This window comes from Polypterus senegalus, chromosome 6 (genome assembly GCF_016835505.1).
Source record: "Polypterus senegalus isolate Bchr_013 chromosome 6, ASM1683550v1, whole genome shotgun sequence".
In the NCBI taxonomy this organism is placed as follows: domain Eukaryota; kingdom Metazoa; phylum Chordata; class Cladistia; order Polypteriformes; family Polypteridae; genus Polypterus; species Polypterus senegalus.
This window is the reverse complement of record NC_053159.1, coordinates 76,953,285-77,201,577: the sequence shown is the minus strand read 5'-3', so window position 1 is coordinate 77,201,577 and position 248,293 is coordinate 76,953,285. Positions and strand designations below refer to the sequence as shown.

General features: G+C 37.6%; 2 protein-coding genes and 1 long non-coding RNA gene across 3 annotated transcripts; 1 reads left to right on the top strand and 2 right to left on the bottom strand.

The window, feature by feature from the left end:
* Nucleotides 1–11,444: 11,444 nt before the first annotated feature.
* Nucleotides 11,445–32,242, bottom strand: LOC120530563. The gene is made up of 4 exons (XR_005633989.1): nt 32,190–32,242; nt 15,281–15,364; nt 14,263–14,444; nt 11,445–11,528 (listed from the first exon to the last, which is right to left on the bottom strand). It is a non-coding gene; the product is annotated as an uncharacterized LOC120530563 (long non-coding RNA).
* A 4,664-nt stretch (nt 32,243–36,906) lies between these two features.
* ctdsp1 (CTD (carboxy-terminal domain, RNA polymerase II, polypeptide A) small phosphatase 1) lies at nt 36,907–112,525 on the top strand. Its single transcript, XM_039756372.1, has 7 exons — nt 36,907–37,207; nt 99,613–99,764; nt 100,573–100,674; nt 102,265–102,321; nt 105,477–105,569; nt 106,639–106,824; nt 109,686–112,525. Exons 1-7 carry the CDS (start codon nt 37,132–37,134, stop codon nt 109,812–109,814), a joined length of 795 nt encoding a protein of 264 aa, XP_039612306.1. The 5' UTR covers nt 36,907–37,131; the 3' UTR covers nt 109,815–112,525.
* Nucleotides 112,526–118,896: 6,371 nt separating this feature from the next.
* obsl1a (obscurin like cytoskeletal adaptor 1a) lies at nt 118,897–247,938 on the bottom strand. Its single transcript, XM_039756371.1, is given in 29 exon segments — nt 118,897–119,148; nt 124,381–124,650; nt 128,796–129,062; nt 134,369–134,473; nt 134,970–135,131; nt 135,724–135,877; nt 137,999–138,111; nt 145,106–145,372; nt 157,805–158,071; nt 158,549–158,818; nt 164,089–164,355; nt 165,047–165,322; nt 170,771–171,043; nt 178,640–178,915; nt 179,420–179,695; nt 179,793–180,065; nt 183,978–184,253; nt 185,361–185,633; nt 188,773–189,048; nt 191,354–191,626; nt 198,884–199,159; nt 206,974–207,249; nt 218,441–218,716; nt 221,089–221,355; nt 234,663–234,968; nt 238,366–238,626; nt 243,899–244,168; nt 246,925–247,920; nt 247,923–247,938. Coding segments are annotated over 29 exon segments (7,563 nt in total). The 3' UTR covers nt 118,897–119,143.
* Between the last annotated feature and the right edge of the window lie 355 nt (nt 247,939–248,293).

Sequence of the window (248,293 nt, the reverse complement as noted above, 5' to 3'; positions counted from 1 at the left end):
ACTTATTCCATGGAGGCTTTATTTGACCCAGAAGTACTTCTGGGCTTCTCCTTACATGTGCCACAAATGCTCCAGGTAAGTTTTCAACAGAAGCTTGGAGTTGGTAGTGGTGGCAAGACTTGGCCAGAGGAGGGGGTTGTTAGGGTTACTTAAGGTGTTTAATAAAATGTTTATTAGACAGGTTGGCTCAATAAAAACATTTTTTGAAAAAACTGATCTACTGCTGTTCTGCATATCAGGGTATGTGAGACCACCACCGAATATTTCCCATATTTGCTCACATTTAATAATGCCCTCTTTATTTTAGATAAAATTAGAAGATTGAACATATAACAGAACTTCAATTTTGCACAAAGAATTCACAACATTTTGATAAACAATAAGTGCAGAGAATCTTTTAGTGAAATTTCTACACAAGTTATTTTTGTACAGCATCCTCAGTGGGCATAGTCAGAGAACAGAAAGATTAATAGGCATTTGCCTCTAACTTGCCCTTCAAGTGTTAAAAAAAAAAAAGAAGAAGAAAAGAAAAAACAAAAAACACATGAAGAGTTTGGGTTTCAAAAGACCAACAAGGTAGTGTACTGGCAAAGCCCACTGCAATGATGTCTAAACGCAGATGAATAGTAAAAATTTTACAGTGGTGGTTAGGCGCAAATAGCAGAGAGGCAGACCGAGTGTAGTTTTTGGTCACTGACCTTCCTCGGGGTCTGCAACTTCTGAACAGTTGATAAAACAGACAAAAAGGATTTCCCTGGCCTCCTTCACAAAACCCTCCTGTGACTGATTTAGTCCCCTCAGACACACTAAACAGAAACATTCATGACAACAGTTAACCCCAAAAAGACTAAATTAGCACAAGCCACCCTAATTTGCAGTGTTCACAAGAAATGTAATGATTTACATAATAAGAATAATTGCATCAAATGCTTTAAACGTGAAAATGTGTGTTTCAATGTGAATGCCTGTCGTCTAAATATTTGATTGTGTTAGAATTATTTTATTTTTAACCCTCTAACAGCAGTCTAAATCACTAGTAACAGAAAAATAACATCATATTTGAAAATCACTGACTTTTAAATAGTCTAAAACGATACCCCACATGCTTATGTGTGAAATTTGTCATTTTTAACCTTCTGGGAGTGGGTTTTAGAGGGCTGGACCACAAGTATAAATTCAGTTAGAAAAAATATATACATGATGAAGCAATCTTGAAATGGCATAAAACACTCCACATGCTTATGTTACCGATGCCCATTATTTCAAAGGTTTGTGAAAAGGAGTAGCTTTGACCCCACGTACCCCATTAGGTGAATTTCTGAGGTTGGTTGATGTGGCATGCAAAACCTCAAGTCCTTCTGATCATTTCTGATGAAGAAACCTATAAGTTTACTCTTTGTCAGAAGGGTGTAATTTCCTGTACAAAATAGGGCCCAGAAATGAGGGTCTTTCAGGTCTAGGGGGCAAAAAATGGGGAGCGAAAGACCCCCAAAAAGCTCAAAATCTTGAATTACTTGACATCAAGGTGAGTCAACCACCATTAGGGCGAATTAGGCATTCACCCAGGGCACAGATCATAAGGGGAGAAGGAAAAACCCAGCCACAGGGGTTAGCTACCAAACAGTCGGTTGGCGCATTAATAAGCTTGGCCTAGGGCACAAAATAGCCTAGCACTGGTCAAGTGGTATATCATATGTGGATGTGGGCCAAAAAAATAACTGAAGTGATTCAAAGCATTCATAAGCAATTCCTATGAATGCAGTATGACAATTGGCGAATACCAAATAGATCTACCCCACTAACAAATAATGCAAGAGAAATACTCTCTTCAGAGCACGACCGCAATATTCATCCATCTGTTGCCTGAAACAAGTGATTTTTTTTTTTTGCCCTGCAGCATGACCGGAATCAACACTCCACTCCAAGACACACACCGACGCTATATATAAATACAGGGTCGATTTAGAGTCAACATTTTAACAAAAACTGCATGTATTTTAGTTATGGGAATAAAACGTGTCTGGAGAAAAATCCACACAGTGGACAAGAGGAGGATCTGAGTCCAGAATTTTAAACAAGGGGCCATCCACTACATTCTGTAATAGTGAAACACCGCATTTTAGTTCGTTTACAAATAATTTGGTTACCCGGTCTAAGAACTCGCCGACAGTACGAAGACTACTAGTATTAAATTACCCTTTTAGATATAGTGATTATAATTACAACATTGGTCTACCGTAACAAAGCAAATTAGAACTCTGATTTGTTACTATGCCTCGGCGCGTCAAGAATTCACGTTTTCTAAGAATTCTTTGTGGAGTTATCGCCATTTTATTTCTTTCCCACACATGTTAGACGCTCCCTAACCCTCTGCGGCTCGGGACAGTTTCAAGTTTCCCCCTAGAAGGGAACTGTCTGCCAAAAAACTTTAAGGAACTTTTTAAAAACTTTTCTTTAGATATTAAAAAGTACAGAAAGAGGAGAAAAGCAGTAAGAGAAAAAAACAACGCATAAAGATTTTAAAATGACGGGTAAACGACAACTCGTCTTTTAATATAAAGCTGCTGGGTCTGGCGGACTGCTATAAAAGTCCGTGCGTAGGTTGTTGAGTTCTACCCTTTAAAAAGGCAATACGCTTAAAGATTCAGATATCAAATGATAACAAATAAGTTCGCCCAGGTCACCGCTGCCGAATGTTCACATTTTCACAGTACCGGTCTGTAACACGAGTTAAGCTGGAAGGCTCCAGGCTGCGTTTCACGTCCACCTCCTCCGCAAACCGGTGGGCCCCACCATTACAAACGCATCAAAGGAATGAATGCGGTTCGGTGGTAAGGGAAGGTCGTCAATTACTCGTCAAAGCGTAGAAAATTAGAAAACTTACTCCAGTATCTGCCGCGCCTGCGCATTTCGATACTCGGGACGGTCTGCAGGTTTTCTGGAATTGCACCCGATTGAAAAAAACATTCGATGTGTATTATGACTGGGTTCAACGTGCAGCACGGGCCAACTTGGCATATGTTTGCGTGTTAATTAACCATATATAGAAGTTTACATCTGTAGAACATTTGTTTATTGCTGCATCCATTTCGATGTGATCATCACATAGCACCCTACATTTCATCTTTTATCGGAATTTGCGTGTATTATGTTATTAAACGTTAAGCACTAAAGTGACAAAGGGATTTTCTTTTAAAAAGTTTTGATCGACGTAGAATGCACTTAAAAGGATCAATAGTTATACAGCGGACGAACCTGGGTCTCCATCCTCGGCCACACCTCCACGCCCTCCCTCTGTAACATCGGTGTTTCACCCGTGGGACTAGTCCTGTCTCCCAAACGGCTACGTTCTCACATGCCACGTCTACCGCCTACGCCGATTTGGAACTTATGTGCCCTAAGGCACCCTGCATCTCCCGCCCCCAACTTCACGAGCCCATCTAAACCAGGTTCCTTCTCGAGACCCTCACGTCAAAGCGAGTGCACTTTAGTAGCGAAGAACTCCTCCTCCCTTTCACGCTCTTCACCACCTCCGTTAATGACTGGCTTCTTAGGGGTGCCCGCCCTCATCTTGCAGTCTGTGGGCACCTTAACAGAATTTCTTTCCAGTTTGTTAATCCTCTGAAGCATTCAATCATAGTGTGTACATCTACTGTGGCGTAGTGACAGCACAATAAGGAGACCAGGGTTGGTTTCCTGCGTCTTCCCTACGTTGAGTTTACATGTTCTTCCCGTGTCTAAATGGGTTTCCTTGGGGGTGTTCAGGTTTCCTAAGACATGCAGGCGATGTGTACTGGCAATGCTAAATTGGCCCTAGAGTGTGCTTGGTGTGTGTTTGCCCTGTGATGGACTGGCATCTTGTCCAGTGTTTGTTCCTTACTGGGTTAGGCTCTAGTCAAGCTGTGACCCTGGACTAAATAAAGCAGGGTAGAAAATTACATGAGATGAAAAATTACCTCACCCTCCAAATAAGCTTTGTTTACCAGAGTATTTCCACAGAGATCTCTGGAGATATGTCAGTGTCATTGAAAATGTGATTTGGGTAGAAATTAATTTAATAAAATTCAGTGTTAAGTATTAACAGACTCACCAAGAAAGTAATATTTTGAGCCGGAGCATTTCTAGGATTTGCAGAGATCAGGGTCTTAACCCACTGTTTGATAGTCATGCATTGTTTTCCATGTTTTTACAATATGAGAGGGCTTCCCCCTTTGAGTTTCAAACACTTCTTACACTGATCAGGATAGGATGTTATATAGGAAAAGCAAAAATATCAGGGCTTTAACGCTACTGATCATGTGTATTTGGGGCTGAAAGATCAGGCATTGACTCCATCTATCAGGGGCTTAAACCACGGAAGGCCCCCAAACAATGCCACTGATTTTGAGTTTGAGAATAAGAGGTGCAGAAATAATAGTGACGTCTTCAGTTCAAGATATGTCAGATGGTTGTAAGTTATCAATAAAAAATGTCAAATTTTGAGTAATTGACAATAAAAAAGAATATTGTCTTAAATATCAGGGTGAAATCGCTACGGATACAACATATTGCATTTTATGGTATAATGTGACTTAATGAAGTTTTAAATAATTTAGTTGGACTTGGTGATCATCTAAAGCAGGGTTTATTACACAATGAAAAAACTAAAATTACCTGCCTTAATAGTTTTATGAGAACTCATACTGGGAATTAAAGAGAGAACACTGATTGTAAATAGTATGATGTCTCAATTAGGTGCCTATACTGTATACATTAATCAAAGTTTAGTTTCTCCATCTCCAAGAAACAGCACCTTTTAGGGTACAATATCATCTCAGCTACTAAGAAGGGGCTTGCTTTGTGAATCAAACTTTCGACTCCTATTTTTCTTAACAAGTCCTGGCCAACCCAATCAGCTTTCAGCATAGGTTGATATTTACCATTTAAATTAATCACCTTCAAGAATACAATGTCTGCCTTCAAGGATGTGACATGTGATAGTACTTTTTCTTGAGTTCATCACTGAAACCAATAACATCTCATCTTACAAAATGTAATGATTGATCAATATTATGTTTTTTTGATATTTGTTTCTAGAGAGGAAAAGAGAAATTACATCTTTTAATTTTTTTAACTTAAATTGAAATTCTGCATTTTGCCCTGCCACTTTTGAAAAGTTTGAGCTGTCAAGTCCTGCAAGACAGATTCCTTCTCAAAGCCACAGGCATACAACAAAGTAAGTATAATCCTTGTATCTTGTCTCTGCAAATAATGATTAGGTAGAACACTACAGACACCAGGTCCAAAATACACAAATTCCCCACAAGACCAAATTAAGACCACCCATAGGCCATTGGTGACTTAGCTCCTTAACAGAGAGTTGATCATACCTTTAACAATGCATAGCATGGACACTCAGTAGTTTAATGTTACGTGATATTTCCCACTCTAGTAATCAGATTGCAGCAATTTTCATCAAGCTTGGGCCCCCCTTGGTCATTTTGGTCCAATGAGACCAAATCATTTTGTCATGCCCTGGATTGATGAAAAGACCCCTTGCCAACATGGGCCTCTGGACAGACACCCAGAATGCTCTTATTATAGATAAGTCAGTACCGCTTCAAAAGCAACATTAAACAGAAAAGTCTCTAAGATATTAGTAGTTACTAATTATTATACAATAGTCTTACTAAAACATACAACTGGAGTATTATTTAAGAGCTTCACAAAACCATCAGCTTTAAGATAGATAGATAGATAGATAGATAGATAGATAGATAGATAGATAGATAGATAGATAGATAGATAGATAGATAGATTATATTGCCCAAAGTATTGGGACACCCCTCCAAATCATTGAATTCAGGTGTTCCAATCACTTCCATGACCACAGGTGTATAATATCAAGCACCTAGGCATGTAGACTACTTCTAGAAACATTTGTGAAAGAATGGGTCACTCTCAGGAGCTCAGTGAATTCAAGCGTGGTACTGTGATAGGATGCCACCTGTGCAGTAAGTCCATTTGTGAAATTTCCTTGCTGCTAAATATTCCACGGTCAGCTGTTAGTGGTATTATAACAAAGCAGAAGCAATTGGTAACAACAGCAATTCAGCCAAGAAGTGGTTGGCCACATAAAATCACAGAGTGGGTAGAGTGCATGCTGAGGCACACAATGTGCAGAAGTTGTTAACTTTCTGCAGAGTCAATAGCTACAGACCTTCAAAAGCTCAAGAACAGTGCGTAGAGAGTGGGTTTCCATGGCCAAGCAGCTGCATCCAAGACTTATATCACCAAGAAATTAATTCACTTAGCGTTTGTTCCTGCTGTATCTTACGTCTCTGTTTCTTATTCTGTGCATTCTAGTTACTTTAAGAAGCCTCCGTAGCCAGCTCATTTTCTGCGACCTATTCTTCTTTCATCTTCCTTTCTTAGGCACCAGCATTCTGATCTGTACAATAAAACTGGAATAACCACAATTGGATTTCCACAATTTGTTTAGTTTTCCAAATACATTACTGCAGAAACTAGTCTGATTCTTCTCTTGATATCCAATGTACAACTTCCTTCTTGGGATAGAATGGAATACAAATGTAGACCTTAGAGAAAAAAAGCTAAATAACTTACAAGAAAAAAGCAAATGAATCAGTTGATGGAATGCATGCAAACAGGCTGTTGGATATTGAGATATGGGCAAATACCAAAAAGCATCCTCAATTACCAGCTTACTGTATATAGTACTATTATTAATAGATTATTCAAGCTTTAGGTTTAAGATAAAATAGTGTGTATAGGCTTGTACAACATACAGAATGCAGTAGATTCAGAAAGTATTCAGACCCCTTCACTTGTTGCACATTTTATTGTATTTCATTTCATTTATTTCATTTTAAATAGATAGATTTGACACTTTTGCCCATCAATCTGCACTCAATAACCCATAATGACAAAGTGAAAATATATTTTCAGAAAGGTTTGCACATTAAGTACATTGCTATGGATTCATTTTGAAAAATAGTCTGGTGGTATTTTCTGTGTTCTGTTCATTTCATTAGTTGTATTCTGTGTAATGTTATAAAAGACCCAAGTTTAACTTGTAATCTGTGTACTCTCTCTGGTTGCTAATCCAACACACATCATTATACACGTTTCTGAAGAAGTGACACGGACAGACCTTCATGTAGCAGTGGCTCAATAAGGTAGAAGGGGCACTATACAGGACAGTATTTACTGAATTTTAACTTTTGACACAAATCAGTATCCACTTTTATTTCATTGTTTTAAACAAAGTGGATGTGTGTGGCTTGTGCAAAGATACCTTCCACATCATAACATACTACAAGCCAACATGACCAATGTACAGCTGTATGCATTTTTTCTAGATTTAATAGCAATAATTATCATAGACCATACTGAACTTTGTTTACCTTACTTTTTTGGAGCTCTATACGTGATTTTGCCATTTTTTTCAAAGAGCTGGGCCCTGAAAAATAATTTTGCCAGCCATTTGCCCATGTATGAGGAGGTACTAAAACACCTCTTCCTGTACAGTGCTTCCCTTAAAAAATGTCATGGACATACAAACATCTGTACTATAACAATAATAATAATAAATTACAATTATAGAGCTCTTTTGTCGCTACACAAAGAGCTAAGACAGTGGGGAACCACCTTAACCACCACCAATGTGTAGCACCCACCAGGATGATGCTACAGCAGCCATCATTTTGCCAGTATACTCACCCCACATTAGCCATTAGGTGGTGAAGGAGTGAGAGAGATAGCCAGTAAGAGATTTTTCATGATAAGGGGGCCAGAATGGATGGGGCTATGATTGGCAATTTAGCCAAGACATCAGGATAAACCCTATTCTTTTTGAAGATGCCCCAGGAACTTTAATGACCACAGGGAGTCAGCACCTCGGTTTTATATCTCAATCGAAGGAAGGCATCATATTTACAATACAGTGTCACCATCACTGCACTTGGGCATTGGGATCCACACACAGACCATGGTATGACTACTAGCTGCTGGCCTCACCAACACCTCTTCCAGCAGCAATCCAAGGTTTTCCTAGACGATCTCCCATCCATGAACTGGCCAGGCCCGAATATGATAGAGCAGGGAGGACAGATAGTCCTTCGCAAAAACTGTTACTCTTCTCTCTGCACTACTGTCCGATAAAGGTGAATACCTCAACAGTTCCATGACCATGTTCTTTGTTTTTTTTTTTATCACGACTTAAAACTTTCTCCACTATATCAGTTGTGAATGTTTTTATCCACTCAGCATCTATGAAAGTTTTTTTAGAGTTTGCTTAGTTTTCACAAGACAGGTAGAATATTGCAGTTGTGTTCTCTTGGTCCACGTGCTTTATAGATGGTGGTAATAAATAATTGTATGCTACAGTCAAATTTGCAATTGACTGTTTTTTTTGTGACTCTCTAATATTGCAGGTAATTGTCACTGAGGTGGCTGTCGTGCATTTCAAATTCTGATGGGTACAATGTGAGAACATAGCAAATAAGTTGGCTCAGCATTCATATGGTCTGATAAAATAAAGCAAAGTTATGCAGTCCACTTACACTTGCTTTTCTGCACTCACCGTGTCTTTTTTATTTTAACTGATAACTAGTTCAATAGTCTAGTTTCCATAATAATTTAACAATAGTCTTCATACACTGATTTTCGTTGTAAACAGGCGTAGCCTAAAGTACACATACTTAGATATGTCTGTGTGTTGGCAGGGCACCAATGCTTTGTTTTCAGTCAACAGTCTACCCATTGAGCAATCCTGAGACCTGTCTCTGTGATTGTATAGAATGACCATGGATTAAAGTGATCTGGATACTGGATATGGTGTTTTATGAATGTCAGGTATTTTGCATTATGTCAAATTTCCCAAGGTATTTTTTTATTTTAAATTGTATAAATATTGTAGCAATACATATTCAAACAGACTCCTAAACAGAGTCTAACTAAAGAGAAAAATCCTATCCAAACCTTGCACTTGAGAAGAGTTTCTGAAGCCTGGGTACACTTCTAAATTATTCAATATATAAAACAAAGTCATCATACTGACATTTCATTCTATCATCCATTATTTTCTTCACTTGCTTAACCATATCAGAATTTCAGGGAGTTCTGACCTTGGAGGTCTTGGATTCAAGGAACAATCCAGTTCTGAATGAGATTTAAGTCTAGTGAAAGACACAATTAAGCACAGGCAAGCTTATTTTAAAGACATCATTTAATCTGATGATGTGCTTTTGAACAGTGTGAAGAAACTATTGCGCCTTACAACTACAACATATAGTATCTGTGAGGAGAAGCAGTTTTGATACTGTGGTTTCAAAAAGCTTATTATATATACATGCTATTATTATATACACAAGACAAATAGATTATGTAGTCAATGTACATAAAGACTATTAGTTGTAATAGAGTTGCCCCATTTATGTGTGTACAGAATTTTGCTTTTAGCTTGTTTTAAGAGCAGAATTTACAGCTATGCATAGATTCCTGTTGTTGAAGATAACACCCATATATCCAGTGTCTTTTAGAAAAAAAAAGTCCATAACCTGAAACTGTTGCATAAGTTATTAATAGCTGCCCAATTAACATGCATATGCTGTATATTTGTAGCCGACAAGATTCTGTGTATTCCGCTATGAAAATTCAGACTATTCATGAATGCATAATCAATTTCAAATAAATATATGTACCCTATTCATGCACACATATGTTATCCTTATTATTAAAATATTTCTATAGCAAAACATGTTCTGAGATTTTCAAGGTAAGGAAGACAGACATTTTGAGGTAAGGCAGTTCTACTCACTAATCATAATGCCGGAGAGTAGCCACATGCTGCTGGACTAGCACTTGCAGGAAAGAATTTCACTGTATTTTGTATAGGTGACAATAATGACCTTATAAACCTATTTGCTGCATTTAAGTTAACATCCATCCATCCATTTTCTAACCCGCTGAATCCGAATACAGGGTCACGGGGGTCTGCTGGAGCCAATCCCAGCCAACACAGGGCACAAGGCAGGAACCAATCCTGGGCAAGGTGCCAACCCACCGCAGGACACACACAAACACACCCACACACCAAGCACACACTAGGGCCAATTTAGAATCGCCAATCCACATAACCTGCATGTCTTTGGATTGTGGGAGGAAACCCACGCAGACACGGGGAGAACATGCAAACTCCACGCAGGGAGGACCCGGGAAGCGAACCCGGGTCTCCTAACTGCGAGGCAGCAGCGCTACCACTGCGCCACCATGCCACCCCTTAAGTTAACATAAGCATAAGAAACCAAAATCTGGCTGATGACTTAGCTCAAGGTGTTCTCCCATTTCAAGTAATATCGATAAAGGAGTGTTTACCTATACTTTGATTTTATTTGCATACTTTGTTACATATAACACATCCAGGAAATTACAGTGGTGGCATTTGTTCCTTTTAATTTTTTTCACTGCACTATTTTATGCTAAAATGGAACCTGCTTCACTCAGCTTTTTTGATGTTTACCTACAGTATTTGTTATAAAATACAACTGTTGTAATCATCCCAAAATACTGTACAATAAGTGTTAGCCAGCGGTCCAGTATACTTATGAGTGAATGACATTTTTACAAAAAGAAAATGTAACCCAAAATAAAACTAACAACTAATGCAAAGAGCAACAATGCTTTTACTATAGTCTTGCCATTCCAGGTTAGCACAGGTTTCTAATATGGAGCTTCAATAAAGTGGGTTGTGATATTTCAAGAGTCTTTCCAAAAGGTTTTGGAAAAAAAGGTAAAGGAACTACAGTATAAACCAAGAATACCTATCTGGTTCCTGAAACTAGTGAAAAAGATGGTGTAATTTGCTTGTGTACATATGTAGTGTACATGCATGCAGAAGATCTGGCATTGCAATATAGTGTGACAGTTAGAGGGCGCTATCGTCCTCTTGAACCCTCAGACAATACGTCAGACACCAGGTAAAAGTCCAAATATAATTTATTTTTAAACTATATAGTGCACAAAGCACCCTCCTCTCCACAATACTCATACAATTCTCAATAATCACAATAATACAATAAACCAATCCTCCTCTCCCAGATGCGTTGCCACCCTTCCACCCAGCTCAGCTCGACGTCTGGGATCTCCCACAGTCCTTTTATAGTCCTTGACCCGGAAGTGTTTCTTCTGTCTCCATCCATGTGACTGGTAACACTACCGGGTCAGATAAAAACTCCTTTTCTTCATCCCGGAAGCACGTCATTCCTCTTGTTCATGTGACTCGGACGTACTTCCGGGGTGTAGGGCAAATAGTCGTTGCTCCTCCCTGCAGAGCCTTCTAGCGGCCCCCATGGTATCCAGCAGGGCTGTGAATAAACACTCCAATGTCCATGATGCCCTTCTGGAATTTGGGGCCCCTTCATGCTACAGGGAGGGCTCCATCTGGCAGCCTGGGGGTATTGTCCGGGATGAATGGCCGGCCATATATCACAATAGTAAATTGACAGCTTTTGAAGCTCTGTCCAAGACTAATACAAAACAAAAGTGGATCAGTAGGAGAAGTAAGCAATTACATTTGTTTTCCTGAATATATACAAACTCTGGCACAAATACTTCTATTTGTGACACAAAGGTCTCTTCCACCAATAAACCTACTATTAAACACAAAACAACATCTGAATTACAGGATGCCTCTGTCATTAGTAGCTTATTAACAGAAACAAAGTTAAAATTCCTTTATCAGTCCTTAATTATTTTTGTGATACAGCCCTTTCATTTTGCCAAAGAACATTCTAAAATGACTCATAATGTCAGTGACCTTAGCCTCAACTCCAGCTCTTGGTGCACTTTTTCATCCAATCTTCTACTTTTCCTCAACACAGCACTGATTGCATAACCCTAACTTCCAAACTACCTTCCCATTTCAGTGTCTTTTGCTCTTCACTTTTTGCCATCCCCCAAACTATGCGACTCTTCAATTCCACCTGCGGGTTGGGGTAAACATTAATATTATACAAAGTTATTGTCTGTTTTACCTGCATTTTTATCACTCTTTAATTTAATTTTGTTTTTTATCAGTATGCTACTGCTGGATTAATAAAGTATCTATCTATCTATCTATCTATCTATCTATCTATCTATCTATCTATCTATCTATCTATCTATCTGTTATCTTGATTATTATTATTATTGTTATTATATTATTATTATGATTATCTATTATTATAGATAGATATCTATGATTATCCTCATACAACAGTTCCCATGGCAATACTTTATGCATTTTTCTGTTCACCGCCTCCATTACTACCTGGAAAAGCAACAAATTTAGGATAGATGTCTGGTAGAGCCCTACCTTCACTTTAAAACTTTCATTATCCCTGTCTGCTGTCCTGACCACCATTACAACCACTAAACATTTATCCACATCTAACTTTCTCAATGTCAACCTTTTAGCTTTCATGGCACCCCATCAAATGACTTCTCAGATCTGCAAATGCCATGTTCAGAAGAAAAGGCCATTTAGCCCAACAATCAAGCAAATCCTACTTGATATATTTCTCCATTAGAACATTAAAGTGCCTGAGGCTTTTTCTGCATATACCTGAAAACAAATACAGTACTGCATTTGTTGTTTACTTTCTAGTGTAAAATAAATAGAGCCAACAAAAAGAAAATGGTTTGGTATAGCCACCGTGTGCTTAGCTGTAGAAATAATATGAGCAGTTAAATCACAAAAAAAATTTACAGAGGTCAGTTGAAAACAGAACTGAGGTATAAATGAAAAACTTGGACATTATATACAGTAGATAGATGACAGGAAGAGGAGGGCTGAAAGGGGCTGGAAATGGAAGAGACATCTTTAGGAGGCAAGTTCAAAGAGACCAAAAGCAGAAGTGATATTTCTGGGAGGTGGGCATTTCTGATGGTCTGCACAGGGAGAGAGGAGAAAGAGTTAGAGCAAGCACCAACCCCTGGTCCAGCGGAGAAACACATTTATCCGAGCCCATAAACTGTCTCCCATGAGCATGTGTGTGACATTAGGCATGAAATTAAACATCATCTCATCAGTTTTAACTTGATTTTTCCCAAGCACTATGTCAAACACCTCCATTACCTGTTTTAAGAGCTTGATTGCTTGATATTACTTACACTCTAATAGATCATGCTTTCCTTTTTATCCTGGAATGAGCTCAGTTGTTTTCCAATCTTTAGGAATCCTCCCTTCACACACAATCATGTTGTGCAGCTTTGTCAACTATTCAACTCCAGGACCTACTGCTGATTTTACCATTTTAGCACCACTCCTGTTGAGCATACCAACCAAAAGATGATCTACAGCCAAGTGATGTTGAGATACTTAACCTTCTCCTGGGATCACCTTCACATTTTTCACCATTTTTCACCCCTGTGGCCTGGATTAAGAATAAAGTCACTGACACTCTCTGGATATTTTCCCTTTTTTAGACCATTCTAAGTAAACCGTAGAGTTTATTGTACCTAATAAAGAGGCCGGTGATACTGTAGCATCCCTGGCTATAGACCTGAGAGAAACATGCACCTCAGGTACCTATGGACTGTGAGCAGGGTGGGGATAACTGGAGAAGCCAGCTATAAAGCAGCTTCTGAAAGTGAAGACATGAGGGGCTGTGGACAGAGCACTTCCAGAGGGCACTATAGACACACCTACTGGCTGTTGAAGTCCTTCGGGCTGGATGTTAAACCACTAACGAGTCCCAGATATGGACCCTGGCATGGGGTTGGCTCACAGAGACAAGGTATACTCTGGCATGCGTGTAGCCTCTAACCCAGAGTGAGCAGAGTGAGATGGAGCCGGCAGTATTTACAGTATGAGGGACAAAGTAGCTGGGAGTGTGTTTCACCTCAGAAGACTTGAGCAGCGTGGTGGAAGAAGCCCTTTATAAGGTCGCTCACTAGCAGTCTGGCATAAAAATGTCTAACCCCATTCCTCTGCCTTTTGCATGTCCGGGTTTTTACAATACAATATGAAGCTTAATGCTTTCTGTGTAAAATGTGATTTTAACCAAGCAAAACATTTTTTTTTTAATTAATGAATTTTAGGGTATTTTCAAAATACAATAAGGAAATTCAGAATATAAAGCACTCCAGATTTTCAAAATGTCATATGCTTGTTCCTCCTTGTGTATTTTTAATTGTGCATGTAGAGGAGATTTAATGCAGTGAAGTTCACTACAAAGATTGGAAAACCATAACAGTCTTATTCTTTACAAGTTACTTTACCTTTGTAGATTCGAAAGTCAGTTAAGGGAAGGCTACATCAATCAACCTGGGCTTCTTGTCTTGCTTGGGAGAACAGTGTTGACACAGAGGTTGTGACATTGAATGTAAACCACAAAAATGCCAGGTCAGTTCCTGCCACTGAATGGTCTTGCAACCTACAGAAGTCATTTAATTTGCCTGTGCTGTGAATATAGAAGATAAATGTAATCAGTTACACAACATTTCTGTATAGTAAAGAATCTTGTTATAGTATTCATCCTAGAAAAATATAATATAAAATAAGCCGCTTGTTTAACTAGAGGCCAAGTCACTCCATGTTAACCATCCATCCATTATCCAACCCGCTATATCCTAACTACAGGGTCACGGGGGTCTGCTGGAGTCAATCCCAGCCAACACAAGGCGCAAGGCAGGAAACAAACCCCGGGCAGGGTGCCAGCCCACCGGAGGGTTCACACACACACACACACCACACACTAGGGACAATTTAGAATTGCCAATCCACCTAACCTGCATGTCTTTGGACTGTGGGAGGGAACCAGAGTACCCGGATAAAACCCATGCAGACACAGGGAGAACATGCAAACTCCATGCAGGGAGGATCCAGATCTCCTAACTGAGCAGCAGCAGCGCTACCCACTGCGCCACCGTGCCGCCCTCCATGTTAACCTGTAAGCTGAAAGCAAGTTAAAGTTCTTTACCTGAGAAATATTTTTAGTTAACAACTTTAATTAACATGTTGTGTGACACAATATGTACAATAGCCAACATACTGCAGTGAAATTCTAACAACAGATGAAAAATACTTTTTAGAAATTATTTTGATGTTTTTTGGAAAACTCTATAGAATTTTCAATAGAAAATAGATTAAATAAATAGGTAAAATAAATAATACTGGCTTCAGCCTTACTGATGAATTTCCTACTAAGTTCCAAACTTCCAAATGTCTTACATTTTTGGATGTATACATTTATGTCACATATCCCCAAGTGATAATACCATGCTCCACATTTCCTACCTTTAATGCTCAGTCATTGGACATGTCTTTCACGACTTTCTCATGCTTTGCAGCTCCTTGAACAAGCTACTGTAGATGATATTTCTAAATATAAAAATATGAGGATACAAGAAAATAAAAGAAAAAACCAAAATAGATTTTCCTGTGCAAAAAGCCTACCTTTCCTGGTCAAAAGAAGTCTTAGTGAGTCAAAAAAACTTTAGTTTAATTAAATTCACCTAAATCAAAGTAAAATTAAACTGTATCTTTAAAACTAGATCTTGTAATACATGATGTATTTTTGATATTGCAAATTTTCCCCAAACAGCAGTAATTTTTTTAGTAGACAAATAAAATATGAATTGAATAAATGGCAAGTAATGAAGTAATTGTTTTATTATTGTTTGATATTTTGTAAAGAGTTCTGAATAAATTATTTGATGTTGCCTAATAAAGCAACTAAACTAAACTATCTGGGCAAGTTTGTCCAGGACCAGTATTGGAGGACGTGTTATTTCTTGCCTATGATGTGTGTTTTTTGTTTATTTGTTTTAGAGTTTAAAGGCCTGATGGCGCCACCACTTTGTAATCAAAGTTATTCTTGATAAAGTCCTCAAACCTTATTATCTTCAGACATTCAGCTTTTTTGCATTGAAGTTACTGTTTGGCCATCCTGTTTGAAGCTGGATGCTCACCAGTGCATCTGTGTTTCATTAAGTTTGAGGGTTTGTTTTGTTTTTTTTGGTTTGGTCTCTACTATACTCCTTTTGATTATCTCTACCAAACATTTAATTTTATTCTTCTTTGATGCAAAATTCTGAAGTCAAAACTAGCCTAAGATGAATGTTTCATGGTAGTCAGTAGCTCTGCACTCCCTCAAGTTACAGAAGGTAATTCAGTATAGATCTGAAGCTTCTAAACAAGATGAAACTGACTGAAGTTTGTGATCAGACTTTGAGAATTTTTTTTTTTATTTTATTAATTTTATTGTAATCATTCCATACAAATAGATAATTTTTTACAAAAAATAGGATTGAAAACAAATCGATCCCCATTCCTGAGAAAGACAGAATGGCCAACGGAGTAAAACTTAAAGCTTGTAAACATACCTAAATTGATTAGTTTAACAGGGCAATAGAGATGAATGGAGAAGAAAAAGAAATGCAGAGAGAATTGCTTCCTCTGTGATTTAAGAGCTTATTCTAAAATATTATTGATTAGATCCTGCCAGGTTTTGAAAAAAATCTGTACAGATCCTCTACCTGAGAATTTGATTTTTTTCCAATTTCAAATAGTATAAAACATTGGTTTCCCACTGACTTAAAAGAGGAGAGTTAGGATTCTTCCAGTTTAGCAAAATAAGTGCTGTATGTCAAAAGTGTAGTGAATGCAATCACAGTTTGTCCTTCTTCACTTTAAACCCACCTGGAAGAGCACCAAACACAGCTGTTAATGGGTTAGGAGGAATTGTGACCCCAAGGCTGTCTGATAGGCATTTTAAAATTTTGGTCCAGAATGATGTTAATTTGGTGCAGGCCCAAAACATGTGACCCAGTGAGGCTGGAACTTGATTGCAGCGTTCGCAGGTTGGATCTTGCCAAACATTTTGGACAGTTTTAGACAAGACAGATGTGCTCGATATATAATTTTGAGTTGAATAATTGTATGCTTTGCGCATATGGAGCTCAAGTGAATTCTCTGCATTGCTACTTTCCACTCCTTTTCTGATATATTGATTAAGAGATCTTTTTCCCAGCATCCTCTTGGATCTTTGAAAGGGAGGGACTGTGAGATAATTGTATATATTGCAGAGATGGTGTCTAAGTCCTCGAAATTGAGCAATATTTTTTCCGGCATGGAGGACGGTGCAAGATGAGGAAAATTGGGCAGGTTCTGTTTAACAAAGTTCCTAATTTGAAGATAGTGAAAGAAATATGTAGCTGGAAAGTTAAATTTGGAATGTAATTGTTCATAGGATGCAAAGATGTTGTCTATGTAAAGATCTCTAACTTTGAGAATCTTAAACTGGTAATCTTGATACAAGAAATTACCTGTGGGTAGACAAGTCTCATTAATTTGTGCTGGATTTTATAGGTGCCAACGGACATGTGAAAGGTGTAGTGCTTTTGCAAATGCACTTCAGACTGATGACTTCCTAAAGCAGCATCATTCTCCATAGCATTGTAATGGAGAGACTTGTTCATACATTTTTCATACTTTTTTTACCTAAATCAGTACTAATTTTGTATTCAGAACTGAACATTATATAGCACTATCACACGGTCCTTTATAAGGGAATTCCTGCTACCATAAAAGATGGAAGTGTCTTGTAGTGCACAATATCAAACATAGACTGTACATTGAATAGGGTAATAGTACAGAATCAGAATCACATTTATTGGCCAAGTATGAACACATACAAGAATTTGACTCCAGTTTTAATGACTCTCCAAGTATAAGTTACAAAACTGACATACACACAGCTTTTAATCACACACCTGAGATAAAAAAAAAACAAGACAGGGAGTGTAAATATATATATGCATACAAAGTGCAGAGTGCAACTCAGTGCAGGAAATACTGAAATAAACACTGAAAAACTAGTATTAACAATATGTAAGCAGTATTGCAAGACCCTGAGAGCCCTGGGGGGTGCAGTGCCTAGGCTGATTAAGTTGAATCAATCATTTGTGAGCTTGATGGCCTCTAGGAAAAAAAAACTAAACTTTTCTATCTGCTTGTTTTGGCATATATTAATCAATAGCACCTGGCCAATGGCAGAAGTTCAAAAAGGTTGTGGCCTGCATGTGAGGGATTGCTGATGATTTTCCCTGCCCGTTTTCATGTCTCTAGAATAGTACTGGTCCTATAAGGTGGGCTGGCTGATATGATATGATATGATATTTTAGGCAGATCTTACTATTCGTTGTAGCCTGTTTTTGTCATGTTTAGTCACTGATCCGAACCACACTGTTAGAGATTAGCGGAGAACAAATTCAATGGCTGCTGTGTAGAACTGAATCTGCAGCTCCTATGGAAGCTTGAACTTCCTTGGCTGTCCCTGGAAGTAGCCTACATTCGCTGTTGTGACTTTTTTATGATGGACACTACATTTGGTCTCCCATCTCAATTCTTGGCAGATTATGGATCCCAGAAATGTGAAGGTTTCCACAACTGTCAACGCAATATTAAGTATGGAGAGGGGGGATAATATTGTGAGACCTCTTCAAAAATCAACTGTCATCTCCACAGTTTTGAGAATGTTTAGCTCCAGATAAACACAATAAGAAAAACTAATTTTGAACATGCTTTAGAACAGAAGTGCACCTTCAAACTGGACTTGAATGTTGCAGTAAAGCAGTGTTTCTCAAATAGTGGGGCCTGCCAGGGGGGACGTGTGGCTCCGTCAAGGGGGCGCGTTTGACCTCGGGGGAACATGCTTTTTTATTTTTCTTTTAAATTTTTTTTGAATTTAGAATGCACTTTAAATCTTTTCTGTTACATTTAATAAAGCTATTCTTTGTTGTAAATTTGTCCATATTTCTTTCTTTTTTTATTCTCTTATACGTTAATAAGGATACAGTGTTATGCAGAGGTGTACTTATAACAATTTTATAGACAAATGATTCTATTTATAGTCGCGCGAGGGGCGCGAGATGTTTTCTTCTTCCTAGGGGGGGCATGACAGAAAATAATTGAGAAGCACTGCAGTAAAGCAACATCATCAGTAGATACTTGAAGAGAGTTTAGAAAATGGCAACTCTAAATGCGTGTAGAACGCAGAAGGAATGAAATGTGTCTGCTCTAATTATGTGTGTATTATTGGTATCATCATCCTACTGTATTTCTTGCTTACAAGAAAGTAAGCAAATATAGAAAACTGACGGCTGTAAAATGGTGTGGATATGTGTGGGATTGTAAACAACACCATTTACTGTACCACCTTCATCTGGTGTAAGTGAAAACACAAATGATTGAAATAACACTGACGTGCAAAATTTGCATCTTCTTTCTTCAGAATTTACAAAGGGAGTCTATACTAGATGAACAAAAGCACATAAAAGGTCCTCATTATGGTCTCACATGTTTTACTTCACGTAAGGAAAAACAGTACTTCTGCTAGCATATATATTAATTCCAAATAAAATAACCATTTCCCAAAATTCAGGCATTCACTATTAGTAAGCTGTGTGTACTGTATAGACTTGAACAAGGATTTACACAAAACATGGGAAAATATTTTCTTCTGAATTTTGTGACATGTTTTCCTTCCCTGACCCGAACATAGTTTAGGTTAATTGGTAACTTTAAATTGACCCAGTTTGAGTGAATGTGTTTAAGTGTATTAGTGTGGTCCGCAATGGACTTTGTCCATGGTGATTTCTGCTTTGTACTCAGTGCAGCCAGAAAGCTTAGCAGCTTTCTGCTATCCTGAGTTGATAAGTGGGCTAGAAAAAAGGGGTAAATAGATTTTAATTTGATTTTTGTTTTTCTGTTTGCTGAAAGTGCATTCAGCAGTATATTATTTGGTTGAACTCTGCCTATTCAAGCACACTGTAATAGCTAGATAATGTGTGTCTACTAAGCACTCACATCCAAATACCATTATAGCTCTGAGTTTGGTTTTCAGTTACAAAACCATGCCTAGCTTATGCCAGATTACTTCTTAATACCATACTAGAAGAGGAACTGAATTGTATTTTGGCTACCTTGTGTCTCACTGTGGCACAATTGGCTCTGTTACCTCCGTGGGTGCCATGGTGCAGAAAACAATCGAAAAATAATGTTTCAGGCCACATGTCTTCTGTATATTCACTTCATTATATCACAAAAACACCATCAGGCAGCTAAAGCCATGCAGTCCGTTTCTGCGAATATTCCTTAGCAGCTTGGCTTTGATAACGCATACCAAGAGGTTTAGATGTGATGTGCACAAGTTCAAAGCCCGCTTTATTCTTCTGTGTCCTGCCATATACTGTATCTTGCCAAGATAGTCTCTGGAACAGAAAATCATGTCCCTATAGGACTGAAAAGCTGATTTTTGTTTAGAAATGTGAAACAGACCTTCACTACTGTATTTTTCTACAAACATTTAGTGTCTCTGCTCTTAACAAAATACCATTGAATAAATTCAAGACATTTTTATGTCAACATCACATAGGCCCTACACTCCCCATTGCTATGAAATGAAGTAACAGCATTTTGTGGTCTGGACCCGTACATATGGCCCACTTGGACTATGACTTGCGGTTTGCTTGATGATACAAACTACAGCTGTGGGTTTGGTTTCCAGTGTACGAGGGTCACTGTGGCATCACTTGGATGGTTCATTCACAGTGTAATTTGTACAGTTCAGAGAGAGAGAGAATGTGTGACTTTATGTTGATAATAACAATGCTGCTGTTTTTTAAAAGGTGACAGTTGATGTGGTTTGATCATCTGATTAGGATGCTCCCTGGATGCCTCCCTGGGAAGTTGTTTTGGGCATCTCTAATCGAGACAGATGCAGGACATGCTGGAGAGATTATATATCTCAGATGGCCTGGGAATGCCTCGGTATCCCCTTGGAGAAGTTGGTGGAAAAAAGGGCCATCTCGGCATCTTTGCTTAGACTGCTGGATAATTGGCAGAAAATGGACGGATGGATAGATGCTGTTTTTGAGGTTCTTCATGCTGCACTGTGCAGTAGGGTAACCCAGAGAACAGGGATCCTATTCCTGTTTACATTAAAAGGGGGGATGCTGGGTTAATTTCAAAGTGCACTTCTGGGCAAAAGGAAAAAGTATGTAATATTTGGACATTGAAAGAAGTTCACTTCTGGTCTAGCACCAGAAAAGCTATCACCTTTTATATTCCCAGTTACTGTAGTATTTGAAAAAGAAAGTGATACATTTGTCTTTTCCCAAAATCTGTAGGTTAAGCCCAAATTGTCTTCAAATTAATCAAACGTGATCACTCAAAAGGTGAGCAAAATAGTCCTGGATTTGATGTTAGGCTTATTGTTAGTTGATCCAAAGTGTAATATAAAATCCATCTGTTAATTTTCATACACATTAATCTATTTTAGGGATAAATAATAACCTAGATACATGGACTGTGGTGCCAGTCCATGACACGTCATGCTTTTGCACATATTCACATGATTGCTCTTATTTCAAGGGAAAACATAAATTACCTACTTGCACATTTCTTTACTGCCCATTCTAATTTGTAACAAAAGTTGCTGCTTCAACATAATTGTTCAACTAAACAGCCTGTAGACATCTTGCTGGCATACACTGTTGATATTAGACTATGCATGCATTTTCTGCTGCTGGCAGGGGTTCTCATTTCACAGAAGATAATGCATACTGCAGAAATACTGCTCACCTTTCACGTACTGTGTCCTTTCCCTCCCTGCCTGCTGGTTCATATACAGTAGTTTGCCACATCATTTAATTTTGTTTACAAATTCTGTGATCTGTAGAGGGTTCCTTTAAGTGATTAAATAATTTATTATGAAAATTTGTCAAAAATACTCCCATTCTGCAGGACATGGCCTTGGTCCCATGCTAAAAAATCTCTTTCTATCTCTTTCACAGATGAGGATGTAAAGCTGAGCACAGTCAGAATGACAATGCAAATGTAATAGGATGAGCTGTTGCCAAACTGGAGTAGCACAGACATTTGCAGACATTTGGAAACCAGCTTAACACTGACATAAGGACTCCAACTACACTCATTTGCTTACATTCAGCTCTACAATGAACTGCATGGCATTACTTTGTTTTGCTTGTAGATTCTATTGCATCTATTTAATATATCTTTACCATTCTGTTTGCATTTTTGTGAACCAGATCATTCTATTTTCTTAACCCTTTTACAATATTAAATAACTGTGATGAGTCAAAGGTCTATTATGTCAACACTGGGGACAAGGGAGAAACCAACTCAAACCATAATAGGCACACTGACTTACTGCAAATAATTTGGAAACACCAGCTAACCTAGCAACCATGTCTTTGAGATTCTGGGGACAACTGAATTACCCAGAGGGAAGCCCACACAGACAGAGGGACAATGTACCATTTCCATGCAGGCACTGATTGGGTTGGTATTTGAACCTGCCATCCTACAAGTTTGAGGCAATGGCACTAACCTCAGCCATTTTTTGCAACCAAAATTAACTCCCCAAATGTCCAGTGATAAGTGACTGAAAGCCATATTAAGGGTTTAATAAAATACTTTATTCAGTAATTCTACAATTGCATCTTTCTGTATTTTTATGGTAATATATATTTATTCATTTGATGTTGGCCTTGGATTTTGCTCTGTAACATAGCATACATTTTTTCAAACATCCTTAATTCGATTCAGGGTCAAATGGTGCAGAAGCCTAAATTGGCGGCATCAGTGTAAGGCAGCAAATAAATCTGGAGTAAACACCAGTGTATCACAGAGGCAATTTACACTCTTATTCACAGAGTTCATTTGCAATTGCCAATCAAACAAACGTGCACTTTGCATGGTATGTAAAGGAAACCTGAAATATCCAGAGAAAAATTCACACATACATGGGAAGAATTTTGCAGACAACAAACTCAGTGCTAATGACTGCACCACCATTCTGTCCTGTTCTGCAATAACTGTTTTCAAACATATCAGATGACAAATTCATAAATATATATATATATATATACTGTATATATATATATATATATACTATATATATATATATATATATATATATATATATATATATATATATATATATATACTGTATATATATATATATATATATATATATTGTCACAAGAACGAGACATGGACAGATAAAGAGTTGGGGCAGCCACCCGTATATTGTGGTATCCTGGCTGCAAAGTCGTTTTTCTTATAGAAATACAGAGCACTGAAGTGCATACAACCGAGTCCAAAACAAGGGGCAGGTTTTAAAGGGGGAGACAGGAAGTGAGGTCGTATGGATCTGGCACGTGGTCTTCCACCATTGGCTCGTAGCCGGAGGTGACATCAGAGGGACTGGAGTTGGTGTGGCCGACTTCCATTGGCTCAGTCCCGAAGTGATGTCAGGAGATCCAGGTGAAATCCCGGGATGGTCTACAGGCAAGGGAGAAAAGAGTCAGTGCACTCTGCCACACCCGGCATGCCTCGAACTGCCTTCACTCAAGCCCTTTAGCTGCCTCCCATGCGCACGTGTGTGACAAGGCCCCCTTAGCCCAGACCCGACGGGTCGGGCGACTAACCGAGAGGTCGTGAACCCGAGAAAGAGCATCAGCGTTGGCGTGGAGAGCGCCCCGACGATGAACGAGCGAAAACTTGTACGGCTGCAGGTCAAGAAACCACCGGGTGACCCGCGGATTCGACTCCTTGTGGAGGGCCATCCACTGTAGGGTGCATGGTCCGTGACAAGGGTGAATTCCGCCCAACAGGTAGTACCTCAGCTGAGTAATCGCCCATTTAATCGCCAGAGCCTCCCTCTCCACCGCAGCATACCTGGTCTCCCGGTCCAACAGTTTCCGGCTCAGGAACATGATGGGGTGCTCCACACCATCGACGCTTTGGCTCAGCACGGCGCCCAGGCCTGTGTCCGAAGCGTCCGTCTGGAGGATGAAAGGCAAAGAAAAGTTAGGTGCCATCAAAACAGGTGTGGACGTAAGGGCCTGCTTTAAGTCACCAAATGCAGCGCCTGTTTTTCAGTCCATGCCACAATGTTCGGGGCCCTCTTCTTTGTTAAATCAGTCAAGGGCCCGCTCTCTCCAAAACCGAGGTACAAACCGGCGGTAGTACCCGCTAACCGAAAGGCTTGGACCTGCCGCTTGGTTCATGGACGGGCCATTTCAGAATGGCATCAATTTTGGAGCACTGTGGCCTTACGGTACCCGACCCACCAGGTAGCCTAAATATTTGGCCTCGCTTAATCCAAGAAGCATTTCTGGGATTAATCCGAGCCCGCCTCACCAAGTGTCCGTAATACCGCTTGGACATGCTGTAGGTGTTCCTTCCATGTGCTGGAATAGATGACCACGCCATCCAGGTAGGCAGCACTGTATGAGTTATGAGGCGAAGCACTTTGTCCACCAGACGCTGAAAGGTTGCTGGAGCCCGTGTAACCCAAATGGAAGGACACGATACTGCCAGTGTCCGCTAGGGGTACTAAACGCGGTTTTACCTTCGGAGTCCGTTAAAGGAACCTGCCAGTACCCTTTCGTCATGTCAAGTGTGGTCAGGTATTGAGCCTGTCCAAGCCTCTCGAGGAGGTCGTCCACGCGTGGCATTGGATAGGCATCAAATTGGGAGACTTGATTAAGCCGACGGAAGTCATTGCAGAACCTCCAACTTCCGCCAGGCTTACCGACGAGCACAATGGGGCTGGACCAGGGACTATAACTTTCCTCAATCACACCTAGCTCCAGCATGCGCTTGATCTCAAGCTCCACTTCAGCCTTTTGCCTCGGGAAGACGATACGGGCGTTCTCGGACAACAACCCCGGCTCTGTCACGATGTTGTGCTCAATCAGAGAGGTCCTTCCGGGTTCTCACTGACTACCTCCCAACGGTCCGGATAACTGTTTCCAGCTCCTGCCGCTGTCTGGGACTTAAGTCCGTGCGAAGTTAAGGTCGTGTGTGTGAGCGAAGAGTGAGCGGGCTGGCCGGAGGAGGGATCGGGTCCCTGTCCTTCCACGGTTTCAGCAGGTTCACATGATAAACCCGCTCCTTTGGCCGACGATTGGGTTGACTCACCAAATAGTCGACCAGTCCCTTCCTCTCCTTAACTTCAGAGGGGCCCTGCCAGTGGGCAAGCAATTTAGAGTGGGAGGTAGGCACTAGGACCATGACCCGATCTCCGGGCGGAACTCCCAAGAGACGTGCGCGGTTGTAGTACCGGGCCTGTGCTGCTTGAGCTTCCTCCATGTGACTTTTAAGGACAGGCCGAATCTTTCCAAATCTATCGCGTAACTGCGCGATATACTCCAGTATGTTTGTGGAGGGAAGAGCCTCTTCTTCCCAGCCTTCTTTCAAAATATCTAATATGCCCCGAGGTTGTCGCCCATACAGTAGTTCAAAAGGGGAGAACCCCGTGGAGGCTTGTGGGACTTCCTGATAGGAAAAAGGACGAGGGGAGGAGCTGATCCCAGTTCCTTCCATCCTCGCTGACCACCTTACGCAGCATTTGCTTGAGAGTTTGATTAAACCTCTCTACTAATCCGTCGGTTTGAGGATGATACACCGAGGTCTTTAAATGCTTTATTTTCAGTAATCTGGCAGTCTCCTTGAACGTTTCCGAGGTGAAGGGGGTCCCCTGGTCTGTCAAGACTTCTTTGGGGATCCCCACGCCGAATACCCTAGTAATTCCCGTCGCGATGGCTTTAGAGGTAGCTGAGCGCAACGGAACAGCTTCGGGTATCGTAGCGTAATCCACGAGGACTAAAATGTACTTGTGTCCTCGGGCTGAGGGCTCCAGGGGTCCCACCAGGTCGACCCCGATTCTGTGGAAGGGAATGTCAATCAGTGGAATAGGAACGAGAGGAGCACGGTCCCTCCTAGGAATTTGTCGCAGTTGACACTCCCGGGCAGGAAGCGCAAAAGCGACGAACCTCCTCATTAATTCCTGGCCAGTAGAAACGGAGCTTGATCCGCTCCAGAGTTTTTTCGGTGCCCAGGTGGCCACCTAGGAGGTGGGCGTGTGCTAGCTCGCAGACCTGCCGCCGGAAGGTACGCGGCACTAGCAGCAGCCTCGTCTCCTGCCCGTCATGCATTGCTACGAGCTCCGGATTGTACAGGGAGGGGCTAGGTCTTGGAACGTACCCCGGCTGGGTTTGACATGAGGACGGTTCTGCTCCCCCAGAGTGTGAGGCCGCCCTCTGCGTCTCCATAAGCTCTATGAGCTCAGACATGTTCTTAAACCGCTCGCCCCAAACCGGCTGGGTGAAGCGCTTCCAGGAGCAGATAGCAAGCTACCTGCTCTATTATTTGGTAGGGCGTGTTTTCAAATGGCCGTAGCCAATGCCCTACCATTGCCCATAAGGACCAGGCTTGTCTGTTGGTCGGCCGCTCAGGGTCCAACCTCCATTTTTTTATTTTATTCACCTGCCAGTCTGGGGCACCCCTAGGTGGTAAATGGGGCTTTGGTTTCGCAGGGAGGCAGGCACTCTCCCCCAAGAGAGCATACTGAGTCCCTTTGCCTCCCCTCCAGGGCAGCCCAATTCTGTGAGCCCCACCCGCACTCCCTGGCCTCTCCAGATGGCCTAGTTATGAGTGCCGGGAGCGGAGCCCGCACCGGGTCACGCCGGACCGCGGGGCACCCTCCCCGCCTGAAGACTCGGCCCCGGTACGCTCCCACCTGGGTATATTGCAGGTCCTGTCCCCTTCTCTTCTGGGACTTCTCCATCCTGCCGACTACGCCACTGTCACAAGAACGAGACATGGACAGATAAAGAGTTGGGGCAGCCACCCGTATATTGTGGTATCCTGGCTGCAAAGTCGTTTTTCTTATAGAAATACAGAGCACTGAAGTGCATACAACCGAGTCCAAAACAAGACTGAGGAAACAAAGGAAAAGGGGCAGGTTTTAAAGGGGGAGACAGGAAGTGAGGTCGTATGGATCTGGCACGTGGTCTTCCACCATTGGCTCGTAGCCGGAGGTGACCCACCCGCAGTTAAACGAAGCAGGAGTGGGGATGAAGATCCTACTTTTAAATAAAACAATATAGAGTACTGTACCTATTTGCAAAGGATCTGTCATCTTTAATGATAGTAAGAACAAATGTGTGTCACTGTTGGATAACAAACCCCAATGATTCCATATTTTAACATTTTAGAATGCTTTCAATTATAAACATTGAAATGCAAAAATATAATTGAATCTTTAAGCAAAGTAGACTGTTAGCCTATGCTTAAAAACACCAAATGTTTTTTCAACTTAAAATCTGAAAAGATATTGCAAAAAACTTTATAAATAATAACTTAACAGAACTAAGTGAAATTTCAACCAACATGCATGTCGACTCAAAATGTTCAACTATAAAGATAAAAAAACATAAAACTTCAATTCAAGTTTGACTTGCAGTTTCATTAATCAGAGCCATTTAGATAAACGGAAATAAGATAAACCTCAGCAGCCCACAAACCCCTTAGCTTGCCACCAAAGTATTTTATTGCTCAATAAAATCATTAACTCACCACACATGTTTACTTTTATGGTTTGTTTATGGAAAATACTAAAACTAGAAGTAAATGTCTTTATAAAAACTGTTTTGTGTAAATATTTTTTCCTTGAAACTGAAATGCTATGCAGTACCAACAGTTCAAGGCTATTTGCTGTGGTCAAACTGGCATTTCAACTCTTTTACCAGAACCAATGGCATGCTATTATTTATTTTTTCACTTTAATTCTTCCAACTATTCATTTCTTGACCCTTATTTATCCGTTGCAGAGTTGTGTGAAATTGGAGCTTGTCCTTGGAATACTGGTCTAAGGCAAGGAAAAAGTTATGAAAGGGACACGACACATGCCTTCATATCAAGTCAATTAGTCTAACTTTAATTTCTTTTGAATGGAGGCTGCAACTAAGGCATATTGAAAACACCCATGCAGATGTAACAAGAATACCGTTGAGACAGTGTTGTGAATGGAACAGACATCACTGGATCTACTGAATCAGGGAGTTTGTTCTAGCCACTGTGTCGAAATTCAATTTATTTTTATATTACATCTTTCTGAGTAAAATACCAGAGAAGACAGCAGTTCAAACAGATGTTCTTTCTTGTTTACAGATAACAATATTTTGTTTCACTCCATTTATATTTAATAAAAGATTATTAAACCATCTTCAGTTCAACTTTATTTGTCTGCATTATTCCTTGCAGTAGAGTAAAAATTATTTATTGATATTGTGGCTGGTACAGAAACATCAACAATGCAAGAAACACATAGCACAAGAACATATTACAGCTGACACAGAGTTGTACACAAAGCAAACTTAATATACATTGATAAATACACACTGGTAATTAATTGAAGAGTAGACAGTGTGGTTCATGGCTGGCCATTTATCCCGGCCAATACCCCCAGGCCACCAGAGGGAGCCCTTCCTGAGACATGGAGATGCTTCAAATTCCAGCAGGGCATCATGGATTATGGAGTTTTTCTGTAAAGCCCTGCTGGATAACATCGGGACCACCAGGAGTCACTGTAGGGAGGCTTGGGGAGTACTACGTACCCTATAACCCGGAAGTACGTCCTGGTCACATGAGCAGTAGGAATGACGTGCTTCCGGGGTGAAGAAAAGGACTTTGTATCTGACCCGGAAGTGATAGGGAATCTCATGGACTGTGTGGTGGATTCACTTCCGAGTCAGGCGATATAAAAGGACAATGGGAAACCCAGACGAGTGAGCTGAGCTGGGAGAAAGGGTGGCTATGTGTCTGGGAGAGGAGGATTGTAGAATAATTAAGGTATTGTATGAGTAGTGTGGATTGGTGGGTGCTTGGTGCACGCAATTATTATAACAAAAATAATAATTATTGGACTTTTACCTGGTGTTTGGCGTGGTACCTGAGGGTTCAAGGAAGCAATAGCGCCCCCTACTGCTATAACAGCAAATATCAAATATAAATATATAATACATACTGAGCACAACATGTAACAACAAAACTGTACAAGTTGCTGCAGAATGGTTAGTAACAATGAATTTGTAGTGCAAATTTGGTACTAGCATAATGAAGTTTTGATCATCAGTGATGTTTAATAACCTGGAGGTAAAAACTGTTAACAAGTCTCATGGTTTGACTTTAAAAGCCGTGTTATCCCATTGCTAAATGGTCTACATGATTTTCCATAGCAATCAGTAATTTTTGTATAATATTTCATCAAAAAGCAAAACTAACCGTGTAATTCAATGTACATTACTGAGACATCAGCTTCTTAAAACATAGTTTTTCTTTTTAAAAAGCTATGCTCACTGTTGACATCGATAAATCCCTGCAAAATAAAATGCTTTTCTGCCTCTCCTCATCTACTCTTTCCAGAATCACCTGTCCCTGAGAAATGTAACATTTTTGTTATTGCCTGTTTTACCTGCATTTTTATCACTCTTTAATTTAATTTTGTTTTTTATCAGTATGCTGCTGCTGGAGTATGTGAATTTCCCCTTGGGATTAATAAAGTATCTATCTATCTATCTATCTATCTATCTATCTATCTATCTATCTATCTATCTATCGATCTATCTATCTATCTATCTATCTATCTATCTATCTATCTATCGATCTATCTATCTATCTATCTATCTATCTATCTATCTATCTATCTATCTATCACATATTAGTTCCATTAGTACCAAATACATTTCCTGACACTATTTGAACCAAAATGGTTTCAATATCAGCTTTGTTTAAATCCTTTAGCTAACAGAATCAGTACTAAACCTGACCTACTATAGGTCAGTATTCAAGGTAAATACTCACCAAACCCACAAGTGCAAGTTCTGCTCCCATGATGACAGCCATATTAAGCCTTCATCAAAACTAACTCTGCTGCTGATTGTAGGGTTTATAGGAAAGAAAAAAAGCTAAAAAAATGAAAAATTGAAAGGACAGCTGGATATAAAGATAGCTAGATAAAAGTGAGGTGATCCATAATTAGAACAGCAAATGTAAAATAAATCATACACAATAAAATACTATGAATTAATATTTGTTTGAGGTTTTCACCTGTGAAGATAACTTGTAAGATGCCATAGTGGTTATCATGATTTTTTAATTAAAATTTATTGAGCTTTTACAGTTTATAAAACACATCTGATAAAAATACAATCAATACAACATTTCCGAAAGAGACTTAAGATGCACTAAATTATAATGAACACTTAAAGACTGAACCCTATGCAGTTACAACAAAAATGAAAAACTAAAGATTTTTGAGATTATAGAACATGGAATGTTGTTAGAAACAAGTTAATTTCCAGGACCAGACAATATTTTTCCAAAAGGGCTCAAATACGTTAACCATTATACAATTATTTTTTTTTTTTACAAATCTTTGCATGCCAGGAAGCTTTTAAATGCTAATAAGTAGTGATTTTCTTCCATAGAATCAATAATAAGTAGTCACTTTCTTTTTTTGATATATCAATCTGTTGCCCCATTATGGTTTGGTCCAGCACTGGTAACTGTAGCCTGAATTATATACAGTATGTACTTGGTACAATTACATGAAACTGAGATCAACTGATCCTAAACTCTGTTAAAGCTGTAATAAGCTAGTGATACCTCTGCTTCAGTCCAGCATAACAGACGCTCCTTTATCTAAGTCTGCACTACTTGTTTTTTTACTGAGTGCTATTATGTCACTTTTAGAAGGCTGACGCTAAGACCTATTTCACTTTTATCTAGTCCAGTTAGGGCAACATTCCTTTAGACCAAGAGGCTACAGGGCCTAAGATTAATGTGCCTGATGTGTCACTTGAAAAAGACTGAATTTGAGTCCTTAATTTGCCATTTTTATCTTTATATGTTATAAATAAACCACAATATCCACTTATAGCCCATCTAGTCTAGATGCTCCTGATGTACACTTAAGAAATACGGTACTAAAGGGAAGCATATGATAACCTTGACACACTTACTTTAACTGAGTGTTGCTATGCTTTCAGAGAGCCATTGATGTATAACATGGCTGCCCATGCAAGCTTTTCAGTGATCTGAACTTCTGCACCCTTTGATATTCGCTTGTTATTCTATTAATTTACTGAACTTTTATTATTGCCTTCTGGCTGCTAGATATAACGTTTCTGACTAAAATCTGAATGTGTATTTTAGTATCTTTTATTTGACCTTGCTGGTTAGAGTTTTCTGCTTTTACCCAATTCTAAATGCATAACCAAAGGACAAGAAAGCCATAAAGGGGAACTTCCAGTGGTGGTTGATGACAACATCTGACTACAATACAACATAAGCCTTCTCAATATTCAGTACTCTACAGGAAGTAAACATATGAGGCTCATTTTTCACAAATGTTTAAAATCTGTTTTTCAAACCCACCTTTTCTTTTCAACCCACGTAGAGATAAGCATTCATATATTTAGCATGTTATATTTTATTTATTTTCTTTATCATCACATCCTTGTTGAAATGACTACAGTATATCTCCTGTAATTGCACTAACTGTATTTTGTTGATTGATTGGCCTTGAAAAGTTCCTTTTTGCTTTGTTATGTATTTGATTGATGATAATTGCAGGTAAGCTAAAGTACAGCTTTAAATCAAGACTAATTGAAAGTGATTGAAGGAGATTATTTTTTATTCTCTTTAACATAAAGACAGAGAGAGTTGAAGCCTGTTCTAGCAGCATTTGAAACAAGGCAGAAAATAGCCTTTGATGAGATGCCAGTCGTTCACACACCCGCATACATATGAACACTTAATCATAATAGGAAAATTTTTAACTTGCAATTTTTCAGGACCTAGGATGAAACCATCTGAACACAAAACAGTGTATAAACTCCACACAAAACAGTTACTGTGTCTATGGCAACAATGTCATATAATGTGCCATAGTACCATACAATGAGCCATAATATGGCATATCTATTAATTTATTAATTTTTTATTACTTTTTACATCCTACTCTGTATCACTTTCTAAGAAAGGGATTCAAATTGGAGTAGAATCTTCAAGAACTGTGGCAAAAGTATTTGCTATTTTGAATTAAATCCTAAAAAACATTAAAGGAACCATGCAACCAAAAATTATAATTTTTGTATATGTCACATATGTTGCGCTGTCTGTAGTGATGTCTGAGCAATACATTTAATCTCATATTTTCCTGGTAAACAGAGATCACAAAATTCCTGATAACAATGGGTTTCAAAGGAGAGCCAATTTAAACAATAGCAAACAATATCAAAGTATCCATGAAAAAATATCAAATTACCTGTGTCCAGCAATCCAAATGTCAGTTATCCTGCTGTATGCTCACAATGTCCCTGTCACATATATTTTGGCTAATATATTATTAAGTTAGCCACTTTTAGACTGAAGCTTGTTATTTAAAATCCTGCCCCTCCTCATTCATTGGCCAGGAGTACTGCCTAGTAAAAGCTCATTTATTGGCTACCGTTAGGCTTCTCATGAAAAGAATATTGAAGATTATCATGTGTAAAGTAAGCCTTGTATTTGTGCATATCTGAGATACTTTAACAGCAGACGGTCAATTCACCAGTGCAGTTTCACAAACTGTCAATGAAGAAACTGGAATTACTGCAGTTGTATCTTAACAACCAAAGATTGAGGGGACATGGGCATCTTCAATTCAAATGCTCGATGGCTTATGAATTTGCTTCTCTGTTGCGCATGAGAGCATTTTTTGGAAGCTGTTTATTTAATACAATGTTTTAACCAAAATATACATGTCTGGGACATTGTGAGTATACGACTTGATACCTGACATTTGGATTATTTGAGTAATTTTAGATGTTTTTAGAGATGCTTTGATCTCCATTTAAATCCACTATATCAAGAATTTTTCTGCATTCTCCATAAAAAGATTAGTTTAAACTTTTTCTTGGTCATCACTTCAAACATCCATCCATCCACCCATTATTCAACCTGCTATATCCTAACTACAGGGTCACGGGGGTCTGCTGGAGCCAATCCCAGCCAACAAGGGCGCAAGGCAGGAAATAAACCCCAGGCAGGGCGACAGCCCACCGCAGGGCACACACACACCAAGGACAATTTAGGATCGCCACCTAAATTGCATGTCTTTGGATTGTGGGAGGAAACCGGAGCACCCAGAGGAAACCCACGCAGACACGGGGAGAACATGCAAACTCCACGCAGGGAGGACCCGGGAAGCGAACCCAGGTCTCCTAACAGCGAGGCAGCAGCGCTACCCAATGCACCACCATGCCGCCTCACTGCAAACAACAGTGGGTAATTAACAGATAAAATAAACAATAATTTCTGGGTGGAATATTTGTTTTAAAAATATCAAGATGGAAGCAGCTTAAGCTGCTATACTATCATATGCCACATGATAACCATCACACTTTTACCTTCAAAATAACTGGCAGTTAAATTTTTATGCTTAGCTGTTTCACTCCTGAACCCTACAGAGTTAAACATGACTAACCAAGAGCTTCTATGTGAAAAATATCTTGATGTTGAAAACCAAGGCACAAGTAACAACCATAAAAAAGCCTGCATTTACACTAGTGTAGCCACGCTGGCATCTTCTATCGCTACAGCATCAGTCCATTGTGAGGGACACTCTTGGTCAGACTACAGTAGCAAGTTATCACGTACGTGTTGGGAATGTGGGAATAAACTGGTGAGGTGACATTTCTGCATTAAAGGGCCAGTGGGGCACAGCCCACCAGATGTGCAAAATAAGAAATAAGCTTATCTTAGCAATTTAGCTTATTATTAAGCTTATTATTGTTTGTAATAACATTAAGCTTTGTTTTCTTAAGCATTATTTTCAACTTTTATCACATGCTCAATTTAATTACTTACCTAGATAATTATTGTTCCTTGTTGCATGTGAAATTGTTTTTGTGTCTGGTGCTGCAAGCCTGTTTCCATCTAAGGGTCTGGGCCAATTGGACCTGCAGTGCTCAATGTACCATTGAGTGTATGTGTATGTGTACATGTTGTCAGGGATGCCAGGGGCGACGACCCGGCCGGGACGCCTTGAGGGACCGGAAGAGGGCGTGCGCCCATCTGGGATCACGTGGGGCCCGCCACCTTGGTTGCTTTGGGGGCCACAGGTTGAGGGCTTGGAAGCCCAACCCTGTAGGGGCCCGTGGTCACTGCCAGGGGGTGTCCTGATGCCTTGGGAACCCTGGACTTCAGCACTTCCGCCACACCAGGAAGTGCTGGGGGGAAGAAAAGCAGGGACACCCGGAGAGCTTCCGGGAGTACAGCCGGCACTTTTGCCACACAGGGGCATGTCGGCGGGTGATTTTCGGAACCCACCTGGAGCACAATCGGGTGCTAATAAAAGGGGCCACCTCCCTTTATTCGAGGAGGAAGTCGGGTGGAAGAAGGACGGAGCTGGAGAGAGGACTGGAGGCGGCCTGAAGGAGATTGGGAAAGGCCCGGACTTTGGGGGATCGGTGCTGGAGGCACTGAGTTCGTGCACTAAAACTATTTGTACATAGGTGTAAATAAACGTATGTGTGGTGGAACAAATGATGTCCGTCTGTCTGTGTCCGGGTCCCGTTCACAATGTCCACCCAGAACTTTCCAGTTTAGTAATGGGACTTGAAGGTCATTGAATTAAAATGAGAACTGCCAATTGTTTTTCTTCTTCTTTTTTTTAAATGGGCATTTAGACTCTTCCCAGTTGAAGCCACTCAGCACATGCTAGCCAAGAGATACAAAATGTCCATTACCATTTGCTCCTTAAAGGCAGCCACAGCGATCTGAAGAAAAACAAAATCTATCTGATCAATATCAGTATTTGTTCAAAAGGCATTAAACCATATCTTGAGTCTTACCCATAGCTGAGAAAGACCATGCTAAACTTGAAAAAGTCAAAGAAACCTACTCCTTCCACTTCTTCTTCCACTTTGTGGAAAGAAGCCACCATTGTGATGGTCCTATCTTGAAGGAGTGCAGAATTGTGGTGTGGAATCAATAAGTATTATTGTAGAAGATTGTTTTTCTCATTTGTTTGCATGGCTTTGCCTTGATCAACAGACACCTGGCTGCGTGGTAGTAAGTACTAATAATGGATGTGCCTCGCAGTCGGAGTCATGCATTGTTATTTTCTCTGCGTATTCTTACCATTTTATTGTGGTTTTGTGTTCTTTCATCTCAATGCTGTTCAATTCTAAACTTGAGATGTTGCCATTTCAATTTAGACAATTGATAGCTTCTGTGGCAAGGAAAAGATATGGCAATGAGCAGTAGAGGAAGTGTTAACCAAAGCCAAAATTGAAATCCTAGATCTTTCCTATTGTTTGTGGCAATCAAACCGCTAATGAAATAATTGTGATAAGGAGAACGAAAGTAATAAGTCAAAAACTGAGGAAAGCTCTTAACACAGGGATGAAAGATTTCTTTTTTAAAAAGTATCTGCAAAGTAAGATGATAGTGTCTGTTACTACTTTTTTTAGTGTCCCACTGATGATAATTGCATCACGCTCTGTAGTAACTGACAATTCATTGTGACAATGGAGACTCAAAGTAGCGCCACAATGAGAAAAACAAAATGGCAGCAGAAATGGTACAAATTATTTTTTAATAACTAAAAACAGTATTAATAATAAAAACAGTTAAAAATATAGTGTAGCACCTCAAAATGAATATATATTTTGGGAAACACTCATATAAACTAGACGCTAAAACAAATGCTCAGTTTATTTTAAAACACACAAAATCATAACAATTGTCAATAGATTTTCTTAAGAGTATTGCTGTGTTTTTGTCAAATGATGATGATGATGTCAGGGGGCTGAAACAATCTGATGCCAATCAGTATGAACCAGGCATCCACCTCTGATTGTTTCAATGATTTTTTTTTACGTGAAAAGTGTGTGAACTTGCATGTTTCACTAGTCTTTACAAAAACTGGGTCAGCTATTATTAGTTTGGTAAGTTCATGTTTACAATAGAAAAGTCTGCACACATATTGGAAAATTCCAGTATGGCCCCAACAGACTTTTCATGGTTACTAGAGCACTTGGGAAAGGCAAGAGATAATTTAAACAATTCCAAATTGAGCTTTGAGAGAATGTACAAACTCCACATTGATAGTGACTGCTCAAGAATTACACCACTTCGTTCATGTTTAAACTCATCCATGCCTTTTCTGTAATTATGTCACAAATTTTAAATGTTCTGTTCACTTCAGATCGCTGCCAAATTTGGTATCATCATCCCCAAGCAAAGAACCAAATTTGCACCCGTGGGAAGATTATGTAAAAGAAATCATCTTTTGCTTAAAGACTACATGATGACATGCAATCACTATTCCTGTGTGAAAATCGCTTTGCACAAAAGATGAATTGCACAATTATTCAAGGCTCTCCAGAACCACCCGATGGCGAAAATGAAGTGAAATGTAGTGAAACGAAGCAGCTACCATAGTATTCGGGGTTTCAGGTAGGATGAGATACTTACTATAGGGTGGTCCAGATCTAAGTATGCAATTTTCATTACACTATAACTTATCAAGTTATTACATAGAAAATCACCCGAAAAATCCCGGACCGTCGAGAAGTGTGCGAACTGACGACATGAAGAATCGTCTTTGCGCCGAACTGGAATCGTCCCCACATAAATCAAAGTAATCCAGACGATCTGGATCTGCATAATTAGATCGGGACCAACCTTTACTTTGAAACCCCCATCCTTTTTTTTCGAAAAAGTAAACTTGTTAGTATAAAGTGAGCAACAGAAGCAGAAAAGATAAAGTCCGAAGCAGAAAAGATAACATCCAACGTTGTGACGTATACAGTCACCTTGCACAAATTGGTCGTGATTATGAAAAAATATACAACTGCCGTAAGTTTTCACCAACCAAAACAACAAATCAGAAGAGCTGCTTTACTGCCCAACCCCAGACGGAGAAGTTGAAAAGTTAGAGAGTTGGTTCGTCGCCGCTTTAAGAGGGAGGGGCGCCTTGAAACCGCCAAGTCTCATGTTTGTATCTTGAAATTGTGAGCAGATCGAGAGAGGGAGCGAGCTCCATGTTGTAACAAAGTTATCAACAAGAAACTCCCCTTTTAATTTGTTTTCTTTATTTGCCATTTTCAAAAGACATACTTATGCATCAAACATACCTGTAAATCAAGAGGGTACGGGGGGTTTAGAGAAACCAGAAAACTATTTAAGGCAAAAAAGGATACGCAGGAATTTTGGATCTAATGGACAATCCGTCCACGTCTATAATCACCCAGGTTAGCAGAGATGACGAGGTGACTACCCCTTTACAAGAGAACGGTAAGCTTTTTAAAAGTTCTCCAAGCTGCCAAAAAATGTTTCTTTTCCCTTGCACCTGTCAAAAGTACTTTTTTTGGGCTCTCTCGCTATTTTTCTCTCAACTTTTTAGATGGGCGTTGTTTTGAAAAGACTTTCCGTTCGCGGATATCCATAAAGCAGTGCCTTTTTTGTTTTATTTCTTTCGCTTTTGCAGCCTCACGTGAACATGTTAAAACTGCAACTGCAAAGTTTACGAGTTTTCATCATTTTCAGTCGTATTGTAGCCACGCAGATATGTAGAAATTTATTTTTAATTAAGGGGGTGGGGGCATTCTTGACATTTTGTTGTGGACTCTGATAAAGAGGCGGGGCGAAGCAACTTAGAACTTTATAGTTATTTTTTTCCTACGCATGCCCAATATATGAACACTAAGTAAGGAGGCTGTAGTGAAAATAAACTTTCCGCGGCGTTTCCCAGATGTGGCCGGCGTCTGATCTGCTCTCTCATTCCTCGGGCCAAACGCCACCTCCGACTCCGCTCCCTCGCGTGCTCGTACACGCATGCACGCGCATTTCCTTACAGCGGCGGAGCAGTCAAAGCGCGCACTGCATTGCAAAAATGGAGCAACGTCAAAAAAGGAAGCAAGCACGCATCAAGGCTTAGAAAAAGGAAAAAAAAAGACTGAAGTTAGGGCCCAGAGTAAACAGGATATGCTGACAAGAAAATTTTATCGGAAGTTGGGTTCACGGGTGCGTACGGTATAAAGTCCAGCGATCTGATTCAAGCGAAATTCCTGACTTGCAACTCAAACGCGGCGGTTTGCTCGTATTTCCGTAAATAAGCACATTCCGTACGGCGCCCACCGCGTGCGCGCTCTTGTGACGTTGACGTTTTTAGTCCCAACCGCTGTCATATCATTTCAGACCAGTTCCCGACTTCAGTTGAATCTGTTTTAAAATAAACACACGGCTTCCTTTACTTGCTGCTTAAACTAATTTGGTCTGTTACGACATTTCATGCAGTGCTTAATCTTATATCTTAATATAAAGGTTCTCAAGATTTAAATTGTTTTCTGTTAAAATAACTTTTGTAAAGTACATGCTTCTATGACGAGCTTCACATTTTTTGGAACATTATTTAAAACTGAACAGTGACAAATCTTTTATTAATCCTAGAAGTGTTCATCCATATTTTTGGACCCATCCAAATGAAATGGGGGCCATAGTAGTGGGAGGGTCTGTCCTGTTAACACTTTTCAAACCGTCACTGTAGAGTTTCCATTTAATGCATGCATGTGGAAGAAACCCTTCCAAAATAAAATTCTACCAGTTACAGAGAGAGCGAATACGTTATGTCTAGAGAGCTGTAAGGTAGCGGTGCTCCTCACTGCGCAATAATGACCTCCTGCTTTGTAGGTAATCTTTATGTATCTTTAAGCCAATGTCACTTTACATGAGTTATAGTTGTTGGTTATGTCACACTTGCTGACGGCTGTTGATCATGTATTTGCTGGGCCATGTCAGTTTATATGACTGAAAAGTAACTTGCAATGCCAAACTTAGCTCAACTATGGCAAGTTCAGCCACAATCTTGGCCTTTTTTCCCCTCATCTTGTTGTGGTACATGAACCATGATACATCAGACAGACAAACTTCTTTTCCTTTTGTGAATTCCAACACACCCGTGTTTCTTATTTCTTGTAGCAGCATTTATATGCATTTTACTGCCAGATAACAACAACAACAACATTTATTTATATAGCACATTTTCATACAAAAAATGTAGTTCAAAGTGCTTTACATAATGAAGAATAGAAAAATAAAAGACACAGTAAGAAAATAAAATAAGTCAACATTAATTAACATAGAATAAGAGTAAGGTCCGATGGCCAGGGAGGACAGAAAAACCAAAAAAAAAAAAACTCAAGATGGCAGGAGAAAAATCTAAAATCTGCAGGGATTCCAGACCATGAGACCACCCATTCCCCTCTGGGCAATGTGATGTGCTTTCATTGGCTGTCAGCTCCCACACACACGGAGCCCACCCCTGTGAATGGACGAGTCATGAATTAGTTGGAGTAAGTCGCTGGGTATGTTGCATTACATGACTGACTTTCACAGGAGTGCACTGCCGACTGCTTCTGACATGCTAATACTATTTAAATGAAGGCTGTTGCTGAAAATGGTGCCTGATATGACATGGTCTTTAGTTAGGGTCCCATTTATACATTACTTATCCTTATATATAATTTGATACTATCCGTATGCATGGTGTTTGCCTCAGTACCCCGTATGTATGGTGTTCGCGTCAATACCTCGACTCAATACAAGTGAGAACCATGCAATGAAGTTAGTGGCATAATGTGGCAAACGTGAACACAGTATTGCATGATTGACTAAGAATGTTCGATTGATCGCGAATACAAGCGGCTGAAATGAGTTTCCTCTGCAGAGTGTCTGGGATTTCCCTTAAAGATAGGGTGAGAAGCTCAGTCATCTGGGAGGGGCTCAGAGCAGAGCTGCTGCTCCTCCGCATTGAGAGGAGTCAGATGAGGTGGCTCGGGCATCTGATCAGGATGCCTCCTGGACGCCTCCCTGGTGAGGTGTTCCAGGCACGTCCAACTTGTTGGAGGTCCCGGGAAGACCCAGGACACGCTGGAGGGACTATGTCTCCCGGCTGGCCTGGGAACGCCTTGGGATTCTCCCGGAAGAGCTAGAAGAAGTGGCCAGGGAGAGGGAAGTCTGGGCCTCTCTGCTCAAACTGCTACCCCTGCGACCCGACCAAGGAAAAGCAGAAGAGGATGGATGGATGTTTGAATGCTTCAGTTATGCCGCTGGACGGCCAAATATATTAAGTCGGTGTTGGTTCGAGCAGATAACAGTAAGTTTGGTTGCTTTTTGGAACGTTGGTTTGGTGGGGCGTACTTTCCAGGACTAACATCGTCGACTGACGTAAACCCTTCGACAACTCCAGATCCGTAAGTAATTCAGAATGTATCGCCATTTGCTTGGTACGTCAGTCTATCTTTGGCCAGTTCGGTTTTGGCATCCGTCCTTCTGACATCTTTTGGCAAACTGAGTAATGACGGCTGGGTATTAACTACGGTCATTGTTTAAATTTTAGCCGATCTCAGATCTAAAATAATCACGGCAACATACTTATTACTCCGACTCTAATTAGAGTTGTAAAATATGGTTTGTTTTAAAAATTTGTTTGCTGGAAAAAATCAAATGAGGTGCGCAGAAGAGCTGAGTTCACGTCTCGCAGCCCCGTTTAAACAGGAAGCTCTTCATTACATCGGCCGAAAAGGTCTATTTTAAGCACAAATCAGTGTCATGATAACAAAATCATTTCAAGGACTTAAAAAAATAATAATGCTTTGCAGAGAAAGTATGGATTTCACAAATGTAGAATTTGTAGCCCGATTCGATCAGGCTCCCAGTCACTAGTATCTCAATAAATTTATTTTGGTATATTTATTGTTGAGACAGTTACAGAATGTAATGCATATAAAAATGGGAAATGTAATAAATGTTTTGTATTGTGCCAAAGACAAAATGCAGCAATGTTACCAGGGCAGTGTCTAAAGATTAAACACTGACAAAAACGAGGGACCCAAAACAGCACCTTCCACCTTTCTTCTTCTCAAAGCTTAAAGTAGCACACTTTAATGCAACAAGATAAGTAACTACAATTCAGGATAAATGAAAGGCTTGGTAAATCCCCTTATAAAGGATCTTGCATCCTCGCCTAGTTTATACATTGCACCAAATACTGTTGGGATAGGTATTAAAAGGGCACGGTGTCAGAATGGATAAAGTGAGCCCACAACACGAATTCTGAATTAGGTCAATATAAGCAATGACTAATCATCTGATATTTAAAAAAAACTGGTTTGAGTGCTCATGGAAAGAGAATAAGCATTAGTATGATGACTGCAAAAATGAACATAAACTGAATTGTTGAGAAAAATGGGTTTTCAGATATGATTTAAACCTTAACTTTAATGAAGCCTCAAAGACCTTAAGAATCACACTAAGTTAAGTTTGCTTACAGTTAGATAATTGATTTTAGAAATCGTGAAAAAGCAAACAATTTCTAGTGTGTGGCCAGTTGATGCACAGCAAGGAATGCAGAATGTTAGAATGTGAGGCTTTGTAACTAGGTATTAGAGAAAGTTTGATATCAGACAGTACAGTTGAGCCATTTGATGGGTTATGTCTTTATTGCGTTTGATCTGAGTTAAAATTCAGGCATCAGCATTTTGAACTTGGTGGATTACCACCATTGAAAAGGGAACTGCAGCAGTCTATAGGACAAATTATGAAGGCTTCATAGGGACTTTGTTATATTCCATAAATGCTATTAAACATTGTGTATAATGAAAAACAAAATTAATGAAAACAAAGTATAATATTTGCAATCACAGTGGCTGCAATTACAAATTGAATCCAAGCTGAGCCTTTATTCCTTTGTGATAAATGTAGCAGAGCTTAGGACGTCTTCCAGTGATCAATATTTAAATGTATTTTCCCAGATGAGTGTTGGGGCACATATAGATCACACTTGCTTCCCATAACAGTTTTCTGTCATGCTATGAAGGATTTCCATTTGTTCTTCACTCATGATGAAAGGTGTAATCTCTCTAGATTGTTCCGAGTCCAGGATAATTTTTCAGTAGACATTCATTTGTACACACCCAAAGTTCATATTCATAGTCCAAAACTAATATATTTAAGTTTGAAGGAGCAACAACTCTGCTTTGAGACGGAATTGCCTAGCTTGTCCCCATATCACAGAAAGGTAAACTCGGAAATCTTATCTATACTGCTTATACATTTGGTCCCCCTGCTTACTGCTGCAGTTTATAAACATTAGAGAGAATAATATATTGATAAAGTGAAAGACATAGAGCTTCATCTGGAGGTTTGCCTTCTGCTTCACCTCACAGTCTATTGCATTTCATTAACAGTCACTTGTGAGCAAGATCCATTTGTATGTAAACTGCTTTGCTAGGAGTAGTTAACCAAACGTGATGTTATTGAAATGCTTGCACAGTATACTTTGAGGTTGACAAGAGAACACAATTTCATATCAGTTTATATATTTGTTTAACAAACAATCCATTATGTATGAGCATACTATGGGATTGACTTGTTCCCACCTTGCTGTCTGTGCTGCCAAGATAGATACTAGTTCTCCACAGCCCTAAACTGTAAGTAGTTTACAAAATAAATTGATGAATAAATTTTACATTATGGGGCATTTTCGGCACTACAGAAATGGGGCATTAAATTTAGTAAAACAATTTGCTAATTTTCAAGGCATGGGTTGTTATGAAATGAATTGCCCTGGATGGTCTTACATGGATTGTGTTTGGGAACAATGACCTACATATGGAAGATGGGAGTGACATCTGGACTATCCGTATCATTCCTAGTTTAATCCCAGTTAAATTTTCTTGTATCTTTTTCAGAGATACAATAGGTGTTGTTAAACTAAATCGAACAAAGCCTAGTGCAATGAATTCAAATCGTCTAAAAAAATAATAATACTAACATTCTTGCATCATGGATGGCCAAAAGAAAATTACACTACATACTTCTATTAATGCTTAACTAAAGTGCAATTTCAGCTCAGCTCTCAAGTGGCTGCAAAGAAAACTTGAAGCTGCTTCAGCTCTTATGGATCCAGATTGTTCACATATTTGTCTGTCATTTATCAAGTGCTTATATATTTTTTAAGGACAGTGCCCATTGTACAACCTAGTCTGTTCTTTAGTGGCACAGATATCTATGATAAATTTGACTGAAATAGTGTAAACTAGTATCTATCAGCTGGTCTCCACATGGGCATTTTGACTTCAACACATTAAAGTAATTTCTGGCACATGAAACTTCTTACCTGTTACTGCCAATGTTGACAGCTCTTCTGATGGGTAAAAAAGCATCATTTTCACTACCTAGAATTCTGCAAAACTTATTTGCATTACTCCGGCTAGTGTCTGCTCTTGAAAGGCTGTTCTGGTGATTAATAAGCAGCTTATTGACATTTTATTTCACAACTTTTATATGTGATGATTTATGTTCTGTACCTCCTCAGGATTTGTTACATGGTGTTGCCAGTGTTTTAAAGGTGAACCTTACAAGTGCTAATTTGCACACCATTGTCATTCTTAGTCTGGTCCTTTGTCACCTCAGATTCAGTCAAGTTTATTTTCTGTCCATTTCATTTACAGTGCAAATCATAAATGACTTTGTGTTCACACATGCTGCTTAAAAGGCAGTCCATGCTAAATCACTAAATTACTGAATTGTGTGTGCTTTTGAATATCTGAGCAATGGTTAAAAATTTTTCAAGATCACAATCATTACTTAATTGGGGAAAAACAATTTTGTTGCATGCACAGAATGGGAATAAAATGCCTGACAGTAATAATGAGAGTAACTCATTAAGCAGCATTGCATTAATTTCTTCTTGATTTTTTGCATTTGCATTCTGAGAGCAACAAAGTGTGTTTTAGGCATGTTCTGTTCAACTACATTTATGCAGTTGGCATGCATTTTAGAGATTTCCTCAAAGGCACTGAATATTCCATATGCAGTAGAAGAAACGCCTGATTCATTAAAAGATACTAGCTGAAAAAAAACATTTTTATTGTGCTCTAATTACATTACATGTTCTGCCTGATAGTTTTCAAACCAAAGGATGAGTGAGCAGTTGTACTTGAAGAAAGAAGCTACATCAGCTCGTGGGAGGGCCACCAAGTCATTGAAGTGTCTTAACTTCAGTATAAGAGGTCTTGTGCAGGCTGAGAACATCTCTGATCACTGCATGCTAAGCTGACAGGATATGGTTAATGATTTAATTGGTGTTTTTTCACACTGTTTTTTCTCTGCTGCATTGCTCAAAGTTCCAAAAACTTTTTTAGGGGTTGCAATGTCCCTAGTCTCTACTTATTTTTGATAAGCAATCTTGCTTCTTTTTTGCGTATGTCAGCATGTTGCTCTAGCAAATTTAGAAATACGTTTTGAATTGGGACAATATACTGTACAGGTATTTTTAGGGTCCATTGCTGTTGTGTTTTTTTTATTATTAAAATTAATAAGTTGTTTAATTTATAGTAGTTCCGAAAATGAAAGTTAACTAGGTATGTCATCTCCTAGCCATAATGGAACTTAAAAATACAAAGAGATGCAAAAAGTAATACAGTTGGTTAAAACACATAAAAAGATTCCACAATATATTTATTGAGCCTCGGGGTTTAAATCAGGTTTTAAAATTGGGTCTTAAATACTTTCTGAAGATGTTTAATTTGTTCTAGTATAGATATTACTCTAGGAAAAAATATTTTGCTTTAAATGATTTAGCAATTGTTTCCCTCATCCTTTAACCTCAAATTTATACTTGGACAAATAAATACTAAAACAGTTGAGTCATTAGTGTGAGCTTGGCAATTGTTGCAAAACTGAATTTTTTTTTTTTCAATTAATAGTCCTATCATAGAATAAAGCAGAGAAACCATGCTATACTATATCTTGTGGTGGAGTCCTCTGTTTCCATGCCACCGCTTTCCACAGTCCTGTTTCATAAATTCTTAGACTACTGTAACTTTCTTCAGTGATACCCAGACTCTCACTAGTGAAATGCCCATTGCCAGTTTAGAGATGAGCAGATGTAGTCCAGAATGCCAAGCAGGACTCTCCCTTAATGTAACAAAATCATCCTTTGTTTTCGTTTCATTCCAGAAACCTGCACTTTAAATTCACTATCTTCTTTCTTAGATATCAGTGGGCTGGAAGTTTTATTTTGTATCGCTGAATAAGCAATGTTTAAAAATCTTTTTACATGTATTTCATTCACACAGAACATCTTATGAGATTACTTCTATTACTGAGATTTACACAGTATTTTTCCTAATAAAGAGAATTTGTCAATTATCAACATTTGCTTCTGCATACAGATTACATTGTTATTCATAAACCAGTCATTCTTATTGCAAACTTGCAGTCTAAATTAGTATACATATGAATCATTTAAAGATGACATACTTGAGTAACTCAGTTGCCAGAAAAAAGGTATGGTTCCCCCCACCATGACTCTGTAAATGGATTAAGGATTTTCGAAACTGGGTGCATGGATAGAGTATGGTGAATGCGTCGGTTACCTTGGAGTGTAGTAGTATTTTTTTATATAGTTCTTTACGTAACTCTTTCTGGGTTCAGTTTCATAATACCTGATTATGTGTAAATTGCTTTATTTGAGTTGGACCATTGCTCCATCCAGTCTGGATTCCTACCTTGCACCTTATGCTGCTAGTATTGGAGTCCAGACCCTGTGACCCTGAACTGCATTAAGTAGGTTTGCCCATGAATTGCTTATTTAGCAAGCTCTATGTCTTGGTAATACTACAGTATTTGTAGTTTCACATTGTAATTTAACCATACAGACTGAGATCTAAACATGACACTGTATGACTTAGACAAAGATTTCTTTTTATGTAAAAACAAAAACAGGAATTTGTTTTTTGTAATGTATCAGGTTAATTTAAATCATGTAGCCTCTGAAGTATTCTGAGACCAGGACTGTGTATGCTATGTTTTCATTTTTTAAAACTATTAATTGCTAAAGGTGAAATCTTTAACTGAAACAACTTTTTTTGGGTGTTTTGTTATTATTAATATACCATCCCCAGTATTACTATTTAAATGTTCTTTTGTATATACATCAGAACAATGAGTTTTCCTTTCTCTCTTAATTTAGTAGTGCTTTAGTTAAGGTGAACAGTCAGTTCTTGAAGATGAGATTTAAGCAACATTGACAAGGACCAAATTGTAATGGTTAGATGACTAAGGTTTTCCCAATATGCAGTAGTTAGTACCTACCAAAAGTGGTCCAAGGAAGGAAATATGGTGAACTGGCGACATGGTCATGGGCACCCAAGGCTTATTGATGTACATGGGGAGAGAAGGCTACCCCGTCATGTCCAATACCACTGAAGAGCTCCTGTAACACAATGGATGTTACTTTGATACATTCAACCTACATAAAGACTGTTGCAGACCACGTACAGCCTTTCATGACCGTAGTATATCTGATGGCAGTGGCCTCTTTCAGTAGTATTATGCACATTGCCACACTACAAAAAATGTTCTGGAACTATTTGAGAACATGACAAGATGTGATTGAGCATCTATGGGATGTGCTGGAAAAACATGCCCAATCAATGAAACTCCCATCTTGCAACTTATAGGACTAAATGATCTGCTGCTAACATCTTGGTGCCATATACCACAGGATACCTTCAAAGTTCTCGTAGAGTTCATGTATTCGAGCTGTTGTGGCAGCAGGTGAGTGGCCCACACATTATTAAGCAGGTCGTTTTAATGTTATGGCTGATTGGTGTATAAGTATTTGTAAGCATGGGAATTTTTTTTGATATGTCCATTAATTCACATATATAATTGTTTTCAGTGGGTGCCACCATGTTCTTTTTCTTTACAAAGGACATTATTTTCAAAAATAACTACTTTTTGTTCTTTTAAGAAATGCACACTAAATATACAAAACAACATTCATTTGAAGAGGAGACACGACTGCTAGGTGTAATGTGTAATTCTAGAACATATAAATGGATGCTGTTAAATATGCTCATGTAAATACAGATTCTATGTCAGTTGATGTATCATTTTTAAGGCTTTTGCTCTAAAACATTGAATTCTAAAGAAACAAGCCATTTCACATATGACCACTATACAAGTAAACCTTTATCCTCAAAATCTTCACACTCTAATGTAGTGTTTCTCAACCACTTTGGTGTCGCAACCCATTTTTTTTTTTCTGTATCAGTGCTTCATAACCATCCAAGGTGGGAGGGGGATCCCCTCTTGCAAATCGAGCATTATTGTTTTGTGTTAGGGGCTTCCCTCTTGGTTAATTGTACATGATTGTCAAAGTAGTGGGGTGGTGGTGGTCCTGCTTGGTAATTCAAGCATGATATACAAGAATAGGATCAACACTTGGTGAATGAAGCAAGTGTGATTGTCGATCAGTGACCCTCTGCCAATAACAAAATAGGCACTTTCGATGCATTGGTTGAGAAACACTACTCTAAAGCACATTAGCCCTTTTTTATTGTTGAAATATATAATAATATTTACCTGCTTCATGGTTTACATACTGTAGATTCATTAGATACAAATAAATGACAATGCTAATGTTTAAGTCAATCAGGAACCATGTGTTGGATTTGGAATTGGAATTCCTAAAAGACTGACTAACTAAATGTATGCCTGTAGAAAACAATCTTTTTTCATGAGTTAAAAATGATTTAATTATTTTAGGTAATGATTAAACTTTAGTAAGCAGTTCTTTATTGCATTTTTTATTAGCTTGTCCATGTCTTGCCATGGTGAACATCTGCAGCTAGACAAAAGCAAATATGAATGGCATTCATATGTCTTGGGGACAAAAAAAAAAGAAAAAACAAACTATTAGAGATTGATTGTTCTGTTTTTCATATTTATTTATCCCTTTAATTCGAAAATACCACAAAATGATTTTTTTGCATTTTTATTTATCCTTTTAATATGTGATAAAAGGGTTTACACTGGCCCCTTTCTCGAGATTCCAGATATTTGTGCATTGTGGAATAAGGAATGGGAATTCTGTCCCAACATTAACATGTTAATTGCCAATTCTTAGAGCTACATGCATAGATTAAGGAGAATAGTGCAATGATCTGTTTGTTGAGTGTGACATGCTTATATTAAAATACAAAAGTATATGAAAGTTTGTTTTGCATTTTACTTATGCTGTTGCATTTCCCAGGGCATTTGTTTGTGAGTATTAAACAGTGCACTTACATGATTGTTAAGTGTTAACTGTAGCCTTCATTCTTAATAGTGCACATTACTCTAATAAATTGGTTGTCTTTTTTGTTCTATGTAAGAATACATGTTGTTGTATTCCTTTATATATGTTTTTGATGCTCTACCTCGGTAGCACAAGCAAGAATTGTGCTGCTGGGGTTAATGCTTTTTCCAAGTAGGTGTGTTGAGCATCCCTGCGCTTATGATTGGCTTGCCCAATGGCAGGTGACGCTCACTAATATAAAAACATGTAAGAACAAGAGCCTCTCCAATGATGTGTTTTTACTGTAACTTGAGAAATGTAATGAAGCGTGAAGAGTTTTTTGTATCCAAAATGTGTTATGACTTTGTGATGAAACCCAGAAATCTGCTTTACACCACATATGCCTCTTGTAACATGTCAGAAGGACTTTTAACAGGAGTTCTTCAGCTCCAAAGTCATAGAATTGCTCCAGCTAGCAGCATGTTACATGATGAGCATTTTTTGATTGATCTACAAATGAGGCAAAAACAAGGTTAGTCACTGGAGACCTCCACCTTTTCATAGACTAATAAAAATTTAAGAAGAGTCTGGTGCTTCCTTCATCAATGCAACATTAAATGAGAAAGATAACTATACAAATCGGATGGCTCTGTGTAAGAAACTAAAGGGCTTGTCAGAGTCTGCAGTCTTGGTTGGAACATGCAATGTTTTCATAATGTGCTGAAAACTTTCTCCCCCTACATGGCCCCTTGATCCCTCCTTGGGCCAAAAAAACCAAAAGACTGCTGTGTTGGCAGTCGTGTGTTAAATAGTTTTGTGTGAAGACGCTTAGCTTAAAGAGAAAGAGGAGGAGAGAAAAAAAAACAATATACATATAACAGAATTTTGTTTATTGTATAGCATTTGGTGAAATATTTCTCTGGTGTTATGTACATGTGCAGTATACTTTTAGAAGCATTTTCATACAAATTTTGGAAATGAATCATTTAAGAATGAAACTAATAAGTAAAATGCTAGTTTTCTAGAGTTTTGCTTTTGTTTCAAGTTTGTATATCAGATTACATTTAAAGTGCATTTTTAGGTAACCTTTGTTTGTTTTGTATGTAGTGTGGACTCCTTCTGGGCCTTCAGATAACTGGCTACTTGATATGAGTGATATATTTTTAATAAAACACATTTTCTCAAGAAAATAGTATACTGCAGTATAGAATTAGTGTAGAAACACTCTTTAAAGAGCTTAACTATAAATAAATGCATGGAAAGCATTGAGTTCTGCATTTGTGCATAAAGGGTTATATTGTGAAAGTACTTTTTGTTTGGTTTATTGCATTTGATCTGTTGGCTATGGCTGGTAAGAAGTTCTGCTTTTATTTTAGTTGGGTGGATGCTCATTTTAATAGTCATTTAAAAATGCTACAATATTCTAAAATTTCTGTCCCTTAAACAACTCTGTTGTCTGGCAGGCAGACTTCTTTAGAGATGTGTTGCTATGAATATAACTGAACGCTCAGAGGTTTAGGGACACCAATGGCCTCTAAAATACCCTCTGTTATTCTGCAAGGCTAAAGATAGGGTTGACCATCACTTTAGAAGTGATTTATAGGGTTTGGCTGAACCTACTTTTGAGGTGAAAGCCTCTTCATGCATGCAAACGAAGTCTAGAGTTGAAAGCCATGGGGGTGCAAGAGCTTAAGAGAAATCCAAAACAAAAGAGACAGTTGAAGGCAGGAAATGGACAAGTCATCCTGTATGGTAGGAAGAGATGCAGACCTGTATAGAGAGAATCCACTGGACTACTTGTTTTGCTGTTTTGATTTGGTTTACTATGCTAATTTGTGTACTCCCTCTTTGTTTATCTGTCCTTTGTTTTTATTTAAGAAATTTTCAATTTTGTTATATATTGGCCTTATTATCTGTATGCTGTAAGATGATTGTGAAAATAGTACAGTTTTTATTAAAGGCTGTTACTGATTTCATGTTACTGATTTGGCTGATACCAATTTTGATTCCCTTTAACCCTTTAAAAGTCTAAGCTCCGGCATAGCCATATGTGTAGATGCCTTATGTTCTATATTAAAGTCTTAACTTTGGTATTTTTATAATTAAACTATAGACCATAGGAGTGTGCGTGTGTTTTTGTTGTTTTCTTATTTTAAATTTCTGTAGGCATACTGTTCAGTGACCATAAAAATACTAGAATAAACACAATTTCCTTATAATACTTACATTTTAACTAATAAAATATGTGTAAAAATATTTATCCTTAATACATCTATACTAATAAAAGACAAAGCCCTCACTCACTCACTCATCACTAATTCTCCAACTACCCGTGTAGGTAGAAGGCTGAAATTTGGCAGGCTTATTCCTTACAGCTTACTTACAGAAGTTAAGCAGGTTTCATTTCGAAATTCTACACGTAACGGTCGATAACGATCGGCAACATCCGCCATGTTGAACTTTCTTATTTATGGCCCCATCTTCACGAAATTTGGTAGGCGGCTTCCCTGAGCTAACTGAAACTGATGTACATACTTATTTCGATGGTACGACGCCACTGTCGGCCGCCATATTGAACTTTCCAACGTTACTAATTCTCCAACTTCCCGTGTAGGTAGAAGGCTGACCCCATCTTCACGAAATTTGGTAGGTGGCTTCCCTGCACTAACCAAAACCGATGTACGTACTTATTTTGGTGGTATGACGCCACTGTCAACCGCCATATTGAACTTTCCAATGTCACTAATTCTCCAACTTACCGTGTACGTAGAAGGCTGAAATTTGGCAGGCTTATTCCTTACAGCTTACTTACAGAAGTTAAGCAGGTTTCATTTCGAAATTCTACAGATACCGGTCATAACGGTCTACAACATACGCCATCTTCAACTTTCTTATTTATGGCCCCATCTTCACGAAATTTGTTAGGCGGCTTCCCTGCGCTAACCGAAACCAATGTACGTGCTTATTTCGGTGGTATGATGCCACTGTCGGCTGCCATATTGAACTTTTTAACAGTCTTTGTTATTTATGGGCCCATCTTCAAGAAATTTGGTACACGGGTTCCCAACGCTAACTGAATCCTACTTACGTACATATATAAATCCATAGCCTGCAGCTCGGTCGCCGTGTGAGGCGGCGTTGGGTCCCCTGCCTGCCTATATAAGGCCCTTCTGTCGCTCCAGTCTCTACATTCCCTTCCTTGCTTTGCCACGGGATTCATGTCTCCCTGCTGATAACTACAGCCTTTTTATTTAATCCACGGCTTCTCCGCTGTTTTATTGTTCTTTTATTACGATTATAGTTATTGTGTAGGTATTTTAGACTTACTTTACATTGTTCAGGTACACATTTCCTTTATCATTCCAACCGTACCCCCATTAACATGTCTATCGAGGTGATCACCATCGATCAAAGAACTGTCACTTACCGAGTGGTTTCCATGCCCGGAGATGGCACCTACCTTTTCCATTCTCTTTGTTACATATTGCACGGCCATATCAGGCTCACTCTTGAAATCTGGAGGAACATTGTGTCTTATGTATTGAATGACGGAGACAGGTTCAAGGTGTGGACTGATGATGGTACAGGAGATAATTATACTACACAGGAGCACTAGAAGAGTGAAATGCTTAAGCCCTTAATCTATGGTTCTGCACGTGAGTTGATGGCTGCCGCTGAATTGTTCGGTTGTCGCTTTCAAGTGTACCGAAATGGCCAAATATTTTACACCTTTTGACAACTGCCAATGCCTCTTAAACATCTTAGATTCACAGGTGACGATTTCAGTAGTGGACACTTTGATGTTTATGAATGTTTAAACTCTCAAAAGCTGGATGTGAAGTTATTGATGAAACCGGTTATATACTTACAATGCTTGACAGATGCCGAATGTCTCTTCAACACAAGTCCTACAAATACTGTCATAATTGAAACTCAAACCGATTATGACAGCAGCAATCCAAGCTGTGAGATTTGAAACAAGATTACTGTTCACATTGCCAACTGTACGTTGCATGCTCAAGAGTAAGCTCAGCGCACAGCTTGGTCATATTACAACCGGAGGGCCGAACTCACAATGTGGTATACAAAGAGATCCTTAACAAATAATTATTGGTATATTTTCTGTCAGTTTAAAAAGGTTTAATTTTCTTCTTAATAAAAATTTTAAGGCAGTACTTTGCCGCTGCGAAGCGCGGGTATTTTGCTAGTATTGCATAAAAGAAAAGAAAATGGTTCTTATAATTACAAGCTGTTAGTCATATTATTTAATTTCTTCTGTAATGTACTTTATCTAAAAAAAAGCTTAATTTAAAAATGTTCACCAATTGTATAACAAACATGTATTTTCACATCTTGATTCAATTAATTAATATGGGCAGTTAAACACTGCTTAAATGTAAACATACTTGCATTTGCAGCCTTTAATAATTTTTAATCATTTACTGCAGTGCATCTTTTTTGTTTTTAAAATAAACATTTACTATTTTTATAAAGGTTTTTTTTTCGGTGTAATTATAATTATGGATTACCATTTTAATTATGTAGTACTTGTTTCTTACCAAAACTTCTATTGTATGACATGCACAAACAAATAATAAACAGTTCAAACCTTTAAAAAGCTTCAAATCTATGAAATGTTCGTAAGATTTTTATCAAGAAGATACAAGGCTAACATGCCTAGCAAGTTTACTGGTAAAACAGACTCATTTTTCTGTTAAGCTAAAAAGACTTGATATTTACTACTCAGCAACTTCAAATTCTTGTTTTTCTTTTTCCAATTAAAAATATGAATTGCTGTGCTGAACATCAGCTTGCTTACCGCCCACACCCAGACAGTATTCATTTTAATTAAAGGACAAATTATAAATTCATTAAAGTAGCTTTTCTTGCCATTTGTCTGATTGCACAGGATGACTCCTCTGAATCATTTTCCTTAATTTATAACTCCAGTTCCTTAATGCAAAGGCTAATATTCCAGTTCATCTGTCTAGTAAGGTGTCTTGTGTATGTTCACAAGACGTTTGCAGCAAAGAGGCGCATGCACTGGCTCAGCTACCATGATCTCTTACATTAAGGAGTACTGCAACTAAATTACTGTAAAGCTTAGAAAAGCAGATGGTAAGTTTTTTTTTTTTGTGATCAATCAATTTACTGATCACCAATCAATTCTTTTGTAGTGAAGATGTATGAATTAGATGAGCAGCTGATTGATCAAAGCATCACTACTTTCTATAGTAAAAGTACACTTTTTGTAGGTTTAGAATGAAGAGTGGTTCCAGTTAGGGCTCATTTATACTTCACGCTCAGAACGCGTACGTGCCCGCATCATGGCTGCAACGCGTTCCCAGCGTTCATTTCACGCGTCCTCTGAGCAGGTCCTCAGAAATTAATGCGACACGTGCGCGAGTTGCAGTACCAGCAAAAAGTCGGGGGGCGCAGTGTGCTAAAAGTCGGAACGTGACGTCAGAGTCTCTGTTTACTATCTACATGTGACAGCAAGGCTCTATGGAGCCTCCTTCGGGGATCGATGTGCGCACTTTGCTGTTTGATGAATGGCTCAAATACAGCGCTATATATTATGTTGCCGATGTGAAGTTGCAAAAAAAAAAAATAGACAGCACAATAGATGGTATGTGAGACTTTTAAAATGTATCGTGTCATTTATATATGTCTTTTTTAATTTTTAACTTTTACAACTTAACAACAGCAACATAATATATAGCGTTATATTTGAGCCACTGAGAAAAAAATAAAGGACACGGTGAAAACGTGTATTTTGTGATTAGAGTGGAAATTTCGGCTTTAATCTCGAAATGTCCACTTTAACCTCGTAGTTTACTTTATCATTAAGGCAGATGGTCGTAAACGTCATCCCAGTTTTTAATCGCTACGAGCTTCTTGGACCTGACAGCAGGTAAAGTAAAACAATAAAAAATAGATGGCACAAAAGATGGTATGCGAAACTTTTAAAATGTATCATGTCATTACGATCGGGAATATGCGACGCTTGAATATAATAGCACCACGAATGCATCTGTATGTCGCCATTTTGCTTCAGCAGCGGAAAGCAGCAATAGATCGCCAAACAGAACAAATTAAATGTATGATATTCCAACTCTCTGCACATTTAGAATCTTTAGATTTATACTTGATATCACTTTCATGATGAAATGCATTAAAATGTGTATGTTTCATTTTACATATAATTTCGTTTAAATAATGAATACTGTTAATAAATACACACATGGGGGAATAATTACACACATGGGGGTGTCACGGTGGCGGAGCGATAGCACTGCTGTCTCGCAGGGAGTTATGTTGCTGGTATTTCCTGCTTGTATTCCACACTGTGCTCCGGTTTTCTTCCAAAGATATGCAGATTTGGGGATTTGGTGCCGCTAAAATGACGCTAGTGTATGTGTGTGCTTGTATTCACCTTGCGATGAGCTGAGGCCTCGTCAAGGCACTGTTTCTCATTCGTGCCCAATGCTTCCTGGAATGGACACATACATCCCTGGATTTATGGATTTAATCAATAAACATCCTTTTCAGAGATATTGCAGTAAGGTGTTATCGGAATTTAATGGGTGTTTTAGGTAATTCACAACACAGAGAAGCCAACATGTTCTCACCGCGATAATATCTCGCACTGCCACCTGGTGGATTCCTCCAGATTTACGTGAAGTACGCACGCAAGTATAAACACTACAACGCTTACGTAGCAGGAGCGTCCGCTGCAGCATGCGTCGCGTGAAGTATAACTCCGGCCTTAGACTGACTTAAGTGGAAATACTCAACATATGACCAGGGCAAACCTAGTAGGTATGTGTGAGTGTCAGTGTAAATGAAATCCATTCTACCTAAATCCTTACTGGAGAACCTCTGTTAGAGAAATATCATGTCAAACCCTTTGCTTTTTATAATAAACTGGGATAACCAGCTTATTTGAACTTGTTTGCATAAATCAGTGCCACCACAGGAATTTCCCAGTTCTGCTGCCTCAGAGTTCAAGTCATGTATTTAGATCCAGGGCTAGGCACTGCTTGTGTAGAGTTTGCATATTCTTCATATTCTTCCTGTTTTTTGTAAGGACTATTTTCCAGGTATTCCCATTTCCTTCCCACATCCAAAGAGTTGCAGATAAGGCTATTTTTTCAACTAGCCCAGTATTAGTGCATGAAAAGTGAATGTGCACTTTTTTGATGAACAGCAATGTTGATTCTGTTTTATTTATGTAATTTGTTACATTGAGAAATGAAGTATAATCGCAAAATTGCAGATCAGACATTTGAAATATATTAAATATGAAGTTGTAATAGAGTTGTGTCAACACCCAAACAAAACACAGCTTTGTAGTTATAAAGATATTTGCTGTTTAATTTCTATTGTTCTAAAATAGTATGCAAAGCTTAGTTTTGACCTTGTTTCTTTGCTTGACTGCTACTTTACAGCTGCATAAGCTTCAGTTGTGTGAATTGGGCACCCTAGACTGGTTGACAAATAGTGGCACTTGGTGTTAATTGGGGTTCAGCAATTTTCTTCTTGGTTTGGATTATGTAGGAGGTTCATTATTTCAGAATAATGGCTTGTCTGGGGCTTTTAGTGCCTTCTGTCTAGTTCTGCCAAGAATGAGAATGCATTTTGTTTATCTCTTTTGATAATTTTACTCAATCTTAATTTGTGGGCAGAGTGGTGGCTCTTGGGCTAGGGATTTGCACTGGCAATTGGAAAGTTGCCGGTTCGAATCCCGTAAATGACAAAAGTGACTCTACTCTTTTGGGCCCTTGAGCAAAGCCCTTAACCTGAAATTGCTCCGTCCTGGGTATAACGTTAATCTGCATCCTGCCCTGCATGTAGGCCCTCCAACCTGCAGGGAAAAACCTGGGGGTTGGTGGCAGAGTTGGCACTCCAGCCACCATGAAAAACTTTGCAATGTTCCATTCCATCTGAATCAGTGTGGTGCTGAGGTGTCACCCATTGCATGACTGCACTCTGTTCCCAATCTGGTATCCTGAGTTGGTTTGCCATGTGGTGGTTGTGGCAATGCGCTAACAGTGTGTGCTCCTAATTAATCTCTCTCTCAATGTGTCATATCTGACGACCATGTGATGTTTAAACTGAATAAACCTGCAATTTACATGGCTCTATTGTGGAATATATTGGTTCTGTGGTGGGCTGACGCCCTGCCCGGGGATTTGTTCCTGCCTTGCACCCTGTGCTGGCTGGGCATGGCTTCAGGTGACCCTGTGTAAGGATATAGCGGGTTGGATGATGACTGACTGACTAACTGATGACATACTGATTAAAATATTGGGTATGCAAAAGCAATAGTTAAGAATATCTTATTAGTAGTGGATTGCTGTGCAAGGCCTTCTAGAAACAGCTGTGTTTATTTTCAGATTTGTTACACTTTTGTTTGACCCCAGGGTGTTGTGTCTTTTGTTGATCTTGGATGCTCTCTTCGGTTATCTCTATTTTGTTTCTATTGTACTCTCAGTTAATACAGAGGTAAATGGCATGCTGTTTCCCTGAGTGAAGTTTTTAATATGTCTTTCTGTGTATGTAAATGTGATCCTGTCATGTATCTACTGCTTCTATAACTTGCTTCATATGTGTCTCCTGGCTGTGATAAGTGTTGAGGTTTGAATTCAGTCCCATTTTTTTAAGGTGGCTAGGATAACCAACACCTGATGGCATACAATTGTTTGGAAAATGTAATTAGAGGCTATATATTGAAGCCAGCCTTAAGTTGTTGTGTGTTTTTTTTTTTTGTTTTTTTTGGTTTAGTTTAATTACCTTGTAGAGTGTTTGTTTTTATCCCCAGTGATTCTTAAAAAGAAAAGAAAAAAAAAACTCCTAAATTGTGAGAAATGTAAAGAAATTCTGAACTATGGTTAATTTCAGCAATTGTTTTAAAATCCTAAGTGGAATGATAAATATCTGTTGAAAGTAGTGTCAAGATAGGAACACATACAGTATCTGCAGTTTAAAAATTTGTGGATGAGAATGTAGCAGTACCTTTATAGTCACCGATATTATTATTTTTTTTTTCCCACTTATTCTTCATTTTTATCTACAAGAAAATAGAGAGCTATACTGTAAGTCAAATCCCTTTATGCATACATCACTTTTAGCAGTCTTTCTTTCTACAACTGCATCCAGCCCATGATGCAGAAGTCTGTCCATAATGACATTTTTAAAGAGTTAAAAATAATATTTTGCTTTTGTTTGGATGGGTCCTGTGTGTTGTCTTGGACAGGTTTATAATTGAAGCGGGCTAAAATTTAAGCCTAGTAAATGATGATGTATATTTTATGATGGTCCGACAATATAAAATATTTTGTTGCTAAATGCACATATATCAGGATCAATAACCTAGATAGATAGATAGATAGATACTTTATTAATCCCAAGGGGAAATTCACATAATCCAGCAGCAGTATACTGATACAAAGAAACAATATTAAATTAACCTGTTAGCTTACCCAATTTAAATTAAGCCTTTGGTAACATTTTTTTTTTAATTCTGGAGAAAACTTACTTTAAGCTTTTTTTACTGGATTAGCTGCATTAGCCTGCTGCAGTGTTCTTTTTCAAGGGGTTAATACCCTGTGGCGATGTTTCCGATCATTTGAAAAGAATGGTTGCAAATGGATACGAGTAGTCATTTTTGAAAAGGTAAAGAGTGAAACAAATAGAAAAAGAAGAGAGCAATGGGTAGACACCAGGTTCGAGGAAAAGCAATGTGTGTAATCACTGTTGGTGCATTTGAACAGAGTGATGCAGGAAACGGGTTTAATTACAAAGTTGGATAGAGTCCTTGGATTTGTTCTTTTACAGGTGTTCACATAGTAGTTCAGAGATTGGGCAGCAACCCTTTTTTTGAAATAAAACAAATACCCTAAAAGGCAGGGCTGTGGTGTCACTGGTTTCCATCTTCATGTCTGTTACATTTGTGTGGTTGTGAATACCTTAATTTATGGATAGGGGGGCTCTGCATCACTTTAGTAATTGCTGCTTTCACTTTTTTTTTTTTTTTTCCAGAAAACCACATGGAATGTAAAGTGAAATATTACATGGCTAGGAGTTTTTTTTTGATTGCTATAATAATGATAGCAAAATAACATAGCAACTTTTCTTCCTTTTAAATGCATAGTGTAACACATGACATAATGTACCCCCACCAGTTGCTTTCTGAATGTGTAAACGTGTCTCTTTAGCACTCTCAAGCTTAAGGCATTGAATGTTACCACAAGAAGGCAGAGCCTCTTAAACATTTCCTAACTTAATCCTTTTTACGTACTGTATGTGACCAAGAAACACATGTCCATTTTCATTTGAAGAAATTAATAAAATCTGATTTAGCAAAGAAGGAACAGAAACTGCTGATTTCACACAGACAATAGCAGTTCAAGAGCTATATACTAGACCATTTTAGTATGCTTGGACCGTTCTGGGCAAAATTTAGCATATCACAAAACTAAGAACAGTAAAACTAGGCTTCAAACCATTGCATGCTGAAAACAGCCTGTATTTGGAGATTAAAAATGCATTGCAAGCATGGAGATGCACATAAGCTAGTGTGGAGATTAAAGATGGGCAATCTTTCATGCCATGAACTACACTCTTCAGTCAATACTTTTACAATTTACATTTGTTTTAATTCTGATTAATGGCGCAAGATACACTTTTTGCTTCAGAAACTATGTATATCTGGCGAGTATTGTATTACATTTTGAAATTGCTGGAAGATTAAAAGGACTATATGGGCAAAGATGACAATTTTATTTTCACTTTATATTCAAAACTTTTATCTTAAAGGTTTGTTGTAATATGAGTGTGGTTTATAAAGTGTTTTATGTGTTCCACAATAAATTTTTATTAGCACATGCGCTATCATAAAATTGGGCGGGAGAGATTATATCTTGGGCAGTAGGTTGTAGAGAATAATGTTGCCCGTTTTTTCACAGACTGATAAAATTTTATTGATTTTATAATTTGGGGTGTTTGGGTTCCCATTTGGAAAATGTCATTAGTTTGGTCATATGACAATTTCTGTTATATTTTAATGTTTATAATTACAGCTTTTGTGGGTTAATTCATGCATATATATTAAAATCAGTTACTTAATGTTTATGGTGTCTATTACTATTTTCCATACTGCTAATGTGTATAATTAAAAACATTCAGTAAAAAATATTTTTTTCTGAATGAAGATGAAATAATAATTGATATATGAACCATACAGGTTATTAAATATAATTGACAGTACCTAATTACTGTTTTTGAGGTACACCAATAGCCATTCTGTTATTACAGTATACTGGCACACTTTTCCATTTTATTGAAAATGCTAATTTGCAACTTAAAATTATCCTTTAGAAAAAATGTTTTGTTGTTTACCCAGCTTGGTAATCAAATTTGAAATTGCTAAGGTGTATTACATGACTATCCGGTAAAAGCACTTTAAAATTGTAGCTACAATGACGCACAAAAACTGTAACAGCTAAATGCAGCTGTATACGCAAAAGACATTCTTTATAGGTGAGCAGGTTTGCAAACCCAAGTTTTACTTTTTAAACTGTTACTGTGATTAAACTTAAACTTAGTGCCTGGGTAGTGTGGAGAGACCTGGGTGAGTCTGCCAATGGCATGGCACTTAGCTGACTACACACCAGCTTTTCTAAGTTTCCACTTTAGTAACATACTATAGTGAAAAGTTGCAGTTGCACTTTCTTGTTACAAATCTGCATCATTTACAATAAATACATAGCCAATGGGTTAATGGGCATTGTAGGAGCATTATTAAAATTGCAGCAGGATGCTGTTTAAAAACAAACTTGCAGTATTTATCAATTGGAAGTAGGGCATAAAATATGCTGTTTATGATTTAAAACTGTACAGTCATAGTTTCTGAACAGACTATGTGAAACCACATACCATGACAGTTTTATTTGTGTCGCTATCTGAATTCAAAGCCATAACTTCATTTAAATACGTTCAAGTCAATATAAAGTTAAAAAAAGTAATGTCGACAGACCTTACTTAAGTGCTGCCTGGGAAATGGTTATCAATTGTATTTATTTATTTATTTATTGTAGAATTTTGTAGCAACAGCCTTGGCCTGCAATTTAATTTTCTATTTGCAGGAAGCATTAATGTCTGGATGCTATAGTTTACTCCATCATATTTACAGGTACATAAATATAAAAATTAATAATGATCTTTCAGTATGTAGTTGTGTCCACAGTGTTCAGTAGTCTATACATTTTAATTAGAATGTTTTAGATATGTACAGTATATTTTTTTTTAAACATTCCCTCCCTTAACTCAAATATTGGTTTATATGACCTGTCCTGTTGGCATCAGTGCAAAGCAGAAAATGCACTTTCTTGAGTCTTATATTGAAACTTTTGCTGCTTCAAATTGGACATATTCAGTATGTTTTTAAGCTTTTTTTATTGGTAGTGCTCTGTGCCCCATGTCATCTATACTAATAAAAGGCAAAGCCCTGACTGACTGACTCACTCACTCACTCACTGACTGACTGACTCATCACTAATTCTCCAACTTCCCATGTAGGTAGAAGGCTGAAATTTGGCAGGCTCATTCCTTACAGCTTCCTTACAAAAGTTGGGCAGGTTTCATTTCGAAATTCTACGCATAATGGTCATAACTAGAATCTATTTTTCTCCATTTACTGTAATGGAGCTGAGCCCGAGAGCCGTGGGGGGGGGCGGAGTTTCGTGTGACATCATCACGTAATCACGCATTACGTAGAAAACCAGGAAGAGCTACAAAAAGCGCTGAAGAAAACATGCATTATATAATTAAGAAGGCAGCGAAACAATTAGAAGCGAGCGAGTGACATATAAAACCATATTCAGTGGCTCACGTGAACTGGCGAGCGCAGAAAAAGCAACAGTTCCAAAGAGTGCTGAACAAAAAAAAACGAATTACACTGCTACGCTCAAATAGACAAACCGCACGCAGTGGCGCAATAGTAGAGGCTTCGACTCTAGCGCTGACTTCCGAGGTTCGATTTCCGAGAGGGGATGCACTAAGTATGTACGCGCGCTTCTTGATTCATTTTAGCCTCGCATCCCCTTGGTTTGAGACGTATGAAAAAATATGCGGTTAACGCAGAAAGACAGATCACCAATTGAAGCTTTATGAATAATGGATACTTTATTCGCGATCAATGATTGTTTTGGTAAAGCCATACTCAGTGTATTCATTAGATGAACGGTAAAAAAGTAAGAGCGAGGGAAGGTAACTTATTGAGGCACACAGGCAAAACCACAATAGCACGCTGGCTCGATGTACTGTAGCGCCAACTCAATCTGAATTGCGCGATCACATTCGAAAAAATATTTCTTTTCAAGTTCTATGTAGTCCATATGTGTCAAACTCAAGGCCCACGGGCCACATCCAGCCCGACATGTAATTATGTCCAGCCCGCGAGATCATTTTATATACTGTATTATTGTTATTAATTGCCCGGGGATATGAAGCGCTGGTAACACGATAAACTACAGATCCCATAATGCAGCGCTTCAGCTGCCTTGCCGAACACTTACCGCATTAATCAAGTCTAGCTTATGATGCTGCAAGTTATTGCGAAGCTAGCCCACACGATGCCGAAGAGAAAAGGTGATTCTGAACATAGTGCCTTTAAAACCGATGGGAGGCTGAGTATATGTTTACTGACATTGCCGGTAAACCCGTGTGTCTCATTTGTGGAGCTAATGTGGCTGTAATTACAGAATTTAATCTAAGACGGCACTATGAGACAAAACATCAAGATAACCTGAAAGACCTGAATGCAATGCACAAGATACAGAAAGCAGAAGAGTTAAAGAAGAATCTGACACTTCAGCAGACGTTTTTACCCGTGCAAAATCACAAAGTGATTTCAAGTGAAGCTACTTTTATGGGAGACACAAATGCACCAGTGCAACTTGCCCCACTTTCCCTTTTGCCAAGTAATTTTGAACCAAAGCGTCACAACGATGTTCCCAAATACGCACTTTGCTGATAAACTGAGCGCACTGTGCACTGAGTTCGCACAGCACTTTGGTGACTTTGAAGAACAAAAAAAGAATTTTGAGTTGTTTCGCAACCCATTTGCTGTCGATGTGGAAACTGCACCTGTGCAGATTCAGATGGAGGTGATTGAGCTGCAGTGTAATGGCACACTGAAGGCAAAGTACGATACTGCACAGCCCGCACAGCTTATTCACTCCATTCCCGCAGAAATGATCCAGCTCCGTCTACATGCGGCTCAAACCTTGTGCATGTTTGGTAGCACATATCTGTGTGAGAAGCTCTTCTCAGTCATGAAGACTAACAAAACAGCACACAGGAGTCGCCTCACTGATGAGCACCTGCAGTCCATCCTGAGAATCTCCACAACACAGAACCTCACACCAAACATAAACGAACTTGTTGCCAAAAAAAGATGCCAGGCGTCCAAATCTGATAAAATGACATAAGAGCAAAGACAACTGAATGATTTGATTTGTTATTGCTGAAAAGAACAAATTTTATTTATATTTCCAGGTTTTGTTATGCACCATGTTCATATTTGAATTTGTACAAAAGAATTTGAATTTGCTCAAAAGAATTAAAGGAACACTTTTTAATCAGAGTATAGCATAAAGTCAATGAAACTTATGGGATATTAATCTGGTCAGTTAAGTAGCAGAGGGGGTTGTTAATCAGTTTCAGCTGCTGTGGTGTTAATGAGGGGCAACAATGAGATGACCCCCAAAACAGGAATGGTTTAACAGGTGGAGGCCACTGACATTTTTCCCTCCTCATCTTTTCTGACTGTTTCCTCACTAGTTTTGCATTTGGCTACAGTCAGTGTCACTACTGGTAGCATGAGGCGATACCTGGACCCTACAGAGGTTGCACAGGTAGTCCAACTTCTCCAGGATAGCACATCAATACGTGTCATTGCCAGAAGGTTTGCTGTGTCTCCCTGAACAGTCTTAAGGGCATGGAGGAGATTCTAGGAGACAAGCAGTTACTCTAGGAGAGCTGGAGAGGGCCATAGAAGGTCCATAACCCATCAGCAGGACCAGTATCTGCTCCTTTGGGCAAGGAGGAACAGGATGAGCACTGTCAGAGCCCTACAAAATGACCTCCAGCAGGCCACTGGTGTGAATGTCTCTGACCAAACAACCAGAAAGACTTCATGAGGGTGACCCAAGGGCCCCATGTCCTCTAATGGGCCCTGAGCTCACTGCCCAGCAGCATGCATCTTGATTGGCATTCGCCATAGAATACCAAAATTGGCAGATGCACCACTGGAGGATTTCTTTTTCCCATTGAGATCTGATGTGTTTTCAAAGTGTTCCTTTAATTTTTTTGAGCTGTATATGTGAATATATGCACACTGTGTAATAGTGTGACGACATGTTGACTTTATTCACGACATTTCCACTTTATTCTCGCCATTTACGTCAAGATTAAAGTCGAACGTTGTAAACTAAACTTCATCGTAAAATGAATATATAATTTACTAGATTTTCTCAAACCCCATCTTAAGTTATATAGCACATTAAATGCTTTGTGTTAAGTGTTCCTCGAGGCATGTTAAATCGATCCGTGCTTTAAACTAACTTCCGCTTGTACTGAGGAGGCACCGGCAGCGATCGCCACACAATACATTCACTTCATGATATTCCTGCTCCGTGAACATTTAGAATGCTAAGATAAATACTTGATATAATTTTCATGAAGAAATGCATTAAAGCATGTATTAATCATGTGGGGGCATGGCAGCGTGGAGGTTGCACTGCTGCCACGCAGCAAGGGGGTCCAGGGTATACCCTGCCTTGAATTTGCATGTTTTTCTGGAGTGTTTACTCGGTGTGCTTCAGGTTCCTTTTAAAGTCACGTTGGATGTGGGGTTTTGTTATGCTGTATTAATCCTGCTAGTGTATGTTTTGCTCGTATTCACCCTGCAAGGAGCTGGTGCCCTGTTTAGGATTTGTTCCTGTCTCGCACACGATGCTTGCGGGGATGTGAGCAACCCTGAATGGATGGCATAATTAAACATGTATAACGAAGATTTTTTTTAAAGTTCTGAACACTCCGTGGGCTAAGTTTATAACTAGTTTTAATTTCACAAAGACATTTATCGTGGGGTGATTGTTTAGATGGAGAAAGAAAAAGGAAGGATAGGAGCTGAGGGTTTGGTACATCAGACAGACAGCACGCATGCAATAAAGAAAGCTTGCTCAGAAGAACATCCATTGAATTCTGTGTTCGTGTCTCTGATAACCAGATCACAAACCCAGCATTTACACAATATTCAAGTTAAACCTGTGTGATACCCATTCATACATCTAGTTTTTTGGAGCCTCGTCACACCTGCCATAAAGTTCTCTACACTGAACATGCACCTGGGGACCCCTTACTGCGAGGGAGCAGCACTACTACCACACTACTGTGCATGTTTAATACATGCTTTAATGAAGTTCATCATGAAAATATCAACTTTATATCTTAGCATTCTAAATTTTCAGAGAGCAGGAATATCAGGAAGTGAATGGATTCTGTGCGGTGATCGCTGCCGGCACCTCCTCTTAGTGTGGAGGAAGTCAGTTTAAGAAGCGTAGTGATTAACAACTGGGTCGGGGAACAGTTAACACAAAGCATTTAATGTGCTACATTAACTTATAACGGGGTTTGAGAAAATCTAGTAAATTAAACATTGATTTTAGGATGAAGTTTAGTTTGACATTCTAAGTCAAACAAGTCTAAATGCCTCTTTGGTTGGTTTAAAATATGTTGTCAAAATTATACTTTAAGGTGTTTGTAGAATGTGTTCAATAAAAAGGTTCTATATTTTGACTGCATCTGTCATGCAGTGTGATTCATTCCCTTCATTAGTGCCACTCCCTTGAAAACTATCACTTTATGGGACCATGCAAACCTGTATTAATTATTGTGTGCACATTAAAATGTTTTTTTTTTGTATCATGCTTATGATAGTGGAATACGTTATTCTTAGCCAGTCTACTGCAGTAATTCCATTGGAAAATGTGCTTAACATCCACTGATGCATGGGGTAAAAAAATACAGTTGAATACCGGGATAATTTTGCACAATATTTTGAAGAAATAACTTAAAAGAGGGCGGCATAATGCTGTGCTTTCCTAAGTGTTACAGTAATGTGTAGTTTTAGTGTTTCTCTAGACCAAGTATTATTATGTTTGAGGGTCTTCACATGTAGTTCTGCTTCTAGATTATGGACTATAAAGGAGACAGACTTAAAATACTGGCTTTTTTTATTAAAGACAGTGGAGGAATAAGCGAAGAACCAAGAATCTGAGAAGTCATCCAGTGTATGGAGATGAACATTACAAATATGTTGTCTAGCTGAACTCAAGAGTGGAAGAATAGTGAACTATATGCAGCAGTATCTACAATTGACTGTTTCGTGAAACTAGTTACACAGGAGGTTAGTGCAAAAAAAAAAAAAAAAGATACATCAATTGATTTTAATGCTCTTCGTCTACAGCCAACAAATTGGATTTAAGTTCCTACCTATGGCCTGCTGTCTTCAGCCATCGACTCGATCCAAGTAAAGTTAAATGCAACAGATCTTTGCAAGCTAAAGAGCAAGTGCATGTGTTGTGTGCAATGACCAAATGAAGTGGAGGACAGAAATGGAAAATATTTAAAGATCAAGTATAACATAAAAAGTTAAAGTAGCCTAAACACTCGGCTCAAGTCATAATGTTGTTTTTTGTGATGGAAACTACAGTAGGTAAAATATAAGTAAAAGAAATGTATTTAAGCATTTCCCTATACTATAGAAGTACAGTATTTTCACATCACAGTAGTTTCTCATCACTGGAATTCTGTTTCCCTATTTCCCCTGTTTTCTATCTATCTATAAGCTACATGTGACAACCTCTCTCAGAAATGGTCTGAAATTCCAGTGGTAATGTAATCACACTTCCAAGTTGAATGCATCCATCGTTTCTACCACAGACCTCACCACTATCACACTTCCCACGTACATATCCTGTACATCTCTTACGTACTTCTCTGCCACTCTCGACTTCCTCATACAATACCACAGCTCCTCTCGAGGCACCCTGTCATATGCTTTCTCCAGGTCCACAAAGACACAATGTAACTCCTTCTGACCTTCTCTAAACTTCTCCATCAACATCCTCAGAGCAAACATTGCATCTCTGGTGCTCTTTCTTGGCATGAAACCATACTCCTGCTCACTAATCATCACCTCACTTCTTAACCTAGCTTCCACTACTCTTTCCCATAACTTCATGCTGTGGCTCATCAATTTAATCCCCTGTAGTTAGTGCACCAGTACACTTCTTCTTCACTCCTCAGGCACCCTCTCACTTTCCAAGATTCCATTAAACGATCTGGTTAAAAACGCCACTGCCATCTCTCCTAAACACCTCCTTGCTTCCATAGGTATGTTATCTGGACCAACGGCCTTTCCATTTTTCATCCTCTTCATAGCTGTCCTTACTTCCTCCTTGCTAATCCGCTGCACTTCCTGATTCACTATCTCCACATCATCCAACCTCATCTCTCTCTTGTTCTCTTCATTCATCAGCCTCTCAAAGTACTGTTTCCATCTGCTCAACACACTCTCCTCACTTGTGAGTACATTTCCATCTTTATTCTTTATCACCCTAACTTGCTGCACATCTTTCCCAGCTTGGCCCCTCTATTTAGCCAATCGGTACAGGTCCTTTTCTCTCTCCTTAGTGTCCAGCCTCTCATACAACTCATCATACACCTTTTCTTTAGCCTTCGCCACCTCTCTTTTCACCTTGCGCCTTATCTCCTTGTGCTGTTGTCTACTTTCTGCATCTCTCTGACTATCCCACTTCTTCTTTACCATCCTCTTCCTCTGTATACTCTCCTGTATTTCCTCATTCCACCACCAGGTTTCCTTTTCCTCCTTCCTCTTTCCAGATGTCACGCCAAGTACCCTTCTTGCTGTCACCCTTACTACATCTGCTGTAGTTTCCCAGCTGTCTGGGTACTCTCCACTGCCACCCAGTGCCTGTCTCATCTCCTCCCTAAACTCAACCATGCAGTCTTCCTTTTTCAACTTCCACCATTTGATCCTTGGCTCTGCCCTCACTCTCTTCCTCTTCTTGATCTCCACCGTCATCCTCCAGATCACCATCCTGCTGTTTAACTACACTTTCCCCTGCCACCACTTTGCAGTCTTCAATCTCCTTCAGATCAACTCTTCTGCATAGGATGTAATCTACCAGTGTACATCTTCCTCCACTTTTGTACGTAACCATATGTTTCTCCCTCTTCTTAAAATACGTATTCACCACAGCCATGTTCATCCTTTTGGCAAAATCCACTATCCTCTGACCTTCATTCCTCTCCTTGACACCATACCTACCCATCACCTCCTTGTCTCCACTGTTTCCTTCACCAACATGCCCATTGAAATCCGCTCCAATCACCACTTTCTGTCCCTTGGGTACACTGTTCATCACTCAATCCAACTCGCTCCAAAAATCTTCTTTCTCGCCCATTGCACACCCAACTTGCGGTGCATATGCACTAACAACATTCATCCTCACTCAGTTTCCAGCTTCATAATCATTACTGTGCCTGACACTCTTTTTTTTTTCACCTCCAAGTCACTCTTGACATACTGTTCCTTCAGAGTAACCCCTACTCCATTTCTCCTTCCATCCAGACCATGATTGAACAATTTGAATCCACCTCCAATCCACCTGGCCTTACTCTCCTTCCATTTAGTCTCTTGCATGCATAATATATCAACCTTCCTTCTCTCCATCAAATCTGCTAACTCTCCCCTTACTAGTCATACTGCCAAAATTCAAAGTTCCTACCCTCAGTTCCACTCTCTTTACTTTCCTCCTCTCCTCCTGCCTCTGGACACGTCTCCCCCTCTTCTTCTCCTTCTTCTTCTTCGGCCAATAGTACCCCAATTTCTGATAGCACCCTGTTGGCGGTCGTTGTTAACCCGGGGCTCGACCGATTCGGTATGGAAGTTTGTATTGTTGTCCGCATATTGATTTGGCAAAATTTTACACGGATGCCCTTCCTGACGTAACCCTCCCCATTTATCCGGGCTTGGGACCGGCACAAAGAAACACGCTGGTTTGTGCATCCAGTACATAAATATATACATTATACACACACACACCAAACACTATGGTTTGAACACACACTAAAATGACTAAAAAGAGAAAAAACGTCTGACTTGTCACAGTCATAATGCGTCATACAGGTGTATTGCAATTGGTGTAAATGATGTGATATAAAATATTTAATATATATTTTCATATATCACAACGGGGGAAATCTTTTGGAGTGGCCGAGTTCAAAAATGTTCAACAGGCAGCAAGGAAGTATAAAAGGAAACATAGATGCATATTTCACTATATGAAGTTTATTTTAAAAACAATTTAATTACAATTTTGACAGAGAACATTTTTGGTTTCGTTCATACAGCAGGATGGTACTTGTACTGAACTATTAGAACTCTGAAAGCGAAAATTAGATTTTTTTTCTAATTTCAAATAATACAGACAGTCCATTACCCAGTAGTGTTATATGGTATATCGGCACTGGAAAAAATACAAAAAAATAAACAGCAAAATTTTAAAACCGTATTGTACCAGCATTTTGGGATTTTTGGTACTGGAAGTTAATGTCAGTTTTCATGCAAATTGTCCAACTTACCACCTTTTCCCCCTTTAACTTGACACTCACTATTGCAATTGTGAAAGAAATGAAAGTATGGACTTCAGCATGATTGGGAATTTACGGGGTTGGGGGGTGCACCCCTCATTATAGATTCAACACAACCTGGACTTCAGAGGCACCCTTTCCCCACAGACCCTATTGTTTAGCTGCAATCAGGACTTCACAACTTCAAGGGGGAAGAGGAGAGTAGTGTGGTGAGATAGCATGATACACCAGGGAGGTAAGCAATTGTGAGGCACATAAGAGAGGCTGGAACTAACAAATCTACTATCTACTAAATCTACTATCTACTAACCAACATGGGCAAATTCTTCTTTATCTGTTCTTTTTGTAATTAAAAATGTGAGCTGCTTTAGTAAACACATGCTTGCTCACCGTCCACACCTAGACCAGTATCTGTTTTAATTACAGGAAAAAATTAAAAGGTCTGAACACATGCTGAAGACACACCTCTTTTTTACACCTCTTTTAACTGCACTACATGCACAGCATGGTTCCTCAAAGCTCTCTTTTTCAGTTTATTACTCGGCTTTCTTTAAAGTAAAAGTAAAAGCAGTTGTTCCTATCTTCACTCTTGGCTAAAGCCTGCCTGTCCACTCTGTTTACAGGAAGTTCTGCGATTACTCTAGTACCATAATACTTTACATAAAGACGCACTACAACTAATTTACTTTAAATCTTATAGAAAAGAAGGTTCTGAAAAAACTTCTTTTGAGATCAGCTTATTTACCAATCACCCATTGACTTATTTGGGGTAAAAATCATCCAATTTGTATATGCAACGTTTTATAATGGGGCATCATTAGAAAATACTATGTTACCTGGAAACTGTTTTTTACTTGCTGTATGATTTTTTTTTTTTATCTACTGCATAATGATATCCTGTTCTACAGTACATTTTTACAGTAATCTTATCATCACTTTTCTAAGCAGTAATGACCTAAATCAATGTATAGAAAAGCTCCTGTCAGGCCATCCCAAAAATTTTCCATTTCAAAAGTTAGAATCTTTTAAGGAAATCAGCTGCTGCCTATATTTGTGGAAATACGCTAGTTGTTTTTAAATTTTTTAACAAGATTATTGGGAGTTTAGTATTGTTCCATCTTAAGGTTTGGCTGCCATTTAGAATATGAAATTACTATTCAAGGATGATTTTAGATACATTCACTCCAGTGAATTTAATAAAATGGTATGTGGGTACACGTATGGTACATTTTTCCTTATTTCAATGTAGAGAAAAGTCAAGCAAAATGATACCTTTTATTGGCTGACTAAAAAGGTTACAATATTCAAGCTTCCGAGGAAACTCGGGCCCCTTCTTTAGGCTTAAGATGGGAACCACCACAGTTGTACAGAGCAGGATCAAGCCTTTTGATTGACGTCATACATGGACTATTAAAGAACTAATGGACACGCCTTGTTGGGTAAATGCTCGATTCTCTATATAGATCGTAATCAAGTGGCAACGTTATAGGTACCTTGTCCTTTAAACAACCACAGAATTGAAAATTCAAAAACAAATCAAACACTAGTGAGACAGTAGGCATAAGATTCATATGCTGCTTCAGAGTGGAATAGAGAGAGACAGGCAACAGTAAAATTTCTGAACATGCCAGTGGGAGCACAAGGATCTTGGGATAGCTATAACTTGTATGTATGCCATATGGCCTGGAATGACAGCAGGAAAAGGCAACAGCATAATTGAGAGAGTGGTAGGGAGAAAAGGAGAGAATCAGTAGTTTTGACAAAGGCTTGTAAAAGGCCCCAGGATGCTAGTGAATAGGTAACCCAGCTCTGGCAGAGTTTGAAAACCATCTGCTTACAGAAAGAGAGTAAGGCAGAGGAGGAACTGCCCGGAGTGGTTTAAAGCTGGCTTCATGCCAGAGGCCCTTTTAGCTTGGAGGGGAGAAGATTTGTGTTGGGAAGAGCTAAACTTGTGGAAGGTGAAATAGAGACCAGAGTTTGTAACAAAACAGTATGAGAGGTGAAAATGGAGTAATTAATGTGAGTACTGTGTAGTGGTTTAAGTTCACTGGGCACTCCAGGTTGAGGACAGCAGTCTAAGACCTGTTAGTAAGGACAAGAAGGAAGTAGCTGTATTGTTTTATTCAGTTTATTTAGTAGTTTGAGTTCTTCTAGCATTTATTCTTCCCTGATAGTATAATTTTATTTTTTTGTAACTATTGTGTTTCTTTGGGTCTCCCGTATTGGTTTGGGGATAGCTCAACAGCACCCTTACTGGTCACACCAGTAACTTTTATTCCATCTGTGGTATTCTAATATAAGGAGAATCGAACAGACAACATAGGATTGAAACCATGCTTGCTGTAAATTACTAATACACTGATATAGCACAATGTTACACTTCAGGGGCACAATGCATGACTGGGACAACCTAACAGCAACTGTTTCAGCAGTCTGGTATGTAAGGGATCTCTCTATTTTGTCCTTATGTGTCTTATTGTCTGGAGGGTTTCTCAAGGAGTGATGTCTTCCATGTAACACTTTGGTGACAATTTTACCTCACTAAACCTTTGCTAGATTGCATGGTTTTGTTGCAATATTTTCATTTAATTTCAAGGCTAAGCTGTTTTAATTAGAAATTACTTGGGTAATTTCTGCAGGCAAAAGGCAGTACTGCCATGAATTACTTGTCTCTCATTTTAGCTTGTCGTATTGCTTCTCTGTTTCTCAGAAGTACTTAGATAAGTGGATATGTGTTTATATGAACTGATTGAGCAGGTCAGATAGTTAGTAGAAATGTGTATTTTGTTTTGTGTGATAATGGATGCCAATGTAAAGCCAGGAAGCTAGCAAGTTTTTTAAAGGGCAAACCAGAATTGAGACAAAAAATAGAAAAGGGTCAATACTGGCAGAAACAACAAAGCCATAGAGCAAGATGAAAATTGAGCTCAGAAGGGCAAAATGAGAGTAAGGAATCCAAAAGATAAATTCAAAAAGCAAGAAATACTTGTGAAAGGTTTAACAAAGGGTTTTTTTTTGTTTTGTTTTTTTTGTCACTATTTGAACTGCAATTACCAGTGGCCGACAAACCCAGTGGCCACACCTGTGGCATAAAATACATTTTACAACAAGTACTGACATTAGATTTATAAATGTTACTACCTGATATTAAGTTTAGAAATTTTACTACCTACAGGCAGCATCACTAAATCAAAAATATGAAAAGCAGAGTTGACCTTATCTCTGATATGATTACGCAGTGTAGATTAGGAGCTGGAAAGTACAACATTTTGAAAGATACTAGGGAGTGCTCATGGATTTGTCACTGGCCTCAAACACACATCGGAGCATTTAAAAAAACTAAGCAACTTGTTGGCTTATTGTTAAAAACCTTAAATTTGAATGCATAAGCGTCTTCTAATTGTCACCAAGAAATACAGTAATCCCTCCTCGACCACGGGGTTTGCGTTCCAGAACCCCCCGCGATAGGTGAAAATACGCAAAGTAGAAACCATATGTTTGTATGGTTATTACTTTATATTTTAACCCCTTATAAACTCTCCCACACTGTTTATAAATATTCCCCGCACAGTATATGCAGCATAAACCATTTATATTCCCTTAGTTATTAGGTCAGATTCGTTGAAATTATGTATGTAAACCCACTGTTTATATATTACTCACAAACAACTCACAAACATACGTATCGTATATCATTGAGGAGTTTTATTTAATGCGTAATACAGTTTTAAACATATTGTAATTGATTAGGTAATATAAAAATAAGTGAAAAATCATGTAAATGCTGTACATAAAACCAAAATGTTATTTTAAAGATACTGTAGAGCATCTCCGATATCACATATGTTACAGCCATTAAGATAGACAGGCCACCAGCAATTAATACCTACAGTTCAAGAAAAATTTATAAAATGTGTGTACAGTTACAATAAATGTACGTACATGTACTAAGTATGTAGAAAATTAGTTCTGGGTACTCGCCAACAATGACACGACGACTTGTCCGATAACAATGATTTTAATTTTACTTCACAACAAAGGAAAGCGTTACAGCTCTTCTAAAGGAGCCTCTTCAGGCGATTGTGTAGCACAGCCGTTCTTCTTCCAGCAGCCTTCAGTCCAAATCCCTAAAGCAGATTCCATCCGGACTACTGCCTTATTACATCCACTTACAACTCGTTTTGCACCCTGGTTAAAGATCTTATATTCTTTTCCTCCTTTTTAAATAAAAAGAATCATGGACTCATTGATGCCGTAATGGCGTCCTGCAGCAGTGTAGCTGTTCCATTACTTCAACATACCCAAAATTTTTACCTTTTCGGCAATCTTTAGCATCTTCCATTGGCGCCTGAAGCAGTAGCAGAAGCAGATTGTTTTGGAGCTATAACGAAAGGCTTGACTATGCACTAAGATAAACACAATAGTTATCTCTTTACACAACTAAACACGTTGATGCTGAATGAGCGAGACGAGACTTCCTGTTTAATGCAGCAGAATCGAATTCGGCAGTCCGTCGCTGAGCCAATCGGCACACAGGAACTTAACTGCGTGCTCTGATTGGGTAGTTTCTGAGCCATCTGCCAATAGCGTCCCTTGTATGAAATCAACTGGGCAAACCAACTGAGTAAGTATGTACCAGAAGTAAATTGTCCGCGGAAACCCACGAAGCAGCGAAAAATCCGCGTTATATATTTAGATATGCTTGCATATAAAGTCGAAGCGCAATATAGCGAGGGATTACTGTACTGCTGTACTGTATTGACTGCCACCACCTCTACAACACACAATCTAAATATTTTCTTTACTCTCCATCTTAAAACTTTTGTAGTATCAGCGTCGAGTGTTAATGGTTTCTTTGCTCTTTTGGGTAGCTTGCTATTCTTGAAAGGGCTGCTTTTTGTTGCTCAAATAGATGGAATTCATTTGCAATTTTGTGACTTTGCAGGCTTGCCATTTTTTGTGGACTCTTTTGTAGCTGGCTGTGATGCTGCTCATTTACATGATTAATGCCAAGTTGCATAGTGCAATGCATAGTGGTGGTGACCTATCAACAGGTTAATGCAACTTGTTAGCCCTGTTACATATCCTCCCTTTGAAGTCATTGTCCAAGGCAACTGCTTCCAACTATTTGAAACAGCACACAAACTCTTCAAAACGTTTTGGGGGTTGTCTTCATTTTCCTGCAGCAGTCATGCAGCTAATGACAAAGATACATCAGTGGGAATATTGAGCACTTTGTTGTCAGATGGTGCAGTGGATGTTGAGTGCTGTGCTGTCATGCTGTACAACAGAGGCTTTTAATGCTGTACTGTACTTCTGTGTGGGGATCTCTCCCTGTGTGGTGCTGCAGAGGTATCTATTGTATGTTTGGTTTTTTCTTATACTGACACTGCAAACAGCATTCCAGGTCCAGACCTCCGCTTTAAGACTCCTCCTCAATGGATGCTCTGTATGCCTCTATGATCCATTTTACCCTTTGCTCACAAAATTTTATCACCAGCCCTGCCTTATGCTGCTCATTTAGGGTCATTGTCCACTCGATCTGCCACATATTTTCCCTGATCTAGGGCTGGGCGATTTGGCCTAAAATCAAAATCTCGATTAATTGAACATTTTAACTCGATTACGATTAATGAACGATTATTTTTTTTTTTTTGCCCTCATAGTTCACTGACAAGTTTTGTACAGTAAATATGCTCACATATTACAAGTGAGAGATTTTTGAATGAAGGGTGCATTACTTGATTTTAAAATAATTGAAGGAAACACACTATCTACTATCTGTGATTATTTGTTGAACAACTGAAATTAAAGCACATATTGCCTAAAACGAACACTTTGTTCTTATAAAAATGTAAAAATAAATAACTTGCACTTTTGAAAACAAAATAAATTATTTTCAATGTTTTTCTTATTTAAAGTAGAAAATAAGCAGTATCTCCTCTAAATAAAATAACTCTTATATATCCTGTAAATAATATTTTAAACAGTGCATTTCTTGCATCTTCTGTAAACAAATATTTTAATGTGCAATGTATCAATGTAATGAAAATAGAACTCTCTAAACAATGTTGCATGAGGTGATCTTAGCGATCTTGTCATGTCACTATATGAACATGAATTTACTCTAAGTTCTTACTAATAAACACAAGCATGTTAACCTTTTTTGGTTTCAGGGAGGACCTGAGGCATGTAACAATGTTTCCTCCCGAACTGAAAACCCGCTCTGATGGGGAGCTAGTAGCTGTTATGCAGAGATACTTTTTTGCCACCTTGTACATGATGCTTCCTCCACCAGTCAAGTGGATTTGCCTCATTATCCAGCATGGGGGACATCAAATAGCTGCTCATCTCTGCTTCTAGCGATTGCTGAAGTGACAGAGTGGGTGTAGCTGAAGGTGTTACCTCGCCCTCACTCCCTTTAAAAAAGTTCCTAATGACCTATTTTGTTTTTTTGCTACTGCTGATGAAGTTGTTGGTTCTAGTCTCCGTAATCTGACTTTCTCTGCAGACTTCAGCTTCTGACATCTTCTCCATCTCTGTTTTCACTTTCTCCTGAATGGTGGGGACATTGTGAGCAGAAATGTAGGTAGCTTTAAATCTGGGATCAACAAAACTGGCTGTGATAGGATCTGAGTACTTTTCCTTATGGTACCTGAGGATGCTGGTTTTGATAGTTTTAGTCAGCTCCACATCATCTTCCTCCTCAGCAAGCACTTGTGAATTGAGGATGTGCAGTACATGCTTTACAAAGGAAATGCTCACATACTCTTCCCCTGATAGGGCGTCTGTGAACTCCATCAAGGGGAAAAGAGCCTTGCTGACAGCCTCTAAGACATCCAGGTCAGCCCACGATGGAACAAGGTGCCTGGATTTTTTGTCTTCAGAAAGGACCTGTGTAATAGTTTTCCTTTGTTCGAGGACTCTTGCAATCATCATTTGCATCGATCCCCATCTGGTAACGCATGCAGTTTTTAGCTTGTGTTGTGGCAGGTTCAGTTCTTGTTGCACCTTCATTAATGCCTTCTTTTTTTTCCAGCTATAGGAAAAAGCACTGACTATATTTTTGCACACCCTCACTGCACGTGTCACACGTTGATCTTTCAATCCATTTTCTGAAACACACAAAATTTAATAATTTTTTTATTATTATTGACAATATTTTATTTATACCTGAAGCTTTAACAGTACCAAAATTAATGAGCCTCTTATATTTCTTAAATAATATCCGATTAACAACACATTTTTATAACACAATGATTTTTACTTTATTGATGTAGTGTTCTGTTACATTGTAATGTGAACTTAACATTGTAAAACTGTAATATCAAGCATATTGTAACATTTATAAAGGTGCTTTATGAACAAATTTAGCATAGCCAGAATATAGTAAACGCCAGATATGCCCAATTTGATAACATCCCAATGCTATTATATTTAATTAAGCTGACGTGTACTTACCAATTGCAAGGTGTAGTCGGTGTCCAAAACACTGCTGCCGTAACCATCCATTAAGCGCAGCAGCTTTGACAACATTAGCACCGTTGTCTGTCGTAATGGCTGAAAGTTTTTCTTCCGATTATAGGTTCTGAATGTTGATTACGATTACTTTTCGATTAAACGCCCAGCCCTACCCTGATCCATGTGTCAAAAGCTCTGCTGGCAACTGCACACCCAGGCCAATTGACCTTAGCCAATGAAGTCAGTGATGGAGCTACAGAGGTACAGCAAGTGGCATTTCAAATTCCAGATCTCAGCCTCTAGAATTTTCAGCAACTCTTTAGAAAAGTCCAGAACGTCTGTTTCAGGTTCCTGCCATACTTATTTCTTTCCTAAATCAGATAGTAGGTTGTCTCCTCATCCCGCTTACGACACCAACATAGTGCCTGTGCCGAGTGCCAGTGGACTTGTGTTTACTTTTAGATAGCTTGCTATTGTGAAAAATACTTCTCATTCTTGCCTAACTACGTGGAATTAATTTGCAACTTTGCAGTCTTGCGGTTTCTACAGGTGTCCCTACAGCTAACTCTGGAGCTGCTCATTTACACAACAGAACAGTTCTCCCTCCAGATTTTTGAATTTGACATTCACGGTTTTGGTTATTCACAAGTTGATCATGAAAAATTAAATGGGGAATATTTTTGGAGCTTGTCAAAAGATCATAGAAATTTGCAGACAAAGCGTAAGCCAAAAAATGCAAATCATATTTCAGTATTGTTTATACATCACATAAAACCATGCATAAATATTAGAATGTTAAAATAATGTATACATATTAGTTATTTAGTATTTATTAGTATCAGTGAATATTATTTTATTAATATTAAGTTATGTTGGTAAAAAAAAAAAAAACACACACACACAACTGAAGCTGACAGCTACCTCTCTCTCACTTCCCTCTACTGGAAACCAGCATAGAGCTCTAGCTATCCTTCTAGGATTCCAACTTTCCCAAGCATTTGTTCGATTCTTGATTTATTTTCTCCTTTCTTACCTGCCACTCTCCCTTTTATCAGTTTGACTTACTCCAGATGACGGAGTTAAAACAGTCTTTACTGCCTCAAAAATCTCAGATTAATGCATATTTGGTTCTGCTGTTAGGTGTAGGAGTAATAGCATTTTATCAGTTTTCCTAATTAAGGAAACTATTCACCAGGCTTTACAAGAGCTCATGAGCTGTAATAACTCTTAAGATGTTGTTCAGGCAGAGATTGGCATGCACATCCCAGGAAAGGGTGAATGGTTTAGAACCACTGGATAACAGTGAACTCATTAAAATACAGGTAAAACTCCATTACAGCGAATTCCCAGGGACCTAAAAAATATTTTGTTGTAATGAAAATTTCATTGTAATGAGATTCTGTATTTGTTACTATAGTGCTTTCTTTAACTTGCGCAGAGGCGTTTGCAATCATTTCAATAGTTTCTTTCTTGTTAATTTTAATCTCCTCCTGCCTACAAGTTATGCTGACAAGAATTTTTCTCAGCATTTCCTTGCGATAATATACTTTAAGGGTGCGAATGATGCCCAAATCCAATGGCTGAAACACTGCTGTGCAATTGGGTGGGAGAATTTCACCGCAAACATTATCTAAATGTGGAAGCATGTTGTGGGCACCACATTTATCAATCAGGAGCTGAATCATCCTTTTCTTCTTCATATTGTGAGGTTTCTGAACTCTGAGACCCTCCCCACCCAACGTGAACGACCCACTGAAGTGCGATTGCAGCATTTGTGGAAAATTGTTTGTCCGTTGCCGGGGCAGGGCAAAAACAGGCTCATAGTGCTGCAATGAAGTGACACAGAAGCAAATCATAAAAGATCGGTGTCACACTATAAGTCCCTGTCTTGCACCCCAAAACACGAGGCTGAGTCTCAGTACTTTAGCAAAACCAGCTTTATTCAGCTTGAAACAGGAACGGCACACATTTATTGTAGCGTGGTCTGCCACTCTGCTATACATAGACACAGCAGTCAGACAGGGTCGTGGCCAGATCAGTGAGTAAGTAATCCTGTTAACTGCATTTACAATATTCCTTACATCACCCATGGATATCTATTCTGTTTGTTTTGGCAGAGCGCCACAGCATAGCTTTGAGCCTGCTGTTGCCCCGGCAACAGATAAACAGTCTTCCATAGACGTGGAGATTGGACTTCGCGACACTCTTCGGCGTGCTGTCTAGTTGGGGGAGGTCCCAAGAGAGTTTACAAACCTCACATTTTCTTGAATGAGTGGCACATTAATAGGAATGTTTCTTGAAAGAGCATCACTGAACCACATAAAAACTGCTTTTTTGACGTCTTGAAATGCAGCAGTTCACATATGTTTGCAACTCGACATTTTTCTTTTTTTGACAGCGTCGATGGCGAAATTCCAAATTCAATGGCAACATCTTTTTTTCTTTTTGCCGCAATCGAGAGCTGCAAAAATGTTACGTTTTTTTTCCCCCAATATGAACTGTTATCTTTTTTTCGTGTCTGCCGTTTCTATAGGAGGGTGACAGCGAGTTAAATTCCAATGGATGTTTTTCAAATGTTGATGAGCGATAAGCAAAAGGTATCACTGAAAACCGCAGGAAACAAAACAGGCAAAAAAAAAGCAGTACAAGGAAAGTTTGAAGAAAGAAAAAAAAATTACAATGTTTCTGTTTGGGGATCGTTGTGCACTAGAACTAGCTGCTCTGTGGATTATTCATTCAGGCGTTTCAAGGTCTTTTGGGCACTTCGTTGTAATGAAAGTATCTGCTGAATGTACTTCATAGTAACAAGATTTCTATAGACTCGGAGGAAACTGTCAGGACCATAAAAATACTTCGTTGTAATGAAAATTTCGTTGTAAAGGTATTTGTTGTAACGGAATTTTACCTGTATATTGTTTTGACTGAGAGAGAATAATATTCATTGCAAATTTTATAAATTACGCGATCATCTACATGAAGAAGCAATTGGAGCAGATTTGTGATAGCGGTGATTTGGGTATGTTGTATTTTGCACCAAACTTTGAACACTCTTACAACGCATAAGGTAATACACAGATTTATACATACAGGTGGACAAATTGTAAATGCATATGATAGTCAGATGGACTACCAGCTTTACAAACCTGATAGTCCAGGTATGCTTTCTGGTAGACAATTTTATATATGGGGTAGAGGGTTACTTGCAACGTTTTATAATGACGCTTGTTTGTAAAATTTTATTGTACCTGAGTGCATGTCACTCTTCTATTATAATACAAGTACAATTGGAATCTTGGAAGAGAATGTTTTACCAAATAGATTGTTATGTTGATGTGTGGCCTTTTTCCAATGTACACAAAAACATTTGATCAATAATGAAATGAAATGCCTCATTAATATTCTGAAATTTTGTTTTCATGCCTAATTTAAATTCTACCAATTAGTTTCTTTGTTAAAAACATCAGCTTGACCTTTAGGGTTATTTTGAGATGTAGTATATCTGTTACAGTATTATATTCTTTAGTCGACTACAGCCACTGATCTTTGTTTAAAGTTGCATTAAAGTTTGTCCTGTTTGGACCATTAAGCATTTCTTCATGTTAATAAAGATTAGGTTTAGGCATGAAAAAGTTTATTTACACCCTGCAGTTTTTGAATTAATAGTAAGGAGCATTTTTACAAATTCAACATAACTATTAGGAGACTAGAGTACATATCAGGTAATTGTGGGAATCTTATTTTTTTATGAGATTACCCTTTGTGACTTCATAAGGCAAGGTCTGTTTGTAATGGAGTGTAGGTCCCTGATTTCAAAAGGTAATGTCCATTTTCTGTTACTGAACACTTGATAATCTGTGACAGGAGCATTGTTGGAACATGGAAGCCACATGTGATCAACAACCTGTTGAAAATTTGGGGTAATTTTCTTAGTATTGAAAACAGCTACCTGTTGTATTACTGTACCTTTAATGAAATGGCACAGCACTGCATCAGCATTTGTTTAGAATTGTAGACTGACTAGTATAGTATATGGTCTAATGTTACTGTGCTTTCTCCTTTTCAACACAAAAAATAGTTGTATATGTTATTTCTGGATGCCCTCTGCATTCAGCACTGTACATTCTCTGACTTAGTTGTGATGCTTTCCCCACCCTGCAGTTATCATTACTTACTAGTTGCATAATATCCTCCATATTTAATTACTGTAAAAGATCTTCTAGTATTTGAAAAATGTATTCTTGTCATAATGCTGCTTCTAGTTATGTTTACTTGTAACTGGTATTAAAGCGATAATGGAATGGTTCGCCTTATCCTCTTCTCTTTTTTATTATTTTATTTATATCATAATAAATGACAAGAGGGTATGATTAGCATTTATCACACTTGCCCTTACTAGCCTAACTACTTTACAGCAAACACTATTGTTTCTCTTGCTTGCTTTATAGACTTGCAGCACAATTTTATGATATTGTTCACTAGTATGTGTGCATACACACCATTAACAAAAAATGGCAAGGAGAGATAGACAATATATTCTCATGAATTTGTGATGAGATGAGATATGCACTTCAGATATTTTTGTATGTCTTTCTTGTGCTGTAATGACCTGTTGCATCATGTTCAGCCCTTCGTTCATCATTCTGGAACCCACATAACCAGCCTGTCCTGGAAATTCACCATTTAGAGGTACAAGGTGCTGTGCTTACATTGCTGCATAGTTAGGAAAAAAAATTTCAAGTATAGCACATGATAAAGGTTGACCAAATGTTGTTGCGTCTGATGTCATATTTGCTGTGCTCTCATTACAATCAGTGTCAGTGTCGATGTGTCAAGCTTAAACATGACTTTAGATGGTGGTTAATGCAGTCTGGCACATTATATAAGCAGTGGTCCTTAAAAGTGACACCAAATTTAAGATTGTATGTTAAGAATTGGGTATTTTATTTTTTTTGTGTTTGATTAGGAAAATATTGAATGGACCAAAGATCCAAAACATCTGGTAGTCCACCAGGCTTGTCCAGAAGTAAAAACTGGTAGTCCTGGGTAACTGCTAAATTTTTATTTAAAAATGTATCTGGTAGTCCTGGGTATTTTTATTAGAGCTTTACATTTTATGAACCCCTAAAATATTCGCACTACACTTTATAAGCCTTGGAAGGTTCAAAAAGGCAAGTGGAGTCACCCAAGGCATTGGATAAGTAGAGCCTTGCAAAAGGTAAGGGAGGATCATGGAGAGAGGCATATCCCACCATTCTAGAACATGATCATGAACACTGGAAGAGTGAACACAGCTTGAGTAAAAGCACAGGAGTGTCCGTGGCTAGTTTCAATAACTATAATTTTACGAGTAGTTTCCTGTGGCTATAACTATGGGAAAGTGATTCTTGTGAAAGTATGGTTGGGGATTATTCATTGTTAAATAAATGTGCCTGTTATCGGGCTTTACTCTCATTCAGTTTTTCCATCTCTGTGCTCATTACAGTATTGTTCTTGATGTTGTTGTGAAGTGGCAACAATTACATGCAGTGTAGCACAATATCCTACTTTATTATGTTTTCCTTCATCTTATTCTTCTCCTACTACTACTACTACTACTTCTGTTTTAACTCTTTTAGGGCTAATTTTTTTTTTGTTTCTTTTCTCCCAGGGTTGAATATTTTTTCCAAAAACTAACTTTTTAAAAAAAATACACAAAGCAATGGTTTAACATATCAAATCAACAAAAAATATTTACTATTGACTAATGTTACTGTCTTACATGTTGTTTGAGCCTGCATGCTATATGATTTCACATACAGTACTATGATTTCACATACCTGTCACATACATGTTACACAGCAAAGTCCTGCAAAGTATGATATCGCTCAAAGCAGCTAATTGCATGCGTTGCTACATTGCACTGCTTACAATATGTGCCTCCTTTTCAATTGTCTGTTGCTGCACTTTCTCACATGTATTGTTAGTGTGTACTGTAGAGAGACAAGTCACTCGTTTGACATTGTGACATGCCACTACCACCAAGTTTTCCACCCGCATGAAAACCGTATTGTCACCTCTTTTCATCTTCAGCCAGTCTGGCTTCAACTGTGAAGGCATGTGTCTCCTGTTCACCTTTACTGTGCCAAAATTTCTCTGCATACCTGTTTGTCTCGTCTGACAGTAGCTGAAAAGCAGCATCAGGAGAGAGCAGTTTGTAGTACTCTTGTGTACTCTTGTAGTAGTCTTGTGAAGTCCGGTAGCCAGTTTGACTCCCATGGATCAATGTCTAGGTATTCCTCCCACATGAACCTTGCCATAGGTCCTGAGCGGCCGATGAGCTGGGGTGGCATCGGCTGGTGTCCGATCAGCTGATGCCAGTTCCTCACTCTCTTGATTGATCTCCTGATCACTCTCAACAAAATCAGATTCTGAAAAATCAGAATCCGACTCCACGATAATGCGCAAAACATCGTCTGCTGAGTATTTTCTTTTCTGCACTCGCTTTGCTCTCTCATGAGATGTTGATGCCATCTTGCCTGTTTACATTTCGTAACTCACGCACACGCAAGGATTAGATGCCAAGTTAATGAGTCTAACATTCCTCCAAGCACAGAGGGAATGCCTGTGACTTAACAGTGAGTTTTGTTGCTATTAACAGTTGATTGTCGCCCTCTACCCCTGGATGTCGACTTTTGTCGACATACGTACACCCTTAACCCCTCCTTTCGACAAAAATTGACATCCGCCCTAAAAGAGTTTAATATTATTATTATTATCTCTGTTGTGAAGCCTTAGCATTATTATCAGAAAGCTACAAAACAACCTCATGAGTGCCATTATGGGGCTTGCAGTGCTGTAAAATTGTGATGCTATTAATTCTTAAATGTGAACTCCTTCACTTATCTAAGAGTAGGTGTAGGATGCTTCATAGCTACTTCTCATGTCCAACTCTGGGGTAGGAAGAAATCCTAGTCAAACATTTCCTTTGCGTAATTCTGAGACGCTTGACAAATATAGGCACTATTGTAAAAGCTAAGCATCTCTTTTAATATTTTGTAAATTTTGCAATTATACTCTATGAGAAAAGAGTGGACTGTGTTCTCTAGTTAAATTGATACAGGCTGCAAACTTTAGGAAATCTCTGTTCTTGAAGATTATTTGAAGTGTGCAACAAAAGAAACTCCACAGTACTTAATCAATTACTAGATTGTATTTTGTGGCCACCGGGGGTGTTGTAGCACCCCAGACACAACCTCACAGACACAAGTCCCAGTACAGTGGAACCTCAGGTCACGAACGTCTCGGACCACGTACAAATCGGGTTACGACCAAAAAGTTTGCCAAACTTTTGCATCTGTTCACGACCATACACTCTTGTGACGAACAAGCCAGTTTCCCTTCCGGTTCGTATGCGCCAATGATTTCCGCACGTGTTCAGTCTCTCCCTGTGCATTCACTGTGAACTCTTTGTGCTCTATTTTGTTTCCCTTTTGGTTTGTATGCGGCGATGATTTACATATGTGTTCAGTCTCTCCCTGTACAGTACATTGCTCTCGGTTAGACGTGCATCGACTTTGTGGTATAGCGGGTCCACAGCTCTTGTCAAGAGGCCAGTTTTAAATAATCATTGCGCTTGCAGCTTAGTGAGTGGGCGTGGTGGTTGATTGCTACAGCTGTCTTCTTCATAAATAGAAGCTCGAGGCGGCTAAAGGGAGGAAAAAGAAAAGAAAGACAGAGGTTGCGGAGTGAGGAAGTAAGCAGGAAGCAGAGTGGAAAGAACCAGTGTGAGTGAGCAAGCGCGTGCTTGCAGGCAAGCAGCTGGACAGTGAGCCGAAGCAGGGGTGTTTTGGCCGACACTCGGTGGGGCAGAAGGAAGCGGTCACTCCAGCTGAGCGATCAAGGAGCTGGAGAGACCAGAAGAAGGGCGGATAGCCACGTAAAGCCAAAAAGGCAGTTAAAGAATGCACTGGGCTTGTTTTTCAAGAGACTGCTTCGAGCATTGTTTTAACCTCGTATTTAATGAGGACTTTTTTCAATTGGATTTTAACCTCCACTTCTGTTTTTATGGGATCATTTATTTATTGAAGGATTCTGAAAGCACTGCTCTTTATTTAATTTGGACTTTGTTTTTGATTGTTGTTGATTTTAATAAAAACACTTGGCACTTTTTGCACCATCCAATTGCTCCATTGTAGTGCCTCAATGTCGTGCTCATCCTTAGCATTACCGACAGTGACGGGTTTAAGGGCTCCCGGAAGCGAGATGGGAGCATGCAGCGAACCCACATCGTCACAGACTTTACCTCAAAACTGTAATCTCTCCACCCAGTTCCTCCTCACTTCCTTCATGCCAGAACTTGACTCATGCAAGGTTAGTTTTCTTGGTTGTTTATGGTTAGTTTTTATATTACGGGTTTTTCAAATGTTCATTTTTCGGTTCGTAGCATGAATTGTTGCAATGTTACTTTTCTTGGCTGTTTATTAAATTATGGATTTTTCAGATGTTCATTTTTTTCCCTGTACTTAAAACTCATTTAAAAAAAGTGTTTACAGCTAGCGGTTCGTAAGGCTATATCGTGAATTCTTGCAATGTTACTTTTCTTTGTTCAAGGTTTTCTCAGTGTTATTCAATGTTTTACATTTAGTTTACTATTACGCTGTGCATTCTATGGTATATAATTACATACAGTTCGTACGGTCTGGAACGGATTAATTGTATTTACATACAATCCTATGGGGGAAATTACTTCGGGTCATGCCCAAATCGGGTTACGACCAGAGTTTTGGAACGAATTACAGTCGTGACCCAAGGTTCCACTGTATTACACAAAGTTTATTTTTACAAAATACCTTACACAAAGGCTTCAAACATGTGATAAATAGAGTACAACACAATTATTCTCTCTCATTCATCTCTTCCACACCTCCCAAGAGAGCTTTGATCTCCTTCCACCCAACTCCAACTTGCCTAAATGAGGATGAGTGGGTTTTTTTTTTGTTTTTTTTAAATCTTGGCCCCGGAAGTACTTCCAGTGCTAGGGCTAGTCCAATAGAAGTAATTCCAGTTTGATCGCAACTCCCACAAAGTAAGGGTTGTTGATCCCATTAATTCCCCCAGTGGCCCCACGGAACCCAACAGTGCTGCGTAATGGGGCCACGGGTTCCAGCATGCCCTGCGGGTGTCCTTGTGGGGATCCTAACCAAAAGAAGCTCCCACCTTAGCATTTTGGTGGAGAAAATATTTAGCAGTGCTCATCTCCTCCTGTCCTTCCATTATACAGTATTTGTCTCCGGGCAAGTGTGCTTGTTCTATCCTGGCTGGGATATTAGTCCATGTAGTTGTGTTTTTTTTTGTTTTTTTTTGCGAAAACTTCCTCCTCTGATGATGAACAGTAGGCTGTTGTGTAGCCAGTAGTATTCACCTTCACGTTTTTATAAGGTTTTAGGTGGAAAAAAACCTGCAGTTAAGAAATACCTGTAGTAAAGAGAATTGTGTAATCACAATTGTACATTTTTTAATCATTTAATATATTTAATACAGAATCCTGTTAGGCCTTAAAGGTTTAATAGAAAATTGTCTTCACCTCCTTACCCATTCTTTTAGTCACAATGAGTCTCCATAGTTAAATAAGCCAAGAACTTTTGGCAGGATCGTAAGATATTCCCTGCTTAGCCATGCTATTTACAGGAGGATTTCATTTTCTGACAGGCAAGTCTACAATAATTGTCTCACTTGATCAGTGCCCTTGGGTTTTTTGGAATCAAAAATGACTGTTTACCCTGATATTGTGGGCATGGGCTAATCTTCATGATACTACTTCTCATCTCTGTGAGACTGGATTCAAATTTTGGCCAGGCCTTTCTCAAGAAAGAATTTGCATGTGGTGAGTCCAAACTGGGTGTATAAATTAATGTGCTCTTTGATAGACCAGTTTTTAGTTGGGCTGAATTCTTCATGGTGTCCAGTGATACCTAATAAACTCCAAGTTATCTTGAACTGGATTAAACAGGTTTAGAAATAGATAGGGTGATGGGTAGTGGTGTGCATTAATTATGAGGGAGATTTACAACTCTGCTCTACATACTTAAAGAAGGTACTTTTTGTTTGTCAGATATTTAAAATTTTTTAAAATATACATTTCATGAATGGGAAAAAAGTTCCTCTCTATTATGTACAGTGGAACCTCGGTTTGCGAGCACAATTCGTTCCGGAAACGTGCATGCAGTCCAAAGCACTCATAAATCAAAGTGAATTTCCCTGTAAGAAATAATGGAAACTCTGATGATTCGTTCCACAACCCAAAACTATTCATATAAAAATGATTAATACAAAATATAAAGTAAAAATACATAAAACAAATTAACCTGCACTTTACCTTTGAAAAGAATCATGGCTGGTGTGAGTGAGTTTCTAAACTCTTGTGGGATTCCACCCAACTGGATGACACGCGGAAGAGCGTCCCAAAGCAATCGCAGTCTCCCAGCGCTGTAGCAGTTCGCCATAAAAGCGAATCTGGAAAAATCGCGGACATGCTATAATCGATTGCTGTCGATGGGTGATACAAGGAACATTATAAATTCACAGGGTACAGTACTGCTTGGCCACGACCCGGCCTGACTGCTGTGTCTGTGTATAGGAGAGTGGCAGATCCCGCTACAATAAATAACCGCTCTGTTGCTGTTTCAAGCTGAATAAAGCTGGTGGTGCAAGACAGGGACTCGCACGTCACAACACACACACACACACACAATGCTGTAGTAAACCGTATACGCTTGTACAGATGTTGACTATATGAGTGAGGCACGCCAACTCAGACGGAGAATAGGAGACGATTGCCCACAATCCCGCAGCAAGAGAGAGAGAAGAACCATCAGCTCAGTTGTGATTTACATGACGCTCAGCAGACAAAGCGTATACTGTACATACTACTCGTATTGCAAGACGTCGCTCGTTTATCAAGTCAAAATTTATAAAAAATTTTAGCTCGTCTTGCAAAACACTCGTAAACCAAGTTACTCGCAAACCGAGGTTCCACTGTACTTGGAATTAATTTTAATAATTATTTTTAGTGGTAAAATCTAAGAGTACTTCATTTGTATTCATTTATAAACTTGGTTTTTGTAACACTTGTTTATAACTTAAATAATTGTGTTATTTTTAAAGTTTCCAAAATATTCCTGAACAAAACTAAGATTTTGTAAGTTTCTGAACTAATCAATCTGCTAACAAATCATGCTTCTTTATCTTCAAATGCTTTAAGTTAAACATTTTTGCGGTTTTAGCATATTTGCCACATGTCTGACTACTTGCAATCCTGTTTTGAACATCTACAAAGGTTTAAGATGGTGTATTTCTTCAGTCCTGTAGTCAAGACAACAATCAGTCAAGATCATGTCAAGACTGAGTCTAGAAGAGATTGAAGCAATGTCAAGATTAAGTCAAAATGAAAGTGAGACTGCATCAAGTCCAAGGCCTCTTAAAGATCAAGCCTTAACTAGAAATCAACTTGTTTCAGTCAAAATTTGCTAACTCTCTGATGGAGTTATTTGAAACTGTACTTTAATATTCTCATACAGATTCACTTTTGCCAACAACATGTAAAAGGATATCAAACCAAAATATATCTGGTAAACATATAATAAAGTATAGAGTGATGTGTAACACTAAATATATAATGTATGTATATTTTAAGTAGACATGTTTCACTTTTATTTGTAACAAGCTAAAACAATTAAAGTATTGAATTACAGTGTAGAATTAAAATAGGTCATATTATTTATTTCCTGTATGGCTTCTCATCTGGCGTGGCACCCAATGCTTTCTTAAAATACGTAATGATATGTAACACTCATCTTCATTAACTGTGTTGTACTGTAATAAAGTTACGCACACACACACACATTAAGCTCAATGGAAACGTCATATTTTCACAGAATACTTAATCTAAGATTTAATTATAATGTATTACTCAGATCCATATCATAATTCTAGTATAGTTTACCAATAATAGTCCATATGCCAGTAAATAACAAGAAACAGGCTACATCTATAACACTTCATAAAACAGCCCTCATCTGCTATCACATAAAAAATATGTTAGATAGATGGGATTAATAAAGTATATATCTGTTTAAGGGGAAGCAGCAGCATACTGATAAAGAACAATATTAAATTAAAGAGTGATAAAAATGCAGGTATAACAGACAATAACTTCCCTCCCGGGTGGAATTGAAGAGTCGCATAGTGTGGGGGAGGAACGATCTCCTCAGTCTGTCAGTGGAGCAAGACAGTGACGACAGTCTGTCACTGAAGCTACTCCTCTGCCTGGAGATGACACTGTTCAGTGGATGCAGTGGATTCTCCATGATTGACAGGAGCCTGCTCAGCGCCCGTCGCTCTGCCATGGATGTCATTAGTCATTTAAAATTCTACAACTGTATAAACTAACTTTTTCAAAGAATGTATATTTCCAGAGAGATTTGTATGTGTTCTTTTCAGTTTTTCTAAATAATTCACTTCCTTCTGTCTAATATGTTTTATGAACTTTTCCCTTGTAGATGATGAGTATGTATACATCTCTACCCTTATCCTTGGTAGTTTACATTTCTACACAAGTTCATAATGGCACTTGTTAAATATGAAGACATGATTTATTTAGAGTTGTGTATCTTTTGGTCATTTCATTTCAATTTAATGTTTAGTCTTTTTAGACTGTCCAGAAAAACAGAGTTTGGTCAACAGGTTGACTTTTTTTCTTTTAGTCCACAAAATTGTAAAATTTGTGTAAAGATGGACACTATACTTCATATGTAGTTAGTTAGACAAAATATTTTTAATCCATCTCAAATTATTTCTTTGAAAGTGCTTATAGTATGTTAATCTTGAGAATAAAATAAGTTTTCAACCATAGAAAGCCACGGTTGCAGAGGCTGCAGTGATTTGAAACAAATTAAGGTACAGTAGTTGTGACTGAGGGGCAGATGGAAGTTGTGCTTTTAGGGACAGATCAAAAGACTACTAATGAGCAGACCTTGGATATGGTTAAATTCTTGACAGTTTAATTAATCAAACTACTACACAGTGTTGTTTGCATTCAGTCAGCTCTCCTGGCCATGAAAGAGAACAATAAGAAAATTTTTGCCTTTCCAAAAACATCCATCTTTAGGTAGCAAAGGTTTCAATTTAAGGAAATGCGATTTCCGCGTTTCTGATGCATTCTTATGACAACAAAAGTAAGCTGGAAATAATGCATTTTATCTGACATTCTTCGTTCATTTTTCTCTAGGTAAGGATATGGTTTCTTGCCATGGATAAGCAGGTCAGGAAGATGGATATTATTATTATTATTATTATTATTATTATTATGTTTATGGTGGAGAAAAATGTATGAATAGTTTGATGGATGTAAGATATTGAAGGAAGCTATTATTATTATTATTATTATTACAAGTAAAATTCCGTTACAACGAAATTTTCATTTCAGCGAAGTATTTTATGGTCTCGACAGTTTCACCATATGACACAAGTCTATAGAAATCTTGTTACTACGAAATACATTCAGCAGATACTTTCATTACAACGAAGTGCCCAAAAGAGATTGAAATGAAACACAGGGACAGAACAACTGAGGATGCTGTGTTTGTGTGAGTAAAAATAATTTATAACTTCATGTTGGTAGACAATGTATTCAAATCCATTTATGCGGCAGATCAAAATTTTGCGTTTCATGCCAATATGGCATCATGATTTGAAGGAATTTTAAATGAACTTGGAACAAATTGCCTTGGAAACATTATAATATCATTACTGAATACTTCTACATGTGTCAAGTTGCAGCAATCTCTGAGACCACTAAACTAACTCCTGCGTCCCAAGCTAAAATGCTTACAAACCATTCCCCCACCACCCCATTTAGACAATTTCTATGGTACACGGGTAGAACAGCTAATATTCCATAAACATCTCTCCAACCATGCCCCTAGCCCAGCAGGTCTCCTAAAATGACTGAATCTTACAACAGCGGTTTGCATTTATTTTTGATTATTTTCTTTAAACAACATTGATACACTGTTTTGCAAAGTGTGTGTAACCTAACTTCGTGATATAGAACAATACTTGATGTATTTCAGTAAGTTTTAAGGCTTTTCTTTTTAGTGAGAAGTTAAGCAAAATGACACCTTTTTATTGGCTAGAAATATTACATTATGCAAGTTTTCAAGGTAACTCATACATCTGTTTTACACTACAGAGTAGTAATTAACCTAAAATGTTTTTATTTGATATTTAGGAAGGTGGTTCTGAATCCACATACTCAGCAGTGGGGCTATGAATTGGTCTAACCATTGTGTAACAAGGCTTTAACCAATTATTTTCTCCTTGTTACCAACATATACATTTGTGAATTATTACACTGTTTTTTTTTTATTCTTATAAAAATCTATAACTTCTAAAATTTAGAGAGTCTGAGGAAACACATCTGCTAATATTACAAAGGCTAATATTACAAAGCAGGGATAATACACACTTTTTAACCTGATGTAGAAGAAATGAAATAGAAGGGAGCCCAAAGAAGAAATTTTATATCATTTTAAAAAAAGGGAATGCTTATGCAAGAGTTGCAGGCCCAGGTTTAATAAAATAAAACACAACACTGAGCAAAATGAAAGTAACCTACTACTGACCTTCAGGCAAATATCATTTTATTACAATATCCTTGTCTTCATCAGATGTGGTCTAACTAGTAATGCTGACTTCAGCCTTTTAGTGTGATACAGTGAATAGGCAGTTTCCTTGACAATCTAAACAACTTCCAAGTCCTGTTAAATCTGCAAGTGTTCTTTTTTGCATCGTGTTTTAAATTTGTCTTTTGGTTTTGTGTGGGTGGTTCTATTATTTTTAGTCGTTATCAACACTGATCTGCTGTTCTGCCTTGAACTTCCTGTTTAAATAAGGGCTTGGTAATTCTTCTTATTGTGAAGATATGTACTAATTTATTGCCACATACTGTCCCAACAGTTCATTACTTAATTATATAGAAATACAGTAGGTGTGTAAAAAGCGATAAAATGTTTATCTTTATTAGTATTTTTAGAAAGGCCATTACAATACTGAAGAGGCTGTATTGCACTTTTGTGGTTTGATTTGGGCATCACTATCCTGTAGACCTGTGTATTCTGCCATACTGATAATATAAGATACTCTTTTCATGCATTTTAATTTTAGCTTCTTCCCTCGTGGTCTTTGAGAAAATCCATGCAAACATGGAAAGAACCTCTCTATTTTTAAACTGATTGTGGGAACTGTTTTGAATACCTTAAGGTAACTAGTTTTCAGATAAAAGTATAGTCCCAACAAAATGTTCATAGATGATTCTCAACAGAGAACTCTGTTGCTCAATATCTATTTATTCATATAAACAAATAATTAAAGCACAGTAGCATTTAAAGGCCTCTTTTGTATCATCCACTTTACATAGTTCAAAATTTTCATTTGAACTGTGTTTTACAATTTTTTTAAAACTATATCTTCATCTTATGATAACAAAAGTTACTTTTTTACAGAGAAATGCACAAATGACACACATTTAATCTGCATGGCTTTTCCATTAAGTGACTGTAGTATCAGAAAAGCTAAAAAGTAAAATACAGGTTAAATACAGTACGACTTTCTTTTCCCCTCTACTTAACTGACAGATGGCATAAGGGTAATGTGATTGCAAATGAAAGCAAACATGCTTCAGTGAGCAAAATTAGCCAGCAGACTATATACTTAAGTGATAACCGCGGCCTGTGGTCTATGCACAATAGTGTCTACCTAGTGTCTAAAATGGCAATGGGGTAAACTTTAAAGTACTCCATTTTCAGAGCAGAAATTGAAAGCACTCTTTCACAATCATTAAATGCACTGCAGCTTCTTTGCTGTTAAAATATACATTTACTATATTTATACTGATTATTTTTGTTTGTGTTTTTCCTTGTACCAGCTAGGCATTCCTAATTCTTGAGATAAAATTATAAATATAGATTACTATTTTAATTACTTTATACAGTTCTTTTTATTTGTCAAAATTTAAATTGTATGACAAACAAAGAAATAATAAACACAGTAAAAACCCTTAAAAAGGCCTGAAATCTATCAAATGTTCATAGAATGTTTATCAAGAAGATACAAGGCTGAAATGCTTAACAAGTTTACAAGTAAAATAGACTAATTTTGTTGTTAAGCTGACAAGCCTATATTGTTTACTAAGCAGCTAATTTCTGATTTTTCTTTGTCTTTGTTTGATTGAAAATGTAAGCTGCTATACCAAACCAAAAGTTAGTTAAAACAGCCTTTCTTGCTGTTTGTCTAATTCCATAAGATGATTCCTCAGATTCCTTTTTCTCAATTTATTTCTTCACTTTCTTTAACGTAAAGGCCAGAGGTGGGTAGTAACGAGTTACATTTACTCTGTTACATTTACTTGAGTAACTTTTTTAAAAAAAAAAAAATTGTACTTCTAAGAGTAGTTTTACTGCAGAATACTTTTTACTTTTACTTGAGTACATTTGTGAAGAGTAAACGCTACTCTTACTCCGCAACATTGGGCAACACTCGACTTGTTACTTTTTTCCAATTATACATTACACTATTTTTTTTTGGATCTACTGCATTACTGTTTCACCAATCAGACGTAGCAGCACTAATCACATGACTCCGTTTCATCAATTGGACATAGTGTCTGCAAGAGACATTTTAGTCATGCGGGGCTCCTGTTCACTGCTAAACGATCACAGCTTTACTACAAGAACCTTGAGAAGCTTAACCATCACTTCACTGAGTGAAGAACAAGCACATTTTAACTAAACATGCACAGACAGTCAAGGTAAAGTGAGACTTCTTGTACGTGCACAAGCTGCGTTGTTCTAATGTTATTTTCTATCAGCTGTGCTATTTGGAGGGCAAGTGTGTGACGATGTCGGTCCCCTACAGACTCCCTCTTCCTACATGGGAGTCTGCTGAACCCACACCGTCGATAGTTATGACCGAGATGAGCTGATATATGAGGATAATTCACTGATGAGGCCAGATGATGGTGGAAAAAGTGCTTTTATTAAAAACCAGTCAAAACAAAAGTAAAATCAACAAAAGTGTCAATGGTTCAGTGTTCTAAAAAACAGTACATATATAAATCCATAAAAATCATTGTGAAAAGTAAGAATAGAAAAATCAATAAATCCATTAAAAATCGGAGGTTAAAATGCAGACTAACCCCCTCCTGTTTTCAGCCCACATCCTTCTCATTCTCCTGGCTCACCCATTGCTCACGTAGCTGGTGGAGATTCAGCAGCCACAAGCTCTTTTCTTTTCTTTGATTCCCCCTTCTTTTTTTTGTGCTGATCCGTATATATAAACTCCTGTCTCTGTGGGCCTTAATCACATGCCTCAGGAAGCCAGTGAAGCAAGTGAGAACGATCGCACCCGCATGTGCAGGTCGTGCAATTGCACCCAGGGAGAGTGACACGGCTTTATGGATTTGAAACTGGGCTTTTTTTTTTTGGAAGCCGCAGACCCGCTACACCACAAAGTGAATATGCAGTATTATACTGTCAGTGTACAGTATGTCTTGTCACTGTAAGTAGTTTGCACTGTTCAAACATGCATGTTACCTACTGTAGGTACTGACTTCAAAAGCTTTGTCGTGAAAAACTGAGATTTGGAACTTTGTGTTATTTGTGCATCTTTATTTTGTAAAGATGTTATTTATTTTTACTCACTTTTTATTTTATTATTTGGAAATAGCAGAATTTGCACATTATTTTATATTTTTGTCTGTTTTACTACAACATTTCTAAAAAATAAATCATTATGTTCAAACAGTTACTCTGGGGTCCAGCGAGTGGGGCATCTGTTGGTGAAGAAAGATTCACTGATCTTAACCTTGCTGTAATCTTCGCAGAGTCAATGGAGGCTCTGATCTGGGCTCTCAAGAGACTGTACAAGGAGTCTGAGTGTCTGGGCTTGTGATTGTCCTAGATAAAAGACCAAGATCCAGACCTTTAATGACCTCTTAGGCACAGCCATTAGCAGTGAATCTGTCTGCAGAGAGAATGTCAACCTTGTCGAGAGGTTTATTTATCTCAGCAGCAACATTCATATCTATGGTGATTCTTCCTATGAAGTCATTAGACAGATTGGGAGAGCATGGGGTATGATGGTTTGACTTTATGTCGAATGAGTGGGTGCTGAAGTAGTCCAAAGTGAAGTACATTACCTGTACTGTGAGGGAGCATCGGTTAAGACACTACAGTCAATTCCATGATGGTGATCAGGCTCACAGGATCCTCATTGTTGAGGAGCCAAGAGGCTGGACCAGGCTAAAGAGACTCCCATGTAACACTGGGCTGTGGCAGATAGATGGTTGTTTCTAGGGGGAGGTGGGGACTAGACCACTTGTCTTCCTGGGTGGTTGCCAATGGATCCCAAGCTGTTGCGTGGTGGGTGCGGCAATGCAGTGTACCAGTGCAGTGCATGCTCCTCATCCTCTTGGCAAAAATTATTTTAAAATGAATACCTGCCATTAACAGGTAATAGTGCCAGGATTTACAGGTACACCTAGATTTTATACAGCCCACTGTATTAATCATTGAAAATTCAGTCTGCTGTCAAGAAAAGTTTTCCTACCCCAGTTATTGCTAAAATCCATCTTCTACTCTTCTTTTATCTGGACAGATTAAAAAAAAAAGGGCTTCAAAAAACTATTTTTAATGGCACTCTATCGATTTTCCTTTGACTGATGTGCATTTCAGTTTGATGTCTTTAAAGCTGTTGCTAATACAGTAGGTCTTTCCTTAAAATATATTTTTTTATAGCCAAGAATTTATTAAATCTGTGGTTGTGCTTTTCATATATGCATTGTTGCAGTTTGTTTTGGAAATACTGTGTTTATATACTGTAAAACTGTTCTCAGTGTCTGATTGTGTGTAGCGACTGGAAGTACAAAAAGCAGAAAATGCAATTGAAAACAGATATGCCTGTCAGCTCATAGTCAATAGTGTTGAACAGCAGCTTATCTTTCGTTTTGACAGGAAGCAATTTATCTGTTTATTCCATAAAAACATATTAATAAATCTCTTCATCTTGACACTTCTAGATACGTCGTTTCAGTGCAAATGAGTATTTGTCATTCTGCCTTTTGTGCATTTTCCTAGGATCACATTTTTCCAGTTAGAAGTACCTTTAAAGATTCTGAAGTTGACCTATTGAATCTCCAGGTGCTACAAAAATGTGTTCATCTTTGCTGCAAAAATAATCCTAGAACTGAGCAGCTGTTCATATACACTTGGTTCCATCTATATAACAGATGCAATAGTACATATTTTACTAGGTCATTATCTAATAGCAGCACTAAGTTTGAATCTTTTATTATAACCACTATGAGAGAAGGGGAATACTGAAACAGTGCTTTTTATATTTTCAAAACCACACAATGGCAAAACACAAAGTAACATAGTAAAATCTCATTAAGTAAAACCCAAGGTCAACTTCCACATATTCTATACCAATGTCTCTGTCTGTCATGCAGGCTGACTCAACCCTCTTCTACCTTCTAGGTATCATCAAAAACACTCAGGATTCATAACTCTAGAGAGACATGAACTCCCTGATGTTGTCACTTATGGTGTGGGTCAGAAGCTTTTGTTGTAGCCCTAGGTTACCCCTGTACTGTCAAGTACTGTGTAAAATTTAAAGCATAATCATGTCACTATCTACACCATGTATTTTAAAAGTGTAAGAGTATGTGCTGGTTAGTATGATGAAACTGGCCTCCTGCCAGGAATCACTTTTAAAGAGGCAATGTGATGCCAGGCTTCACAGCTGTTCTTTTTGAGTAGAATTGTTCAAGTGGCATCTGCTTTGGGACTGCCTTCTCATCTGATTCATCTGAGTCCCTTTCTTGGTTAAACATTTGTTTTTATGGAAGTGGTACAGTACTTTAGTCTCTTATCTAAAGGTGTACAGTACTACTAGGTTGTGGATTATTTATGCCTGAGTTGTATTGCTTTCTCTCTCTCTCTCTCACTGTGTACATATGTATGTGTGTATAGGTGGGTGTCGGGTTATGGCAATCTTGACAGTCTGCAGATGCCAGCATGCCCATAAAACACCCCAACAATTTTCTTTTTTTAACTTAAAACCATATGTATCCAGCAGGGCACAATGCCACACAATAAGCCCTGATGCATGTGAGCCACTAGATTGGCAGATGTCCTAGATGAGCATTAGAAGTCACTGTTTGTATTTGTAAGTGTGAGGGGACGCTGTCTTCCCCTTCCCTTAAGATGGCACACTTCTGCTGAGATGGTGCACTTCAATGATTCAATGTGATCAACTAATTGATGTAAAAAGATTAACCTAATTGCATATTTTTAATAGATTAATCTTCCCTACACCTTCCCCCAATTTGCATGGATAAGTACAGTTTTGAGTTGGCTAATCATGGCAGCTGCTGTACCATATTCTCCTGAAGGAAAGGTCTTCCAAATATTGTGAAAAAGTCTCCTCTTTGCAGGAATATTTCATTAGAGAAAAATTATTTTATTGCTGTTTGTTCACAAATGGTGTTCCACTGCAACACTATTAAACTTGGCAGTGTGGTGTAGCGTTTAAGGCTTTGGACTTCAAACCCTGAGGGTGTGGGTTCAAACCCTGCTACTGACACTGTGTGATTATGAGCAAGTTATTTGACCCGTTTGTGTTTGAATTGGATAACCAAAAGAAATGTAACCAATTGTATCATGAATGCTGTAAGTCACCTAAATATATTTGGTGATAATGATGATAAAATAAATGATAAAGGCGTCCACCAAATAAGTAAATGTAAATGTGTTTCCATGCACAATTTAGTGGAAGTGGAAATGCTCTGGAACTGCTTGTAATAGTTCAGGACAAGACATCAATACCATAAGTAAAGCAATTACCCTCACTTATCCATCTGAAGACTGTTGCTCTACTAATGTGAATTTGATTAACTTGAAAATGCATGCTAGTGAGTAGGACTGGGATAAAAGTTAAAGCCACAATGTTTCTTTGAATACCACAGATAAATACAGTATGTTATTTTTCTAAATACACTAGCCAGTCATCACCTTTAACACTCACAGGCACACATCTAGTCAACTTGTGTGCTTATTACACTTGCTAGGTTTATTTTGGGCAGAGCTGCATAGTCTCCTTTCGTCAAATATTTATGCCAGGGACGGCAACTTATGACTCTTTAACTGCCACCTTGTAACTCCAAAAGAAAACTACGTACAGTATTTGTGATAAAATCCTGTATAAACGTAAGAGAGCACAATTAATTTTTTTTAAGGTATTGTGAATGATCACTTTTACTAAATGTTCGGGCTGACCTGGAAGTATTTGTTACACGGCCCTCCACCCACAGAAGAGCTGCTACTGGCAAGCTGGCTTTTAAAAATGGAACTCAATTTCTACAGCAGTTCATACTGGATAAACTCCACACCCTTCACAGCTCAATGAAATCCAGTCTCTTGTGTTAAGAAAAAGTTTTAAAATCAACACTTCTTAAGTGAAATCTTTCTTTCTTTCTTTCTTTCTTTCTTTCTTTCTTTCTTTCTTTCTTTCTTAGGTAAGTTCTCCCAGAAAGGACCAGGGTGGAAAAGCACTTTGTGAAGTCACACTGAATACCATCAATCAAGTTTTGTGTGGTGGGAAAAGTTACTCCCACTCACCCCTTCACCTCTTTTGCATTTATTAACAGTAAAACTAAAACGAGAGTAGTCATTTGTGTGTAGTTCAGAACCTCTGTTTACTGGAATAGCAAATAACAGAATTTTTGATGTTTTAATATTGTACCCCTGACAAACCCCAGAATCATTTGTGTTAGAGATTTGAATTGCCATCTCCTGAAATGTTCTTTCAGTAGGTATTATTTATACTTTACAAGCATTATTAAGTGGCTTTATCTCGTGTACATGGTACATAGCCGAGCAAGCCCTCTTGGATTTAGAAAAAATAATCTTTCAGTTTATTTACAATGTCTGTGAATAAGCATCTATGAACTGTACATCTCAATTTCAAATTTTTTAACATGTGTAATAAGTATTAGGGTGAAGTCATATACATAAATATTCATATGATATATATTTTGAAATTGATTATATTGAAGCAAAAACAACATTCATTTATTGTTGAGCTTTCATTTAATATTCTAAATACATCTTAGATGGAAAATAGCCATTTGGATGAGTTTCTTTTTGTTTTCAAGTTCCATATGTAAAATTAATAAAGGTTCCAATAAAGCAAACATTCACATGCCTGTTTGAATTATTTTGACAAAATTAGTTGTTAATAAATAATTTAATTATTTAGATTGTTTACAGTAGTTGTACTCATAATTGGTCAGTCATCAATTTAATGGTAGGCTTTTATACCACAATTGTGTCTTTTACACCTTTTGTGAGGTATTGTATCACTATCAAAACCTATAGGATGTTTAAGCATATGGTTAATATATTTTACATATATTTTATATATATATATATATATTGTGTGTGTGTGTGTGTGTGTGTGTCAGAATTGTTCGACCAATTTTGAATACAACTAATCTCATCCTATTGCATAGCCCACCACTCAGACAGAAATTACGCAGTAACATTACGATACTTCCTTCTTTCAACAGTAATTCGGCAGTGGAAGACCAGATGGTATTAATGGTTGTAGATATCCTATGGGATACTGTAAGTTGATGTTTTCATCTTCCGCAACATCACCACCAACTGTTTCTTCACAGTTTATTGATACGCATTTAACCAATTTGATGTGTAACCGATCGACAATTTACGCGTTAATTCGTTTGACTTCATCGTTTTTCAGTGCTAGGATTGTCCATGTACTCATTTCTTCTGTTGATAAACCTTCAGGATGAAATTCTTCAATAAAATTTGGACATAAGTCTTCTTTTATTGGGAGCTTAAAGTGAGGAAAACATAAAAATTTATAAGAGCTGACAGCGCAGGAACTGTGTCTGACAAAAGCATTCACACGAATGAGAGGCGAGAAGACCGTAGGCGTGGTTGAAAATGGCTGAGAGGAGGGCGGGACTTAAATCTCTTGAGAGTAGTCTTGTCTCGTGGGACTTATATAATAGATAGATATATAATATATACATTTTTTTTTTGCTTGTTTGTTTTTATTTTTTGAACTCGTGTCTTACCTCTCTGTTCTCTCCCCTTCGTGAAAGTTATGGATGGCACTGTTTAATTTTGAAACTGAATTGGTATCTAGCCTGGGCTTTAATGAAATTTTCTTGCTTTATGAAAGATTACCTAGTGTATGCTGTTAATTGTACTACACAGAATAAATATGGTTTCACTAACAGGTGCACGGAGTACTACTTCTTCAAGAACAAAGCCTAGGAACCGAAGCATTTGGTCCAGTCTGTTCTGCTGTTTCTGTCAGGAAGAACCAGAGGCAGTGCCCAGCAAGAATAGTGCTTCCCCTGTGATAGAGGAAAATGGAACTGTAGCTAAAGTAAGTACACATTTCATTAATGAAATTTTTGAGTCTTCACATATAGATTTAAAAATTGATTTATCAGTTTTGTAATTGGGCACTTGACTATTAGAATATCTTTCATTGCTTACTATTATATTCCACCCTTCAACATTGAGTATTACCTGTAGCATATTTTAAGTACAAGCCCGTTTTGCTCTCCGAGAATAAATGTGTTTTTGAAGTTCCTATACCAATAGCTTGCTGATCTACAAGGTATTTGCCATGTGTGATTGTGTAATGTTTTCAAGTTTATGATTTTTCTTTTTTTGTAGCATCTGTGTGAGCAGCAGCAGTTTTTATTTTTTTTATTTAAGAAAAGTATTCTGAATTTTGGGCCCATTGTTACCAAGTTTTAATTGTTTTCTCTCTGTCATTTTGTGGTTAGAAAAATCTACTGTATTTTGACAAAAGACAAAATAAAAATTGTACGAAAATAGAATAAAAATGTTCATGGATATTAAATACAAAGGTTGACATCAAACTAGGGACATGCAGTGTTTATTGCTGCACATGCTTATTTATGAATGAAAATGTGTATATACAGTAACGCAATAAGTGGAATTTTTCTTTTACACTGTGTTGTGATTGTAATTTCTGATATGAGTTTTACTTCCTGAGTGTTCCAACATATCTGATCCAGCTTTTTTGCCACTTAGATTACTTGCTTACCTACTTAAATGTAAAATATTAGTTGCATCGACACGTTCAAAAATGCACTTGCTGTAAGTTTAGTATATATGTATGTGTGATTTTATGCTTTATTTTTACATTTTTTTATTTGTAGACTCCATTGAGGCCCCTTCTTCCACAAGTAAAAGCCAAAGATGCAGACAAGATCTGTGTTGTCATTGATTTAGATGAAACATTAGTCCACAGCTCTTTTAAGGTTAGTTGTGTTTTTTCTTTCTTATTATTATTTCTAAATGTACCATGCACAATAAATTATTTTAACTCTCACCTCATAGCAAAAAGGTTCCCTACTGTTAACTGGTATTGTGTCTAGTATTTAAATATTTGAAATAGGGTATATATTGAGGATGTTAGCAGTCTATTCCAGCCTGATATAGATGACACCGAGGATGGTTGAGCCGCTCTACATGATAAACAGGGAAAGGTATATTTTCAAAAAAATGCAACACAGCATATTTGTTAAGTGTCTATAGGCACTTTCTGACCGTGGGAATTTCGACCATTTGCAATTCCTGGTACTTTTTTTTTTTTTCTTTTCTTTTAATATATAAAGCTTTTACCCCCAGGTTATGTACAGTACTGTACTTTTTAATCAGCCAGGTTTTATCATAGGGTTTTTCTTTAGCCAATGAATTGTGCCAATTGGTTGTCCACAAGCCTTGACACCATATTACAATCTGTTGTTTATTGATGAAGATGTAGTGCCACACTTCAAAACCACCTCCCTGGTGCGCCATGCCATATACTGTATTGAAGCAACTCCCTGAAGTCCCAAACAATTTAAAGCAATATGGTTTGGTGGTCCCCACTGTGAACTCCCGATTGCACCGCAACACGTCCCTCTCAGTAGCTGCTTCCCTAATATTCAGCATCATGCACATCAAAACAGTAAGTCCTGGGGCTCCTCTTTGATCTCATACTGTACTTTGCACCACATTACTCTTCTCTGCACGTCACATATTTTGAATAAAGGTTACATTTCCTTTTGTATGGTGGAAACATAACGCACAGAAGTGGCTAGGGACTACAAGTGGACCAGAGCCTACACCATACAGGAACTCATTGACTCCTGAAAACAAAGTTCTTTCGGTGGAGGAGAAAAAACACTTTTTATAAACTCAAACATGTATACTTCCTCACTAGGTAGATGTGCCCCAGACTTCCATCTGTAATTCTGTATCTACCGTATATCTATATATGTCAACACAAGTTTAGAATTTAAGTAGATGCATGCAATAGCAGCTCTGTTTTTCTGAGGACAATTAATAATGTCACAATTTGTAATGAAACTTCATAAAACACCAGCACAGAATCTGGTTTAAAGAGTTACCTGTACTGTAGTTAATAGTGATAGCTTTAATACTGCATTGATTTAACTTTGGATTCTGTTGTTAAAAAATTGTGATTTCTGATAATTCATTATATTTCAAGGTTTGTTGTGATGGAGCAAATGTTTTTAACTGATACATATAATTCCTTCTGACTTAGTTGAGAATTAGTAATGATAAAGAGAAACTAGGTGTGGTTTTTAGGATGTTTCTAAAGTTTTGTAATAGCAAAACAGCTTCCTTGTTTCATATAATAAAACTTGGGAGTTATTGATGTATTTGCATTGTGTAGCACAAATTCTGAATGTTGAATTGGTTAATTTAAATTTCTATGTCATGGCCAAAATTAATTTCATCATACCAAGTAAAAAATAAGATTATAGATGTTACTATATAAACTACAGTTAATATTTCTTGATAACTAAATTAACTAATATTGTTTGTATTTGCTTATTTAGCCAGTAAACAATGCTGATTTCATCATTCCAGTTGAAATTGATGGAATTGTTCATCAGGTAAATATCAGTCTACATACATTTTACAATTAGTACTTCACTTAAAAACAATTTCCATATTGGTAATGTGTCCAGTTTTGTTAAGTGCCAGATATATACAGTACATGGGCATAAAACTAATAAAGAAGTCATGCTGTTCTTTTATTTTTTTTGTTTTTTTATATTAAAAAATTCACTTATTTTAAGAATTGGGAGATTTATGTAAAAAAAAATCAGGAAAATTGGAATTTTCCATAAAAAAATAAAATCCGTGCTATGATTTGTCACTAGAACACTTGGAAAGACATATATTATATTTATAAAGTAACACCATGTCAATGTTCAGATCCAAATAAGATAATTAGGAAAGGAAGAATTGTCATGGCTATACAGTCTCTTCTTATCCAGACTGTTTATGTTCTGAGTCTCTTCCCAAAAGCTGGTGGCTTATGGATTATTTATTTATAATTGATATTTTATGATTTGTTGTTGTTAACCATCCCCAACAGAAAACAAGAGATTGTTCCACATAAGGAGCATTATTCTGTAAATGTTGTAGAAAAAAAGAGCTCCTAAACCATCTTCATTTATCAAGTTAAAAGATACAGTACTGTATGAATTTTGCAAACCTGTTAAATTAATCTGATTTATTTGAATGTTTATTTTAAAAAACATTTAATTTAAGCAATTGCAGAAGACTTAATCTTAAAGAAGTGCTCAACCCAGAAATTTTATATATTTTTTTAAAATGTTACATTTTCCATATACTTTCTAGTGATGGCTGAGAAAGTATTTTTAAAAATCCATTAAAAAGTCTCACATTGCTTAATCCACATATGAAGTCATCTTGTCATATGCTCAGAACCTGTCAAAGCAATGTATTTTTTTGCCAAATTATTGATAAAATTAAAAACAAAAAATCTACAAACAGGTTGTTTATCTGCATGGGATTGTGCTTTGAATTGTAGACCTGCCTTTTGTCCTTTATTCATTCGTCAAGAGTCCTGTGTTCAATTCAAAAGCATGTCACAAATAACATTGTTTTTTTCATGGTCTTTTTTGATATGCATAATTTTCTGTTGACTAGCATTGGTACCCATTTGCTACTCTTATATCAGAAAAGTTGTATCCGCTGTCCACAAAAACATGACATTAAAATTTTTTCTCAGCTGTCACTATAAACTATTTGGGATAAGCAACATAAGTATGTATAATTTTTTTGTATGGAGTATTCTTTTAATGATGGCTGATATGTAGTAGTACTGTGAACGAAATAAGCAGAATAGTTGTGTGTATGAATATGATAATGTGCTCAGTACTGTCTATGGTAAACTCTCACATTACCAAGTCAAAATGAGTTTTGAAAATGTTTTAATAAAGGTAACTTTTTTTTAGTTAGCATAAGTTTAGCATTCATTTTTTTAGTTATTTGTAGTTGTTTAATGCTGTCTGTTGAAAATCCATTTATTTAAATAACTAATTTTTACTAGAGTAACTTCTTTTTTGATATTCCTTATTTTTTTTGTAAGAAAACCACTGATAGTAAAGATCTGTGTGACTATAAAATCAGAAAATATAATTAATCTTAATATTCAGAATGTAGCTCAAAAGCTGATGCTGTTGAAAATGTTGCATCCATCCGCCCATTAATTTTCAAGCCTAAACCCAATATAGGTCATGTTTGTGAGTCCTAAGTCAGATATCATTGGGAGGGGGCATCTACATGTAATTCCAGACCTCCAAAGTAAAAATCTTTACTCTTGAACATTTGTCATATTTCCTAGTTATATTTGAAGTGTGGTGCTGAGGTGTCACATGTTGCATGGCTGCACTTGGATCTCAATCTGGTTGCTTTGTCGTGTGGTGGGTGCAGCAACAAGCTATAATCAGAGCGTTCTGCTTCTGTCTCTTCTGAAGCCTGTATTACTCATAATGGACAATCGTCTAAAAAAAAATCCTATTTTTAAAGATATTTTTTTAAAAATTTAAAAATGTGTTCTGCAATACTCCTGTGCTGTAAATTGGGTAATTGACTGGACTTAAACTGTTAGCAATTAGAAAAGCAAGCTGTGAGTGCTACACAATGTGTTTTTTTTATCCAGAAGACCTGAAGATAAACTATCAAATCTTTTAATATTTAGGAAAATGTGAATGTAGTTGATTGGTAATTGGAAAATAATGAGACCTTGCTTTACACTGTTGTCTTAGATAATATGATTGTTAATACACTGGTTATTAATAAGAAAATATCTGCTGCATTTCTCATACATTATAGATGTCATAATCCACAGTGATGCTTTGTAGTCTTAAATGGCTTAAGTACTTGACTATAGCTATAACAAGTATCATCTACTGCTTATTTAGTAGCACTTTTTTATTATTATTATTTTTGATCCATCGCTTAGAGAGACTTTGGCAAAGATATTCTAATTAAAGGCTACTGCCTGTTTCAAGTAATCCAGGATAGGCTGTTTCAATGAAATTAAGCCTGTTCTGGAGGACTTGGTTCAGGAGGTAGGCCAATAACAGCATATTTTCTAATGGAAAGAAATTGATGTGTGTAAATGGGATTTCATTCATGCGTAAATTTTAAAAAGAGGAAGATTTTTTCTGTTGTTTTTTGTAGTGGTGTTTTGAAAGCTTACATTTTGATATTAAAAAAAAATATAGACATTTATTCAAAAATCTATGTTCTACTGTGTCCCCTGGAAAAACCATTTGTAGTAGATAAGTAATAAACGCCCCTGAGTTTCTTTAGACTTCTTATGATTTCCCTAACTACTACTTTTATAAGGGCAGCATGGTGACGCAGTGGTAGTGCTCCTTCCTCGCAATAAAGAGGCCAGAGTTCATGTCCTGGATCCTCCCTGCATGGAGTTGGCAGAGTTCTTCCAATGTGTGCACTGGTTTCCTCCCACTCTTTCAGTTTATGAAGTGTTGTTTTATTAATAGTTTGCATCTTTTTTTGTTTACGATATTAACCTTACTATGTACACATTTATGTATGTAATATCCTCTTTATTATTTAAGGTATCAATTGCTAACAGTCCATACAACACATCCACACACATATATATATGTGTATGTGTGTGTGTGTGTGTGTGTGTGTGTGTGTGTTTATATAAATATGAATATTTATTTCATTGACTTTCTCTCATTTGTACTTTTTAATACAGGTTTATGTATTAAAGCGGCCACATGTTGATGAATTTCTAAAACGCATGGGGGAACTTTTTGAATGTGTGCTCTTCACTGCTAGTTTAGCAAAGGTAAGCATGATATTATGTATGCACTTTTTTATGAGAGGGAGGTCAGTGAAATGGTGAGGATGCAGGGAGTAGAGTTGGTGAAGCTGAGTTTAAATACTTGGGATCAACAGTACAGAGTAACTTGGATTGTGAAAGAGAGGTGAAGAAGAGAGGGCAAACAGGGTGGAATGGGTGGAGAAGAGTGTCTGGAGTAATTTGTGGCAGACGGGTATCAGCAAAAGGGAAGGTTTACAGAACAGTACTGAGCCCAGCTGTGTTATATAAGTTGGAGATTGTGGCACTGACCAAAAAACAGGAGACAGAGCTGGAAGTGGCAGAGTTAAAGATCTCAAGATTTGTATTGGCTGTGACAAGGATGGACAGGATTAGAAATGAGTACATTAGATGGTCAGCTTAAGTTGGACAGTTTTGAGGCAAACTCAAACGGGCGAGATTGCATTGGTTTGGACATGTACAGAGGAGAGATGCTGGGTATATTGGGAAAAGGATGCTAAGGATAGAGCTGCCAGGCAAGAGCAAAAGAGGAAGGCCGAAGAGAAGGTTTATGGATGTGGTGAGAGAAGACTTGCAGATGATGGGTGTAACAAAGCAAAATACAGAGGACGGGAATATATTGTAAAGATGATCCGTTGTGGTAACCCCTAATGGGAGCAACCGAAAGAAGAAGAAGACAGAGACTTGATTTGGAACTACTGGAGTATGTGAATTTAGGGTTATGAGTTGGGTTGTGAGTATTATTAATGTCATCTTCGATTGTTTTTAAACATATAAGAAACATGTAATTACACAAAACTTCAAGTTAAGAATATCATAGCATTGCTTGCTTGATATTCTAGGGAAAAAGGATTTTTTTTATAATGTTATGCATACATATATTAAAAGAAAACATCCACACTGATTTTATTCATAAATCAGTAAAAAAAAAAAAAAATCAGTTCTATGTAAAGTACCTTTCAGAGTTGGAAAATAAATGAAGCTTAAACATTAAATTTCAAATATGCTATAGGCAATAATTCTATCAATATATTGTGGTATCAGAAACCATTTCAATCTTTTTTTCTCTTTCCAGTATGCCGATCCTGTTGCTGATTTATTGGATAAATGGGGTGCATTCCACTGCAGATTGTTCAGGGAATCTTGTGTATTTCATCGAGGCAACTATGTCAAAGACCTGAGTCGACTTGGCCGTGACTTGAACAAGGTCATCATTATTGACAACTCTCCTGCATCCTATATTTTTCATCCAGATAATGCTGTATGTAATCATATCCGTTTTAAATGTCTTTTTTCAAAAAGTCTGTATTTTTGTAGTATCTTGTCATTTTTTCCCATCTAAATAATTTATTACTTAATTGTATCTTTTGATGCTTACCTGGAAATCTGTAGCCATATTTTTTAGGACATAGGCCAGTTGTTGTTAAAAAAAGGGATAGATTATTTTAGTAAAGATTACACCGTATTTCAAATTTGGAGGAAAAAACATTAAGAACTTCAGTATTAGTTTTGACATTTTTAAATGAGGAGTAATCGTAATTATAATATAAAAAAGCCAGTGTTTTAAACATCTGTTTGAAATTGTCTATTGCTTACTTTAATGTATCGCTTGTTAAAATATTGTATGGTGCGTAAAAAAGAAAAGACTGCCTTTCCAGTCCATTTTGTGCTTCATTCTATGTGTGTTGAGAAGTCCAGACTGGGGAAAAAAAATGTGTACTGTCTCATTAACTACAGACTGGTGCTACTTACAGATGGAAAGCTTTGAGAGGCTGGTGCTTGGACATGTTAAATGGAATATCAGGCCAATTCCAGTTTACATGTCAAAATCAGTAGACAAAGGATACTATATTCCTTGCTATTCAAACCATCCTAGCATAACTAGATAATTGAAACTGAGAACTGTTTATGGATTACAGCTCAGAATTTACCATGGTACTACTCAAGCTGATCACCAAGCTCCTAGACTTGGGATTTAATGCCACCCTTTGCACCTGGCCACATATCTTCCTGAGATGTTATCTGCTGAAAACAGGACCACAAAGCACTGCAGAGGGGGTAGTAAAGTTGCCACAAAATATTACCAACATACATTCACAACGTGAATAGTGCCTGCCTTTTTAAAAAGACAACTTGCATTATTAAAGACTTTGGCCATCCTGTTAAGTCACTCTTCTCATTCCTTTATTCTGGCAAATAATCCAGAACCAGCAGACACTGGTACTGTGTGTGTGTATATGTGTTTTTCCATGTATTTATTTAATCTAAAATATAGAGTGTATGTGCACGCGTAGTCTTTTGCAAACCACTGTTACAAAACTGTAATTTCTGCAATGCATATATAGTTTCTCTATTAGCTTGTAGGAACCTGGTAGTTCTCTTTTGCCCTCACTCATTAACAAGTAACAGAACTGTCTCTTAACTGGATGTTTTATTTATTGCATCATTCTCTGTAAACTTAGGATACTCTAGTGTATGAAAACACCAGGAGAACAGCTGTTTCTGAGATCATAAAACCACCATTTCTAGAAACAATAATAGCATTGTCAAATTCACATTGGTCACAGATTTAGCCCATTCTACTGTTTGGTCGATTGACAACTAAACCTGCTGACAAAGACTGCATTCTGTATACTGTTTATTGAGTTGTAGCCACATGGGTAGCTGTTTCTAGGAACTTATTTTTATTAAGAAGCAGAATCAACTAGTACAGTATAGTGTCAATTGAATATATAAAATATATGGTAACCGCTAGGGGATGCTTTGTAAACCATACAATAGAACATCAAGGTTATGCATTTACTTCAGTCAAGCTGCTTGTTTTATACTTTTTATAAATACAGTAGATGGTTGAAAATCAAGAATGAAGTACAGTAGACCTGATAATGTAACTGTCTCATTAGGACCATAGCTCCATTGTGGCTATATCTGTTATTTTATCTGTTATTTCTTATATCTGTTCTTTCTTAAAAACAACTCATTGTTTTGGGCTGTTTTTCAACCATCTGTCACCCCTTCCACTACTATTTGCACTTGTATATATTTTTTTTTACTATTGTAAAATCGGTGGGGGTCCCATCCAAATCCCATTCCATCACTCTGAAATTTCTCAGAGTGGACACCACCCAGCCCAGGCTTTGATGCTATATACCTACCCCCTTTATACTACCCCCAGCTTTCCGGTTATTTTTTGGGGATAATTCGCTATTTTACACTGTCCTTGGGCAATACATTTTTTAGGACCTGATAATCCTGATAGGATCTATCCTGAATAATTGAATTGTGACAGATATTGGTAAGAATGGCGTTTCTTGATTTGAGGACTACAGTAATGAAAGTGGTACAGAGGGCTCTCCTAATTACCAAGACCGTACGCTGTTCACTGAAACATTGGCAGGTGGTAAATAGCTGAAACACAGATTTATGAGATGCAGTGCTGATTATTGCTGTTTAACAGCAAACTATTTCATCAGTCTAGAACAGACTTCTAGATAGTTTTGTTCACATTGCCTCTTTTGACTTTGACTGTGTCCAAATAAATGGTTTACCTAGTTTGGGGTTTTATACAGAAGTAAGAATACGTGTGTATTTTGGTCAGGGTTGGGAGGGTTATGATTATGAGGTTAACTGAAATGTTTGCGAAGCTCTTGCAGTTCTGTTGGTTTAAAAGTTTAGGATAAAGCTTTTAATTTAATTTTCACAGTTCACACACAGTCTCAGTTGTGGTAACAAGCTTAAATAACTAGAAAAAATGAGAACTGAGAATGGAGTCAGCAGTGTAGTATGGGTCATTTATGATAAACTGAAGAGTCTGATGGACAATTTCACAATACATCCTCTGCTGTTCTGGATCGATAGGAGCCAATTACATTTTTTTTTTATATATAACTATTGATGAAGCCCTTTTAGGGCCTGCCATAGGAAGTGTAACTACCATAGGTCATTAGGAGAAGGGTTTGGCACGGAGGGACTGGCAACTTTTTTGCAGAATCTGAATTCTGGTCTGCTCTGTTTAGCCTGCTACCACCATGGACTTTACCAGTATGAAGCTGAAAATTTAAATCAGGTGAGGTGAATTTTACTGTGCCTTCTCTGCCTGTTTAACTTTTTTTTTTTTTTAAGGTGCCTGTAGCCTCCTGGTTTGATGATATGTCTGACACAGAGCTGCTAGACCTTCTCCCTTTCTTTGAGAAACTCAGTAAAGTGGACGATGTCTACACAGTACTCAAACAGCAAAGGACTATAAGCTAGCAAATACGGACTTTTAACTAAAAGGATGGGCTGGTATTTTTAAATGTCACTCCTATAAGTGGGAGTAGCCAAAACTGCCTTTTCGTTGATCTACCCTGAATTCCATGGAAGAAAGAGTGGTGGAAGGAAGCCAGAAGGAAGATGATTGGGTGAAATTTGGAAAAAGGGGGTAGAATACTGAAGCAAGCACTTCATGGACAGATGTACAGAACTTTTTTAACACTTGAATTTGTGTTATTTTTTTCTGAGTTAATCTTTTTTTATTTTTTTAAGAAAGTTGAGGGTTGTTGGTTCATTCTATTAAAGGAACAATATAACCTTGGTGATCTAAATTAATTTTTATATGGACAGCTCTAACTTTGTTTATGGAATGCAACCATTGATCAATGGTTTCTGTAGGTAAAATTTTTTGTTGTGCAGGCATTAAGGCTTGGTTTGCAAGAATACTATTATATAGTTTTGACCTTGCCAAGCGTTCCTTTCTTACATGTGGAAACTATGCAAAAAATAACTGTAGTTGAAAAGTTAGAAATAAATCAACAAATTAACAGAACAGGATATTCTACTTTATAGTTGGAAATGTTAGACTAAACTCCTTTACACGGTGTTTAGACTGTAATTGCTTATAGTGGAATAAATAATCCACTATGCTGAACTTGTATTGTTCCTTTACAAAGAGAAAATAACATTTGTTGGCAGCCTAATGTGTTAAGTATTAGAACCAGGAGTATCTCCATATTGTTTTTGATACTGATTCACCGATTTGCCTTAACCTCTTTTTAGGTGATCTTTTAAATTCCTTTTTTGGCTGTATCACCTCCACAGTATCATTCTAAATTTGATGTCTCAAGTTAGGGTCCAAAAATGACCACTGACCAAGAAGATGGAAATGCTATGTATTAAGTGTGTTGTTTCTATACTGTGCCACGGCTTCACCCTTTCACAAGAAGTCATGTCTGGTGAGGGTGATAAACAGAAAGTCTGGCAGCCGTTACTGAACTGTTCACAGAGGAGCCCTGCAAGTGCCAATAAGACATATAGGGACATTGTTAAAGTCTGCAGATGGCAGAAAAAGCAAATGTTCATTTTACACTTGATTTTCTTGTTGAGTTTAAACGTTTTCAGCTAAGCAGTGTCTGTAAATTTTTGCTCTTGTTTTTCATGGTCTCTATGCTGGGGTCAAAACTTTACACTGTAAAAAGTAAGAACTTAATTCTGAAAATAGAAAAGGTAAGTTAAATTAAAAATGTGTTTTTTTACTTTTTTTTTTTTTGTTTTGTTTTGTTGGCTGTTGAGCGACTGGAAATAGAGAAAATCTGTTCTATTCTAGTCTTCAATGGCTGCATCTGCCTTATCACATTTACTCATTACTCGTTAGAGAAATTATGGCAAAGAAAGATGTGTGCTCATTGGATTAAGAAAAAAGGATTTGGTATCTACCTTCACTGGATTTTTTTCCTTTTAATTTTATTGGAGATGTATAAAAAGAAATCTTTAGTGCTGAGATGTGCTACAGACTTGCTATGTGAATTTAACGTGCCCTTTTCCTTCCAGAACAATCAAAATCTGTTTTTCACTTACATTTTTGAATTGCTATAGCAGAGGAATCTTGTACAAAGGAACGCTCTGTAACTAAACATATAGGCACATAAATTGTTAAAGCAGTCTTTTTACCCATTTGCTTCAAATTCAATTTGTATAGGCTCGAATTGTGTCTCATTTATTAAATCATTATTATTTAATGATATGGGTATCACATGTTAACTTTAGGCTTATGTAGAAAAATGCATACTTTTGAAATATGTTTGCCACAACATACTGCGGAAAGGTTAAGGTCTTCTGTTGCCTTAATCATAACAAATGTCATATTTATATGCTGGACAGTGAATTAAAGTTCAGTTTTCACTGGAATTCCAGTTTGGGTCTTGCTGCCTGTTTCCCTAATTGGCAGGGTACAGTCTCTCAATAAAGAGAATGGGAAAGTTCCAGGAATAGTCTCCAAATAACAGTATTGTTGAGGAAAATTCTGGTATATCCAGTTTAAGCTAATTCTGTTTTATTTTCTTTTAAGTTCAGATTTTAAGTTTTGGATCAAGTGGTTTCTGTGAAAAGTATTTTACCTCAAATGTCTGTTTGCACAAACATTTTTTATTTTTCAAAATTTTGTCAGTTATGGAATTTTTTTTTAAAGTTGTTTTATAACAGATGCCATCGTGTTTTGTTATGAGTGACTAAGCTGTTTAACTCTTATTGTGGACCTAATTGATTAAACTGAATCTTTCCTTGATAATGTGAGAGATTTTTTACTGAACATTCTAGTAAAGATGCAGTATCTCATATTCCGCTTCTACTTCAGCAGTTGATCTACAGGATAAACCTATTAATACTACACAGTCTGTGCAGTTTAGTTTAAGAGCTTCCATTGTACATGGTTGTTCACATTGAAATTTGCTTGTACATTCTTTGACATTGTATTTATGGTCCTGATATTTACTGTATTTAATAATTGTTTATTTAAATGCAGTTATATTTTTGGTATTTTCACTTTTGAATTCAGACAAAATTGGCATTAATATATGGGTTGTTATACTTGTGATTTGGGAACACTGAGTTTAAATTAAACTGTTGTAAGTATGTTGTGATAATGTTTCCTTATAATTGTATTCAATGTGTAATTCCATAATTAAGAAATTTTATTCATTAATGTACAACTTTGACTTTGTCACTGTGTTCATATTTTTACTTACTCCATATTTCAGAAGGAAGTATTGCTATTAATGAAACAGAGTGAATTTTGTTTTTCCCTGAGGAAAGTGTGTTGATAGGCCTAGAACATGTTTTGAGTAATGCTGGAAACTCGCGTGTCCAGATATCTGCATGTGTTTGCATGTCTGCGGTAAACATTTGGTGACATCGTAACTTGAGAACAAATCGACTGCTTCTTGTGAATTTTGGTGTACAAGCTGCACTCCTCGATCTGATCACCTGATTAGGTTTTGGGTGAATTACAGCCATTCAGCTTTGTGCTTTTAACGTTCACATTTTTTAACAGCCGGCCTAACTCACAATGGTTCACATAATTGGACGTGCAAATTTAGGCTTTTGAAAGCAAAACGTTTGTAAATTTTGAGTTCAGTCCAATGTTTGAGAAGCTTTTAAAGTTCAAAAGTTCTTAAAAAGAGTGGTCACACCATCTGAACTCTAACAAAGAAGCATTTTATGACTTTATAGCATTACCGTGTTATTTACAGTATATGTTTGTGGCAATTTTTTTTCTTTTTCTTTTTTTTTTTTTCCAAAGTTTTGACCTTGGCAGTTTATGAATTGGGGTGCTAACCCCAAGACCACCCAGCTGCCTAACCAAAGGTGTGGGGTTTTTACTCCTCTACTAATTTTTAACATCTTAAATCGCAAGAAAAGGAATTAATGCAAAATGTATATAGTTACAAGTGAATTGATTTATTAACAAATTTCTTAAATTTAGCCGAAAATATGTAATTCCAAATATTTCAAAGCTTTAGTTAAATAAAAATAAATACTATAAATGCAAATTAATTAAAAATGTAAACTAAAATATGAAAAATGAACCCCAGTGCTATTGCATCGTGCATATATGGTAAATTTCACATTACGTACTGTATTCAGTGTTGTAAATATGGAGAAAGTCATGGGAGGCCGCATCAGACTTTTTTTTAATGAAATATGGTGAAAAGCTGATATTTGTTCTTTTATATTATACAGACAACTGTCCTTAAAAGTTTGCATTTTAGGTCATCTGCTGCTCAGTTCACGAGTCACCTTTGGGCTCTTTGCTGGATGTATATAAAAAAAAAAGATAATATTGCATCTACAACTGCTTGCTTTAGACCTGGATCAGTGGCTGATTGGTTAGGGAGGGGTGGCATTAAGGCACATATTACATTTAGGATCATTCTTGACCTGCAATTATTAGTTTAGCAAGCATTCCTACTTACTCTCCTTTGATAATTAGAGGAGGAAGAAGAAACAAACATAATGGTGGGATGTAAAGGATATGAGAAGGTCAGGGGCTGAAAGTGTGAGGCAGACCTAGGTTTTGGGGAATTACACCCCAAGTGGACCTGTTTTATTGTGTTTATACTGTTAGTTTATACCTTGAACCTCACATAAGAGGTGGAAGCACATTCAGAGCACATGGAGACCAATTCAGATCTGCATTTATTCAAGATGCAAAACACTTCTGATCCAGAGTAAGTGCTCCCTCTAGTGTGGTGGCACAGATCTGGATTATATCATGCAGTCAGGTTCATTTGTCCCCATATTTTCACAGGCTCAAAAGTATTTGGACAATTGACTGGCAAGCTGTTCCATAGCCAGGTGGAAGGTGTCCCCTCATTATTTCATTAACTGTTAAACAGGTACAAAGTCTTGAATTTATTCCAAGTGTGGAAATTGCATTTGAAAGCTGACACTGTCAGCCCTCAATATGAGGTCCAAAGAGCCATCCATGCAAGTGAAAACAGTCCATCATTAGGCAGAGAAAACAACAGACCTATCTGAGAAATAGCAGAAACCCAAGGAGTGATCAAATCAACCATTTGGTACATTCCTAAAAAGAAGAAATGAACTGGTGAACTCGGCAATTCCAGAAAGCCTGGATAATCCTGGAAGACAGCTGTGCTGGATGTTTGCAGAATTCTTTCTTTGGTAAAGAAAAACCCGTTCACATTTAGCCAAACCAAAAGCACTCTCTGGGAGGTGGACCTGTCATTGCCAAAGTCTACAATCAAGAGAAAGCTTCATGAAAGTAAAGACGGAAGGTTTACCACAAAGTGCAGTCTACTGGTAAACCTCAAGCATAAGTATGGCAGATTAGACTTTGCCAGAAAACATTTTTTAAAAGCCTGTCCAGTTCTGGAAGAATTTTCTTTGGAACAAGAAAAGAGAAGAGTAGGAGAAGAAAAGAAATGGCTCATGATCTGATGAATACCACACCAACTGTGAAAATGGTGGAGGCAGTTTTATGGCATGATTATGCATGGCTGCGAATGGAAATCAGTAAACTAGTGTTTATTGATGATATGACTGCTGGCAGAAGCAGCAGGATGATTTCTGAAGTGCATAGGACTGTACTGTCTGCTCAGATTCAGTTAAATGCTGCAAAACCTGATGAGACAACAGTTCACAGTACCGATGGAAAATGAGCCAAAACATACTGTGACAGTAAAGCAAGTGCTTTTCAACACAAAGTGGTGGAAGGTTCTTCAAAGGCCAAGTCAATCAAATGACCTCAACCCAACTGGACATGCATATTACTTGCTGAAGACAAAACTGATGGCAGAACGTCCAACGAACAAGCGGCACCTGAAGGCTGCCGCAGTAGAGGCTTGGCAAAGAATCACAAAGATGGAAACTCAGCACTTGCAGATGGCCATGGTCATTGACTGTAAAGGATTTTCCAACAAATAATAAATGTGATCATTATATTCACGATTGTTAGTTTGTCCAAATACTTTTAAGCCCTTGAAAATAGGTGCTGTATGATCCATCTTGAAGGCAGTGGCTGCCTTTCTTATAACTTTCTTGTTACAAATACAGGTTTATAGGTCAACAAATCGCTGATGTTTACTGAGACTTTGTTTTTAATTCCTTGAAGGTTAACAGAGTTGCACTTTAAGAAGTGCCCTTTATTGTTCTTAAAGTATTATCTTCTCTTAAGGTAACCTTCTATAATGTAATTGCGCATATGTGATGCATTCAGCCATCTGGAGGTAGTGGACTACTTAAATAAGTTCCACAGATGTGCTTCATGCATCCTTCCCGTTTACTGTAGTCAGAAAATATGTTGTGAAAGCTCTTCCACTTTTCAGTCATTACTGTTGCGTTGTAGCAAGGTTATGCAGAACTCTTTAGTTTTTGAAAATTGTTTACACTAAATGCATTTTTTTAATAACTTGGCTTTTAATTAAGGCTATGGTTTTGAGGTTAGGTGGCTTATAAATCATACATATAATGAATTTTGCATTATTTTCAAATTCTCTGCTGCAGTGTATTAAAATGCACACCCATTACATTTCACCCAATCTAAAACTGCTTTGAATTCTACATATCTAGGTGGCCTTACACAGCCACCACACATACTATGTTACGTTTAATTTAAATATTGTGTTGCACACATCTAATAAACAATGACAAGGAAGCAAACGCCCTGCTATAGGACACCAACAGGTAACCACAATCAAAATTGAATATTGAAAGCAGTCGGTTACTGAACTTATCACATCACCTGCCAGTCATGCTGCAAGTTATAAAAACAGTTTAAAAACATTCTTTCTTAGCTGAAGATTAGGGGTTGGCAATCCTCTGTTCAGATGTGGTTTTTCAGAGAGTGACAAACGCTTCTGCTTCAGAATTGCAGAGCATCTGATTCTTTAGATCCAATCTATTTGAAACAGAACTCAAATGAAAAAAGTGAGTCAGGTTTAAAGTGCCAAATAAGTGAAAATTTTTCTTGGTATAAGTTGAGATATCGGCTGTAAATTGGAGCTGCCATATAGAACAGTCACAGGAAATAAGGGACCTCTTGTCAGTTTTAGTTTGTTAGGTTTCATTCTTAACACCTCATTCAAGATACTGGGGACAAAGTGCCTCCAAATGTTGTACTGTTTGAAGTGTACCTCACTTTCTTTACATATAAGACAGACTGCTTTTCCATTCACCTCAGTGAAACTACATTTACTACATCAGTTTTCTTTAAATTGCCCTGTTGAAGTGCGTTCTTCTTTTATGACCTGCATCACGCCAATCACATTATGGATACACTTGAGAAGTCAAATGCTGAATACTGACCCCTAGTGGACTTCCAAGTGAGTTTTTGTGAATATGGCTTAAATGCATATTATTAAAAGTGAAAGCATTTCCCATATTTAGATGATGCCCTAAGGCTCTCGATCGTCTCTCTTTTTGTTGTCTGCATGAACTAGCATTTAACTCGCCGAGTGCCTTTACATTTTTGTGTATTGCAGAGTCCTTGGAATGAGAACATCTCCATGTGAAGACTGAAGGCCTCTGCTCATTGCTTTTTTTTTATCTAATTCCTTTCAGAAAATGGTACATACAGAATCCCCTCTGGCTCGAAGTGCTGTAGATGAAGGTTGTGTGTGTGAGTAAAAACAGAAAGACGTGGGCTTGATTTTCCTTTAAATATAGTAAGCAGTGAGGCTGGCAGGGACACAGTTTTTATAAACTTGTGGTACAGTGAGTAGGACTGCTGCCTCACATCTCGGAGGACTGTGTTTGAGTGGTTGTCCGCTTACTGTCGGTGTGGACTTTGTGTTTCCTCTTACATCTCAAAGACTTGCATATACCTGTAGGTTGATTAGCAGTGCTCAGGGATTCACTGAGGTATCTTATAACTTTATAACTTTTAGTATCAAGATTAATGGATGGACAAGGTAAAGTCAGTCCGTCATTTTCCAACCCGCTACATCCTAACACAGGGTCATGGGGGTCTGGTTGAGCCAATCCCAGCCTACACAGGGAGCAAGGCACACACACACACACACACACACACACACACACACACTAGGGACAATTTAGGATCACCAATGCACCTAACCTGCATATCTTCGTACACGGGGAGAGAACATGCAAACTCCACGCAGGGAGGACCCGGGCAGCGAACCTGGGTCTCCTAACTGCAAGGCAGCAGTGCTACCCACTGCGCCACCATACCACCCACAAGGTAAAGTGAATGTCAAAAATCACTTGTGGTTTTTTTATGATCACTTGTCACTTGTGATGCTGTACATTTGCAATTATTTTTTAGGATGTGTCTGTTACTTTAGGTATAAATGTTAACATTTCTGTCTAGTTTAAGTTCACACAACAATGGTTGCAATATCATCTACAGTACATAAAACCGTCCAAATTTCAGATCTGCCTTAATGGTTTTAGAGACTGGCCACTTTTACAAATTTTTATTCTTGTTTCTGAAAGTCTCCTTGAAAGAAACTGCCAGTTTGTTACTTTTGATCCCAGGATCTTTGCTTGACATGAGATAAGACTTTAAGTACAATATATTTATCTTCAAATTAGATAAAATAATGATGAAGATTTTTATAAAGTGCCTGCTTATGTGTCTTGGCTGGTTTTAATGGATTTTTTATAGTCCTAGTTTAGAAAACACTCGAGTTTGAACTTTTAGAATTTCTTTCCTTCCAAAGCAATAGCAAGAAGCGTCAGTGAATTGTAGCTCGAGCAACTAACAGAACAATTTATGGGCAATACCAGAAAATGATCGTCTAATCTGTTATAATTAAACATAAATAGACAACAGAGAAAGCTTAATGCAAAACTATAAAGAAAATAAACAAAAGATACTACATTATAAAGAACAGAAACAGAAAATGTAGCTGACTTGATTATAAATAGACTGTACTTGTACCTACACAGCATCATAGAGAGTAATTACTAAATAACATTCTTAAACCTCAGATCAACCATTTTTAAACAGTAAATCTGATTTGACCCCAAGATTTAAATGTCCAAACCAAGCTTTCCTTCTTTGCTTATTGGTAATAAACAATGAGCATTTTGCAATAACCTTGGAAGAAACCTTTTACTGACATTCAGAAGTGGTCTTCTGAAAAACTTGGTATAGGCTCTGTCACATTATTGGCACGAATAGAAACGGGAAGCCATGTCAGCCTGTGAAGCTGTGCCTGCGAAGGGACAAATCAAACTCGGTCTGTGAGGTTCACTGGCTCTCCGGGGATGTTAGTGTGTGTGTGTGTGTGTGTGTGTGTGTGTGTGTGTGTCGCAGTATAGTTTCGTATCCCATTTGTGATTGGGTTCTGCCTTGAACCCATTGATGCTCAAATGCACTCCACCTCATTTTGATCCTATAATAGAAAAGACTGGTTTTGGAAAATTGATGGACCTGATTGACTTTATGGGAAATTAGTGAAATAGTTCAGCAGAGATGTTGGGTAGGGCACATGGTCTCTGTCTCTCTCTGTCACATTTATACAGTATATAAAAGAAACTGAAAAGAACATTTAGATTAAAATGTGGTCTTTAAAGTGATAGTAACACACACAGTAGCTTTCCAAACAAAAACATTTATTTTTCTTCCCACCCCATAACTTTTAAAACATTTCCTTCTTTTATACCAGAACTGTTCTTTACAATACGTCCAAGGTGAAATTAATAAAAATACAGATTTATAAATTACATCAATAGTTCCCATTAAAAACATGACTAATTAAAATCTGGAAAAAAAAAAAAAAAGCATTTGGAAAGCAATTTTTAAGTTTGCCATTTTTGGGCCTTGACTTCTGATGTTTTCTTCAGCCTGCAAAAACAAATAAAATAAAAAATCATAATTAGGAACAAACATGATTAAATGTAAAAGAATATATTTCATTACACTACCATAAACAATCAAATTATTTTACGTGTCTTGAAATAACTGAAATATTTATTAAATTCAGCAATGTTTCTTGAAATGTCTACATGAATAATAAAAGTATGAATGAACAAGATCGCATTTGATATTATATATATATTTATATATACATACAGTATACTGTGTATATATATACATTTTTATTTTTTTTTTTTTTTTGCAGTTATGCACACTTACTATTTTCAACAGCTATTGTTTAAGAAACTTAAATATTCAAGTACTACGTGTGTTCATACATTTAAAAAACAAAAATGTCAGAAATGGTATATCCAGCATGTTGACAAGAAACCTGGAAAATGAGCTGCTAGACTGACCCTCCCAAAATATGAAAACGTCAATCAGTGCATTATCAAACCAGTTAACCCAGCCGAGGTTCACAGTGAGCACAAGTCACGAACCAGTCAAGGATGCAGTTTGGGAGACTCAAGGACTGTTTCTGACAGGGATGTGAGCAACACTGGAGCACCACAAGGGACAGTCCTGTCTGCTTTTCTCTTCACTCTGTACATCTCTGACTACAAATATAACAGCAGGTCATTGTCACTTGCAGAAATTCGGCATTTATGAGATATATTAATAAAGGGGATGAGACAGAGTATAGCAGTCAGTGGAGTGGTGGAGAAGTTTGTGAATTGTCTATCTTAAAACCGGCAAAACCAAGGAACTGGTGGTTGATTTTTGCTGGACCAAGGAACCTCTATGTCTGATCACTATTCAAGGAGTGGATGTAAAGCTGGACCACTCCTACAAATACTTGGGGGTCCACATTATTTTCAGGTTGGACTGGTCTCAAAACACAGAGGAACTATATAAGAAAGGGCATAGCAGGCTCTTCTAAAAAATGTTGTTGTAAATTTACAGTATTTACCTATTTATTTATTTAGAGAGCTGCTGTAAAAAGACAAATTTCCCCATGGGGGCAAATAAAGTTCTATCATTACTCAAAGCAGACTGGTTTTGATTTGCTAAACAAAGCAACATGCATGTCACATAAAATTTATTATGATAGGAATACAAAATTGTATATTTTAAGTTAAATACATCAAAACAATACTTCTTTTTATTCTGCCTGGAATATTTCCTACAATCTCATTTTTAAATACCTATCGGAAATATCTCTAAACCTTATTACTTTGCATTTCATGTACTCCATGCTCTGCTATACTTATTCTTTTAACTGTTATTTGATAAGTGCAAAAGTACTTGAAATTGGTTTAAGTGGGAGATGTATAATAATAAATACATTAGTATAATTGAAACATAACTAACTTATTTACTAATGTTTCCACATAAGCAAAATGGTTAGATGTTAAATGATAGCCAGTCACAGGGGGTTGGGGGATGTAATACATGCAATGTGATATTTTAAAGAGAAGATAAAATATTTTAGTGAAGTATAAGGAACATAACACAACTTTGTTAATTTAGGAAAACTTCACTTTCCCATCCTTTTCTGACTTTACACAACCTGTGTAACCTAAGTCAACTTTACTTTCATTGCATGTTTGTAGGCAAATTAAGAAGAAACAAAGCAATAGAGAAAGAACTGACTTACATTTCCATGCACACTTCTTGGTTGAAAGATATGTTGGCATGAGTCAGATATAAGAAGGTATTGCGTGCATTATAAATGGCCAAATGTAGTACATTTTGTAATAGGAACTGCAGTTTGTCCAAGCATGACCTACAGTCATGGCCGCTGAATAACTCATTCTCTCTCACCCACAAACCTACCATTTAATGGCGTCCAGTGCATGTTGGGTGGGGAAGCATATGGCCTACATCGGGGTGGGCAAGGTCAGTCCTGGAGGGCCGCAGTGGCTGCAGGTTTTTGTTCCAACCCAGTTGCTTAATTAAAAAACTGTCCTTGTCAATTATTTAATTTCATGGCTTGTTAGTGCTTTAACACTGCCATGTCAGGTCATTCCCATATCCTTGATTTTCTTTGCCTTTCTAAAGATATCATCCAAATGATTTGAAGTCTAAAACAGACAAGTTATTCTCAGTGCTTCACTTTTTTCACTTCACTTTCCTTCCAAGTGTTTAATTAAACCCAATAGTGCACGATAAATACACACAAGTGTAAATGGAAACAAGCTAAATGGAGAACTCCTGGGGCCTCATGTATAAACGGTGCGTACGCGCAGAAATGTTGCGTAAGAACTTTTCCACGTTCAAATCGCGATGTATAAAACCTACACTTGCGTAAAGCCACGCACATTTCCACGGTACCTCATACCTTGTTGTACGCAAGTTCTCCGCTCGGTTTTGCAGGCTGGCGGCACCCAGCGTCAAAGCAGTGCTACTCTTCCTGTGTGGTTACTCTTTATTATCCTGACATGGATATATAAATGCACAGAAACTAACCGCATATTGTTTATTAGTGTAATGCATCTGATTGTAATTTAATGTAACAATATAATGGTCCAGGGAATAGCCATAGTATTCCAAATACCATAACTGCTTTAGCATTGTTACTCTAACTTTACCTTCTTCTTCTTCTTTCAGCTGCTCCCATTAGGAATTGCCACAGCGGATCATCTTTTTCCATATTACTCTCACTGCACCACTCAGAGTATTTATATCACTGTATCTTCAAACTGTACGTTTTGAAGAATCGGCGCTCTAAGCTTACAGATGACTTAACGTCTATTACAGTGCTGATTGTGTGAGGATCGGTTACTTGGAGAAAGAAAAGCAAGGACTGCAGGGGCGGCCATGCCAATATACAGTATATTGAATAAAAAACAGAAAGAGAAAATAACGACACAGCTAAAAATGCAGCGGCAAATTTCGACAAAAGTTAAAACACTTGTGTTATGAGCACGAGGCGGCTATGCAGTGTCCGTAACGGACGTGGCAATCCACCGTGCATAAGATAACATATTGACATTGGACTTTCTCTATTGGACAGAGCCGCCCATGAGTACTGCTGCAATAAATAATTTCATTGAAGGTCGCACACAATCAATAACATGCTTTAACTATCATCATGAAAATAATATCACGTATACATCTCAGTATTTTAGTTATTCAGAGAGCTGTAATATCATGAATGTAATTGATTCTGTGTTCAGTCGGAGGAAGAGAGCCGGTTTATGAAGCAAGTAGTGATTCACACACACAGAGCACATAGAAGATCACATACAAAACAAAGCATTTAACGTGCTACTTTAATTACGATGTGATTTGAGAAACTGGTTAATTAAACGATTTTAAGATGAAGTTTATGATGTTCTACTTTAATGACAAAATAAACTACGTGATTAAAGTGGAAATTTTGAGATTGAAGTTGACATTTCGTGCTTTTTCCCCACTGTTTGCCTTTTTTTTTTTCTCTGTACCCTAATGAGTTTTCATATGACACTCGGACAGTGGGCTACAACTCGCCTTTTCACGGTGACCTTGATATGTGACTTCTTTTTTATTTCCGGCACTGTGCGATTTTGTGAACGTGAGCTTTCAAGTTTTTCAACACGCTATGTCACTCGATCAGCTTCCTTTTGTTGATTATACCACGGTTTATTTGAACAAATAGTATGTTTTTCCTTTGCCTCCACTTGGTATTCGCTGAAATTCTTATATTTTCCCTGTGCTTTTCCCATTGTCTTTTCACAGAAGGCTGCGCTTAAGGGCGATTTATATTGATTTGCATATTCAAAGAGGCGTAATTCTGGGAGGAGTTGGGGCGTTACATAAAGCGTGTGCACGAGCGTTAGTTTTCACACTGATCGAGATTTATGTAACGGAAGAACGTGGAAGTTGGAGTACGCACAGATTCCCGCATCTCATGTTATAGTGCAAATTCTACGCATGGAGTTATACATGAGGCCCCTGGTTTCTTTTGTCGTTTGCATCTTATTGATAATAAGGAACCATTAAAAACCAAGACTACAGCTGTTTAAGACTAAAATAAGCAATAAGGGTTCAAAATCTTCAAGGGCAAAACCACTAAAGTGAAGCAGAAGTGTTACATGAGCAATAGGTGCTCCTTATTAGGCCACTGGGTTGGAGCATAAACCTGCAGCCACTGCGGCCCTCCAGGAGTGACTTTGCCCACCCCTGGCCTACATGTTGAGATAAAAGTGCATGGGAGCCCACTTTATAGTATGTTTAAAAAAACACACACACTTCTAAGTTTGGCATGCTGGTATGGTTGGCTCTGGTCAAATGATTACACATGATTAAACTAAAAACACGAATACTCAGTAAGTGCCTACTTTATTACCAGGGCCAGCACAATAAACTGTGCAACTGACGAGAACTTGCTAGACAGAAATTGCAAGTACGAGGGACGTTCAAAAAGTTTCTAAAAGAATTTCAAAAATAAATGACATCACTTTTCTACATAGGCACCTTCGTTTACGATTCAATTTTCCCAGCGTCGTACCAACTTTTTAATGCCCAATTAATACTCCTCACGCCTTCACTGTTTCCAACGAAAATACAAAAGTGCGGAAACTTTTTGAACATCCCACGTAAAATACGAAACTTGAACTAAATGTTGAAATGTGTAGCAATTGTAAGAACTCCGCCAAATATACTGCATGCCTTTCCGTTTAAAGTTAATCTCAAAATAGATTTTAAATAAATAAAAGGTAGGGTGGTGAATAGTAGTACGCTGGGAAATTTAAAACTCGATTGAATAGGACTTTATGAGAGTTAGGTGAAGAGAGATGACGGAGCTATATTGGGCCGTATCATCAAAATTGTTCTCGCGTTCTGTCCTAAAGATCTAACTTTATTAAATTTATGCTATTTACTTGACCATCATTACAATTTCCTAAGCGCTTGAGTGCAGCTGTGGTTTTGAAAAAGTTTTATTTTCTATTAGGATACATCTTACTGTTGTCACATTTTTATATAAATAATTCTTTAATGGCTGCTATATATGACTAAACAAATGACATCCGAGAAGCCCCAAGATAATTTTTTTTGTTCACATCATTTCCTTGTGTAAGTTCTGAACTTTATAGGAATGAAAAATGCAAAAGTAAAATTTTTTTTTCCCCTTTTCCACAGTTCTTTTTTTTCTATTGCAGAAACCTTTTCCTGTAAGGAAAACATCTGAGGGTTCATTGCTTTGAAAATACCAAAAGCTTATAGTCATACACTTACTCTTTACGTTGAGTCTTGCGCTACTTCTGGCTTTTCCTGCAGTGAATTTGACCAGGCCAGACATATCGGAAGAGGTTTCTTTCAATACAAGCCTGTGAATGGTGCCCAAGCTCTCGATGCGCACACCATTTCCATTCTGCAAAAGCTGCCCATTGAGACTCCACTGGGGAGGCTTGATGACGGGGACAGACACCTCGCACTCGAAACAGGCCGTCTCTGGGGCGGTGACCTCTACGTCAGCTAGCTGCCTCACCACCAAGATCGCTTGTTCTGGAAGCAAAACATTAAAACACTAGATATCAATAACACCTTAAATAACTTGACTGCTTTGTTCACTCATTAACTGAGAATTATACTAGAAATATTAAAGGCTAAATTCTAATTTTGAAAAGCTAAACCTAAACTGCTATATAAAAGGGATACAGAAAAAGTATCCACAATAATGTTTTAAGTATTTTATACTGTTTGACTGTATTGTAATTTCATGGGTTTAAAGTTGTTGTCTAAAATACTTCAACAGACTAATTTTGAAAGTGTTAACATGGCTGCTGCCCTTTCCACATGCATCAAAGAAGAGCAGCATGCTGTTGTCTGTTTTTTGTGAGCTGAAGGTGTGCGGGGCACAGAGGTCCATCATTGAATACAGAGCCAATCCCACCTAACAAGTGACATTAGTGTGTGGCAGATTTGTTGTTCAGTAGAGTTTATTTTTGCAATGTCACTGAATGTCAACGGTATCACCGAAAAGAGTGCGTCTGTGAAGAGTAGAAAAGTAGAAGAAGAAAGCTTTTTTTTCTATTTTTTCATTAATATTCTTTTTTTTTTTTTCTGGCTTGTAGCTGGAGAGTGAAAAGTGTAATAAGAAGCACCAGCTCTAAGCCACTCTAAACAGGCAACGCTTGTCTGTAATAATATTAGAAATTCATGTATCTGCATCTCTAGATGGCAACCCAGCACCGTATGGCTACTTATGTATGGAAATTAGCATTTACAAACAGGCCTTAAAGGAGACCTCCACCTCTCTTCATCTGAAAACACGGGATACACGATGAAATGACAGATTTAAGGCATTTCTTTCTTCTTGATGAAAAGTGTCTACATAGATAAATTGGAAACAAAACAGATGTTTTAGCTGTGCCCAAAACAATAGAACAAGCCATCACAATACTGCCGCTCTGTTGCACAGCTAATGTGTGTCCCAAGAGAGGAACTCTGTGAACACAATGATCAAAAGTGTGTTTACTTCTTGCCAGTTTGTGGCTGCTTGTTGCATTTGGTTTGTGGTTATCTGTCAGTTTGCATCTTTGGTTGTTTGGGGCACGTTGGCGCATTGTTACCTCACAGCTCAGATCACCTGTTTAGTCACCATAATTGGTTGAGCATAGTTGGCAGACTTTTCTGTAGCCTTTAGGGACACTTAAAAGATCGTTGCACCATTCTAATCCACTCAATGCTAGCTCAGTTCCTTGATCGCCATTGACTTCAATGCATTTCGCAGAGCTGAGCAAAGTTTTGTGCAGCTCTTACTAATACAGAATGTGATTTCAAAAGAAGTTTCATGTAGTGCCTGGCAAGTGTTGAAGCCATTTGTTAGCTGGAATAAAGAAAAATCAGTATAATGATGTTGCCCAACTTTAGAGTAAGAGTGATGATTTTTATCAGATGCTGATTTGTATGGGGATGACAGTCTGGCACAGCAGGTTAAGACTGTAGGGTTACAGTGTCATGTAGACTCTGTTGACCCTGAACAGGGAAAATTGGGCTTCCATAAGATTATTTTTAAAATGTTTTGAAAATCAGAGTCTAAAAGTTCAGAAAAAATAAAAACATGTTGGCCAGTTTCTTCATAATTGTAAAGTGGAGGTGTGTATTAGGAGCACATCCTTGCAGGATCTGCAGCATGCAGATATAAAAGTTGCAAGCACAGGACTCCATCTCTCTCATGTGAGAGTGGAAATGGGTCGAAAGAAGTTCACTATAATATCTAATAAAACCTCAGTAAAAATTGTGTTGCTTTCAATATGAACAAAAAGAGATTAAACTATAACAGTTCAGTGGTGTTTACAAGGATTTTTTTTAAGAATGTAATGGTAATGCTGCTATTGTTATGATTTCATTTCCATGCACCAGATACTTGAAGCATACTGAGAAAGCTGAGCCAACAGATGTGTAAACGGAAATCAAAACTTGCCAGTTTACTTCAGTTAAAAATTCGGAGTGGTCTCCCCTAGATTTTCTCATATACTCAGATATGGGGATGGATATTTGAGGAGTGAACCGCAAGACCATGATTATATTTTAATATTATGTACATTAAAGAATCAACAACAACAAATCAAATCAAATTAACGATTATATTGAATACTTATTATAAAAATAAAGTTGAATAAATCAGACTCTGCAGGTGCATGAATAAAATGTAAAGTACCACTTCTGGTTAGTGGAAATAGCCCAAAAGTTTATAGAAATAAACGTTTTGTACCTAATACTTGTATGCAAAATATGGTTGACCTAAATGAAAGTGTACTCAAGTTATTGTGTTTATATACATACGCACACACAGAGACAGACATAATTCCAAAAATGGTATTTTTAGACTCGGGAGATCTAAAACATCGAGATTAATCAATATTTTGAAATGGAATTTTTGGATGATTCCAATATTTTAACCTATATTTTGTATACGAGAAAGTCAGGGAGGTCTAAAACGTCGAGATTCATCAAAATCTCAACATCGAATTTTTGGATGATTCCAATATTTTAACCTATATTTTGTAAACGAGAAAGTCAGGGAGGTCTAAAACGTCGAGATTCATCAAAATCTCAACATCGAATTTTTGGATGATTCCAATATTTTAACCTATATTTTGTAAACGAGAAAGTCAGGGAGGTCTAAAACGTCGAGATTCATCAAAATCTCAACATCGAATTTTTGGATGATTCCAATATTTTAACCTATATTTTGTAAACAAGAAAGTCAGGGAGGTCTAAAACGTCGAGATTCATCAAAATCTCAACATCGAATTTTGGATGATTCCAATATTTTAACCTATATTTTGTATACGAGAAAGTCAGGGAGGTCTAAAACGTCGAGATTCATCAAAATCTCAACATCGAATTTTTGGATGATTATAATACTTTCCCTATACTTCATATATGAGAAAGTAAAGAGACAATAAGGTTGGACATTTGGAGCAGGCTTAAACTGGGTTTAGATTTAGAAGAAAAGGAGGTGAATTATCTGAGCTGTGACAGAGTTGTTCAGGTATAATGCACATGTTTGTTTAATGCTCCCTGGCCAAGATATGCTTTCTGCTAGCATAAAGTAAGAAACAATAGCAGATTGTGTTGAACTGACATTTACCCTCAAGATTCTGGAGCCGGTAAAATCTTTGTGCAGCTTTTGCCGTACTTCATTGATTCAGGTGTGAAATACAAAAGAGGGAGAAGCCATCAAAATGTCTGCGAGAACAGCCGGATCATTTTGAGGATAAAACAAAAATCCTAATGCAAAGCATGCACATTTTTTTTTTTAGGACTACCAGACTTGGACACCAGAGTTTACACAACATCAGGACAAATTTCATTGAAACGAAAAACATTATCCTGCTGAAGTTTTCACCTCCTTTTTTGGAGTGGATCCAGCTGTGACAAGAAAGGCCTTCTCTGAAAGATGGGGGACCATTTTGGAATGATCCACCAAATCATAACAGCCATACTTAGGTTAAAGTAAAAAGATTAGTAAGCCAATTAATTTCAAAAACAATAAAAATTGATCAAGGTAAGTTTGTCGAAAATGCATGTTCGTGAAAATTTGCAAAAACAGACCCAAAAGTGGGAAGCATTTTTAGTAAAACTACACAAATGAATAGCGCAAAACTTTAGCAGCCCAAAATAATGACAAATAAATATCCAAAATGTGTAATAATTGAGTAAGGATAGCTATGACAACAGTTAGTGCAGAACAACCTCAGGTAGATGTAATGTGGACAGATTGGCCCAAAGGCATGGCATGGCACTAGTTATATGGACTAACCAAAAGAGAGAATCTAAAGCACTTCTCAAATTAAATGCTAACTAATGTAAATGAGGCTAATTTACTAGAACAGCTTTCTGGGATCTTTTTAAGCTAATGAAGGTCATAATTTCTTTGTTTTGTTGCCCCTGGAACCCCTGCAGATTTTAATTTTTTCTCCAGCCATCTGGAGTTTTTTTTTTGTTTTTTCTGTTCTCCCTGGCCATCGGACTTTACTTTATTCTATGTTAATTATTGTTGACCAAATTTTAATTCTTTTTGTCTCTTTCTTCATCATGTAAAGCACTTGAGCTACATTATTAGTATGAAAATGTGCTATATAAATAAATGTTGTTGTTGTTTTGTTGCTTATTAATGCTTAATTTGCTAATTTCAATACCTTCTACCATCAGCCGTGCAGAGCACTGGTGCTCTCCTGCTTGGACGGAGTATGTTCCTTCATCCATGGATGTCACCTGATGAATGACAAGTTTACGATAACAGCCTTCACTACAGATTTCATAGTGATCAGAAGGTAAGATGAGATTGTCTCCTCGATACCAGCGCACACAAGACCGTGGGTTGGACACTGTGCACTCCAGGATCACACGATGCTTCTCTAGGGCTGTTTTATCCCGCAGTGGTTTTACAAAGTGAACTGGCAGCTCTAAAATTAAACAAAAAAAAATAAATCGTACATAAATTATAATCTGAGATGGTGCAGGGGAGCAAATGGGGGAAATATACAGTAAGTTTTTTTTCCATGCATATGTTGCATTGTCTTGCTATTACAATTATCTATCATGACACATATAATATGTTGCATGCACTAGTCAATACACTGGAAGAAATTTTAGATTTTTTAATTTTGATATACTTTATTAATCCCAGAGGTTAAATGAGACAATAAGTTGTAAACACTGCATAATACCATGACTCCATGATTTATCACAATCATTACTCTTGCCTGTGTCACACATATGCGCATGGAAAGCAGCTGAAGGGCTCACAAAGGAATAATTCCATGCCAGTCCAAGGGGTGGCACGATACACTAATCCTCCCTCTTTTTCATCGGCAGACCACCCACAGGAAATTTTGCCTGGAGTCAAGGACGTCACCTCCGGTTCCAGGCTTGACGACATCAATTTCGGTTCTGGGCCCAACAACGTCACTTCCGGTTCCAATGACATCACTTCCCCTGCCCGGCTTTAAAACCGCCATCTTTGCCTATCATGATTGTTCTGTTGTTGGACTGAAGTCTGTTAAGACCTGTTCTATGGAACCAACCTTTCAATTTTGGCAGCCTAATTCAAGTATACGGGTGGCTACCCCCAAACCTCTTCCTGTATCTGTCCAATCATTTCACAACTAGCATATATATACAGTAGCTACAGCTTACTGCTCATTCTAGACATGTTAAGATACGTTTACAGTAATTTCATTTTCAATGAAGCTAAGCTTATTTCAGTTAAAATAATTAATTTAGTTCAAAAACCTTTTCAAACGTTTAATTTTTCTATTAGGCAGACAATGATACCAAGTCAGCAGCACTACAGTAAACACATTTAGCTTCACCTTCAGATTCGTTTCAGGCAAGTGAAACAACCAAGCTTTACAAAGGATTAGGTCTATCTTATTATGGTATCATCTGTGTATACAAAATATGATTTTGGGTGTTTGCTGGAGCTTTCTGTTCTCATTTTGTATTTCCCAAGCCAAAGTTATTTCCAAGTAGGCTAACAGCTAATGCATTTGTCTTAAAACAATTGGGTTTAGAGTCCAATCACACTACCTGAACAAGTTGCTTTGCTCGTATCGTAAGAACAAATGACTCAAATTGGTGTTCATGGCTGATGGGTTACATAGGAAAGCTGTGGGTATTGAATATAAGAATAGTGAAGCATTTCACACCTCCAGTTTTGTTTTACATGCTTTGATTTATACTTGCCTCATGGATTCGATACCCTGGGGTCAGTTCTTGTCCCTGGACATTGCCTGTGTGAAGTTTGCCCATTCTTTTCTATGACTCCACAGGTCTTTCTCTGGCTAATCTGATTGTTCTCCCACATCCCATATGTGTTAAGCTAATTGGCAGCTTTAAACAGTCCCGGTGTGAGTATAGGTGTGTGTCATATGCGGGCAAAACGGTGGCCAGATCTCCCATCCTTGGCTGACTCTTGCCCTATGTTGCCCTGGTAGCAATAATTCTGAATTGCATTAAATGAGTATGTATGTACATAAATAAGTCAATTAATGGAATTATCATGCAGATTCATAGTAATGAAACATAACGAATAGGGACAAATAATAATTTTAAGCAAAATTTAGGAGAGGTGATTTTCTTTTCATTACAGATCATTTGTGTTAACTTCACCAAATTTGTTTCTTATGACAGATAAAGTGAGTTTATTGATAAATTCATCAAATGTCAGAAAGTTAAATTAAAGTTTTTAGTAAACTGACATACCAAATAAGCCGTACATTATGAGAGAATACAGAAGATACAAGAGTGAAACTCTCAACTGAGTCAAGTGAAACTGATTTGGTTTGATCCTGTTTTGGGTATACATTGCCTCAGTAGCCAAGTTTCCATACAGTTTTTTGCGACGTTTTGTTATCGACAAGCAGAATACACGTTAAAAAAATGTGCGAAATTTGCTGTCTCCAGCCTGTTTCCTTCCAACTGGCTTTTTATCGATAAAATGGCATGCGTGATGACATCATCCCCTCCAAAACGTACTGTCGGATAAGTTTTGTTGTATCGCGAAAAAAAATCTGCCCTTGAGCCGTTTCCATACATAATTTTGTGTATGTCGCAAATTATCTACCTTTTGTTTTCCACGTTAGACCCCCTCCACTAAACAAAGAAATGGAGAGATTATTCAGAGTTTTTTGAAATTTGCCAGCTTACTGTTATTTCAGTTTCACAAATAATTGGAATTGTACATAATATCCGAAGACGACAGCAGAATGAAGCAGTTGCTTGTCTGACAGCCCTAGAGCTCAAAGAAAGTACCCCAGTGCGACGAAACCCACGGGTATGGGAGAGACGACGGAATAAGACCTTCTGGAAGGAGGTGGTGGGGAGACACTTCACAGAAAATCTCTGGCTGCAACATTTTAGAATGACACGGCCGATGTTTGAGATGTTGTGTGGATTCATCAGTCCTGATGTTGCGCCCATCACAGGTTGTCACCAACCACGGTTCCAACCCAAAGATTGCCATCGCCCTTTACAAGCTGGCAACCTGCGCCGAATATAGAGTAGTTGGAGAAACTTTTGGGGTTAGTAAAACTACCGTCCATTGGTGTGTATATGCTGTGTGCACCGCTATTAAAGAAAAATTAATGCGGCGTTATATCAGACTTCCGACTGTAGCGGAGGCCAATGAAATTGCATACCGCAATTCCTTGGTGCATCTTGTGCCACAGATTTACGGTGCGCTGGATGGCACGCATGTGCCTATTCTTCCCCGACGGAAGGCTACCGCGATTACATTAATCGCAAAGGGTGGCCATCTATTGTTCTCCAGGCCCTTGTTGATGACAGGTGCATGAAACGAGACATTTGCGTTGGCACTCCTGGAAGTGCCCATGATGCAGCTGTGTTTGCAGCATCGGATCTGTACAGGTGAGCCTACCTTTCTACATCCCTTCTCAGTGCGATAACAACTGAATTAGTACTGTAACCTGCTTCCCTTAAGGTTTTTAATTAAAACTGAAATTTGAATTAATACAAAAATGACGTTTAATCAAAAAAAAACTAAAGTTAATATTAAAGAGAGAATTTCTCATAATATGCTAAAACATCTGCCATTTAATAATAAGAAAAAAATGTTTAGATAATGAAACACACGGTTTATTAAATATTTTGACTGGCACAGTAAATTACCTTTGCGGTTTTTGTATTATTTAGACACCCCCAGGCTACAGTTGATGTGGAGGGAGTTCAGGTACCCCTTTTATAGCAGGAGACCCAGCCTATCCGCTACTGTATTGGCTTATCACGAGAAATAACGAGTCTCTTCATCAGACCATGCGAACCGCTCCGCTATTCTCGTTTTGATTGCACATGATGAAAATGTATCATGTGACACATTTATTTGCGTTAAAGCCCTTTTTTTCCGACAAAAAGTGTTTCCAATGTAGTTTTTGCGACATCTGAAGTATCGATATGGAATTTATGCGCTAAAGTTAAACGGAAAAATATTATGTTGACATGTACAACATTTTATCGATAATTAGCATTTCCATCAGCTAAAATTTGAAGCGCTAAATATTTTTTCGCAAAAACTCCTTGGATGGAAACCTGGTTAGTGATGTGACCAGGGGTCGTTGGGTGGGTTAGATTCTCTCAATACCAGACACCGTTGCCCAGGCCCCTTAATCAAGTCAAGATTTGTGTTCAAGTCACAGGCGGTGATAATAAAATGGACTTGCTCTCCTCATTCAGAGATATAGTATTTCAAGACTCTCCCTACTGCCCCAGTTGCAGTTCATGATAGTTCTGTGCTGGCTTGTGCCTGTGCTACCCATTTTACTGAATGCTTTGTGAAGAGATGGTCAAGTGAAACCCTCGCAGTCCAGCTATGTGGAATGTAGTTTACATTCTAGGCTTGCCTTCCGGTTCTTTTTTATTTGGCTAACTTTCTTTCATGAGAACTTTCTTCAAATACTCCTGAAGGATTATGTTTCGTTAAATCTGAGGTCAGGACAAATGTTGGGTCTCAAGAGAATCTCAGCTATGTGCTATGGAAATTTTAGTTGTTTCTTCAGGTCAATCACAAGCTTCCAGTCATAATGTGGAAACCAAAATTCCATTGGTGAAATGGTATATCCAGGCATGTTGACTGCAGACAGAGGTGTGGGTACAGCTGTGATAGTGAGGATGAATGATGCATGAAAGGAATTCTGGGAGCCATTCCCTGTTTCAACTTGTAAAGGAGCCTCTTTGGAACTGAAGGGCAAAGTTTATGAAAGAAGTGTGAAGATTAGTATGTTCTGAGGAAGTGAGACATGGTAAATGAAGGTGGACCGCAAAGCTTTCAAGGATAGAGATGAGAATGATCAGTGTGTGGAGCGTCACAGAGTGAGAGGAAGATCAATGCTGAGTAAGAGACAAACTTGATGAGGGGATGTTTTTCTGAAGACAAAGCAGGCTAAGTTAATTGGGGAAATAAGTGCACCAAGATAAAGTTGAAGAAGATATGATTGAAGGTGGCATCCGATGATATGAAACGATTGCTTCTCACCACCAAAGGATGCATAGGACTGCAGAGAATGAACGTAAAGGATTCAGGGTGGCAACCAGCTAACCTAAGTAAACTAGAAAAATGGCTGGAACTTCTAACTTCATAAACTTACTAAATCCAACTATCCATCCATTATCCAACCTACTATATCCTAACTACAGGGTCATGGGGGTCTGCTGGAGCCAATCCCAGCTAACACAGGGTGCAAGACAGGAAACAAACCCTGGGCAGGGTGGCAACCAGCTAACCTAAGTAAACTAGAAAAATGGCTGGAACTTCTAACTTCATAAACTTACTAAATCCAACTATCCATCCATTATCCAACCTACTATATCCTAACTACAGGGTCATGGGGGTCTGCTGGAGCCAATCCCAGCTAACACAGGGTGCAAGACAGGAAACAAACCCTGGGCAGGGCGCCAGCCCACCGCGAAAACTAACTAAATGGTTGTTGTAAATAAAAGAATAATATTCTGCATACTCACACACACAATTGTAAGAGTTTTTCAAAAGCTTAAAAAATGAAAAATTGCAAAGTCAAAACTTGCATGTCTATTATAATCTCTGAAAAATGTATTTGCCTGACTGTTTTGCTAGCCAGTAACAATGATTTGCATGTTTTATATGATTTATTGAGAACATGCAACTAACACAATTAATAGTACTTAAAAATATGCTGCACTGTCAAGAAGAATACAAACATGGAAAAAAAAATATTACCTTCAACCTCCAGGCAAGCTGAAGACTCTGTTTCTTTTGCAACAAATCTAATCTCACCGGAATCCTCCGGCTTTACATTACAAATAAGAAGAAAATGCTTTGTTCCTTTAAAAAAAGAAAAAAATGCAGGTTACAAAGTTTCTAACAACTAATGAAGCAGTTCAGAGACCACAGCCGAGGTGTCAGCATACTAGACAGTAATATGAACGACTTCCTAATCTAATTTCCGAACACAATATTAGGTTTTATTCACTGTGTCCTGGGAATACAGAATTGTGTGCTGAAGTTATTATGTCTTGTTACATAATGAAAAGAGTTTTATCTACTAATCCTAAAACTACAATTGGTTGCATTCAAAGCTCCCAGTGGATGAGTTGTTACAGCTTTCAGACACTGATATTTCACTCTACTACTGAAGTCACTATGTATTGAGCTTTCAGTTGTCCCATGACTTGAGAACTGTTTGGCAAACATAATTACAAGAAGAATAAGAACAAATATTTAAATGAGATGCAAGGGAAATGTGTACTGAAAGTCAAATTTTGGTTTAAATCCTCCAATTGAAACGAAACGAAAGTAAAAATGTATTCTGATGTCTCACCTTCATGGCGAATTTTGGTAGTACTGGTTGGCTTGATTTTCTCCCCATTTTTAAACCATTCTCCCTTTATATTCTCCACTGAGATTTCGCAAACAAACACAGCATTCTCATCTTCTTGAATTACAACATCTTTGAGACCTTGTACAATCTGCACCTCTCGCTCTGAAGAAAAAGATGCTCGGATCAGTTTCTGGTGTTTCTTCAAAATGTCAGCATATGAAAGGGGGTACACAGTCTCATCCTTATAACAGATCCAAGCCCAACTCAAATTATTGTTTGTTACAGTTCTTAATACGTACAAACTTACAACACTTTTATTCGCTTAGCCAGAGCTTTCGATTGCCGTTGGGAACTTACTTACTGTATAGAACATACTGTATATCTCCCCCTGGCCAACTGATTTCCTCAGTCAGTATAGAATTTGTATTTACCGATTTGTAAAATGTATCAACACATAATGTTGCCAGTAATCATGAACAGTTTGTCATCTTTTAACGCTGATCCTTATAGGAGTACAAATGAAAAGGAAAAAGGTTGCAGCTTTACAAAAAAATAAAATCATCCTATTATCACAAATAGCAAGAAACATTATATTGCAATTCTTCTGAGATTTGCATTCGTGAGAAATGTTAAATAACCCAACAGAAGAAAGGTTTGGTTTGGCCTAAGACCTTTTTGCAACTTTGCTGAATTGTCTTTTAACATTACAATGGGGATGCGACTTTTTAAAAAGTACCCAGAAATTCTCACTTACCATAAACTTCCAATACAGCCGATGCATTACAGTCTCCTGCATCACAGGTGTAAGTCCCCGAATCTTCGAGTGTGCAGTTTATAATCTGAAGAAACCTCTTTCTCCCCATGGAATAGATTCGGTAGTTTTTTTTTGGTTTTATGATTTCTGAATCCTGTGAAGAAAAGAAGAATGGCAAGATTTGTAGTGAAGAGACCCAAGCATACACAATATTCCAACATTCAAGGGAACAACTCCTATTTTACCCAATCAGCATTTTGCAAATCGCTAAAGAAAGTTAATGTCGAATGTTGGCCACATCTGTTAGCCTGTGTGAATGACATTCATAGCAATGCCTCTGTTCTGTAAAGCAACGCCTTACTAAAGACTAGTAAATGAAATCCACTCTGTACAGTAGGCGATGTCAACCTCAGCCAATTTGGACTGGGTCTGAGCGGCATTATGGGAATGCTGTCTTAGAAGTGGACTGGAGTGCAGATGGGATATTAGTAACACTGAATGCACATTATCAATCTTCAAGATACTTAAATGTGTTTGGGCTAAACGTTGTGTACAATATGTCACAAATAAAATCTGTACAGGCACTAAAACGCAGTAGTTAAAATGGTGAAAAACACCTCGGTTCCTACAATTTACCTCTTCTGTGTAATCCAGTTTTACGATCGCTGGAAGTTGGGTGCTATCTCCACAGCATCGAGTGTAAGGAATAAAATACCTCTGGACATGGCATGGCATGTAATGATTATTAATGTCAGTAAATAATATTCCTTCATTATGGAAATTGCTTAATCCAGTTCAGGTTTGCAGGTACTGTATTCGATTATATTCCAACAGCGTTGCAGGAACCAGCCCTGTGCAGGACATCAGACCTTCCTAACATGTACTGTATATGTGGTCAGTTTGGAGTTGGTAAATTACTTAACATGAAAATAGAATATCTGAAGAAAAAACACAACAGAGAATTTGCAAAACCCTCAGAGGCAGAGACTGGGCAAGATTTAGATTAAAGGATACGTTTGGTCATTTTCAAGTAGAAGTTATTTCTTCACAAACATGCTATATATGCATTTGAATGCAAAATTGTGTTCGAAAGTTAACTTTCTATACATTTTACTTTACATTGTAGTCTATGGGAAAATACATCCAATTTTTCAAGCCAAAACAGTTGAGTATTGATACGTGTCTTGCGATTACACACACACATTGTAAACTAATTTATACAAGTCATTTATAAACAAAAAAACAGAAATAATAGGAGATTTGTCCGTTTTAACACAAGACCAGCAGTGCACGATAGCTGAGCACTTAGTCTTCATGAGCAACAACCTTCCCCACCACCAGAGGGCGGTTTCCTCCAGACAGACCAATCCACAGTAAACCTTTTGTGTGATGTGGTTGGTTTGGTTTTGATTTACTTCCATACTTACATTGGAATTCACACAAGCAAATAGAAAATGTATCCTTACCCTGAGAAAAATAAGTACTAAGAATATGCAATAAAATAAGACTCTCCAGACCCCATCATAATCTGACATGGTAACTTAAATTTAGTTTCCTATCGGGCTGCACAAGGGCGCCTTGGGTAGTGCTGCTGCCTCGCAGTTAGGAGACCCAGGTTCGCTTCCTGGGCCCTCCCTGCGTGGAGTTTGCATGTTCTCCCTGTGTCTGCGTGGGTTTCCTCCTGGTGCTCTGGTTTCCTCCCACAGTCCAAAGACATGCAGGTTAGGTGCACTGGCGATCCTAAATTGTCCCTAGTGTGTGCTTGGTGGGTGTGTGTGCCCTGCGGTGGGCTGGCGCCCTGCCTGGGGTTTGTTTCCTGCCTTGTGCCCTGTGTTGGCTGGGATTGGCTCCAGCAGACCCCCGTGTTAGGATATAGCAGGTTGGAAAATAGATGGATGGATGGATAGTTTCCTATCTTTAGTTGTCACCTTCAAATATTGCAGCCTGTTTCTTGTTAGATTTGTCTTCAAATCCAAAGCAGAAAAACACAAAAGCTGCATATTAGGATATTACAAGAAATAACTAACTGGATATAGTTAAAGACAATGAGCAGAGGGTGCTTTTTTTGTTAAAAGTAAACTGATAATAAACTTTAAAAAAATAAATACATAAATAAAACAATATAAACTGCTGAATAACAAACTGAATCCTTGATACAACTGAGAAAATGTTTGCTTAAAGATTTTATAGTGACTGACGAGCTGGTCAATTTTTATGAGAAATTTTCCATCTGATTTATATTGGCATTGAGACATTAAAAGGAACCAAGGCTTACCTTTAACCACTTCACCTGGGCTGTGTGTCTGGACAGTTCACATTCAAACAATGCACTGGAGGTGTCAGGAATCCTAAGATCCTCCATTTGCTTTATGAATATCACAGGTAGCTCTAAAGCATGGTAAAAAAGCATAAAGAAGAATTTGTGAGAAAACAGGAATTATGCAATTAACAATGAAAACAGCGTTTCACATGTGCGGGCATCAATATCAAAGTGAAAAATATGATTACATCTTGCCTGAAGAAGGGGCCCAAGTTGCCGCGAAAGCTTGTAATCTTTTCAATTAGCTAATAAAATGTGTCATTTTGCTTGACTTCTCACTACAAAGTGAAAAACAAAATATCCCCAGGACAGAGGGTGGCTGAGGCGCTTTTCCTCATATGTAAGCAGTAAGAGAGCCCGACTTAATTATCAGTCCAAACAGAAAAGAGCAAAAGACTGAAGTGCAAATAGTGCTAGTCGATTAATTACACTGGACAATAAAGATTTTGGTTCTGCAACACTTGTGGCTGTGTCTTATGGATTATGGCCCACTGATCACAAACATATTTATATTTTCCTGTCATGTACTGTTTTATTGTAATTTCCTATTTTTGTGATTTCCTCTTATAATATATATATACAAAGTTGTGGCCCAGGGCTCTTGCCCAACCGGGATGCCTCTTCCATTGGAGGACCAGGAGAAAAAGTATGGACAAAGCATTACACCCCTCCCGGAACACTAGATGGCAGCCTCCCTGGGTGGTGGTGGTGCCTCTGACTCCTGCAGGGCTTCATGTGAGATGGAGTTAGACAGAGCCCTGTTGGGATCCGGGGGTTCTGCAGTTATTCCTGAGCCCATGTGGCTGGTTCTTCCACCACACCCGGAAGTGCTGCCAGTAGTGGGGCAACAAGCACCTGAAGCACTTCAGGTGGCCGCCGGACAGTACTCGGTGAGCCAGAGTCGGGAGTCGAAGCTTGCTGAGGAGAAGTGAAGGAAAAAGGGTAAGGAAAGAAGAGAATTGAGTGATGGTGTGCTGTTTATACTTGGACTTTGTTGTGGTCTTGTGGGAATGGGGAAGACGTTCTCCATGAGTGAAGAAACAAAAAATAAAAGCACTTGTGTTTTATAAGTGTGCCTCCCGTGTCTGTCTGTGTCAGGTTGGTTCTGTCACAATATTATACACACATATATATATATATATATATATATATATATATATTACAGTATATAGACACACACATACATATACATATACAGTATATACACACTGTGAAAGGCGCTATATAGCGCCCGACCCGGCACAGACCACGCAGAGGCACGTGTACAAAAACACACAGACTTTATTTTTTCTTCAGCTGTGTGACACGTCTTCCCCGTGCCACACAGCCCAAACACAGTCCCAAAGCACACAACACAAACAATTCTCCACCTCGCTCCACCACTCCTCCCAGACAAGCTTCGACTCCTTCTTCCTCCCAACTCTGGCTCACCAAGTGGTGGTGGCTGGGCGCTTTTATAGCCCACCCGGAAGCGTTCCAGGTGATTAACCACCTGGTCCTAATTGCACTTCCGGATGGGGCTGAAAGCTCGTCCAGCCGGGCTGTGGGAAGCAGACAGCCCCTAGCGGCCATGCCGGGCCCCAACCAATCTGTGGAGGACTCCATCTCCCATGGAGCCCTGCGGGCGGCTGGGGAGTCACCGTCAGCCAGGGAGGCTGCCACCAAGCATCCCGGGGGAGGTATTGGACTGCCCATGGCAGCTCCCCCGGAACATAAGTAGCAGGGACATCCCTGCCGGGCATGGGACCCGGCTGTCCATCACAACACACACATATACACAGTATAATAACTACAACTGGAACATCTGTGTGGATCTAAAAGTAGTGGCACTGCTACTAGGAATGTACCAAGTACTGTTTTTACAATTGTAAATGGGGCAGCCAACTGAAGAGTTACATTAAAAAGAACTTGCCACTTGTGATGGCCCTGGTGCCTGGGGTTGACATCACTTCACTTGAACACTGTATTGCTGATAGTCAGGATTAGCCAGGCAATGAGGACACATCACAACAAGTGGTAGACGCATGACTGCTTAGTGCTTATTATTTTCAACAACCATCTCCAACCGCCTGCCTCCATACGATGACACTGGCTCATTCTCAAATCTGACATTTCTTTCTTTCCTTCTGTTTAACTTCCAGTTTTTCTCCTTTTCTTCCTTTCTTTTTTCATTTATCTCCCTTTGTTCCAGTCTAGCTCCTTTTACAGTATACATTAGTGAGTACAAGTGTCTAATTATAAACCCCAGAATGCTGTGGGAATTGCCAACCTACATGTGTCTGCATGTGAGATTGTGCTCTGCCAAGCCCCCATCAACACCCTTGGACCACTCATCCACACCACTGCATGCACCTGCACACGCCTGACCCCACTATTTTTTAAACAAAACTCATGCACGCCAAAGGTGTTTTACCACACTGCTCCATAAGCACTTGGCTCCACAGAAAAAGGGCTGGCACATAAACTTGGACTGATGAAAAACTTAATGGAAGTAATGAACAAAGAAGATGAAAGATATTAAAGCAGGTGTTTCTATGAATAACAGATTTCAAGATTAAGGAAGGCATTTTTGTTGGTTAACAAATCAGACATGTCAGTAATGACAAGATGATTAAAAATCTGCTAGTGGGGGCGGAGGACTACGTCCAGTTTGTTGACAACCTGTTTCAAGTACACAAAGCCATGGAAGGCAACATGTCACTAAAGATTCATTTTCTGTATTCACACTTGGGATTCGTCTCTGCTAATCTTACTGCAATCAGTGACAAACATGGTGTAGAGTTTCATCAGGACACTGCAACAATGGAAAAGCAATGTCAAGGCAGGTGAAATCTATCAATGTTGGCCGACGATTGCTTCAGATGCAGAGTACAACTGAACTAATGCAATATGTCAGTTTCATGAAGCAATTAGGCACACTAAATGCAATAAAAGTTCATTTCATGTTTTTTCAAATCGGAAATTTGCATCTGTGTAAGCTTAAAACTGTCTATCAAACTGCCAAAAATTTTTCAGGATGCATAATTTTTTGTCCAGTATTAAGCAACTGATTGCAATATTTGTTTAGCAACTCAAAAGTATTATTGTAAATACTGAACCATCCATCAGGCACAGAACAAAAATGCCCTCCGATGTACTACAGTGCATAAAGAAACAAACAGAAGAACCTATTTCCAAAATCACAGGTACTAGTAAAACACTACGACAAATTACATATTTTTTTTATGCACTCTTCATAATGCTATATAGGTCTCCTTTTTGCAGTAACCACCATTTTGTAGCTCTCTGCTGCTCAGGTCTATATTTAGACACACTCTGGACCCCCTGAACATCATAGCAAAGTTGAGAATTAAAACAAAACTGAGCGCCATTATGAACAATGCTGCACATCCTCTTTCCGACACACTGACACCAAGGAGTTTCAGCCAACAAACAGCAGAAGTGTGTCAAGAAACGCTATTGGGGTACCTTTACACCAAAAGCAAAATGCCTGCATAATACCTCACTGGGACTGGGGCTGCCAAGGCAGAAGTTTTCTTTATTTTTAGTTTTATATCTTTTAGTTTTTCCAGTGTGTGCAGTACAAGGGGTTTGTTGTTTATCATAAATTTAATACTATTTTTATTAATAGTTCATTATGGCATGGTACGGTACCTGATGCACTAAAAGTGTCAGTCATTAAACCATTACTTAAAAAGTCAGACTTAGACCCACATTTACTTAATAACTATAGACCCATTTCAAATTTACCCTTTCTCTATATAAATACTTGAAAAAGTAGTCGCCAATCATCTTCAGTCACACCTTATGCATTACAATTTATTTGAGAAATTCCAGTTTGGTTTCTACACTGGTCATAGTACAAAAATGGCACTAACACGGTTTGTAAATGACATTCTGATATCCTCTGATAAAGGAAACTCCACTGTAATTATGTTGTTAGACTTAAGCACAGCATTTGACACCATTGACCATTCTATATTACTGCACAGGCTAGAAAATGACGTTGGGCTCACAGGCATTGTGTTCGCTTGGTTTAGTTCTTATTTATGAAATCAATTCCAGTATGTAAAGAAATGTGCTGCCAGTATTCCATCATTATACACAGAAGTTCAATATGGTGTCCCGCAGGGCTCAGTACTGGGACCTTTACTGTTTTCACTTTATATGCTTCCACTGGGATCTGTCATTAGGAAACATAATGTTAATTTTCACTCGTATGCAGATGATACCCAGTTATACCTTTCATTTAAATCAAATGAAGTTTCTCTGATGTTGTCTTTGATTAGTTGTTTTAGTGAATTTAGTGAGAACTACTTGTCTTTAAACACAGATAAACTAGAGATGTTAATTATTGGAGGAAATGACGCTGATCACAACAATATTTTGTCATCATTTAACTCATTTGGAATCACCATTAATTTTACTGAACCAGCCCGCAATCTAGAAGATACAGTACCTTTGACTCTAGCACGTCATTTAAAGTGCATATTACAAAGTTGTCCAAATCATGTTTCTTCCATCTTAAAAATATTAGGAAATGAAGGCATTTTCTAAATTTGTGGGATTCTGAGAAATTAATCCATGCATTTATTTCTAGTAGGATTGACTACTGCAATGTGGTGCTCACTGGATGTTCAAACTGTTCTTTATACAGCCTCTAGTTAATCCAAAATTGTGCTGCAAGAATTATTACAAAAACAAGAAAATAAGAACACATAACTCCAGTTCTTAAATCTTTATACTGGCTCCCGGTTATGTTTAGGGTGGATTTCAAAATCCTCCTTTTAACATATAAATCCTTAAATGGCCAAGGTCCGAACTTATCCTGACTTGCAAACCAGTGTGCACATTAAGATCTCAAGATGGCGGTCTGTTTATAATCCCAAGAATTAATAAAACAGTGGGAGGTCTAGCTTTTAGTTACAGGGCCCCTAAACTGTGGAATGGTCTGCCCCTTCGGTCTCAGCTTTCAAATCCTGGCTGAAGACTCACTACTTCAGTTTAGCACACCCTGACTAGAGCTGCTGATTTACTGTACAGACTGCATCTCTGTTGTTAGTCATTAGCACTAAAACATAAGTAAGATGATAGTTATAATTGGATATTAACCCTCACCTATTCTGTTTCTCTTCTCGATACTCAAATGTGGCACTTTTGTGCGAATGTCCACCTGCCATGTTGTTTTGCCTGCCTAAGGAAAAGTCATCTCTGACAGAGGAACACTGGAATCATCAGGTAGAAGGGTCCTTTTATCAGATTGGCTGGCACAGCACTGACTCAGCTGTGTAATGGCCAGTGGTGGGGGTTGAGCTTGATGTCCAAGTTCTCCAGGACTCTGAACAAATTCAAATCCTATTATGTGATATCATCTACTGTTGAATTCTTCTCTGTACTTGTAATATTTCTATTGCACTATTGTATTATATTGAGGATTACTTGTGTTCTGTTCTGTGTATTGTATTTAGCCCTTTTTTGACACCCACTGCACGCCTAGCCTACCTCGAAAGGGGTCTCTCTTTGAACAGCCTTTCCCAAGGTTTCTTCCATTTTTCTTTTCCCTACTATTTTTTGGGGAGTTTTTCCTTGTCTTCTTAGAGAGTCAAGGCTGGGGGGCTGTCAAAAGGCACAGCCTGTTAAAGCCCATTGTGGCATTTCTTGTGTGATTTTGGGCTATACAAAAATAAATTTAATTGTATTGATTTATTTATTTGAGCTTCTGTAAAAAGCTAACTTTCACAGCTGGAGCAATCTATCTATCTGTATACAGGGTGGTCCAGATCTAATTATTCAGATCCAGATCGTCTTAATGACTTTCATTTATGTGGGGACGATTCCAGTTCGGTGCAAAGACGATTCTTCATGTCGTCAGTTCGCATACTTCTCGTTGGTCCATGATTTTTCGGGTGATTTTCTATGTAATAAACTTAATAAGTTATAGCGTAATGAAAATTGCATAATTAGATCTGGACCACCCTATACTTATTGATACATTCATTTGGTAGTTTCCAGTATGAAGTTTGAATATTCTTCCATTGTTTTCCTTTTTGTACTCTGATACTCAACATTGTAAATATGTGTGTACAATTAATAGCAAACATCAACAACAGATTACATTATAAAATTCACTTTAGCAATAAAGAAAATATATTTAAAATCTCAATACAATATATTTGAGGTTAATAGCCCATAGGCTTCTCATCATATTGGAGATACAAACAATTATAGAGATGTCAACACTTAAACATCAAGTTGTAAACAGGGAACAGAGTTAGAAATGTTCACCTTAAAAAACTTCCATGCCACTACTTGATCTGAGTTATTTCAGAAACATTTTCTTTCTTCAGGCTTGATTGTCAAATTATTTTAAAAAACATTGTGACATGTTGAACAAATCCATTGTAAATCTGTTATAAAGGAATGCTTAACCAAGATAGTTACATGGGAGACAAGAAATTGTCTCAATTCATCATTAGGAGATTGCAGGCTACAGGGGCTCCTTCATACCAACAGCAATACGTCTGCATAATGCCTCAGTGGGAAGTCTGACAAGTCAAAAGTTTTCTTTCTTTTTAGTCATTCCAGTGTGTGTTCAGCCCACAGTGTGTATGTGTGTTTATTTATTTACTTAAAGAGCTTATGTAAAAAGGAAAACTTTCCCTGGGGACAAATAAAGTTCTATCTATCACATCACGCAAAAGATTGAATTAATGCCAGCTAAACTGTAATGAGGCTGATAGCATTTTATTCAGGATAAATCCCACACATTAAACTGCCATCTATCATGTATATGGATTAATCACTTACTAGTGCTAGATTGGGCTTAAGAGTCAGTGAGTGAATGAAAAAAAAGACATTATTCCACTTAAATGCAAGAAACAGTTTAATATACAGCGCTTCATAAGTAACGCGTAAAGCAAAGAAAAATACATATTAAATACAACCCCTACTTTTCAGTATGGTACTAATAGAGTGCACGACTTTTCTCATTAATCAATTGTTTACGCTTAAACTCTGCTCAAAGGTCTTATTGACTTCGACAAGAACAAGAGATTTTCCTACCTTTCACTAGGAGTCTTGCAGATGTCTTTATGTTTTCTCCACTGAACGTGACCGTACCACTGTCTTCAATTGTTAGATTTGAAAGGGTCAGGCTATGCACTTTTCCATTTGTGCTAACCCGCCAGTTATTGTGAGGTTTTACACGGATTCCATCCTTCTGCCAGACCCCCTCCACATCCACATGGGACAGCTCAACTTCAAATGTCGCGGTTTCCCTTTCAAAAGTGTCTGTGTCAGCTAGACCTTTAAGGACTGAGATCTTCCTGGCTGTGGAAGAAATGATTCAGAGCATCATTAGACTGACAAAAGTAAAAAAGTACATTAATATATCAGAATTATTATTTAAATAAAAATCTTACTCAGCAAGGACTGATTTAAATTTATGATCAGTAAAGATGATAAAAGGAAAGATGAGTAACTATCATCATGAGGCAAAACAAAACATAAAACATCTGCAGTTAATTTTTGTAGTTATTCAATTAGCTTATACTGTATAATCTTTTCTTTCAGGCTTTAGATAAATCTGATTAGGTAATATATTGTTATGAATATGATTGTATGTATTATATCATTTACATAAAATTGTATTCTGTGTGGCAGATGGCCGGGTCCCATGCCCGGTTGGGATGCCCCTTTGACACTGGATCCGGGACAGCAGTCATGGGATTCACACTACGTCCCCCGGAACACTTGGTGGAAGCCCCCCTCTGGGTTGCATTGGGGCCAATATTTTGGAACACCAGAGCTCATTCCTGTTGGGCTCCGTGGCCACCACCAGGGGGAGCTGCACAGCTTAATGAGCCCGTATGGGCGGGAACGCAGCCACACCTGGAGGTGCAGCCAGAAGGAGGTCAACGAGCACCTGCAGAACTTCCGGGCGGGCTATAAAAGGAGCCCACAGTCACCACTCCAGGCGCCAGAGTTGGAGGACAAAGCTGCCTTGCAGGATTGGAGGAGAAAGAAGAGTGTTTTGTGGTGGTGTTTGCTTTGTGCTTTTGTGTATTTTGGGACTGCGTTAGCGCTGAGGGACACAAGGAAGATGTGGCCCCCAGCTGAAGAAAATAAATCTTTTAGTTTCATTTTTACATGCCTCTGTTGTCAGTCTGTGTCGGGTTGATGCCTATATAGCACCTTTGCTACAACTGTTATTTTTTTTGCATGTATGTTTGTTTGTTTATCAATCACACAAAAATGGCTGAACAAATTTTAATGACATTTTGCATGGATGTTGCCGTTGCTCTACCTTAAAATACAGGCCACATGGCATATCAGGGAGAGGGGTTGTACAATTCCTATCAAGTAGCAGGAGTGCTCTGGGATTGACAGAAGGACACCTTTATCAGCACACACAAACCTTTTTTTTTCAGCCATAGCAAGATGTAATTTAAGAGCACAGCTACAGCATTTTCTTCTCAACTAACTTTAGTGACAATTTCATTGTCTTCCTGAAGCTTAGCTTTTGTCTAGGTGGAGTACTTTTTGTTTCATCATGGGTTGTGTTTAGCCATGTTGAATTTCCAAAAGATATTTTTTCCCCTTTTATTGAATTCTGGAGCATTTTATGAGAAATAAAGGGGCCAAAAGGGTTGTACGGTGTTGCTAAACCCTTAAGAAGTTATTTTCCTTTTTAAATGCCTTTCAGACAGCCTTGGTTTCACAATCCCTCCTAATCCATTAACAGCTGTGTTTGGTGTATTCCCAGATGAGCTTAAAGTGGAGAAGGACACACAAACTGTAATTGCCTTTACTACACTACTGGCACATAGACTTATCTTGCTCAATTGAAAGAATCCTAACTCTCCTATTCTAAGTGGTAACTGATGTTATGTACTATTTGAAACTGGAAAAAAACAAACTCGCACTTAAAGGATCTGTGCAGAAATTTTTCAAAACCTGTCAGGATCTAATCAATAATATTTTAGAATAAGCTTTTAAAGCATTGAGGAAGCAATTCTTTCCCTATTCCTTTTTCTTCTCCATTTATCTTTATTCACTAATAGCAAAATACCCGCGCTGCGAAGTACTGCATTGAAATTTTTATTAAGAAGAAAATTAAACCTTTTTAAACTGAGGGAAAATATACCAATAATTATTTGTTAAGGATCTCTTTGTATACCACATTGTCAGTTTGGCCCTTCGGTTGTAATATGAGCTGAGCTTACTCTTAAGCATGCAACATACAGTTGGCCATGTGAACAGTAATCTTGTTTCAAATCTCACAGCTTGGATTGCTGCTGTCATAATCAGTTTGAGTTTCATGGTTTGTTTCAATTACGACAGTATTTGTAGGACTTGTGTTGAAGAGACATTCGGCATCTGTCAAGCGTTGTAAGTATACAACCGGTTTCATCGATAACTTCACATCCAGCTTTTGAGAGTTTAAACATTTATAAACATCAAAGTGTCCACTACTGAAATCGTCACCTGTGAATCTAAGATGTTTAAGAGGCATTGGCGGTTGTCGAAAGGTGTACAATATTTGGCCATTTCAGTACACTTGAAAGCGACAACCGAACAATTCAGCGGCAGCCATCAACTCACATGCAGATCCATAGGTGAAGGGCGTAAGCATTTCACTCTTGTAGTGCTCCTGTGTAGAATAATTATTTCCTGTACCGTCAACAGTCCACACCTTGAACCTGTCCCAGTCATTCAATATATAAGACAGAATGTTCCTCCGGATATCAAGAGTGAGCCTGATATGGCCGTGCAATATGTAACAAAGAGAATTGAAAAGGTAGTTGCCATCTCCGGACATGGAAACCACTCGGTAAGTGACAGTTCTTTGATCGATGGTGATTACCTCGATAGACATGTTAATGGGGGTACGGTTGGAATGATAAAAGAAATGGGTACCTGAACAATGTAAAGTAAGTCTAAAATACCTACACAATAACTATAATCGTAATAAATGAACAATAAAACAGCGGAGAAGCCGTGGATTAAATTAAAAGGCTGTAGTTATCAGCAGGGAGACGTGAATCCCGTTGCGTAGCAAGGAAGGGAATGTAGAGACTGGAGCGATCGACGGCCTTATATAGGCAGGCAGCCAACAACGTGGGAGGCGTTGGGATGGGGGACCCAACGCCGCCTCACACGGTGACTGAGCTGCAGGCTATGGACTTATATATGTACGTAAGTAGGATTCAGTTAGCGTTGGGAACCCGCGTACCAAATTTCTTGAAGATGGGCCCATAAGTAACAAAGACTGTTGAAAAGTTCAATATGGCGGCATACGACCGAAATAAGTACGTACATTGGTTTCGGTTAGCACAGGGAAGCCGCCTACCAAATTTCGTGAAGATGGGGCCATAAATAAGAAAGTTCAACATGGCGGACATTGTTGACCGTTATGAACGTTACGTTATGATTTGTTTTCAATCCTATTTTTGTAAAATTGATCAGTTTGTATGGAATGTTGTGTGATTTCAATAAAATCAATAAAATTAAAAAACAAAAAAAAGAAGTTATTTTCCTTACTTTCAATTCACAAATAAACTTTAAGACTCTAAACATCCTTTTAAGTTAGTTTTGCTGTTGCGAAATCACATGCAAGTTGAAGTTTAGCATCAATTTCTCCAGGTTGTATGCTAAAAGAAACTCAGCTGTTTTGCTCAGCACTATCTGCTATTTTTTTATGTTATGTTATAAGTGGGTTTAGAAAACAGATGGATAGAAACATAGATATTATACGTAACCAATGGAGCAAATTTCAGACTGCTGCACAAGGACAGGATGTTGGCAAGCAGGCACATAGGAATTTGACTGTACTGTTTACACATGACAGTAATTCTGACAAGAACTGATGACACTACATTATTTATCTGAGGAAAACCTTACATTGCAGATAAAGCCAACGCTATACACCTGCATATCATTACTAACTATGATAGAAGTAAGTAACGATGAGGCTGAATGAAATGCAATGCTTTAGTGCATGCTGATTCAATCCTCTGAATATGGTAGAAAGAGAACAACTAAGGATGGTATTGTATTAATCCCGCTGGCTCATTGTCTTCTATTCTTCGGTCCTCACTGCCAGCTCAATCCCACCACTGCCACCAAAATGTGACGATGCAGGTTTTCTCCGTGCTCCCAACGTCCTTATGGGAGCATTAAACCCAACACCGTCGGTAATGTCACCGAGATGAGCTGACAAATGAGGACAAATCTCACATGAAGCCAGGGGATATATCCAAAAAGTGCATAAGAGCTTTTATTAAAACAATAATCAGTGTCCAAAGTGCAATGCATCAGGTTTTAATAAATAATCCATAAAACAAGTGTCCAGTGGGGATAAAAATCAAATAAATAAATCCTTTAAAATATGAGGTTAAAATGCAGTCTCTATCATTCCGATCTCGGCACTCCCTTCTTTCTCCCTGGCTCACCCATTACTTCCGCAGCCGGATCTCTACAGCCACGAGCACCTACAGCCAACCTCAATCTCGGCTTCCTTGCAGACGTCACTGCCAGACCATTCAAGGTCAGCTCTCCTCCCTTCATCCTTCGCACACCCGTAGTCGCTCCTCAGATCCCTCGGGAGGACACCTGCCTTGCTCACCTCACTCCCTCAAACTTTCAGTGGGGCAAACTAGCCCCCAGAGTGCAACAGCTTAACGTTCCTTAGCGGGGCCCCAGCTCGTTCTGTCTCCTCTTTTCAGGTGGCCAGATCCTCCTGCTTAGACTGTCTTTCTCACATCCTTTAACCTCTTCTTTTTTCCACCTCGATCGATCTCTGTTCATATCTCTCCTTTCCTTTCCTTCCATTTCTATAGCTTCCCCTTTTCTCTTTGTTCGACCCACATATATATATCCCACGTGTGTCTCCAAGGGCGCAACGCCTTAATCACACACCGCAGAAAGCCAATGAGGCAATCGAGAATGACCGCACCCACACTTACAGGTGCGACTCGCTCCAACTACCTCATTAACTCCCCGCAGTCATGCAATCACACCCACAAAGAATGGCACGGCTATACGGATTTACAAGCTGGCCTTTTTTTATTGGAAGACGCGGACCTGCTATACCACAGGTATTAATAACTTTTAATGTTTCTTGGAGGCAGAAATTTATTGAATCCTATTTTATGATGAGGTACTTGTAATTTTAGGCGTTAATGGCAAAACAGCATTGTGATTTCTAGAAATTTTAAATCAACTTTGAATCATCTTAATAACATATTGAAATACCGCAACTGGTACTGTCTCCTGTAATAATACTGTGGGTGCTTTCCGAGGTCAATGAATTCAATTATTCAAAAACCAACTGGGTTTATTGATGTGAGATTAAATTTCTAATTGTGGAATCACAGTAAACCAGAAAATTCATAGAAAAAATAGACGTTCATGCTTCCAAATCAGCAAGGACTTATGGAAATTATGGAATACAATCATACACAAAAAGAACAAATTCTTGAGTCATGACAGCTAAATGTTATGGTGTGAGTTTTGTAATTTGTTTAATGACTTTTTGTGCATAGGTATGCTTGATGTTTGACTCTTTTTGGCAGTTTTCTGAGCTAGAGAATTCAGTGGTAGCATTTATTTTTTTTTTGATTCTCCTAATAGTTTAGGAGTTGTGTTCATTTTTGGATCATTTTGTTCACCATGTTGAATTCTTAACAATCACTACTATTTTCCTAACCCATCGTTAGGTCCATGTTGCTCGCTGTTAGGGGTTTGGCCTCAGAGGTCATGACCTATTGGTAATCAATGCTACGGGTTAAATGTTGGCTACCAGTACATTTCCTCATCTGATCTGCACACTCAAAACCTCTTTCAAACCTTTTTTGCTAAAATACTTTCCAGTTTATTGCTTTTTGGTGTAGACCAGGCATGTCAAACTCACTACCATTGGTGGGCCGCTTTGACTGCCATGCGTGCGTCAGCGGGCCGCACTATAACAAATACTATTATACTAAGTTGCTGTAGCTTTCTTTCCAATAATTTAAAAAATGTAACACTTAAAGTTTAAAGAAAAGCAATTTATTTCCATACACTCTTCGTACAACAGCGTACAATTAGAGTCTTAGACTCTTAGCTAGGTCCTTATATTATTATATTATATTCATTATATTCATTGCTTATATAGGAGTCTTATAGTGTGAGATTTATTTGTTTTGTCCCGACACTTGGCATCTCTTGTTAGTAACCAGTTCGTCAATATCAGGCTTGAAATCTTGTGCAGCTGCAACTTTTATGAGGGATGACAGGTGCTTGGCAGTAAGTCTTGAGCGATGTGGGGTTTTGGTAGCTTTCATTAACGAAAACAATTGCTCACAAAGGTAAGTGCTTCCAAACATAGACAGTACTGTCGATGCCAACTTATGGATCTGCACATACGAGGGTGGCAGGTAAAAGCATACAAGCCTGGCACACCAACTTCATTGTATTTTGCCTTCAGAATAGAATCTGACTACAGTTCAGTCAATTCCATTTAGATATTCTCAGGCGCATTCTCAACGTTGTAAGAGAACAGCGCAAAGTCCTGTTCGTGTGAACTGAAATCACGAAAACGCTCACTGAATTCATTGCTCAGCAATTCAAGTTGGAAAACAAATCCTCAAAAATCTAATTTTACTTTACTAAGTTAACTTCAAAGTTTATATTGTAAAATAAGCCGATATGCAAAAAGCCACCTGACCTACACTAATTTTACAAACTCAAAATCACAAAAATCTGTTAATAAACAACTCACCAACTTCTCGCGTCCACTTCAGATCTTCAGCTGTAGTCTGCACTAACTGTTTGTTACAATACTAGCACAAAAATTACATAAAACTAGAGCAAAAAAAGTGAAAATATGTGAGATATTACTACTCGTGATGATCAGTTCTGCTCAGTGGCCAGTCTCAGCAGCCCAGCCAGTAGTGTAGCCTAGCAGGGGCGGCCATGGGCAGAGAAAGAATCGGTGACCCCTTCGCCCGCCAATGCCAATATGCTATCATTAGCACGGCAGATGGCTGCGTCCGTTGTGGACACTGCATTGCCGCCTTGTGCTCATGACACGCTTCTATATGCACGTGTCCGTAACTTAAAAACCAAGTGGTGGCCCATGATATTCTCATTACAGCAGAACATTATAATACTACATATAACTTACTCCTCCGACTCTAGCGACAACAGTAAATACAGCGTACTAATTAACAAGAAACACAATGTTTTTCGGCCGCATTGCCATCAGCTGTGTTGTTATTTTCTCTTTCTGTTTTATATTCAATATATATTGGTGTGGCGGCCCTGTGCAGGTGCACAGTTTGCGCATGCCTAAAGCCGCCCCTGCTGCCCGATGCTGCAGCCTAGCACTTCAATTGTGACATTGTGGCTCATTAACTTTGGTCAAGGCTTGTGGCTATACTAGCAGATGACGTTTCCGGTACTGTAATGCCATAAGGCTGAAGTAAGAAAAGTCAATAAGTAACGCCGAAGATGCAGAATGACTCAATCACAAACGATAGTAATCATTTTGTACAAGTTCAGTGCTAACTAGTATCTGTCATGCGGGCCGCACAGATTTCTGTTGCAGGCCGCGTGTTTGACATGCCTGGTGTAGGCCTCTAGCTTCATTTTTTACCTTAATTTTGTCTCATGCTCTTGTTTGTTGCTCTTCTTTTGATCTCCCAGATCTGAACCTTTTCTGCCTGATCAGCATTTAAAAAACAAAAAAAAATAAATAAATTGCTTTCTTATACCAATACACCTGGACAATGCTGGGTACTTTGGCTAGTATATTAATATATGTATATATATTAATTTACATATTAAAAATTATAGTGCACATGGGTATAGCACAAACTCCTCAAACATGATATTGCAAGATTTATGGAAAGGCTGCACAAATAAGAGCAGAAATAATAAACAAAGAAAGGCAAAAATGTACAGGTAAAAGCATCCAAAACAAAAATGAAAAAAATCAGTTCAAAAAGTCAAAAATTCCAAATGCTAAAAAGTTGCACTGAGATAAAAGGCACAGAAGAGAGTACTAGGAAGCTGGTCAGTCACAACATTGTTTTTCTCTTTTCCATTCCATCACCTCACTGCTAAATGATTAATATAGCCAAGTCTGTATTCTAACTAGAGGAACTGGAAACTGAGTGATTTTGATTATAATAATATGATAATAGTTTTCTATAAATTAATACTATATATCTTAGTTCCACCTCAATAGATTTTGTAATAAGTTAAAACAATGAAAGACACCGTGTTCAGTGTCATGAAAACAAGAAGTGGCTTGGCTGGACCACAGCACGGACTCCAACCACCTGCTCTTTTACCTTTAATGACATAATTGTTTTTCTTTTTACAATAAAAGTTTACTATGTTTGTCTTTTAGGATAAAATTCAAGACAAATTTCACATTACTGTTTTGCCTAATCTACAACAATGTCTAACATTCTTTAATAATATTGAACTCTGACATGGTGAGATCTTATCAAATTTACTAAGACAGTTGACAAGTATAACAACAGTTGTAAAGCTACCTGCAGCCCAATCAGAAGAGTGAAAAATTAGCCCTGAGGAAATTTTCTAAATTCTATCCATGTGCCTCAATGTAGCTGTGCGGACCTCTACACAAACACTCTTCGTCTCAGAGTTGAGCTAAAACTTAGAAGCAAATTGCTCAGAATGATTTCATCTAATTCCTACAAAATGATTATTTCAGAATTCAAAATATTGTCTAGCTTAAATTTATTTTTAATTCATTTAAATCAGGAGTCCTCAATCATAGTCCTGAAGGGCCACAGTGGCTGCAGGTTTTTGTTCTAACCCGGTTGCTTAATTAGAAAGCGATTCTTGCCAATAATTTAATTTCATGGTATGTTAGTGCTTTAATTCTGCTATGTCAGGTAATTCTCACATCCTATATTTTCACCCCCTTTCTAAGGATATCATCCAAATGATCTGAAGGCTAAAATGGACGAGTAATTCTCAGTCCTTCACTTGTGACTCCTTACTTTCCTTCCAAGTATTTAATTAAACCCGATAGTGCATGGTAAATACACACAGGTGTAAATGGTAACATGCTAAATGGAGAAATGCTGATCGCTTTTGTCATTTGCATGTTATTGCTAATTAGTAGCAATTAAAAACTGAGAATACAGCTGTTTAAGACAAAAATAAGCAATAAGGGTTCAAAATCTTAACGAGTGAGACAACTAAAGTGAAGCAGAATTGTTACTTGAGCAATAAGTGCTTCTTATTTAGCAACTGGATTGGAGCAAAAACCTGCAGCCACTACAGCCTCCCAGGACCCCTGGTTTAAATATTCGGTGACTAGATGCTGTCTCACTTTATCTGTATCATAACATCATTTGTTACCAAATAAAGGGTTAGCAAACAACTGACTCCATTGTCATAACAAAAAAGATTTTGCTATTATGAACCAATGAAAGCAATATTGACACATTGATTGTGAAATTGATGGGAATAAAAAGCAGTAGCCATAGTGGTCCCCCAGGACTGAACTTGAAATCCTCTGGTTTAGGTTCCTTGGCCATGGTTGAATGGTTGCTAGTGTTCTTGTTTTGGTGTCTCAGTAATATTTAGTTCTTTCTAGTCTGTCCTCTGATAATCTTTTGTCATTTCCCCAAAGTTGCTTTCCATTTCATAGGACAAATCCAAACAATATTCAAACATTTTGAAAAATCACATCTTATGAGTATGATTGCACTGAGCAGTAGTAGTTAATTCTGTTGCTTCACAGCTCCAAAAAGACTGGGTTCAAATCCAGCTTCATCAATGTTGGTGTGCAGTTTTCACTTTCACAAAGTCTTCTTCTCACCCCCAAAGATTTGCAGGTTAGATGAGCTTCGATCTTTTCCCTGGCTTCCTATAAGTGAGTCTTTTTCTGTCCAAGATGGGTTATGGCTGTGTACCTGAAGCTGCCTGGATAGATGCCATCTTCCTGCAATGCTTCAATTGCATTAAGTGGGATGACTGAATGGATTGATGGATGTGTTCCAGTATAGCATGTCTGCTAGTTTCGGTGTTCTTTACAGGTAAATTCACATCAGCCTTTCTATTTTCTTTGAAATAGAGTGCAAACAAAAAAAAATAGTGATGTGCATACACAAAAATGAAACCGCATAGAAAGTAAAACTCCTATGGGAACAGATAGCTAAATGACTGGCACACAGAAGGACCCCATCCGTGTTATGGAACACAAGTAACCAAAGCCTAAACCTTGCCTTCATAATGGATCAAAACGAGAAGCATAGCTGTGAGAGTTTAGGGTGGGAGCCTAAAACTCCACAACTTTTAATGATTTCCTTTAGTCTTTGAAAATTTCTGAAAAGAAGCATCTGCAACCCCACAAATCTTAAATAATATGGTTTCTACTATGTCACCAATCGACACGTGTCCCAGCAGCACCACCATAGGGAGATGGCCAAAACAATCTGGACAAAACAAATACTGAATGATACAATCATACATGGACAAATAGAATATGAAATATGTTTAAAAAACATACACAGACTCTAAAAATAATCAATAATCAATCAAAGAAACCCATTCATCCATCTTCGGTACCCACCTTGACTTAGTCAAGATTGCAGAGTCTATAAATGATAACATAAAATAAAAGGAAGTGTTCATTCCTTCTGCACACTCACTTTCACTCTGATTAGAGGGTTTTGGACTGAAAAGGAAAGTGAGGCCTCCATAGACATCCACATGAATATGATGCCACCATCACAACAGACTCTCCACCTCTAAATCACCTCTATGCGGCACTGCTTCCGACCAAGCAACTGTGCTGAGATTGTATCAAATAAAAATACAGCGGAGAGACAAATGATATTACAAAGAAAGATGATGAGGGCAGAAACATTCTGCGTTGTAATTAAGTTGCCGTAATCGGATTTCAGGATGCCTGGTTAGCAGCAAATGATATTGCTGTATTTTTCCAGAGTATTAAAATCTGCAACACAATGAATTGTGAAATTTTGGTCCAAGTACTTAGGCACGTTTTCTATGGAACTCGCCTGTCTTATTTTTAATGCTCTGTGACACCCCCCAGGATTTCGAATGCTGCTATTTAAATTTAGAAGAGCTAAGAAAAGTGATCCAGATAAGTAAAAGTCAAAGGTCACAGGATCGCTTTCCCATCCCAGTAGTGCTCATCAAAAGAATGTGGCTGTAACATAATCAAGGCAGTCATAAATCCACAGTTACTTGAGTGCAAACATGACAAATTGACTTTCTAAGAACTTATTCTTCTGTGGAAAAGCCAGTAAGAATGTGTCATATACTTTAGAACTAGGAAACCATGATCAGCATCAGCTCATATGGTGAGGGTTACATTCTCAGGGAGCTTCAAGGTCAGAAATAGTGGATAAATTTTGCTTTAGACAGCTGCTATCACAGGACAACAAAACCTTGAGACTGTTTATGTATTTAGTGAGTTTCATGCCTCACCTTCCCCGGCCTTTCTAGCTCATGCTTTAGAAATACTAGTTCTGCATGCCCTGCAGCCCTGAATTGAAGAGAGTGAACGGATGGATGGGTAATTATATCATTTAATTTTAATAAAACCAACTGTGGTTGATTTTACTGTGCTAATGAGATCTTACTGTTTATGGACTTTCCATATATTTAGTGGATTATTTTACTTTCTTTTTGGATGCCACAAATTTTGTAACATGTATTACTCTCTCTTACTATTTTATCTTATTAATGTATTGTTATTTTTTTTTATTTTACTATTATAACGACTCTTACAACTTATCTTGTGACTGTGAACCTTGCTTTACAGTTAGACTATTGCAATGGACTTCATCCTTGAAATGACAACTATTAGAAACTGTCCAACATGTTTTGATTTCACGTTTGGATTTTTCTGTATTTATTTTGTATTTTTATTATTATTATTTTGCTGTTATATTAATGACATAATTCTAATTGTATCTTGTTTGTTGCCATCTGCAGTTGTCGCAATTTTGTGTGTTGATTTTCACAGTTGCAGCTGTGTTGTTTAAAGTAACAGCTTTTATTGCTAATCATGTTGTCTTGACTTCAGGATGCTGGTGCTTTAAAATATGAGTCAACCTAGTAAGTGTCCAAATATTTTCACCTTTTGTTCTTCAAATAAAATTGTGATTAAAGAAATTCTTAGCACTTTTCTGACTCAGATCTTGATTAGGGTTGTATCTTTATTCATTCCTTTCATGTTTCAGATCACTGCCTGAATTAAAACTATCCCTTTGTCTCGGTCCCTAAACAAAGACATTTCTTTTTCCATGTCTTGCTCTGTTATCACAAATAACAGAAAAACAAGGTGACTTAACTGAACATCATTTTTCTAAGCATTCATGACTATCATGGATTACAAGAGGTTCAAAATGCTGTCAAATGAATTGTGACTTTGACCAAATGCCATGACCACATCCCCCTTAAATTAGCACAAATATTAGTGACCTTTTCAATTCAGGAATGAGATATTTTCAAAATTCTGCAACTGACTTGCAATTTTTCTGTGTAGAAAATTACAGCTTTTCACATCGCCCTATACAGCTAACATCACAGTGGATAGCAGATGACATAATAAGATGACATAATAATGCACAGGCCTACTCTGTTAGCTCTTTCTTGATTTTTCTTCTTCTTTCAGTTCTCATAGTATACAAAGTGTATTTAGAGCCTATTTTGTTACTTTGGTTAGCTGAGTTGATTTTGGAAAACAGCATTCATACTTACGCTCCACCATCAGCTTGCCCTGTGTTCTGTCATGCAAGGTCTCACATCTGTACGTGCCACGATCAGAGATGCTGAGGTTGTGAACGGTGAGGCTGCGCTTCTTGCCGCTTGCATTCAGTGTGAATTTTGGACTAGACTGGATAACCACACCCTGTCGCATCCACTGCACCTCTCCTGACTCCAGGCTCACTTCCACCTCCAACGTAGCTTCTCCATGTTCCTCACCTATCGATGCTTCCAACTTCTTGGTGAACAGCACTTGTGCTTCTGTGGTCAACAGGGGATCAACATGAAAAATTATTTCTCTGAATAAATCATTTATAAGAATATGATACTCACAATTGAATTTTTTTACAGTCCATTATTCTGTCATATAAGCCACAATTATTCTACTTTGGCAGAAATTCTCATAAACAATTCATGATTTAGGTTTGCTCTACTGATTCAATATTTTATGTGGAGTATTCTATTATATTGTAATAGTTTCTCACCCTAGAATAAACCAGAATTACTGATTTTGTTTGCACCAACAATAATAGATTTGGTTAACACAAGTTGTTTTGTTATATTTGTCTGTGTGAGTATATCAGTATATCACATCTCTATATAAATGATGTCAACCTTCTACCTAATAAGTTCTCTCTGAGCTCCCATTTTGCTTTGACATGTCTTCGCTTGACGAAACTTGTTAAAATTTAACAAAGTGGACAACTTTACCAAACCATATGCATGTTGCTGGCTTACCTTGAACCTGTAGATTCGCCTTCGACACCACACCCTCAGCCTCAGCTGTCACCTTAGAGTTGTCTATCAGTTGACAGTTCTGGATGACTAACGTGTGGCACAACCCATTGCGTGATACCATGCACCTCTCATCTGGAACAACCACATTGCCATTTCTGTGCCAAACCAGCTCAGCATCTTCTGGAGAAACCATGCACTTAAACGTGGCATCTTCCCCTTCTAGTACAGTAACATTATGTAGCTCTGCAATGAATTCCACCACTCTGGGCACTGAAAAAGTGGAAAAAAGTTTTCTGAATTATTTTTCTCTTTATTACATTACAATCCAAAAAACTGAATAATTTTAAAACCACATTCGCTGATATACCATAGTAGACTGTAATAGACTATGAATTTCATTGTAATGGAGGCATCTTTTTAACTTTTTAATTGCAGATGTTAGAAGTTTCAAGGCATGCTGGTACAGTACATTGTACTTTTTATTACTTATATCACTCATCTCAAGACTGGCCCTATTTTTTCAGTGCTCTTACTTTCCCTTTTCTATTGTATTTAGATTATATCAGCCTATTATGTTAAACATTCATCCTGTCATAAATCTAATGACAAAAAAAATTCTGCAAACACAAAAACAAAAAATGTGCTATTGATTTGCCTTAATAACTCATTTCCAAAGGGTTAATTGACAAACCCACACAGGCTTGTCATGTCTACCTACCCCAATATGGCTGGGTGTGAGTGCCTATCTTGCCAATTAGTTTTTAAGAGTAAACCAAACAACGCAGAGACAGAAAAAGAAAAATTCAACAAAGGTGCAGAAGAGCAAAAGCTGATCTAAAAGGGATTTGTCTAAAAGAAAATCTCAAAATGAAATCCACTAGAACACGGATGTCGAACTCAGGCCTGGTGGGCCGCAGTAGCTGCAGGTTTTCATTCTAACCCTTTTCCTAATTAGTGACAGTTTTAGACTGCTAATGAACTTCTTTTCTCTTCATTTTAATAGCCTTGTGTTTAAGGATTCAGTCCCCTGAATTGATTCTTTTCTTCATTAAATGAGAGCCAAACAGAAATGAGACATGAAATGAGCTGACAAATGACCAGCTAAACTGGGGCTTCAAACTCCAATCACTTTCTTAATGAGAAGCCATTTTTGTTGTTAACATAACTTGTTATTTAATTCCATGGCTTGTTGCTGCTCTCATTCTGCTACAGCAAACATTTCCAAAACTGTCGATTTTTCTGTTTTTTCTAAGAACATTGTCAAAATGTTTTGGTGACCTGAGTGATCATCCTTACTGAGACGTTCACCTTTCTTTATTTTCAGATATTGTATGATGGGCACAGGTGAGCTGGTCATGTGGTGGCTTGTTTTGTGCCTCATTATTGTTTGGCTGCTAATTAAGGAAAAATAAATAACTAACGGGCCTGAGTCAAGTGAATTAAAACTAAGGCAAAAGAAGTTAATTAGCAGCTAAAACTGGTCACTAATGAAGAAGATGGTTAGAATGAAAGCCTGCAGCCATGGAGGCCCTCCAGGACTAGAGTTCAACACCCCTGCACTAGAAGAATCCAAGTAACAGATCAACATAAGTCAAATACCAGAGCAAAATAACGCTTTCAAGACCCACCAAAATCCACTGGAGCACATTCAAAATGAACTACCCCAGGCTTCAGTTCCCAGCAACCTTTATAAGGCTTGGAGGTGGTCCATTAACGATGATGGATGGATAGACAAATAGTAAAAATACATAACAATATTATAAAAATACAATAGAAAACATTGACCACTAATGAGAAGAGCTCAAGGAAGACATAAACAACATGAACCTGGGGAGGAACCCTTGCTTGATAACAACAATGCAGATGTGTTGAAGATGGAAGATACAAAATTGGTGAAAAAAGGTATGGAAATCCAAATTATTTTTGGATAAGGTAAAAAAAAAAAACGATGTTTAGTCACGAGTCTTCGATAAGAGATCTGTCAATTCCAACATTCTTTTTTGGGTGTTTATTCCTGTTTCCATATATATATATATATATATATATATATATATATATATATATATATATATATATATATATGACTAAACAGCGTTGTGTTTTATGAAAAAGGCTACTTGCACTTTTTAGAGGCAGACTGAGCTTTTAAATACGAATATTACTGAATAATTGTGTCATTTACAATATACCTATGGACTGAAGGTTAGTAAGAGTTTAGTACAAAACACATTTTAGGGAATTTTATTACAGAAAATAATGTCATTGATGGATCAAAACAATTATAAATTATTATACAATGTTCTATTTATATACAAAACAGAAGTAACAAAACACAAAACTGTTTCTTCAACCAAGATAGTTATAAAACTGAGCTATCATTGTGCCGGATCAGCTAATAATATTTCATGACATCACTGGAGTTATAAAAACCTAAGCCAGGATGCTATCCAGATATTTTTTTTAATTCTGTATCAATATTATCAGCATTAATGCTATGGATGTTTCAAGAAGCTCTCGAAAAATATTCATCTCAGGTTCTTTACCTGGTTGTCTGTTAATGAAAGGTTTTATCGACTATAAATTTCCCTGAATTCCAAAACTACACCCTTTACCAGCTAAAGAAACACTTGCATTGCACAATCCCACTGATGCAGCAGTAATATTTCCAATGTACAGCCAGGATTAGAAACGGTTTGTTAGAGACGTAACCTGGTAACAGCTTCCCTTCCTGATATGTTTTGCATTCACCCTTGACCAACACTATTTCTGTCGGTTGTCCTTGGAGTTTCAATACACTGTTATCATCTTATTGCCAACTTAGGAATCATTCTGGGCAGAACACACATCCTTGAACTGGAAGAATTCTGTAACAGACTCCATTTCAAAATGGTTTAGAGATTTGTTTTTTTCACTGGAAACGGACAAAATATATATATATATATATATATATATATATATATATATATATATATATATATATATATATATATATATATATTCAACAGAGATTAACCCAACATTTCTATGTATGGCTACTTTATTTGGAGAGCAATTCTTCACTCTCAGAACTTTCGTAGAACCTATATTCTTTTTCTTACCCCTTTATTTTCTAACTTATCATCCAAAGGGAACAAAATGATTAAAAGGAAGGAGTAAAAAGCAATATACAGTATTGTAACACATTTGTTATACATTACTGTTTTGTCCTACTCGATTTTCTGTAATGAGATTCTGGTGACATTTATTTTCAGAAAGTGTGAAAATCAGATTTTATGACATATAAATAAGTTACCAAAGGAGGATTGTGGTGTTATGGGTCCACAGCTCGTTGAGTAAAGGCCATTTTTAAATAGATAATCCCCGCACCCGAGGCGGCTTTGTGAGGTGGGGCGATGTTGTAGCGAGCCGCGGGGCAGTCGTCGATGTGGGCGTTTCTCACCGTGTGCACAGGTGAGGAACTGCCCACATTCGTGATTGCTCCCGTGGCTAATGCTACAGCTGTGATGGCCCTCACATTTTAAAAAGAAGCGCGAGTCGGTTTTAAAGGTGAAAAAAAAACGATCGGAGAGAAAAAGTGGAGAGAGAAAGGAAAAGAGAGGACGGAGGTTACCGGGAGCAGGAGAGGAAGCAGGTCGGTGAAAGAGAGAGAGCCGCGAAGAGCGAGCGGACGGTCGAGCGAATGAGCGCTCGTGGACAGCTGCGTAGAAGCTGGGTGTTAGGCCGACACCCAGGTGTTTGTGTTGATGTCGCTCCCGCTGAGCGATCAGGTAGCGGGAGTGACCAGGGAAGGCGACTGGCCGCGGAGAGGCCATTGAAAGGCAGCGGAAGTCGGGAGACTTGGTGGTGGGAATCCCCAACGTGAGCGACCTGCCGTTGTGGGAAACCAAGTTCTCGGGACTGGGATGGGTGCCATACCGGAGCCAGGGATCGGGAGGTCTCCAGTCTCGTGCGTGTGTTTCAGGAGGGCAGCTGCAGAGAGCGTCTTGCCTGCTGCTTGGCCCAAACGGGATTAGCAGGTGAGACGCTAACAGAAGAGCACCGGATTTGTTTGTTGTTGTTTTAAAGACTGCTTCCACAAGAAGATTTTAACCTCTGGTTTTAAGGATGTGTTTTTTTTTCTATTTATTGATTTTTAACCTCCACGTGTTCTTTTTAATGGATTATTTATTTAATGAAGAACTGTGAAGAACTGCACTATTTATGAACACTTGTTTTGTTGGTTTTTAATAAAAGCACTGTTACACTTTCTGCCTTCCCCTTGCTCAGAATTTGCCTCCATTGACTAGCTCACTCGGCAACATTATCGACGGTGTTGGGTTCAAGGGTTCCCAAACATCAAAGGGAGTGTGGAGCCAGAACCCACATCGTCACAAGGATATAACCTAATAGCTAAATATGCTTTGATTTATACAACAATTGCAATAATTTGTTTTGTAAACTGAAATGACACTAAACAAAAAAAATATAATTCCAAACCCCTAGAAAGGCCTCTAAAAATGTTCGATCTTTTCCGATTCTTCATGCTGTTACAATGATGTTACATTCCTTCTAATCTTTTAATTATACGTGTACAATTCATACTTCACAAAATCACTAGTGTCATTTGAAACAAATCTTGTTTAGACAAGATAGTGTAATTTAATGGATAAAAGAGAGAAACAGATGATAATAAGAAATAGCATATTAAATGCACTTACAGTAAAAGCCTTAAAATGTCACTCTCTAAAATTAACAACTTCCAGGACAGTATAATGAGGCTGTCTGAGGAACCATACCTAATATGAAAATAATTTCTTTCAGGTATCCTGTAGCAATGACAGTTAACAATAAAACCTGGCTCTTGTCAAAATGGAACCATTCCAGCATTTCCACTGTGGAAAATAATTTTTAAAAACGTTCTCCTTCTGTCATCGTTGTCATCAGTTTTCTCTGGCTGTCCATGGGGACGGGGACTTGATACTCTTTGATCTTTTCTACACCTGTTCTATATCAAGACTAGATACTCGGGAGCAGTTTGGATTTTTCGTTTCATATGATGGTTGGCAACAAAAGCAGATATTCTTAGGAAAGAATTTCATCATACTAAACAGAGTATAAATAAGGTCCAGCTCTAATCCTAACACAGGAATTTCATCTCAGAATAGGTAATGATAACCAAGAAGCAAGCACTAACATTCAGATGTCCTCTTCCCTTATGCTTCCTAATAAAGAAGTCTTACTCTAATCTGGGACCCTGAAACCCAAGTTTATCCACTCGTTCATCAACTTCTTTAATTCAGTATCTTCTAGAGTTTCAAAGACTCAATGTCATATCCACCTTGAATTTATGAATGTTCTCAATGAAGTATTGATATATTTAAGCTTTTCACAAAACCCCTTATTTTTCTACAACAGTATGTTTTATTCAAATTAAAGTATTGAATTCCTATGTGGTAAAATTGGTGTGATTTACATATCTAAAAACAATTTTGTGCTGGAATTTTTTTTCTAAAACTGATACAGAGAATGAGCAAATCAAAAAATAGAGAACAAAGTCTTACTTTCCACAGAAACTTGAGCACAGGTCCTATCATCCTTTGACTCACAGACGTACTCTCCTGAGTCACTGCCCGTTGCACGGTTAATGGTCAACAATCGTTCACGACCTTCTGCTTTAATTACAGTTCGCCTGCTGGGAAGGATCTCTTGACCATCTTTTAGCCATTGGACATCCCCTTTAGGCTTGCAGAGTTCACATCTTAGAGTGATGGTGTCATCCTTGTACGCACTGATGTGTTGTAAGCCTCGCACAAATGTCAGTGGCAGCTCTGAAAGACCAAAAATAGGAAATGTACAGTACAGTCTTTAAGAAAATGACATTAAAAGAGTCATTCCAAATTTGATTATCTATGCATTCACTGAACCCATTTCATCCAATTCCAGTGTCACATATCCCAAACACCACTGAATGCCAAGTAGATACCAAACCTAAATGGTGCATCAGTCCAAACCCCCTTGTTTTTGGCCAGTTTAGAGTACCTGATTAACCAAAAATGGATCAAAGTATCTGCTCTTAGAACCATGGTATCATCATGTGGAAGGCAGGAGGGAATCCTTGATAGGGTGTCAGTCTATCACAGGACAAAGTCAGGCACCCACACTCATCAAGACTCAGGTCTTTTTAAAGTTATTACTGAATTACTGAAGGTGCACATAAAACAATACGAACATGGTGAAAACAGGCAACACAGACAGCCATTTGGCTGGGCATCCAAATCAGATCCATGAAGCAATGAAGGAACAGAATTAAACAAGCTATCACCATGCTGCCATAGGATTGATGCACATTTCTTAAAAAACATGTTTACCTTGTCATTCATAGCAAGATCATAGATTGTAAAATAAAAAAGGAAACTAATCAAATTCTCTATTATACATCATGTTACTGATGATCCCATAGTTTCTGATTAAGTCATAAGCTACTTTTCCAAAAGAAACAGTAAATGACTAGACACCAACCTTTTACGTTGACAACAAACACCATTTCATCATCCTGAGAGATGCAGGTATACATGCCACAGTCTTCTTTGCATGTATTTTTCACTATGAGGCTGTGTACTCTTCCTTCTACGCGCGTCTCATATTTATTGCTGTCAAAAATTTGGCTGCGATGCCGTAACCATTTCACGACACTCTTCTCACTTGACAACACAGCCGACATCACAGTGCTCTTGGACTCCACTGCAAGAATTTCTTCTGGCTTTTCCTGCTTGTGTTCAAACTTAATAGGGGCCACTAAAGAAGGAACATATACAGTGCAATATTATTAAAGACCTCGGCCATCCTGCACAAACGCTTTCTCCCTGGTAAAGGTTACATGACTGTTAGCATTTGTACAAATCGATTTTACCCTCAAGTCATTAGGCAACTCAGCGACCACTCACTAACATCATCAAATCATGGGCATACCTGTGTTTTTTTGTGTGTGTGTAATTTTTTTTTATTTTTGTACTTTCTGGTCTTTGATAATACTGTCACTAGTGTGCGCAAAGGAACTTTAATTTAAACTTAAGATGAATTTGTTTATATGAATCAGTATCCATACTTGAGTGATTACCTGCCTTACATTTGTTGTTTTTTTAGTTAGCCTTCGACTTTGCACAATAAATACCAACTGATATTCAAAACAGACACATGAATGTTGAGGGACAGAATGAGTTTTCTTGTTAAGAGTGGAATCGTTCTATTCCTTTCCAAAACAAAATCTTCTTAACATCATACAAATCGAACAACAATCCAACTTTACATTTAAAAATACATAATCCTTTGTTGCATTTGGAGCACAATAATTGTTTGGTGTCACCCAATGATCCAGAGGTGGGGACTCAACTGGCAAGATTATGGGCAACAATTCCCGGGCTGCCTAATAGTCCAGACCAGGGATGTCCAAAGCCTGCTTGGCTTTCATTCTAATCATTTTTTAAATTATTGCCCAGTTTCTGATGCTAATTAACTTTTTTTTGTTTACCTTTTTTGTAATTGACTTGATATTTAATATGCAGAGCCCCTAATTGTTTCTTTTTCCTTAAACAGCCTTCAAACAATGAGAAAGTGAGCCATCCCATGACCAGCTAACCTGTGTCCATCATACAATATCTGAAAAAACACCGGAAGGTGCGGGTCTCAGTAATGTTGATCTGTTCAGGTCCATAAAACATTTTGATGGTTCCCTTAGAAAAAAGAAAATTAACTGTTTTGGAAATGTCTACTGTGGAAAAAGAAAGCACCAGCAAGCCATGGAATTAAATAACAGGTTTAAGTAACTAATTAATTAAGAAAATGGTAGGAGAGAAATCTGTTGGCTCACTTCATGTCTCTTTTTTCTTTGACTGCCATTTAAGGGAAAAAAAATCCTTTCATAGGATGGAGTCTTTAAAAATACAGCAAATAAAATGAAGGGAATAGAATTCAATTAACAGTAGAAACTGGTCCCTGATGAAGAAAGTGGCAGGAAGGAAAACAAGCTGCCACTGCAGCCTTCAGGATCAGAGCTGGATGCCGCTGCCCTAGACAGAGGCATGTAGTGAAAGAATCCCATCACTGGAACAATGAATACATTATTATGAAATGTGATTTGTGATGGGGATACCATGACATATTGTTTATGAAATATAGAATAAGCTCACTTGCAGTATATAGTTAATCAGAATAGTGTTGTTTCTGACTATGATCAAAAATATATACTCCTTAAAAGTCATGCTTCACAAGATTGTAAAAAGATAACAAAAAAAACCCCATAAAATACAGGTAAAATTCTGTTACAACGAATATCTTTACAATGAAATTTTCATTACAACGAAGTATTTTAAGGTCCCAACAGTTTCCCCATACGACACGTGTCTATAGAAATCTCATTACTACGAAGTACATTCAGCAGATACTTTCATTACAACGAAGTGCACAAAAGACCTTGAAATGCTTGAATGAATCATTCACAGAGCAGCTAGTTCTGTGGCCGCAGCTCAGTTGTGCACAACGATCCCCAAACAGAAACACTAAATTTTTATTCTTTGAACTTTCCTCGTACTGTTTTTTTTTTTTATTGCCTTTTTCAATTTCCTTAAGGTTTTAAGTGATACCTTTTGCTCATCAACATCTGAAAAACATCCATTGGAATTTAACTCATTGTCACTCTCTAATAAAAATGGCAGACACGAAAAAATGATAATAGTTCATATTAGAAAAAAAAAACCTTTCATTTTTTTCAGCTCTCAATTGCGGCAAAAAGAAAAAACACGTTGCCAGTGAATTCAGAATTTCGCTATTGACACTGTCAACTTTCTTGAAAGACCGAGCAAAAAAAGAAGAAAAATCTCAGGTTGCAAATGTATGTGAACTGCTGCATTTGAAGACGTAGAAAAAGCAGTTTTTATGTGATTTAGTGATGTTCGTTCAAGAAACATTCCTATATCCTATTCAAGAAAATGTGAGGTTTATAATCTCTCTTGGGAGCTCCCCAAACTAGACAGCATGCCGAAGAGCGTCCCAAAATGCGATCTCCGTGTCTGTACAGGGCAAGAGCAGGCTCAAAGCTATGCTGCATCTCTCCGCCAAAGTAAACAAAAAAGATCTTGATGGGTGAGCACATACATTGTAAATGCAGATAACAAGATTACTTGGTCACTGACCTGTGATTTTTGTGCATACGCACAAAAATGTTGTGTAAGCCGGTTTCCACGTTCATATTGTGATGTATAAAACTTAAACTTGCTGTAAAGCCAAGCAAATTTCCATGGCAGCTCATACCCTGGCGTATGCAAGTTCTGCACTCGGGTTTGCAGACTGCTGGCACCCAGCGTCAAAGCAGTGCTACTGCTCATGTGTGGTTACCCTTTCTTTTTTAGATCCACATTCCTGATGCAGCTTTATAAATACACTGAAATTAACTGCATATTGTTTATTAGTTTAATGCATCTGATTGTAATTAACCTGTAACAATATAATGGTCCACGGAATGGCCAAACTATTCAACTATTCCAAATACCATAGCTGCTTTAGCGTTGTTACTCTCACTGCACCTTCTTTTTCTTCTTTCAGCTGCTCCCATTAGGGGTTGCCACAGCGGATCATCTTTTTCCATATTACTCTCACTGCACCACTCGGAGCAGCTGATCGGAAAGAGAATTATTGGTATACAGTATCAAGTACACGCTGCCTCAGCCATGCTGCCTATTTGAACTGCTTCTCAAACGGTAAATGCTTCAAAACCTTTCCTGTACAGACCTCGTGGTTCAGAAACAGTTTCATTCCAAGAACTATAAATGCATTCAATCAAGTGCTCCTTGTAGAACTGTTTGTATTTATAAGTACAATCACCTCACTGTAAACTTGCACTACAGTTATAATATTGCACAACTTGAGCCACTTTATAAATCGCATATTTGCATATGATGACGATATAATTTTTAAGATGAAATGCAGCAAAATATATTTATTATATTATACAGATAAAACTTTAGCTTCATTTAAATAATCTATATTGTTAATAATTAAACATGTGAGGACACAGTGCTAGCAAAGACCTGGCACTCCATTCACGGATTGTTCCTGCCTCACGCTGTATGCTTGCTGGGACTGGCATGACACTGGAAGGATAGAATAATTAAACGTGTACTACGAAGATATTTCAATGTTCCTTAAAAGTTTTGAAGAATCAGCGTTCTAAGCTTATAGATGGCTTAACGTCTATTACAGAGCTGATTGTGTGGCGATTGGGTATTTGGAGAAATAAAAGTAAGGACAAGAATTGGGGGTTAGTACATTTGAAAGAGACAGTACTGCTGCAATAAATTATTTCATCGAAGGTCGCGCACAATCACTGTGCCACCGTGTTCCCATGTTTAATAACTCCTATCATCATGAAAATGATATCAAGTATACATCTCAGTATTTTAATTATTCAGAGAGCTGTAATATTACGAATGTAATGGATTCTGTGTCCTGTTGGAGGAAGAGAAAGCCTGGAAGCACGTAGTGATTCACACATATAGAGCACATAGAAGATCAAATACAAAACAAAGCATTTAACATGCTACTTTAGTTACGATGGGATATGAGAAACTAGTATATTAAACGATTTTAAGATGAAGTTTATGATGTTCTACTTTAATGACAAAATAAACTATGTGATTAAAGTGGAAATTTCGAGATTTCGTGCTTTTTTCCCACTGTGTGCCTATTATTTTTTCTCTGTACCCTAATAAGCTTTCATATGAAACTCAGACAGTGGGCTACAACTTGCCTTTTCACAGCGACTTTGATATCTGACTTCTTTTTTATTTTGGGCACTGTGCAACTTTGTGAACTTGAACTTTTGAGTTTTTCTGACACTCTATGTCACTCAATCAACTTCCTTTTGTTGTTTATACTACTGTTTAAACCAAAAAATAGTATGTTTTTCCTTGCCTCCACTTGGTATTCGCTGAACTTCTTCTATTTCCCCCCGTGCTTTTGCCATTGCCTTTTCACAAAATGCTGAGCTTAAGGGCTATTTATATTGATTTGCACATTCAAAAAGGCGTAATTCTAGAAGGAGACAGGGCGGGACAGCAGCACATGCATGTGCGTTAATTTTCACGCTGACCGGGATTTAAGTAGTGAAAGAACATGGAAGTTGGCCTTCGCACAGATTTATGCATCTGGATTTTTTTGTGCATAAGCACATTTCCGCTTTTGTGCTTACGCCATATTATAATGTGAATTCTACACACAGCGCTATGCATGAGGCCCCTGACCATGACCCTACATGACTATTATGTATATGTATAGCAGAGTGGCAGATATATAGCTGTGCCATTCCTGTTTCAAGCTGAATAAAGCTGGTTTTCCTAAAGTACTGAGACTAAGCCTCGTGTTTTGGAGTGCAAACCAGGGACTTATAGAGCGACCACGATCTTTTATGATTTGCTTCTGTGGCGCTTTACTACAGTGCTGTGAGCCTGCTACTGCCCTGCCCCAGCAACGGACAAACAATCTTCCACAGACGCTGCAATCGCGCTTCGGGACACACTTCAGCGTGTCGTTCCCGTTGGGTGGGGAGTGAGGGGGATCCAAAAAGTGTTCAGAAACCTCATAATATGAAGAAGAACAAAAAGATGATTTGGCTCCTGATTGATAACTGTGCTGCCCATAACATGCTTCCACATTTAGATAATGTTCACGTTGAATTCCTCCCACCCATTTACATGGCAGTGCTTCAACCACTAGATTTGGGCATCATTTGCAACCTGCAAGTGTATTATGGCAAGGAAATGCTGAGAAAAAATCTCTTCAGCATAACTTGTAGGCAGGAGGAGATTAAAAGTAACGCAAAAGAATCTATTGAAATGATTGCAAATGCCTGGACACAAGTTAAAGAAAGCACTATAGTAACAAATACAGAATCTCATTAAAATGAAATTTTCATTAAAACAAAATATTTTTTAGGCCCCTGGGAGTTCGTTGTAACGGAATTTTACCTGTAATTTCAGAAAAGAAAACATCCTTCAAATGCAACAATATAAGCATACAGAACACCACCAGTAACCAATAAAGGCAATGATGATGAAATAGTGAAATTAACTTGATTAAATGTTAAATTGATATATACAAAGTTCCAGATGTTACAACAGGTTATCTGCTCGGTTTCCTTCCTATATTAGTTATGACATCTTATTCATTCTGGTTTGAATTCTCACCACTGACCTTTAACCTGCAGAGTGAAATGGACCTCATCAGTGCTGGCATCACACGTGTACACACCGCTGTCTGAAAGCTGAGCCTGGCGGATGGTTAACTTGCGAGATTTCCCATCAGAACTTGAGCAGATTCGCTTATCATTGATTTCTTTCCAGTTCCTGAGCCACTGCACTGATGCATCCTCCTTGGAGAGTTGGACGTAAAAAGTAACGCTACCATTCTCTAAAACTTCGATTGGCTCCATGGCATCTTCTTTGTTCAAGATCTTTAGGGCAGGTTCTTGATATAAAAACAAGAAAAAATATTTGTTTTTGGCTGCCATAATCTATACTAATAAAAGGCAAAGCCCTCACTCACTCACTCACTCACTCACTCACTCACTGACTCATCACTAATTCTCCAACTTCCCGTGTGGGTGGAAGGCTGAAATTTGGCAGGTTCATTCCTTACAGCTTCCTTACAAAAGTTGGGCAGGTTTTATATCGAAATTCTATGCGTAATGGTCATAACTGGAAGCAGTTTTTCTCCATTTACTGTAATGGAGATGAGCTTCAACTCCGTGGGGGCGGAGTTTCGTGTGACATCATCACGCCTCCCACGTAATCACGCAGTACACAGAAAACCAGGAAGACCTCAAAAAAGCGCTGAAGAAAACATAAAATTGAGAAGGCAGCGAAACAATAAGAAGCGAGCGAGTGACATATACAACCATATTCATGAGTTCTGCTACTTCGGAAACAAAGCACGATGTAAACCTACACTTTAAATTAAGTTCATAGACAGGCTGCCGCTGGCGTTTGTAATTTAGTGCCTGCCCATATAAGGCCGTCCGTCAGCGGCAATCCAATAGCAAACTGCCACGGGTAAATATTCACAGGTGAAGGACTGTGCTTATGGAGAGGAAGATGAGATGGTCAGGGTGGTGTTTGACACAAACTCAGCGAAACTGCGAGAGAAAGTTTTAAGTGCCAGGACTAAGGTAACATTAAATACAGCCATGGACACAGCACGAGATGGCACCAGCACAGCTGGGAACCTTCGATGCATGTACACCGAGCAGCTCACGTGAACTGACGCAGTGCACAGATAAAAAGCAACAGTTCCAAAGAGCTGAACAAAACCGAATTACACAATTGAAAAGGCAGCAAAAATATGAAGCGTCTCATACATACAAGCATATTCATAAATCCAACTACTGCGGAAACAAAGCACACGTTGGAAAAAGTCAATGTCCCGCTAAAGGAAGACAGTGTAAAAAAAACCCGTGCATGCAGTGTGTCAGGTCTCAGATAAAGAAGAAGACGAGCTGTTTATTGATGCAGTAAGAAACGAATCGATGAATGAAACCTGTCATCTTTACAAAATTGACAAACACGGAATGTAACTTGAACACAACACATCCTACAAATACGAACCTGATTGAAAGAAATAATGATAATCAAATCCTTGATGACAGCAACACTCAGTAACACTCACAAAACAAATACTGTATATTGACAGTCATGTTACGTTATTTTTAAAATGTTCCCTTTTCTTTTCTAGCTTTTTAACACACTACTTCTCGCTGATACGCGGGTATATATATATGTATATATATATATAACCCGATCTACATACTCGAATAATGGATACTTTATTCGCCATCAATGATTGTTTTGGTAAAGCCATACTCAGTGTATTCATTAGATGAACGGTAAAAAGTAAGAGCGAGGGAGGATGCAGGCTGTAGTGTGGCGTCAACTCTATCTGAATTGCGCGATCACATTTGAAAAAATATATCTTTTCAAGTTCTATTTAGTCCATATGTGTCAAACTCAAGGGCAGCGGGCCACATCCGCCCGGCGTGTAATTATATCCGGCCCGCGAGATCATTTTATATACTGTATTATTGTTATTAAAGCCCGGGTATATGAAGCGCTGGTAACACAATAAACTACAGATCCCATAATGCAACGCTAGCTCACACGATGCTGAAGAGAAAAGTTGATTCTGAAAATAGAGCCTTTAAAAACCGATGGGAGGCTGAGTATATGTTTACTGAACCCGTGTGTCTCATTTGTGGAGCTATTGTGGCTGTAATTACAGAATTTAATCTAAGACGGCACTATAAAACAAAACATCAGGGTAACCTGAAAGACCTGAATGCAATGCAGAAGATACAGAAAGCAGAAGAATTAAATAAGAATCTGACACTTCAGCGGACGTTTTTACCCGTGCACAATCACAAAGTGATTTCAATTGAGGCTGCTTTTATGGGAGACACAACCACTTGCCCCACTTTCCCTGTTGCCAAGTAATGTTAAACCAAGTCGTCACTACGTTGTTCCCAAATACGCACTTTGCTGATAAACTGAGCGCACTGAGTTTGCACGGCGCTTTGGTGACTTTGAAGAACAAAAAAAGTCCGTCTACATGCGGCTCGAACCTTGTGCATGTTTGGTAGCACATATCTGTGTGAGAAGCTCTTCTCAGTGATAAAGACTAACAAAACAGCACACAGGAGTTGCCTCACTGATGAGCACCTGCAATCCATCCTGAGAATCTCCACAACACAGAACCTCACACCAAACATAAGCGAACCTGTGGCCAAAAAAAGATGCCAGGTGTCCAGCTCTAAAATGACATAAGAGCAAAGACAACTGAATGATTTGATTTGTTATTGCTGAAAGGAACACATTTTATTTATATTTCCAGGTTTTGTTATGCAGCATGTTCATATTTGAATTTGTATAATTTTGACAGGATATATTTTTATGGAGAGCAAAATGTTTTGGGATATTTAAAATCTAAGTTTATTTTTTATAAAATATAAAATTACATAAGAGTAAAGAAATTTGAATGTTTATTCTTTTAATGTTTACTTTATTTCTAACTTGTATAATTTAGACAGGATATATTTTTATGGAGAGCAAAATATTATAAGTTGTTTAAGGTTTGAGTTGATTTATTCAGGAATAATATTCCTGTCTGTTTTTACCATTCCTACCAAAGATATTTCTGTCGACTAAATAAAAATTCCTTCTATTTAAAATTTAAATAGAACTTGAACAAATACGATAGTTCATAATATCCACGCAGACTTGCGTAAGAGCGGAGTTATCCGTTTTAACAAGCAGCGTATTGCACTGATTCGAAATAGCTGTTTGTGTATATATGTAGATATGTATGTATATGTATATATATGTGTGTATGTATGTATGTGTGTATGTATATGTATGTATATATATATGTAGATATATATATGTATGTATATATGTGTGTGTGTATATATATGTGTATATGTATAGATATGTATATATATATATGTTTGTGTGTGTGTGTAAATATATATATATATTTATATTTATATATATATATATATATGACAGCAACACTCATCACTCACAACAGTGACAAAACAATTACATTGACAATCATGTTACGTTATTTTCAAAATGTTTCCTTTTCTTTTTCATTGCTTCTTTAACACACTACTTCTCCGCTGCGAAGCGCGGGTATTTTGCTAGTATATATATATGTAGATTCAAACCGATTATAACAGCAGCAATCCAAGCTGTGAGAAAACACTAAAAAAAAGGTGTGTCAGACGTTGTGGTACATTTTCTGATGCAGCTAGACGAAAACAACTTTGTGACCCTGCGGCCAAATACACAAAACAATTACTTTGACAATCATGTTACGTTATTTTCAAAATGTTTCCTTTTCTTTTTCTTTACTTCTTTAACACACTACTTCTCAGCTGCGAAGCGCGGGTATTTCGCTAGTTAGAAAATATAATAATGTTTCTATTATGTACCAAAGCTTGGATTTTTAGTAATATACTTTGCTCTTGACCAAAAGTCACGTACTTCAATACATTGCAATGACTTCTGGTTCCAAAGGTGTGACGGAAACACAAGATTTTAGTGTCTGGCTGCAATTTATTCAGTTGGAATAAACAGTTTATTCCATGGAAATTGGGGATGAAGATGAAAGGAAGAATTTTACAGGCAAACATAGGAGATTCCTCCCTAAATAGGAGAAATTAACAATAATTTTACTTCTATGGACAATTTCTACTTACTTACTACATATGGAATACGTGGGGAGCAATGTTGCACCTTAAAAGCTGTACAACTGATTCATATTGTCATGCGCATACGCATGGGAGACAGTTCAAATGCTTTGGTAATGGTAATTCTCAGCTGATCCAGGGTTGGTCGCCCTGTGATTATGTTCTCTCTTTTCCTTTCCTCCCCGATATCACTTCATAGGTCCGCCCACCCGGACCAATCTCTTTCCTGCCAGAACACGTCATAACCGGAAGAGCTGCTATCTTAGTCATCTGAGGAAGACTCAATTGTGTTTAACACGCTTTTTTTGGTGTTTTTCTTGCTTTCAGTTATAAGAGGTTTGTCGTAAGGTGCCCCTAACACATCGATGTGTTATCTTGTAGTTACAACATACAAATCCCATTTCCAGGAAATTTTGGATATTTTCTAAAATGCAATTAATATAAAAATCAGTGATTTGTCAGTTCTCTTGAACCTTTATGTAACTGACAAACATACAAAGGAAAGTTGTTTAATGTTTTCACTGACCAACTTAATTGTATTTTGAAAATATAAACAAATTTAAAATGTGATGCCTGCAACACACTTAAAAGGGTTGGGAAAGAAGCATATTTACTACTGTGTTACATCACCTTACTTTTTAACTATACCTTTTCATGATTTGAGAACGGAGAATTCTAATTACAGTTTTGCAAGTGGAATTTTTGACAGCTGCTCCACAGTCCATTGTCATCATTTTCCGACTCTCCTCTTCACGATTTTCCATCTTCAAAAGGAGACAGATTTGGACGGTTGGCAGCCAGTCAAGAACAAGAACTACAAAGCCATGCTAAGGCCTGTCAACGTTCTTCTGAAATAACCATGGACATTCCGGGAAAAAACACATAGCAACATATGTTTGTTGAATATTCCAATATACACCTCAGTGTCAATGGTACCTTCACACATATGCAAGTCTCCCATGTCCTGGGCGCTTATGCACCCTCAAACCATCATAGGTGCAGGCTTTGCACCTTTTGTTGATAAAAGTGTGGATAATATTTTTATGTTTTTGCCACAGAGAACTCAATGTCCATTTTTCCTGAAAACAAGTTGAAACGTGGACTCATCTGACCACAGCACACGTCCCCGCTGTCTTTTGGTCCATCTGAGATGAGCTCAGGCCAGAGAACTCAAGACCATTTCTGCATAGAATTGATATATGGCTTCCTCCTTGCTTAACGAAATTTCAGACTGTATTTCTTAATGCACTGACAGACTGTGTTAAGTGACAAATATTTTTCTGAAGTACTTCCGAGTCCATGTGGATATATTTATCAAGTAACATGATGGTTTCTTATGCAGTGCTGCATGAGGACTCGAAGGTCATGCACATTCAACAATGGGTTCCAGACTTGCCCTTTACGTACTAAGATTTCTCCACATTCTCTGAATCTTTTCACAATATTATGTACTATAGATGGTGAAAGACCTAAATTCTTTGAAGTCTTGCTTTGGGAAAAGTTCATTTTGTACAGATTGACAATTCACTCTCCAAGTCTGTCAGAACGTGATGAGCCACAACCCATCCAAGCTTGCAAAGACTGAGCCCTTGATGGATGCTCCTTTTACACCCAGTCATGATACTCTCACCTGTTACCAAATAACCTACATATTGTGGAATCTTCCAAAATGGTGTTAATTGAATACTCTATAAACATTTCAGTCGTATCTTACCTCTGTCTCAACTTTTTCTGAGTGTGTTGCAGATATCACATTCAAATTTATTTATATTTACATGTGAATTTCCCCTTGGGATTGATAAAGTATCTATCTATCTATCTATCTATCTATCTATCTATCTATCTATCTATCTATCTATCTATCTATCTATCTAATACAAATAAGTTGATCAGTGTAAACTTTAAAAATCATTTCTTTATACTTTGTCAGGTAATAAAGGTTCAAGAAAATTAAAGAATCATGGATTTTGTTTTTATTGTATTTCAGAAAATATCCCAACTTTTTTGGAAATGGGGTTTGTAGTTGGACATATCATTTGAGAAGAGAAATAAAGGTTCTTTCAGTGTTTGAATCGAACCATGATGGAGAGATGGAGTAACATTGAAAATATACTGCATACATTACTGCATTACTGTCTGCCAACCAGAGAATCTATTAAAGAAAACATCAAACTAATTACATCCATTTTTTGTAATTGAGTACATCAGGTTCAACGATCAACCATACAGTAGCTAAATCAGAACCCAACATTTTTTAGGCTGTCAACTTTGCACTGTCTTGCTTGGCACCATAACTGGTTTCATTATCTCGCATGAAAACTCTGATAGGTCTAAGAGTCTTAAGACTGTCAGAAAGACTGGTACCATCCTGATAAGCTGGTCATAAAGTCAAGTCATGCAGAATGTGTCTGTGTTTGTGTGTGTATATATGAGTGAGAGTGAGAGATATGATCAGGCCCTCAAAAAAGCAGTATTTACGACTTTTACGCAATTTGCACCTGCTTAAATCCATTAGACTGGTTGGTTATATGGCCACTAGTGACTGTTGGGAAGCATCCTGGCTTGGATTGACTCACAGAGTTAGGGAAAGTGAGTGCAGAAGGTAGTGCCTCTGAACCCAAGTGAACAGAGTGAGGTGAAACTTTTGGCGTCAGCATGCAGACAATAGATAAGGTAGAGATAAGATCAGAGCACTGTTCCAGTAAACCTTGCATGAGGGAGCAAGGGGGAGACACTGCATTTCATGATGTATAAGGCTACAAAATGTCAGCCTAATATTCAATTAAAAATCACACAAATTGAAGATCTAGGAAACATTATTTTGTTACACAGTACAACCACCAAAAACAGTACTAAAATATATTCAATAAAGATCAAATACTAAACACTGAAAGTAGATGCACAAATGAGTATTCATTCTGTAAATGGCGCACTGCAAGGCTAAACAAATAGCAGTCTAAACTCAACACATTAAAACCTTCAGTCCAAGAATGTGGACTATAATTATTCAGGCTAATGTGGTCCCAAATATTTATTTTACAGCTTTTGTTCAACAGACAAAGCGCTAAAATCGCATTGTACTTCTATAATCGACATGTTGAGAATGACGACTCTGAGGCAGCGAGATGTACAAGTTCACAGTCTTCAAATGTTAAATACAAACAATGATTGCTTGAAAGTGCTCTAGTCTTCAAGTCCCAAGGTAGAACTGAAAGTTCAGGGTGTACATGTGGACACGTGCAGATGTTTACAATTTTCATTTTTTACATTCACTTCTTTTAGTGTTTTTCATCAATTTTATGTTCAAGTTATTTTGAAACACTGTGGGGTCAAAGGGCCTGCCCAAGAAAACCAGAAAGAGTTGTTGAGCCAGGCACAAAGAAAATTTCTCTCACTCCTGTAAGAAATATTGTTTTAGATAAGTAATTGCATTGAGCATCTCATGGAAATTGGAAAAAAAAAATGATCATGACGACTAAGTTAAATATGCTAATAAACATTTTAATGATACATTAAATTAGTGAGATGAGTTTAGTGCTTATCTAATCTTTACACAGCAGTCACCACTTGCCCCTAAAAGCAGACACACTACTGACCACAACATATTCATGCATCATAATTTTAGACAAAGACAGAGAATAATAATGAAGACAGTTTTTTGGTAGTATCAGAAATAACCTCTTTGTTTACCAGATTTTAATCGGTGCAGTTCCTATATCTGACTGTGTCATATGCACATATATACAGTAGACAGTTTATGAAAGAGTGCTTGCATTTTAAGGATCTCAGTTTAATTCTTATGAGTGGAACCCTAGATTTACCTTGAATTGTTACTGTGGTGACCATTTTGTCATCTCCGGCATCACAAGTGTAATTTCCTGAGTCTAAAGTGGTGAGGCCTGAGATCACCAGTTGTCGCACTGTCCCATGGGATTTTATTCGAGTCCGAGAGTCCGCTGTGAGCATCTTTCCATTGAAATACCACTGCACTGTGGCAGTGGGGCGCGACAGTTCACAGGACAGCACTAAGTCATCTCCTGCTATAAGGCTGTGGTGTTCAGGGCTGTCTGTGTTTCCAACAATGAACACTGGTGGCTCTTGAAGACAAGAAAGATAATGCAATACAAAATTAATTCAAAACAGATTATTTCTTTTACCTCATTTTCAAATGATTGCAACAAATGAAGGGTGCCATAAAAAATATTACATCTACTGTAAATACATTTAGGGAAATTTATCAACTTTCTATTATGAGAAAAAAAAAGATTAGGGAATGATCTGGTGCCTTAAACATGAATTGATTGTTTTTGTTGTTTTTGATAACATATTGGGGAGAGTAGGTTTGAGTGTGCTTACTGTATTTAGCTCCTCAAATCTCTGTCCAAAAATGTAAAACAATTAAGTTTATTTTATTAGAGTTATTTCTCAGAAACAAGCAGAGTAGTACATTAATGACAGATGGAATATGTTAGCATGGAGCATGGAAGACAATGGAACAAGTATGTCCAATGATAGTAAACATACAAAGAGCAGTAACTATCGATACTTAACCTAACACAAAACGAGTGAACTGTCATTAAAGGAATTATTTAGGAGCATACCTTTCACCTTAATATGGAAAACAACACTATCATCTTGAGCATCACAAAAGTACTCTCCAGAATCTGAGATTTCTGCATTTAAAATGACAAGTGACCGAAACGTCCCCTCTTCTTCCAAGCAGATACGATCATTATCGACTATCTTCTCACCATCTTTATACCACTTTACAATACCATCTATTCGTGACAGCTCACATTCCAGTATCACATCATCTGACACTAGACACTCTTGTTCAGTCTTTAGCTCTTCTTTTCTAAGGATCAGTACTGGTGCCTCTGAAACAAAGAAAAATATAAAAGCAAACTAAATGTGCTGACCGTCGATTTTAAGAAACACATGACTCCAATTGTCACCCCATTTATGTGAACTCACCAGTGACCTTCACCTTGAATTTCCTCACATCATCTTTAGCATTGCATAAGTACTTCCCTGAATCCTGAAAATGTGCTGATTGTATAGTCAGGCGACGGAAAATACCATCTTCCTCAATACAGACCCCTTCACGTTCCTCGATTTTCATTCCATCCTTTAGCCAGCACACTACTGCATTTGGCCTCGATACCTCACACTGCAGCTCCAGCGGCTCTCCCACAAAAGATTTAACTACTGATGATTTATCAGGATACAAAAATTTCACTGGTGGTTCTGCAGATAAATAATTAGCTACAGTTATACCCTTTGTTACCACATAGGCATGTTCAGATGATTAGTGTCAAAATACATCTAATAATTACATTCCCTAGATGTTAAAACTATACATTTTATTTGTAACATATTTATAAGTTCGAAATGTGGCTATAATGACATAGTTGCCTCATTGGCATATGTTATGTCCACAAATTTGTTGACGTGCTTTCTACTGTTGTAAATATAGTTTGTGTATGTAAGTCATCTTTCAGTGTAGTTTATTTCATATAATCTATAAAATTTCTCTTTTGTGGTTTAATTCAATTTCATATTTTTTTGTTTTTATTTTTTAATCTTTTATTTGCAATTATTATCATTTTGTGACCACGGCCATATTGTTTGTGGTTACCATGTCTATTGCCAGCCCTGTGCTTAAACATTAACATCACATACAATATCACCACTCATTTCCTATTAAAGATGGAGGGATAATAATAAATAATAAATATATCTTTGTTGGTATTAGTTCTAGTGAAAATCTCTTTAATTAAAACCTCAGGTTAGGACCTGTCTTGGCTATCATTTCAGATTAATGAACATTCTCTACATTTCCCGGCCAGATCATTTCTTCAGTTTCTCCAGTCAGACATGTCTGTCTTCATTATGGCAATACTATCCACATTGTATCCAAAACAATTCAAATAATGACTCATGTAGATCTGCAAACTGCAAACCTTATAAAGCACAGATGAAACCTTGACAAGCAAGATCTCTAAGGATATTATTTCAATAATGTTGCACGTAGACAAAATTAATATCAGAAAGACTACAATTTTTATATGGAAAAAAAAACCTATAAAATACCCTAATTCTGAACCTTTTTGAATTAATGTCATTTGAGTGTTGGGGCCTATTCTAGAACTATCTACAGCTGGGAAGATAGTCTATCCTTGAATTTTTGAAAAAACCTCATCTGTTGCAGGAAAAGCATGTGTGTTGGTTTTTTTTTTCAGGAAAGCTTTTCATTAATGTTTCCAGTACCTTTCCTCACACTGTCAAGCTTTGTCCCATCTTAGGAATATAAAGAAATATTTTCAGGACCTATATCTTCCTTTTTTGATCAGACAGAATTTCTCAAAGGCCTTAAATGGTCTTGCAGTCATGACCACCCTGAACTCACTCATCTCAGTCTCATATTGCTTCCTTCTCTGAAGACTGATCTTTTCACCAATGTTAACATTTCTGTCCGTGACAAGCCTTCAAGTGTAATGGCTGCACAGGAAGATGCTGTCATTGATAGTTTGAAATTAAGGTTCAGGAGATGAAGGCAGAAAAGCAAGTTAAGGTCAAAGCCATTAAGTAAGAAATTTAGTATTTAAAAAAAAGCCCAAAATGGGAAGACAAAATCTAAGCCTAAAATAAAAGGATGTAGCAAGAGGGTCTGGAGCCAGATATTCAAGTACTATTTATAAATTGAGAAAGACAAGAATCGAAGTCAGGAGGTGAGTCAAAACCAATAGATTAACTTAATATAATAAGCCGCATTACAAGAACATTGAAGTCATCTTAGTACTCAGATGATTCGGAAATGCGTGATGTTTACTTTTATCTTGTCACGGTGATCACATCATGTGACATCACTCTCCAATTGTTAAGCCTAGCACAGTGTTTCTCAACCTTATTTGTTACCCGAGTTTTCATAACAGTTTTAATCGCGCCCCCTAACATTTTTTGAAAGGAGCCCACTAATACCAATTTGTTCTTTTTTAATTAATGATATACTGTATCATAGATGCATATTTTATTATACCTACTTGACTTTTATCAACATTTATCTAACTCTATATTTATTTTTCTAGTATCAGAATGTAATTTAGGTTAATTTTTCTTTGGATTCAGTAGATGTATTTGTCATATTTTTGATTCTTGTTTTCTTTTTTTCACATCTTCACGCCCCCCTAGGGGGGCCCACCCCACAGTTTGAGAACCACTGGCTAGCAAACGCCTAGAAACCACACAACAACAATGGCAGTATTCATTATAAAAAAAATACAATATAGTGTTGTGGGAGAGATAATTCAGAAAGAAACATTCATAAAAATGCATCAGAACTAAAAACACATGAAACCAATGAATTCTATGACATTAGAAAGCTCTGAAATGACACCTTAATGACTTTTTGAGTCAAAAAATATAAATGAAACACACTTATGACTCCAAGACATTACTGGTTCATTACATTTTACAAGATTAGATGTTAATATATTTGCTTATTGGAAAAATATTGTTAAGTGATATGTGAAATGAGACAGATATCCTCTCTAATCTTCTTAAACTCATTTTATCCTATTCAGGATTGTAGTTGTCCATCTAACCCAGTAGTATCAGCCACAAGGTGGGAATCAGCTCTGGATGGTAGCTTTTTCTATTGAGGACTCACTTACACATACCCACCCTAGAGCTGTTTATAACTGCCAGTTACTACAACATGCATCTTTAAGGATGTGGAAGGAAACTGGAGTACATGAAGAAAAACACATGCAGCCACTGGAAAAAAATGACTGAACTCTACACAGGCAGTGGTTGGGGACGTGGTCTGAATTCAGGGCACTGGATCTGTAACGCAACAGTGCAAAGTACTCTGCTGTTTTTGGTATGACAATAAATAAAGCATTCACTAATCGTTTAGTCAGGTTGTTCAAATTGTCCTATTTAAGCCTGCAGTTTCTTCCAAATTATACCACAAAGATGATTACAGTAACAACAAAGTAGACTTCATTACACTTGTTCCTTAATCTCTGCGTTGACTTCCATTTAAGTTTTACTGAGACTAAATGGTAAGTAAATATAAATAAGTGATTGTTACATTCAGAAACTAATTAGACAACTAATTACAAAGTGTTAACAGTGACTTAACCATTAATTCATAAAATAAAATAAATGTAACTTAGCTTAAAAAATGAACACACATCTTCATGCTTTATCAGACACTATGTGAATGAAGAGGGGCTAATTGCATGACTTCAGCATGGTTTAGTTTTTAGTTATAGGTTAAATGATGGGCTTTAAGATATTTTGGTGGGATGTGATAACTAAAAATTTTGCATTGTATCTCCCTGAATATTTCTCCGGAAACTTTGTTTTTTTCTTATGTTAGGTTGACTTATGATTCTGAATTGGCCATGTGTCGTGAGTGGACCTATGATAGACTACCAACTGACTTATATTAATATACTGGTAATGTTGTCAAGTGAAATGTGCCTTCTACTGCACTTCTTTAATAAACTGACAGGATTTAGAACTTTTTGTGTCTTCCTTTGTCCTGCACCATATTTTCCATCAGATACATCACATCTTCTGTGAGATATGGTGAGACAGTGTCTTGGTTTGTATAACTTACATCACTCAATGAAACATCAATTTTGCCTGTCTGAAGCTGAGGTGTATTTGAGCTATGGAGCGAGAAAATAATCACACACGTACGATTAAAGGAGATCCTTGGGTGCAGTTATTTCAGTTAAATGTAGTGCAACCATTCATCAACGCAAAGGGGAAGATTACTTTTTCACAGAGGCACATTGGTTATAAGATAGCTTGGTTAATTCTTAAAAAGAATTAAGTAGCAATCGTGGGTAGTATTTTGTCTGTTATTAGGGCATTGATAAAGATCTGATAGCACATAATGTCAAAGTAAGCAGATTCAGAAAACGCCAAAAGAAGCAAATACATACTCACAAAATATCACATTTTACTTATCTCTCTTCGATGTGATAATTGCACTGGAAGCACATCTAATTGGTTAATACAATGGGGAACTGATTACAGATGTGTCTGCAGATTAGTGGTAGGATATAAGAGATTCTCATCGTGTTACTGTGTATGATTAAATACCTTATTAACTTTTCTAAAGGAAAACAAAAACGAAAATACCTGAAATTATGACATTGAAGGTCACCGAGTCATCAGATGCATCACAGATGTACTCCCCAGAGTCCTCAACTGATGCGCAACAGAGGATAAGTCTTCTGTAAACTCCTTCTTCTTCCAAGATTAAATTTTCACTTCTGTCAACCTCAAGTCCATCTCGGTACCAACGAACTGCTGCATTACTTCTGGAAACTTCACAGGTGAGCAGTACCCTCTCTGCGGTTGGAAATCTAAGATCTACGGGAGACTTATCAGGGTATACAATCTGAACCGCTGGCTCTAAAAAGAGAGTCAAAAGATATGCCAATCTGATTAAAAAAACTTTTACTGGGTGTATTTCTTATTTGACTTTCAGATTCTTATAGCATTTATTTTCAACTCTTTGTGTTAATTCAAAAGCTGCAAGAACTGCTGAATCCCTGCTATTCACTTTTTAACAGAGCATTTAGGAAAAAAAAACTAAGCACAGTTAACTGGTTTACCTGAAAAGATTCATTGTATGAGGTGTGACACAAAAACACGAGACTAATCCTATAGTTTTGGGAACCAAGAATGGGAAAAGACAAACAAAAAGATGGTTGTTGAACATTTTCTAACTTGTCACAGTGAGAAAAGCCTCAGCTCGATCGCTTCACTCAGTATGAGTAGACGCATGTTCAAATATAGACGTTTTCTTATCCTTTTTCAGAAGATGTTGGAGTGCAAGAGTGAACAGCAAGTTGCCATCAAGTTTCTTGTGAAATTGAAGAAATCCGGAATGGAAGTTTTTCAATTATTGACTTAGGCTTACAGTAAAGAGTGCATGTCTTATGCACGTCTTTTTGAATGACATAAGTTGGCTCTCAAAGGATAACTGAAAAGAATTGTATAGCAAATACATTTTATGAATAAATGAGAATGGATTCTGTTTAGCGCTTAATGCTGCTGCTTCATTGGTCCAGGAAGCTAAATTAGATTCATGGCTTGGTTACTATCTGTGTGGAGTTTGTACATTCTAAAATCATTTGTATGGGTTTTCTCTGGATACATCAGGTTCTCCCCATATCCAAACACATTCATTTTAGTTTATTTAGTTCTCTAGTGATTGAATCTGGCCAGGTATGAGTGAATATGGCTGTGCATGTGAGCATCCCCCCAGGACAGATGGGTATCCTGTCTGATTGTTACCTGTCTGGTTTTCTTTATCAGGAAAATTAGGCTCAGAAAATCAGTGGATGAATAGATGAGCAAATGGAAGATATGATCTGGTTTTAAGGGACTAATCCCATAGAAATGTAATAAATATTACTAGTATTATATTTATACTCTAAATAATAAAAATAACACAGCTTGCAACATTTTCATTAGCAAAATGTTTAGAACAATAAAGGACAAAGTTTGACTTGCCTGTTACAGAAACTTCATAAAATTTTGAGTCGTCGTTAGTATCACAGACATATTCTCCAGAATCTTCAACCCGTCCCTTAAGGATAGTCAGTTTTCGTAGACAACCATCAGATTCCAAGATTACACCTTCACTTTCCGGGATCTCATGACCATTCTTATACCAATGTACAGCTGCATTTGCACGAGACAGCTCACAATTTAAGACAATCTTGTCTGAAACATTGTACTGCAAGTGGACATCATCACATGGCTGAATTATTGTAACAGGAGGCTCTAAGAGGGAAAAAAAAATAGCATCATTATTCTCTTAAAACGCCTTCAATGTGCAGTAGGAACCATATGCCAGCTGTAGCTGTTAGTGGTAAAAGTGCGGAGCCCGCTCCTTAGAACAGCGAGCAAAAAAAAAACCTGGATTCAGTTGTATATGGCATTCACTTGAGAAAAAACACGTGGTGCATATAAACAAGTCAATATCCTTAATAAGTTTGACAAATCATCTCAATAATTCTAAAACTTTACGGTAGAAAAGCTCACAATGACAAGCTGTAAGTGCTGAACATCCGGTTTTGATTGGTTTTTGCACCTTGCAAGTGTATCTAACATGGTGCGTATGGTAACAGTACACTGACACTGCTGTATAGAATATCATTGATCACATCCACCTCTCTCCAACCTAATTCAGACTCTGTGCAAATGTGTCCACATAAGAGCAAACAACATAAGACATTTGTCAAACAAGTGGAGTCCATGCAGTCCATAAGGGTTATATGGTTATCTAACAGCTACGTCATCCCAATATCTTACCCAAATCATTTTAAAAAGGTGTCCAGGCTTCCATATCAACTACATGACCCAATACTTTGTTCTGAATTTCAATGATTGCTTGTTGTCTACTATCAAACATATTCCTTAATTTCTACCAATATGTGATTCAGTGGTTTATTGAAGAAATTCTTCTGATTCAACTCTACAGTATTGATATAATTCTTTATTATCACCTTTCACAGTAATGAATTATGAAGACCACAAGAAGAAATCTGAGTGGTAAAAATTGTAAGTCACCTTCGCAACTTTTAACGATGTCTGATTTACACTGAGTTGAGTTTTTCCCAGTGTTTCCTGTATTGAGGTAACTGGATTAACAACACTGGCTCTCTATTATAAGTTCCATTTTGGAAGATTTTAACCATACGTGTCAGACATAAGTTATTTAAAAGCAAGTGATGCACAACCACCATGTGCTTTAATACATGTAGGGATTAAAGCAAAAAATAATTAACCCTGAAACTTTGGACAGGAGGTTATTATAAAAACTGCAATATCTGAAACAACATGAAAATGAATTTGTGCAAAAATTCAATATCATATTCTGTCAAAAATCCATACATTTAAAGTGCTTTATTTTTATTTCACATTTCCTATGAACACATCAGATGAGTATATTTTAAGTGAATCCTTTTGTTATGACAAATTGAGAATTACTGTAACTAGAGTAATAACTGAAATGAAAAAGAGCATTTTTATGTTCATTAAATGTGCAAGAAATGATCAGCTTCAAAATGCTTCCTTAAGCCACCACAACTATAAATATAAACAAGAAAGCAACATACTGTAAATGATTAGAAATGCAACACCCATCATTCATTAAGTAATGAATATAACTACAAAATAAAGTAACATTTACAGTATTTCTTTAAACAAGTGTAACATTTAAACTCTACAAAAAAATCCTGCTGCTAAAAAGCACCATTTTTACAGAAGTCAATTAGTTGTTGAGTTATTGTGTATAATGGGTCATGTTCCACAGTAAATGTCTCAATATATGTGATTTGATTGCATATAGTGTGGGGCAAAGATACAGAAGCAGCCGTTGTGCCTGTTGCTCTTGGCAGTGTTGATTTGTACTGAAAACCACGAGCGTCTGACCCACATTGTGCCATACTAGTAACTTTTTTCTAGTCATGTCATATGTAGAAAGCTACATTCAGCTGCTATTGGAGATTTGGGTTTTCTGGTGAAAATTTCATGTGAATGCCATATGAAATGAGAACTCTAAAAAATACAGAGGTGTTAAAAATTTACAATCAGGTCAATCAGAAATTGAAGTTTTTTGTGGTCGGGTTGTATTTGAATGTGTATAATTCTGGCTTAATGTGTTTAGTTTGCATTTTATTTTCTCAAAAAAAAACCACCTTTTTCTTTAATTACTCGTTGTGTGGACCAAATAACAAATCAGTAGCAGCTTCCCAAAAGCCCATCTAGAAATTCAACTGAATTCAAGTAAGTGGGAACGTCAAAAGGTGTGAACAAAGTGCAGAAGCAAACACCAGGTTTGTTTACTTTGTTACACCATGCAACAATACATTATGCCCGATACCCCGATTTTCCTCCAGCATGCCCACCACTGTTTATTTTTATCACCTTGCTCTATTTAACTTGTGTCTTCCATAACTTACATTCCTTGAGCAATGACTTCAGATTGTGCTCTCAGTGTGCACGTACGACTCTCAGAAAGCAGTTTGCGGATTGGTAATTCCAAGAATACTATTACAATCTGTACAAAGCAAAGGTCTGCAGAGTTGGTTTTTTACATGATTGATAAAATGGTGTTATGGTCAAAGAATAATTTTAATGAACATAAATCAGCCATACTCTGGATATCCAGCATACAGCCAAAAGTTTTGTCCTTGTAAATCAAGAAGAAACCACATTTATCTATCTGTCTATCTATCCTATAGTGCTTTTTCTCTATCTATCTATCTATCTATCTATCTATCTATCTATCTATCTATCTATCATATAGTGCCTTTCTAAACAATCTATCTATCTATCATATAGTGCCTTTCCAAACAATCTATCTATCTATCTATCTATCATGACAAAGACACCTGTAGAGCAAAAATGGGAAATGGGCCTTTCCTAGGAATCCTAGAAAAGGAAGTGAATCTGATGTGTGCATCTAAGCGTTCAAGACACAATTATTAATTATTGGCTGAAAATATATTGTAGTGAAGATGCTGCTATTTGTTAGTAATGCCTGGATGATCCTTGCATGTTTATAGAATCTAAAGCATTTACATGACAGTGTCAATACCCAGAATAGGGGTATGGTGGTCTGTGAACTTTAGGATAAGCTGGACGATGAAACACTCATGGATTTGGGTACAGTACATCAAGGAGTTGCTGGTGAGCATCATCTTCTTGTGGTCACTATTTTTCAGAGTTATCCCTTAAACAGCCGGTTAAGGTGGACGGATAGGAAAACGGAAGATTTAAGTTTAAAAGGTAAAGAAACAACTGAGGTATGAGGAGGAAATTCTGAGCTATGATTTAAATTAGATGACAAGTAATAATTAAATCGACATTATACTCATTTAAAATTTTCAAAATAAAACACCTGGATGTTATGTACCTCGAATGTTGACCTTGAAGATCATGGTGTCGTCTACAGCGTGGCAGGCATATACGCCTGAATCAGAGAGCTTTGCTGCCTGGATGATGAGCCTCCTCATTGTTCCTTCTGACTGGACTATCATGTCTTCTCCTGGCTGAATTTCTGCCCCATCTTTGTACCAGTGAACAGGAGCGTCAGATCGAGAGAGCTCACAATACAACACAACAGGATCCGACTCCAAGACTGTTTTGTGCAGGTCCCCTTCAGGAACAGGAATGAATTTCACAGGTGGTGCTGCAAGACAGAAAAACAATTCAGTGGGCTAAATGAAAGCAAACCACATCATTTACGCAGGGTATGCCAAGATTACCCAGGCACTCTGTTCAGTGCAGTGCTCGATACTATCAAACAGTATGCCATGCCCTCACATACCCCCAAAAGAGCATCTCGAGACTTGCACATTACGTTCAGATGCCAGAGTGAGTTCTGTGATCGACTAGTTATATCTTGCTGAGGAGGTGGACACTTCCAAAGAGTATTTTATTATTCACAACTTCAATTAAAACCAGCTTTTCTTACTCAACCCACACTACAATGAAAGACAAAATTAGTACTAAAGGAAGAAAACTGCACTATGTTTTAAAGTTCGGTTACACCCCCAAATCTAAACAACTACACGATCCTAATTAAAACTAATTAATTTAGTAATACTGAAATGGAACCCCACTCACTGTCTTTTACATTTTTAGCATATCATTTTACCCCCAAAAGTATCACATGAAGACTGTATTGTTGTAATTATAGGTTATGTTTGGTTTAGAATCCATTTTTCCATATTAATACATTTGATTTTGGTAATATTACTGTATTTTAAAAATTGTTTGCCTTTCTATTGTCATAAAGATGGTGTTGCCCTCTGTTCCGTTTTCAAGTTTCTGTAAAAACAGTTAAGGCTTGCGCAGGATTTACATTCTTTCTGGATAGTGTTTTGGACATTGGTATTTTGCCAGTCTGATTTTTTGTTTTGACCTTGGCCATTACAACATTCAGTCTCTTTGTCTTGTGCTTTTGTGATCTGCATTTTTTAGTCTGGGCAGAAGATGTAAATAATATTTTTTAGCCATGACTTTTGTGATATATGTCACATTGTTTTGTTTGACTGCCAGTCTTCTCTTTTTTTTACGATCTAAAATGACAGTAGTGCCATAGCAATGTATGTAGTAAAATGAACATCTGATTGTTGTGATCTGCATTTTTAAGGAATTTTTTGTGCTTTTTATGAAGTATTTCCTAAAAAATATTTATGCATACTTAGGTGCTTTTTAACTCATGGATTTTGGATGTCACCTTAGTTTGAGTTGAATTATTTTACCATCTGTTCTGCGACACCATTTTGTTTCTCATGGGCATGGCCATTTTGTGGAACAGCTTTTGCTGCATAGCTAGGGAATTGAAAGGAAGTTAGTGACTGTGACATCACATGGTCGTTGATATAAGTGTCATGAAATAAACAAAAAAGAAACAAAGAATTTGTAGGTTGTCTATTGGTGAGAAATTTTCCTGGTGAATACATTTTTATACTATGACTTTTTGACTTCACTTTAGGGTTTTGTTTAGTTTAGTACCTGGTTACCTAACTTGTCTGTTCTTTGGTTCACAACTTATCACCTGGTTATTTTCTAAAACAATTGCTACCTTTCTCACTCTGGCAATATAGTGACTGCACATATTGACAGAAATTCAAATTGCTTCAATTTTGTAAATCTTTTTTAAACATTATCTACATCTCTGGATAATTGTTCACTGTTTTTGAATCTATTTAGTCTAGTTCATTTTTTTTTTGTTTTTTATTCCTCATGTTTGTGGTAATTTGTTTGGTTTTTTTTAGGTAGGCACTTATTTGACCATATAGGCTCAGATAAGTGAAGCTAACCCTTGTGAGCTCTGCCATATTTCCTCAGTTTAGCTTTTGTTTATGAGCTTACTATTGGGTTTTGTTTAGCATTTAACACCATGCGTGGAAGTTGTTTTATCTAACTGTGCTCTCTAATAGATATTTTCAGTGATTCGTGTGGATAGAAGTTTTATTTTGAAAAGAAATGCAGTCATGTTTTAATTTTCTTTTAACTACAGACGGAGCTCTTCCTTTAAGTAGACTTTTTTATAAATTACACGAAATGGCAAAGCCTTATAGATGTGAAAACCAGTGAAACAGACGGTCTTGCCCATATGTTGAAGCCTGACAACCTCTTTTTGCTCTTTATAATTATATGTTGGCTTGTATTTCTCTTAGATTAACAGAGTAATCTGTAAAGAACTAGAAAGACCCCACCACCACCAGCCCGACCAGACAACAATAGAAAAAAGATACAAAATCTCCACATATAATTCCTAACAAGGGTGCTCAAATCATGCAGTTGATGAAAAGAAAGTAGTTAATCATTATTTTCCATCCTGGTGCTCACTTTTCTTGTTAAAATGTTACAAGAACAGTTAATTCAGTATTCACGAAAGAAAACCTTCATGTTTAGTAATGTGAAAAAGAAAGTAAGAAGGTTAATTCACTCTTGACTGACTCAGCTAAAACACATCCAGTCACCTTCAATATTCACATTAAAAGTGAGGACAGCATCTACAGCATCACAGCTGTATACTCCAGAATGCGAGAAGTCAGTGGATGGGATGAGCAGTCTTCTGGTGGTGCCCTCTGATTGGATTTCAAAGTCTTCTTGTCGAAGTTCTTGTTTGTCTTTGTACCAGTGTACCACCGCAGACGGATCTGACACTTCACATGTCAGAACAAGTGGGCTTCCTGCTTCAAGATTTTTGTTGAGATCCACTTCAGAAAGGGGGGCAACCGTCACTGGTGGAGCTACGGGCGGATTAATTTGATAGTAAATTTTTGAAGCATCTCAATCAAAGGTCATTTTGACTACATTCTAATCAGAAGAAACACAACTTTTCATTACAGTTACTTCATAATCATTAGTAAGATATATATTTCTGAAAGAGCAGCATTGTAATCTTAATTGAAAATCTAAAAAAAAAAATTATTTTGGCACTATGTATTACCTGAAGATGTAATCTCAAATATCTTTGTCATCTTTCATAAAAAAGGATTATCATTAAAAGATATCAATCTGATACTCTTGCTACAGTTACATTCATGTCACTTTTGTATTGCACGTCCAGTCCATTTCTCATTCTGTTTTACAGCCGCACATAATAAATAGTTTCTACATTGGAAAAATGTTTCATGATTTCTTGTTGTCCATAACTTGTTGAAGTGTATTATCACTTCTGAGAGGTATGCAGGGCCTTGTCCTGGGGTCTTGCTCTGTTTTAATTTACCAATTACGTCACTTTGAAATTTGACGTAAAACAAAAGCATGCAATGAAGAGGACAAGGCCTCCGGAGAAATAAGCTTAGTAAAAATAAACAACATTCCCCTTTTTTATTTTATGCATTAAGAAATAACTAAAAGTGGTACAGGGTGGCACGGTGGCACAGTGGTACTGCTGCTGCCTCGCAGTAAGGAGACCTGGGTTCACTTCCCTGTTCCTCCCTGCATGGAGTTTGCATGTTCTCCCCATTTCTGCCTGGGTTTCCTCCCACAGTCCAAAGACATGCAGGTTAGGTGTATTGGTGATCCTAAATTGTCCCTAGTGTGTGCTGGGTGTGTGTGTGTGTGTCCTGCGGTGGGCTGGTACCCTGCCTGGGATTTGTTCCTACCTTGCGCCCTGTGTTGGCTCCAGTGGACCCCCATGACCCTGTGTTAGGATATAGTGAGTTGGACGATGACTGACTGACTGACTAAAAGTGATCGAAAAAAAACAAGCTACTATCTATACATTTCAGAATGGTAAATACCTACGATATAGTCCCATACATTTTGTCGTCATATATGAATTATTTACAATGGACCTGGTTGACCTTGACTGATATCACAAACAAGTTGGTATAAAGTACAATACAATGGCAACTAAGCAATTTGTAATGGCCCTGTCACTTTACATGGTTTTTCCAATGACTGTGTCACAATCTTTTTTTACGTAATCTTAGTGAGTCGTGAGCAGTCAAGACATGTTTCAGTGACCACCGGTCATGTAATATGACGTCACCAACAGCTCAGTCCAACCAATCTGCAATTCACACAGGTCTGATGTTGTGTTAACTCATAGGGGTAGACTTATGTGCTCATGAGAGCTGACAACCAATGAGCACACACCCAGACGTAGAGTTCATGCGATGCAACTAGGAATAAGGAATATGGTTTTCAACATGGCCCCCCATCCCTTTCAAAGAAACAATTGAGTATCCATGAGTCAGAATAACCAAAGGGGACCGCTCACCCACATTTGATGAAATTTTTGAGTATCCCCAAGTTGAAATGCTCAATGAAATGATCGAGTCTCATTCTGAAACCACGAGTGAGAAATAGTGCACTGCTTTAAATTACTCAGAATCCGCACACTGCATTGCTATGTTGCCCAGGCGACTGTGGGGATCTTAACATTAACCTTGAATATAATGGTCAATGGACAACACCCACATGGTTCAATGAACGCTGTCACACACATGTGCATGGGAGGCAGGTAAAAGGGCCTGAATGAGGGCAATTCCACACCAGACCAGGGGGTGGTGAGTGTACTGATCTTTTCTCTCTTTCTACTACAGACCGATTACGAGAAATCCCACCTGCTCTCAATGACTTCCGGTTCCGGCCCTTATGACCTCACTTCCTCTGCTCTCCCTTAAAACCACCATCTTTGCCTCATCAAGTTCTGTTCTGTTTTGCATTCGAATCTGTACACATATGTACTCTTTATACAACACTTTTACAACCAGGAAAGAATAAATGGGTGGCTGCCCCAGACCTTTTTGCGACTCTTTTGTCTCATCTTTGACAATGGTCATTTGAAAACAAGCACAAAACAGAATGGTCACCTGACAATAGCAGGTTAGTCTCAGGATAGTGTCAGACTTGTGTGATATCACATAAAGGAATGATGGGATTAATAACTAGGTTTTCATTATTCTCTGTAATGCAATGTACCACACAGAATTTTCTGGTTTATAATATTGTCTGTGATGACTGTAAACCTGCTCTCATAATGCTGTAGCCTTGTATAGACACTAGGTTCTACTGAACATGTTCTCCTTCCCATCAGGCACAATTAAGTAAGGCTTTAGGTAGCATAAAACTGCAGTCGTGTTTGAGGAAGAGAAGTGGAACAGGCTGGAGGTGCAGTGCAAAATAGATATTGTTCATTCATTCATTCAGCTTATGTACTGTATCTCTTTTTTAAAACGGTAAACATATATACTGTACGGGAATTATGGTCATTTCATTTCTACTTCTACCACAACAATAAATACATACAACTAATCATACATTAATAAATACATAAAATACAGTATATCAATATATTATTACTTCCGTTTAGTGTCCTTCTCAAATGCCATCCAGTACTGCTGATTTATATATTACAAAGAGACACAGTACCCAATGGCAACAAGATTTTTCTAAACCTTTCTTCTAAAAATATAAAAATTCATTAGGCAAATTACTATCACTCATTAGTTAAACATTTACTTATATAGCTCTTTTCAGAGTGAACACTATTAAAAGGCTTTTAAAAATAATGGTTAGGTTTACATATAATTCCATTTAAACTATAGCAAAAAAAGAGTATCAAGCAAAAAGGCCAAAAGCGGCCTAAGGGAAAGAGGGATCATCAGCTCGGTATTTTGATGAACTTTTCTTCATGGTAAATACAGGAGGAGACAGTGACTGATTATATTAGGCATCGCCCCACTTGGAGTTTATGGCAAGGAACTGTGGTCTGGTCTTCCAATGAGCTTCAGCTGGAAGGTAAGTGAAAATAAGAGGTCCTTAGGTGGAAGTTAGAGCAGGCAGGCGCTTATTACCAGAAAAGAGTATTGTATTTGGGTTTTCATTGTGCCAAATGGAAGAGAACTAGTACCTGGAGAGAAAAGGCAAAAGGCTTTATATGATCGTCAATAGAGTTTTGCGTTCAGCATGCAAGTACATAATGATTGGTTGAAAGCACCACAAACACAGATAACAGTGCTAATTGCTCAAGTTATAAGTTCTTTTTCCCTTTGTCAATTAAAACTTCCATGTGAGTGGGCCAGAGTGGGGTTGAGATATAAAGGATGTGATTTAATTTTGCGCATGAAGAAGGAATGAAATTTCTATTATAAGTAGTAGGATGCCCCATGCTAAAGATGGCATATTTAAGTGGGGCCGATATAGAGTTTGACATACTTGTTCCCATACAGCAGCTAATGTATTCCCTTAGGTGACAGCAATGCTGACATCTAGAGCCTTTCTTCTTTAGCTCATCCAGTTAGGACACTTGTGTATTCAGTACACAGAATGGCTGATGAAAGTTAATGGTCAGTCTGCACTGGGGGACAACTATTATAATGTGTTCAGTTGTGCTAAATTTAAATGAAGAAGAGCTTAGCAGTGACAAAAGGTAAAGTTTATTATGGTGCAGTGATGGTACCTTGTGTGAGTGCCTTATGGGGTCAGGCTTGGGTGAGCACATGGAGAATTAAGAGTAATGCACAGTCTATAAATTGCTATTCATATCCACCCTTGGAATAGAGGAGGATATATCTAAAGAGGCATGATGTAACTTCCACCCCACTTCTAAAGACTCCCATTTTCCAGACCCACACTATAAAAGATAAGCCACCACCAGAAGTCAGCATTTGTTATAAGGATATTAACACCTCTAGTACAGAAGATGGCAGTAATGCACCACCGAGTTTAAAAACTGTCAATGAAATAAGAAGAAGACCAAGAAGAAGAAGAAGAAGAAGAAGTCGGCATTCGGTGCAAAGCACCTGGTGAGAAGAACAAATCTCCCCATGCAAGACAATCCTAATTTCCTGTCTACCTTCTTGTTTCCCCCACTATACAATGGACTTCCAGTATGATACCAGCACTTACCACCTACAGAAATTCTCAGATGACTTCTCCACCATAGGCTGCATTAATAATGGAGGCAAGTTGGAATACATGAGGCTTGTAGAGAACTTTGTCTTGTATTTTATGTAAAACCACCTGCAACTCAACATCAGCAAGACAAAAGAGTTGGTGGTGAATTTCTGGCATGCCAAAGAGCCTCTGAGACCAGTCACCACTCATGTGGAGAATGCGGAGGTGATGCAGAGCTAAAATTACCTGGGGGTTCATATAAACAGCAAGCTGCACTGGTCTGAAAACACAGTGGCACTGCATTAGAAATGCCAGAGTAGACTGTCTGAGGAGACTCAGGTCTTCTGATGTATGGAGCAAGCTGATGGAAATATTCTACCAGTGTGTAGTAGTCAGTGTATTATTCTATGCTGTGATCTCCTGTTGAAGCAATGTGAGCTCAAAAGATGCACAATGGCTGAACAGACTTATCAGGAAAGCCTGCTCCATCATAGGACAAACCCCCAGACACAATGGACCCTGTTGTTGAAAAGAGGATGGTGGCAAACTTGGATGCCAGCATGAAAACAAACCCTTCAGGAAACTCCCTTTTGGACCAGTTTTAGGCACAGGCCCATTCCACCATGCTGTGTTAAGAAGAGCCCCTGGGGATCTTTTCTGCCTTTGTCTGTCAGACAATGCCATGCTTCTTCCCAATGTTCTAAACTAAATGCTTATACTCTTTAACTTCATTTTGCAACTTCTGTAAAATATACAGTTGTTTATTGTGTATTTATTTCTCCATCTATTGATTAATTGTAATATTTGTTCTGTGAAGCTGTATCTTTGTCTTTTATGCTTCTGCTACTGTATGCATCTAAATTTCCCTTTTGATTAATAAAGTTTTTCTAATGTAACGTAATGTAATCTAATCTAATCACTGCACTATTGGCTCAGGGTGCCATCTACTTTTTGATTTTTTCCAGACTTATTCTTATTACAAAAAGCAATTAAAAAATGGTTTTCCCATTTGGGACCCCAACTGTTATGATTGCCTGACTTGTCTCTTTTATTAAAAAAGATAACAGTGACATTGTAATGTCCTGGTCTATAGAAGTTCCTCTGTATTCCATCTGACATCACCTCTGGAGTTCGTCCACCTCAAACGAACGAACGCCTTAAATACAGAAGAGTCGTTATCCTAACTAGTCTACCTTAGATGACACGATTTGGTATTATAACACACATTTTCTTTGCATTTATTGTTGAGAATTATACACTGTTGGCTGCAAGGTACCCATTTGTTCTGTTCTTACTTTTACACCTTATTACACAGTGGGGTTAGACTGCATGGCCTGCAATTTTATTCAAGGAGTAATCTGAGAAGTAACAGGAAAACTGAACAGGAATTAAATTGTTTGACTTTTTTCAAATTATATTATGTTATGTAAAGTTTAATATTTGACATGAAAAGTATTGCATTAAAAATAGATAATGACTAAAATCATGTGAGAACGTCAAAACTTTACTTTTCAGCATAAATAAGAATCCTTTAAGGCGGCAGATAAAATTTTGATAGGGATATCCATATAAATTGTGATATAGCTAAAAATGAAGATGTTTCAGGAGAAATAAGTGTTTCTTTGTCTGCAAAAATTACAATCAGGCCACATCTAAAACTTATAACATTCACTATTATTCTTATTACTTATTCTATGTTAATTAATGTTGACTTTTGTTTATTTTTTATTGTGTCTTCTATTTTTCTATTCATTTTGTAAAGCTACATTTTTTTGTATGAATATGTGCTATATAAATAAATGTTGATTGATTGATTGATATTAAGGGCTTAAACATTGTTAGGAAGTAAAAGAAAACCATGATGTCATGTTTATTTTTTTAAATCATGTCCCATTATGACATCATCAAGTGTCACCATTTTGAAACTTGGTTGCAATGGTGCCAGGTATCACAAGGGGTCGTATCCTACATGCATATGACATCACTGTGCATGTTTGTGTGGTGTTGGCGGCCATGTGCACTTTCTGAATACAATTGAAAAAAAGACATGAGATTTCTAGATTCTTGAGGAATTTCTTTTTACTGTAAATATTCATTCTGAATTTTTGGCCACCTATTTGTTTTGCCCTTTTGTTTGCTGATCTGTAATTGTATGGTGTTGTGATCCGTGCTACATTTACACTTGTTTATGTCACATGCTAGAAAAGAAATGCACTTTTTTTGACCCGTTATTTTCATAAAAAGGAATTGTCTAAATCTATAATTACACTACATTTTTATTCAAAAGTTATGTTTTTAAAAGAAAATGATCTCTGTCAACAGTAGCGTTTTCACTTTGTTTACAAAAGCATCTCTGTCCGCCCAAAATACTTTCGACGTTAACGTTCGTCTACATTGTGCATTCACGCGTCAGCGGAAAGATCCTTGAAGAAATGTTGAAGCTGCTAGTCATGAGCTTCGTTACAAAACTATCAGTGACCGGTAAATGATTTGACTTTTGTGCGTGTATGTAGCATTCAAGCTGCACAAAATGAAATTTAGATGCATACAGGTAAGCAACACAACAAGCACCAGAGAAAGTAATTCCTTTATGTCAGCTATGCTGGAATATGTTTTTTTTTCCTATGAAGGGTGACCAATCAGGGAATGAGATGTTTTAATGAGCAGGGTCCAGTTATGAAATGGCTACTCAATAAGCACAAACAAATCATAATGCAATTAGAGTCTGCATTTTCAAAAGTCTACATTTTCACCCATCCACATTGCAATGCTGAGCTGGCATTTTCATAAGTCTCAGTTTGCGTGGGTTTAAATTCGCCAGGGTAGATGAAAGCAGAGACTAATATCTGCGTTGTTAAATGAAAACATAGTAGTCTGGACGTAGCATAAGCCTAAATTAACTTTCTGAATTGGGTAAACTGAAGTAAATCCATGATGTCTCACTTTGCATTTAGAAAAATCTGCAAAAAAAGGACACCATTTAGTATGTTATAAGGTTACCTTATCAGATATCTTTTATTTGAAACAAAGTCAGCTTTAATGTCTCTGTCATACATGAACAGAAGATAAATTTAGATTTATTTAATAAACAATAATATCTTCTTCAGAGCAACAGGAAAATATAGTAGCATAAAGTGAATAAAATCTTAAGTTACCTTTGACGTCGACGAGGAAGCTCACTGCATCGTTAGTAGAGTCACAGCGGTAAACTCCGGAATGAGAGGCCCCTGCAGAATCGATGATCAGGCGCCTTACTGTTCCTTCAGACTGCATATTAATGTTGCTGTCTTGGTGAAGTTCCTCTCCATCTTTGTACCAGCACACTTGGGCCTCAGGGTCTGACACCTCACAGGAAAGAACAACTGGACTGCCGGTGCGAACAACCTTCTTACAGTCCTCTTCTGGAAGAGCCGCAAACTTCATTGGTGGAGCTAGAGCACAGGGGAGTTCATTTTTATTTTTCAGCAGACTTACATTTGTAGCATTTTAGTTAACACAATGACTCTCTTTTACAAAAGAATCATAGATGTGAACTATTACGTGATTTTATATGATAGGCAGGCAGTGGGACGTATCTTTGCACTTTAGACCCTGAGACTGTGGGTTCAAATCCCCTAACCGACACAATGTGACCTTGAGCAAGTCACGCCACCTGCCTGTGCTTCAGTTGGAAAAACAAAACAAAAACGGAACCAATTGTATCTGATATTGTTGTAAGCTGCCTTGTACTGTAGAAAGGAGTTAGCCACACTGTATGTGATAATAGCATGGGAGGGTCATGACATGGCTCCTGATTTTATGCAATGTGGTTATTTTTATTTTTATTATTTGACCACATTTTAACTTTACCTGTTTGTTGTCTAGTACACATCTTGTAATCTATATTTAACCCACTTCCTATTGTCCAAATGACTTAAAATTAGGCACACTTACTCACTTCCGATGACAATACATGTATCAATAATCAGTTTCACTAACTGATCAATTAATCCATGTTAATTAAGAAATGAAATTTTCATATGAAGTATAGTACAAGATATCACCAATAGATGGCGCTAGTAATGGATAGAAATATTAAAGGAAGTGTTCAAATATTGATTACAAAAGCGTGGGCCTTTTCATCAATCAACATTCAAAAAAACACTTCTTAAAATCTTAGCAAAAGTGCCCACCTTTTATTTTATGAGTGATGTATGAGAGACTTATTTTTTACTTTTTAGTACACTTTTTAACTTAACATAAGCATGGTTTTTAAAAAGTATATATATATATATATATATATATATATATTATTGTGGAAACAGCATAGCAGTACAATCCAGATACATCATATCTAGCATTCCAACTACTGCCGTCAAACCTTTATTAGTGAGCTGCTGGCTGGGAATTTGTTTTACACCAAAGTGGACTGTCAGGTACAAATTAAACGGCTTTTATCAAGTTCTTTTAAAGATGCTCTTGATTTAATTATTAGTAAATATATGTAGGTAAGCCCTTGCATAAGAAGCAGCTAAACTCAAAATCATAAAGCTTGACTGCTTCATTTTATGTGACACCTTCATAGTGAGTATCATCACTAATATAAAATATTTGTACTGTGTTGTTTCCTGATGTGGTCTGTGTGTTTAATTAGGCTGAATACTGTGAGAAGTGAAACAATATTATAATCTGGCTCCATTTTATTACAGTCACATCATATTAGTTGTCTTTTTATTTAATATTCTAGGTATTGCTTTGTTTGTGTGGCTTTTGGCACTGGCAGTTGGCTTTAAAACAGGACGTAGAAAATTATGGCAAGCCAGATGAATTTTTACAGATATCAAAAAAAAAAATTTCAGATATTTTAAAATGCAATTCACCTGTACAGCTGTCAGGTTTCCGCTAGGAACGTTTTCCTTGGTCAATTTTATGTAATATTTTTTGTTACTTTCCAAATATAATTGTGTATATTATGTTATACACTCTGCAGTGGGGTGGCGCCCTGCCTGGGGTTTGTTTCCTGCCTTGCACCTTGTGTTGACTGGGATTGGCTCCAGCAGACCCACGTGACCTTGTAATTAGGATATAGCGGGTTGGATGATGGAAGGATAGATGGATGTTATACATTATGTTTTTGGTTTTGCTCTTTCTGTGCTTTATTTATTGCATTGCTTAAAAATAGCTTTTAAGTTGTGTATTATGTTAACTTATATATAGTAGGTTTTTTTGTTCATTGCTCTGTCGCCTTTATATAGAGCCTCAAGTGGTGGGCCACATAACATTACAGCAGGGGGAACGGCTTAGGCGTTGCATTTTTTGATCTAATTTGTTTATCCATTTTTTACTGAAAGCCTATTTTTATTCTCTTTTCTTATTATGCCTTTTGTGATTTTTTTTTACTTTTTTTTTAATATTTCAATATAAATAAAATTTGTCCTGGTTTGTCAGGACTTGCTACCACTGTTTCCCTCTCTCTAGTTCTGGAAACGTTTTTGTACTGGTTGTTTAAAAGCCTTAACCCCATTTTTGGGCCTTTAAAGCCCAATGTCTGCCATTTGAGTTTGGGGTGAGTGACAGGAATCACTGCACCCTGAAACTAATATATATACACAGTATATATATATATATATATATATATATTTACACAGTATATATATATATATATATATATATATATATATATACACAGTATATATATATATATATATATATATATATACACACAGTATATATATATATATATATATATACACAGTATATATATATATATATATATATATATATATATATATATATATATATAAACAATAAGTTCCTTTATATTGTAAGATATTTGCAATACATTTAATATCAAATCATATCAATATTATGAAATCACTTCCAAAATCACTTCCTGTGCAATTTTCTGTTCTTTCATTGGGACTTGTTTATTTTATGATATCTCTAAATGTTTATGAGGTACCTCCAAATGCACAGGAAGTACTGTTGAGATTTTGAGATAACTTAAATATATTTCAGATATCTAAAATATGAATGCAAGGCTATTCTGAGATATCAGGAAACACATTTGAGATATCTATGAGTGTATTTCACATATCTGAAAATGATACACTGATATCTTAAAATAATAATAATAATAGTCTCTTTAAAGATATTTTGAAATAAAATTTAAGATTTATTTCAAAATTGACCCAGCTTAGCACACTTCTTACACTGGACAAACCACTGAGGTTTATTGAAAACTGGGATGTAATTGATTCCTTTCAAAGTGAAAAAGCAGCAGGCTCTGATAGTTATTCAACAGAATTTTACAAAAGAATGCCTGGTAAAGTCTTTCTAATAATCTTAGCTGTGTTTGAAGAAACAAAATGTGACAGTATTTTATGCCATACCCTACCTACACTGTCTTTTTTTTAAAGAAAAATAAAAACCCTTTGGAATGTGCAGCGTATAGACCAATCTCATTGCTGAATAATGACGTAAAAGTATTGGCTACAGTTCTCAAGAAAAGAATTGAGAAAGTGCATCCCATAATAATATCACAAGGGCAAACTGGATTTATTTAAAGCACACAGCTATCATCAAATGTTTTCAATTTGTTGGATGCACTGTACCAAGCTCCAAAACGTTTTAGTTTTCTAGACATTGAAAAAACTTTTGATAAAGTAGAATGGGGATATCTGATTTCTGTTTAGGGCAATTTTAGGTTTAACCTAATTGTTTAAATTTTTTCTATGATTTTCAAGACTTTACTTGAGGTTTTATACATACAGTTATAGGGTATTGGGGTTGTGGAAGACATTTCTGGTGCATATTTTTAGTTTTGAACTTATTTTACAAGAGATGTAAATATTTTACATATTTCCCAACTATAATTTGTTTTTCATGGGAGCCTCCAATTTCTAGGTTCTTTAAACACTGTTGCTGTAATATCATCACGTCACCAGCATAAAAGTCAGCAGTACTCACTTGCTGATTATCCAAGATTGTGGATAAAAATTATTGCCTATGATTTTTTACCTTAAATAATAAGCCTTTGAGTTTTTTTGGTCTGACCACAATTTTCAGTTTTGGTGAAAAGTAACACCACGTTTAGGTTTAGATCCTTCACACAAATTTAATTTACATTTCCTATCAGGCATAGCAAAAATATTCTTGCTTGGATCAAGTTACTTTACTCAACCCAAAATGCCTTTGTGCATCTCAACAAAATAAAGTCATATTATAAATCAGAATGTGAAATCTGACATGGCAGTCCACCATCTCCAACGCTATTTGTAGCTGCCATTGAACCACTGGCTATTTGCCTTTGGCAACATCCGAAACAAAGGGAATTATAAAGCAAGGAATTGTGCAAAATGTATCTCTCTGTCTTTCTGTGGACAATATGGTTAAGTTCATCACTGGCCCAAATATAGCATTGCTGATCTTAAGTGTATTAAACGACTTTTACAAAATCTCTGGATGTTAAATTAATCTGAAAAAAGTGTTGCCTGTTTGCTCTTCTCTGTGCTGCATTCATTAATAATTACCGCCGATTTATTTGTAATCAGATTGTGCTTCACTCGCTCCAAATATGAAACCAATGTAGCAAACGTTTTAAGAAGACACGGTTGCTCCATTACAGGATAACTTTGCTTTCACGCCCTCCCTGAATTACATAGTCTTGGAAGTCACTTGGTGTTGTAACCTTTTAAAATCTTTCTATTGATCATGTGTTTGCATCTTTTCTTGAAGAACTTCATTCTTCAATACATTTATTTCATTTTACAAGCTTGCAACTTTGCAAAAAAATCTGCTTAATTTCCCTAATACTTCTCCAGTGCCCATACTTGAAAATATTTTAACTAGTAATGAGAAGAATACAGTATTGGCAATATTTCTAGACTTTATCAGTTATTATCATTGTGTTAACTGCAAGACTAACTTAGGCAATGCAGTTAAATATACTTCTCTATCAGTATTTCAGGCAAGGAGTGAAATTCAATAATTCTACTTCGTCATTATTTTGGGAAAAACATGCAGTAATCCAGCTGATAATCGTACACAAGACAAATCAAATTGAAATTATCAACAATATATCAGGGGTAGGGTCCCAGTTGTGAACGATGCCATGTAATCTCAGCCTCGTTCACATGTTTTCAAACTGTCCAAAATTAAACCACTTTTGGGAAAGTTTGTTTTCTTATCTATCTGATAAAATTTGCAAAGATTTTAAATCTTACACTTTTAACAGCAGTGTTTGTAGACAATTTTAGATCAAATGGTGAAAACCTGGCCCCTTCATAACTCAATGGAAATCAGTATACTATCTGAAACTAGAACAAAAAAATCTAATTTTCTTTGCATGGAAGTGTTCAGAGCTTCTTTAGAATTTGGCAAGATTTGAATACTGTTATACTAAAATAAGTCTGCTGGACTCCAGCCAGCGTCTCTGCTAAATTTCTCCAGAAGTCAAATAACACATTGGGCCTCTTTTCATTACTTATTCATTCTTGGTTCTTGGTGATGGAGGGGAATTTATTGTTGTTTCTAATTACATATTTTCATTTTTTTCTGTAGTATATGAGATTGATTGTGTTTCTGATTTAACAGACTTTTAAGTGTCTTTATTTAGTTCCTTTAAGTGTCTATCTTTTGAAAAGCCTTAAGAGGACTCAGGGACTTTCAGGGGAAAAGAACACACGAGAGGCGCACTTTTGTTATCCCTTTTGCTAGTCATGGTGTTGGTGAAGAGCATGATGGTGATTGCTGGTGCTGGTAGTGTTCAAGTTACAGGGGCACAGCACATGCATAACTACTGCTCATCACCTAAAACTAGGCCTTCTCATCATATGTCATGTTTTGTGAAGTATTTCATGTGGTATGTACAACGAGTGGATATTTGTGAGACAAGGTCCTAAATTAAATGAATACTCGTAAGAACCTGTAGACACAGACGGAAACTTGTTAAGTGAAGATTTCACACAGACGTTAACAAGTTTGGGCCACACATAGACACATTGAATAAATGATCAAGAACTGCTGTGGACAGTAGAACTTCAGGGAAGTTCCAAATTCACCTTCATATTATTGGTCGGCTGAATGGCCTCTTCTCGTCAAAATCATTCTAAGGCTCCTTTATGAGCTGCAATCTCAGGATTAAAAGACGGTGGTCACACAGGCGTGTAAGTCTTCGTGTTCCCTCGCTTTGCACTCGAACAAATCTTTCACAGATACACAGCTAAATAAGAGATGCTTTCTCAAAATTTGCTAAATTTGCTCACTGATACTGATAGGCTGTTTCAAATCATTATCTTGAAAGTAATGGAACAAATATACTGTATATGGTATATTTTATAAAGAAACTTCAGACTCATTGGATCTATTTGTTCTGCTGTGAAACAACACAATGTATAGAATCTTTTCTTTTTAAAACATTTTCCTTAACATACGCATTTTCACTTTGAATGTATTTTTTTTTAATTCTCTATTCAATGAAAAGGTCTTATGCAGAAATTGATCCCAATTTTTGTGCAACTCTGATTCATTCAAGCTGCTGCTTCTGGTGTCAGCACTGAAGCATTTAACTCCTTTTGTAAACAGCGAGAAATTGAGAAGCAACATCAGTTTCCTTCAACTAGAAATTTGTCTACCTAGTCGGAAAGTGGTGTGAGATGTGATTTTAGCATACAACCCCATCCAACTGAATGAACTGAGAACTGGGAGTGAAAATGATTGTGCCTTTTGTTTACACTTAAATCAGGGTTTGTTAATTCATAAATGAAAATCAACATGTCTCATATGCATGATACATGAATTCAGTCCATCCAACAATTTTAAACCATTTTTCATGAACTCTAAGGATCGGTTACTTTTAATTCGACTCACATTTGTCCGCTGTGGGTTATACGTCAATTCACAAAATGACAATTTAATAACAATGGATTTTGAAATTAATAAAAATATGTACAAGGACTGATAGGAAAAGTTTTGGGACAGGCTGTACTGCATATGTCATGGGTGGGCTGTGGCTGTGTTGTGGGGCAGCCGTCCTCATTGAGGTGTTGTGACAGTGTGCAAGTACACTGCAGAAAAATGCATATGCAAAAACTAGACAAGAAAAACTTTAAAGGGAGTTGTTTTGCTTTTATTTATCAAAAAATCTGCCAATGGGGTAAGCAAAATTTTTTTTAAAGTAAGCTAAATAATCATAAATATACAATTTTGGATAAGTCAATAATTCTTACAATAAGGAAAACAAGACTTAATGTCATGATATAAATACTTTTCATTTGCTTAGACTTAATTTTTTACAGTGTAGGACCAGTTGTTGATCAGTCCTTGTGTCTCTGCCTAATACTTCAACTTCTTTCTTGCAATGCTAGTGTGAGTGGAGTTTCTTCAAGTGTGCAAGAAAAACAGGCAATTAAAATTTGTATTATATTCAGAAAAGGTGATCAAGAAACTTTTAAAGTGTGGAACAATGAACAGCGTAATGGTAGTCAGATGGTGAGAGTACTTCACAGACAGAAAGAAAATATTCATCCAATAAAAATGTGAAAAAGATCGATCTGTTCTTAACTTAATTTTTCTTTTTGTAAAAACTTGATTGTTTTGTATGGATTGTAATAAAATTAATAAAAATAATAATAAAAAAATGTGAAAAAATGAATTGATGATAAAAAAAATCACTGATGCAGTTTTTGGGGACTTTTGTGGTGCACTGAAAAAACATTATACAGTGTAATGGAAATGTTAAATGTAGAGCTCTTCAGCGGTGCAATTCCAGGAATAGTTTACGCTCAGTCCTTGTATACTCTTAAAAATAATGGTTGTTTAATGGCACCATACTGGGTTGTGTGGTTTCTCATAAAAACGTGACAAAAAAACAGTTCATTCTTGGAAGGGTTCTTTCCCGTTGCGTTTTGAAAATGTTTTTAATATGAACACATAATGGAAATCTTTAATACAAAGACCAAGAAAACCTGAACTTAGCCTGTGTGATTGTATGCTGTAACAGTCCTTTTCAAACCATGGACTCAGTGGAATTTCACTAATCTGTTATCTGTTCATGGTTATTTCTGGAACCTGTTACAAGTATAAATAATGGTTCCTCCTGAAATCTTCACATGGATGGTTCTTTGGAGAACATAAAATGGTTATCCTATAGCATCTCCCTGAAGAACTAGTCTAGCACCTTTATTTGTAAAAGTGTACATATAAAATAGGAAATAAAAAGTAACAAAATTAAGTAAAGTTCATTTCAAAGAATACTAAGGCCTACCTTGAACTTCAACCTTGAATGTGATGACATCATCAATGACATCACAGCTGTATATTCCAGAATGACTGAAATCTGCTGACTGAAGAATTAGCCTTCTCATTGTGCCCTCTGATTGAATTTGAAGGTCTTCTTGTGGATGAAGTTCTTTCCCATCCTTGAACCACCGAACTTCAGCGTTTTGGTCTGAGACCTCACAGTACAGCACTATGGGGCTGCCAGCCTCGACCTTTCTATCGCGCTCTGTTTCTGGTAAAATGGAAAATTTCACAGGTGGTGCTGAAACGACAAATTAAAACATACCATTCATTTTGTTTTGAACAATTTTTTTAAGAAAAACTATAATAAATGTGTAGACATGTGATGATACAACACTTCAAAGTATTTTAACTTCATCACTGCATACTCTGTTATTCTGTGCTACATGTTTTAGTGGACAGTACACAGATTTTCCTTTTGTAGGATTTTCTTTTGTGGCTACTGATGACTTAAATGCAAAAATCTTCTATTATTCAGATTGGTGGCACAAAGACAATGAATGGGGCAGTGGTAGTAAGGTACTGGGGGCATTTCAAAGGCAGCAAGAAAAAGAGGTGAAAAAGCTAAGAAGTAAAGAGAAGGCAAATGGGTGTTCATTCTCAAAGGGCATTGATGTTGTCAATAAATAGACAGGATTGTATGAAAAGCGGCTCAAAACAAACAAAATATCCATTTATTTCACAAAACTATTGCAGTATTTTGTTATGTCACAAAAGATTTTGCCTGGTGTGGTCACTATCATCATGCACACTTGTGCTCTGACCGGCCTGTAGCTAGTGAGGGACAAATTAATGATGTGAATGCAAGCATCATGTGACAAGAAGTGAACAAAAGTCGCAGGTATTCATTGAATCCTGCTTGTGTTGAACTGTAAATTGAATTGATCCAGTGTAGGGTCATAGAGAAGTCAGTGATTATCACAGCAGCACTGCTGTTTTAAATTGAACTGAACCTGAACCATTGCTCAAATTGTGAACTGGCTGTCAGGCGTTGACACAGAAAGAGAAAATGATGCATGAAATGGCACTGTATGGCCAAACCAGCAGATATATTCCCAGTGAATTCTGTCATGTTAAGCTTCACCAGGGTGCAATACTAGCATTGTTATAAAAATACAAAATAATTCTGATCAAGTGAAAGGACAAGCAAGATGTTAGCCCCCTAAGCACTGAGGAAGAGGAGAAGGAAGAGATTGGGAACATGCACTGATACTGTTGAGATTTTGAGATAACTTAAAATATATTTCAGATATCTAAAACATGAATGCAAGGCTATTCTGAGATATCAGGAAACACATTTGAGATATCTATAAGTGTATTTCACATATCTGAAAATAATACGCTGATATCTTAAAATAATAATAATAATAATCGTCTCTTTAAAGATATCTTGAAATAAAATTTAAGATTTATTTCAAAATTGACCCAGCTTAGCACACTTCTTACACTGGACAAACCACTGAGGCTTATTGAAAACTGGGATGTAATTGATTCCTTTCAAAGTGAAAAAGCAGCAGGCTCTGATAGTTATTCAACAGAATTTTACAAAAGAATGCCTGGTAAAGTCTTTCTAATAATGTTAGCTGTGTTTGAAGAAGCAAAAGGTGACAGTATTTTATGCCATACCCTACCTACACTGTTTTTCCAAAGAAAAATAAAAACCCTTTGGAATGTGCAGCTTATAGACCAATCTCATTGCTGAATAATGACGTAAAAGTATTGGCTACAGTTAACAAGAAAAGAATTGAGAAAGTGCATCCCATAATAATATCACAAGGCCAAACTGGATTTATTTAAAGCACACAGCTATCATCAAATGTTTTCAATTTGTTGGAGGCACTGTACCAAGCTCCAAAATGTTTTAGTTTTCTAGACAAAGAGAAAACTTTTGATAAAGTAGAATGGGGATAGCGTATTGGTTCATTAATACGGGGGAATACAAACAGTGCGAGTGAAGAGCTTATAAGTAAGAAGAGAGCAAAGTTAGAAGAGACAGAGAAAAGTAAAGTTAACCTCATAGAAAGGCAAATAGCAGGCAGCTGAGAGGGAGAACAGTACAGGAGCTTAAGGGGAAAAGGTGTAAAATATCTGTAGCAGATCTTAGTGTTACCATTTAAGTTAAGGAGCAGCTGAAAGAAGAAGAAATTTAATTTTAAGAAAAAAAAAAAAATATAGTTAAGGCAGCTTAGTAATCCCAAATCAAATTTTAATAATGAGGCCAGTGCAATGCAAGTCCTGTTGGATGTTGGACTTTTTAGATGATGGTTTGGAAGAGCCAGTTGTCTATGAGGGCTACATCTGCAAGAGATGCCAGCTGATCCAGCACCTCGAGCTCAGGGTCGCTGAACTGGAGGAGGAGTTGGCTGACCTGCGTTGTAATAGAGAATTGGCGGACTTGGCCCAGGTGTCCTTTAGAGAGATAGTGTGCACCCCTAAGGTGGCGTGGGAGGAGATTCCAGACCAGACAGGTAGGAATAGGTGGGTCACGGTCACAAGGCGTAAGGTAAAGGGTGCACACTGTCCGGCATCAACCCCAGAATTAGAAGTGTCTAACCGTTATCATGTCCTGGCGGAGCTGGACGGTGACTCTGATAATTCTGAGGTGGTAGGCAGGGTTGAGGAGCCCCAACGGGCCACCTCAAAACCAGTTCCCAAAAAGAGAGAGGTAGTGATAGTTGGGGACTCAATCATTAGGGGGATTGAAGCGCAGGTGTGCTCCAGAGAGAGAGAGTCTCGTACGGTGTGTTGCCTTCCGGGAGCACAGGTGGGAGACCTCCCTGGAAGGGTGGATAGGCTCTTGGCCAGAGCGGGGGTGGATCCAGTTGTCATTGTCCACGTTGGAACAAATGACATACATAAGGGTAGTCTGTCAGTTCTGCGATCCAAATTCAAAGAGTTAGGTACCAAGCTGAGGAGCAGAACTGACAAGGTAGTCTTCTCCAGTTCTGCCTGTGCCACGCGCCAGTCCAGGTAAGATTGAGGAGATTAGAAGGCTTAACGCGTGGCTCAAATCTTGGTGCAGGGTAGAAGGGTATAGGTTTATGGGGCATTGGGACTCCTTTTGGAACAGATGGGACCTGTTCCGCCGTGACGGGTTACATCTGAACCGGAGGGGCACCAATGTATTGGGGAGGCGTATGTGTAGGCTAGTCGAGGATTGTTTAAACTAGGGAATGGGGGCAGGGAGTTTAGGACAGGCCAGATTTAGATCTATACATGGAAGAACAAACAATGGTGTAGAAATAAAAATGCATAGTAATGTAAATTTTAAGCAAACACGTAAAGATAGAAGGATTAACACATTAAAAATAGCTTGCCTTAATGCTAGAAGTATCAAAAATAAGGTAAGTGAGTTGGAGTTGTATGTAGCAGAGCACAATTATGATATTATAGCAATAACGGAAACCTGGCTAAATAACAAAGATGGGGATGAGTGTAACATAGAGGGATACACATTTTTTAGGAAGGATAGACAGAACAGAAAAGGAGGTGGGGTTGCTGTTTATGCCAAACAGGAATTAAATGTAAGTCATCTTCAGTTGGATGATGAGCCCCATCTTAGTGAGGACATGTGGCTTCGCCTGGAAAATATTAGGGAAAAGGTCTCATTTTAGGAGTGTGTTATAGACCACCCAATTCAGACAGTAATTTCAACACACATCTTTTAGTAATATCAAAAGGCAAGTTTACAGGGGATATTATAGTCATGGGGACTTTAATTATCCAAATATTAACTGGGATAACCTTACAGATGGAGGAGCACAAGAGCAGGAGTTTTTAGAAGTAATCAGCGACTGTTTTTTAACACAGCATGTTAAAGCACCAACAAGGGGTGAAGCCTATCTGGATTTAGTATTCTGTAATAATCAGGATAGAATTGAGGGTGTAGAGGTGATTGAACCACTAGGGTCAAGTGACCATAATGTAATACAATTCTCAGTATTTTGTAAGAGTACAGATGCAAAGACTAAAATTGTTAAGTTGAACTTTAGTAGGGCTAATTTTGAGCAGATGCGACAAAGTCTAAGTAGGATAGACTGGGATAAGCTTTTAAATGTGGAGACAGTCGAGGAGCAGTGGAACAGGTTTAAAATGTTTTACATGTAATGCAGGACAGATACATACCTAAATTTGGAAGTAATAGGAAACTAAAAAACTCCACGATGGATTAATAAAGATTTAAAAAGAAGTTGCAAAGGAAAAACTGCTGTATAAGGCATATAAGACTAATGACTGCAAAGAGAACCGTAGCGTATGAGAAAATGAGGGCAACCATTAAGAAGGATATCAGAGAGGCTAAAAGACAGTTGGAGAGGAATATAGCAGATAAGGCAAAGAAGACCCCAAGAGATTCTTTCAGTATTTTAGTAGTAAAAGAACAGTTAAGGAGGAGGTCAAGTTCATCAGGAATAGTAAAGGGAATTAAAAGATACAGACAATGAAATAGCAGATGCCCTAAACTTACATTTTTCTGAGGTGTTTACAAGTGAGCAAGTGGATAACCTGCCAGAGGTAAACAACTACTAAGGAGGTACTGAGGGATTTGGAAATTGTAGAGGGAGAAGTGCTGCTCAGATTAAATAAGATGAAATCAAACAAATCACCAGGCCCAGATAATATTTATCCTCGTGTTCTTAAGGAGGCTAGTGAGTACATATATAAACCCTTGACACATATTCTTAGGAAGTCACTGTGCACTGGAGAGATTCCAAAGGACTGGAAAATGGCAAATATCATCCCATTATATAAAAAGGGTGACAGGGCAGATCCAAGCAACTATAGGCCAGTAAGCTTAACAAGCATCACAGGAAAATTAATGGAAGGAATTATTAAGGATAAGATTGAGCAACACATGACAAGGACAGGAGTTATTCTGAACAGTCAGCATGGGTTCAGAAGAGGGAGGTCGTGTTTTACTAACATGTTGGAATTCTATGAGGAGGCAACAAAGGATACGATCAAAGTGGAGCTTATGATATTATTTATCTGGACTTTCAGAAAGCATTTGATAAGGTGCCACATGAGAGGTTGGGCATCAAGTTAAAAGAAGTGGGAGTTCAGGGTGATGTTTTTAGATGGGTGCAGAATTGGCTCAGACACAGGAAGCAGAGGGTGATGGTGCGAGGAACCTCATCAGAACTGGCGATGTTAAGAGTGGTGTTCCACAGGGGTCAGTGCTAGGGCGCTGCTATTTTTAATATATATAAATGATTTAGATAGGAATATAAGTAACAAGCTGGTTAAGTTTGCAGATGATACCAAGATAGGTGGATTAGCAGATAATTTGGAATCCGTTATATCATTACAGAAGGACTTGGATAGCATACAGGCTTGGGCAGATTTGTGGCAGATGAAATTTAATGTCAGTAAATGTAAAGTATTACACATTGGAAGTAAAAATATTAGGTTTGAATACACAATGGGCGGTCGGAAAATCGAGAGCACACCTTATGAGAAGGATTTAGGAGTCATAGTGGACTCCAAGCTATCAACTTCCAAACAGTGTTCAGAAGCCATTAAGAAGGCTAACAGAATGTTAGGTTATATAGCACGATCTGTGGAGTACAAGTCCAAGGAGGTTATGCTCAACCTTTATAATGCACTGGTGAGGCCTCATCTTGAGTACTGTGTGCAGTTTTGGTCTCCATGCTACAAAAAGGACATAGCAGCACTAGAAAAGGTCCAGAGAAGAGCGACTAGGCTGATTCCAGGTCTACAGGGGTTGAATTATGAGGAAAGATTAAAAGAGCTGAGCCTTTACAGTTTAACACTAGAATTACCAGAGCCTACGAAAAAACTCGTAATTCCGTCCCACCTTAAACTGCTTCTTAAATCCCTTCACACCTCTCCGCCAGCCTTTGTCTTCTAAATGTGCTGATAAAGAGAAGCCGGCTATTCCATCCCCCCACCAATTTAGAACGTGCACGAACTTCTCTCAGCTCATGCTTTGATTGAGTATCTCTGAGTGAAGTGGAGTTTTAGAGTGGAAATAATAGATCGTTGTTTGGAACACACGCATTTCATGTCTGTTCCGTTTCTACAGTAATCTGTGTCAACACATTGTTAAAACATAAACTTTTTTTATATTCTAGTAGTAGATGACAAAATGTAGGCATAAACTATATAATGTATGAAGCCTGAAGTCCAAATAGCAAAGAAACATTTTCACAAGAATAACACAATTGCACTTTTATTCAAACATATAACTGCAGAAACAAAAAGCCGCCTTAACATGCGACATTGACACCAGTTTACTATAACTGACTCCGTGGTTCAATAGATTCAGCCCCCGCTTGGGAATCAAGGAGTCACGGGTTCGATCCTGTGCCCTTCCGTCTTGAGAAGTAAACTGCTCTTAGTCTTACTGTTTTAGAATAAAAACATACATTTGATTTCAGTCTGTAACAGCCGGTGCAATTTATGATCTTTGTAAAGGTTAGCTTTTTTTTTTATTCCCTTTTCACTCTCTCAGTCGCGTTCAGGATTAGCTTTTTTTTTTATTCACTTTTCACTCTCTCAGTCACGTTCAGAATCAATCCATACAACCCCATCTGACACGGCTGTTTTCACTAAAGACGCGCTATAGCTCTGCAGTGTACCACGATGCATACTAACGCCGCCCCCAGGTTCTGACACACAAACGCTGGCGAAGCTGCCTTCTTCATATCTCACCGTCACTTGCTTTTCTTTTTATTCAGTTTTATTGAGTGTTCCTGCCAGTCCCTGCATGTTGCTGTATGCTTTTTCTTTTGCACCCCAGGACATGCAGAAGAAAGAATGGTAAAGACCAAATTCGGCGCTATATGCAATCATCAGACACTCCCCATCTGCCCGTGTCGTTCAAACACAGGAACATATATTGGTGTAAAAGTATAACAAAAGTGCAGTTTTATTCAAGTGCACTTTTTCCATCGCCTTTTCCTGTAAGAAGCAGTGTACACACTTCTCTCTATGCTGTGGTTTCTATTACACACCTGAAAGAAAGACAATACATGTGAAAATATAATCGCACTAATGCAATATTATTTGAAAACGAACAGCGTCAGATCGGGTGTGAATTTATGCAGAAACTGGAAATTCTCTGATGCGGGACCTTCCCCCAGGGAAGAGAGGACAGTGTCAGGTGCTCATTCATTGTAATAGAAACCATAGCACAGAGAGGTGTGTACACGGCAACAAGTACACATGTCGTAAATGTAGGAAGGACGGTCCTTGGGTGTGTGGGAACTGTTAATATTTGAATGTGATGATTTTATATAGCACGGAATGAAAATCTGCACTTCTTAGCATTGCACCATGCAAGATGTCGTATCAATCGCCTACTGTATCTTGCTTTCTTTTTTTTCGGTTATACAGGTAGTTTTGAATAAAAGTGCACTTGTTTTGTTTGCGAAATGAAGTGTCTGCGTGCACTTTTCGTGGCATTACACGTGTATTTTTTGAGCATGCCCGTTTGAGCAGTATAAAAAGTATTGAAAAGTATAACAAAACAACAGGCAGATGGGGAGTGTCTGATGATTGCATATAGCGCCGAACTTACTGCTCTTTACTATTCTCTCCTCTGCGTGCCCTGGAGTACAAAAGAAACAGAATACAGACGCGCTATAGCTCTGTGCTGTACCACGATGCATACTAACGCCCCCCCACCCCAACCGGTTCTGACACACAGACGCTGGCGAAGCTGTCTTCTTCGTATCTCACCGTCACTTGATTTTCTTTTTATTCAGTTTTATTGAGTGTTCCTGCCAGTCCCGCATGTTGCTGTATGCTGGATATGTTCATATGTATTGTCTCTTTCTTTCAGGTGTGTAATAGAAACCACAGCATAGAGAGAAGTGTGTACACTGCTTCTTACAGGAAAAGGCGATGGAAAAAGTGCACTTGAATAAAAGTGCACTTTTGTTATACTTTTACACCAATATATGTTCCTGTGTTTGAACGACACGGGCAGATGGGGAGTGTCTGATGATTGCATATAGCGAATTTGGTCTTTACCATTCTTTCTTCTGCATGTCCTGGGGTGCAAAAGAAAAAGCATACAGCAACATGCAGGGACTGGCAGGAACACTCAATAAAACTGAATAAAAAGAAAAGCAAGTGACGGTGAGATACGAAGAAGGCAGCTTCGCCAGCGTTTGTGTGTCAGAACCTGGGGGGGCATTAGTATGCATCGTGGTACACTGCAGAGCTATAGCGCGTCTTTAGTGAAAACAGCCGTGTCAGATGGGGTTGTATGGATTGATTCTGAACGTGACTGAGAGAGTGAAAAGTGAATAAAAAAAAAAAAGCTAATCCTGAACGCGACTGAGAGAGTGAAAAGTGAATAAAAAAAAAAAAGCTAACCTTTACAAAGATCATAAATTGCACCGGCTGTTACAGACTGAAATCAAATGTATGTTTTTATTCTAAAACAGTAAGACTAAGAGCAGTTTACTTCTCAAGACGGAAGGGCGCAGGATCGAACGCGTGACTCCTTGATTCCCAAGCGGGGGCTGAATCTATTGAACCACGGAGTCTGTTATAATAAACTGGTGTCAATGTCGCATGTTAAGGCGGCTTTTTGTTTCTGCAGTTATATGTTTGAATAAAAGTGCAATTGTGTTATTCTTGTGAAAATGTTTCTTTGCTATTTGGACTTCAGGCTTCATACATTATATAGTTTATGCCTACATTTTGTCATCTACTACTAGAATATAAAAAAAGTTTCTGTTTTAACAATGTGTTGACACAGATTACTGTAGAAACGGAACAGACATGAAATGCGTGTGTTCCAAACAACGATCTATTATTTCACTCTAAAACTCCACTTCACTCCCAGATACTCAATCAAGGCATGAGCTGAGAGAAGTTCGTGCACGTTCTAAATTGGTGGGGGGATGGAATAGCCGGCTTCTCTTTATCAGCACATTTAGAAGACAAAGGGCGTTGGCGGAGAGGTGTGAAGGGATTTAAGAAGCAGTTTAAGGTGGGACGGAATTACGAGTTTTTTCGTAGGCTCTGGTAATTCTAGTGTTAAGCAAAAGAAGATTAAGAGGTGACATGATTGAAGTGTTTAAAATTATGAAGGGAATTAGTACAGTGGATCGAGACTGTTATTTTAAAATGAGTTCAAGAACACGGGGACACAGTTGGAAACTTGTTAAGGGTAAATTTCGCACAAACATTAGGAAGTTTTTCTTTACACAAAGAACGATAGACACTTGGAATAAGCTACCAAGTAGTGTGGTAGACAGTAAGACGTTAGGGACTTTCAAAACTCGACTTGATGTTTTCTTAGAGGAAACAAGTGGATAGGACTGGCGAGCTTTGTTGGGCTGAATGGCCTGTTCTCGTCTAGATTGTTCTAATGTTCTAATGTTATAATCTGTTTTCTGTTTAGGGCAATTTTTGGTTTAGACCTAATTGTTTTAATTTTTTCTGTTTTTCAAGGCTTTACTTGAGGTTTTATACATACAGTTATAGGGTATTGGGGTTGTTGAAGACATTTCTGGTGCATATTTTTAGTTTTGAACTGTCCAAAATTAAACACCTTTTGGGAAAGTTTGTTTTCTTATCTATCTGATAAAATTTGCAAAAATTTTTAATCTTACACTTTTAACAGCAGTGTTTGAAGTTATTGTAGACAGTTTTAGATCAAATGGTGAAAACCTGGCCTCTTCATAACTCAATGGAAAACAGTATACTATCTGAAACTAGAACAAAAAAATCTAATTTTCTTTGCATGGAAGTGTTCAGAGCGTCTTTAGAATTTGGCAAGATTTGAATACTGTTATACTAAAATAAGTCTGCTGGACTCCAGCCAGCGTCTCTGCTAAATTTCTCCTGAAGTCACATAACACATTGGGCCTCTTTTCATTACTTATTCATTCTTGGTTCCTGGTGAGGGAGGGGAATTTATTGTTGTTTATAATTACATATTTTCATTTTTTTCTGTAGTATATGAGATTGATTGTGTTTCTGATTTAACAGACTTTTAAGTGTCTTTATTTTGTTCCTTAAGTGTTTATCTTTTGAAAAGCCTTAAGAGGACTCAGGGACTTTCAGGGGAAAAGAACACACGAGAGGCGCACTTTTGTTATCCCTTTTGCTAGTCATGGTGTTGGTGAAGAGTGTGATGGTGATTGCTGGTGCTGGTAGTGTTCAAATTACAGGGGCACAGCACATGCATAACCACTGCTCATCACCTAAAACTAGGCCTTCTTGTCATATGTCATTCATGTTTTGTGAAGTATTTCATGTGGTATGTAGGGTACGCACAACGAGTGGATATTTGTGAGACAAGGTCCTAAATTAAATGAATACTCGTAAGAACCTGTAGACACAGACGGAAACTTGTTAAGTGAAGATTTCACACAGACGTTAACAAGTTTGGGCCACACATAGACACATTGAATAAATGATGAAGAACTGCTGTGGACAGTAGAACTTCAGGGATGTTCCAAATTCACCTTCATATTATTGGTCGGCTGAATAGCCTCTTCTCGTCAAAATCATTCTAAGGCTCCTTTATGAGCTGCAATCTCAGGATTAAAAGACGGTGGTCACACAGGCGTGTAAGTCTTCGTGTTCCCTCGCTTTGCACTCGAACAAATCTTTCACAGATACACAGCTAAATAAGAGATGCTTTCTCAAAATTTGCTAAATTTGCTCACTGATACTGATAGGCTGTTTCAAATCATTATCTTGAAAGTAATGGAACAAATATACTGTATATGGTATATTTTATAAAGAAACTTCAGACTCATTGGATCTATTTGTTCTGCTGTGAAACAACACAATGTATAGAATCTTTTCTTTTTAAAACATTTTCCTTAACATACGCATTTTAACTTTTAATGTATTTTTTCTTAATTCTCTATTCAATGAAAAGGTCTTACACAGAAATTGATCCCAATACAATATAGTGTAATGGAAATGTTAAATGTAGAGCTCTTCAGAGGTGCAATTCCAGGAACATTTTGTGCTCAGTCCTTGTATACTCTTAAAAATAATGGTTGTTTAATGGCACCATACTGGGTTGTGTGGTTTCTCATAAAACCAGTTCATTCTTGGAAGGGTTCTTTCCCGTTGCGTTTTGAAAATGTTTTTAATATGAACACATAATGGAAATCTTTAATACAAAGACCAAGAAAACCTGAACTTAGCCTGTGTGATTGTATGCTGTAACAGTCCTTTTCAAACCATGGACTCAGTGGAATTTCACTAATCTGTTATCTGTTCATGGTTATTTCTGGAACCTGTTACAAGTATAAATAATGGTTCCTTCTGAAATCTTCACATGGATGGTTCTTTGGAGAACATAAAATGGTTATCCTATAGCATCTCCCTGAAGAACTAGTCTAGCACCTTTATTTATAAAAGTGTAAGTAAAAAATAAGAAATAAAAAGTACAAAATTAAGTAAAGTTCATTTCAAAGAATACTAAGGCCTACCTTGAACTTCAATCTTGAATGTGATGACATCATCAATGACATCACAGCTGTATATTCCAGAATGACTGAAATCTGCTGACTGAAGAATTAGCCTTCTCATTGTGCCCTCTGATTGGATTTGAAGGTCTTCTTGTGGATGAAGTTCTTTCCCATCCTTGAACCACCGAACTGCAGCGTTTTGGTCTGAGACCTCACAGTACAGCACTATGGGGCTGCCAGCCTCGACCTTTCTATCGCGCTCTGTTTCTGGTAAAATGGAAAATTTCACAGGTGGTGCTGAAACGACAAATTAAAACATACCATTCATTTTGTTTTGAACAATTTTTTTAAGAAAAACTATAATAAATGTGTAGACATGTGATAATACAACACTTCAAAGTATTTTAACTTCATCACTGCATACTCTGTTATTCTGTGCTACATGTTTTAGTGGACAGTACGCAGATTTTCCTTTTGTAGGATTTTCTTTTGTGGCTACTGATGACTTAAATGCAAAAATCTTCCATTATTCAGATTGGTGGCACAAAGACAATGAACGGGGCAGTGGTAGTAAGGTACTGGGGGCATTTCAAAGGCAGCAAGAAAAAGTGGTGAAAAAGCTAAGAAGCAAAGAGAAGGCAAATGGGTGTTCATTCTCAAAAGGCATTGATGTTGTCAATAAATAGACAGGATTGTATGAAAAGCGGCTCAAAACAAACAAAATATCCATTTATTTCACAAAACTATTGCAGTATTTTGTTATGTCACAAAAGATTTTGCCTGGTGTGGTCACTATCATCATGTACACTTGTGCTCTGACCGGCCTGTAGCTAGTGAGGGACAAATTAATGATGTGAATGCAAGCATCATGTTACAAGAAGTGAACAAAAGTCGCAGGTATTCATTGAATCCTGCTTGTGTTGAACTGTAAATTTAATTGATCCAGTGTAGGGTCATAGAGAAGTCAGTGATTATCACAGCAGCACTGCTGTTTTAAATTGAACTGAACCTGAACCATTGCTCGAATTGTGAATTGGCTATCAGGCGTTGATACAGAAAGAGAAAATGATGCATGATATGGCACTGTATGGCCAAACCAGCAGATATATTCCCAGTGAATTCTGTCATGTTAAGCTTCACCAGGGTGCAATAGTAACGGTGTGATAAAAATCGAAAATAATTCTGATCAAGTGAAAGGACAAGCAAGATGTTAGCCCCCTAAACACTGAGGAAGAGGAGAAGGAAGAGATTGGGAACATGCACTGATACAGCGCATTGCTGCACCCACCACATGACAAACCACCTCAGGATCCAAAATTAGAATGCAAGCAGAAGGTTAGAAAATACAATGATATGTGCTGCCATTTTGTAAAAATGTTGCTATGGTGCTGTGTGCTGCTGGGGCATATGAACCACTTGAGGTGTGGCAGGCGACTTTATTTAAGATGAAACTTTGGGCAGGAAAATTTGTTACAAATAAAGGAAAGTTCTAAAGAAGAGTTCTAGTTTCTTAAGCAAATAACTTTAAAAGGATAGAATCATGATTTGACCAAATGTTTGTTTTGGCCCTTGATTAATTCCCTGATCTGTTCCCTCTGTGCCATTTCCTGCTTTTTTTCCTTTGTATTCCCTTTTTTTTGTTTTCTCTGTATCGATTTTGAAGTAAATGGTTGTATCTGCTATGCCAGTGGTTCCCAACTCAGTTCTGGGAACCCACTGTGGCTGCAGGTTTTTGTTCCAACCAACTTCTGTTTTTCATTGGACTCTTAGACTAATTAAGAGAGTCATTACTTCCCAGTTTCTGTGTTTTGGAGTCAATGCAGAAATTACAAACTAAGGTTGGTAGATTTTTATTAATAAGCAGTTATATGGAAAATATGTATTTTGTTAAGTCGTTAACAGTATTTTCAACCTAATTTTCGTTCTGCTTTTCCAGGTGTTCTGGTTATTTAATTGATTATTTACTAATTAGTGGGTCTGACACTGAAGTCATTGAAGCTTTCATCATCCTGGGTGTCTGATGTGCTGCTGTTAATTGTCACTATTAGGGTTAAATGAAGGGAGCAAACTACAGAGGAAAAGGGGAAAATAATAGGAAAACAACTTTAGAGCTTTAGCTTTAGAAAAAATAGAAATATTTCTAAATAATAATAAATAATAGAAATATTTCTAAATGTCTTATAAAAGTAAAAAAATACTGTTGTGTTTTTCTGAATGCAGAATAAGAGAAGAGTAAAAAAAAACAGCTAATTAAATGAGATCAGTTGTTATCGATTATTATCACCGATTGTGAATCTGGTTGGAACAAAAACCTGCAGCCACAGGGGGTCCTCAGGACTGAGTCTGGGAACCCCTGTGCTATGCTATGTCAATATTTTTTTGTTTAATTGAGTGGTATGCCATTGTAGTGCTTTTTGACATTAAAATAAATCTTAATATGTATAACAAAAAAAAAAAAAACCTTTGCTTTTCCCAGTTTTTGTATGTAAAGATGGAAACAGTCATGATATCTCCAAATTGAACTTTTTAAAGAGATTCTTGTAGTCTCAAAATACTGTCAGATTTTTTCATAACAAAGTCAATAGTTAGTAGCTCACGACGTGGAAGTGGTCACATGTTGGTATCGTTTCATAAGATGTGATCTACAGTATGTAACAGCAGACACATACCTTGTACAGAAAGAACTGCTGAATCCCTTACTCCGTAAGCAATAAAAGTAATTTCTGATCTGTCATCACACATTTGTACATCTTTGAGGAGCAGGAAATGCTGTGTTCGATAGTGGTGAATAACACATTTCTCATTTTCTTGGAGCTGGGTTCCATTTAAAAACCAGGTTCCAATTACAGAAGCAGAGAGCTCAATAAAAAATTCTGCATCAGTGCCCACAGGTACTAGGGCATCTTGTAGTGGAGTCTGAATCCGGGCAACTGGAACTGAAAGGAAAAAACAAATGAAGGATGAATTCCTTACCTTTTAACATCAGGCCATAACATTAACAACAGGTTTTAGTGGTCCCACTAAGTTTGTAAGTTGTACATCAGTACTTCCCAAAAATATAACAAAATACTTTATGTTAAGACTACTGTTATACAAAATTTGTGCACCTGAAATTGGTTTCAAGGATCTTATTATATTGACTCTCGTTCTACCCTTTAACCAAATCCCACTTTAAGGTCTTTCTTGAACTTTTACCACATAATAATATTTTAATGTATTGTGTATTTAGGTAACATTTAGGAAAACACCTAAAAACCCACTGCTACTTACAAATTGTCACGTCTCATCCAGGGTTGCACTCCTGGCAGGGGTTCTAATTTACGTTTTGTTTCTTTTTTATTTATAATTCACACTTTTTACATTGATTATGTGCAAATTTCTTCATTTTTAGTTATGTCTGTATGTAAGCTGCCTTTGTTATGCTCTGTGTGTTTTGTGGGTGGTCCCTCAGGAGGCGGGGCCACCTACCAATCACCATCAGGAGCAGCTCCCCACCCTATAAATCCAAAGGGTCTTCCACAATTCTTGCGAATTGATTTTGGTGTTGTTGAGATTTTGTGCCTTTTTCTGAGTTTTTTGTGTGTTATTGGATTTTCGACCTGTTTGTTCTACGTTTGACTTCAGTTGGATTTTTGTATTGGGACTCTGTAAGACTTCAGTTGCCTTTGCTTAAGGCAATTCTTCCTGCCTTTTGTGTTTTACGGAGCTTGCTTTTATTATTGAGCACTGTGTTAAGAATATATTTTTTATTTTATAAGGAGCCTACGTTTCCTCTAATTACTAGCAGGGGTATGACAGAGATATCCCCCCTCTAGTGGGCACTGTTAGAAGTGCTTTCGGAACTTATTGGGATTTGTGTGCCTTGGGACTCCAGGTTTACAAGACAAATGTGTGCTGCTTATCAATGGTCCGTATGGCGTGCAGCACGGCTCAGGTTCCTAGCATTTCTCAAGTTCTTATGTGCGGTTCACGCTTCTCATGTTTATAACCTTGTGCTCATGTCAGTGATGACAAGTTGCCATTTATGTTGACAGTTGATAATGATCACATGGAGGGTAATGGATGTCATTACTACAAGCAAGAAAACCAGGGCAACTCAATTTGGGCACAAAATGGCCGCACTCATGATTATTTTTCAAAATGGCAATGAGCTGATGTAATCAATATAACAATTCATTAATCAGAACCATTAAAAGTAAAATTAATTCACAAAATAAATCTGTGCAGAACGCATTCCTAGAGGTACAAAACAAAGATTCACCTATTTCAGGTTTTGAAGTTTATTTCAACAATTCTGGGGTGTTATTTTCAGAAGGTCCCCTGTATATCTCTATTTAGCATGCCTGTTGTAATGATATCTGCTTAGTTTTTGCGGTATTTAAATTACTGTATTTTATTGTTATTCTGATAAGGTCCTTTTGTGTTTTGGTATTTTGGAGGCTCACTGTCAATTTGTGACCATACCACATTTCCAAAAGCATTCTACATGGCCAAACGTTTGTGGACACCTGACCATTACACTTACATGAGCTTGTTGAATGTCCCTTTCTAAAACCATGGCCATTAGCATTGACTTGGGGCCTGTCTTTGTTGCATAGAGGTAAAGTCATGCTAGAAGAGAAAAGGGCCTTCTCCAAACTGTTGCCACAAAGTTGGAAGTGCACAATTGTCTAAAATATCATTAACAGAACCCTTCACTAAAACCGAGAAGCATAGTCCAGACCCTGAGAAGCCAAACCAAAGACTTATTGTTCCTCCACCAAACTTTTTAGTAAGTACTCTTTCCATCCACCAAACCCAGATTTGACCATCAGACTGCCAAACAGTGAAATGTGATTAATTACTCCAAAGAACATATTTCCTCTGCTCCAGAGTCCAATTTCAGCAAGCTTTACCACACTGCAGCCGACCCTGGGCCTTGCACAGGGTGATCTTGGGCATGTATGCACCTACTCTATCACGGAAACCCATTTCACGAAGCTCCCAATGCACAGTTTTTGTGCTGAAGTTACTTCTAGATGGACGGACGGTATAGTATGTGATTTTTACTAAACACTTGACAGCCCAGCTTTGTGAGTTTGTGTGATTTACCACTTCATTGTGGTGGCCATGAAGTGCAGTGCACAAAAACAAATGAAAGCAAGCAACAAACAATTTATCTAACACAAGCACAAACTAGAAATACAAAAAGCAAATCACAAAATGTAAGAACAAATCAAAAAATACAAAAATATATTAGAAACACAAAAAATAATCAGAAAAAAATACAACTTGAATAAGAAAAAACGTAAAGCTGCAAAAATAAATCAGAAAATCACTAAAACAAATCTGAGAAGAAAAAAACAAATTCTAAAACACAAAAGCATATTGAATTCTCAAAAATCAGAAAACGTGAGAACGCATTAGAAAACACAAAAGGAAAATGTTAAAGCAAGCAAACAACACAGTTGAAAAGCTCAGATTGACTTGTGATGCATGTTCAAATTGTTTTGTGCACAGCTCTTTTCATTTGTTTGCACAGTCGTCATTTTGTTTTGAAGTTGCTACTTTTGTATTTGATGTTTCCAATTTGCTTTTGTGTTTTTAGCTTGTTTTTTTTTTTTTGTTTCCTGCCTTGTTTTTATGTTTTTAATGTGTTTTTTGTGTTTTCTGTTTTGTTTTACATATTCCATTTGTTTTTGTGTTTTACAATTTGTTTTTCTGTAAACTAGCAAAATACCCGCGCTTCGTGGCAGGCAAAGTACTGCCTTAAAATTTTTATTAAGAAGAAAATTAAACCTTTTTAAACTGAGGGAAAATATACCAATAATTATTTGTTAAGGATCTCTTTGTATACCACGTTGTCAGTTTGACCCTCTGGTTGTAATATGACCAAGCTGTGCGCTGAGCTTACCCTTAAGCATGTAACGTACAGTTGGCCATGTGAACAGTAATCTTGTTTCAAATCTCACAGCTTGGATTGCTGCTGTCGTACTCGGTTTGAGTTTCATGGTTTGTTTCAATTACGACAGTATTTGTAGGACTTGTGTTGAAGAGACATTCGGCATCTGTCAAGCGTTGTAAGCACACAACCGGTTTCATCGATAAAATCACATCCAGCTTTTGAGAGTTTAAACATTCATAAACATCAAAGTGTCCACTACTGAAATCGTCACCTGTGAATCTAAGATGTTTAAGAGGCATTGGCAGTTGTCCAAAGGTGTAAAATATTTGGCCATTTCGGAACACTTGAAAGTGACATCCGAACAATTCAGCTGCAGCCATCAACTCACTTGCAGAACCATAGGTGAAGGGCTTAAGCATTTCACTCTTCTAGTGCTCCTGTGTAGTATAATTATCTCCTGTACCGTCATCAGTCCACACCTTGAACCTGTCCCAGTCATTCAATACATAAGACACAATGTTCCTCCAGATATCAAGAGTGAGCCTGATATGGCCGTGCAATATGTAACAAAGAGAATGGAAAAGGTAGGTGCCATCTCCGGGCATGGAAACCACTCGGTAAATGACAGTTCTTTGATCGATGGTGATCACCTTGATAGACATGTTAATGGGGGTACAGTTGGAACGATAAAGGAAATGGGTACCTGAACAATGTAAAGTAAGTCTAAAATACCTACACAATAACTATAATCGTAATAAATGAACAATAAAACAGCGGAGAAGCTGTGGATTAAATAAAAAGGCTGTAGTTATCAGCAGGGAGACGTGAATCCCGTGGCGAAGCAAGGAAGGGAATGTAGAGACTGGAGCAACGGACAGCTTTATATAGGCAGGCAGCCAACAACGTGGGAGGCCTTGGGATGGGGGACCCAATGCAGCCTTACACAGTGACTGAGCTGCAGGCTATGGACATATATATGTACGTAAATAGGATTCAGTTAGCGTTGGGAACCCGCGTACCAAATTTCTTGAAGATGGGCCCATAAGTAACAAAGACCGTTGAAAATTTCAATATGGCGGCCGACAGTGGCGTCATACCACCAAAATAAGTACGTACATTGGTTTCGGTTAGCGCAGGGAAGCCGCCTACCAAATTTTGTGAAGATGGGGCCATAAATAAGAAAGTTCAATATGGCGGACGCTGTCGACCATTATAACTGTGTTGTGTAGAATTTCGAAATGAAACCTGCCCAACTTTTGTAAGTAAGCTTTAAGGAATGAGCCTGCCAAATTTCAGCCTTCTACCTACACGGCAAGTTGGAGAATTAGTGATGAGTGAGTCAGTCAGTGAGGGCTTTGCCTTTTATTAGTATAGATTATGTTTGCATTTTATTTTTTTGTTTTGCTTTTCCCCAATTATTTTTGTGTTCTCAAATGAGATTTTATGCTCTTTAATTTGTTCACTTCAGGACCACTGCACTTGTTTGCTGCGTTGTTGTTGCTCTTCCACTTCACAATCATAGAACTTACAGTTGAATGACAGCAGATCTAACTCAGGGGACTATTTATTTAATGATTTATAGTAAAGGTTGTGTCCTATGACACTGGCACATTTAAAGTCGCAGCTTTGTAACAAAAAGGAAAAATAAATATCTTTGAGAAACCTTGTGGAGGTTCTTCTATAATGTCCCACAGACAAAGATTTAAACTAAGGTTCCTAGTTGTGAGGAAATAGCAGTGGCCACTGCCTGCTTAATGTTAATATAAAAATGATGTAATAAATCATTAAACAATAAAGAATAATCTGAAATGTGCAGCATATGACTTTCTATACATAAAGCCGTAATTAATTTTAGCAGAACAATATTGCTGGCCAATATTCTATGATGTAAAATGAAATGGAAGAATCGTATCTTCATCAAAAAAAAACTCTTATCCTTATCCAGCTGGGCACAATTAAATAATTAATATTTGTACCATGGGAAAAGTTATGGGTTTCCACGTTCAAAAGCCAGTCCCCACCAAATGCATTTTTACTTACTGTATATTAATCATGAATTATTAATCATTTGAGCTGATCATCCCCGAATCTTACATCAATTGTGAATGAATCAAGCCATTATAAACTTTAACGGGATTCCTCCGAACGCCAAGGAACTCGCCTCAGGTCCACAAAAAGTTTACAATGTAAAAAAACACGTATGTGTTGCCCACCCAGTTATTCCCAGGCCACCCCTCTTTACAGTGTCTGGCTTTGCTGCTAATTTGTACTGAATTAAAATTTCTTCACATTTTTGACAAAGCAATTAATCTTGTCAAGCTTCTTTGTAGTGAGTTTTTTTATTTTTTAATTATTGTGTCCACTTCCTGATATCCGGATACCAAGACACTCACATACGCCAGCAGACATCATTTAGAAAGTGTCAAATTGTGGAAAAGAAGAAAATCTGCTGAAAGCTTGAAGTAGAAAAGTTTGTCAATATTTCCACTATATACAACATATATTATCCATGATAAATGCTGGGAAAGTAAAATACAAAATCATTTTTACATTGATATCAATAAGCTACTAATATTTTGCAATGCTAATAACTGTGCAAAGTTCCATTCCCATTGAGGTATTAATTTTGAGCTGTCAAATCCACAGACTTTCTGAGATGCTGACACACAGACACAATAAAAAGGATGACAATTTTTTTGTATGCTTGGGGCACATTAAGATAGAAAATTTGAATAGTTCAGATTCCAAGTATGGCACAATGGTGTCCCCTAGCTGTGTTCCTGAGCCAGTGAAGCCTCCAAGTTAAGTGTCAACTCTCATTTGCTAGGCTTGTGTCTGTTCCTCACACTTAGCGCTTTCCCTAACATACTAAATTAAACTTTGTTCAGACAGAGAGGCATAAATATAACTGTCAGAAGTCAACTCAAGGAAGAGCAGACATAGAAGGCTAGTGATAACTGCAGTGTTAATTGAGACGTGGGGAATCCTTAAGAGAATGTACAAAATGTCTTGCTGTACCAGCAACACAGGTCAGGGAAATTAAGTGTGAGTTACATGAGCTCAGATGGGTCGTCTGCATTTGAGAGCAGGAGTGTGGGATCAAAATAATGGAGGGTATGGCACAGTGAACATGCAAGAAACAGGAGGAAAGGGATAGATAGATAGATAGATAGATAGATAGATAGATAGATAGATAGATAGATAGATAGATAGATAGATAGATAGATAGATAGATAGATAGATAGATAGATAGATAGAGAAACAATGCACTATAGGAAAGACTTATAGATAGATAGATAGATAGATAGATAGATAGATAGATAGATAGATAGATAGATAGGAAAGGCACATTATGATACAAAGACAGTTGGATAGCACTTTATTTCCGATTACTTTTATTTAAAGTTTTACTGTAAAAACCTGAATTTTATACAGTTACTGTATTTTATAATCAGTAATGTAATAGTTTATCAAAAATGATTTGTTCACAACCTGATACTAAACGACAAGGATATCAAGGCAACCTTTATTTTTAATTAAAAATGAGAGCTTCTTTCTGCCTTTACTTGAATGTTGACAATGATGCATCATCCTAAAGAATTTTTTTTGCAGGATCTCCCCTACAGCAAACGCAGTGCCCATTTGTATTATCTGTGTGATTATTTGTTAAACAGACAGGAAGCCAAGGTGTTGCAGGCAGCTAGGGTGGTATGCTGTGGGCTTAGTATCAGTGGCCTGGCTCTTTAAGTAGAATTACATACCAGTTATGTTTTGTTAGCACTTCTGAAAGTAATGGGTGAGCCAAAGTAATCCAGCCAAGTGTTTGGGAAGCCATAGCATAAATCTTCTATGACTCTTGTAGGCTCTTGAGAAGTCTCTTAGATATTAAAAAGAGTTTGTGACAGCTGCTGAAATGAGACTCCTGCAATACAGCAGCAAAGATTTCAAATTCGGAGTTAAGAGCCTCAAGTCTAATTTGATGCTTTTCAATTCTTAAAGGTTCGCTAACGTCATTAAGTAGGCAGTGGTTGTTTCCAAGTCGAAGGGAGGTCATTGAGTACTCTAAAGAATGATTATCATCATTATTAATCTTGACATAGAAGTGAGTATATTGTCAAAAACAATTGGCTTGATTGTCATGCCACTAACTCTCCTAGCTCTCTTAGCACAGGCCTTGATGGCTCTTCAGGTACACTTTAGCAGTCATAGTTGAGCTCCATTTAAAACCAAGAGCAGTCAAGAACTCAGAATCCAAGGCAGAATGTTTAAAAGGCTAAAGCAGCTGACTGCAGTATTAAACGAAAGATTCAGGGATGCACATAGGAGGTAAGGATGGAGAGGTGGGTGAACAAGAAGATTAGCTTATTCCAGTACCAGCGGCTGCAGCTTACATCTCGTGCTTATTTTTTCTTCATTCCATTCCAGGAGGCTGTGCTTTCTAGCTTTGTTTCTATTTCATATTTTCATGTTTTTGTCCATGTTTAATATTTTTTTAATAATTTTCTGGCTGATTTTTTATTTTATTTTTTTTTTTTTCCTTATTTGTCTTTATAAATGTAAACACTGAAGAGTGTTTGCGTTAGTGGTGACCTATCCTATCAATCAGATGAAGGCTGTGAAATGTTAGGAGTTTCTCTTCTCTCTTGGGAGGTCGGCCATTACAGACTCAAATGCCAGAACCAACCTAGCAGAGGAACACTCGCTCCTCTCACACCTACATTTACTCATATTGCATCAATTCAGTGTTTTGCTAATTGAATAACTGCACACAGCTTTAGAAGGTGAGAAAGAACTGGCATATCATTTTGTTTTTCACCCCTTTAAGGAAGCTTGCACTTTGTTCACCAGTAAACGGTATTTTATTAATGGACCAGAAAACATTCTTGAATGTGAAGAGCAGAAACTGAGGAGAGGGATGACAATTCCACTTAAGATTACCGTGCACTGTAACTTTAGTGGAGTTTTTGTTACTCAATCAGGGTGAGAAGTGCATCAGGTAAGCTAATTTCTGTTTCCTATAAAGTGAAACTGAGCTCTTTTTTTTTTTTATATATTCTTGTTTATCATAGCACCAGATTGTGGCGACCTGATGAATGCTGGTCGGACATGCAAGTGACAATTTCGCAGCATTCTGTATCTGTGACAATACAAACAATGCTACTACTACTACTACCCAGTGCAAACCCACACAGAAACAAGGAGAACACACTAACTTTAGACAGAAGTCAGTAACCTGATTCGATGCCAGGACTTAAGATACTACCCAAATTAAATTAAAATTTCTTTGTAATATATATATATATATATATTACCAATATATATATATATATATATATCCAATAAATGAGCACTTCAGAAGAATCTAAAAGATTCATAACAATAATACATGATTCAATTTGATCTGGATTTGACATTGAAACAGATGCTATCAAAATAAGGCAGTAAGTCAAAAATCATAAAATATGACAAAACCATTAAAATAATAAAAAATAATAGTCACAGAGAACATAAAGTGCAAAAAAACAAGATATTTGGAGTTGAACAAATAACTCAAAAGAGTACTGAACTAAAGGTGAAAGGATCTGTTTTACAGAGAACTGTCATCCCTTGTCACATCAGACACGTCTGCTGGAAAAATCAGATGTTAAAGTGAATTAAAAGACTACCATCCATGAAATCAAAAGCTTTGCCTTGAATTGCTATAATGTTTATAACAAACAGTTAACATCAGCTGGATAAGCATTCTTTAAAATACAAGTGCGGCTATATGCTTATTTACAGAGTGGCCTACGTATCTGTACTATAGTACAAATGAAATAAACCTTTTATATTGTCAGAATATAGAAGAGAACAACTAAAGTGCAAAATCCATATGGAATGCCTTCCTATAAAAGCCACTCCAGTCTAGTTGTAGGGAATGCAAGAACTGTAATCCAACCATCCATTTTCCAACCCGCTGAATCCGAACACAGGGGTCTGCTGGAGCCAATCCCAGCACACAAGGCAGGAACCAATCCCGGGCAAGGTGCCAACCCACCCACGGTCAATTTAGAATCGCCAATCCACCTAACCTGCATGTCTTTGGACTGTGGGAGGAAACCCACGCAGACACGGGGAGAACGTGCAAACTCCACGCAGGGAGCACCCGGGAAGTGAACCCACTGCGCCACCATGCCACCCAAGAACTGTAATTCACCTCAATATTTTAGAAACTTTAGTGGTGAGGAATAGCAAATTCTACCATGAAAATTTGTTTCCTGTAACATTTTTATTTCAAAGCACCAACACTGACAATAATAATAATAATAATTTTATGTCATAACTCTCAAACCCTCACCCATTAATCTTCTGCAGGATTAATCGCTAGACGTTTTTGGCTAAGTATGCTCCAGTTTTTCACAGTGTTCCAGAGTGATTTTGGCTCACTTTTCCAAACAGATTTTCTGCAGGTTGTTCATGTTAAAGGTGAATTTTCACATTTTTCTATCTCTTAATAGTATAAAATATTCTTTCATTCAGAAGCTTTGAAAATATCGGGATATGAAATGATGCAGCTGTTTGCATATAAATCACCAGAGTAAAGCTGACCCCTGACATCACATGTCTAGTACTGAGTAGATGGAAGAACTGAAATCTCAAGAATAAATATCTAGGTCCTCCCCTAACCACCATGTTGATTTGTTACATTTTGAATTGTTCCACCAGTTCAATACTAGACCAGGGGTATCACTGGTCCTCTCTTCTGTGGCAATTTATATGAAAACACTTGCATCAAGAGTCAAGCCCGTGGATTGGAGGACTCATTTGTAGGCTCTGGGGTGTGAGGGGGCACTGCTGCTAACACTGTCTTCTCTTTCTTCCCCTACAGTGCGTGAAGCCGCCTGATGAAGGAAATTAGGTCCAACCCATTTCGGCCGCCTCAACATAAAACCCAAGCGTCCCAGAAGGGGACGTCACTTTGTGGCCTGAGCTCACCACAGGACAGAGGTCTACTAAAACCAGACCCCTATGTTACATTTCAAAACCCTGATGAAAGGACAAGCTTCTTTCTTATTTTTTCCTCGTCTTGGGATGAATAAAAGAGATGACCCGGTTGGTGTCCCAAAATTTCTTGCCTGTCCAGGTTCTCATTATTGCACCCCAGCCACAAAAGATAAAAAAGTGACTCTATTAAACAGATGATACTTGTGCACTGCAGTTTTCAAACAGTGGCAGATATTTTATTTGGCTCTACACTCTTAAAAATAACGGTTCTTTAATTGCATATTAAGGCACCATTTTATTCTGGGAAAGGTTCTTTGCCTATGAAGTTGGATCTTAGCTCTTCGAAAAACTACCTAATATGTAGAATAAAACTGAAATCTGCAAGGTATGGCAGGCTACCAAGCAGAACACTAACAGATTAAGAATACTTGGATTTAGAATGTGTTACATACGTATGCTGCAAGAGTCCTTTTGAGATCATGACCCACTGGTATTTCACAGATTTGTGATCTACTGTAGAAATCTGGACCACAATTAAAGTGTCCTGCCATCTTATATAAGAAATGAACAGTGACTTCACACCCATGTCAGGTTTCAATCATGTGGCAGCAATAGCCCAATCAACTGCAAACAATATGGCTGCTTCCAAAAAAACCACAAACAAATCACATTGCCTACCAGAAAAATACCATGGATGTACAGAAACGTCACAGGAATAATGAAAAAATAATTTAACAACAAAAGACAAGGTTTCAAAGTAAAAAAATACAAGTGGAAATGGAAATAACTCGGTGCAAAATGAGCAAATCATGACAGAAGTATCTGTAAAAAGGCCTATTTGTGAAAAGAATCAGAACTCCATGAAAGTCAGCTTGGCCTAGTGAGGCTGAATATCGGGAATAGAGGTCTAGTGCTTGTGGTTGGGTGAGCAAAAGACAGCTTAAAAGTGGGACATGAACTAGAAAGGACACTTTATCTTAGCTTTGAGTACAAAAGGATTTCCTCCTAGTATTGGCAAAAACATACTGTTGTGAAAAAGGGACCCTAAACTGTGAAGGCCCAGAAAAACTGACAGACAGCAATATTTCCAATCCAGAGGTGCTATCCCCAACTCCATGCCATGTTGAAAAGGCTTGTCAGTCAAGTCAGCCTGACAACTTCCTTTAGGAACTCAGGGAGAATATCATGCACCCCTGGAGCATTGCCACTCAGGAGATTGTTTGACTATCTCAGCAACTTCAGCTCTATTGATAGGTGAGTCCTCCTCCAAGTCTCCTGACTCTGCTTCTCAAAGAAACATGAGTCCATGCAATTTTGGAGGTACTTGAAGTGCTCCTTTCATATCCCCTCTGTGAGTTCAGAAGCACTCCATCCCATCTATAAACCGCATGGGCAAAAACCTGAGTCACCTGACAGTTTGCCAGATTTAATATCAACGCCTCTTTAACATTGCATTGAGGTTGGGGACAGTGGCTCTGAATTGGCAAACTTGGATGGTGGCACCCATCTTTATGAACCGGGACCGGGACTGAAGAGTGTGTTCCAACTTTAGGGAGAACCATACTTAACCGCCTATGCCAGGGTTCTAGAAAGGAGAATATTGGTAGGACAGTGAATTTACTTGATATTTTTTGTTTTACATTAATGTGTCAAAGAAAAAATGATTTTATCACTGAAAGTACCTCACTAATCAAGGACAGAATAAATATAAAGGATCTTACTGTTCAACATTAACAGCATCACATGAGCAGACAATGTTGTGTAAAGAGGGACCAATAGAACTTGTGTGTGTTCAGAGAGAGAGAGGTAACATTGATTAAAATGGTTTTGATTGAGGAGAAGGAATGGATACCAAAGGTTCTGGCATTAGTACATGACAAATAGAATCACTGATGGAATTTTATGTATGACAAAGTGGAGATTATGTGAAAAATTCAGCTCTCACTTAAAAAAAAAATCAAAAAAAACTTGGTTTCTGATTCACGTTTGTCATGGATAGGATCGGATATTGTGAAAAGACTATGAGTACCTGTAGATACCTTCCTAAGTTCTGTCACTTCAGGCTGGTGATGGCAGTGGAAAGGTACAAAATGATTACACATTGGGTGTCTATCCAAAGTAACTCCCTCATGATAGCACTGCACCTCTCTGTTAAAGGACTTTTTAAGGAGTATAATGCTCAATGACGCAAAGCTAGAAAAGTTATGAAACGGACTCACGAATATGATAGTGGTTTCAATTCAGTGTTTCACCTTCCTTGTTTGTTTCCAAGCCTAAATCCAAATGGGCACCTGCATAAGGAGATGGAACAAACTGTTCTAATAGAGATTAACCACCAGATAATGACAGAGATACTGCAGTTGATACAAGACAGAATTCCTGTACTGTGCTTTTGCCACCATGCCCTGGCTATTATGGAGGCGAATGAGAGATCAGTTCACTAATACAGTATGTACAGTATGTGAACAAAATGAAATGGCCATCAAATAGACTTTTTACTTAATATGTCAGATTAAGTCTGGTTTTACTGTTCCAGCATCCAGTTGCTGAGCCTGGCTAACAGTTCAATACCTATGAATAGGCACAAGATTGTACATACCATAGAGTTTCAACAACCCTCATGTCAGCTGTGAATTATTTTTAAACAAAGTTTTAGAAGTTGAAGATCCCCTGGGCTAAAGTTCTTTGCATAAATATCTGCACCAGACATATTATGACAGAATGAGCTGCTAAGTTGTAAGCAGAATTTCAGTTTCTGGATTCAACAACAGTAAGTGGCAAAAGAAGAAGTTTTCCTTAAGATAATCTCTGTCCGCTAAATTTAGAACTGTGCAGGTGTTTTAGGCAATGAATTAGAGTGTAATGGACAGGCCTAAAAGATCATATTGTTGTGGAAACTCAAAACTACAGTGCAACATCTGGCAGAGGTATAACATTCACAAAGATGAGTAACATGTCGGTAGACATCTGGAAGAGACACCACAAGAACAATCTAATTTAATTCTGCCAGATATTGTTAAAAACATTATTGAAATTATTAAAGCCATATCAGACATAACTAAAACAACTTTTTATCAGTATTTTAATTATACATACTGTAAATATATTGATGTACTTGAAATTTGCATGTGCCAAAAAGTAATATTCATGTGACATTAAAGTCTCCTTGACAATTTCAAAAATAGGACAACATTGAATCTTTGAGTGTTTATTCATATTAATGTGCCAAAATAACAGTTCTGATGTTAAACAAATCAGTTATACTATCACCAGAATCCATCACATAAATGTTACTTAAATATAATTACTTTTAAAATGAAAGCTACCAATAATGAAACTCTAGCACTTCATTTAAAATAGAAGATATTAACATACCCAAGTGAACAAATCCAGGAAATTCTACATGCCCACTCCTGCCATACTTATTAAAACTGCAGATGCGGAAGTTGTAATCTGCTTCTGAGGGAACGCTATCGCCAAGGATCTCTACGGCACTGGCAGAATCAGTGGTCAAACACTGCAGCCACTCATGGGAACCGGCTTCCTGTCGCTCCAGCACATACCCTGATGGCGGATTCTTCCGTGAGTCGAGGGCTGGGACCCAAGACATCAAGGCTGCGTTGGCCCGCTCTGTATTCATCTGCACTCCAATGGGACAGCTGGGTGGGCACTGTCGGATAGCTAAAGATAAAAAGCTAAATTAAAAAATAGGTCTTGCCAAATGTGTCTCAACACAAAAAGAAAAAAAGCAAATGTAGTGAAGGTTTTTCTGTTTATGCATTAATTATACATTTGTAAAAACAATACTGCCTGATTTAAAAAGACATTATTCTTTGGTGATAAAGTCCTTTAATTGCTACATATGTCCTTATTACTACAATGTATTCTGTATGTAACCCTAACCCTACCCATAACCCTAACTAAAAAAGCACACACACATACACTCAATCAATTACCTAATCAACGACTGGACATTAACCTAACATGTCTTTAGGATGCTCACTGAAAATCAGTTTACCTGCACTCTTAAGAATAATGCTTCTTTAATTGCACTTGATAGTTCTTTACTGGTTTGTGTGGTCCCTCATAGAGCCATTGCTTGACTAAGAACCATTTCATACTGTGAAGCATTCTTTAAATATGAAGTTGTTTTTTGTGCTTTGAAAAACTTACAAATATGTGGAAGAAATTAAATCTTTAATATATGGTAAGCTACCTAGAAGAGCACAAACAGATCAAGAAAACTTGGACTTAGCATGTGTTATTGTATGTCGCAAGAGTCCTTTGAAATCCATGAGCCTTTGCTATTTTACAGATCTGTTACCTTCAATTCATGGCTATTTATTGTATGGAAGTTGTTATGGATCTAAATTAAGAAAGGTTCTTTCTAGAACATTTGTGTGAGTAAAATTTGGCCATGAGAAAAGTACACAGGTAGTAAGAGGACTTAAGTATCAGAAGTACAAATAAAAGGAGGATCTCTCTCCAGACAAAAACACAAAAGCTCTTAATCCCAATTCAGTGAGCTTGGCACTAGTAAGACTTCCTCCACTTTAAGGAGATAAGCCATTCCTGAAATTCCCTTCTTGAAGTGAATATTCCAAATTCAAAAACATCTAATTACGATAAATTTAAATGAAAATAATAAATATTTTATGTATTGCCTGGCGCCATAAATTACACCCATTTGTGTTCAAATAACAGTAAACTATATAACAATTGGCATACTGTAAATGGCTAACATAAGCCATCAAAACAATCCCTAATAAAGCATTGCCTTTTGCAAATGAATGTTTCATTAAGCAGTTTTCCTAGCATTAATCACTTCCAGTTTCATATACAAAGGAATGGTCTTTCGTTTTTTTTCTGGATTTTTCAACTATTTCAAAATCTCTGTTGGAGCTGTGATTTCCAGAAAAATGTAAGAATAAATGTGGCAAGATGAGAGAACCAGAGCAAGTGGATGCTCATGTACACCTCACTGCTACCTGCAGATCAAGCCCACCACAAGTTTGAAAATGTAGTGAAGTAAAAGTTAAAGTAGACTGAAAAACTTATAATCACTCAAGTAAAGCAGACGTATTCTGAAAACATACTTACAGTGAATACAGAAATAATGTACAGTATTTATGTTTCATTACTATAAAAACATGTGGTGCGATTCCCCGAGAGTGATCTGGCTTTCAGGACCCGGGCATCTGGACCAGGCCAAGAGGAAGCCCATGTAACACAGGGCTGTGGCAGATACATGGTCATTTCTGGAGGGTGGGACCAGACCACGTGGTTGCCTGGGGGGTTGCCAGATGAGATCTCAAGCTCTTTTGTCGTGTGGTGGGTGCGGCAATATACTGTACCAGTGCATGCCCTGGCCTGACCTGACCTGGCTATAAAACACTGGTACCTAGAGAAATGCCCATATGGACATTGAGATTTTACATACCCACAGAGTTAGTCCATAGTCTGAGATTTGTACTCATAATGACTGTAAGGCAGTGGAATGAACCATTACGCCATCATGGTAGCCACTGAAGAGAAATTATGAGTCTGATCTTTATTAACGTTAATCTGAAACCACCCAATAATATTAGTCAAAGTTTATTAAAGTGTTTATTAAAGTATGAATTGTGAGCCATTTTTAGTTGATTGCCATTTTTAAATGGGTTATGCTGAGTCGTGAATAGAAGTGAATGAGGAAGGGTCAAGATAGGTTTGTGGAAAGAATTGGCAATGGGTGGCCCCTTATATAGTTGAAATAAACTCCTGGCACTTTGTTCGTCTGTGATTCTTCAAAGGGGGATCAAATGGATATCATTTAATGGTTTTTCTCTAAGAGGGAAGTAAAATGTTCAGGGGAACGGCACGATGATTGGCTGTTCTGTGGCCATTGCAAGTTGCGAGCACATGCAATAGGCAAAATTGGGCCAGGAGATAAAAAGGTTTAAGAATGACTGTTTAGGACAGTTTCTAATTTAATTCACATTTACTTAAATAATAGTAAAATAGATAAGATTTTTTTTATTTACTTATTCTACAATTAGTATAGGTATGTATGTATATATACATGTATATAGCAAAAAGGACATAATGTGTCAAACTGTCTGCTTCATGTTTTTAATGGAATTATGCAATTGGAATGATGTCTGCGTTATGTGTGTCAGGTTGGAAGTCTGTGGAGACACTAGCACTCATTGCAAATGAAACCTGGTCCAGTCTTTCACATTATAAAATGCTGGTGGTCTGTTCATTTGATTCCAAATCGATCCAGTAGACAGTTTAGTTTCTTTGCATACATTTGTGCCCTAACCGAAGTATGGCTGGTGAAGGAGTATATGCATTTTTTTGACAACAAATGATTGAACCATTTCATTCTACGTAATAAAACATGGGTGTGACTTTAAAGAAAATCATGTGCTAAAAACATCCAATTTTTGATTTTGGTTCACAGTACAAATTATTCAAATTGTGATCTGTGGAACTATACATATTATAAAACATCATCATATTATAAAACATCAAATACTGTTGAAACCTTTGTAATAAACCTCAAATAAAACTACCCAATTTAAAAGAAAATCAATATAAAGAATAAGGTAATGCTTGTAAGTGTTATGTATGTATAAATTTTCAAGTACATCTGCACTAGAGAGGAAACAAAACTGGACAGGGCTGTAATTTGCAGATGTCAATTAACACACACAGGATGTGTAAGAAATGTAAAATACTTGGGTAGAATGTGCAGACTCAGTATAGCAATCATTATGCTCCCTTTACATATCTAAAATTAATTATAAAAATAGTGTTCAGAATTAATCTTAATAAATAGAATTTCAGGCTATGTTGGACGGTAACTCCAAATTGTGGATGTGTGTTTATGATTGTACATTGTAGTAAACTGGCATCCCACCCAGGGACCTTTTCCTGCAAGACATGCTGATGCTGCTTAGATATTTTAGTTGCTCTGCTTCAATTCTACTTATGTGTATACTGAAAAATTTTCCTTAAACTAGTTTTGATTTTACATATAAAAAAAGCATTGCAAGGAATGTTTGTAACCCAGTTTATCACAAATGACTTTTACCTCTGACTCGAAGATGGGCTGAAGTTTTTGATTCACCCACAATGAATGTGACAAGTCCCGAATCTTGAGGGGATGCATTTACAAAAACTAGGAAGTGAGTTTTGCCAAATGACTTGATGATTGTCTGGTGGGTCTCTCTCAGTTCTTTTCCGTCTTTAAACCAGTGGACATCCATTTCTTCTTCTTCTACTTCCACACAGAAAGCAGCATTCTCACCTTCCAAAACGTCCACTTTCCGGGGGAGCTTACGAACGATGGTTCCTATGAAAAACAAAGATCTGTTTTAATATTTTTCTAAAAAAATGTTTAATAAGTAATAATAACTGACCTATTAACAAAACTGAACTTTTTTAGGCTAATGTTAGAAATTTTCATATATTAAACTCGCCAACCAGACTCCTAAGGCCTGTGTTATGCGCCAGCCACTTCACATCTCTGCCGCTCGCATATGTGGATTTCACTTTCACTAAACAACAAATCTTCACATTCTCGCGGATACACCTCTTTACTGGGAAGAAACACTGTTTTCCCTGATGGCAACACGAATAAGACGATCTACAAGTCTCTGACTTAAAGATTAAATCCGAACAATATATTGGATCTGTTTTCGTTATTCCGTTATTTCACGGAGTATTAATTTCAATTTATTTGCGCTAATGTGATCTTTGCTATCATTTTTCTGAGACTTTCAAATTTTAGTACTTTCATTCTCTCTAACCCGCTCTGCATGTGTATTGCGCCGACATTTTTGAATTCTTTACGACATTCTACTTTATCATCTACTCTTTGTCTTTTATTTCTATCCCTAGGCATGGTAAAATCTCTTGGCATAAAGTCTCGTCTCGCTGGACATGAAAGTACCTCTCTGAAAAAGTCACATCTCGACCCAGGCTAAAAAGTTTTGTCTCGTCCCAGGATTTTTTTTATTATAATAGAGAGATATTTGTATATTTGCTTAGTTTCCAGATAGGATGTGTAATATGGATTGTACAAAGAAATGCACTTATAGGGTGATGAGTCCATGTGACTGTTTTAAGAAGATACATCAAAAAGTAAAGGCTATTTGAAAATAACATAGTAAGTGCAATGGATAGAGTTGACGCAATACAATACATTTACAGTGGCTTGTGGGTAATTTGAGCATGCACAGTGCAGCACTCTGGCATTAGTCTTCTTGCAGCCAACGTAAAATGAACATGGACTCTCTGCCATCGGATTGCACCATTGTTGAACAATGCACTGTAGTGAGATTTCTTTGGGCATAGCAGCCATCTGCCAAGAAAATCATGATGTCCTTCTTTTGGGACATGGAGGGTCCTATTCTGGTGTATTTTAAAGGAACAATTGGTGACCACTTTTGGGCAAGTTACTTTTTACTATATTACTTTACTTATTACTTAGTATCCAAAGTAAATAGTTATTTTACTCTTTATATTACTATATTACTTTTGACGCCCACACTCCCATAACAGGGTCATACAACTAGCGTTGTTTCAGAATGAATCCACTCTATTGGAACAAATAATGTTGTAGAGAAGGAGTCAACAATCAAATTGCATAACCACAAACATTGCAGCCTGTACGAAAAGTTATAAATATAAAAATTTAAGTACTAGTCTCTCCTAACTTTTTGGCTTTACCAAACATTTACAAAACATTAAACGTTGCTTCATATTTAGGCTGATATCAACTCCAGACTCCAGTTTTGTTCTTCTGTCTAACATACAGTGGTGGAAACAAAGTCTACCTGTTGGAGAATGGTCTTCATTAGATTTCATCTCTGTATATTCTTTCTCGAGGATGCCAGCAAACATTTCTCTGTGGCAGTGTAACATTACCCTTTGTGGGTATTTTCACAATAATACATTGAAACAAGGGTAACTTCACAGTGGAAATAGGCAGCATCTCCTGTACCTTATACTCAGCGATGATCTTATTCAAATCCCATCCACTTAACTTCTCTGCACTAGAGTGTCCTAATGTGAAATCCAGTTTCAGTTGTTTAGCTGGAGTGCATGCATCACTGGTTGTAAAGGCCTCCCTGTCAGCATCAGCATTTTTTTTCCACAAGTTTGACATTGCTGCTGTGTGGCAGTGTCAGTTGTTCTAATAAATTCGACACTGAAATCATTTGGCTGCTGGGACAGAGTGTAACAGCCGACCCCTTATTCCCAGCCGGCAGCTACACCTCCAAGACCTGTGGCCTGGATAATTTACTGAGAAACCTTTCCTGTCAAGCCGTACTCCTACACAGATAAACTTTCCCCACAATCGACGGTTTGAAATGCAAAGACACAGTAGGCAGAATGTAAAATTAAACAGGAATAAATGTATTAAATGAGACAAGACACGACACAAGACAAATGCACACTCAAATATTCCTCCACCCCAACAATCCCAAAGCAAAACTGAAAATATATATACAAATCCCCTCCCTTGTCCACGTAACATATAACACACACCACACAAACGACAAATGACTAGCAAACGGAATGATCGTGAACTTGAGTCCGAACGTGAATAAATGTCCTGAATACGGATACTGATTAGCGGCAATTGTAGTGTTTGTATTTCCCGGCGTTTGGAACAACCTCACCGTGATTCCTCGGCGTGTGGCGAATGATGATTCGACCCCGGGGTCTTCAGCGGCAAGCAGGTTGAAAGGCAGTCCGGATGAATGAAAAACAAACTGGGTCCAAGAGCAATGAAATGAATCGGCAAGCAAGTTGTAGTCGTGAATGCGATATTTGTTCTGGTTCTGGTTCTGGTTCTTCCTCTTTCTCTTTCTCTCTCTCTCTCTCTCTCTCTCTCTCTCTCTCGTGCTGGTTCCCCTTTCGTCTCCTTCTTTTCTCCTTAAATAGTCCGTGACGGCAGTAATTGATTAATTAATACACAGGTGCTTTCCAGATTAGTGGTTGTGAACTCCTCCCATCATCCGTCCTCCTTTACGGGGACAACATTAACTGATACACATACACGCAGTCAATGGGACAATGAAACGAGACACACACAGAACTGACATTTAAACACTAACTATGTGGCACCGCTACAAGAGTTTGCAACGAATAACAATGTTATTTGCATCTTTGACTAAGACAAACTTAAAATAATGACAATACTTCCAATTTTTGAAATTATTCCTCTCTCCCTCATCCTCCAACATTGTTGAGCTTTTTAGGTAGTACTGCCCTGATCTACCATGCATGCACGCCATAATAAAATAGCCTTCATAGGACCAAAAACAAATTGCATTTTGGTAACAGAGTGTTAGTTGGATTAGTAAGTGTACTATTATTACTGTTTTGGGAACTGTAATCCATTACACTACTCATTACTGGGGAAAATAATATTATTACAGTAACACGTTACTGAGTACCACATTGCTGCCCAGCACAGTTGGTGACCAGTGCAATGCAATGTGTTATGCTTAGAGAGAAACTGAAATCTGTAATTTACAGCAAGAGAAGATGATTGCTGTCAAAATCTGCTCTAAGCAACAGCTGTGGTTCGAACGTCTTCCACACTCCCCTTACAGCCCTAATCTAGCATCAGGCAACTATCACATCTTCGGTCCACTTAGAGAGGTTCTATGTGGTCACATTTTCATAGTTGATGATGTGGTTAAAGAAGTGGTACATACCTGGATTCAAGACCAGCCAAAAAGCTTCTTCTCCCAAAGAACAAAGAAGTTAGTGGAACGATACAAAAATTGTATTAACCTGCAGGAAGACTATGTGAAGAAATGATGGAACTGCTTTGTTCATCTGCTCACAGTTACCTGTATTATAATAGGAAGTTTCCTTTACTTTTTTGATTCTCCTTCATATTTATTCTGTTGTTAATCCTTCTACTTGATTCTTATTTAACTATTTTGACATTCATTAGTAGCGCAAAACTAAAACTTATCTATTTAAATCTGCTGTCGCCTCACATGACTTCTAGTTGAAGGAGATGTCAAACTTGACGACTACAGCTGAACTCCTGAGCATTTCATTTTACGTTGCTAGAAATCGCAGGGTATTTTAAAATCGAATATATTTTTAAAAATGTCAGAATATGTTTAAAAGTGTGTAATGATTCCAGCACAGCCTTGCTCACCACTTTCTCTGACATCCAATAATTTGCTGCCTGACAGACCGTGTAAGTGTGAAGGTTTTCCAGGTACAGTGAATTCAGCCACAATCACACCTCTTTTTTCATTCTGATCGTGGTACTTAAAACTTGCGGGCATCAGAGAGACACGCTTCTTCTGTTTGTGGGATCTAAAATACCTGAATTTCTTATTCCTTGCAGCTGTAACTAGCTAAAATTATATAAATGAAAACTGAGTGAACAATCAAGTACAGTGATACCTTGGAATCCGAACTTAATCTGTTCGAGTTCCAAGACAATTTTTCCCCTTTAAAAGAATAGAAACTGGATTAATCCATTCCTGGGTCCCACAAACTCGAATTTTCAAAATGATTTTAAAAGTAAATACATTGGATTTTAAGGTAAAATATTAACAAATAATAATAATTTTTAAATAAAAATGTAAATTAATAAAATTAAAAATTGTACTTCTAACAGCTTTCCTCTTACTCTTACACTTTTTAGGACCCATGGTGAATACACTATGTTATTATTATATAAAAAAATAAAAAAAACAGTCACAAAAGCATAAAATTAGCAGCGAAAATAGCAGCAAAAATCACACAAGATGCTTTCACTGTAGCTTCCGACAACAAACTGAAAGACAAAGCATATATGGGTGGCCTGAGAGTTGGGGTAACATACACACAAACACACATGAACAACATGCTGGGCATTCAGATTCCAAAGCAGTGCTTGGATTCCGGGGCAAAATTTGCTTGAACTTTTCATTTGAATTCCAAGTTGTTCGAGTTCTGGGGCATTCGGATTCCGGGGGCAATACTGTATTGCGAAAGGGCCTTTAGCAGAAATGTAATGGTTACAGAGCAAAATATGCAACAAAGAGGACTGGTATTATTTTCTTATTACATTTTTTTAATTCTCCCAAATATAAGAAATGCATGAAAGGGAAGGAAATAATCAGAAAATAGAAGCAGAGTTAAATAGCAAAAGTACGTATATAACTCCTTTGTAGTTTTATTGATCATGTTAAGTACTACATTATTCATTATAATGAAGGACAAAGTATCAGTTCAGTTGTTATAAGTTCCCATAGTACAGTACAAGTTAATGAAAGTGAACCTGTGACATATGAATAGAGTATACTGTATAGTACTTATACCATATAATATATATATATATATATATATATATATATATATATATATATATATATATATATATATATATATATATATATATATATATATATAACTACTATAGTATATAGTAATTGCTTCATTGAAGGAATGTAAGAGTATGCTTTGGTGCACCAACTTTAATGCAGAACACTTCCATTTCGATTTTTAAACAGTTGTTTTTCTATTCTTATGCAAAGTTTAGACCTGATATAAGTAAACGTGATGAACTCATAAAGGGAGAAAAATGAACTCTTGCTCACCTCTGACTGATACTTCAGCAATGCTCCGTTCCCCATCAGCCATCTCACAGAGATAGATGCCATCGTCATCTGCCCCAATGTCCCGAATGGTGAGACGCCTCACCGTGCCCCACTGCTCAATGTCATATTTTGCACCTGGGTGTAGTCGTCGGTCTTCTAGGTACCAAGTAGTTGGAACGGAGTGATCCGGTACTTCGCATTCCAGCACAGCCTGTTCTCGCTCACGTACCTCCACATCATTCAGGGGTTGCTTGAACTTTCTTGCTGGCTCTAAAATAATAACTCTTATTTAGAACAGGTGTGTTTATTATCCCCCTCTATGGAATTCTTAAGTAGACCCTATCTATTAACATAATGATTAAAGTTGCATTATGGAATTTTCAAGGCAAAATATGACGACAATAACAATTTCAAATAACAGGCATTGCTAAATTCTTTCACAGTGCATGATGATAAGAAGAACATGACTTGATGATCAAGAAAGCATACTGTACTTGAAAAATGCTGCTGCCTAATGAAATATCCACCTTTCTACCTGTAGATCTTGACTGACAAAATTCATCTCATGTAGATCAGATAATAACATTCTGCTTATTATAGGATATCCATCCATCCATCATCCAACCCGCTATATCCTAACTACAGGGTCACAGGGGTCTGCTGGAGCCAATGCCAGCCCACCACAGGGCGTGCACACACACACACCAAACACACACTAGGGACAATTTAGGATCGCCAATGCACCTAACCTGCATGTCTTTGGACTGTGGGAAGAAACCGAAGTGCCCGGAGGAAACCCATGCAGACATGGGGAGAACATGCAAACTCCACGCAGGAGTTTGAAATCTGAAAGCCAGTGAATAACTCTCCATTGACAGAGGTAATAAAAACAAATATAATTTTTCACTGTAGAAATAATATACTAGATTATAAAATAGCCTGCTGAGTCTCTGCCACCACTTCTGCTTCTGTTTTGTTGTCTTTTGATGTTTCAATGTATTCAAGATTTATCTCTATGGCTATGCGATTTGAATAGTGGTCAGGTGTTTAGTATTGACTATGGTTTAATTTTCTCTAATCTTGTACTGTGTACCCATGATTTGTTATGTTTTTCTTATTAATGTGTGATTTTAAGCTTAATAATATTTAGAACATAAACAAAGCCTCATTCAATTGCAGCCACAGATTTCTTTTTCTTTGAGCGGATTTGAATGAAACTTAGTACAGTAGGGTATCGCTTATCCTACCTTCGCTTATCCAACATTCTGTATTATCCGACATCCCACTGCAAAAAAAAAATGCACCAATCGGCAACAAGAACTGCAAGTTGCTAGAGTGAGCATAGTCTATTTTGTAGTCTATGTTGCTCCCGACTCTACCGCAGCTAATTACAGTGGAACCTCGGTTTGCGAGCATAATTCATTCTGGAAATATGCTCGTAGTCCAAAGCACTCATACAGTATATCAATGTGAATTTCCCCATAAGAAGTAATGGAATCTCAGATGATTCGTTCCATAACCCAAAACTATTCATATAAAAATGATTAATACAAAATATAAAGTAAAAATACATAAAGCAAATTAACCTGCACTTTACCTTTAAAAGGAATCATGGCTGGTGTGAGGGAGTTTCTAAACTCTTGTGGGATTCCACCCAATGGGACGACACGCGGAAGAGCGTCCCAAAGCAATCGCAGTCTCCCAGCGCTGTAGCAGTTCGCCATAAAAGCCAATCCGAAAAGATTGCGGACATGCTATAAGCGCCTGTCGTCAATGGGTGATACAAGGAACAAGGAACATTATAAATGCGCAGGGCGCAGTATTACTTTCCCCCCGACCCTGCCTGACTGCTGTGTCTGTGTATAGGAGAATGGCAGATCCCGCTACAATAAATAACCACGCTGTTTCTGTTTCAAGCTTAATAAAGCTGGTGTTGCTAAAAGTATGAAGAAACGGCACTCATCAGGAAAGCAGACTACAATTAAAAATGTCTTTAAATCATCACAGGACTAAACTTTTTAAGTACAGTACATACTGTATTTAACTTCAGACAATTCTGTAAATGTAAGTTAATTTTTTCAGTTAATTTATTCTGTTGTTTTGTTGTAAAACATGATTATTAGGATCGTAATGTGTAAAATTATAACATAGTTTGACGATTAATAGGCTTTTTCTTAACACCTGCCATTATCCAACATTTTCGCTTATCCGATGTTCTGCCGGCCCGTTTATGTAGGATAAACGAGACTCTACTGTATGTTTCTTATTGGTAGCTAGTTATGTAAACAGTGTTCTGAGATTTTTCAGGTAAGGCAGAGAGAAGTTTCGAAGTAAGGTAATTCTACTCATTAACTGTGATGCCATGGAGTGGTGGTGTGCTGATTACCTTATGCAAGTAGGAATTTCAGTGTACTCAGTACCTGTGGCAATAATCATTCTATACACCTATAATACTCATCAACAGTAAATGTTTAAAGCTTACGGAATCCCAGTAAATTGCAACCGGGATGAAGTATGTTATATCCAGGCTGCTGTACTCATCGGGAAACTAGGAAACTGCAGAGTCCAGGATCGGGGCTGTAACAGGGTGTTGTGTGAATACAGATATCCCATGAAAATTAACCCTTCAGCTGTGTCTTTTGTTCATACCTAATACACAACGGCAAGTTCTATGTAAGTGAGAGAATGGGCTATCATAATCAAACAGGGCAGATGGTGACTCCAATTGGATTATTGATTTGTGAAAAAAAATTGCTGGTCCCTGCTACCTGGAATATTATTGTGAATTATGGCTGATCCAGTATAGACACATCTCTGATTCTGGTTCCATAATTTGTTTCCTGTACATAAAGATATCATCAATATTGTATTTCTGTGCTAGACAATGACATATTTCTGCTTCAGTAGTTGTAATAATATTTGTGATAGACTATAATAATTGCAAGGTATAACCTATTTTAATCATACTATATGGCTGTCAATCTAAAAGCTGATAAATTACATGTCCTCTAAAAATATGGACTTACCCTTAACATAGAGGTGCACGGCACTGAGTGTCTGCCCTGCTGTGTTGGAAGCTGCACAGACATAAAGCCCACTATCTTGTTGCTTGCAGTAGAGAACTTTTAATGTAAAATAGCCCTCACGATCTTCATATAGAAGGTGTCGTCTTCCAGATATCACTATTTTGCCATCTTTTCTCCACATGATCTCTGGTTTTGGCTTTCCAGTGACATAGCATCGGAACTTGGCGTGCTTGCCTTCCGTTACTGTGAACATTTTCACTTTTGCTGAACTTACTGACAGTGGCTCCTCAATTTGCTGAATAGCATTTATCCTGGCCCCTCGATTCCCTACGTGTGGCTTCCAATGGCCATTGGAGTATCCATTGCGAACTCCATCTTCTTCATGTCCTGGTCCAGCATCGACCAAAAGCACAGCACCAGCTAGTGCCTCCCCAAACTCATTTCTAGCCAAACAAGTGTAAACACCGCCATCAGGTGCCCGTGTCTGAAATATTTTTAGTTGAAACCAGCCACCGTCTTGGTGTGAGACACTGAAATGTGAGCTCTCAAAAATGTCATTCAGTTTCTTGCCATCTTTATGCCATATCACTTCTGGTCGGGGTTTTCCCCATAATTTACAAGAGAAAACGGCATCCTCGCCCCGACCAACCCGAGCTGAGAGTGGTTTGATGAGGAAAGAAGGCCTGTTCTCCTCTCTAAGTTCTCTCACCTCAGCATCACCTTGAACCTTAAGAGTAGCTGCAGCATACGTTTCTCCAATGATGTTCTTGGCTTTACAGATGTACTGACCACTGTCATTCTCATCTGCTTTAGAGATGATTAAATTATAAACATTGCCATCCTCAAAAAGTCGGTAGCGGCCTGCAGCTTGAAGCTGTTGGTTACCTCTCTCCCAAATGACAGTTGGTCGAGGATCTCCAGCAATTTGACATTTTAGCACAGCATCTGTGCCACTTGGAACTACCAGCGGGCGGGGGTAGGCGAGGAAGCGAGGGCACCTCCAAAAACATCCATTGCTGCCCCTTCACCGGAGACTGACAGTGGACCTCCACCTGCAAAACATCATCATAATAACCAAGAAAATAAGGCCATGTATACTCTGGTTCTATTATAGTAGTTGACTTTCATGATAAACTACATTAGTTTATTTTTTTAAACATTAAATGAACTTTAAATGAAAATTATCTGTTCAGCTTTTTTCTACATCCATTACTGGGCTGATGTTTATTCTGGCTTGACTGAATTTAAACTGGGATAGAGTACCAGCCCATCACTTTGTACAAATACAAAAAAACAAGTACTTAAAAATGAAAATAAAAAAAAAATAAAACATGACTTAATTTTTTTGAAAGGCATTAGCACACATTTA

Coding starts and splice junctions, on each gene's coding strand:
- ctdsp1 (XM_039756372.1), top strand. CDS start 37,132: ATGGACAATCCGTCCACGTCTATAATCACCCAGGTTAGCAGAGATGAC. Junction 37,208..99,612: donor TACCCCTTTACAAGAGAACG/GTAAGCTTTTTA, acceptor TTTCACTAACAG/GTGCACGGAGTACTACTTCT. Junction 105,570..106,638: donor TCACTGCTAGTTTAGCAAAG/GTAAGCATGATA, acceptor TTCTCTTTCCAG/TATGCCGATCCTGTTGCTGA.